General features: G+C 44.9%; 2 protein-coding genes, 1 long non-coding RNA gene and 2 pseudogenes across 3 annotated transcripts; 4 read left to right on the top strand and 1 right to left on the bottom strand.

Moving 5' to 3' along the window:
* The first annotated feature begins 3,554 nt into the window (after nt 1-3,554).
* On the top strand, nt 3,555-4,268 carry LOC136505847 (uncharacterized). The gene is made up of 2 exons (XR_010771332.1): nt 3,555-3,761; nt 3,868-4,268. It is a non-coding gene; the product is annotated as an uncharacterized lncRNA (long non-coding RNA).
* A 47,807-nt stretch (nt 4,269-52,075) lies between these two features.
* Nucleotides 52,076-52,944, top strand: LOC136502668 (citrate-binding protein-like; annotated as a pseudogene).
* Nucleotides 52,945-107,320: 54,376 nt separating this feature from the next.
* On the top strand, nt 107,321-114,101 carry LOC136504580 (tRNA nucleotidyltransferase cca2-like). The gene is made up of 15 exons (XM_066499528.1): nt 107,321-107,765; nt 108,799-108,929; nt 109,309-109,426; nt 109,810-109,862; nt 110,010-110,059; nt 110,156-110,254; nt 110,587-110,696; nt 110,848-110,975; nt 111,168-111,258; nt 111,696-111,779; nt 112,749-112,811; nt 112,910-113,054; nt 113,303-113,467; nt 113,575-113,669; nt 113,756-114,101. Exons 1-15 carry the CDS (start codon nt 107,439-107,441, stop codon nt 113,867-113,869), a joined length of 1,773 nt encoding a protein of 590 aa, XP_066355625.1. The 5' UTR covers nt 107,321-107,438; the 3' UTR covers nt 113,870-114,101.
* Nucleotides 114,102-114,780: 679 nt separating this feature from the next.
* LOC136503188 (uncharacterized) lies at nt 114,781-237,454 on the bottom strand (annotated as a pseudogene).
* A 22,963-nt stretch (nt 237,455-260,417) lies between these two features.
* On the top strand, nt 260,418-261,213 carry LOC136503187 (uncharacterized). The gene is made up of 3 exons (XM_066498342.1): nt 260,418-260,472; nt 260,588-260,727; nt 260,785-261,213. The coding sequence occupies exons 1-3, from the start codon at nt 260,418-260,420 to the stop codon at nt 261,211-261,213; spliced, it is 624 nt and encodes a 207-aa protein (XP_066354439.1).
* The last annotated feature ends 27,145 nt before the right edge of the window (nt 261,214-288,358 follow it).

The following is a 288,358-nucleotide window of genomic DNA, read 5'->3' as shown; positions in this document are numbered from 1 at the left end:
GACCAGCGTAGCCGGATCCCGCTGTGCAGTGCTCCATCCGCTCACCCGCCTAACAGGGTTTGCTGAAAGTGCATGTTGCAAGCATCTGTTTAAGTGTTTGAAGTATGTTGCAAGTGTTTCACAATGTAAACTAAATGTGGCTTCTTGGGGTTTGAATATGCATTTCTAAAATTTTGGTTATCATGTAACCTGAAACTCTGAACATGTGTTCTAAAATTTGCCATGATGTAACCTGAAATCCTTAACTTCCATTTCTGCAATTTAGGATGATGCAAGACCTGGAGCATCTCAATATAAAGAGGGCACATGATATATGTTGGAAAGTAAGTAGATGAGCCTGCAGAGGACCCAGTGCCCCAGTTGTTCTAAGTAATACACTATTGAAAAACATCCAATTCAGATTGATCTCCAAGCCACAACAAAAGATTGCCAGCTGGTTGCTCCAGCGATGGCGCGGCTGGTTTTCTAGTGGCAGGTCGGAACGTGCCATTAGGGGCCACTTTGTTAGGGAACGTTGGTTTTGTATTATTTTTCTTTTTGTTTTTTCTTTTCTCAATCCTCTTATATTAGGGAACGTTGGCTTTGATTTTTTTCTTCTTTTGTAGGGCAGTTGGGCTGAACACTCAATGCGTGCCGAATGTGGTTAGGATTTTTTTTGTTGAGCTGAACACTCATGTCAAACAAATTCCAAAAAGTAGACATTAAAAAATAATTCTCAACTCAACTCTGCCATATAGACCACGGTTACAAAATTGTAGAATATATAAGGGCAAATGAAGTAGAAAGGAAACGAAACGTGATGGTGAGAGCATAGGATCCTCCAATTGTATATTACCGCTTTGTTAAAACCATTTAATTTTTTTGGAAAGATTATACACCATCGTTTTCTCAAAGTGTGACACTGCACGTGGGCCCATGAACGCATAAAGAACACATTCACGCCACTAGTCAAAGTGGCATACGTCAAGCAGGATTCACTGGCAACCGTATATCATGTCTGAGTGGTACTATAAATTAAGGGGTTAAGTCCAATTTACCTCCTTCAACTTGCAGCAAAGTTCGGATTTCAACCTCAAACTTCAAAACCGAACAACTTTGGTCCTTCAACTCTCCAAAAAGTTCAACTTTCAATCTCTGGGCGGTTTCGCGGGTGAACAGTAACTTTTAATATTTTTGGTAGCGTCGAAATTTTATATTATTTTTTCGAGCATCTTAACGTCCTCAAATGAAAAAACTCAAAACTACAAAGTTGTAGATCTCATCAAGGTCTACAATTTACATATAAAAATTATCTTCATCCGACATCGTATTGAAGGATTTTCTATTTTTTAAAATTTGAGTCTCATCACGTGATAAAATATGGTGCTGAAATTTTATATTATTTTTTCGAGCATCTTACTGTCCTCAAATGAAAAAACTCAAAACTACAAAGTTGTAGATCTCATCGAGGTCTACAATTTACATATAAAAATTATCTTCATCCGACATCGTATTGAAGGGTTTTCTATTTTTTGAAATTTGAGTCTCATCACACGACAAAATTGTTTCACTCGCACAGTTTTGAGTTTTTTCATTTGAGGAAGTTAAGATGCTCGAAAAAATAATATAAAATTTTGGCGCTCTCGAAAATATCAAAAGTTACTGTTTATCCGTAAAACCGCCCAGAAGATTGAAAGTTGAACTTTTTTGAGAGTTGGAGGGCTAAAGTTGTCCGGTTTTAAAGTTTGAGGTTGAAATCCGAACTTTGCTGCAAGTTGGAGGGTGTAAATTGAACTTAACCCTAAATTAAGACATTAATGCCATAGTTTATTAATAATCTAATGTAAAAATTGATTTCACAAATAATTTCCAACAATATATAGCATCCATCGCAACGCTCAACATAAGAGCATGAATAGCTCAGTGATCGAATACTTGTTTGTAAACCAGGTGGTCCTATGTTCGAACCTCTGCCTACGCAGTACAGTTTTTTTTTTTTTTTTTTTTTTTTGCTAATTTCGGCTAATTTCCGTTGCCTACGCAATACAGTCTTTGCTAATTTCCGCCCTTGCGCCTGCCTTGGGCCTTCTGCGCCCCTACTGCTCGACGTTGACGTTGGGTGGCCTCGCGCCCGATGCTTTTTGGTGCGACTAGAGCAAATATATATTCAGTATAGTATAAAATAAGTTATTCAGTAGCCACATTCATTTACGATAATTTTATATACTAATTTACGATAATGTCAATATATATTTACGATAGTTGAGTTACTATAACACATGAGGATATTTACCATAACTTTATAGTAAACCACTTAATAAGGAGTTACTATAATCTCATAAATTAACATAGTAATTATCGTAACTCAGAGTGGCTACAGAATAAATTATTTTATAGGCAACTACAGGATTATATATATATATATATATATATATATATATATATATATATATATATATATATATATATATATATATATATATATATAAAGACACACACACTTACTAGTCCATAGCCAGCTACAGAATACCGTATTCTGTAGCCGGACCAAAACTTGCAAACTCAAGACCCACCGCAACTCCCGAGCGAGATTGGCTTTCACTCAGGTGGTCCCCCATCCTAATGCATCCATGCATTCATTTAATCCCGAGATTTTTCTCTTTCCTTTCACCGGCCACGAGAACACCGGTTCGCCGCCCAAGAACGCAGCCACGAAAACATGTTTTGCTTCTTCCTGCTGGAGACGTTCCACCACACGGGACACAGCGACGGCGTCGATCTGATCCTTCCCCGACCGGCGGTGCGCATCATCCTCATGGGATTCCGGCGACCGGCGGCGGCCCTGCCACGGCGGCCTGCCCCCTCGGCGACGAGACCGGCGGCGGCCCTGCTCCCCCGCGCTGTGACCGGAGGCAGCCTCGCTCCCCGTGAAGGCGACGCCGGGCTCAGACGGCCCCTCCCTGTCTTCTCTCGTCATCTCCGGTGCGCCACCTTCCCCGTTGGCCTGTGCGCGTCCTCTTCGTCGACTTGGAACCGTGACCTAGTCACGATGTGATGCATCAGCCTAGTCGTTGGTGGCTCATCGGCCGGACCTGAGGCGAATTGTCTTTGTCGATGCCCGTTGTAAGTGGATGACAGCTCCGTGATAGAGACTGCGTCCTCTCCTTCGGTGAGTGTGACATCTCCTGTTTATTTGTTGATCGGAATCCTTCTCCTATTTATTTGTTGATCCGAATCCGTGAGTATTAAACTGTATTTTTCCCTATGCCTCCGCTTGATTTATCTCTACTTTCAAATAATTTGTATGGAATTCGCATAAATATTATTAGTGAACTTCTTGTAAATATTGTTAGTATTGCCGTAAGCACAATTCTCATAAATATTATGTAACTTATACTGAAGTTACGATAATTTCATTCATATGGTATTCAAAATTTGACGTAGAGCATTGTGGAATTACTGTATTTTTTACTAATATATTGTAACTTAGTTACTGTTATGGTACAAAATTATCGAAAATAACATATCGATCTTTCCAGTAACCAAGTTTGTGTTACGGTAGCTGTGTCCACCAATTGACGAGCCTGCGTGCAGATGGTTCAACTATCAATTTTTCTTGCTCCCGTAGTTTGAAATAACAAGCTTGCTTTCTTATTTTGCCGGTGAGACCTCCATTCTCACAGTGATGTTTTCTACTTTTCACCCTTGCAGATTGAAATCGATTTGATCTAGAAACCAGAACTGAACTACCGGAATTAATTCTGGTGGTTACTTAGGCCAAGGTTACAGTAAATTCATTTGTTCTTGTTAATGATTTATCATGTATCTTGGTTAGCTTATAATGTAAATCACTGATGTGTTATTCGCTCTAATGTTCATTCACCACAGATGCACGAGAAGGGGCCCAAATTTGGGTCAGAGCTGCACTTCTACTTGCTTTTACCACCCACTGAACGCTGACTAAGAAGCTTCTAGCCGGACCTGAGGCTCACATGGCATGATCTTGATCGTCCCAGAGTCGTTCCAAATGAGTGGACATCATGCTGATGGAAAAAATGGATCGATGTACTGTTTCTATTTTTTCCAAGTTTTTTGAGAAATATGTAATCACTTTCATGCCAATTTTACGTAACACGACAGCCTAATTATCATTTCCAATATTCTGAAATGTTGTAAGTAGTTTCTTTTTTTTTTAGAAATGTAAGTGCTTTCTTATAGCATCTTGATAGGAAGTTGTGGTAATTGTCCAACAAAAATATCATAAATATTGTATTTCTGGTTTATTGCAATTTGACCTCTTTACAGTAACTAGATCCTTTAGAAAATCTTTGACATCTAATTGTGGTAACTCCCTATCCTTAATAAGGTCTCTAGGCACTAAAATTATCGTAATTACTTCATTGTAAATTATTCTCAGTGTGATGCGGATTGGGAGCCGCGGGAGCCAGGAGCTCGGGAGGACCAGGAACCCCGCGCACGTCCGCTGCGTTGTCTCGCCTCGGGTGCGTCGGATGACCCGGCTACAGAATTAGATATTCTGTAGCTGGCTTCAGATTAGCATATATATATATATATATATATATATATATATATATATATATATATATATATATATATATATATATATATATATATATATATACACTCAATTAGGCTTGCCAAGTGGACTCATAATGTCACCTTGGATAATACTAATAATGTTGGCACATCATTCTTATCTTAGATTTATAACATCAGTAAATTGGTCGTTATCACATGGCAACTTGTCACAGTATACCATTCTACTAGCTTCAAGACATTTTTTATGACGTGCATTTGTTAATGTCACTAAGTTGAGATGGCTTTGAAACAAATGTCATAAAATGATCGATTTAGTGGCCTTTTGATAAGATGTCATGCCATAATCGTCATAAGATGACATATTTCTTGTAGTGTAGATTGGAATGTTTGTAACACCCTAAAATTTGTCTCTTTGAAAATAGAGCTAAATTGATTTATTTATATATTTTTGTGTTCATGAAAATATAGGAAAATAAAGATTTTCATTGAATTAAAATTTATCATAGGGTGTAGCATCATTTTTGTGCATACATGTTGGTGCATATATTTTATTGTGATGTATGCTTGTTGTTTGACTTTGTGATGAGAGTGACCAAACTTTTCAAATCGCGTTAGTAAGTCGTTTATCTTTTTTGACTTGTCGTTGTCTTTTTCCTATAATCAAATTCCTTATTTCTCAGCTCAAGTTTCGTTTGGAAGCTTCCGAAAGTATTTACTTTGTAACCCAAATCACTTCTTTCAGTTTCTCGCCAATGAACCAATCTCTAAAACTTCACGAAACTTTTCCGGTTTCTTCTAGAATTTGTTCCCACTTGTTTATGAGCATAGTCTAATTTTTAGATGCTCTAAATTATCTTCTGGTGAGCCTTAAATATTTTATTTAGGTTGCTCATATTCTAAAATATCTCTGAGAATTGTTCCCAAATATTCGGAGCCTTCAGAGTATTTTTCGTGACTTAAAAATCAATTATGGACTTTTCTAGAATTATTTTATCCATGAAATTAATTAATTCCAAAAATAATGAAATATTTCAGATTTCCTCATGCCCAAAGGCCCATGTCTTTATTTACTAATGTGCTTTAATAATTAATTAGGCCTATTAGTAAAGGTGGAGGGTGCAACATCAATTAGTACCATATTGCTAGTTGATGTAGATGTGGGGAGTTTTTCTTCCTATATATATCTACCAACCTCTTGGGCAAAGCACACCAAAACTACCGTAAGGGTAGCCCCTAGTTTGGGAAATCCTTCGTGTAGTAAATTATATTTTTCTGCTCTTTCTCTCGCCGTCGTTGTCGTCGGCATTGGCAGATCCAGGGGGGGGGGGGGGGGGGGCTGCAGCCCCCCCCTGTGAGCCTTAATTCCTCCTTAAATTACTGTAGCATCAAGCATAAATCATCATTAAATCTTCATTATCAATCAACATGTCCATTACTTAGCCCCCTCCTTGATCCCATCCTGAATCCGCCACTGGTCGTCGGCGATGCCACCACCAGAATTGTCAGCCATGCCGCCATGCAGGATCTTTAACTCTGCCCGTTCATTGGTGAGCATCTGCATCTTCGTGTTTCCTTTCTTCTCTGCTAATTACACGGTGCCATTGAATACATACCGCTGCTGCATGTTGCTTTTGCATGTGTATATATACATCTATATGCCTCATCTACATACAGACAGTTAATCATGCATATTCACTAAAATACTTAAGTTCTCTTTTCATTTACCAAGTGCAGATATATGCATTGCATCTGTGCGTACCTTCTGCTCACTGGTACCTTTCAAGAGCACATTGATCATCTACAGAATACAGCATCGCATGTACCGCTTTAAAAGCAGAGGCCTTCGGCCTTTACGTCTGGATGCTGCTGCCCCCGTCAGCCAAGCCCTAGCTACCTGCTGACCGGTTTGCAAGATCATGATGCATGTTTTCTGGATATCGTGTAGCAGCTGGACATGCATGAAGGAAGCCAAGCTAAACAAGCTATGGTAATTCTGCAAAGTTCCTTCGCCTCTTGTTTATTCGATCAGCTATGTATATATCATGCATGACCCTGTGAATCCTCAGTTCATAGTTTAAATACACATCTGTACTAAACTATGCCGATACCCTTTTATGGCTATGGAAGCCGCTGCCACTCGGAGCCTTTCCAAGAACATAGGCAAAGCCGTCGTTGCCATAGGAAGTGTGACATGTCTGCTGTCCACCTTCTCCAAGATCAGTTGAAGTCAACTTGGTTGGCCACGATCAGCTACAGCCAAGGTAGAAGATGTAATTATTTACGATTTCGTCATCCTATTGTTAATCTCCGTCGTTTAACCGTTTTAATTCCGTTTCGAGCGATTCTAGTTGCGTTAGTTTCATAATTTTGTGCTCTACGCAGTAGTAGTAAAGTTTATCATGTTAGTTAATTATGAATTTATTAACCTAATACTAATTTCATTAATAATTAGTTAATGGTTTCCCAATTAAAAACAATCAGTTTAATTTCGTTCTTGTTCTTTTATGACTGTGCTGATCATGAGGTACACATTAGTAGGAAAATTTATCATGTTTCACATCTTTGAAATTTTATAAGTAAATAATAATTTGATTTGTGCTTATGCAATTGAGTTTCTAATTAAAAGTAACATAGGCATATACTTCGGTCTTTTATAAATTATTGTAAATCTAATTAATGTCACCCTTAATCTCTCTTGATTTATAAGTGATTTAGTTTAATCTTGAAACATAAGTGCTTTCGTTTAGTTATTATATGTTCTTTATCTTTTCGTGTTAAATGTTTAAATGACTTAAAGCATATGTATAATCTTTTATAATTATAAAATATGACTTATGCAAACATTAATGTCTTTTTAATTATGACTTGCTTAGATCAATTATGAGATAAAATATAATTGTTCTATTAGTTGCTCTCACATGTTCTATATATGTTGATTAATAAAATAATTTGCCAAGTTTAAATGTGACATATATACTTTGAATATATATACTCTCATTTGTTATTATATTTCAATTTAATTTGCATAAAAGATATCAAAATATTTATAATTAAGATATGATTAATTTATCTTAGTTTTCTAAATCTAATAACTCAAGTATCAAATGACTTAACTCAATTTTAGATATTCCCCTGAGATATCTTATACATGTTTTATGATCATTAAAATAGATAAAGCATATAGTTTTCTTTCCAACGTAAATCCTTCGATAGATGTTTCTGTTTTACCATAGCTTTGATTAGTGTGCCTTTCGCGTGTGTGTGATCATAGCAATGCGTAGATTAGATTTCGAATCTTTTCATTGATTGGTGTATTGTTCTAATCTAGTATGTTTGCTATGCATGCTTGTTCGGATGCTTGTGTGGTGCTTTTTGGTCTTGTCCAGTCGGTGAGTTTTGCGTTGGTGATCTATAAGAAGTTGGAGATCAAGAAGAAGAAGAAGAAAACGTTGAAGATTAGAGCTTACTGAAGGATCGGTGTTAAAGGCAAGTATAGCTTGGGTTTTCTTTCTGTGATCATGATCTTGAAACTTGATTAATGAATATGCTATAAACATAAACAAGATGACTTTTTAGCAACATAAGGACTTGTCTTGTAAGTGATCATTCGGGACTTACAGTGCAGCTATGGCTCTGGCTTTAGCTCAGTATGAGATCTTTTTCTAGCCGGCTTAGAGGATACTGCGAGTTGGGTATAGGATAGCCTCTGTCCTGTTGAGCCTAGCTATGGAAGCGGCCTTTTATTTTTTTTTGGAAGGGGGGTTCCTATATCCGATGACCCTGCGGCCCTTCCCGGTTAGACGAAACCTTTGAAAGGCTTCATAGTGAACCCTGTCGGCCTTCCTTGGTAGTGGGTTAAGAGGCTGATCACCTCGGGCGAAAGGGCAAATCACGACTCACAGTGAAAGTGTACACCTCTACGCAGAGTTTAATAAACTGCTATACTAACCGTGCTCACGGATACGAGCGGCCTTGGAACCCTTACATAAGGGATGATGACTTTTACTTGTTAAGATGATCATTTATGTCAATTGTTTAAGATATTTATTATTCAATTATACTTGATCATGTGGTTATGGAATACACTACCTTGTTGCTATATTTGCTGAGTTCGACATGGACTCACTCTTGCAATTTCCCCCACACCTCAGGCCGGATAACAGTTGTTAGAGACTTGAGAAGTTAGGCTTGTGATCAACTAGTTAGTTTGGATCTAGTGGAGTTAAGTCTGCACCCGGGGATCAAAGTTGTCTATCCGTTGATTGCTTTCTAAGGTTATCTCTTTTGCTAAGTTCGCTATATATTAAGCATTACGATTTGATACTGCCCTTCATTTGTAGCTATATGTGAGATTTGATTTCCAGGGCTCACATATGGTGTGCTTTCGGCTTTGTCCTTGAAACCGGGTGTTACAAGTGGTATCAGAGCTCAATGCTGACTGTAGGACGCAAGCCTAGTTAGCACCGGTCGATTTACAAAAGCTTATTTTGCTAACAAACTATTTTTCTAGCTCCTTGATCATTGATTTGCTATTTCTCATCCTTGTCTTATTGTCTCCTCCTTGATAGCTTCCTTTGAGCTAGTAACTTCATATTTCCTTGAACTTTTATTTAAATTGTTTTGCTAAAAGTTTTCTGACCCTGTCTTGTTCAAACCTCGATGGCCTTTCATCATCTATAATCCACACTTTAGGAGGACCACCATAGTCGAAGAATGCACGAGTAGTCTCAGTGTTGTGCTGCGTGTTGTTTACTTGTTTTGTTTGGTGTGCTGCTTGTGTGTCATCGGTGTTCTCCAAACAAGACCCAAAAGTAAAGTTTTGAAGCCAAGCAAAATCCTTGTTAAGTGGGGTAGCGTCTCCTGTCAACAACAACAAGTCCTGAGTATCTCAAGTAACAAGGCATGAAGAATTGAAGATTAAACTTTATCTTTCTTTTTATCTTTTGTATATCCTCAATCCATGTCATATATCACACTAATCTCAAATTATTGGAGCATGAAGACTCGAAGATTAGTCTTACCCGTCTCTCTAGTCTTTAAATCTCGTTTCTACCTTATTCTGTCTTTTCGGAGCAGTATGTCTTTCTCAGCTTATACCTCTGTTTTTGGGTTACCAAAAACTATGGAAAAATTCTAGACAATAGTAGACTTCAATATCTTTCTCTGGCCGCAAGAATCACTCTCATAACTATTATATATTTGGAGTTATGAAAATCACAAGATGATACATCTGTGCTGTCAGAAATCTGGAGCAGTCTGTGGTATTCTGGTCATAACGCGATTTTGGTTCTTGCAAAGTATATGAAATTTTTCTGGGAATAACTAGACTTCCATATCTTTCATATGCCTCTGGAATCACTATCATAGCTGTTTTCTTTTCGGAGATATAATCATCTCAATTGGAAGTTTCTGCGCAGTCTGAATCCTGGAACAGTTTCTGTTGTGCACTGTTTTCGACCAAGTTAACTACAGAATCTGGAAACGTGTTCTATAAGAACGTTGTAGAGAATTTAATAAGCTTTCTAACGGTATAAAGTACGACTTCATTGGATTTACAGAACAGGAGTTATAGCAGTTTTTCTGCACTGCTGTTTTTCTGCTCGTGGGTAAGCTGAGGTTACTTGTTCCCACTTATTTATCTGAGTTTCCCTTCATATCAAAAGGTCATTATGATTGAAGAATCACATAGGAGAAGATTCAAGCTACTTAATGGCATCCCCTAGTGGATCTTTTGTAGCCATGTTGAAGAAGTTGCAAGACGAAGATTTCATGCCCTCTGGTGCTTCAAGGTACAGTTATCTCTATAATTAGAAGTCTATCCATGTGTAAGTGTCCTTTGCTTGAGATCAGTAATTTGTTGGGTCGTCTAAAAGAAGCTCAGGAGTTCAACCTTCATCATACTGAAGACAAGTGGCATTGATGACATAAGAAGGATATATTGGATGTCTATATTTGGTTCTATGGAGACTTAACACCTCAATGCTTACACCAAGCTTAGCAAGAGAATTTTGGTTGAAGGAAGTTCTCTTCTTGGTTAAGATATCTCTCATGATGGAAGTACATAGAGAAAAACTCAAGAAAGAGGTGTTAAGTTGAAACCCATCGAAGGATGTGAGATTCAGAGTATCATGCTAAAGAAAAGCCACTACCCAAGGATCATGGAAGGCATTATAATCATGGATGTAAGAGTGACATCTATCTGGATTATAAGAATTTGAAGGCCACGTTCGCATAGTTGGTTTCGATCTCGTGACATCATCATTAGGTAAGAGTTGATAAGTGAAAAGTGAAGATTTGCATGTCAACTTTGTCTTTCCATCTAATCTCTCCGAATCTCAGGACGAGATTCTTGTTAAGTGGGGTAGAATTGTAACACCCTAAAATTTGTCTCTTTGAAAATAGAGCTAAATTGATTTATTTATATATTTTTGTGTTCATGAAAATATAGGAAAATAAAGATTTTCATTGAATTAAAATTTATCATAGGGTGTAGCAACATTTTTGTGCATACATGTTGGTGCATATATTTTATTGTGATGTATGCTTGTTGTTTGACTTTGTGATGAGAGTGACCAAACTTTTCAAATCGCGTTAGTAAGTCGTTTATCTTTTTCGACTTGTCGTTGTCTTTTTCCTATAATCAAATTCCTTATTTCTTAGCTCAAGTTTCGTTTGGAAGCTTCCGAAAGTATTTACTTTGTAACCCAAATCACTTCTTTCAGTTTCTCGCCAATGAACCAATCTCTAAAAACTTCACGAAACTTTTCCGGTTTCTTCTAGAATTTGTTCCCACTTGTTTATGAGCATAGTCTAATTTTTAGATGCTCTAAATTATCTTCTGGTGAGCCTTAAATATTTTATTTAGGTTGCTCATATTCTAAAATATCTCTGAGAATTGTTCCCAAATATTCAGAGCCTTCAGAGTATTTTTCGTGACTTAAAAATTAATTCTGGACTTTTCTAGAATTATTTTATACATGAAATTAATTAATTCCGAAAATAATGAAATATCTCAGATTTCCTCATGTCCAAAGGCCCATGTCTTTATTTACTAATGTGCTTTAATAATTAATTAGGCCTATTAGTAAAGGTGGAGGGTGCAACATCAATTAGTACCATATTGCTAGTTGATGTAGATGTGGGGAGTTTTTCTTCCTATATATATCTACCAACCCCTTGGGCAAAGCACACCAAAACTACCGTAAGGGGAGCCCCTAGTTTGGGAAATCCTTCGTGTAGTAAATTATATTTTCCTGCTCTTTCTCTTGCCATCGTTGTCAGCCAAGGTAGAAGATGTAATTATTTACGATTTCACCATTCTATTGTTAATCTCCGTCGTTTAACTGTTTTAATTCCGTTTCGAGCGATTCTAGTTGCGTTAGTTTCATAATTTTGTGCTCTACGCAGTAGTAGTAAAGTTTATCATGTTAGTTAATTATGAATTTATTAACCTAATACTAATTTCATTAATAATTAGTTAATGGTTTCCCAATTAAAAACAATCAGTTTAATTTCGTTCTTGTTCTTTTACGACTGTGCTGATCATGAGGTACACATTAGTAGGAAAATTTATCATGTTTCACATCTTTGAAATTTTATAAGTAAATAATAATTTGATTTGTGCTTATGCAATTGAGTTTCTAATTAAAAGTAACATAGGCATATACTTCGGTCTTTTATAAATTACTGTAAATCTAATTAATGTCACCCTTAATCTCTCTTGATTTATAAGTGATTTAGTTTAATCTTGAAACATAAGTGCTTTCATTTAGTTATTATATGTTCTTTATCTTTTCGTGTTAAATGTTTAAATGACTTAAAGCATATGTATAATCTTTTATAGTTATAAAATATGACTTATGCCAACATTAATGTCTTTTTAATTATGACTTGCTTAGATCAATTATGAGACATAATATAATTGTTCTATTAGTTGCTCTCACATGTTCTATATATGTTGATTAATAAAATATGATTAATTAGTGACATAAACATGTATGTCTTTAAATTGTAATTTGCCAAGTTTAAATGTGACATATATACTTTGAATATATATACTCTCATTTGTTATTATATTTCAATTTAATTTGCATAAAAGATATCAAAATATTTATAATTAAGATATGATTAATTTATCTTAGTTTTCTAAATCTAATAACTCAAGTATAAAATGACTTAACTCAATTTTAGATATTCCCCTGAGATATCTTATACATGTTTTATGATCATTAAAATAGATAAAGCATATAGTTTTCTTTACAACGTAAATCCTTCGATAGATGTTTCTGTTTTACCATAGCTTCGATTAGTGTGCCTTTTGCGTGTGTGTGATCGTAGCAATGCGTAGATTAGATTTCGAATCTTTTCATTGATTGGTGTATTGTTCTAATCTAGTATGTTTGCTATGCATGCTTGTTCGGATGCTTGTGTGGTGCTTTTCGGTCTTGTCCAGTCGGTGAGTTTTGCGTTGGTGATCTATAAGAAGTTGGAGATCAAGAAGAAGAAGAAGAAAACATTGAAGATTAGAGCTTACCGAAGGATCGGTGTTAAAGGCAAGTATAGCTTGGGTTTTCTTTCTGTGATCATGATCTTGAAACTTGATTAATGAATATGCTATAAACATAAACAAGATGACTTTTTAGCAACATAAGGACTTGTCTTGTAGGTGATCATTCGGGACTTATAGTACATCTATGGCTCTGGCTTTAGCTCAGTATGAGGTCTTTTTCTAGCCGGCTTAGAGGATACTGCGAGTTGGGTATAGGACAGCCTCTATCCTGTTGAGCCTAGCTATGGAAGCGGCCTTTTATTTTTTTTGGAAGGGGGGTTCCTATATTCGATGAACCTGCGGCCCTTCCCGGTTAGATGAAACCTTTGAAAGGCTTCATAGTGAACCCTGCCGGTCTTCCTTGGTAGTGGGTTAAGAGGCTAATCACCTCGGGCGAAAGGGCAAATCACGACTCACAGTGAAAGTGTACACCTCTGCGCAGAGTTTAATAAACTGGTATACTAGCCGTGCTCACGGATACGAGCGGCCTTGGAACCCTTACATAAGGGATGATGACTTTTACTTGTTAAGATGATCATTTATGTCAATTGTTTAAGATATTTATTATTCAATTATACTTGATCATGTGGTTATGGAATACACTACCTTGTTGCTATATTTGCTGAGTTCGACATGGACTCACTCTTGCAATTTCCCCCACACCTCAGGCTGGATAACAGTTGTCAGAGACTTGAGAAGTTAGGCTTGTGATCAACCAGTTAGTTTGGATCCAGTGGAGTGAAGTCTGCACCCGGGGATCAGAGTTATCTATCCGTTGATTGCTTTCTAAGGTTATCTCTTTTGCTAAGTTCGCTATATATTAAGCATTACGATTTGATACTGCCCTTCATTTGTAGCTATATGTGAGATTTGATTTCCAGGGCTCACATATGGTGTGCATTCGGCTTTGTCCTTGAAACCGGGTGTTACAATGTTGCATATGTTGAAATGGTTGTACATGTATGTTGCAAGCGTCTGTTCCTAATGTTTTATCTATTTTTTGACCTACATTGCATGTGTGTTTATTTGGATGTAGCATAAGTTTCACGCATATGTTGCAAGTGTTTTATCTGGATGTTGTGTATGTTTACAATGGTTTTCAAGTGTTTTCAGGTGTTTTTTCAAGTGTTTCAGACACATGTTTCAAGTGTTTCATTTATCTTCAGATGTATGTTGCAAGTGTTGCATCTGGATGTTTTAAAAGTAGATCGAGCGTTGCACATGTTGCAATAGCGCCGATGGCTAGCAGACAGCGCCCTATCGTAGGGCTTTGGCTCCTTCCTCGCGCACGCGCCTCGGCCTCTCCTCTCCTTTGCCTCCCCTCCCTTCCCTTCTGTCCCCTCCATCTCAATGCAATAGTTCAAGCTCGGCGAGAGCGTTTGACGCGGACACCCGACTAGCGCGATGCCCGTGGAGGTGGTGGCCCTAAGTGGGCCGATGGAGGCGCGATGCCAGCATGGTGGCCACGTAGCAAGCTGAGATCCACGTCGTCTGCTCGCTACGTAGGAAACAGAGCAGCCATGGGCGTCCGTCCAAACGTTTGGGCGCTAGTCCTGCTGTTTGAATAAATATGGGTTTGTTTACCTCGTACCCGGATGAAAATCTTCTCTCGATTCTTTCTAAGTAGAATTGGTGTAACTAAAAAATTTAGGTGTGGGGAAATGATTATTTTACCCTGAAAGGATCAAGATGCCCAAGAGGGGGGGGGGTGAATTGGGCTAATTCTAAATATTCTTGCAATAATCAAATCCTACGGATAGCCCAATTAACCCCTTGTGCCTAGAAAAGTGTTTCTATCAAACTAACGCACAACAGACTTGCAACCTATGTTCCAAACTTACTCTAGCATGCAATTCTATGGATGTAAAAACAAGTATTGAATTGCTCAAAGTAAATGCTCAAAGTAAATAGAGAGAGAGGAACGCGGCGATGTTTTGCCGAGGTATCGAAAAGTCGCCACTCCCCACTAGTCCTCGTTGGAGCACCCGCGCAAGGGTGTAGCTCCCCCTTGATTCGTGCAAGGATTAAGTGCTCTCTATGGGTTGATTCTTCGACACTCCGTCGTGGCGAATCACCCAAAGCCACTCACAACTTGAGTTGGGTCACCCATAAGCTCCACCGGGTGATCACCAAGCTCCCAATCACCACTAAGCCGTCTAAGTGATAGCGATCACCAAGAGTAATAAGTACGAACTCTTACTTGACCACGTGAAGCCTAATGAGAAGATGGATGCACACTTTGCTACTCTTGATTGACTAATGAGGCTACTCTCTTGGATTCTCAAATCTCAATCACCTCACTAGGACCTTGCTCTTCTTGGCACTAACAAACGTGTTTCTTAGCTATTGGAATGAGCAAAAGTAACTCCACACACGAGTGGAGCTTCTATTTATAAGACAGCCTAAAAAACAAACCGTTATGAGCTTCTGCGGTGTGACCGGACGCTCCGGTCATGTTGACCGGATGCTCCAGTCAGTTCAACCTGCGAACTAGCGAAAATGTGTTGACCAGACGCTGGCAGGGTCCGGTCACCACTGACCGGACGCGTCCGGTCACTTTAAACCCTTACTGGAACCTTACTGTACTCGACCGGACGCTAAACCCCCAGGGTCCGATCAGTACTGACCGGACACGTCCGGTCACAGATTCCCTTCTCTAGAACCTTACTAGAGTCGACCAGACACTGGACTTTAGCGTCCGGTCAGTTGACCTCTCTAGCGTCCGGTCGCACCAAACACAGTCTCTTGATCAAATGAACTGATCGGACCCTACGGCCAGCGTCCGGTCGCACCGGAGCCAGCGTCCGGTCAGCATTTGACCCTCCATTCACTTCCAACTCTCGAACATATGTGAATGAAGTTTGCTCCAAAGGATCTTAGGCATTCATAGAAGCTACCTAGAGCTAGTTTCAACAAGTGTGCACCACACCTAACTCACTAGACTCAACTAGGTCAAGCTACCCGTTCATACCCCCCTTAATAGTACGGCCAAAGGAAAAACAGAGTCCTAAACTACTCTAAGTGTCACTCCAACTCCAATCGACACTTAGAACTAGTCATCCTTAACCTTGTCGTCCATCCTTTGAAAACCGAAACGATTTCCATCATAGGGGCATGACCACCTCGATTGCCCAATCGATCTCCATTACCATGACCTAACTTAATTTGCCTCTACAAAACACACATTAGTCATAGTAATCTTGTATTGACATTAATCACCGAAATCCAACTAGGGGCCTAGATGCTTTCAATCTCCCCCTTTTTGGTGATTGATGACAATACCACCTCGAGTATATAAATGAGTGAGGTTTTTGACGGGCTTGGTTCATATAAGCTTTTGTCGATAAGAACAAAAGACTTAGGCAAGCTTATATGACCCAAGCCAACACAATGTACTCAAAGGATATGAATTAAGCAAGAGTACAAGTAACAAAGCTCATTTGCTTCAAAGTATAAACGCGGAAGCAAAGGCAAATGAGCATAACACAAGTGATATGACATATAAATAATGCAAATTAGAGAGCACACATGGCATATATCACAATCACTTAGATAGCACTATCACATAGATATAATAGTATGTATGAAAGTAACACACGAATGCATAATAGTAATAGTGTATCACATAAATAAAACTCCAAATGTATATAATAAGCTACTACTAGATAACTAGCTCCCCCTAAATCTCGCTCCCCCTGAGTCTACATACTCGAACCCTCTCCCCCTTTGGCGTCAAACACCAAAACCTAAGAGTCGGTCGGCGGGGCTACAGCGGATGAGCCAGGTGCTGAAGTACATGGAGCAAGATGAAACTAGGCGCCATCATCACCTGACCTTGAGCTCTGAACTGACTGACCCTCTATGGCTAGAAGCGTGTCTAAAGCAGTCTAGGTCTGAGCTGGGGCAGGTGCTGCCTATGATGCTGCTAGGACATCTGTCGTAGGATCTAACGAGGTGATAGACGAAGGGAGCCTTTGAGTAGTCATGATAACTAGAGCTGCTGTAGAGGGACCAGCGGTATGCATATGAGGCGGTGTAGGCATGCCGGTCAACTCGCTGAAGGATGCTCCAAGACTCCTGGAGACTAACATGTTAGGCACGAATAGCGAGGGTGACTGCTCTGGTGAGAAGCCCGTGTGATATGGAGTGAACTGCGGGGCTAGCACTGGTGAGGACAACCACTGGGACACCTGAACTGTGGGTGAAGCAAATGGAGCTAGAGGCTGTCCCTGACTCTGAAGCCCACTAGGTTGTACTGCTGGAGTCATCGTAGTGGTGGCAGGCTGAGCAAGCTGGGGTGAAGGCTGTGGCTGTGGGGCCCCAAGTGCTGTAACTACATGCTATATAAATCCCATGAGCTACTGCTGCATAAGCATCTGCTGCTGATGAAGGAGCTGCTGCTGCCTCTGGAACTCGTCCTGACAAGCCTAGAACTATGTGAAGTTGGCAGCAGTCTCCTGTGCCTGTCGTGCCTGATCCTGCTGCATCCACTCAAGAATAGCAATCAAGGCGGGGTCCGTCTACGGTGCAGGTGGAGCTGAGCTAGAACTACCGGCCTCTGCATCGTGTCTGCGTGGAGGCATCTGAGGAATCGGCTGATAGTCATCATCCAAACTGTCATTGGACTCGGTCATCTCCTGTTGTGCCTCAAGCTACTCCTCCTCTATAGCGGCTATGCCTCTAATGATCTCGTCATGCTGAGCTGCTGACTCTGGAATATCTGGATGACGGCTGGGCTGAGTGGGTGCCTGTGGAGTGCTATGCTTGATCCTCTATGCCAGGTTATATACTAGAAACTCTGTGGTGGCACCTCTGTACTCTGCAACCATCTTAGGGGTCCAAACCTACACAGACTAGAGCATCAGGAATGTAATCCAATGTGCATATGGAAGCTGTCTACGACCCTTGAAGCCCTCAGCTATAGTATCCTCCATCTCTGATAGAAGGAGGTCCCAAATGTCGAACACGATCTACTGCATTAGGGCATTAAGGAGCCAGAGCTGTAAGCGAGTCAGACCCTCCCTGTATCCCAACCTAGGAAGTAGTGTCCTCCTGATAATGACCTCTAGCACTCGAGCGGTAGGAGTTAGGTCACTAGGGTTCCTGCTCGACCCCTCACCAAAGGGCTCCTTGAAGCAATGGCACATAAGATCAGTAGGGGGCACCAACCCTCCATGAGGACGCCTGGGAGGCTCCTGCTGTCCATAACACACCTCATGCAATTTGACAGGCTGATCCTGTAGCCTCAGTATCTCCCGGGCCCTGAAACTCATCACCCTATAGTCTCTGTCGTTGAATGCAAAGTGTATGAAGTTGTGATGTGGATCAACATAGAGCGAAGCATAAAACTGCCAGACCCAAGATGGTACATATACTCATATCCGGCCAATCAGATCTACGAGCCCTAGCAAATATGACAAGTAGGGGCGGATGTGCTCTCTGGCTGTTGCCATAATAGACTCTATACTGTAGACTCTCTGAGATCTGAACACTGCCCCACTATTGAGATAAGCATTATAGAAATCCTCCTGGAGCGGTGTATAGAAACCCTCTGCTGCTCTCTCATCCCTCCTCAGAGGGAACCACGCATCGAACTCAACAAACCTCAGCTGGCAAACCTGTCTGGCTATGGCGGCCCTCAAGTCAAGATGTACTACTAGAGGCAGACCCTATGGTCTAGGCGGTGGGCGTGAACCCCTACGCTGTGTAGCTGGCCTCGCTGGAACTATAGCACTGGTACGACCAGAGCAGTGTAGCTAGGGTGCCAGCTCAGTCTCCTCGGCCTGCTGGCCCTCCTGAGTCGCCTAAGCTGGCTGAGGCTCTGCTGGTGGGGGCTACTGCTATGGCTCCTACTAGGACTCCCCCTGAGGTCGGGCCTCCTCAATAGCCAGTCAATGTCCTACCATCATGACAGTCCCAGGTGGACCACCATGACGATGCTCAGCCTCCTCAACTGCTGCCCTTTGTGCTGGTGTAAGCTGCGGATCTATAATGACCACACCACTGCGAGCACCGCCTCTCTCGGCATGCTCTGCTGCCTCAATGACTGCTGCTGCTCTCGCTGTCTCTGCGTCAGGGTACTTGCGCTTCTTGGATGTCACTTGCTTTGTTGCTTTGCCTTTCGGTCCTGCAGGCTGGCGAGGCGGGGGCCTCCGATCATCATCTCCCGGACCACCACCAACATTCTTCATGCGAGCCATCTGATCTGACAAGAGGATGAACTGCCGCTGATGAAGATCAACTGTTAAACTGACACTCTCGAGGCTTAGCCTCGATCCTTACTCACGAGCTTGGCTCTGAGTTGTCTGACAAATGCCACAAGAACCTCAATGGCACCGACTCGCTACACGATGGAATAGATGGATATACAAATAAATATAATATATCTAATAGATGCGAAAGACCTAGGAAGCAAGCAATGTAGGTGCGAAATTGAGACGACGGGCATGCTACCTGACGAACTGGCGATCCAAGAGAAAGAGGGACGTGTCACGCGGGGGAACCTCAAAACCAACTAGGGTAGATGGAAAGCCCTGAATGCGATTTGAAATCAGTGCATTGTAATTTGATCTAGGTCATAGGCAAATCAAATTAGGAGCAAAGGTCTGGCCTTACCAATGAAGGAGGAGGTAGGGCTAGGGTACTAGAAATGGCCTTGAGTGGCACTTGGTGCCTGGGAGCCAACGGTGGCACACGCGGGCGACGACGGCGTGGCGAAGTGCATGGCTATGACGGCGCGGTTGCGGGAGGCGTGCAGATGCGGTGGCACGAGGGACTTGGCATGCGGTCGTGGAGCAGGAGTAGGGGCAAGCACGGGCAGTACGCCGGTGATAAGGAAGCTTGGCGGCATGGTGGAGCAGCGGTGGCTAGGGCACGAGCTTGGTCACGGCAAGATGTGGGGCAAAGGGTACGACCGATTAGATTAAATAGGTTCCCCTACACGACAAGAAAGGAAACAGAAAAGAGTCCTGAAGCCGTGCGAGATCCACTGACCGGACGCTCCGGTGGTAGCAACCGGACGCTACCACCCAGCGCCCGATCGATTCCAGAGAGGTCCAATTCCTCTAGAATCATGACCGGACACGTCCGATGGTCCATGACCGGACACAGGCAGGGTCCGGTCAGTATAGCCTATTTCTTCTCTAAACGACCAGATGCTGGATCCCTTCCTGACCAGACGCACAAACGCAGCGTCCGGTCACTCCTTCTGCAGCAGTTCACCTCCTGTGAACTGATCAGACGCTGGACAGCAGCATCCGGTGCACCTTTTCCAGCAAATCTTCAAAGTTCCTTCGTGTTGCCTGTTCCCAATCAAGTCCCAACTTGAATAAGATCCAAATAAACACCAATTGGGACTGATGTGAGTGACCTCTCTCAAACCCTCATATTTTTCAAAATATTTTGCCTTAGGCTATAATTCTTTTTAAGAAAATAGTCAATAAGAGGGCAAATGGAACGAAACGACAAAACAACATTCATGCATATGCAATACTTGTAAGTAAATCTAGTTGCTTGTCAAGTTTGATTCAAAGTTAAGCTTCTTCACACGCTTTTCGACGGTTATCTTAACCATGTTAGACAAGCCCTATATGCATTGCCAAAAATTAAACATGTTGTATATTACAATGAATGCAAGGGACAACACAAGCTCAATTTTTAGTGAATTTGCTAATGTCAAGTACATTGAGCTCATTCCGCAATCTACAAAATGTAGCCTCATCTAGCGGTTTAGTGAAGATATCCGCTAATTGATCTTCGATTCTTACACCTTCTAGTGATATATCATTTTTAGCAACATAATCTCTTAGAAAGTGATGGCAGATATCTATGTGCTTGGTGCGAGAGTGTTGAACCGGATTATTAGCAAGTTTTACTGCACTTTCATTGTCGCACAAAAGAGGTACCTTTTTCTAGAACTACACCATAGTCTAGCAAAGTTTGTTTCATGTATAAAATTTGTGCACAAGAAGCACCCGCGGCAATGTATTCTGCTTCGGCGGTGGACAAAGCCACACTATTTTGTTTCTTGGAAGACCAAGACACAAGTGATCTACCAAGCAAATGGCACCCTCCGGATGTGCTTTTTCTATCAACTTTGCATCCGGCGTAATTCGAATCGGAATAGCCAATTAATTCAAATATAGCTCCTTTGGGATACCAAAGGCCAATGCTTGGTGTGTGCTTAAGATACCTAAGGATTCTTTTTATGGTAATTAAATGTGTTTCCTTAGGACTAGCTTAAAATCTAGCACACATACACACACTAAACATGATGTCGGGCCTAGATGTGGTCAAATATAACAAACTACCAATCATGGAGCGGTAGAGAGTTTGATCAATCGGGTTACCTCCCTCATCTAGGTCGAGATGTCCATTGGTAGGCATTGGTGTCTTGATTGGCTTACATTCATCCATCTTGAATCTCTTGAGAAGATCTTTTGTGTATTTCTCTTGAGAGATGAAGATGCCTTCTTTCATTTGCTTGACTTGAAAACTAAGAAAGAATGTAAGCTCACCAATCATTGACCTCTCGAACTCCTTCGACATCAATTCACCAAATTCTTTGCATGAGTCTTCATTTGATGATCCAAAGATGATATTATCAATATATACTTGACAAATGAATATATGCCCATCAAGCTTCTTGGTGAATAGTGTGGTGTCGACCTTCCCAATGGTGAAGCCCTTCTCAATGAGGAAGTCCCAAAGGCGCTCATACCAAGCTCTTGGGGCTTGCTTAAGCCCATATAGTGCCTTGGACAACCTATAAACATGATTAGGATATCTAGGGTCTTCAAACCCGGGAGGTTGATCAACATAGACTAGTTCATTAATAAAGCTATTGAAAAATGCACTTTTCACATCCATTTGATATAGTTTCATTTCATGATGTGATGCATATGCAAGAAGGATACGGATGGCTTCTAATCTTGCAACCGGTGCAAAGGTCTCTCCAAAATCCAAACCTTCAACTTGAGAGAACCCCTTTGCAACTAGTCTTGCCTTGTTCCTCACAACAACACCTTGATCATCTTGCTTGTTGCGGAACACCCACTTTGTTCCAATGACTCTTGCACCTTTTAGTCGCTCTTCAAGAGTCCAAACTTCATTGCGAGTGAAGTTATTCAACTCTTCATGCATAGCATTGATCCAATCCAGATCTTTAAGAGCTTCTTCTACCTTGGTAGGCTCATAGCAAGAGACAAAAGAGTGATGAGCAATAAATGAAATAAGTTTTTGAGATTGAGTCATTACACCCTTTGATGGACTCCCTATGATGAGATCTTGTGGATGATCTTATAGGAGAGGTGTATTTCTTCTATTGACCACTTGAGGAGGAGGTTGTGGAGCATCAACATCTTGTGCTTGTACCACCATTTGCTCATGGGAGATATGAGTATCTTCAGTTTCTACTCTCCCATCTTTTTCACCATCTTGTGGCACACTTGATGAAGAAGGTTGGTTAATGACTTGTACATCATCTTCATCATCTTTTAGCTTGATGTCTCCCACTGGAATATTCTTCATAGCCTCCCTCAATGGTTCATCACCTACATCATCAAGATTCTCATGTGCTCCTTGGGAGCCATTAGATTCATCAAATTCCACATTATATGTTTCTTCAACCAAGCCGGTGGCATGATTAAATACTTTATATGCTTTGGACTTCAATGAGTAACCAACAAGAAAACCTATATCATAATGTCTTTGGAACTTCCCTAGGTGTTGCCGCTTCTTGTAGATGTAGCATTTGCAACCAAACACCCTAAAGAATGAGACGTCCGGCTTCTTCCCATTGAGCAACTCATAAGGTGTCTTGCCAAGGAACTTTTGAAGGAATAGGCAGTTGGATGCATAACATGCGGTGTTGATTGCTTCCGCCCATAGAGCTTCAAGGGTGTTGTACGCATCTAGCATTGTCCTTGCAAGAGTGATCAAAGTCTGGTTCTTCCTCTCAACTACACCATTTTGTTGAGGAGTATAAGTTGCGGAGACTTCATGTTTGATTCCAACTTCATCACAATAAGCTTCAATGTTTGTGTTGTCAAATTCTTTGCCATTGTCACTTCTAATCTTCTTGAGCTTCACTTCAAATTCATTTTGATCTCTCTTGGCAAACTTCTTGAAGCAAGATGCAACTTTGGATTTGTTATGAAGGAAGAATACCCATGTATACCTTGAATAGTCATCCACAATCACAAGACAATAGAGATTCCCTCCCAAACTCTTGTATGTTGTTGGTCCAAATAAATCCATGTGTAGGAGTTCTAGCACTCTTGTGGTTGACATGAAAGCTTTGGTTGAATGAGTATTTGCAGCTTGCTTGCCGGCTTGACATGCACTACAAAGCTTGTCCTTCTCAAACTTCACATCCTTCAACCCTCTCACCAAATCATTCTTCATAAGCTTTTTGAGTGAGCTCATCCCAACATGAGCAAGTCTTCTATGCCATAACCACCCAAGTGTTGTTTTGGTGAATAGACAAGTCTTCAAATTTGCATCTTCGGAGGTGAAGTCAACTAGATATAAGTTGTTGTATCTAAATCCATTGAATATCACTTGATTGTCATCTACCTTGGATACAACAACCTCCTTCTCGGTGAACAAGCATTGGATGCCAAGATCACATAATTGCCCAACGGATAGCAAGTTGAAGCTCAATAAAGCAACATAGAGCACATTGGAGATGGAATGATCATTTGATATTGCCACTTTGCCCAATCCTTTAACCTTGCCCTTTGAATTATCTCCAAATGTTATTTTCTCTTGTCCATCTACCTCTTCATCTAGTGAGGTGAACATACGAGGATCACTGGTCATATGTTGAGTGCAACCACTATCAATAACCCAATGACTTCCACCGGTCTTGTAGTTCATCTACACACAAGAGATTCAAGCTTTAGGAATCCAAACTTATTGAGAGCCCTTCACCTTCTCAACAAGTGACTTAGTCACCCAAATCTTCTTAGGCCTACTCTTGTTAGGGGGTCCTAAGAACATGACTTTCATCTTTCTACTAGAATCTTTTCTAAGCATGTAGTGAGCATTGAAAGCAAAGGGTCTAGCATGCTTGGGCAAGGGTTGTGGCGGTGGAGTTTGACACTCATGAGCAAAGTGGCCTTCTTGTCCACACTCAAAACATCTCTTTGGCTTTGGCTTTGGCTTTGATTATTGTTGTTGAGCTTGAGCCTTCTTCTTCTCTACACTTGCCACATATCCAATGCCACTTCTATCCATCTTCATGATAGTGTTCATGAGTAGCTCACTTTGGAGATGCTTGCCTTTAGCAAACTTGCTCAATCCCACCTTGAGATGATCTTTCTCCATCTTGAGCTTCTTGTTCTCTTCCTTGAGAACATCATTGTTCTTCTCTTCCTTGAGCTTCTTGTTTTCTTCTTTGAGCTTCTCATTCTCAAGGATCAACTCTTTGTCATGATCAAGAGTTTCTAGCACAATGGTGTTGTGGCTTTTCATCTCTTCAAGATCTTTCATGAGCTTCTCATTATCACTCTTGAGCTTGACATACTCATCATAGTCATTGCACTCAACCACTTGCTTGCCTTTGCTACTAGATCCATGCTCAATGCTCTCATCAATTAAATCATCACATGAGGTAGCTATATCAATCTTAACAACATGGTTAGTAGCATCATGTGGCTCATTTGGTAAGAATTCTTGAGTAATAACAAGAGTATCATAATTGATCTTTAGGGTTGTATATTCATCTTTTAGCTTGTTGTGACTAGTGATGAGCTCATTGTGCACCCACTCAAGTTTATCATGTTTATCTTTAAGCTCTTTCTTAGAAGATTTGAGCTCCTTGAGTTTGGATGATATAGAATCATTTGTTTCTTTGAGCTCAACATTAGCCTTTTCCAATGTATCACATTTAGCTAAGAGTGAATCATTTTTAGCGTCAAGCTTTTCATTTTTAGCTCTACTCTTTCTAATGATCTTAGTGTATTTTTTTAGTATTTTGACAAGATCATCATATGAAGGTGAATCATCATCATCGCTATCGCTATCACTATCATCATCACTAGCTTGCTCATCATCACTACTATCATCACTCTTAGTTACCTTACGTTCACCCTTGGCCATAAGGCATAGGTGTGTAGAGGATGATGGCGATGGTGGCGGTGAAGATGAAAGATCAATAGCAATGGCGGCCACCTTTTCATTGTCACTATCATCATCGGATGATCCACTTGATGAATCAATGTCCGTGAGCCAATCACCGACGATGTAGGCCTTGCCACTCTTCTTCTTCTTATAGAAGTCCCTCTTTTTGCCATCTCTCTTCTTGTATGGCTTGTTCTTTTTCTTCTCATCTTCATCTTCATTGCTTGAGTCATCTTTCTTGCCCTTGTTCTTGAACTTGTCTTTCTTGGGCTTTGTGCATTGATAAGCTAGATGGCCAAGTTCGCCACAATTGTAGCAATCCATCTCGGAGATTGGCTTTTGTTCTTGAGCTAGTGAAGAACTTCTTCTTCTTGCCGTCAAACTTGATGCCATTTTTGTTTAGCTTCTTTAGCATCTTGGCGGTCTTCTTCACCATGAGAGCAAGACTTTCTTCATCATCTTCATCACTTGAGCTCTCATACTCAAGTCTTGCTTTGCCCTTATCTTGGCTAGCTTTGAATGCTAAGTCCTTCTCTTTCTTCTTTGTAGAGGATGAGCCATCTTATGGCGTGATGTACATGTACATCTCATGAGCATTGATCTTTCCCAAGATTTGTGTTGGTGTAGCGGCGGAAAGATCACCTTGATGTAGCACGGTCACAATGTGCCCATATTTGTCAATGGGGAGGACACTCAAGATCTTTCTCACAACGTCGGATGGTGACATTTGAGTAAGTCCAAGCCCATTGACTTCCTCTACAAGAACATTTAAACGAGAGTACATCTCATTAGCACTTTCTTTGGAAGCATCTCAAATGAATTTAGCTTTTTGATTACTAGATGATAGCGTTCCTCACGCTCACTCTTGGTTCCCTCATGGAGCGCACAAACGTCCGACCATAGTGCATGGGCGTCTTTGTGGTTCCTTACATGGTTGAACACATCTTTGCAAAGACCTCTAAATATGGTGTTTCGAGCCTTTGTATTCCATTTTTCATAGTTAACCTCATTGCCTTGTAGGTTAGTAGCATCCCGAGGTTTTGGGAAGCCTTTAGAGACGGCTCTAAGAATACCAACGTCTAGAGCTTCTAAGTACGCCTCCATGCGGATTTTCCAATATGGAAAATCATCTCCCTCAAAGATAGGAGGAGGTCCATCCCCGTGAGACATCTTGCTCAAAGCGATTAAGCTTAAAATGTGAGCACGAGGCTTTGATACCAATTGAAAGGATCAAGATTCCCAAGAGGGGAGGGGGGTGAATTGGGCTAATTCTAAATATTCTTGCAATAATCAAATCCTACGGATAGCCCAATTAACCCCTTGTGCCTAGAAAAGTGTTTCTATCAAACTAACGCACAACAGACTTGCAACCTATGTTCCAAACTTACTCTAGCATGCAATTCTATGGATGTAAAAACAAGTATTGAATTGCTCAAAGTAAATGCTCAAAGTAAATAGAGAGAGAGGAACGCGGCGATGTTTTGCCGAGGTATCAGAAAGTCGCCACTCCCCACTAGTCCTCGTTGGAGCACCCGCGCAAGGGTGTAGCTCCCCCTTGATCCGCGTAAGGATCAAGTGCTCTCTACGGGTTGATTCTTCGACACTCCGTCGCGGCGAATCACCCAAAGCCGCTCACAACTTGAGTTGGGTCACCCACAAGCTCCACCGGGTGATCACCAAGCTCCCAATCAGCACCAAGCCGTCTAGGTGATGGCGATCACCAAGAGTAACAAGTACGGACTCTCACTTGACCACGCAAAGCCTAATGAGAAGATGGATGCACACCTTGCTACTCTTGATTGACTAATGAGGCTACTCTTTTGGATTCTCAAATCTCAATGACCTCACTAGGACCTTGCTCTTTTTGGCACTCACAAACGTGTTTCTCAGCTGCTGGAATGAGCAAAAGTAACTCCACACATGAGTGGAGCTTCTATTTATAAGACAGCCTGAAAAATAAACCGTTATGAGCTTCTGCGGGGTGACCGGACGCTCCGGTCATGTTGACCGGACGCTCCGGTCAGTTCAACCCGCGAACCAGCGAAAATGTGTTGACCGGACGCTGGCAGGGTCCGGTCACCACCGACCGGACGCGTCCGGTCGCTTTAAACCCTTACTGGAACCTTACTGTACTCGACCGGACGCTGAACCCCTAGGGTCCGGTCAGTACTGATCGGACGCGTCCGGTCACAGATTTCCTTCTCTGGAACTGGAGTCGACCGGACGCTGGACTTCAGCGTCCGGTCAGTTGACCTCTCCAGCGTTCGGTCGCACCGAACACAGTCTCTTGATCAAATGAAACTGACCGAACCCTGGCGGCCAGCGTCCGGTCGCACCGGAGCCAACGTCCGGTCAGCATTTGACCCTCCATTCACTTCCAACTCTCGAACATATGTGAATGAAGTTTGCTCCAAAGGATCTTAGGCATTCATAGAAGCTACCTAGAGCTAGTTTCAACAAGTGTGCACCACACCTAACTCACTAGACTCAACTAGGTCAAGCTACCCGTTCATACCCCCTTAATAGTACGGCCAAAGGAAAAACAAAGTCCTAAACTACTCTAAGTGTCACTCCAACTCCAATCGACACTTAGAACTAGTCATCCTTAACCTTGTCGTCCATCCTTTGAAAACCGAAACGATTTCCATCATAGGGGCATGACCACCTCGATTGCCCAATCGATCTCCATTACCATGACCTAACTTAATTTGCTTCTACAAAACACACGTTAGTCATAGTAATCTTGTATTGACATTAATGACCGAAATCCAACTATGGGCCTAGATGCTTTCATACCCGATTCTTGCCACACATTATTTAATCTTGGTGTGAAACTAATCTAAAACATCTGGATTTTTTTTATTATAACATGCTCGCAAAATTCAGACGTAGGATGGACTTTTTTTGACCCGGGCAATTGTTAATATGAGCTTGGCCAATGGTAAACTAACTGTCAACAACAGACTACGGCACAAACGAACAGAACTCGACGACCGAATCAAAGGGAAAGCCACGGCATCGTCAGACACCGCGCAAAATTTCACTTAGTTACCATCGCCGTGAATACGCGAGCTGCCTAGGTTTTGCCGTGTTCACGAGGGGACGCAGGAAACTCGATCGCGATCGCTCAGATCACACGCATCTAAACCCCCCTCATGCTCATCTCGCTCCGAGGAGAATTTTACTTGGCTCTACCACGTAGGCTCAGGATCCATTATTACTGTTTCCATCACCTTGTGCCTCACGGCCACGGGCCACGCAATACGTACAAACTCCGTGCTTTGTTTCCAACTACCGGATGCTATCCCTTTTAGGTTTGAGTTTTTTTTTTTGGTCCACACAAGTATATCCGATGAATTCAACACACGCTATAATTTTGTCTATTTCGGTTTCCAGTATTGAGATGTTACGTTTCTTGTTCTATACGTTATATGATATATCAAGGTAGTCTAGCATAGCACAAGGCTAAACATTTTTCAGCAGTTATAGGCAAATATGGTCAATATATTGTTTGCAGTTGCTTTGGTTAATACTCCGGTCGATATTTCCCAATCAGTTCACGGTTAAGGAAATTATTTCTGTCGGTCAATGGTAACTGATGACAGGGAAGTTTTCTTCTCCACCAGTGATTGCTACTTCCTCCGTTCCAAATTATAGGACGTTTTGATATTTCTAGCTATATAGATTTTCTATGTACTTAGATATACACACTATGTCTGCATACGTAGTAAAAAAATATCTAAATGCATAGAAAAACTATGTATTTAGAAAAGTCAAAACATCTTATAATTTAAAATAAAGGTAGCAATTGCTAAATATATTGATCACTGTAGGTATTTACAGGAGGCACTAGTACCTGTGGTGTTATGATCAGAACCGTAAGTAAATCAAAACATTGAGGATGCCATACATCATGCCCTGCATGCCCCTAAAACATCAAAGAAGAAAGACGAAGGGTGACCTAGCATTATTTTGGAGTGGCTGATATATATGGAGATATAGTACTATGAGTACATTGTGGGGCCAAAATTACTGTTTAGCCCAAGTTATCCAACCATTGAAATGATATTTCTGAAGGAAGTGAACGGCTGGTGAGGAAAAAAATAAAGCAGCGCTAGTGGTTACCAAAGCCATCTGAGTTCTGGACCATCTAGAACAATCCTATTGGATCATTGAGCTAGCATTTTGAGGATTTTGCCTGGACGGCTGGACGGTTTTTAATTATTACTGCCTGTTCTTGACTCATAACAGGATAGGCAATCTCGATGCCAGAGAAACGAGCACGCAGGGAAAACAGCACCGGAGACCGGAGATTCACCATAGGTGAACTCGATCCACTGGAGGTAGATTGATTTTTTAACAGAGCAAGACAAATGTGGATTAGGCCCGCAAACTGACTCTTGCTCACCATAGTCCATAAACAACTGAAACCAAACCAATCCTCTCCGTAAACACCTACCGCATGGCACATGCATGATAGAGTTCTTGGACCATCTAGGCGTAGAGCAGTGGATAAAAACATAACTTAAATAAGGGGAACTTGTTGATATACCTCACCAAAAGGCAGTCACGGCGGTGACGCCGCCAACAAGGTGGCCGCGACATGTCGATGATATGGTCGGCGACGGGGTAGCGCTCCAGTGGCGTCCCTGTGGCGATGTGGACGTCCGGCGCTGTGCAGAGGCAGCGATGAAGGCAGTGGTGCTTCCTGTCGCTCACAGCGCGCTCTTCTAGATCAGACTAGGGCTAGGAATCTCGGTGGGGCATTGACGGCTGCGATGAACCTCGTGTCTTGAGCCCTGGCCCCCACCTTTCGCTTTATAGCGCTGCGCGACTGGGAGCCCACCAGTAAGAAGAACGGCTAGGCGCCCCCGATCAGGGCACGGATCAAGGGCCCAATTGGCTATTAGGCTAACAGGTGGAGATCCCCCCTTGATCTCACCTTATGACTTAAACTTAACTTACTTTATCTTTTTTCTATTCCATCGTAGATTAGTGCATAGAGCGTGTCTCATCGTCACGGTCAGTTAACATTAGATTAAACAGCTACATTGCACCTCTCTATTTTGAAATAGATTCTCAACTAGGCCCTTAGTATCCAGAAATCATAGGCTTTCCCGTAAACCCATGTCGACTGTGTGTTCTCTGAACGCACTGGGTGGTTAGCCTTTGGTAAGCGGATCTGCAAGTACTTGCTTGATACTTATATGCTCAATGCTTTCAAAATAATTCTGAATTTTCTCCTTTACAATATATAACTTATTGTCAATATGTTTGGCAGCACACTTGACCTGTTGTCTTAGAAGTTAACTACTTTAAATGGTTATTACTGTTGACTACCATTGTTAAATCCGGGTACATATTCCTTTAACCACTTTTCCCTATTCCTGAGGCCTCATGATAAGCTATACTATGGTATGCATCATTGATGTCTTTGGAGCTTTTTCATAATAATACTCCAACTATGAGTGTTAACAACTACTGTGGATTTCACTACGCATCTCGCCAAGACTTAACATTTGTACCCTCAACTATTTGAGAGTACTTGTTCTTTCTTACTCAGCATGAGGCCTATGATACTTTGCAAAATTGCAAGACATTCTCAACTCTATTCTAGTGATCTATATCTAGACTGCACTTCTGCCAAAATATCCTAGATACGTAAACTACGTCAGGGTAAGTTATTACTTGTACTTGTACACTCATCAAGCTTTCAATAGCTGAAGCATATAGAACCATGTTCATTTGATCGATCTCATATCGGTTCCTAGAACTACTTAAAGTTCCTAAATCTATTACCCTTGACTATAGGAGCAGGCGTAGGTTTACTCGCATGCATACTTTATTTCTTTAGAATCTTTTCTAAGTATGCCTTTACGATAGTCCTAATACCACATTTTCTTCTATCTCGGTGAATTTCGATTCCTAGAACCAATGACGCTTCACCAAGATCATTCACATTGAAACTTGAGGACAAAACTTCTTCTCCAATGACAGAGTAACATCACTACTAGTGAGTAGAATGTCATCTATTCATAGGATGTGGAAAATGAACTTTCCATTCTTGAACTTCGCATAAACGCTATTGTCCTTCTTATTTTCTTTAAAACCCAAACTTTTTTATCGTTTCATCAACTTCAAATACTACTTGTCTAGAGACTTGTTTTGACCCATAAATGGATTTCTATAGGCGGCATCCCATACATTCTTTTTCTTCCACGACAAAACTTTTGGATTGTGCCATGTAAACGTTTTCATACAAATCCCCATTAAGGAATGTCAGTCTTTACATCCATCTGATGTAACTCTAAATCGTAATGTGTCAATAACGGCATTATGATTCTAAAAGAATCCTTGCTTGGGAGTGGAGAGAAAACACTCATCGTAATCTATTCATTCTCTTTGCATAAAACATTTTGCTAAAAGTCATGCTTTATATCTTTTTACATTCTCTTTGGAGTCATATTTTGTCTTGTAGACCCATTTACAGCCTACTGTTTTGGCTCCATTAGGAATTTCTTCTAAGTCCCAAACATCGTTGGTATTCATCGAATTCATTTCAACTTCCATAGCTTCTTGCCATTTAAACGAGTAAACTGCTTCTCATGGCTTCTTCAGATGAGGTGGGATCACCCTCCATTTAAATTTCTTTACTAACATAGACTTCATAGTCATCAGAAAAACCTGGTTTGCTAATTCTTTGAGACTTTCTGGGGCCTCAGCTACTGACACTTTCATATGGGGCTATTGTTGCTCTTCATTACCAAGAGACAATTGATTCTACAGGCTCCTGTATCACAAGATCTTTGTTTACATTATTCATCTTCTTCGAAGAGACAACAACAGGTGTTGTATAAAGTCATACAACATCAAAAGGTATCGAGAAATTCGTTGTTTTGAATCACTGAAGTGGGCACGCAGTCCTATTTCTCTTTAAGTCATAGGTCTCTACATACCGTGCTCCCCAAGATCGTCCCATCTTTTATAAAGATAGTGTATCTTTCAATTTTTTATTTGGGTTCAATCTGTTAAAACCTTATATGGCGCTTTAAGCACCGCTTTAATATCTTTGATGGTGACTACTGCTATCTTCCTCTCGGAACTTTAAAAAATCCAGGAATTTAGTTGTTTCTCTGCTTAGGGGTATCATTGTTATGACCGACGGTCACATTCATCAAAATTTGTATCAAACTCAGTTTCTTACAAAATCTGTATCTCACTCTTAATGTAGAGTACACATTCATCAACATCTTTATCTCACTCTTAATGAAGAGTAGTTTCTTAATCGATCTTAATTCTTACTCTTAATTCATCTCACAATTCTCCCCCTCGAAATATGGCATGAACTATACTACCATAATTTGAAGAACTATTCAGAAAACTGTGAACGAGGAGACACTTATGACTTACTTTATTCACATGAGTATGCCTTGCAAATAAAGTTTTTTCTTGATCCATATAGGAGTACACTGTCCTCATTCCACTTCAAGAACTCAACGAGGTCTTTTATTAACTATACTTTTGCAAGTCACGCTTGCATCTTTTCCTTGTCCTTTGATTAGTATTGACCATGACGGTGCATTTCTATTTGCGCCATGGTCAATATTAGGATAGCATAAGAACTACCCAAACTTCTCTCGCTACGCGGGATACAAAAATATGTGAATCATCACAAAACTTCTCCCACCATGCAGGATTGACTAGCATGAGTACTATACCAAAACTTCTCCCCATGCGGGATAAATCTATACACAATTTACTATAACGAAAACTTAATCATGATGACTAAAACATTCACTTATTTCTTCATTTTCCAATTAAATCTTCCTGTTGGTTCTAATTTAATCAGAAAATTAGTAAACTAATAACCAAAAAACAGTCCTGAACTGGCTTGACTCAAGCTTTTTCATTCACATAGCCCAGCATTGCAGCCCGTTGGCTTGCAGCCAAGTGATCTCATCGGTTAAAATAGAAACATACAAGGTGCTTCTACATCAATTCTACATCACCGTTGGGCAGAAAATAGAATTAATGCATAAAACTCATAAATTAACTTAAAGACATATAACTACTCTTCAAAATTAAATTCTCTCGTTGGTTCGAATTTAATTAGAAGATAATCAACATCATTGTAGCGGAAACATGAGATATATTCTATTAGTTCAGGAGCATTTCTTTGGTTCTTATCTACTTTCTGAAAATTGACCACATTGGTGTAAAATTTATCTGAGATTTAAACTTCAAACTTAAACTTATTATAATATTGTTATCATTAACTGTTGGTCAGAAAATAACAATACCATAATTTAACATAAATAAATCGGACTACTCCTCTAATTTAATTTTTCCCATTAGTTCCAATTTAATTAGAGGATAAACATAATCATAATTTACTAAATACAACTGCTCTTCAAATTAAATTCTCCCATTGGTTCTAATTTAATTGGAAGATAATCAATATTAAACTTTGTAGCGGAAATAAGAAAAAATAATTTATCTACTTTTCAGAAGTATTTTACTGTACTCATCTACTCTCTGAAAAAAATATCCCATTGATTCAAATTTTGACAGAGATTTAAACTTTCAAAATTGACTAAAAGTCATCTAAAATTGCTTCTAAAAATAATAAAACTAAATTCAAAAAGCTATTACTGTTATTCTAGCCCGAAGGCCTAGCTCGCATGACGTGGCCCATTCTTGCGCTTGTTCCCGCGGTGGCCTAGTGGCAAATTCGGCCTGTGATCCGGCCTCACGCGCCGTGCCCAGGCCGCAACCTAGGCCTGGGCCGGCAAAGTTGCTACCCGCCTGGGCCATTTTTCGGTCCACGGAGCGGTGACCGTCGGATCTCATCCGGCGGCTACGCGCGTAGATCGGGGAAACAAAACCCCGCCTCCACCGATGCCTGCCTCCTTCCTCGAACTCTAAACTCATTTTGTTCTTCCCTTTCTCTCCTCTCCATGCCGTAGCAGAAAAGCGAGAGCACAAGAGTGGCGCCACCACCGGTCCCGTCAACGGCGCACGCGCTCTCCCTAGGCTGAGTGCGCCGCCGTCGACTGGTCTGAGCAATGGTGCCCTATTCCCCCATACGTGCTGCGGTGGGGCTCTTCCCTAAACCCTAGTGAAAAGATAAGGATGCCCAAGAGGAGGGTGAATTGGGCAAGAGACCTCCCATGAACGAGTGGGATAAGTATTTATACCCCCTCATTCACAACATAACGGTTGGAGGCCGATTCAGCAAGTTTTGGGGTGACCAGACATGCCGGTCAGGGTGACCGGACGCTCTAGTCAGTAGTACACGTCACTATGTCAGAGAGAGCCGTTAGCTCTGACCGGACTCTGACATGCAGTCCAGTCATCACCCACCGGACGCGTCCTGGTCACCAAAATGCCCATATGGATGCTCTCTGATGTTGATCGGACACAGGTACCCTAGCGTTCGATCATGTACTGTTTAGCATCCGGTCAGTACATGACTGTAGCTGTTGATCAAATGAACTGACCGGACTCTTCAAGCTACGTTCGGTCACAGGCAAACCAATGTTCGGTTAGTCATTTGACCCTCTATTCACTTCCAATTTGAAATCCTTGGAGAATGAAGTTGACTTCTATCGATCTTAGGGCTATTCCTGAGCTACCTAGTGCTAAGTTTGACACATGTGCACCACACCTAATCCATTAGACTCACCTAGGTCAAGCTACTAGTCCATACCCCTCTTAATAGTATGGCCAAAGGAAAAACAAAGTCCTAAACTACTCTAAGGGTCTCTCTAACACCAAACGACACTTAGAACTAGTCCATCCTTAACCTTGTCATCCATGCTTTGAAAACCAAAATGATTTACATCGACAGGGGCATGACAACCATGATTGCCCAATCAATTTCCATTACCATGACCAAACTCCAATTGCCTCTGCAAAACACACGTTAGTCATAGTAATCTCGTGTCATCATTAATCACCGAAACCCAGCTAGAGGCCTAGATGCTTTCAATCTCCCCCTTTTTGGTGATTGATGACAACACAACCTTGAGTATATAATAGGGATGAGTGAGGTTTTCAACATGCTTGGTTCATATAAGCATTTGACAATAAGAACAATGGAGTTAGGCATGCTTGTATGACCCAAGCCAACATGGTGTACTCAAAAGATATGAATTAAGCATGAGTACATGAAGTAAAGCTCATTTGAAACGGAGTAAAACACGGAAGCATAGCAAATGAGCATAACCAAGTGATATGACATATATATATATCAATGTAGAGAGCACACATGAAAGTAAACGTGAATGCACGAAGTATCACACACAAAAGACCAAAAGAAATGAATCGAGACCATCTCACACGCTCCCCCTAGATCTAACATACTCACTCCCTCTCCCCCTTTGGCGACAAGCACCAAAACCTAAGGGGCGGACGGTGGGACAGGAGCAGTCAAGTCAGGCGCTGAGGTGCGATGAGAGATCTAGAACTGAGCTGCATCACACTCTGACCCTGAGCTCTAAGCGATCTGACCCTCTATCGCTAGAAGTGAAGGTGAAGCAGTCTAGGGTCTACTCTAGCACTAGCCTATGACTCTAGAGGTGTCACTGTAGGAAGTGGAGCCACATCTGCTGCTGTCACTATCGCTAAAGCCTCAAGTGGAGGAGTGACTAGTCTGAGGTGGCTCGGATGATGCAACAGATGACTGGAATCGTCTCAGTAGTCTCGATAACTAGAGTAGCTATGGTAGGGATAGGGACTCAGAACACAGGAGTTGTAGGCTGCCCTATAAGCTCACTGAAGGTAGCGCCGAGACTCCTAGAGACTAGGGTGTTTGTCACTAACGCCTGAAGAAGTTTGAGTCAGAGTGAAGCCCTGTAATAATAGGAGTAAAGTGCAGACCATGGTGAAGCTAACCACTGAGACACCTGCTCTATAGGTGAGACAAATTGAGGAGCTGGCTATCTCTTACTCGAAAGCCCACTAGGCTGTACAGCTAGAGTCACTAGAGTGGTGGTGGCAGGCTAGCCTATCTGAAGTGTAGACTGCTGAGGAGCATCCCCAATAGCAGTGAATACATGCTGCATGAAGCTGAGTAACTACTGCTGAATCATAAGCTGCTACTGCTACATGGCCTGCTGTTGCCGCTGAAACTCATCCTATCATGCCTGAACCTGAGCAAGTGCAGCTGCGGTCTCCTATGCCTAGTGTGCCTGGTCCTGTCTCATCCGCTCAAGTACAGCTAGAAGTGTTAGGTCAGTCTACGACGGCTGTGGTGGAACTGAGCTGGAGCCACTTGCCTCTCTGTCGTGTGGTCGAGGAGCCATCTGTGGAATCAGCTGACAGTCATCATCTGAGCTATCAGTAGGGTCGTTCTCGACCACATCTTCTTGCTAGGCATCTAGCTCCTCCTCCTTTGTCTCTACAATGCCCCTGATGATCTCATCCTGCTGAGCTACTAGTCTCTGGTACCTCTAGGCGATGGCTCGGCTAGCAAGGTGTCCTCTCATGACTATGACATAGCATCTGGCTCATGTCATACTATGGAAACTCAGGTGGTAGTACCTATCCACTCTGCCATTGTCTTTGGGGACTTGTGTGGAACTATCTTTCGGAGTAGGAAAGTGATCTAATGAGCATAAGGCAGCTGACGATGACCTCTGAAGCCCTCTGCTAGTGTGTCCTCCATCTCTAAAAGCATCACATCCCAAATATCAAAGACAGTCTAAGTCACTAGGTAATGCAGCTAGCCATAGCTAAATTCGAGTCAGGCCCTCATGGTAGCCCATCCTTGGGAGCAGAGTCCTCCTCATAATAGCATCAAGGAGCCGAGATGTAGGTGTAAGGTCACGTGGTGTCCTGCTCGACCCCTCACCAAACGGCTCTATGAAGCATGGTCTGACAAGATCTGTAGATGGCACAAATTCGCCTGTGAGGGCGTCTCAGAGGCTCTGTCTGTCCATAGCATACCTCATGAAGATGAATATGTGACTCTAAAATCCTCAGTATCTCTTTGACCCTCGAACTCTAGAGCCTATAGTCATGCCCTCAGAAAGCAAAGTGAATAAACCTATGACTCAGGTCAATCTACAAGGAGTAGAACTCATGGACTCAAGATAGAACATACTGACTAGTCCGTCTAAAGAGATCTAACAAGCCTAGCAGATAAGAAAGGTGAGGATGGATCTGCTCACCTGTAGCTGTAACTAGAGACTCTATGGAGTAGACCTGCTGAGATCTAAAGGCAACACTACCTGTTGAGATATGCACTATAGAAGTCCTCCTGCAACATAGTGTAGAAGTGCTCTGAGGCACGCTCATCCCGCCTTCAACAGAAACTAATCCTCAAACTGTATGAACCATAGCTGCTGCACCTGTCTAGCTGTGGCTGCCCTCAGGTCAAGGTGTACCATGAGAGGTAGACCATGTGGTCTAGGAGGTGGACGAGAGCCCTACTTCTATGTCTGAGACCTCGGTAACAACTAAGTGCGTGTGCGATTGGAGCATCGAAGCTGTAGCTATGCTGCCTGCTCTACCTCCTCAACCTACTCTCCCTATTGAGTGTCCTCTATCTGCTCTACCGACTACGTCTATGGCTCAGTCACCCCCTGAGTTCTGACTCTCCTCTACACTGAGAGACCTCTAGAGAGTCCTCTAAAGATACACGCCATCCTCCAAGCATGATAGTCCCAGGGTGGACTACCAAGACTAGCCTTAATCCTCTCGAGGCGGGCCTCTGAGCTGGTGGCAACTGATCGCCTATGCGAATGCCACTACCAGATCCACCTCTCTCGGCTCACTCTATGGCGGCTACCACTAGTTGCTACCCTCTCTGCCTCAACATCATCGAACTTGCGCTTCTTCTTTGTAGTCTTTTTTGAGTTTCCTTTTTGCTGAGCAGTCAGGCTGAGGCAGAGGCATTTTTGCAACGTGCCATCTCTAAAGCTAACAAGAACCACTAACACTCAAGAGGCTTGGCCTCTGTTTCGTACTCATAGGCTTGGCCCCGAGTTCAACTACCACTTGCAGCTGCTAAGTAACCTTAAATGAACCATCGCACTGCATGGATAGAAATAGATGGAATACATATAAGGATCACATTATATTCTAGAGATGAGCAAGATCCTAATTCAGAAGCAAGCAGTGAGGTACGAATAGAATGAATTTGGCTTACTACCTTAGAACAAGAGGAATCCCTATGAAAAGGTAAGTCACTAACAAATGCAGGGGCACCATGAATCAAGGCAACCAGAACAAGATAGGGGTGTTGTAGGTCACGGAAATGCCAGTGCATGGCGCTGGATGTCAAGAGGAATGGTAGCCGACCAAGAGAATCACCAAAGCATAGGACACCAAGAGAAAGATGTGTGAGGATCGCCAGAGGGAGCTAAGATGCCGACGAGTCAAGGCGAGAAGGAAACACTGGTGGTGGTGGCGAGCACCAGGCGGGCATGATGAGGCGCAGCGAGAGCAGGACTAGGAGTGCAAGAAGGGTGCCAGTGCAGAGAGCGTGAGAAGGCTCAGTGGTGGAGTCGCTAGCGTGGGTGCGGCGGCGGAGATGCTAGCACGGTGAGGGCAAGGCGGCACGGACATAGTGATATAAATGAGGGCCCCCTCGTGACAGTTATAGAAGAAATGGATCTAATCCACACAAGTTGAAGCGACCGGACACACCGATGAAAATGACCGGACACAGCAAACCAGAGTCCGGTCGAGTACAGAGAGGTCTAGAAACACCCAAATGGCGATCGGACGCGTTCGATGACACGTTTCTAGACATGCCACAGAGTTCGATCATTCTCGAGAATCAACACACACATGATCGGACATGGAGGCACATCACACCAGATGCTGGGCAAATATTGTTAAGCGTCTGATCCTCCTTTAGCAGCAGTTCCTTAGAAGTACTGACCGGACGCTCGGTAGTAGAGTCCGGTGCCACGTCCGGTTACTCTTCAGCTTCTGTTCTGCTGCGATCCTGCGCGCTGCTTTTTCCCAATCGAGTCCCAACTTCAATAAGACAAAAAAGAAACACAAATTAGGACTGATATGAGAGACTTTCTTCAAACCCTCAAAAAATTTTAAAATAATTTGCCTTCGGCTATAATTCTTTTTAGGAAAATAGGCAACAAAAGGGCGAGGAGCAACATGTGGCCACACATGCTTTTTGGTGGTTATCTTAACCATGTTAGATAAGAGATAAGTGCATTACCAAAAATTAAATATGTTTTATATTACAATGCAATGCAAGGGACAACACAAGCTCATTTTTTATTGAAGTTACTAAGGTCAAGCACATTGAGCTCACTCCTCGGTCCTTACACCTTCTAGTGATATATCATTTTTAGCAACATGATCTCTAGGAAAATGATGGCAGATATCTATGTGCTTGGTGCGAGAGTGTTGAACCGGATTATTAGCAAGCTTTACCACACTCCTATTGTCACACAAGAGAGGTACGTTTTCTAGAACTACACCATAGTCTAGAAGAGTTTGCTTCATGTAAAGAATTTGTGACAACAAGCACCCGTGGCAATGTACTCTGCCTCGGCGGTGGACAATGCCACACTATTTTGGTTCTTGGAGGTCCAAGACACTAGTGATCTATCAAGCAAATGGCACCCTCCAGATGTGCTTTTTCTATCAATTTTGCAACCGGCATAATCTGAATCAGAATAGCCAACTAGTTGGAATCTAGCTCCTTTGGGATATCAAAGACCAATGCTTGGTGTGTGCTTAAGGTACCTAAGATTCTTTTAACAGTAACCATGTGAGCCTTCTTAGGATTAGCTTGAAATCTAGCACACATACACACACTAAACATGATGTCGGACCTAGATGCGGTCAAATATAATAAACTACCAATCATAGAATGGTAGAGAGTTTGATCAACCGATTTACCTCCCTCATCTAGGTCGAGATGTCCATTAGATAGCATTGGTGTCTTGATTGGCTTACATTCATCCATTTAGAACCTCTTGAGAAGGTCCTTGGTATATTTTTCTTGAGAGATGAAAATCCCCTCTCTCATTTGCTTGACTTGAAAACCAAGAAAGAATGTAAGCTCTCCAATCATAGACATCTCAAACTCCTTTGACATCAATTCACTAAACTCTTTGCAATAGTGTTCATTTGATGAGCCAAATATGATATCATCAATATATACTTGACAAATAAAGATCTCTCCATCAAGCTTCTTGGTGAATAGTGTGGTATCAACCTTCCCAATGGTGAAGCCCTTCTTAATGAGGAAATCCCGAAGGCACTCATACCAAGCTCTTGGGGCTTGCTTAAGCCCATATAGCGCCTTGGACAACCTATAGACATGATTAGGATATCTAGGGTCTTCAAACCTAGGAGGTTGATCAACATAGACTAGTTCATTTATGAAACCATTTAAAAATGCACTTTTAACATCCATTTGATATAATTTCATTTCATGATGGGATACATATGCAAGAGGGATACGAATGGCTTCAAGTCTTGCAACCGGTGCAAAGGTCTCTCCAAATTCCAACCCTTCAACTTGGGAGAACCCTCTTTGCAACTAGCCTTGCCTTGTTCCTCACAATGATGCCTTTATCATCTTGTTTGTTGCGGGACACCCACTTTGTTTTCAATGACTCTTGCATCTTGTGGTCGCTCTTCAAGTGTCCAAACTTCATTTCAGGGTGAAGTTGTTCAACTCTTCATGCATGGCATTTATCCAATCTAGATCTTGAAGAGCTTCTTCTACATTTTTAGGCTAAATGCAAGAAACAAATGAGTGATGTTTAATAAATGAAGCAAGTTTTTGAGAGCAAGTCATTACACCCTTTGAAGGACTCCCTATGATGAGATCTTGTGGATGTGCTTGTAGTAGGGGTGAATTTCTTCTATCAACCACTTGAGGGGGAGGTTGTGGAGCATCAACATCTTGAGCTTGTGCCACCATTTGATCATGAAAGATATGAGTATCTTCATTTTCTACTCTCCTATCTTTATTATCATCTTGTGGCACATTTGATGAAGAGGGTGGATCAATCACTTGTACATCATCTTCATCATCTTTGGGCTTGATGTACTCCAACTGGAATGTTCTTCATGGCCTCCCTCAATGGTTCATCACCTACATCCTCAAGATTCTCATGTGCTCATTAGGAGCCATTAGATTCATCAAATTCCACATCATATGTTTCTTCAACAAAGCCGGTGGCATGATTAACTACTCGATATGCTTTAGACTTTGACGAGTAACCAATAAGAAAACCAATATCACAACGTCTTTGGAACTTCCCTAGGTGTTGCCGCTTTTTGTAGATGTAGCATTTGCAACCAAACACCCGAAAGAATGATACGTCCAGCTTCTTCCCATTGAGCAACTCATAAGGGATTTTGCTAAGAAACTTTTGAAGAAATAGGTGATTGGATGCATAACATGCGGTGTTGATAGCTTCAGGTGTATTGTACTCATCAAGCATTGTTCTTGCAAGGGTGATAAGTGTTCGGTTCTTTCTCTCTACTACACCATTTTGTTGAGTAGTGTATGTTGCGGAGACATCATGCTTGATCCCTACTTCATCACAATATGCTTCAATGTTTGTGTTGTCAAATTCTTTTCCATTGTCACTTCTTATCTTTTTGAGCTTCACTTCAAATTCATTTTGTGCTCTCTTGGCAAACTTCTTGGAACATACGGCCACTTCGGTCTTGTCATGAAGGAAGAACACCCAAGTATATCTAGAGTAGTCATCAACTATCACAAGACAATAGAGATTGCCTCCCAAACTCTTGTAAGTTATTGGTCCAAATAGATTCATATGAAGAAGCTCTAGCATTCTTGTTGTTGACATGTAAGCTTTTGTTAGATGAGTGTTTGCAACTTGCTTGCCGGCTTGACATGCACTACAAAGCTTGTTCTTCTCAAATTTCACATCCTTCAAACCTCTCACCAATTTATTCTTCATTTTCTTGAGTGAGCTCATCCCAACATGTGCAAGTCTTCTATACCATAGCCACCCAAGTGATGTTTTGGTGAATAAGCATGTCTTCAAGTTTGCTGTGAAATCCACTAGATGTAGGTTGTTGTATCTAAAACCCTTGAATATAACTTGATCATCATCTTTCTTTGACACAACCACTTCCTTCTCAGGTAAACAAATATTGAAAGCCAAGATCACACAATTGACCAACGAATAGCAAGTTGAAACTCAATGAAGCAACATATAACATATTTGTTATTGAATGATCATTTGATATTGCAACTTTGCCCAATCTTTGAACTTTGCCCTTTGAATTATCACCAAATGTAATTCTTTCTTGACCATCTACTTCTTCATCTAGTGAGGTGAACATACGAGGATCACCGATCATATGTTGAGTGCAACCACTATCAATAACCCAATGACTTCCACCGGTCTTGTAGTTCACCTACACACAAGAGATCAAGCTTGTTGTTTAGGGACCAAAACTTGATGGGGGCCCCTTGACTTTCTCAACTAGTGACTTTGCAACCCAAATTTGCTTAGGCCTATTCTTGTTGGGTAGACCTAATAACATGACTTTCATCTTTCCACTAGAATCCTTTCTAAGCATGTAGTGAATATTGAAGGCAAAGGGTCTAGCATGCTTGGGCAAGGGTTGTGGTGGTGGAGTTTGACACCCATGAGCAAAGTGACCTTATTGTCCACACTCAAAGCATCTCTTTGACTTAGGCTTTGACTTGTATTGTTGTTGATGTTGAGCTTGAGCTTTCTTCTCTTGATTTGCTAAGTACCCAATACCGCTTCTATCCATCTTCATCACGGTGTTCATGAGTAGCTCACTTTGGAGATATTGGCCTCTTGTGAACTTGCTCAAACTAGTCTTAAGATGCTCTTTCTCTAACTTGAGCTTCTTGTTTTCTTCTCTAAGTTCATCATGATTTTTCTCCATCTTGAGTCTCTTGTTCTCTTCTTTAAGCATCTCATTCCCAAGAGCCATATCATAATCTTTGTCAAGATTCTCTATCATAGTTGTGTTAGGTGGTTGATAGCTTTTCAAGATCTTTCTTGAGCTTTTCATTCTCATTCTTGAGCTTAACATAATCATCATAGTTGTCGGACTCAACCACTTTCTTGCATTTGCTACTAGAACCTTGCTCAATGCTCTCAACAATCAAGTCATCACATGATGTAGCTATATCAATCTTAACAACATTGTTAGTAGCATCATGTGGCTCATTGGATAATAACTCATGAGAAAGAACAAGATTGTCATGATTAATCTTGAGATTGGTGTACTCTTCTTTTAGCAAATTGTAACTAGTGGTTAGCTCATTATGTATCCCCTCAAGTTTATCATGTTTTTCTCTAAGCTCCTTTTTAGAGGTTTTGAGCCCCTTGAGTTTGGATAACACAATTTTATTTTCTTCTCTAAGCTCAACACTAGCTTTTTCGGCTATGTCATATTTTGTTAAGAGTGAGTCCTTCTCAAGTTCTAGCTTTTCATTTTTAGCTCTTGTCTTTCTAATGATTTTAGTGTATTGGTTTAACAACTTGACAAGATCATCATAAGAAGGTGATTCAAATTCTTCATCACTATCACTACCACTTTCATCATTGCTAGCATTATCATCACCACTACTATCATCATCATTTTGTATCTTTCGTTCACCCTTGGCCATAAGGCATAGGTGTGTAGAGGATGATGGCAGGTGGTGTCGGTGAAAATAATGAAGAATCAATCACAAGAGCGGCCACCTTCTCCTTCTCATTCTCACTTTCATCATCGGATGAGCCACTTGATGATTCAATGTCCTGTGAGCCAATCACCAACACTGTATGCCTTGCCATTCTTCTTCTTCTTGCCATCCTTCTTCTTGTATGGCTTGTTCTTCTTCTTCTCATCATCATCTTCATCACTTGTGTCATCTTTCTTGCCCTTGTACTTCTTCTTGTACTTGTCTTTCTTGGATTTGGGGCATTGATGAGCTAGATGACCAAGTTCTCCATAATTATAGCAATCCATTTCGGAGATGGGCTTCCTTCTACTACTAGTGAAGAATTTCTTCTTCTTGTCATCTGTAACACCTCTGGTGTTACGAGCTCGCTTAGCACTGAGATTATGGCATGAGAGATAGATCTATAAATATAGCGAGTTAGTTACAGTAAATGTCTATATGTGTTAATGGAAAATCCTAACGCGAAGAGTAGAATAAGTAGTTTTAAACATTGGCACTGAAAGTAATTTTTATAAACAAAATAAGATATAACTTGTATTTAGTACTTGAATAAAACTTGGAGCGCAAGTTTAATAGATGAAAATGCAACTCTTGTTTTGGTGAATAAAAGTTGTTCAATAGTATATCTGATAGTTCAGAAATCAAATCTGACATTTAAACTAGACCTTTCGTGAATCGGCAGGAAGCTGAAATTATAGTTAGGATGCTTTTTTGACTATTTATATTAAGCAAAATAATTAAGAGGCATTCAAATGTTTTGCTCCTGTGGGTTAGTATGGAGTATGGGCTATGTCATGCTATGTTTGTTAGTTGAAATCGTCGAGGCTTAGACCTTGCAATAATTACGGCAAAGTGCTTAGGAATGTTAGTTCTAACTGAAACCTTGAATTCTTTTAAGTATGAAATGATAGTAGACAATGCTATTTTGGCAATTAATTTCAGAAAATTTAGTTAAACACTAGTGCCATGTTTTTATTTAGTGATTTGCACCAAGGAGAGCACTTGAGGATGTTGTAGGTTATAGTCATGTTGAGTGTCACATGGATCTTGGAAATTTTTTGCCTAAGTTCATTCGAACGCGCTGCGAGTTCTGAGTCAACGCTCTGTCGCGAACCAGAACTTCGAAGACGAACTCATCATGGCAACCATGCATCTTCCTCTCGAGTGGTCCTTTTGTTGTGCGGATTGCTCCGTTAGATAGCTGATAAGATCAACTTTAGAGTCGTGGAATTAGTTGGATCTCAATCATGATCAGTTAGTAGTTTTTCATTCACTTTAAAACTCGTGCGTAGCTGCTGTCGACCGTAATGCTATCTGTCCGTTGCCGTTCGGTCACTGCAGTGCTCGCTCTTAACCACTCATCTCACCTACCTTACCTAGTATGACTCGTGCGTTATTGAGGAAAGGACCGAGCTCGATGGTGCCACAGCTGCTGCCTATGCCACATTGCCCCTGCCCTCTGCCTTCTAGAGGTTGCTGAGCCGCATGTTTGCTCTCCCTCCCTCCAAGCTTGCCTCTACCTGCTCTCTCTTCCGTGCCCCATAGCACCCACCATGCCCATGCCCGCCCGTCACCCGGCCCCTCACGAGAGCGCGCGAGCGCGCGCAAGCCCCCACGGCCCCATGCTGGTCCTGCAGCCCCACAGCGCTGCCCCTCCTGAGTGCCTCCTCCACCGACCCGTGTTGCTGCCAGAAAGCCGCCATCGCCGGCGCAGCCAACACTACCGTCGTCTGCTTCCGTGGCTAGCAAGCCAACCTGGCCTACCTCAGGCCAAGCCGAGAAGCCCCTCGGGTGGGGCCAAGCACCTCGCTACTCCTGCAGCCTTCTCCACCGCCACCGGCCATCCTCACCCACCAAGTTCTGGCATGCCGCCTCCCTACCGCGGCTGTGCATGGCCGCCATGTCATGCCCCACCTCGGTCCACGCCGCGGCCTGGTTTGGGCCTGATCGTGGCCCCTGCGTTGCCCTACACTGCTCCACCTCCGCTGTCGCGCCCTGTAGTGCCCCTGCTGTGGCCGTACCACTGTCGTCGAGCGGCTACCCGCATGTGTGCGTGGCCAGGGTGCCTCAGACCGCTCCGGGCCATGCCGCCGGCGCCCACGAGCATGGCCGAGTCTGCTACTGCTCCTATGTTGCCAGGCAGCCACCCCTCCAGTGGGAATCGGCCGGAGCCATCCTTCCTCTGTTCCTCTATTACGAGCAGAGAAGAAGAATGGTGAGAAAATAGAATAGAAACTTTTTAGGGTTCCGAATGCAAAACTATGACTCATATAAATAGTGATGCATAGTGTGTGATGTACTGCGGGTTGAATAGAGAAAAGCTTAGGGGTCTCTTCGCAAAAGTGCTGCCGCCGCCTTGCCTTGGCCGCGTGGGTCGGCTGCTGGGCCGCTGCCTGCCCCGCCTAGGCCGCTCATGCCCGCGCCGCGCTCCGCTGTGCCATGGGCCACGACCTGTGGCCGTGCGCGCGCCCCGCCCCCGCCTGGGCCTCCAGCCGCTAGGCTAGTGGCTGGCCGAGTGGGCAGTGCTAGGCAAGGCCGAGCCCACGAAGCTTTTCCTTTCTGGTTTTGTGGTTTGTTCCAAAGCAGTGATCTTGTAAAATTGATAATAAAATGTAGAAAATCACAAAAATGCCAAACTAATTTTGTTAAGTTTCTAAAATCAGGATCTATCTAATAGTGTATTTTGTTCGCATAGGTTCTATATGTTTTTAGGGTTGCTCTAATTATTTTAACATACTTAATATTGTTAAGACATAAACTTGTAGGAATTTCTGGGATAAATCGGTGATAGTGTTAGCTCTAAAATTTTTCCAATTGGTTAGAAGTGTTATCAGGTATTCTCTGTAATTTTTGTAGCCCAATAATAATTAGTTTACTAGATTAGTTAATGTGCCCTAGTTTTGAGTATATTAAATCATTAATAAATAAAAAAAAGACTTGATTTGGTAAGAATTAGTACTTGTTGATGAAAATGATGCTTTGTTTAGTGAAGTTAATACTTAGCTAATATATTAGTCATAAGAGTTAGCTTGTTAGCTTAGTTTGTGCACTCGTATTTTAAGAATTGTTGTTGCCTTTTGATTGATTGCGCCATCCCTGCATTTGCATCAATACATATCATAATAGGAGCGATGGTGGATCGATGGTATCAAACGGAGTAGCTGAAAGGATGGTGCAAGGGATCAGGACACAAAGATGGAATACTAACTTTTGGTTATATGTTACCCAGGCAAGCCCCGGTGCATAACCCCTAATTTTCTGCACTTTATACTATGTTTGTGCATTAAGTTTTAAGGAGTTGAATGAAACCCACTTGCATATATATATATATATATATATATATATATATATATATATATATATATCTTTATCCTATGAGTCTTACTAGTATGACAGGATCGTGTAGATTGCTATGCCATAGGACTCCGGTAGAAGTCGAGTGATTGCCTATCACTCGCTGAGAGATAGGAAATATATTATTGTTGTTACTATATTATTATCACCTGGAATATATATATGAATAATAATTGGAGACCGGGCGGAATGGTACTTTGGATCTAGACTTGGTTTGGCATTCGAGCGAGGCTCGGATTGAATTTGTTCCGCCTATGTCGGTTAAGGATCAGCCATTGCATTGGGTTCTAGGCAGGTCATAGACTTATTATCCTGAACATATACTTGGGTATGGGCGTGGGAAGACTCATTGCTCTATTGTCATGGGTTCCGACTCTTTCTAGACCGACTGAGTGGAGGCAGGGATGGTGGAGGTCTAATTACCGCACTGAGTCCGGGACTTAGGAGCGGGGGCTTAGAGTCCAAGTTTGGATGGGAACCTGTACCCCAGTGATAGGAGGGTAGTGGGTTGGTCTTGCTTGTGCCTAGGGTACAAGCGGGGCATGTGTTTCAGGGTACCTAGCTAGGATACATTGGTTCGTGAATCGTCGGGTGATCCGGTATGACTTGTCTATAATCTAGCACCGTAGTAAGAACTGGAATATAAAAGATGGTAAAATGGTTCTGATTATTTACCACCTGCTTGGAAGTAGCACAGGTGCTTACATAGAATGGTTAGTTAATGAACTAATGCTGAATGCTAATAAAATTGAATATAAGGACGCACGTTTAGTAATGCTCCTGCAGATGCAATAAACCCACAAGCCAGATAGCCTTGCATATCCTTGGAGTCTTTTCTTTTCTCCTATCGGGTAAGTCTTGCTGAGTACAATTGAGTACTCAGGTTTTTATTTCCCCCTGTTGTAGGTGACATGTGGATGCTAGAGCTGACTCTTGTGTGGGGATAGCTCCTGGTGGGCTTAGAGAGAATTCCTTTACGCTGCGATCATAGTTTTATTTATAACTCTCACTAAATGTTTTTATAAATAGAAGTTTTATAATCTATTGTCATAGTTTATATATCAACGCTTCATCATGTCATGAATAGGTATTTATTTCCACTATAACTCTGATCACATGTTTATATTTCGCTATTAAATTAAATTGTTCATAACTCTGATAACATGATCATATTCCGCTACTATAAACAATAAATATTATACTCTGATGTTGCATGAAAAGTGATGTAAGAAATGGCTAAAATGTTGTAAGCTTTATTCTCTCATTTGTGATCCTGATGGAAAAATGTGGATTTTTTGGTTCTCTCTTGGGGTGTGCTCGATGGAACTGCGTAATTTAGTGTCCTCCCTTGAGCACTTAGTGTCTAATGGAAGACAAGTACTCCTGGGATGCATTAGATTAGGTGGTTTTGCCACACCATCAAACTTGACACCATTCTTGTTTAGCTTCTTGAGCATCTTGGTGATTCTTCTCACCATGAGAGCAAGACTTGCATCATCAATCTCATCATCACTTGAGCTATCATGATCAACTCTTGCTTTGCCCCTCTTCTCTTAGCTAGCCTTGAATGCCAAATCTTTCTTCTTGGTGGAAGAAGAGCCATCTTGTGGAGTGATGTGCATGTGCATTGATCTTTCCCAATATTTGAGTTGGTGTAGCGGTGGAAAGATCACCTTGATGAAGCACCATCACAATATGCCCATACTTGTCAATGGGGAGGACACTCAAGATCTTTCTCACAACATCGGATGGTTGCATTTGTGTGAGTCCAAGCCCATTGACTTCCTCTACAAGAACATTCAAGCGTGAATACATCTCATTGGCACTTTCTCTAGGAAGCATCTCAAATGAATTAAGCTTTTTCATCACAAGGTGAAAGCGTTCCTCACGCTCACTCTTGGTTCTCTCATGGAGCGCACAAATGTCCGACTATAGTGCATGGGCGTCTTTGTGGTTCCGCACACGGTTAAAGACATCCTTGTAAAGGCCTCTAAAGAGGGTGTTTCTAGCCTTTGCATTCCACTTCTTGTAGGTAACCTCATCGCCTTGAAGGTTGGCGGGATCCTTAGGTTTTGGAAAGCCTTGTGAGGCGGCTCTAAGAACTCCAACATCTAAAGCCTCTAGGTATACCACCATGCTGAATTTTCCAATAAGAAAAATTCATCTCCCTCAAAGATAGGAGGGGGTCTATCCCCGTGGGACATCTTGCTCTAGACTGGTTAAGTCTAATTTAGGGACCACGAGGCTTTGATACCAATTGAAAGGATCAAGATGCCTAAAAGGAGGGGTGAATTGGGCTAATTCTATTTTTTTTGCAATAATTAAGCCCTGCACTTAGCCCATTTCACCCCTTGTGTCTAGAATGTGTTTCTATTGTTCTGCCGTACAAAAGTTTTGCACCCTAGATTCCAATCCTACTCTAGCATGGCAATTATAGGAATGTAAAGACATGAAATAAATTGCTCGAATGTAAATGCTCAAAATAAAGAGAGGGACAGGAACACGACGATGTTTTTCTAAGGTATCGGAGAGTTGCCACTCCCCACTAGTCCTCGTTGGAGCACCCACATAAGGGTGTAGCTCCTCCTTGATCCACGCAAGGATCAAGTGCTCTCTACGGGCTGATTCTTTGACACTCCGTCATGGTGAATCGCCCACAACCGCTCACAACATGACTTAGGTCATCCACAAGCTCTATCGGATGATCACCAAGCTCCCAACCACCACCGAGCCGTCTAAGTGATGGCGATCACCAAGAGTAATAAGCACAAACTCTCACTTGACCAAGACAAGCATAATAAGAAAGGTGGATGCACACTTGCTACTCCCTATGCACTAGTGAGGTCCTTAATCTTGGATTATCAACTATCAATCACCACACTAGGCTCTTGCTCGCCCTTGCACTCCAAAGACATTTCACAGCTGAACAATTGGGCAAGTGACCTCCCATGAATGAGTGGGATAAGTATTTATACCTCCTCATTCAAAACATAATGGTTGGAGGCCAACTTAGCAAGTTTCGGGGTGACCAGAAGCGCTGGTCAGGGTAATCAGACAGCTCCGGTTAGTAGTACATATCACTGTGTCATAGAGAGCCGTTAGCTCTGACCGGACTCTGACCTGTGTCCGGTCATCACCCACTGAACGTGTTCGGTCACCAAAATGCCCCTATGGATGCTCTCTGATGTTGATCGGACGTAGGCACCCTAGCGTCCGGTCATGTACTATTTAGTGTTCGGTCAGTACATGACTGTAGTTGCAGATCAAATGAACTGACCGAACTCTTCAAGCTGCGTCCGGTCACAACCAAACCTATGTCCGATCAGTCATTTGACCCTTCATTCACTTCTAATTCGAAATCCTTCGAGAATAAGTTTACTACTATCGATCTTAGGGCTATTCTTGAGCTACCTAGTGCTAAGTTTGACACGTGTGCACCACATAATCCATTAGACTTACCTAGGTCAAGCTACTAGTCCATACCCCCCTTAATAGTATGGCTAAAGGAAAAACAAAGTCCTAAACTACTCTAAGTGTCTCTCTAACGCCAAACGACACTTAGAACTAGTCCGTCCTTAACCTTATCGTCCATTCTTTGAAAACCGAAACGATTTCCATCGATAGGGGCATGACAACCATGATTGCCCAATCAATTTCCTATTACCATGACCTAACTCAAATTGCCTCTGCAAAACACACGTTAGTCATAGTAATCTCGTGTCGTCATTAATCACCGAAACACAACTAGGGGCCTAGATGCTTTTACCTAGCTCCTCCCCTTTCTCCTCAGTGCAACAGACGTAGGAGAAGAAGAGTGCGGTGCCGCGACTGGGTTCCCTCGCCGAAGCGCGCGCTCCCTAGTGGGTGAGCGCGCCGCCGTCGAGCGGTCCTGTGTCGGTGCCCTAAGCCCGCGCCCCGGCGACCCAGCGTCGAGCGGCGGCTTGGCCTGTTCTGCCCGCGCGACGGCGGGTTTCTTCCCGCACGAAACCCTAACCTTAACCCTACGGTGGTGACGGCGGCGGGAAGAACCGGGTACAGTCCTCCCCTTCTCTGTCTTTACTTTCTAGGGTTAGGGTTAGGGTTAGGGTTTCGGAATTTGGGGTTTCAATCCGATTCAAATCCACCTCCTTCTGAATATCTTCGTGATTTCTACCCCAAAGACTAGATCTACACACTAGAACCTGGCTCTGATACCAATGATAGGATTTACTGGACCTCTATGTGCAGATCTAGTAGGTAAAACTTGGCTTAGATGGGATGACTTGCTGATATACCTCACCAAAAGGCAGTCGCGGCGGTCACGCCATCAACAAGGTGGCCGCGACGTGTTGATGATAAGGTCGGCGATGGGGTAGCGCTCCAGTGGCGTCAAGGCGGCAGGTGTGGACGTCCGACACTGTGCAGAGGCAGGTGGTGAAGGCAGTGGTGCTTCTCATCGCTCACAGCGCGCCCTTCTAGATTAGACTAGGGCTAGGAACCTCGGTGGGGCGCTGGCGGCTGCGATGAACCTCGTGTATTGCGCCCCGGCCCCCACCTTCCTCTTTATAGCGCTGCGCGACGGGGGGCCATCAGCCAGAAGAACGGTTGGGCGCCCCCGATCAAGGCACAAATCAAGGTCCCAATTGACCATTAGGCCAACTGGTGGAGATCAATCTAACAATGCAAAGCTGCAATTTTCTATAGGAACAAACCTGTCCATATCTACCTCTCTCCCAGTTTAGTAAGATCCCCAGGGCCTTCTTGTATTTAAGCCACATGATCCTTAGTTGCAGATCCTCAGTCTCAGATCACAAAGGCCAGCTTAGAAGAGCTGCAGCAGAGGCAACTGTCACGTCAGCTGCATATGCCGATGGCTTCTCACGCTCTCCTCCCTCTCCCTTGGCTTGCCAGCTGTGTTTGTGTCTGCATGGTTGCAGTAGCCTTGTTGGCGCCGCCGTCGCCGGCGGCGGCTTCACGTGCCGCAAAGGCCCCTGTCCGCGGTGGCGACCCGACGGTGGGGTTCACGGAGGTGAAGCTTACTGAGAGCTACTTCGAGCTGCAGCGCCCCTACGACGTGCCGAGCGGCGACAGGTACAGCTTCCACGGCGGCGTCCGGCAGCTGTGGGTGCTGTCCTCCGACAAGCCCCACGAGCGCAATAGCCACACCAGCCCCAGAACGGAGATCAGGATGACGGTAAAATTCAAAGATGATGATGACATCTAATCACCTATACTCTGTGTGATAACTAGTTACCTCTTGTCGCGTAGATTAGCACTGCACAGCACAAGAAGATTTTGGTTGGGTGTTTTCATCTGTTTCTACTTTCTCGGGCTAGGACTACTCTTCTGGGGTGTGGCAGTTCGAGGGCTACGGCTACGTGCCCTCCGGCACGACGGGGGTGTCCATCATGCATTCATGCAGGTGTTCGGCGCCGGCGCCCACGCCACGACGCTGATGCTGCATGTCTACGACGGTGCGCTGCGGTACTACGACCGGCAGGTGGTGGAGGACGGCATCTACGACCGCTGGTTCCGGCTCAACGTGGTGCACGACGTGGGCGCGTCCACGGTCACCGTGTACGTCGACGGCGTCGAGAAGCTGCGGGCGCCGGGCCGCGGCGGCGATTCGCACTACTTCAAGTTCGGCGTGTACGCGCAGAGGCACGCCTCCAGCTGCATGGAGTCGCGCTGGAAGAACGTCAGGATCTTTAGGAAAGATTGATTGATCAATTGATGGTTTCATTTCATTCGAGAGCCGCCAGCAGGGTTTATATATTATTTGGGACAGCTTATTTATACGGATGATTACTGAGTGTTCTTGGAGTATGCATTTGCGCATGCATGTTTAGTGCACGCCTGTATGTATCATACTATTATCTTTGTATATATATGGTTTATGCATGATTATTGTATATATGCTAGTCGGCTATTCCTGTCATCAGTGTGTAAATAATGGTGATATGTTCTTTGGCATTCTTATTAGTTTATTTATGACGTGCATGTGTGATTGCGAATGTAATCATCGTTGCTGTACTTCCATTGTTCAATAGGGCCTATAGAGGAACGCAACTCTTTTCATTTATCATTTTCTCCTCACGGCTTTATCGATAACAAGTCCGACTGCAGCCCATGGGCGAAGTTTTGGCCCAGTTTTTTTTTTTGAAAAGGGAATATATTAATATCCCAGTCTCTGCATCGACTAATGCATATGGCTGTTCATTATTACAAGCGAGCAAAAAAAGTCCAATAAATCTCAAACACGAAGTTTTGAACCATGAATACAACAGAATTCTCAAAAGGAAAGACTAAAGAGCAATTCTGTTACTAAAACGCCAACCGTGTCTAGCAAATACCTCCATCGCGGCCGTCTCAATAATCCTACAGCCCGCCTTCATGAAATGGCGATCCTCCTCCTTCTGAAGTAATGTCCAGTACCTGGTCCAATACATTCCCTTGAAGATAACATGCAAATAAGACGGTGCTATGACCTTGTCAAACACAACATCATTCCAAGTTAACCAAAAAGCTCAGCAAATGGCACTTGCACCCACATGACTTTGAGACTTCCTTTCCTATTTAACCCTTCCAACCAACCTGTAAATAAATTGTGTACACTAGTTGGGGGTTTCAGGTTAAAGGAAATAAGAATAATTCTCCACATAAATTTAGTATAATGACAGTCAAAGAGTAAATATTGTATGGTCTCATTAATGGAACAGAAACAGCACTTCCTATCTCCTTGTCACTGTCGCCTAACTAAATTATCCTTGGTCAAGATTACGCCTTTGTATAAATACAACATAAAGACTTTAATCTTGAGAGGTAGTTTAAGTTTCCAAATTAAAGTGTTGTAAGGTAAAGCCGGTACACCTAATAATGCTTTGTATATGGAATTAACCGAAAACAACCCTTTCTGATGCTGCCCCCACACAAGGCGACCCCTTTGGTTTGTTAAGTGTACATCTACAACCATGGCCACTACATTGTGTCATGCTTGCAAATTAACCCCCATCAGAGATCTCCTGAAAGCTACATTTAACAGTGCCGTAGACAGTACCGTCCTAACAAATGCACTTTTCTTTCTCACAATGTTATATAGTGACGGGAAGAGCGTCTTGAAAGGACGTGGCGTTATCCACAAATCCTCCCAAAAACACACTTGGGATCCGTCACCTAGATCAAACCTACCCATTGGCAGGAACTCACCCTTGACCTTCATAAGGCCAGCCCAAAACTGAGAGTCCCCGAGCATGTATTGAACCTGAGTCAAAGTCTTGTTCCTTAAATACTTATTTTTAAGCAACTTTTGTCAAACACCATCACCATTTATCAGTTTGAAAAGCCACTTGCTTAAGAGGCACTTATTATGGACACCTAGATTTAGGACACCCAATCCTCCTTGGTCTTTTGGTGTACATATTACTTCCTATTTTGTCAATCTATATTTCTTCTTATGTTCATCGCTTTGCCAAAAGAACCGAGATCTAAAATAATCCATTTTTTTCAAAATTCCTCTAGGTATTTCAAAGAAGGACATCATGAACATAGGAAGACTACTCATAACCGAGTTAATGAGGACAAGCCTTCCACCCACCGAAAGCATCTTACTCCTCCAACCACTCAGTCTCTTTTGAAATCTTTCTTCCACATGTTTCTAGTCCTTATTCATTAGTTTTCGATGATGCATAGGAATTCCTAGATATCTAAAAGGGAATGATCCTACATTACACCCGAAAATTTGTGTATAGTCCAATTGATTAGCATTAGCTGCTCCATAACAAAATAATTCAATCTTATGGAAATTGATTTTGAGTCTCGATAATTGCTCAAAGGCACAAAGCAAGAGCTTCATGTTTTTGGCCCTCTCTTAATCATTGTCCATAAAGATAATAGTGTGATCCGCATACTGAAGGACTGAGAGTTCTTCATCGACCAAATGCCGAACCACTCCATGGATTTGTTCGGCCTCTTTTGCTCGTAAAATGAGTATAGCCAGCATGTCAACCACTATGTTAAACAAGATTGGAGATAACGGGTTCCCTTGCCGCACTCCTTTTCTTGTTTGGAAATAATGACCTAAATTATCATTAACCTTTACTGCAACACTCTCTCTAGATATGACTTTTGAAATCCATTCACACCAAACCGGTGAGAATCCTTTCATTCTGAGGACTTGTTGTATAAAAGGCCACTTAAGATTATCATACGCTTTTTTGAAATCCAACTCTAGGATCACTCCATCTTTCTTTTTCCTATGCAGCTCGTGTATTGTTTCATGTAGTATTACAACACCTTCCATTATATATCTTCCTGGAATAAAAGCCGTCTGAGACGGACCTATCAATTTATCTGCCACTTTCAAAATTCTATTATTTAACACCTTCGTAAAAACCTTGAACGACATGTTTAAGAGACAAATAGGTCTGTACTGTTGTATCCTAGTCACATCCGTGATCTTGGGTAATAGTGTAATTACCCCAAAATTTAAACTATGAATATGCAGTCTCCCCATATAAAATTCATAAAAGAGACTCATCAAATCTTGCTTGACAACATCCCAAAAGAATTGGTAAAATTCTGCATGAAAGCCATCCGGACCTGGTGCCTTATTATGTTCCATATCAAAGATTGCCATTTTGACCTCTTCCTCACTGAATGGAGCCACCAATACTTCATTCTCCTCCTCCGACACTTGAGGTATATCATGCCTCAGAGTCTCATCCAATGAGAAAGAATTCTGTAAATGAGGCCCAAACAATCTTTTGTAGTAATCGGTTATATAATCTTTCAAATTCGCATCCCAATAATAATTCCTTCTTCCTGTTCTAGTTGTGTGGTTTTTGTTTTTCTATGTCTCCCATTTGCTATCATATGAAAATACTTAGTATTATCATCTCCCTGCAACAACTTTGTTGCTTTTGATCGTTGGAATCAATAAATCTCCTCCTCTCTTAGCAACTTAGTTAATTGCCCTTTAAGATGGTATCTAAGTTCCATCTCCTGAGATGATAGCAAATTTGTTTCTGCCTTTCTATCGAGGATATCTATTTTATCCATCAGGTCTAGCTTATGTTTCTTGTTTTAGGAGACTAAATTTCTAGCCCAACCTCTAAGAAAACGTCGCAGCCTCCTTATCTTAGACTGCCACCGTTCCAAGGGTGTTCTACCCCTATTCTCAGACTCCCACACCCCTTTTACCAAGTCAAAAAAACCATCCCTTGTCAGTCACCCTAGCTCAAATTTAAAATTCCTAGCGTTGCCTCTATGAGATGGTTCCCCTACATCAAGTAAGAGTGGTGTGTGATCAGAGATTTCTCGAGTGAGAGACTGGACGGTCGTCAATGGAAATTTTTGTTCCCATTTGATTGTCACCAAAATACGATCTAATTTCTCATAGGTTGGAATTTCAGCATAATTAGCCCAAGTGAACTTTCTACCCATCATTTCTAGTTCCCTTAGATTCATAGTTTCGATAATGGCATTAAAGAGAAGCGATTATTTATTATTATATCTTGAATTATTTTTTTCCGACGGATTCCGAATTACGTTGAAATCCCCCCTACTATAAAAGGTAGATCCCCACAGCTAGTACAAGCACGTACTAACTCTAATAAAAAGTTCTCTTTGTGCTCTTCCTATGCTGCGCCATAGACCGACAAAAGGGCCAATCGAAAACCATCTACCTTATTTCTTAAGACAAATTTTATGTAGTAATCCCCATCAATAATACTTTCTGCTTCGAAGCTTTCTCGATTTATTCCCATTAGCATCCCCCTAGACATACCCCGGGGACATCGCCAATGCCAAACAAAATCAGTCCCCGCACAGAAATTTTCCAGACACTGAGTTGAGAAACTATTTCTGTTGGTTTCTGATAAAGCTATAAAATCAGGTCTTTTATCTTTGACCACATCATGTAAAAAGGTATGTTTAGCCAGGTCACGTAGACCTTTGCAATTCCAGGCCCAGTTAATGGGTTAGGAATTTATTTCATCAATCATCTTCACACCTGCCTGACACAATCCAAAACATCCAAAACGTTAGAGAAATGGACTTTAATTTCATATCGGGACAAAAGAAATTTAATGTGAAATAATACATTTCGCTTATGTAAGGGCAGTCCCAATGGTACCAACTATGCACGATTTTCATAATGGCCACATCAACAACAAAAAAATCATTCATAGAGATAACTCTCCACAGTACAAGTGTCTCAGTCTTATAAATGTTGCCTTTTATTTTCTCTCTCCCAACTCTATCTTCTTCCTCCGACTACCATCTTCTCTCCTTCCTCAGCATGTGCACGCAACATGCTAGCTAATGGATAGAGATGCGTGTGCACGTGGTGGCCGAAATTTTTATTTCTTAGCCTTTTTTTAAAAAAAAATTCACAAATATGCACCTAGAGATATGATTTCAAAATCTGGACCCTTAGCTCAGCGTCATCGTTGCTGGCGCCGAGCTCGGGGCCATGTTGACGCCATGGATGCTGACATGGTAGCCAGCTCGAAGCCGTGGATCTTGGCGCTGAGCTCGGCGCCAACAATCCTGGCGCCAAGCCCTCTCTTACATATGGGCCCGAGGTTCCTTTCTCTCTTTCTCTCTCTTTCTCTCTACCCAGCCGACACCGCTGCCGCACCGTCCCCCGCCCTCGCCGCCGCGCCCACGTGCCTGTGTCGCCCCGCCCGCACCCGCGCCCTCGACGGCCGTCACCACCCGCGCCGGCCCCGAGCCCGCGCCAGACGTCCCCGGCCACGCCCTCGCCCTCGTCGGCCGTCCCCGCCCTTGCCCGCGCCCGTGCGGCGCCCGCTGCCCCCGTGCCCTGTAGTGCCCTCGGCGGCCGTCCCCACCCGCGCCCGCGACCGCCGCAGCCCCGTGCCCGCGCTGGCCGTCCCCTGTCACGACCGCGCCCTCGGCGGCCGTCCCCGCCCGCGGCCGCGCCATCCTCGGGCCCTAGAGCACCCGACTGCGCCAGGTAAAAATTGTGAATATGCAATGTAGGTGCTTAGTTAGCTTTGATTGTAATATAGTAGTTCGATTATTTGTTATTTACTAGTTAATATGATGACTCAGGTAGTTGATTTAGTTAGTGATCCAGAGAGATAGATATGTAGATAGATAGAAACATAGATACATAGGTACATAGACATAGCTATTTTGTGAGTACACTGTATATATATACGTAGTTATTATCTTATTTACTTAGTTTGTAGTTAGAAAGTACTTGTTAGGTACTATCTATCGTCTAATTTGTACTAAAGGACATGTGTTTCGTTATGTGTTTGAACTAGATGGACAACCTAGTGACCATATATTATGGAGGCACTGTTGAATGCGATCGCTATGGATATGTTGAGTTTGTTGACATGCAAAGCGTGCCTGTGCTATTCAATGATAGGCCTTCATTTAGTGAGATGGTTGCAAGGGCTCAGGAGGAGCTGCATTTCCTTGGAGATGTTGATGATGGCATTGCAGTTGAGTGTGTACTGCACCTAGGTTCTCCTCCCAACATCCTCAAGCGAATGATCTCAATTGGGTGTACGGATCAGTGGGAGAACTATGTGAGATTGGCTATGAAGAGCCAGCTGCAATGTTTAGACGTGGTTGTGCGTCGGGTGATAGTTGATCCCTTCCCTCATGGGTTTTCCCCACTAATGGATCAACAGGCACACTTCGACCCTCCCGTCCCGGAACCTGATATAGATGTGGAGGTTGCACCTACGGTTCCCAATGCTCAATCTGCCCCCAATGAGGTAGTTGGAGATGCTTGTCAGACTCATGTTGTTATGATAGATCCTCCTCATAAGATCCCTTTAACACAGAATCATCCGAGTAGGTGTCTTATCCGCATGGTTATTGGGAGCTTACCCCCTTCCTTACATCCATTTCTTTTATTCTTTCCTCATTTTTCTACTTATATTGTAGGAGACATTCCTAACAATGTGGATGTGCCCCCTATTGCTGTGCAAGTGCATTGTGGAGATGGATTCTATGGCTCCAATAGTGTTGAAATTATGAATGATTCAGAGCCATATGAGATGGCAAAGGCTCTTGATTCTGATGATGATTGCCCTATTGGAGAGCTAATAGAGAGTGATGTTGAGATGCTGAGGCGTATCTTTCCTAGCCGCCGTGATTCAAGAGTTCACGAGTTCAACGATCTTGCTCATTCCGACCAGGCTTGTGTAGAAGGACGTGATGATGAGCTCTTAGAAGCTCCTAAGGCCAGCCCTAACATGGTAATTGAGAATGGGAGGGTATTCAAGGACCTCCCTGCATTGAAGAGGTGGTTGTAGGCATTTGTAGTGATACGAAAGAGACCTTACAAGGTCTTACATTCATATGCAGAGCACCATTACACAGTTGTGTGTGACAAGGAACGCTGCCCATGTAGGGTTTGTGCAAGGAAGGAAAAGGTCACCGAAAAGTGGAAGATCACAAAAGTTGTTGGGCCACACAATTATGCTAACCATATGCTGACACTGAAGCATCGACAGTTGACATCTACCCTCATTGCCAAGCGGTTGATGGGAATATTGCATGGAGAACCCAACATGAAGGTTAGGACAATTATCAGGACCATTGAGGCATTGTATGGAGGTTATGTGATAACTTATGGTAAAGCTTGGAGGGCTAAGCAGCGAGCGTGAAAGATGATATATGGGGACTAGGAGGATGGGTATGAGCAGCTGCCAATACTTTTCAATGCAATCAAAGTAGTGAATCTAGGCATGCATTATGAGTATGTCCCAAAACCAAATGCATGGAAGGATGGGAGGTAGATATTCTTCTATGCTTTCTGGTGCTTCCCTCAGTGTGTCGAGGCCTTTAGGCATTGTCATCCCGTCTTCTCCATTGATGGTACATTCTTGATTGGCAAAAAGCAGGGCACACTTTTTATAGCCATATCCTATGATGTGAACAACAAGTTGGTTCCTTTGGCATTTGCTTTGGTTGAGAAGGAGAACAATGATAGTTGGGGATGGTTCTTGAGGCTAGTCCAGATACATGTGGTTGGGCCTGGCAGGGAGGTTGGTGTCATATCTGATAGGCACCAGGGCATACTTAATGTCGTGCGAGAGCAGATAGAGGGTATGCACCTTTGCACCATCATTGGTGTACTCGGCACCTTGCCGAGAATCTACTCTGAAAGGATGATGTGAAGGATAACTTTGATATGTTTTAGGAGGCTGCTCGACAGCTTGAGGACAAGTACTTTTAGAAAAAGTTGGAGCAGGTCAGAACCTCATCAAATGCAGAAGGTAGACAATGGCTCACAGTTTTGATGAGGGATTTGGAGAAATGGACAAGAGCTCACAATGCCGGTGGATGGAGGTACGAGTTTCAGTGCAGTAACATGGTAGAGTCATTCAATAAGTTGCTATTGGGAATACGTGGTATGCCCATGAATGCAATTGTTCAATTCACCTTCTACAAGATTGTTGCCTGGTTCAACGATAGACACGCCCATGTATTGAAGTTGCGGAGTGATGGTGAGATATGGGCTCCGAAACCAAAGGCACACCTAGAGAAGGCAAATGAAAGGGCTGGCACACATGAGGTTACATGCTTTGACCATGCCATAGGGTCTTATTAGGTCGAGCATAGGGGCGGTGCAATGTCCTATGGCAAGGTCCGAGAGTCAAGGATGCATGTGGTTATCCTCCAAAAATTCACATGCACTTGTGGTAAACCAAGGCAGTACCACTTTCTATGTTTCCATTTGGTGGCAGTAGCTAGGCATCATAACTATAATATCGCGAGTAGGATACCTCATGAGTTCAGTGTTGACATGCTTGTGCACACATGGAGCCCCCGCTTTGTGTCTTTCCGAGACCCTAGAGAGTGGCCTCCATATGATGGGCCAAAGTACATTATAGATCCAACTTACCGTTGGAACAAGCGTGGATCAAGGAAGAGGACGAGGCATAGGATGGTTATGGATCAGATACTCAGAAGAACAAGGCGTGGGAGAGGAACCCCATTTCTTACTGACCCCGAGCAGTACGAGTGCAGCAAGTGTGGTAGACTAGGCCACAATTCACGCTCTTGCCATTGGCAGATTAGTGAGGTGCGAGTATTGGTTGTTTTCATTATTACATATTTGTTGTATTTATTTAATTAATTATGCATGTCTCAATTTATGCATGTAATTGTGTCAATTACTTGTATATTTCTAAGTTCATGTTTCATTGTATATTGAATTTCTATTTCATTGACTTTTTTGTAGGATGGCGCAATTCCACCTGCTTGACCCAATGTATGAGGCGACCCACCGAGGATGTCTCATAGCGGAGGGGCAGGTAATAATCTATATGTTTTGTTCAAATTTTTGTGAGCGTACAGGTGTTCGTGAAGTAACAGGAGACTATGTTTTATTCCATGTAGGACCTTCTGCTCCTTCATCCTAGAACCCATAATGGGTTCTTGGACATGCAGTACGACAATAGGTACAATCCTTTCCTACAAAGAGCTGGCCTAGATGTCATCTCTTTTCAGGTTCATTGTGGGTTACCTAAGTTCAACTCAGCGGCCATAACTGGGTTGGTTGATAGGTAGTATCTTCAATCATTGCCTCCATTCATTGGCATTTGTTCATGCGCTTGTCTATTTGACATGTAATCTTGCTTTGTCTAAAATGTAGGTGGTGGCCAGAGACTCACAGCTTCCACTTACCTTTCAGAGAGATGATAGTCATGCTCTAGGACTATCAGAAGATGCTAGGCCTAAGGATTCATGGCAACGCAGTCACTAGGCAGTGTAGGTCAGAAGGCTGGAGAGCACGAGTAGAGGCCTTCCTTGGGCATGAGGTTGGTGAGCAAGGGGCTCGCACTTCTGGAGTTCTAATCTCCTAGCTCTGGCAAGAGTTCGCACAGTGCCCCGAGGAGGTAGATGAGGAGATAGTTGGGTACTACTGCAGGGCGTGGATCCTACACCTGTTTGCATGCGTTCTCTTCCTCGACGCCCCGAGTGACACTACATCATGGATGTGGGTCCACTACCTCAGTGACTGAGACCAGGCAGGTCAGTACAGCTGGGGCTCTATAGCCTTGGGTTTTCTTTACCGATAGCTTTGTGAGGAGTGTCGTCGGACTTCATCCACAACATCACTTGGTGGATGCGTGTACCTGCTTTAGTTGTGGATGTGGGGTCATCTACCAGTTGGTTGTCCTGAGGTTCTGGCTCCTCGTGAGTGGTTCCTAGGTCAACCTCCATGTTGGTAGCCGACGTGGGCGTACCTTTGGGACCAGGTTAGGGTTCCGCATGCGAGGTTACAGTGGGCATACATTGAGTTCACGAATGAGCTAGACACACTCATGACGTCTAATGTAAGTAAATTTTATTTCCCATGCTGGTTTGAAATGGTTTAGTATACCATCTAACATCTTGTTCGGACATGTTGGAGGTGTCATGGGAGTCGTACGATGGAGAGGGGGTACTTCCTTTTCATTTGAGCAACATGTGTGGGTGCGACAATGACTTCTATAGGATGAGGTGCCCTCTAATCTGTTTCTATGCTGTCAAGTACCACCTACCAGATAGAGCTGCATGCTAATTTTGAGTGAGACAGCTTTGGCCAATGGCTCCGTTCTCAACTAGCGTTGACTTACACAAGTAAGTGTTTTGCTATTTTAAATGTCTCGTGATGGTCCATTTCCATTAATATGGTGACATGTACATGGATTCAAGTAACGATGATATACGTGTAGGTTGGATCATTAGAAGAACAGAAAGATTTTTGTCTAGGAGAAGCACCACCAGTACTTGTCGGCACGAAAACACATTGACACACGAGCAAGCCAGAAGGGTCTGCTCGATGGAGCTAGAGATCCGACTAGCTTCAACACAGAGATAATTGATCCTACGTATTTCTCCCGAGACATGCCAGTCAATTTGACCCTACAATTGACAAGGAGAGAAAGTTTATCAGTCATTTAAGGTGGAACATGTTGGTCTGTGCCTAGACAGTTCCAAGTGTGCCACTTCGGGAGCAGCCATACGGGAAGAGTGATTAAATAGCCGATACACATAGAAATCGGCTGTTACGGACTGTACAGCTTGTGGGTAGCGATTGATTTTATGTTGATAGGTACAATACACATATATGTAAATAAGATCATCAGCTAGACAGATGTAATCAGTTATAAAGCAGTAAACCAATGAATCTAACGATAAAGGATATAGCATGCGAACAAATCAACTATATAATACGAATGAACCTACAAATGCTCTGAATCTAATCTGTTACCACCAATAGTAAGGTTCGACCAGATCGATGGTAGCTATGATGATAGTAACAAACTAAAACCGTAGAATCCATGAGAACATCCATACTTCGACAGGCTTTCCAAAAGATATGCTATACGTGAACACTCGGATGAATTGGCTAAAATAGCTGATTCAGGTGAAGAGAACTACAGTGTGTGCACAATTGACTATTTCATGTGGACAGACCTATGGACTCCTCAAACTCAACCTGCTATCTCTAATAGTGGGGTTCAACCGGATCGATGCAGACTTGAAAAAGACAACGAATCAAACCTTTAAAGTATACAGATCTATTCACGCTTAACAGAATCATGTAAACATGTTGTAGGCATTATCGCACAAGAGATTGGCTATTTAGCCGATGCAGGCATAGCAAATAGTTAAGGTCACGCCTAATCAAGAACAGATCTACTAACTAGCATCCTCCAATCTATAGTGCTATCAATGGGGATCGACCAGATCATTACAGCCATAATAGTAAACTGTAGACCTGATTTAACTAACCAGCAAACCTCTCCTAGATCATACATGCCTTAATCGCGTACTATGCATGATCGAGATCGAAATAGAACAGCCGATAAGACATAACCCGTCATTCATTGTAAGAAGTATCGTGTTGTGACAAAGCAAACGACAGACCCAAAAGATATGAGGCAGATCTAAATCGATCTCGACCGAGCAGATTGATGTTGCTACAAACTAATGACGATAAGAACATCAGCAAGATCGGTAACTTAATGAATCTACCAAAGATTGCCACTCTTACGTAGTGCCGATAACTTGACCTTAATCTAATTCGAGCAGTGGAGGTCGACCGGATCGATGCAGCCGTACTTGAACTATACAAGAGCCGATAACTAACTTATACCAGAGTCGTAGTGGAGGTTGACCGGATTGATGCAGCCATATGAACAAAAGTATAAGCCATGACGGTACTTACAGATAAGCTGGAGGTCGGCTGGACTGATGTAGCCCTGCTCACTGAAGAACTCACTGAGATCTACTCTACTCCTACTCCTAAGGGGTGGCCAGAGCCGAAAAAGTAAGTAACTTGTATTTGATTGATTGTGTGTCCTTTACAATAGCCGGGGTCCAATATTTACACCCAAAACCCATGCACGAATCCTACTTAAGCACGACTCATTACAATCTTTGGCATAAGAGAAAACATTCCTAATTTAAGATAACTTGGACCCTAATCTTTCTCTTTTTTCGCTCCATCAAATGCCCGTCGGAGAAACCACAAACTTCTTTCCCATAGTCTCCTAGCCACCGAGAAATGGGCATCTTTTAGTAGGCAGCTTTCTTTCCCACTATTTCCCAGTCACCGAGAAATTAGTTGGGCATCTGTTAAGTAGGCGGCCTTTCCCCTTCTTCTGATGCAATTTTATCAATGGGCTGATGTGACTTGGTTCATGATGACCTTCGGCCTCATGGGGATCCGGACTCCCTTCAATTCAAAGAAGCCTTGGAGGGTTGATCGCTGGTCAATATAAACCTTTCGTATCCATCCCACGATGTTTTATCATTATGGGAAGCAACAAATCTGAATCTATTATCTCTTCATGATCCGTCTCCTAAATTTCCAGAGTGTCGATCTATTTCCATATCTAACTTTAATTTCATAACTCTAGCGAAATCTATCCTCTCACCTTCCCGGGCCATATATATGGGCCACGGCTGTGGATCAAAAAACTACCTGCTTTGTCCCAAACCTTTTCATGTCTTTAGTGCGATTTCTGCTTTCCCATAGGTTTGAGATCATGGAGAACAGCAAGAGGTCTACTAAGGAGCCCCTCAACAGATCTGCATCATCATGCCAGCGCCTTTGTCATCATGAGGGTGCAACTTGTGATGCCCCCACCGTCCCGAGGCATAGGGCCAACTCTATTTAGCCTTCGGGGTTATCCTCATCAACAGCTCGCTGCTAGCTCCCCTGCTATCCGAGGAGATAGATCGACAACGACAATCTTCTCACCTCCATTGATTGGGCTGGCCAAAATCTCACCGACTGCCTCTCCCTCGTAGAATCAGCTCTGGCCATGGTTCAATGTCGATTAGCTTTCGTGGCCGATCCGGTGGAGGATAGGTTAGCCGAGGCTGAGGCCAGAATCATGGGTGAGATGCCTACCACAGCTTTCTATCTCCTCTTAATTTTATCTTCAAGATCCTGATCATCTCCCCTTTGAATATTTTTAGATCTATTGTCTCAGCTGGAAAGCCTCCAATCAGCGACAGAGTACGCGGCAGGATTTGTTAATGCCAGGGGTGCCGTACTAGTGGTTTGCTTGCATGACATCCCAAACCATGTCAGGGGGTCGCTCTTCACGATGTTCATCATGGTGCTGCCATGGTGCTGGTTGCTGCATAGGCCCGCTCTGGCCATGAGCTCCAATTTCTTCCCCATGGTTTTCCAGCCATCGAACACCTTGGGGATCATGAGTGCCTGGTTGAGGACTTCTTTGACGCTACCAACTCCATAGCCCTCACTACCTAGGCCGAGGACATAGTGAATAAGGTGTTCCCTGGCCTTTAGTTTGTAATAGGAGAAGCTGGCGAATAATTTCTTTGTTTTAATTGGTTTCTTGCACTTTTATCCCATGTTCCAATATGTGTCTGTTCTTGCTCTATAGACGATATGTATCATACCGGCTTTTATCCCTTTGGGTTTATTTTTGAACTAGAGACGATACCCTTCTGGTATTGGCTATTAGAACCGATGACCAAACAAATTGTCTGTCAAGTGTTAATCCGAACGCTAGGATAATATTTCTTTAGATATTTATCATTGATTGCTCTGTCAAATTCTTCTCCTCCTCCTAGCGTTTCCAAAATATAAGCATTGTCGGGCGCACAACGTTTAATCCGATAAGGTCCTTCCCAATTAGGTGACCATTTGCCGAACTTGCTGTCCTTTGACCCAATCTGCAATTTTACCTTCCAGACCAAGTTTTCTTTAAAAAATTGCTTGCTCTTGACCCTTTTATTGTAATATTTTGCATCCCTTAGTTTATTGGCTTTGATATTCTCAGGAGCATGTAGTCGATGGCAACTTAAGTCCTATAGGTCGTCTATCATAAGATTCTTGTAGACTTCGGCTGACAAATCTTTTTGCAACGTGATACGCCTCAATCCAGTTTGAATCTCCCAAGGAAGGACTACATTGTGACCATACACAAGTTCATAAGGGGACGTTTTAATCAATCCATGGCAGGCCATCGTATATGCCCATAGTGCCTCATTAAGCGTTGAATGCCACTTCCTTGGCTGTTTCTCAATCTTTTTCTTGATCAGCTTAATCATAATCTGATTGGATGCCTCTACCTGGCCATTAGCCTAAGCATATTAAGGAGAAGAATTTAGTAGCTTAATTCTCATACTGGTAGTAAAATCTCTAAACTCTTCTAATGTGAACATTGTCCCATGATGAGTAGTGATAGTTTGAGGAATCCCAAAACGATACACAATATGCTCCTGGACAAAATCAACCATGTTTTTTAAGGTTACCATCTTCAAAAGAATTGCCTCAACCCACTTAGTGAAGTAATCCGTTACTACCAATATGAACTTATGTCCTTTACTTGAGGGCGGAAAAATCTAGCCAATTAAATCAATTCCCCAGCCTCGAAACGACCATGGTTTGATTATTGGATTCATAACTAATGCAGATGATTTCTAAATATTACCAAAACATTAACAGTCCTGGCATCCCTTATAATATTCAAAACAGTCTTGTAATATTGTTGGCCAAAAATATCTAGTTCTACGAATGATCCATTTCATCTTATAAGCCGATTGATGAGCTCCACATATCCCTTCATGCACTTCGCCCATCAACACCTTAGCTTCCTCTTGGCTTAAGCACTTGAGCAATACCCCATCGACTGTTTTGTAATATAGCTGATCATCCAGTAAAACATACTTAGTCAATTTTTATCTTAGCTTTCTAGTAACTTTCTGTGATGGATTCCTAAGGTAATCGGTTATTTCAACTCTCTAATCATTATTCAAGGTTTCACTACTCAAGACTTCTTGAAACACTCGATAACCTGACGCACTTTGAGCTAAACGATTAGCCTCTTGATTCTGTGCCCTCGGAATATGTTGAAAAGAGACATGAGGAAATTCCTTGAGCAACCTTTGGTACTCATCATAATATCCCCTTAGAGTATCTTCTTTGCACTCATATAGGCCAATCAACTGATTAATGATTAATTGTGAATCTCCAAATACTTTAATTGCCTCGGCCTTTACTTCATGAAGAAGTTGAAGCCCTTAAGAATAGCCTCATATTCCACTTAGTTGTTGGTAATCATTGGTTCAGTTGGAAGAGCAAACTCGAAACTTGCCCCCTGAGGTGAAATAATAACAATACCAATGCCACCACCTTGCTTGTATGATGACCCATCAAAGAACAACGTCCAAGGTATCGGCTCCACATAGCCAACAATTGGCTTATGATGTTGGGTGACAAAATCGGCTATTATTTGCCCTTTGACCGCTTTAGCCGATTCGTACCTCAAGTCAAATTCTGACAATGCAAGAATCCACTTTCCCATTCTTCCATTCAATATTGGCGTTGATAGCATGTGCCTGATCACATCAGTCTTGGAGACAACTGTACACTCAGTCGACAACAAGTAATGTCGTAACTTAGTGCAAGAGAAATATAAGCATAAGCATAACTTCTCGATGGGAGAATATCTTATCTCTGGATCCAGAAGCCTCCTACTGAGATAGAAAACAACTCGCTCTTTCCCTTCGAACTCTTGCATCAGGGGCAATCCAATTGTTTGGTTATCGACCGATATGTACAACTTAAAAGGCTTACCTTGCTAAGGAGTGACCAGCACAGGCGAACATTTCATATATTGTTTTATCTCCTCAAATGCCTTTTGTTGTACATCACCTCATTTAAATTCTTGATTATTTTTCAACTTCAACAAAGGAGAAAACAGCAGAACTCTCTCCGACAAATTTGAAATAAACCTCCTGATAAAATCAACTTTGCCAAGCAAAGATTGTAACTCTATTTTAGTTGTCGGAGGTACTGCCTCATCAATCGCTTTTATGCTTTTTTGACCAACTTTGATCCCTCTCTCGTGGACCATGAAACCCAAGAATTGTCCAGCTGATACTCCAAAGGCACACTTATTAGGGTTCATCTTTAGACCATGTTTTCTTATGCATTCTAGAGTCTCCCGCAAATTAGCTAGATGCTCCTTGTATCCCTTGGATTTTATCATCACATCATCAATGTAGATTTCAACAATCCTGCCGATCAACTTATGAAAAATATAATTCATTGCCCTCTGATAAGTTGCACTGGCATTCTTTAGACCAAAGGTCATCACAAGCCACTCAAATAAACCGATTGTGCTAGGGCATCTGAAAGCGGTCTTTGCTATGTCTTCCTCGGCCATGAAAATTTGGTTATATCCTGCATTACCGTCCATGAAGCTAATAACCTTGTGCTTGGCTGCTGCATCTATGAACATATCGGCTATCGGCATTGGATAACCATCCATGGGTGTAGCCTTGTTCAGATTTCTAAAATCGATGCAAACTCTTAATTTTCTATTCTTCTTATACATAGGAACAACATTCGATATCCACTCTGCATATCGGCACGGTCGAATAAACTTTGCTTCTAGTAATCTTTCAGTCTCCTTTTTGATATCATCAAGTACGTTTGGGTTGAATCTCCTCAGAGCTTGTTTAAATGGCCGATATCCAGGTTTGATTGGCAATCGATGTTCAATAATCGATCGGTCCAGACTAGGCATCTCATAGTATTCCCAAGCAAAACGGTCTTTAAATTCCTTTAATAAATCGACTAACTCTTGCTTATACTCAGGATCCAACTTGGCACTTACATACGTCGGCCTAGGCCTATCTCTAGAACCAATATCTACCTCTTCTAATTCATTGGCCGACGTGAAGCCATGTCCTAGTTTGCCATCTGTACCATCTATTGGATTATCCATTAAAACAAATTTTTAAAGTTGACTGCTTGGATCGGCTATTGGCTTTCATTATTGATTCTAATGAAGCCTTCTTCCCATAACTTGTCAGAAAAACACTCAAAGTCTTCTAGCTCTTAAAAGACTGGATCGGCTATTGTGATACTCATAGACTCATCAGTGCGAACCAGCTCGACATCATCTCCATGCCATTGAATCAAACACTGATGCATGGTCGATGGCACACAACAGTTTGCATGAATCCAATCATGACCAAGGAGTAAACTGTATGACCCTTTTCCATCGACGACGAAGAATGTGCTGAGTAGAGTCTTACTCCCGACTGTCGGTTCGACGTTCATTGCCCCCTAGGTCTTAGACACATTACCCCCAAAATCCTTAAGCATCATGTCAGTCTCAATCAAATCTCCTGGTCCCTTACTAAGATTACAAAAAGTGGTGTAAGGCATAAGATTGACAGAAGCACCTCCATCCACCAACATCATGTTCATCGGTTTCCCATCAACAAAACCTCTTACATATAAAGCCTTTAAGTGCCAATGCTTGACTGGTTTATCGAATATAGCCTGTTGTATAACTGTCAATTTGGCAACTATTTCTTCATACTCTGATTCATCGAAATCTGAATAAACTTCTTGATCTACTGGAGCTCTAAATTCTAACGGCAATAGAAACGCCACCTGAATATTAGCCGATGGTTGCCCTCTATCGATTGTTTGCTTAACACGCCACACTTGAGGTTTACCAGACACCTAAGCCTGTTCTAGCTCTCTGTTCCTTAGGCGTTGCACTCTTCTTTTCTGGCTTCTTATCAAACCTCCTGGACACCACTGGCCTTCCAACCAAACATATTCTTCCTCATTACTTTCTTCTTCATAATCAGCCCAGTTTTGATCAACAACCTGTTTTCCAAGCTGATCATCAACACTTCTATTTTTAAGCGCCGATCTATGTTATTATGATGGTACTCATCTTGAGCATGGATAGACCGGCGGTTGGCTTGAGATTCCCTAAACTCCTAATATTGCTCGCTGCATTCTAGACAATTATTTCTGGTAGGCAATTTCAAACCTTTGTTCTAGCAATGTCTGAAGAAAGGATAATTCCAATGTGATTCAGCTTGTTTTCTTTCACACCTCTCTTTCTCTTGTTGACGCTGGTATTCTTGCTCTTCTAACCAATACTGATAATCCTTTTCCTTCTGCCACTGCCACTTATTCAACAAAATTCAAGATGTAACATGCGATCTTGTCGCCCCATCCTTTGACGTTTCTCCTGCTTATATCGGCCCTTTTGTTGGTCACAACGCCTCCTAATTTCTCTATATTCATCAGCCGATATTTGCATCTCGAGATCGATTGTTCTAGTTTCTTTTGATCTAACTGATGTTAGGACTTTAGTCTTCCCCTTGAGCAGCCTAGCATCAACCATGTTCTGATCTCTTGGGAAAGGGTTATCATCAACTTTTATCTTACGAGGCATATCAAATTTAAGCCTCCCTTGCTGAATAGCCCTCTGTATATGTTGCTGAAAAACTCTGCATTCATTAGTGGAATGAGAAGTATCGTTATGGAACTTGTAGAACTTCTTATTCTTCAACTGATTAGGGGGCACCATAACATGATTATCGGGCAACTTGATCTGTCCCTTCTCAAACAAGAAATCAAAGAGTTTGTCTGATTTTGTAACATCGAAATCATAGCTTTCTTCGACTCCTATTCTCCAAGGATTTGGCACCATCACCGTCTTCTTACCCCAATTCCATTCAGCCATGACAACCTCTTCTTCTTCATCATCTTCATAGCCATCATCGACTGAATACAGATTATAGGCTTTGGCCATTGTGGTACTTTTCTAGAATCGGGTATCTCTACGCATATTCTGGAATTGGCTATTGAGTGCTGCCACTCATTGAGCCAATTGACCCAAGTTGTCAAATTCTTGTCCCAGTAGCTTCTCTCTCCATGTTGGCAACATTCCTTGAACAGCCAAAGCAGCTAGTTGATCATCAGCCAAGTTTAATGAGAAGCACAAATTTCTAGTCTCTCGGAACCTCTGAAGAAACTCGGTGTCCGATTCATTAGTTCTCTGCCTTATAGTTGTCAAATCGGTAATCTTCTTCTCCCCTATCCCAGTGTAAACATATGTATAAAACTTATTCTCTAGGTCAGCCCAATTGGCAATGGAGTTGACTGCCAGTGATGAAAACCAAGTAAAGGCTGGCCCTGATAGTGACAAGGAGAAGAAACGAACTCGATGGGCCTCTTCAACGAATGCTTCGCCCAATTATGTAAGATACCGACTGACATGTTCTATTGTGCTTGTGTTGTCTTGGCCAGTGAACTTAGCAAACTCTGGAAGCCTGTAATTTGTAGGAAGAGCGACCAAATCATATCATTCTAGATATGGGCATTTGTACGAGAAGGTCTATCCTTTTGGCTTCAAACTGAACCGATTCTTTATCATCTCGGTAACTCTTAGCAACAACTCATCAACATTTGAATTTGGATTTCTCTACACCTGCTGACCTATTTCTGGATTAAAATTCTAGGTACCTTGATACCCTAGATTCGGAATCATGTGAAGAATATTGTAATCTGTGCCATAATGATATCCTTGTGGAATCTTTATCAACTAGGTCCTTTGCTGGTTTGCTACTTAAAGTCTCTAGTTATAGATGTTATGATCTATATCTCTATGGATCCTTTGAATTGATGGTGCTATTTTTTGAGCCAACAACGGTATGTGGCCTAATGTGCCAAAATTAATCATCTGATTCTAACCTTGCCCTGTCGGCTATTGCACATGCTGCACTAACGATCTAGGATTATATTGTATCTGATTCATAGTAGCACCTTAAACTTGCTCAGATGAACTCTGAACTACCTAGACATCATCATTACTGGCGGATGTTGCTTCTTGATGGCTAGTACCGGTTTGATTAGTCCCCTAAGTCGGCGGATGTGGAATATTGTAATAAGCCAGACCAACCTGATCAACTGGAAACCCATGAAACACCTCTTTCATGGTGTTGTGGAATGTGTTCAAAAAGATTTCATTATGGTTCGATATGGCATCATTAACATATTTGTTTACAGCTTCCATGAAAAAATGCATGTCTTCTGCTTCATCTGCATCTGTCTGCCCATGCAACAGAACTCTTGGTAGTGGATATTTCTGAACAATTGTATTGTCATGTGTCTTGGTGTAGGACAACAAACACTTATTTTGAAATTCTTCTATAACTTTGCTGATGACATCTTTATCTCAATTAGGTAAGTCTTCATAAGGCACCATAAGGATGTTGTTGTTGTAAGCCTCCATGATGATTGTGGGGTCCCACCGAGCATGCCATAACGTGTGTAGGCACAAAAACACGTCGACACACGAGTAAGCCAAAAGGGTCTGCTCGATGGAGCTAGAGATCCGCCTAGCTTCAACGCAGCGATAACTGATCCTGCATATTCCTCTCGAGACGTGCCAGTCAATTTGACCCTGTAATTGATAAGGAGAAAAAGTTTAGAGTAAAATGCACCCTGCGTCCTCAAACTTTTGGGGCATTCCCATCTCGGTCCTCCAAATAAAAAAGCGACCATCTGGGTCTTTAATCAACTACCTTCGCACACCAACAATCCAAAGCCCGCCACGCTAGTGCCAGCATTTGACGTGGCCATGCCATAGTGGCACCTAGATGCTATGGTCGTGCCATAGTGGCAGGTGGTGGGCCTGCAACGCATTTGTCGTGGTCTAGGCACGGGACGACCATCACCGATGCGCCTGCCGCGGTCATGGCGCTCCTTCATGGGCTCTCTGTGAACCACAGTCGCATCATCGTCATGTACGACATCATCAATGCCCTCGCCGCCGAGGGAGATGTGGTCACCGCTAAGAGCAAGGAGATAGATGGCGTCATGGAGAAACCATAGGAGAAGCTGGTGAGGAGGAGGACGTGGCCACCGCCAACTACTGTATTTGTTTCGTTCCTTATTTGCATGTGCAGGAGTGGCTACTCCATCTCAAAGACGGGATCCATGGCATCACGTCGCTGATGGCGCCCATGGTCAGCGCCTTCTTCCTACTGCTCAACTCGAGCGACTTCTTCTTGTACCCGAGCACGGCCGTGATCCGCATGTGCACATGCGCCATATGTCGGTGGCCATCTCCACGATGAGCGAGCTGTTCGGGACTAAGAACTTCGACGTCCTATTGCCAACCGCTTCCATGCCTGCAACAAACTCAGCATTTAAGATCGACGGAGCACCATTGCCACTACTGCTTCTACTGCTGCTCTGCGCCGCCTCACTCCATTGCTCGCCGGCCTTCGGATGCACGCTGTTCGCTAGGACGCTTTGGGCTGGCGGGGTCTCCGTCATGGCCGAGGCAGACGTGGTGGCGTCGGTGGGAAAGAACGACAACAACGATGACCTGTTGAATGGGGAGTGGATGTGGGCCAACGACGTTGGCGACGGCTACTCGCTCTACAGCTCCATGGAGATCTAGCACCGGGGACGGAGGCATGCCCTACGATCATGAAGTAGTTCTCGAGCGGGAGCTGCATCACCGCGCCACACTTGAAGTGGAGCGACAGCTCTGGCACCGCTGCCACCACCGCGTCCGCCATGGGCAGGAACAACGTTGGGTCGAGGAACATGGTGCCGGAGTAGGACAACTTGGGGAGGTGGAGCTGTGCGGGCACGGATGGCGTGCCGTGGCCGAAGCCCATGGGGCCCGACGGCAGCTGGTGCACGAACATGAGGCTGCACCCGAGGACGAAGCTAGGGATGGCCTGGCCTAGGCATTATGTCTAGCGACAGCGCCAGTGCCGCCTGGAGCGCGAGGCCGGCGTCACGGCTGTGGTGCTGGTTCAGGAGCCACGGAGATGGATGACGCCTGGGGCCTAGTTCGACATGGAGGGCCACCATGGCGAGGAACACGAATGTCTAGAGGAGGAGGACGAGACGCCCCGCTGTAGGCCCACCACCTGCCTCTGTGGCGTGGCCACAGCATCCAAGTGCCACCGTGGCCTGGCCACATCAGATGCTGGTGTTGACATGGCGGGTTTTGGATGGTTGGTGTGCGACGGTAGTAGATTAGGGACCTAGGTGGTCGTTTTTTTAGTTCGAGGACCCAGATGGGAATGCCCCAAAAGTTTGAAGACCCGACGTGCATTTTACTCAAAAGTTTATCAGTAATTTAAGGTGGAATGTGCCGGTCTATGCCCAGACATTCCAAGTGTGCCGCTTCAGGAGAAGCCATACGGGAAGAGCGATTAAATAGCTGGTACGCACAGAAATCGACTGTTACGGATTGTAAAGCTCGTGTGTAGCGATTGATTTTACGTTGCCAGGTACAGTACATATATATGTAAATGAGATCATCAGCTAGACAGATGTAATTAGTTATAAAGTAGTAAACCGATGAATCTAACGATAAAGGATATAGCACATGAACAAATCGACTATCTGATACGAATGGACCTACGAACGCTTTGAATCTAATCTATTACCACCAATAGTGAGGTTTGACCGGATCGATGGCAGCTATGATGATAGTAACAAACTAAAACCGAAGAATCCATGGAAACATCCTGTAACACCCCAGGTGTTTGGCTTCCACATTTGCACTTGCATTTCATGAACATGAGCATCACTCAGTCATTCATAAGCTTATATCACATGAAACATGATTTTGAAACATTGCAACGTATCATTATATTTCATGTGTGTTGTTTCTATTATGAAATGAAAAGTGTGCAACACTTAAGTGCAACATGTGCAACTCACTTTAGTGAAACAAAGTTAGTTAATACTATGCAACAAGATCATGAAACATGTGAAACATGACTATGAAACATTGGTAACATTTCATGTGTTTTTCATTGTTTCAGTACATACGATGCTTGATTCTTGTGTGACCAAGGTGTGGTGTGACTAATAATTCTCTTAAACAACTTAGTGACACCTAGAATGTCATTTGGAACATTGTTCATATTGATCATGTTGCCTAAATAGGATTTCAAAAAGTGGTTTGACTTGTTTTGACCCCTAAACCCCTTTTGTTTGACTGTTTAAAAAGTGTAGCTTAGGATGTTTGCATGTCTGAGCAACCTAAAACAAAGTTGTAGAAAATTTGATAAGGAACAAACTTTGTTTAGAAGTCAAGTCATGAAAATGTGCACAACATGTTCAAAAAGGTCCCACAAGTCAGTATTGAGGGTTGAATCAATACTTAGAAAATTTTCTAAGTCATAAATACAATTCCAGTTTGATCGAGCCAACTTTGGCTTCATGTAACTCCTGATTCGTGGTGAATTAGACTATGATCCTTGAATAGAAGTTGAAGATGGAAGGTAGGGCTACAACTTTCGTGTACATTTTTTCCACTAACTCATCACGGTTTAAGAGATCAAACGTCGTCAAGTCTCACTGTCAATCGTCACCATGGAGCATTGAATTGAAATTTCAGATCGCTACAGTGACCCGACCGTTCAGAAGATCACCGCCGCGTGGCGCCACCCGTCGCTGATCGCCTGAACGGGCAGCCACGCGCCATGGGCGTCCTGGCATGGACAGCCACGATGTGACCCCCCCCCCACACGCTCCTGTCAACCAGCTCGCCAGTCCAATTTCCATTTCCTCTGCTTCCTCTGCTCGCCCGTAGCTCCGCAGCAACAGCCGCAGCAACTTTGACGGGCTCGTGCTTGCTCACTGCCACAAAAATGCAAACTACGTCTTCACCATAGCTCCGCCGTGTTCTCCTCTACCTCCTCCACCTCTCAGCCATGCTGATTGGGTCTTGGTAAGGGCGCATTTGCCGTTTCCACCACCGCCGCCATGACAGGGTCTCGCTGGAGTTGGAGCTCCACACGGCCAACTACAACCGAGGCTTTCTCGTCCCCTTTTCTTTGCTTGGGTAGCATGGTAGTGACCTCCTGAAGCTCGTACCGAGCTTAGCCGCACCCTACGGGGCTGGACCTCGCCGGAGCACCGTCGGACCGCGCCGTCGTCCGCCATGCACGCCGTCGTCCTTGCTAGGGTTCGGTAGAGGTTGAAATAAGGGCATGGATGGGTGCGCATCGTTGTGGGGAGCACGCCGGTGCCGTCGGTTTCGCTGGAGGAGTCATCGTCGGTGAGCTTCGCCATGTTCAGCGCCGTCGAAGCCGCCTCCCCTGTTTTGTCTCACTGACATACGGGTCCGGCTGACCACCGGGTCCCACACGTCAGTGACTGCTTGTTCCATAGGATAGTTCAAATTTCCAGTTTTGAATGCTGTTTTGTAAATTTTGTAACTCCAAATGTGTAGATCCAAATGGTGTGATTCAAATTTTGTTAGACTCACAGTGAGGTCTAGTATTTAAGAAAAATATGTCTTGAGCACATGATATAGAAATTTTGGATGAATTAAATAGGAACTTGAAAGGTGTTTTTGAATGCATGCAAACTTGTTTAAATCATATCTTGAGTTTCTTTGATCCAAAAATTATGAAATTTTGTGGGTAAGCTAGTCTTGCTTAGTAGAAGCTCTGGTTAAAATTTGAGTGTCATTACATGTATAGTTTTTGAGTTATAGATTTTTCTTTTATCATTGATGGATACTTGTATGAATTTTTGTAAATTATCTAGGAATCCTATGACCATGAAACTTGGTGGGTAGTATCTTAGTACCATAAGGATGCTAGGAAAAATATGAAATCTGTTGCTTGACACTTTTCACTAAGGTTTCCTAATTATGCCATTCTAAGCCATTCTGCCTTGTTATTTTTGTGTAGGCTGTTATGCTTACTCAAATGGTATGAAATTTTTATGGCAGTCTACTTAGAGCATGTAGTATCTACTGTAATTTTTGTAGATTTAATGATGTATTTTTCATATATGTTTACCATTTCCTCTAATTAATTAAATAAATTAAGAAAGGTATGCAAAGAAATGTTTTGGTGATGAACACCCTACTTTCTGGTGTTCTTGTGATATGTGTAATAAGTGAGGAGAGTTAGTTTTGTTCAATTATGTGTTTACATCATAAGTTACTGATTATTTCGCTTGCATTATGTCCCTCTAGACAGATCTAGGAACTTTAGAAAGTTCCCCATGATATTTTGATTTGCTGTGAATGTGATGAATACAAGAGTTGTAGATAATTTATGTGTCTAGCTCCTAGCAAAATTTGAGGGCATTTGGCCTAGTAGTTTAGAAACTACAGCTGTTTAAAGCTAGGTTCCAGTTTTGCTTACTCTCTGTCTTGTGAGGACAGAGTTCTGTTGATCAAAGAATTCGACTTGGTAAAGTGTTGAATCATGCTTTGAGGTCTGAAAATAAATTGTAGACAATTTAATAAGCTTTCCAGATTGTCTTGTTACATGTCATTTGGATTTATAAATCTCCAGTTATGGCTAGTTTACTGTACCGCTACATAGTCTTCATTTTTCTTAAATACAAATGCTTGAGTGTATGCTTGATGCAATGTTCTCATTGATTGTTTAGGGGTTACCCTAACTTGAGAATATGCTTAGGTGCAGGTGCTAGGTCATTAACTGAAGATGAGCAATTATACATTAGATTGTATAAACTTGGTAAGTGAAAGTGATTTGAATAGGGCTTATGTTGAAATATGCAAACTACAGCGAACATGTGCATTCCCCGAGCATCCCTGACATTCGTTCATGTGCATCCATGATATTTATCTTGCGCATTCATGCAATAGGTGTGTCGGAGGGAGTGATGTTGCTGGGGTTCGAGGGAGCCAACCAGGAGGAGGAGCCCGAGGTGCAGGAAGCCGACGAAGCAGCTGCCGTGGAGGAGTTGCCCGAGTGCCCTGACCACCAGCCTTCCTCGTTTCTGAAAGGCAAGCCCCAGAGCATATTAAGCCTCCCATGTTTTTACAAATATATTGAGTACCTTTTACTCGTTGATGATGCATTAAGTATAGGAATTGGTTGGAACCAATTGCTGCATTATATATCCCTCCTTGTCCAGATATCGCACTGGAATCCTATTTAAGTTCAGGAATGGGTTAAATGCTTAGCCATGCTTAGTGCAGTAGAAGTCAGGTAATTTCCTGTCACCTGCGAGCTTTAGGATGAGGTGGATCACGGTTGGCTATATTTGCTATCGTGGAAAAGAACCATGTGAATAATGAATTAAGACCGGGTGGGGTCTTGCATAGGTTGGAACATAGTGACTCCGTCTGAGTCGTTTAAGGACCGATACGATGTACGTTCTCATGTCATGTTGAACGCAGCCTAACACTTAGCTGGCTGGATAAGTCATTCCGACCGCGAAGCCGAGTAGCTCAACTCAGGCCAGGATCCGTGGGGGTTGGATGCATTTTGGAGGTAGTAAGGATGTGCAGAGAACCATTGGCATAAGTCCAAGGGGAGTTAGGTGCTTAAAATCCTGCACTTCCTGGTAGAGTGGTTCTCTGAGAATGCAGGGCGGCCCAGACCCGCGTCTTTTCTTTTATTTTTCTCCTGAGTTGTACCAAAGGTGACTTGTTTGTGACCCTAACGGGGGAAGCAGGGTTTGTGTTAGGAATACCCCTCTAGCTGGATAGGAATCGATTTGAATCGCCGTCTCTCCTGGATAGTGAGAACTTGACTAAGCAGCAGCAACGTATATTCAATTAATTTAACGATATGGTTAAATGGAAGATGATGATAAGGTTGCCACAATGAATACCTGATATGGTTATTAATGTTTGCACCCTAATAAAATGATTGTTTAGTACAGGTGCTAATATAGTTGATAGGTTAATGGCTAAAAGTCACTGCTAGTTTAGGTTAAGAGTTGATCTTATTACTTATGCTTTTCCGCAAAAAGAAAATGTCAGCCAGATCCACTACATTAAGCTATGCATAATCCTTGGTGTCATTTGTTTTGGTTTTTGACAGGTAAGTCTAGCTGAGTACATTCCTATACTCAGGGTTTATTCCCTCTTGTTGCAGATGACCTCCTATATCAGGGATTCTGTAAGTATTGTCTGCACCCAGCGGGTGATGAAGACTAGATCATGGGCATAATCTCTGTTCTCTTATCTGAATGCTTTTGCGGGCTATGATCAGCGAACCAATATTTGTATTTGAACTCGGGTGTGTAAGTTAAACTATTTGCTTCTGCATGTTTTACAAGACTTATTTTGTAATAACGATGAATCTGTGATGATGTAATCTATTTGCGAACGTCTGTGAAATGTTGTAGCGTACGATATGTTATGTTGAATTACTGTGATCTTGGTTATATGCAAGTTGGTTTGAAATCCTTTGAGATTTCTGTTGACTACCGGATTTATATGGACTCAAGTTCGAGAATTTGATCGTTTCGGCGATTGTTTTTGTACTTGTGCTCTTATAAATTGGTCGGTTCTGTGACACATCCATACTTTGACAGGCTTTTTGAAAGACATGCTATATGTGAAGGCTCGGATGAATCAGCTAAAATAGTTGGGTCAGGTGAAGAGAACTACAGCATGTGCATAATTGACTATTTCACGTGGACAAACCTATGGACTCCTTAGACTCAACCTGCTATCTCTAACAGCCGGGTTCGACCGGATCGATGCAGCCATGAAAAAGACAACAAATCAAACCTTTAAAGTACATAGATCTATTCACGCTTAACAGAATCATATAAACATGCTATAGGCGTTAACACATAAGCGATCGGCTATTTAGCCAATGCAGGCACAGCAAACAGTTAAGGTCATGCCTAATCAAGAACAGATCTACTAATTAGCATCCTCCAATCTATAGTGCTATCAGTGGGGATCGACCGGATCATTACAACCATAATAGTGAACCGTAGACTAGATTTAACTAACCAACAAACCTCTCAAGGATCATACGTGCCTTAACCGCATACTATGCACGACCAAGATCGAAATAGAACAGCCGATAAGACATAACCCGTCGTTCATTGTAAGAAGTATCGTGTTGTGACAAAGCAAACAACGGACCCAAAAGATATGAGGCCAATCTAAATCGATCTCGACTAGGCAGATTGATGTTGCTGCAAACTAATGATGATAAGAACATCAGCAAGATCAATAACTTAATGAATCTACCAAAGATTGCCACTCTTAGGTAGAGCCGATAACTTGACCTTAATCTAATTCGAGTAGTGGAGGTCGACCGGATTGATGCAGCCGTACTTGAACTTGACAAGAGTCGATAACTAGCTTATACCAGAGTCGCAGTGGAGGTTAACCGGATCAATGCAGCCGTAAGAACAGAAGTATAAGCCATGACGGTACTTACAGACAAGCCGAAGGTCGACCGGACCGATGCAGCCCTGCTCGCTGAAGAACTCGTCGAGATCTACTCTACTCCTACTCCTAAGGGGTGGCCGTAGACAAAAAAGTAAGTAACTTGTATTTGATTGATTGTGTGTCCTTTACAACAGCCGGGGTCTAATATTTATACCGAGAACCAACGCAAGAATCCTACTTAAGCACGACTCATTATAATCTTTGGCATAAGAGAAAACATTCCTAATTTAAGATAACTTAGACCCTAATCTTTCCCTTTTTGTAGAGTCCAACATGTTTTTTCCCAACGCCAACCGTAGCTTTTATCGTTATCTGTTGGCACTATCTGTAGAGAGCCAATTCCAGTACTGCATTCGAATAAGTTGATACCGACCTTTATGCAATCTATTCCTCAATGACACAATCTTGGGGGCTTTCGAGTTCCTATAATTCTTCTTCCCAAATTTTTGTGTAAACAGTACTACATTGAGCAATGGGAGCAGATGCATGACAACATGGACAAGAACAATGAGCCGCACATAAACTGTGAGTTCAAGCGGTACCAAGCTTGGTACCAATGTGTGACACATTATAGGAAGAGGCTACAATAGACAGAAGATGACTACGCCAACATCGAGTCCTCCGACGATGAACACACGACGTACGACCAATCTACTCATGCAGGAAGGCAGGTGGAGGCAGGACCAATCTTGGACAGAGTGGTAAGTCAATTGCCTTATTTTTCTACGTTAAGTTGCATACCAATACATTATGCGTTAGAGGTATCTATTTTAGTTAGTGCCACCTTCGAGCCGTAGCATCCTAATAATATGTTAGATTCTTGTACAAAAGAAAACAAAACATGTTGCTATCTGTTCAGAAGTATTATTACTGAGAACTTTGTTGTAGGGCAATACCATCAAATGCTCTGTTGAAGACATTGAGCGCTTTCGTCCGAGAGTCAGGGACGACGACACGCGTAGCTTCCTAGACGTAAGATTCAAAATATTCTTTCAAACATATTATTAATACGTTAGATTCTTTTAGTTAACATAATTTTGTACAACAGAGGCTGTCACATCGGCTACGCATTGCGGCTACTTGTTGTAGTTGTAGGATGACACGACTCAAGATGTGTACGTTCCTTCCGCGGGCAGAGGAGGCTTAGGTTCCTTTATCCAAGCAGCTATAGGGGACGAGGATAAGGATGACAATGATGTGGACCAGAGGCACAAGGAGCTTGGCCCCTCTCAGCTCTAGAACACTCCCTTAACTCAGCCTACATAGCCTCCAGGCACTAGGCGACACCGTCCACCTGACCCTTACCCTCTAGGTACCAGCGCTCTTGGTCACAAGGGTAAGGGTAAGACTAGGAGACAGTGAGGGTTTATGGTAGATGTTAGTATGTGCTATTATGGATTTTGTAGTTACTTTCATGTAACTATTTGGGACTGTATGGACATTGTGGACAATTTGGACTATGTAGGACATGTTATGTTGATTGTGATGTTTGTTGTGGTTGCATTGTGCTCTTTGGACGATTAAATATTTGGATTATATAATGATGTCGATGTTTGTAACTGTGGATGCTCCTGAAACAAGGGAAACTCTTTCGAATTTTTTTCGTGAATCATTAATTATACTACACTGCTAAAAAGACATAAATGTAGTACATAGATTAAATATAAATTCATTAGAATATGTATAGTCCAATCATATCGTACAGACATTTTACAGATGAATCTAGGCTTTTCAAGTAATAGTGAACGAATCTAGGCTTTTCAGACAATGAAAATAGACTTTGAAGTTACATAGTACACCTATAGCATCTAGGCTTTTCAGTGATTTATCATGTCAACGACGAATAGACTTTTCAAGAAATGAATCTAGGCTTTTCAGTGTCCATTGAAATAGGCTCTTCAGTGAAACTAATTAGGCTTTTTGTGACCAGTTAAAACACATTGAAACGGCAACTAAACCTGCCTCTACCTATATATACGCAATGCTGGATGCATTGCTACTTACTTCCCAACTAGTATTTTCTTTCGTTGCAGTACCAATGTCTGGAGGTTCATCTAGAGGGAGAGGAAAGGGGAAGGGAACTACCATTGTGTGGGAGGTTTCTCTTGGTCCTGATTTCTTTGAGGAATCTCTTTATGAGAGGTTCCCAGTTGAGAGCAAAAGTGATTTCACTAAAGAGGCACCACTGAGAGGATACGATGAACGGAAAGAAGAGTGGCCAAAATGCATGCATGGTGAGGACTGCCTAGTGTAGATGTTCACCGAGAGAATAGATGGAGGTCGTCATTTCTTTAAATGCCCACGAGCATCGGTAATTGCCATTACTATTTGTTTCTTCAATATGTTCCTCTTCTATACAACTTACATGACATACTTATTGCAGTCTTCCTTAGCCGAAGAAAACTATGGGTTCACTAGGTGGGTCGATCCTCGACCTATTTATCTACATGCGGAGTACATCTACTACCTGTAGGACTGTATCTTCGATCTAGAAAGGGAAGTTAGCAGCTGTTACAAGGACGACGGATAGGACGCCAACAATAATGGTGCCGATTCACAGGAGGCACTCTACAATGATCCATATTGCACCTGTCCTAACCACAAGAACAAGGGGTCTCCGCCATCACCTCTGCCACCACCACCACCAATAATGGGAGGCTACTGTGGAGAAGGTGCAACACAATTTGCTATGTGGCCACACTACTAGGATGAGTTTATCTTATTCATATGGCACATCTATGTGTTTGTTGTTTGTATTAATTACCTACGGCATGTTAGGTTTAGTCGAAGGAACTCTGTACCCTAGTTCGGTACATGTTCTCACATGTCATTTCATGTGTTTTGTGTGTTGAATTATATAATGCCCTACTTCATTAGGTTTTGTTTGCAGCACATGATCACATTTCACTACGTCCGCAATATTAAGCTAAATATTATGACCACAAATAATGAAAACAACCACATAATGAAAAGTCCAATACTATGCCACATTAAACAACGCAATAATACTAGAAGTACGTGCCGATAGTAGACAACATTGTTCATGAATAAACCATAGAACTAGAAAGTCATGGAGACTACTGAGTGTAATGAGGCCACTTTCTCGTCCTTAGGGCATCAGGATTCTCCTCCATCGCTGCTTTTGCTCGATGTGGACGTTCAAGCTTCTTCTCCCTCTCCTCCCTCTACGTAGCAACACGTCTCATTTCCTCCTCTTCCTTGGGCTCCTTTTTTGCAGCCTCCTCTCCGTGTCTCTTCTCCATCATCTCCTTGTCCTTTGCCTCCCACCACAATAATTTCCGCATCCATTCCATGTCTTTAGGCTTGATCTCAGTGTTGATCCACTGCTCAAAATCATAGAGCTGTGGAAGGGTCTGCAAAAATGCAATTGTTATAAAACAAAAAAATCATGCAAGATGTCATATGACACAAACATGAATTCCTCACCATCTTGTTAACGCGCGCTGATGAAGTGTAGGCTCAAACGCAAAATTAGAACACATCCAATACCTCTGCCTATACGTGTCCTCTTCATCGGACTTGGCTACCTTGCAAGGATCACCACAAAAGCACATGGGCACTGGAACACCACTAGGCAGAGGCAATGGGTTGAAGGCATTTCCAGTCATCCGACCATAACTACAGTACAACAAATTTCATTCTAAGAACTGAAAGCAATTAACATTAAACCCTAAACCTAGGGTTTCCCATTTGATGCACAATAATGAACCCATAATATAACAACATGCGTTGCGGTTACCTTGGTTTGCTAGCTTTTCCACACCTTGGCATCCTATGGTTGTATAATACAAATATTAAAAATTGCATGAAACCCGAAGTAATGATGATTCTTAGGTTGAAAAATCTGACTAATATATACCAAATCAATGCAAAAGAAAGTAGGAGAGGAGCGAGGATACCTTGCTCTTGAAGATCTATGGATCAAATCAAAGTTTCCAAGGTCTAATATGCCGATTCGTGAGGTAGGGCGAAGCGGGGAGAGAAAAAACCCGAGAGGGAGGAGAAAGAAGAGGAAGAAGGCTCGGGTAGGAAGGTTGGGGGCGGGGTTAAAACACCACCTCGACGCCATATATCCTGGCACTAAGATCTATGGCACCAAGCTCGGTGCCAGGATGTACGGCGCCAAGCTTGGCACCAAGATCTATGGCGCCGAGCTGCTTGTCAAGTCACTGCCACGTCTGTGTCGAGCCCAAGACCTCGGCGCCAGCAACGATGGCGCCGAGAAGTGTAAGCTCGGTGCTAGCAATGATGGCACCGAGCTAAGGGTCCAGATTTTGAAATCTTGCCTCTAGGGGCATATTTGTGAATTTTTTCAAAAAAGGGCTAAAAATAAAAAATTCATACGTGGTGGCTCACCTATGAACGTGGTGACAACGAGCTCGTAGTAGCCTCCGACCTTAACATCAACAAGGTCCACCACCTTCCCATCCCGAAACTCCTCGACTTCCTTCACCTTGATGAACTCGTAGTAGCACATATGTTGGGCAATAGCGTATATGCCACGTCCTTCGGTCGGCCTAGGCCTAGGTGGACAGTGGCTCGGTGAGGCAGTCTAGGCGGCGTGGCATCATGGCAAGCGCAGCCTAGGAGGATAGCGGCACGGCAAGCGTAGTTTGGGCGAACGGCGAGACAGCGAGACAGCCTGGGCGGACGGCGGCGTGACAACCGTGGCCTAGGCAGACAGTGGGGCGATGGCCTCGACGTAGTGCTGGCCCTACAAGGGTGCACTGGGTGCAACGACCTAGGGCCCACGGGAGGGAGGGGCCCAGGCCTAGGACCCGAGGTAGTATACAGCACCGGTGGGCCTTTAGACTATGCAATACTGCACACTACAGATTGAGATAGAGTAGAGACCCTGGCCGGACCTTTAGGCCCTTTAGGCCTTTCAGAGGGTCTGAGTCAGAGGCCTTTTAGGCTAGACGGTCAAAGTTAGAGGCCCTAGGCCACTCGGCCACTCGAACAGAGGGTCAGACTCGGCCACTCGGGAGTCGGGACGACGGGACAGTCACGCGTGCGTTGCCGGCCGAAGGAGAAATTGCGAATTGCCCGTCACAATGCGACTGCCGACTAGAGAGTTTGCGTCACCATGCACATGTGGCACTATGGCTCCCAGGCTCGTCACCGTCTCTTCTCGTCGACTCGTCGTCTCGGACTCATGGCACCGCGCATGGCAAGGCAGCGATCAGACCCTAGGTATTTTTTCCTTGATCGTTTTTTAATCTAAATTAATTACTTCGAACTTCTAGTACTCGGTACTCATATAGTCGTGTGTTTCTTCTAATTTAGGTGTTAGAATCTTATAATGTTACCTAAGAAACATTTGTGGTGGCTCAGAAAAGAAAACGGAAAAGAGTACAAGATAAATTTATTGAATCTCAAAAAGGTGCTATACATAAGTTTTTTTCAGCTTCAAGCAGTGTTGTGCTTGATGATGAACACGTTGATGACACTGATCATGCTACAAAGAATGAAAATTTACAGCCTTCCTCTCAACCTAAAAATTCAATTGATGATGTGCACGAAGCTTCTATTCATGATGTCTTTGATCCTAGAACTTAGGGAAATCTTGATAATAAGGGTAGCGATATATTGATTGAAAAGGGGCTGGTGAGAGAATTAAATCTTGAGTTCCCTACAGATATTCTTAATAGACATTTTTCATATGCTTACTACTCCATAAAGTTAAGCAATGGTGAGGTGGTTGATAGAAAATGGTTGGTTGATAGAAAATGGTTGGTTTACTCTAAACATGTGGACAAAGTTTTTTGTTTTTGCTGCAAATTGTTCAAATCAAGTCAGAGCAAAAGTTTGCTAGCACATGATGGATTGAGGGACTCGAAACATCTTAGTCTTAGACTCAAGAAACATGAGAATAGTGTTGAGCATATAACAAATATGAATACTTGGAATGAACTTAGGCTAAGGTTGAGCAAAAATAAAACAATTGATGATGATTTGCAATGGGAAATTGCAAAGGAGAGAGAGCGTTGGAGACAAGTTTTAGTAAGAATTGTTTCTGCTGTCAAGTTTCTTGCTAAACATAATTTGGCTTTTCAAGGGAAAATGAGAAACTATATCAAGATAGCAATGGTAACTTTCTGGGCATAGTTGAAATGATGGGTGAATTTGATCCCGTGATGCAAGACCACATTAGGCGGATTCAAAATAGTGAGATTCATCATCATTATCTTTGGCATAAAATTCAGAATGAGATGATTTCTCTTCTTGCAGATTGTGTGAAACAAACTATACTAAAGATCATCAAAGATGCCAAGTATTTTTCTGTGATTTTAGATTGTACTCCAGATGTGAGCCATGAAGAACAAATGACTCTAATTATTCGGTGTGTCAATATGTCGAGGAATGTTCCAAGGGTAGATGAGTTCTTCCTAGAGTTCTTGAAGGTAGATGACACATCAGGATTGGGTCTTTTTAATGAATTAAAGAATGTATTGGCCTCTCTTGATTTGAATATTGATGATGTGAGAGGACAAGGCTATGATAATGATTCAAATATGAAGGGTCTTCACCAAGGTGTTCAGAAGCACTTGCTTAAAATTAATCTAAGAGCACTATACATGCCGTGTGCATGTCATAGCCTGAATCCTACTCTTTGTGATATGGGAAAATCTTACAGGTAAACTATTATTTCTATTATACATTGTTTTCATATAATATGCCATAATTTGGGAAAGTTTGAAACTTACTATTTGTTAAATCTTGCAGACAAGCTATTTCTTTGATGTCAGCGCTTGAGATTCTAGAGTTTGTTGTAGCTGTAGATTGCTATCCAAATGTTTCCGTTCCTATCGAATCCTCTTAACTGTACATGTGACTGTAGCTTTGGCTGAAAGAAGTTTTTCAAAATTGAAGTTGTTGAAGAACTATTTGAGATCAACTATATCACAAGAAGGTTAAATGGATTGGCTATGTGCACCATCAAGAGAGATATTTTGGACACTATTGATCTCAATACCATCCTTGATGATTTTGCATCAAGAAATGGCCAAAGAACTATCTTTTTATGAGAAGAGATGAATATTATGGAATTCTATTCTTCCCTAAGGTAATCATATTAGTTTTAGTCTACATTGTTCCTCGATAATTATTAAACATGTTACATTAAAAATATATCACTAGATTTATTTTCGCTTTGCAAGAAAAAATAGCGCTTATATATTATAAGATTTATATATAGTTTAGAGGGGCCCTCGCGACGAGTTCGCCAGAGGGCCCTCATCTAGGCTGGACGGATAGCGAGACAACGAGCATGGAGGAGCCAGCGCGAGTGCGTAGAAATCGTTGGTTTCTTCCCAGCTCCAAAGTTGTGGTTTCTTCCCTCATCGGTCGTCGCGAGGACTTCGCTTCTCTCTTGAGAAACGGTTTCATCATATTTTTTTCTCTTTTTTATTAATTAGATTTCCACATTAGCTTTTTCTTAGTTGGCAAGGTAGTTAATAGGGATAGAAACTACCATTAACATCTCATTGGGATTGCCCTAACAATCCTAAATATACCACGGATTGGAACAATTAACTTTTTCGACAGGAAGCCAATAATAATCTAAAGTACCACAAAATAAATGACTTTCATAGCTGGAATAACAAATATTACATACAATCATTAAATTTTAGCATTGGAACAACCCAGTCTCAGTGAGGAATTTCATGACATTGTTTTCAAAACTGGTAATCTCATATAAAATAAATGGAACATGGAAGAAAGTTTCATTCTATGGTTATTTCATAAACATTTAATTAATTTTTTCACAAAAAACATTTAATTTCATGACTTATAGGAAGTTAGTAATCGTGTCAAGAGAGTTTCAATCCCATCAAAACCATTTCTTCTCTCTCTTCTTAGCAATGTTGCTATGTCATCGAAAATGCTTGTGTGACAGCTTATGAAATATAAATTTTGATAAAACTCCATTGAGAATGGCCTAATGCTGCTAAGATCTAGTTTGGTAGCGTTTCCAATCAATTCACCGCTGCTCATACTTCTACTCCTCATTGCTCATGCTCGCTCACGCTCTAGACTCTGAGTGATGGTCTTGTTTGGTAGAGCTTCCAAAATAGCTCAATCTCCGGTAGTGGGCTAGTGGCAAATGAAGAGGAGAGGGCAAGCCATGAGAGCGTGAGGAAGGAGGTGCATGCAATGGAGAGGGGCACCATGGCATCGGTGGGGGTGGAGTGCAGCATGGCGATGGTGGGGTGGATCTCGAAGAGTGTGGGGAAGAAGGGTGGCAGGCGTGGGGTGGAAGATAACGACATAGACCATGAGAGGAGGAAGACAAGAGTGGCAGAGCAAAAAAGGCTCAAAGTGCAAATCATGGCAATAGAAAGTTTTTCTTTTCTATATTTCCTATCACCATGAAATGTAAATGAAGGGAACCAGAGAAAAAACTAGGCGACACAAACAGATCATTAAAAAGCTCCAATCCTTCAAAACATCATGAAAGAAAGGCATATAATTATTGAATCTAATGAAACCAATTAGCCATATTTAGGGTTGACAGTTGGACCCGCAGATGCCGCATTCGCTAGGGTGTGGGTGTGGGTGCCAAATTGCTCCTGTAGGTCTCATCGGGTCAGGGCTCGAAATGAATAAGGGGTGGGTGCGGATGTCAAACCGCACCCGCAGGGTGGCTATTGGGGCCCAAAATATAAAAAACATCTCATGTAACTAAGTGCCCATGTCAAGTTGTTAACAATATGTTTGGAACCTAAGCATTAAATTGTTAGTCAATTTCAAAAACTTGTATAATTACATGACACCTATTGGTAGATGGCTAGGTGCGCGATACATAGATAACAAATTTGCTTGTTTTCAACTTTGTATACTTATTAATGCAACCATGATGATATATTACTTGTGAAATTAACACATCCGATGGGTGTCCGAACCCGTGGGCATGGGTGCAAAATTACTCACAGGATGTAGGATGGGTTTTGTGATAATAGTTTACAGGTGTTGGCCCCATTCGCTTCGCTGAAAAAACAAGCCGAAATATTGTTCCGGCTGATTTGTTGTGAGAGAAAAATACTGTTTCGGCTGAAAAAACAAGCTGAAAAGTACAGATTATAAGACAAGCGAACATAACCGTTGTCACGAGCAAGTATTTACTCCACCTGCATCACACCATGCCATTTCTATCCCTAGCCTCTAGCCATATTTCAGTTGGTCGGCATCCGATGTTGTGTGTAACATCCATCTTATCCCCATTCCCCATGCATCCAAGTGACCCAATGTCACAATCCCGTCATTACAAGTGCCCATGCTTTGGATTTGTATACCAAATTGCCAATGCCAATCGTGTGCATGCAGCATGTGCAATCTGCCTTGCAATCCAAATGGCTGCAAGGATGAAGAAGAGACTCATGACCAAGGCCAGCTAAGGAAAAGAAAAAGGGCAGTACTAGCGTCCGGATGTCTGGACGAACGTGAGCGTCTGAACACCCGTGCCTGCTATATGTCCACGCCTGCTGCACGCACATGTAGGGGACTACCTGCGCCGCTCCCTATGCTTCTTGCTTCCCACGCCCCTCCCCTCCCCACCACTCCAAGCACTTCTTGCCGCACCTAATGCTGCTCCCCTACTTTCTACGCACACACGGGACCGCCCCGCGCCCCTACTGCCATCTCCCTTCTCTTCCCACTCCCGCCGCTGAGGAGCGCTCCATCCTTTCGCTCCCCATGAGCATCCATGATGCCCTAGCAACTACAGCAGGAGGTTGTGGCAAGTGGGGCACATTGCAACACGTGCAGCATCCCGCTCTAGTTTTGAAACATCCAAATAAAATACTTACAATATATGTCCAAAACAACTGAAACACTTGCAACATACGTATGAAACACTTGTAAAATACCTGAAACACTTGAAAACACGTGTGTAGCAATTGCAAAACATGTGCAACATCTAGATGAAACACTTGCAACATACGTATGAAACACCTGAAACACTTAAAACAAATGCTAGCAACATGCATGTTATGCAACATCCAAATTTGTTTATGCAACATTTAGATGAAACACTTAAAACATACGTCTGAAACACTCAAAACACATGCTTGCAACATGCGTATATTGTCATTGCAACATATGCAACATCCCGGATCTACTTTTACAACAAACAGATGAAACACTTGAAACATCTGTCTAAAACGTCCGAAACACTTAAAACAGGGTGTCACCGGCAGCCACGACCTACTTGGTGAGGAACTGCAGTAGCCAGCAAACTTGGGTCAGAAGGACGCTGAGAACAATGGCCCAGCATACACCTAGTGAAATGACCTCGATTTCCGCAAAGGGAAATCCACAGCGTCGAATTGTAATAAGACCGTTGTAGATCATATTACCCAAATTCCAGTCGCATATCACATCCATACAATGATAATATCAGAGTACAAATAGTGCGGAATTACATAAATTATTACATCGCCGCATTGATGGAATCAAAAGTAGCATTCATTCAGAACAGCTTGAAGATAAGATCACCAAACTCGAGCGTAGGAATGAACCCCTTATCCGTCAAACTCCTCGGAGCTATACTCCTCAGCAGAACCTGTGTGCCAAAATTTATCAGTACGATTTGTACTGGCCACTCCCAACCCTATGAGCATTGCTTTATGGAAATTGGATGCAAGTTAGATATAGTCAAAAGGAACCTATATGGCTAGGGTTTCCTATTCATTAGCATATCAAGTATATAATAGTAGTTGGTCAAGTTTTAACACCATTACCACTCTCATTCCACCCCATTCCCATTCTAGAGCCAGGTTTCGATCCTGGGATCGATTACACCACCATCTCCACACCATCACCATACCATAACCATACCATCACTTAGTCGATAGGTCAACTCCCTCTCGGCACTGTCTCAAGGCCCATAGCCCTTGGCTATGACCAAACACTCACTCCCAGGGGAAGAAGATAAGGACTCATCTCACTATCCAGTTTAAGCGAAACCCAGGAAAGGTCCATAGCCGACAAGTCGACATAAGTATCGATCGATCAACCATATGCTCTGCAGAGGTTTTACATAACCACAAGATCCGCCTTCCTCGCTGACCGTTGTCAACTGGGCTGATTCCGACCGCTTGCTAGCCTAGGATAATGCCACTCTACCATTCAGCCCTGGTACACCCCAAGTCTAGTCTAGGGCGGCTAAAACTATGAGTAATGAGCCGGGTCCACAAGGTCTCCATGAAGCCTCAGAAGGGTGTGGGGGAAATCCTCCGCGCCCCGTACCTCCTTACATTGTCCACTATCAACCTAGCAGTAGTGGCAATATCCTACCAAGTAGTTTGGCCGTCCCGCCCGCACCATATAGGGCGAGTGGTACATAAGGCTTCCCGGTGAATCTGAGTACTAGTAAGTCCTTAGGGTTTGACCAAGCCAGAATGTCTTCATCAGGGTTTCCATTTACCGTGCCACCACAACACCTCCATCCCGGGCTCCTCCCATCACGGGTTCACACCCAGGACCACCTCATATATCATTTACTCACCATAGGTATCCATTCCAGGGGTGCCCAGGTAGCACCCCACGGCAAGACTTGCCCTAGGCTCGTCATATACTCCAACTTGGTCGATACAACCCTCACCCTCCACGCACCCAAGTCACACACGTAGCTCTCTCCCCATGATCCAGATAACACCAGTTTCCACCACGCATCAATGTAGTGCAAGCATAGTAGAAGTAATAAGCAATGAAATATAATATCAAGCGTGTGACTAGCCTAACAGCAGGGTGAGCAGGGATAAGGTTGCGTCAAGGTAAAGGCCATCAAGAAAGCATACTACCATGCAAGTCCTACCATAGTGTGATCACGACAATAAAGTAAAGCACTAGCATTTCTATTTTAGCCATGCGTAATAGGTGCTATGAGATTAGGTGGGATGTGGCACCTTTAGTGTAGTCATCTCTGTACTCCTCACGGTACTCACGATCCTCGTCCATCCAGTTCTCCTCCGAGTCTGCAAACAATCACGTTATAGTCGCGTTAGCGACGTCTATAGGATAGCACAAAGAAGCAATAAAAATTCAAAAGAGCCAAATGCACTCAAACATGGGTTCATTGCGTAGAGCTCGATTTTAGATGAATTTTGGTCCTAGTTTTGTATTTTTCTGAGGTCATATGAATTAGTTATGAATTTCCGAAGTTTAAATCATTTCTGAAAATAGAAAAAGGCTGAATTAATCCTGGGCTGACACGTGTCATGCTGTGACTGGTCCACGTGGCATGATGATGTCAGCATGATGTCATTGTCTTAGTTCTGAGCTGACAGGTGGGGTCCAGCTGACGTTAGTATGATGTCAGCATGACGTCATCAACGTCGTCAGTTCTGACAGGTGGGTCCAGGGGCTATTGGGTCACTGACATGTGGGTCTAGTCAAAGTCAACATCAGTCAACGATGAGTCAACGATCAATGGTCTACGGTCTACGGTCAGGGTCACTAACATGTGGGGCCAGGGCTGCTGACGTCAGCAGCTGACATCACCCCCGGCTGCGTTGGCTTCTGACGTGCGGGTCCCGCGTGATGTCATCATGACGTCAGCGTCTGACGTGTGGGTCCAGAGTGCCTGTGCCACTGACATGTGGGGCCAAGTCAACAGTCAATGTTGACCAGTCAACGGTCAATACGGGTCGGGTTCAAACTGGGCCGGTTGGGCCTAGATATGGGCTAGATTTGGGTTGGGCTTGGCCCGCCACGTGGCGTGCTGTGGTGCTACCACATTGTAGCCGTGGGCCTCTACTGGGCTTCGTCCACAGCGCTGGCTCACGGTGCGTGGTTCATGGTGGACGTAGGTTCACGGTCCATGGACCTAAGATAGGGTCCATGGTGGACTGAGTCCTCCCTTCATCTCCTCCGTTGCGGTCTTCGTGAACCGGGTGTACGCGTGTGTGGCTGGCGAGGGGAAATTTCCCCTGCTTCCTCCCGACGTGTTCCCATCGGCGGCGAGCCTTGTCGGCGAGCCTTTCTGTAGGCGCTGGCATCTAATTGAGGAGGGGAAAAGCTCCCCTACACCATGGAGACTGCGATGGTAGGGTTGGGGCGTCAGCTATGGATTCCTAAGGCCTTGGCCACGGTGATCGGTGGCTTGGCGGTGCTCGCCGGTGGTGAGGTCGCGCGTGTGGGCTCCCTAGAGGCTCGGCGGGGTGGCTAAGAGCTTCTGTGGGTCCATGGAAGCACGGTGAGGGTGTCCAGGGCTCAAGGCGGGGCTCGGGTACTCCTGTGGCCGGTGGGGGCTCCATGGCGTCCATGGCAGCATGGTGGCGGTGGTGAGGCACGCAGTAGCGCTACGGGCGCTGGTGGGGTGGTCGCGGCGTGCGCATAAGTTACCAGTGGCTCCAGCGAATAGGACGGGCGAGACAAGGAGATGCCAGGCGCTCCCAGCAGACCTAGCCACGGTGGAGTCGATGCAGTGGCAGCGGTGCTCTGGCCATGGCGCGGTGTGGCCTCCGAGGTCCTCCAGTGACCTACGTCTACCCTGATCGTGAGCGTGGCATCTTCCATGGCGAGAAGGAGCTAGCCAAGGTGGTGGCGTCACTTCTACTGCAGTGATGCGGCCGCGGTGGCTTCGCCATGGCCGTGCACGTGTCTACGGTGTGCGCCCGTGCGTGCTCGTGTCCATGGGGCTTAGGAGGAGGTCTCAGCGGCGTACGGCTCACCGTCGGTGTTGAGGGTGAGAGGATGGCGGTGCAGCGAAGAGTTGTGGCCGTGAAGCTCCAGAAGTAGTGTCATGCAGTGTCGTCTGCACCGGCACCGATGATCTCCCAGTCCTCCTCCCGGTAGTGGCTCCGCCCTCTTTGTTCTTCTCCTACCCTCAGCCCTCATGCTGGGTGGTCTAGTGGATGGCCACAAGTGGCGGTGGGGCAATGGAAGGGTGCTAGGGGCAACCAAGGGCCATGGCTTTATAGCTAGAGCTCCGAGCTCCAATGGCGGACGGCTGGGGATTGCGCCGAGCGCATCGAGCGGCATCGCGGGGCGTTGGTGGTTGGTGCGGAGATTGCGTGGGCGCGGCGCCAAGGGGACAAGGCCATGCCTTAGGTGTGACCCCCCTGGCCCACCCCTGCCATGGCTGTTGGCCTCCGGTCGCACGGCGGTTGAGGCGTGGGGGAAGACGACATTGTGGTAGGTGTGCAGCTGACATGCGGGGTCCAGCGGGCAGCGACTATGGGCGAAGCAAAAAGGGGCACGCGGGTGAGCAACATGCGGGGCTGGCTGCGTGGGCCGCACGTGAGTTGGGCCGACCTGTTGCTGCGTGCGCACTGGGTGAAGGCGAGCACGGTTGGGCTGGCTGGCTGGCACAGTGGGGATGGCTGGGCTATGAAGCCGAGCGGGCCTAGGCCACAGCGAGGCTTCCTCTTCCTCATTCCCTTTTTCTGTTTTCTTTTTCTTCTTCCTTGATTTGAATTCAAATTTGGTTTGGGTATTTGAATTCAAAATGGGTGTACCAAATTCATTGGAGTTTTAGATATGAGGCCCACCATATTCTTTTATATATATATTAGGAATTTATTTAGCTATTTTGTATATCAACATAGGTGTAGTTTGTTATATATAAAAATAGAATTAGTTTTCTCTTTTTACACATTTATCCTTTGGTTTGAATAGTAATTACTTTATGGTGTGTTTCTTTAAAAGAGTTGTTTAAGCATAACATAAAACAAATGGAAATCCAAACCACAATTTGAGTTAACCATGTATGCATCACTTTATTTGTTAGAAATTAAATAATCATAATCAACAAATGACATGCCATGCTTATGTGTTGACTTGGGTTGGGGTTAGAGCTAATGCATCTCTTAGGTTGGGTTTCTATACATGACACTCATCATCACATGTAAGTTTTAAGAAAAAATTTTGTAGTTGGTATTTTTGGTGTATGGATTTTTGGGTTGTTACAGTCCTACCCCTTTAACAGAATCTCATCCTCGAGATTAAAGTGTAACGTACTATTCGAAGAGATAAGAATACTATAGCAGAAGGTCAGACTCTTTCTCCCATGTTGCTTCTCTCTCAGTGTGATTACTCCATTGGATCTTGCACATAGGAATAGTCTTGCTTCGGGTCTCTTTGGTATCTCTGCCTAGAATTCTGATAGGATGTTCTTTATACTCAAGTGTATCTTGAATGTCAAGTGTATCTGTTGGAACTACTTCATCGGGCACTCTCAAACACTTGTGTAGTTGTGAGACATGAAATACAGGATGTACACCTGTCAATTCCTCAGGTAGCTCAAGTCTGTAGGCGAGCTTTCCAATCCTCTTGTAAATCTTGTATGGGCCAACAAATCTAGGGGCAAGCTTCCCTTTCACATGAAATCTGACAATCCCATGTAGCGGCGATACCTTGAGATAGATGAAGTCTCCCACATTGAACTCAAGTTCTCTTCTCCTTTTATCATCATAGCTCTTGTATCGACTTTGTGCAATTCTCAAATTCTCCTTCACTTGAGCAACTCCTTCTACATCTTGTATTTTAGCGGAATCAAAGAATGATCTTTTATCCGGTTGAGACCACATCAAAGGTGTCTTACAAGGTCTGCCATATAGAGCTTCAAATGGCAACATCTTGATACTGGCTTAGTAGCTGTTGTTGTAAGAGAACTCTGCATAGGGTAGGCATTTCTCCTAATCAGAGCCATAATTTAGTACACTAGCGTGAAGCGTGTCTTCTAAGATCTGATTTACTCATTCTATCTGTCCATCTGTCTATGGGTGATAAGCGGTACTAAAATCAAGTTTGGTTCCAATGGACTTGTGCAGGGCTTCCCAGAATCAGGACACAAACTGAAGACCATGATCGGATACAATACTAGAGGGAGCTCCATGCAACCTGAGAATATGCTCAATATATAGATCTGCTAATTTTTCTGCATTGGTCTTGGTCTTCACTGGTACAAAGTGAGCAATCTTGGTCAAACGATCAACAATCACCCAGATGGAATCGTTGCCTTTCTATGAACGGGGCAATCCAACTATGAAATCCATGGATATGCTCTCCCACTTCCACTCAGGAACATCAAGAGGCTTTAGCAAACCTGTAGGCCTTTGATGTTCAGCCTTGACTTTATTACAGGTGTCACAATGTGCCACATGTCCTGTAATGTCTGTCTTCATGCCTTTCCACCAAAAGTGTTTCTTTAAGTCTTGATACATCTTTGAACCTCCAGGGTGAATACAGTACTTGGAATCGTGAGCTTCTGATAGAATTTCCTCTCGTAGTATTGGGTCAGATGGAACATAGATTCTATTCTTGAACCAGATGGTTCCTTGTTCATCTCTTGGTGGTTGGTCTTGTAGCCTAGTTTCATCAGACCACGGAGATATTCGATCTCTTTGCAACTTTTTTGAGCTTGACGGATGCGATCTGTGAGATCATACTGTATGCGGAGCTCATTCAACAAGCCATGTGGTAGTACCTCTAGTTGGAAATCATCAATCTCTTCCTTGAGCTCAGGTGGTACGGATTCAGTGATCAAGGTGTGATAGTAACTCTTGCGACTGAGAGCATCTGCGACTACATTAGCTTTTCCCGGATGATAGTGAATTTCTAGGTCATAGTCCTTGATCAACTCTAGCCATCGGCGTTGCCTCATATTTAGATCTTCTTGAGTGAAAAAGTACTTCAAGCTCTTATGATCCGTATAGATATCACACTTGTTGCCTATCAAGTAGTGTCTCCAGATCTTCAAGGCATGCACAACTACTGCTAACTCAAGATCATGGGTTGGGTAATGGTTCTCGTGTTCTTTTAACTGTTGAGACGCATATGCTATCACTCTTCCATCTTGCATCAGTACACAACCAAGTCCTTGATGAGATGCATCACAATAGACCACAAAATCTTTGCTGATATCAGGCAATGCTAACACAGGAGTTGTGGTAAGCTTCTGTTTCAATTCCTAGAAGCTTTGTTCGCACTCAAGCGTCCATTCAAACTCTTTAATCTTCTTTAGAAGGTTGGTCATAGGATGGGCTATCTTGGAGAAGTTCTCAATGAATCGGCGATAATATCCGGCCAATCCCAAGAAACTTCTAATTTCTGTCACATTACAGGGTTGATCCTACTCTTTCATGGCTTTAATCTTGGCTGGGTCAACTGCGACACCTTCGGCTAATAGTACATGGCCTAAGAAGGCAACTTCCTATAGCCAAAACTCACATTTGCTAAACTTTGCGTATAGCTAATGTTGGGCTAGTTTCTCAAGCACCGTTCTCAGATGATGTTCGTGTTCTTCAGCAGTGGATGAATAAACAAGGATGTCATCAATGAATACTACCATGAACTTATCTAGTTCATCCATGAAAACCTTATTCATCATGTTCATGAAGTATGTGGGAGCATTCGTGAGTCCAAAGGACACCATGGTGAACTCAAACTGACCATACCTAGTCACAAAAGCTGTCTTCGGGATGTCACTTTCTCGAATCTTCGTCTAATGATAGCCGGATCTAAGATCAATCTTGGAGAAATACTTGGTACCTCAAAGCTGATCAAGCAGATCATCAATCCTTGGCAGGGGGTACTTGTTCTTGATGGTGACTACGTTCAAGTTCCAGTAGTCAATGCACATTCTCATTGAGCCATCCTTCTTCTTAACAAACAGAATAGGGGATCCCTAGGGTGAAGCACTGGGTCTGATATATCCCTTCAAGATGAGCTCATCAAGCTGTTTCTTGAGCTCAGCCAGTTCATCAACTGACATGCGATAGGGTCTCTTGGCAATGAGTCCTATTCCCGACAAGAGATCAATGATGAACTCTACATCACGGTCTAGGGGCATACCCGATAATTCTTCAGGGAATACATCGGGATAGTCTCTGACCACAGGCACATCATGAACTATCTTCTCCTCTTTCTGTGATTCTGAACTATCTTTAAGGGCACACAAGATAGAAGTGGACTTTCTAGACTGGGGTTCACATCTAATGACTTGGCCTGATGGGTGGGTCACTTGGACGTATCTAGGTGAACATGATATGATACCTCGGTGAATGGTTAACCAATCCATGCCTAAGATGACATCTAGGTTAGTGGAAGGTAACAAGGTTAGGTCGGCTTTAAAGGTAAGACCCTCAATGGTAAGACTCACTCCCTTACAGATGTGGGTGCATTTTAGGTCTCCTAAAGGTGAGCTAGTGATGATAGGCTTTTCACGTAGGGTTACAACCAGGTCATGCTCTCGTGCAAACTTGGATGATATGTAAGAACAAGTTGCTCCGAAGTCAAATAGAACTGTTGCAGTATTGCCATTAACTAAAAACATACCGTACACCATGTCAAGGGCAGCCTGTGCTTCCTCGGCATCCAGATGGTTGAGACATCCATGGGTAGCAGATCCCTTGAACTGAGACTTCTGAGCAGCTAAGTTCTGTGGGCACTCAGCGGCTTTGTGACCTGGTTGGCCACAAGCAAAGTAGGTGAAAGGCGTACCGCCTGTAGGGGTTGGCGTGGGTGCCTTCCAGTTTCTAGTGCCTGGTGTGGAGCAGTTCTGTGCTGGGCATTCATTCACAGAGTGGGAACAGTTGAAACGGTCCTGAGTGTTGCAGTCCTGAGCATAATGGTCTCGGGTGTAACGATCCTGAGCAGGGTGGGAGTATTTGGTGGTGTAGCCTCCACTACCCCTACTCGATCTAGGGTTGCCATCCCTGTTGTGGCGAGAGCGTTCCCGGGATGGTGCATCTCTACGGACCCTCTTGCAATCATGTCCATGGAAGGACTCCTTAGGCTTATGCTTCCTCTCCCTATACTCTTCTCTAGCTTCAGCATGGTCTTTCTTGATCTAGATGCAGCGATCCACCAAAGCACGCAACGTGTTACTCTCAATACCACCAAACTTCAGCTTGATGTGCGGGTTAAGTCCCTTGCGGTAATAGTATAGCTTATCCTTCTCAGAGTTCACAACATAGGAAGGTGCATAGCGTAGAAGGTTGGTGAAACGAGTAGTGTACTTAGTCACCCTGTCTTTTCCCATCTTGATGTTGCAGAACTCCTCAGCTTTGGCCTCCATGACTCCCTTAGGAATATGATACTCAGTGAATGCTTCGGCGAACTCATCCCACGAGATGTTGGCAGGGTCCTCATGGGAATCACTAAAACTATCCCACCAGGCATGTGCTGCACCCATGAGCTGGTGTGCGGCTGCTCCCACACACTCATCGTCCGTGAAAGTAGTGAGGTCAAGCTTCTTCTCCATCTCCTTGAGCCAGTCATCGGCTACAAGTAGGTCAGGGTCGGTGCCATCATAGGTAGGTGGCCTTAGCTTCAGAAATCCTTCTAGCTTCCTTTGGAAGTCATTCTGCTGACCTCCCTGGCGACGGTTTGCTCCTTCAACAAGAGCTGCAAGAAGCTAGGTCTATTGTGCCATCACTTCTGCTAGGTTCGGTGGTGGTGGTGGTGGAATGTTCTCCTCAGGTGGTGGGGTATTCTCTAGGTGGAAGGGTATCCCTCCATGTCCACGGCCATGGCCACGGCCATGGTTGTTGCCACCATGCCCCCCATTTGGTTTGATTGGTTTAGGGGTGGGCGCACATCCACGGTTCATCAGGCGATTAGATCAGCGGTTCGGCATCTGCAACACGAATCATAGGAATCTTAGTGCTTGTGCCATAAGTGCTTATAATTTGATATGATTACATGATTTTGATGATTTAAAGAAAAACATTTATACTATCCAACACTCATTACAAAGAAGCGATAAGATCCATAAGATGCAATAAGATCCAAATCATTCATTACATGGGTTTTATTACATAACATCATCTCCAGTAGCTACACTAGAAGACGTGCGAGAATCGTACTATGCATAATGTCTCATAATACATCTCATAAGGGGTACATCATGGGGTACAACTCATGGAAGCTACTGACATGACTCATGACCACACAGGGTTATTCTACTCTAACTTGTACACCACAGCTGGGATACGACTGTTCTCGATCTCAATCTCCTCGTCAGACTTGTGAAGTCAGGACACATACTTCAAGGCCTCGACGAGCTCCTCAGTAGGCTTGGCTCCAGGTAGGGTAGGGCAGGCGTCTAGGTTGAGGCGAGCCAGGGCTAACTCAAACTCCTCTATCCTAGGCTTTGTTTTGCTGCGAATCTCCTTGGGTAGTTGATCCCACATACCCTTCATCTCCCTGAGGCGCTTCCTATCAGACTTCTGCCAAGCCTACCATGTCCTCTCACACTTGTCCTATAGGTACTCGGTCTGCCTAAGTGCCTCGATCAGGTGACCCTGGTTGCGAATGGCCTTCTTCCTGAACTCCTCTAGCTCTTGAGTCATGGTCTTGTTCCGAGATTGGATCTTCAGCATATCAATCCCCTTGGATCTCTCTCTGTCTCCTCTGTGGTTGAACTCAGCCTTCTTGTCGTCCAACTCTCTCTGCAACTCCAAGACCTTGCTATCGTGGTAGCAGTTCCTGTTGCCTAGGTCGGCTGCTTTATCCTGTAAGTCAGCGACCTCGGCTCTGTGGACTTCTTCTCGACGGTTGAGCTCGTCCTGCAGCTTGGTGACTGTCTCCAGTAGACTAGCTCGCTCCTATGCTCCCTGCGAGTCTCGCTCCTGGTACTCCCACCGGAGGGCCTGGTCCTAACATCTCCTCAGCTCCAGCTAGGTCACGTACCTGTCCTGCTCCAGTAGGTGGATAGCTGAGACATGAAGGCATCTGTCCTCCTTGGCAAGGATAACTCTGCCGGCTGCGAAACTCTGCTCACTAGGGGTAAGGCTGAGGTCGAGGGCCTAGGGAAGTAGATGGAACTTTGTCGTCTTTAGGTGCTCATAGTAGTCTCTCATCACTCTACGAAGTGCCTTGTGTGAGACAGCTCGCAGTCCCTCCTCAACTGTGTCCTCTATAGTCAACTCAGTGAAAGCTAGGACAGAAGGTAAGGTAATGCTAGCTAGGAACTTGACTGAGGTGACAACTGGTCCTTCGATTCCTCCATCCTGAGCTGACTTCCCGGTACAGGTGACCTTGACAAGCTCGTCAGGGACTCCAAACATGATGAGAACTCGGCAGAGGGTCTGTGCAAAACCCCCGAGCTCACGTAGGTCGAAGGTAAGCTTGGCGTGGTCCAGAGGTAACGGTCCTAGAGGCAGCCAGTTGATGTTCGTTGCCATCTGCATGTTTTAAGGAACAGGGGTTAGCAGGTCAAAAATAGACAAGCCTTGCATAGAAGTAAATGCAGGGTCAGTATATAACCGAAAGAAGGCCTGTTCACGTCCTATTCTATCGTCCATTCCTAAGGGTTTCATCCTATGGTCAAGTATAGCTCTGATACCAACTGAAACGACCTCGATTTCCGCAAAGGGAAATCCACAACGTCGAATTGTAATAAGACCATTGTAGATCATATTACCCAAATTCCAGTCGCATATCACATCCATACAACGATAATACCAGAGTACAAATAGTGCAGAATTACATAAATTATTATATCGCCGCATTGGCATAATCAAAAGTAGCATTCATTTAGAACAGCTTGAAGATAAGATCACCAAACTTGAGCGTAGGAACGAACCCTTATCCATCAAACTCCTCGGAGCTATACTCCTCAGCAGAACCTTTGTGCCAAAATTTATCAGTACGATTTGTACTAGCCAGTCCCAACCCTATGAGCATTGCTTTGTGGAAATTGGATGCAAGTTGGATATAGTCAAAAGGAACCTATATGGCTAGGGTTTCCTATGCATTAGCATATCAAGTATATAGTAGTAGTTGGTCAAGTTTTAACACCATTACCACTCTCATTCCACCCCATTCCCATTCCAGAGCCAGGTTTCGATCCTGGGATCGATTACACCACCATCTCCACACCATCACCATACCATAACTATACCATCGCTCAGTCAACAAGCCAACTCCCTCTCGGCACTGTCTCAAGGCCCGTAGCCCCTAGCTATGACCGAACACTCACTCCCAGGGGAAGAAGAGAAGAACTCATCTCACTATCCAGTTTAAGCGAAACCTAGGAAAGGTCCATAGCCGACAAGTCGGCATATGTATCGATCGATCAACCATACGCTCTGCAGAGGTTTTACATAACCACAAGATCCGCCTTCCTCGCCGACCGTCATCAACTGAGTTGATTCCAGCCGCTTGCTAGCCTAGGATAATGCCACTCTACCATTCAGCCCTGGTACACCCCAAGTCTAGTCTAGGGCGGCTAAAACTATGAGTCATGAGCTGGGTCCACAAGGTCTCCATGAAGTCTCAGAAGGGTGTGGGGGAAATCCTCCACACCCTATACCTCCTTACACTGTCCGCTATCAACCTAGTAGTAGTGGCAATATCCTACCAAGTAGTTTGGTCGTCTCGCACTATATAGGGCGAGTGGTACGTAAGGCTTCTCGGTGAATCTGAGTACTAGTAAGTCCTTAGGGTTTGACCAAGCCAGAATGTCTTTATTAGGGTTTCCATTTACCGTGCCACCATAGCACCTCCATCCCGGGCTCCTCCCATCACGGGTTCACACCTAGGACCACCTCATATACCATTTACCCACCACATGTATCCATTCTAGGGGTGCCTAGGTAGCACCCCATGGCAAGACTTGCCCTAGGCTCATCGTATACTCCAACTTGGTCGACACAACCCTCACCCTCCACGCACCCAAGTCACACACGCATCACTCTCCCCATGATCCAGATAACACCAGTTTCCACCACGCATCAATGTAGTGCAAGCGTAGTAGAAGTAATAAGCAATGAAATATAATAGCAAGCATGTGACTAGCCTAACAGCAGGGTGAGCAGGGATAAGGTTGCGTTAAGGTAAAGGCCATCAAGAAAGCATACTACCATGCAAGTCCTACCATAGTGTGATCACGACAATAAAGTAAAGCACTAGCATTTCTATTTTATCCATACATAATAGGTGCTACGAGATTGGGTGGGATGTGGCACCTTCAGTGTAGTCAACTCCGTACTCCTCACGGTACTCACGATCCTCGTTCGTCCGGTTCTCATCCGAGTCTACAAACGATCGCGTTATAGTCGCGTTAGCGACGTCTATAGGATAGCACAAAGAAGCAATGAAAATTCAAAAGAGCCAAATGCACTCAAACATGAGTTCATTACGTAGAGCTCGATTTTAGATGAATTTTGGTCCTAGTTTCGTATTTTTCTAAGGTCATATGAATTAGTTATGAATTTCCAAAGTTTAAATCATTTCTGAAAATGGAAAAAGGCTGAATTAATCCTGGGTTGACACGTGTCACACCGTGACTGGTCCACGTGGCATGATGACGTTAGCATGATGTCATCGTCTCAGTTCCGAGCTGACAGGTGGGGGTCCAGCTGACGTCACTATGACGTCAACATGACATCATCAACGTCGTCAGTTCCGACAGGTGGGTCCAGGAGCTATTGGGTCACTAACATGTGGGTCCGGTCAAAGTCAACGTCAGTCAATAGTGAGTCAACGGTCAATGGTCTATGGTCAACGGTCAGGGTCACTGACGTGTGGGGCCAGGGCTGCTGACATCAGCAGCTGACATCACCGTGACGTCAGCATGACGTCACCCCGGCTGCGTTGGCTTCTAACGTGTGGGTCCCACGTGATGTCATCATGACGTTAGCGTCTGACATGTGGGTCTAGAGTGCCTGTGCCACTGACATGTGGGGCCAGGTCAACAGTCAACGTTGACCAGTCAACGGTCAATACGAGTCGAGTTCAAACTAGGCCGGTTGGGCCTGGATATGGGCTAGATTTGGGCCGGGCTTGGCCCGCCATGTGGCGTGCTGTGGCGCTGCCACGTTGTAGCCGTGGGCCTCTACTGGGCTTCGTCCACAGCGCTGGCTCACAGTGCATGGTTCATGGTGGACGCAGGTTCACGGTCCATGGACCTAAGACAGGGTCCATGGTGGACCGAGTCCTCCCTTCATCTCCTCTATTGCGGTCTTCGTGAACTGGGTGTACGCGTGTGTGGCCAGCGAGGGGAAATTTCCCCTGCTTCCTCCCGGCGTGTTCCCACCGGCGGCGAGCCTCGTCGGCGAGCCTTTCCGTAGGCGCTAGCGTCCAATTATGGAGGGGAAAAGCTCCCCTACACCATGGAGACTGCGATGGTAGGGTCGGGGCATCGGCTATGGATTCCTAAGGCCTTGGCCACGGTGATCGGTGGCTTGGCGGTGCTCACCAATGGCGAGGTCGCACGTGTGGGCTCCCTAGAGGCTCGGCGGGGCGGCTAAGAGCTTCTGTGGGTCCATGGAAGCACGGTGAGGGCGTCCAGGGCTCAAGGCGGGGCTCGGGTACTCCTGTGGCCGTGGGGTCTCCATGGTGTCCATGGCGGCATGGTGGCGGCGACGCGGCACGCAGTAGCGCTACGGGCGCCGGTGGGGTGGTCATGGCGTGCGCGTGAGTTTCCAGTGGCTCCAGCGAACAGGACGGGCGAGACAAGGAGACGCCAGGCGCTCCTAGCGGACCTGGCCACGGTGGAGTTGACGCGGTGGCGGCGGTGCTCCGGCCATGGCATGGTGTGGGCTCCGGGGTCCTCCAGTGACCTACGTCTACCCTGATCATGAGCGTGGCGTCTTCCACGGCGAGAAGGAGCCAGCCAAGGCGGTGGCGTCGCTTCTACTGCAGTGATGCGGCCGCGGTAGCTTCACCACGGTCGTGCGCGTGTCTACGGTGTGCGCCCATGCGTGCTCATGTCCATGGGGCTTAGGAGGAGGTCTTAGTGGCGTACGGCTCACCATCGGTGTTGAGGGCGAGAGGATGGCGGTGCAGCGAAGAGTCATGGCCGTGAAGCTCCGGAAGCAGTGCCGTGCAGTGTCGTCCGCACCGGCTCCGGTGATCTCCCGGTCCTTCTCCCGGCAGCGGCTCCGCCCTCTTTGTTCTTCTCCTCCCCTCGGCCCTCGTGCTGGGTGGTCTGGTGGATGGCCACAAGTGGCAGCGGGGCAATGGAAGGGCGCTAGGGGCAACCAAGGGCCGTGGCTTTATAGCCGGAGCTCCGAGCTCCAATGGCGGACGGCTGGGGATTGCGCCGAGCGCATCGAGCGGCATCGCGGGGCGTGGGTGGTTGGCACGGAGATTGCGTGGGCGCAGCGCCAAGGGGACAAGGCCGTGCCCCGAGCGTGACCCCCCTGGCCCGCCCCTGCCATGGCTATCGGCCTCCGGTCGCGCGGCGGTTGAGGCGTGGGGGAAGACGACACTGTGGTGGGTGTGCGGCTGACATGCGGGGTCTAGCGAGCAGCGGCTGTGGGCGAAACAAAAAGGGGCGCGCGGGTGAGCAGCGTGCGGGGCTGGCTGCGTGGGCCGCGCGCGAGTCGGGCCGGCCTGCTGCTGCGCGCGCGCTGGGTGAAGGCGGGTGCGGTTGGGCTGGCTGGTTGGCGCGGTGGGGATGGTTGGGCTATGAAGCCGAGCGGGCCTGGGCCACAGCGAGGCTTCCTCTTCCTCATTCGCTTTTTCTGTTTTCTTTTTCTTCTTCCTTGATTTGAATTCAAATTTGGTTTAGGTATTTGAATTCAAAATAGGTGTACCAAATTTATTGGAATTTTAGATATGAGGCCCACCATATTCTTTTATATATATATTAGGAATTTATTTAGCTATTTTGTATATCAACATAGGTGTAGTTTGTTATATATAAAAATAGAATTAGTTTTCTCTTTTTACACATTTATCCTTTGGTTTGAATAGTAATTACTTTATGGTGTGTTTCTTTAAAAGAGTTGTTTAAGCATAACATAAAACAAATGGAAATCCAAACCACAATTTGAGTTAACCATGTATGCATCACTTTATTTGTTAGAAATTAAATAATCATAATCAACAAATGACATAGCCATGCTTATGTGTTGACTTGGGTTGGGGTTAGAGCTAATGCATCTCTTAGGTTGGGTTTCTATACATGACACTCATCATCACATGTAAGTTTTAAGAAAAAATTTTGTAGTTGGTATTTTTGGTGTATGGATTTTTGGGTTGTTACACCCAGACGCAGGTGCATAAGCAGCGACCTTCTCCTAGTGCCGCCGGGGTGGTGGTGGCGTTACGCTAGATGGTGGCACGGCGCAAGGTTGGGGCAGGCACAGCGTGGGATGGGGCACAACAGAGGATGACCGTGGCGACGAGGCAGAGTAGGGCGGGCGGAGGGCATGTTGCGGTCAGGGGGATGGCGTGGTGGAGGCGGCCTATGTGGACGAACAACGTAGTGAAAGTGGCTGCGACGATCAAGAGTGGGTAGGAGTTAGGGGGCCAGAGGCCGGTTGTCTGGACCGATCGGCAGCCCAGTAAGCGAAGCGTCCGGGCGAACGGACGCCCTCGCCCTATCATTATATGAAAAGAAAAAAAACGGAACAAGGCAGTGGGGTAACGAGGTCGACCCGATGCTTTGAGATTCGTTGTAGCCACGTGTCCAGCCTAGGATATGTCCTGCGAATTAACATAGCATTTGGTTCACGTAACTGTAACGTGATTTGATTACGCGGGTAACAGATTCCATTATTCAATGTTTGTTTCCGCACTCAGGGAATCGAGTCCCGCCGTTAGCTTATACCGCATTATATAAAACCGATACAGCTCCAACTTCAGCGTTGCCTTGTGCCGCAGCTCCATTCCCTTTGCATTTCTGTTACCATTTCAGGAACCAAACGCCTTGTAATTTCCTTCCTGGAACCGGGCTTCAGCGGCAGCAAAAGGGGAAGCAAGACCGCCGGCAGTCCGCCACATGCCTCCTGGCCTCCTCCTCCCTCGCGGCGGTCTCCTCCTCATCCTCCCCCATCTCCGCCGCCACTTGCCTTCGCTTTGTCCTACTCCCCGAAGCAGCCCCTCGCATAAGCGCCCAGGAGCCTTCTTCGCCCCCGTACTCGTCGTATCCGGCTACTCCGGCATGGCGGCGGGTTCGCCGGAGCAGCAGCAGCGGAGCGTTGTGGTCAGGGAGACCGTAGAGCTCACGGAGACGGAGGAGCGCATCTTCAACCGCCTTCTCGAGGTTGTTCGCCACTTCGGCCTCGGCACGCAGCTCCGCGTCGCCGGTGGATGGGTCCGGGACAAGGTGAGCTTTTCTTCATTTTATTCCTTTTTTGTCTTTTACAAAAGGAAAAGTCTCTCTTGCCCTGTTTGACGTAGACTCGTAGAGTATCAGAAATCGGCTGTAATTAGGGTTAAACTAATATACTGGGGTTTTAGGGTGTGATTGCTCGCTGTTGATACAAGGAGGGGGATTTTATGTTGTTACGTTGAATGCCACTGATTTGAGTCCTCTAGATTCTTTATGGTTCTTGCTGAGGGTTTTGGTATAAAATGTTTTGTGATTAAATTAATATACTGGGGTTTTAGGGTGTGATTGCTCTCTGTTGATACAAAGAGGGGGTTTTCTGTTGTTACGTTGAATGCCACTGAATTGAGTCCTCTAGATTCTTTATGGTTCTTGCTGAGGGTTTTGGTATAAAATGTTTTGTGATTTAGTAGGTAAAAATGATGTTATTTTGTCCCCCACTAGGCAAATGCCAGGTAAGTGTAGCGTGTTATGCATGTATGGCCAGGGATGATTCCTCCATTTGGTCAGATTTTACAAGGTTTACTATATTTTCGGACTAGTTGTATGATGATTATTTTTGGTAGTTTATCTATCCTATAGGTTTTTCAGGGTTGTAGTTTACAACTTTACATGCATGGGAAAAGCTATGTTTTCTACTGCATTTGACTTGGAAATTTTGGATGCAACAGTGCATCACCATTTGGCATACGATAACTTGTGGATAATCCTCAAAACATCTAGTTATCAGGATATATAGTAGTCGTAGTTGGGTTTTTGCTGGCAAACTTTACTTGTTTTGCTATCTTGCACGAGGGTTTTGGTAGGGCTAATGCTGGCTGATAGCTTTTAGTGATCAGATGCATAGGCATTGGAAAGTTGGCGGCAGGAGGTTCTTTCTGTGCACTTGTGAACTTTGTAATTTCGTTGCTGAGGTGATGAAATTCGGTTTTACCGCGGTGGAAAAAAGTTATCAGGATATTTCTTCATATTTTTTGAGCTTATGGTATAGAATGATTGTTGTCTAATTTTATAACTGTTTCCTTGGCAGCTATTAGGGAAAGACTCTGCTGACATTGACATTGCCCTTGACAATATGACGGGCCAGAATTTCTGTGAGAAAGTAAATGAATACTCAAAGTTGATAGGGGAGCAGCAGAAAGGAATCGGTGTTATCCAGTGGTATGTGATTCTTACTATGGTAATCTTAATGAGTAACTTATTACTGTTGCTGCTTACTCATGGGGTTCGGTGATCCTTTGCTTTAAGTTGTCTCTAGTCGTTTCTATTTCCTATCACAGTCTGTTTCTTCTTGTAAGTAACCAGGTGAGGTGTGTGTGTTTTTCTGGGTTTAGGTGCTAAGAGTTTTTGTACTCCTTTCCCTCTCCTTTGTACAGTTTCTTCTCTCTTCTTAGTGAAATGTTGTGCAGTTCTCCTGCGTGTTCAATAAAAAAAATGTTGCTTTTTATACCATTTTGCACTTGTTTGGCTGAAAGCAACTGCACTGTTTGATATAGTGTGACTATTTGCTTGAATCGTAACTTTTATTAGTTTTTTGCAGTAATCCTGATCAATCCAAGCACTTGGAAACTGCTAGGATGCTTATTCTCGACATCTGGATTGATTTTGTTAACTTGAGGTCTGAACAATATGCTGAAAATAGTCGTATCCCTACAATGGTGTGTACTTATATCCATCCCTTTGCATGGTTATTTGGTGACCTTGTTTACATGACATATTATCTGTTTGCAAGTTGCATATTTATTTGTTACTGAGAGATATTAACCACATTCCTATATGCTCAGTTGAACTTGAACATTTCCCTTTGTATTGACATGTCTCCGTTTGGTGTGGATTACTTTGTTAATTTGTTACGAAGAATTATTATTACAATTAAACCATATGTTGACAAAAGTGCAACAGGTAGCCGTTAACATTTTTGGCAGCTCAATGTTTGTAAACTTCTTGTTTTCTGCTTCATTTCTTTAGCTTATCCTTCTTCCAATCTAAGTCTTTAGAGATAGCCTTTTACATCCTGTATATGGCTATGTCACGTTTGCAGGAGATTGGTACTGCCAAGGAAGATGCATACCGCAGGGACTTGACAATTAATAGGTATACATTTTCAAATGGGTTTGTTGTGTCTCCAAAGCCATCCTTTCATCGTTGCAAATTTGATTCTAATTTGAAATAAAAACTTTGAAGGCAGGCCTATTCTTCATAAGCCCTATATTTATTTTGTTCCTTTTCTAACTTTGACAGTTTGTTCTTTAATATCAACAATAACTCAGTGGAAGACTTAACTGGAAGAGGTGAGTTTGTAGTACTTCAATGGTACAAGTTCAAGTAATGTTTTGCAATATTCAAGTAATGTTTTGCAATATTCATGCTGCTATTCCATTTTGAAGGTATTGAGGATCTCAAAAAGGGCCTTATTGTTACTCCTTTGCCTGCCAAAGCTACCTTCCTTGATGACCCACTTAGAGTTCTTCGAGCAATAAGATTTGGTAATTCAAAACATCTCCCAGTTGATCTCTAAAATTTTTTAATTTGTTATGTCGAGAAAGTATTAATGATAAGTTATTAAAACTTCTTAGTAAGTTGATAATGGCATTACAATTAATTCATGTCACTGAGGTAATTCAAGTTGAGAACTTAATTATTGCTTCTGTTACATAGATATTTTGATGTATGGTCAATTCATAGCCTTTCTTAGTCCATAACTGCTTATGTAATTCCTCACCAAGAAATGAATACTGTGTATCATAATAGAGAATATAACTTTGAATTGGAACATCATATTTTCCTTGCACAGGCTAATGCTGCTTGCCTCTCTCAGCTGCTAGCTTCAACTTTACATTAGATAAAGATTTGAAGGAAGCTGCATCTGATGAAAAGGTGAAGTCAGAGCTTGGTAGCAAGATTAGTAGAGAACGTATTGGTCACGAGGTTGGATGCATACACACTTACAGCTAACTACTCTTTGTTCATTTCTTTGCTGCTTTACTGTATAACCAAGCCTTCTGTGATTCTTGACAAACTTAGTAAAATAGCATGCGAAACCCTTGCTCATCAATTTTCCTTGTTTTTATATTTGCAGATTGATCTCATGATGTCAGACAAACACCCTGTTAGAGCAATGTGTGACATTCGTGATTTGGGGCTATTTTATGTTGTATTTTCTTTTCCTGAAAAATCCAACCCTCCAGTTTTTGACAAGTGTGATTGGTATGTCCTTGTTCTAACATCCCGTATTCTTCATATTTTGGATTCAGACAACTGTTTGTCATTCAATTATATTTCAAGATTTTGTGGTTGTAGAATTATGGAAGTATTGACACCATCATGCACTTTCTATTTATGTCCATTATCATCTCTACTTTAGTTCAGTCTCATCTTTTATCTCCTATGGGTATACAGGCAGTGTGTTTCACATATTGAAGCAGCTTGGGATCTTGCATATTCTATTGGCAGCTCTGTGTTCAGCAGTGGTTCTGACCCCAAGTCACAGGTCTGAAATTTTATCATACTTCTTGATATATGAGCACCCGGAAAGGCCGAAACCCCCTCGCTCTCTTATGATTTGTGTGTTCTTTGCTCTGATTAAAATTATTTGAAGAGTGATACTTTGTTACTCCACTGCAAGTGAGAAACTCAAACTAATGCAACTTAAAAATGTAATATTTTGTTAGATTCGTTGGTACTGATCGGTTACTTGAGTCATTTACAGAAAATGTGCACTGATTGAACTACGAAGTGAATCATAAATAAAGCTTTCAATTGTGATGTGATAACAAGCTTATATCTCCAGTTTCATCTTACCTATGTTTAATAAATTTCCTATGTTATGAAATTTATAAGCTGTGTATTATGGCTAGCAGGAATTATTTGATTATAATTTGTTCTCTCTTGGCTTCCCTTAACATTAAGATATGTTGTGATGTTTAGGATGAACGGCGAAGGCTTTGCTTGTATAGTTCATTATTCAATCCCCTCCGAAATATGTTCTACTTGGACAAAAGATCTAAGAAGGTAACAACAAAGTCGTGCATCATCTGATTTTCTTTTTCTAATGCAAGGCTTTGAAAATTTTGTACTGTCTCAATTTGTGCATTTGTGTTGCTCAGGCCTGGTGCAGTGGTGAGAGCTGTCTCACTGAGTCACCAGGTCGCGGGTTCGAAGCAGCCTCTCCGCAGATTTTGTGGGGGGAAGGCTTGCCTCGGTTTTTCCCTTCCCCAGACCCCACTCATGTGGGAGCCTCCGGCACTTGGTCTGCCCCCTTTTTTTTGTTGCTAATTAGTCACTTATAATCATCTGTATCCATGGGTACATTTACTTGATACTATTTTGCTATATTGACTGGAGAGACAAGTTTGCTGTGCCATGACTATTGTTTTTTTTTTCAGCATGCAACATTATGTGCAGTGCTGTTGATGCTTAATCAGAACACGCTTTAACTGTTTATTAAGCAGGCAAATTTGTTTGTTTACAATCTACTTGGTTTGAGTGAACCCTTAACTGCTCTAAAAACAACCCTCTCTAGCTCAGTTTGCAAATAATGCCACTTTTGACCAAAGCAGTCACAATTTTGTCACTCCTTGCTAATTGGACTTCAGATAAAGAGTTGGTGTATTGGATCATTACCTTCCCTTTGATTACTTACCTTCTTCGTGAAAATTGTTGTATCTTGTTACTCATACAACTGTATGCTCAGCATAGCTTCTATCCTGTGGAGGGACAATTTATAGTTTTATATGGCTTCTGATGTTCATTAACCAGACCTTGAATGAGGTTGGTGACTAAGCATGTTGCACCATAAACATTTTTTTCTTGCTTGCTTCCTTGCTTTGGCTGCTAAAGTTGTTCCCACCTTTAAGCAGCAATTAAATTTGGATATTAAAATCAACTTCAACAAATGAAGCTGCTCTCAAATATCCATTTTCATGACATTGCATTATTTATTTCAATTGTTTGTTTAAGAGTCTGTTGCATCATCAGCAGGTTCCTGTTTCTAGCTTTATTATCAAGGACTCACTAAAGTTGAAAAACAGCGATGCTGAAATGGTATGTTCTCTTGAGTTGCTCCCAACCATTGTTTGTGATTCTGTTGGTTTTGTGTACCATGACAACAAATTAACTTGCAATAATGTGTTCTCCTAAAGGTTGTCAACATACATGCTGCTAGCGAAAAATTTGCTGAACTAATTCCTCTCCTTGAGTCAAATCCTGATGTGTGTACTCTCAAAGAGAAATTGGAAGACGAATATCTTGAGGTACCAGAAGACAGTGTGAAGCGTGTTTTTGCAGGTCAGTATTCGACATGCTAGTTTGTTAATTTGTTGGGTCTTCAGTACTGGTTTATCCTTTGTAATCTGATGCTTCTGATGTTTGGTGTTTCTTCATTTGATCATTCAATGTCATGATATGTATTTGATTTGTTATAGTGCTTGCATATTTGTTAACGACTGTCTGATTCTTTCATTGTCACAAGATTCATATATTCTTTTTTGTTTTAAGTAACATTTGGGAAACATGTTCCACTCTCAACATTTCAGGACTTGTACTCCGAGAAATAAAGGACTTTTGGCGGGTGGCACTGCTTTTATCCATTCTCTCCTACCCAGAAGCTGAAAATGCTGCTGACATCCTCAACAAGCAGGATGAGCTGCATCGGAGGAAAGAGAAATACATCAGAGTTGAGCGTTTCATAACTGACCTAGGTAATTGATGGTTGTGGAACTTGTGGTTTTCCCATATCTGCAAGCGCTTAGATTTACTTGCTCATATGATTGGTTAACTGTCCTGGTTTATTGTTTCTCTTCTCCAGATCTTGATGGGGTGTGGAAGTTGAAGCCGGTACTCGACGGGAAGTCTATTATGGGAGTTATGCAGGTCAAAGGAGGTCCACTGATAGGAAAATGGGTACGCTATGACTCTGCCCCCTTCCCCAGACCAGGCTAATTCTTGAGAGTGAAAAACCATGACAAAGAACCTGTTTCTTGTTGCAGCAACAACGTGTACTGAAGTGGCAGCTTGCGCATCCCAACGGAACCGTGGATGAGTGCATCGAGTGGATGAAGCAGTCACAATCGAAACGACAAAAAGTAGAATCCAGCACCTGATAGTCATTGGCATTTTGAGCATAGGCCATAGGCAGTGTTGAGATAGGTTACCAATTGACCCTTGGAACAGTTTGCGTCAGTTAAGAAGCCGCTGCTGTGAAAACACATGCACTGAAACGCTTGCTGTGACAGGTGGCAAATGTAAAAACGTCATGTTACAACACCTGCTTGATCTCGAATGATTTCACTTAATTAGTTAACGTTATTATGAGTTATTATTGTTGAAAAGACCCTGCATGAAATCTGGTAGCTGAATTGTTTTTTGTTTTCTTATTCTGGATGCAGTGGGGACTGGGGAGAAGGGAGGGAAGTTTTTTTTTTTTTTTTTTCAAATTCTGAAAATAGTTAATCTTGGAGCTGCCAAGCGCAGATCGTGAAAAGTCTAATGAAAGCGCCATGTGGAAGAATTATGGCCCAAATTTATTTTTGGGGAAAATCCTGTAAAAATAGGTTTTGGCTAAACGTTACATTACATCCTTTTAGCAATATTCACTTGCTACCATTCATTATTGTTTTTTTCAGTCTGGTGAGTGTTGAAGCAAAACCCATCTGGTGCACACTGCATTATTGCACTTCGTCTCAGGGAGAATTCAGACTATAATAAAGCCGACTCAAGTACGCATTCCATTTGACAAAGCAGTTTCCTACATTAAAATAACTTCAGCTCTCTACTGTCAATCAATACTCAAGAGTCTCACACCACCAAACACATTGCACATCAATTCAGTAGGCACATTACAGGTAGTCAAGATTGCATGCATATCCGACGCATAAATTGCAGACAATACACATCAGTACATATAGTAGCTAATAAGTGCCATGACTTATCTAAGCAATGCAAGCAGTGCCCAAAGGTTACATATGTTTACAGGTTTGTCAGTGGCCATAACCCACTTGTACCCACCCTAGTCTTAAGAAAGCAGTGACCAGGCGACGCACATTTGGATCCTAACCAAACCAACATCAAAATAAGCTACGCTTCTCAAGGCCGACCTGGGACGATAAGTGAGCTTCTGCGAAACAGCAGTGGTCTCACTAGTACCACCACCAAACAGCACTGCATCTTTGTAAAAAAAAACAAAACAAAAAAAAGAGCACTGCATCCAAGCCAAGGATCAGCTTCCCCTGGTCCTCGACGCTGCGTAACTGCGTAACTTGCCACAAGCTAGATCCGCCCCTGCCATGATGAATAGTACTCCTGTACCTGTACAATGTGCAGTGTGTAGGTGCATCTAGTGCATCATATGAAATCAGAGTAAAAGGGATGAAGCAAGGAGCATTGGACGTGCCTGCGCTGAGGTGAGCATCTGGCAATTGTTCCTGTCTCGACGGAAGAGGTAGTTGCGCTTCTAGTCCAGGGAATCGCGCACAGCAACATCGCCATAGACGTCCAGAGGCCACCAATGACGGTGAGATGAGCCACCTTGACGACAAAACCGCCATGGTGTCCATAGGCTTCGCGTAGATGGGTAGCACCGGCCCATCCGTGTGACGTATGGGAAGAAGCTCGGCTGTCAAATTAATGTGGCCATCAGATGATTCGTATAATAAAACAGCTTTTGCCAGGCATATAGATAGATAGAAATCAGGAGAGGAAGACGAATCGAAGATGGAATGAAGATGATGATCACTACTGGAAACTCAAAATTCCCTGTTGGTATAAAATTCCCCGACAGAAAAATTATCATTATCCTGTCCGGCGAAAAAAAGGACAGAAAAATTAGACAACCGACAGATAAAGTATGAATATCCTGTCAGTTTTGTTCACCGGCACAGAAATTATATTTTTTTCTCTGTATATTTGATACACAGAGAAAAAATTGTATATTTTTTGTCGGGTAGATATTTTTTCTGTCGGTAACACACAGGAATATTATGAGATAAAAAACCAACGCGCCAAAATTTGCCGCCAGTTGGAACATCTAGCGCCAAGCCAAAACCCAAAAGCAATCCGGTCTAGCCTGTTGGTGCAAAACCGACGGGAAACATTATTCCTGTACATAGAGGTGGCGTTCTGCCTCGCCACCTTGGAGACCAGCTACGCCGACCGTGACGTGGAGTTCACCCCGCGCCTCTCCCACCTCGAGTCCCTCCGCATCAGCCCCAACTCCGTCTAGCACGACGATCGCGTGAAGCAGCTCGAGGCCACGACGACGGATCTGGCGTCCTGGTGCCCTGGCGTTGACGGCGTCCTCGATGATGTTCGCATCGTTGTGAAGCAGTTGGAGAAGTCCCGCGGCCGTGACATGTTCGGCGCAATGTTGCACGGGTCCGGTCTGCTTCCGACTCCGACCAAGGCGTTAGCGTCGTCTCGCGACCGCGACGTGTTTGACACAATGTCGCACAGGCCCGGTCTGCTTCCTACTCCAACTAAGGCGGCCATGCAAGTTTCTACCAGACTCACCGCCAACCCGCCCATGATGGGGCACCACGTCGAATCGACTCCACGGGATTCGGGATCCGGGGTCGTCACGACCTGGATCCCTGTCCCGGCCAATGGTATGTTGCCGGATCCCCTACCCCATGGTTTTTCAGTCCACTATTCTAGGTCATCCTCACCCACCTAATCCACCTCGGCCTCCCTATCACCCAGCGATGATCGCCCATCCACCTCCTCGCCCACCCGATCCACCATGTTCTTCTCACCTCGTCCGCTTGCCGAAGGTTCCCTTCCCTTGCTTCGACGGTGACAACCCGCGCCGTTGGAAAACTCGTGCTGAGAAACACTTTCGTATGTATGAGGTTGAGCAGTCTATGTGGATTAGCGTATTTGAGATGCACTTTGATGGTCCTGCCTCTATCTGGTACCAGTCTATCGAGCATCAAATTCTTGAGTTGTCTTGGTCTGACTTCTGCAAACTGATGCACGATCGTTTCGATCACGATCAGCACGAGTCCTTGATCCGCCAACTTTTCCATATCAGACAAATCACCACTGTCTCCGATTATCTTACCCATTTCACAATGTTGGTGGATCATCTTAAAGCCTATTTTGTCGGTGTTATTGCGCGTCTAGCCCGGATGGTGTGCTAAAAAGACACAAGGTTTATACTGGTTCAGGCAGAATGTCCCTACGTCTAGTTTGTGGTTGTTGATCGTGTTATTAGCACTAAAAAGTTCATAGTAGGGGTTACAAACGGGCGAGAGAGGGACAGGTCCCAAGTCTCTGATGGAAAGGTCGAATGGGTGCTGAGAGCTTGGTTGCTGCTCGGCTAAATGTGATATGATGCGTGATGTGTTGAATCGATCCCCCTTAGTGGGGTTCTACGCTCTCCCTTTTATAGGCCAAGGGAGAGTATGGATTACAGATGGGAGAAAAGAGGAAAATGAGAGGCAAAGGAAGTCCTTCAAGGACGCCAGGTCTTCCTTTTCCTCTATGCGGGCCCCCCTGACATGGCAGGTGGTGATGGGGATAGCCCCACACTGGGCGCATGTCTGCTGACCCTGACAAGGCCACACTGAGTGTCTGCCTGCTGATGATGCCATGTCCTGGTATTGTCAGCGGGTTGTCACATCCCATCCTGTCCTGACGGGCGGCGCGGCAGACCAGCGTGCTGATCAATGGCCATGTGGGGAGCAGGCACCACCATGACCGCAGGTCTGTTACTGTGGGTGATGCGAGTTTCCTTCTAGACCATAGTGGTTGTCGTGAGCTCTCGTAAGAATCCATGCCCGAGGGCAAATGACGGTGCCCACAACACTTTAATGACAAATGTTGGCGCCTACAACACTGTTTAGGCTCTGACATGCTTGGACGGTTGCAAAGTAGCCTTCTGGCATGGCCTAACGGTACTGTCCTACAGGTGTGCAGGATACGGTCCTCGGTATTGCGGTTGACTTGAGTGTCTTGCCTTATCTGCTTCGCCTGATTCCTGGGTCGGTATCGTGGTAATGTCGTCATAGGCGTCGAGCGAGGTGGAGCCATCCCTCGGACATTAGGCGAAATGGAGCCAGCTCTCAGACATCGGGCGAGGCGGAGCCAGCCCTTGGACGTCGGGCGAGGTGGAGCCAGCCCTCAGATGTCGGGAGAGGCCGAGCCAGCCCTCGAGGGTCGGGCGAGACGGAGTCTGCCCTCAGCCGTCGGGCAAGGTAGAGCTCGGTAAGCGGCGTAGTCACGCTCTTGATCGTGTGGATGAATCAATGTTTGATGATCATTAGCCCATCCTCTTTGGGTACCCTAGTATTGGTCCCCGATAGTAGCCCCCGGGTGATTCGAGTAGAATTGCCTAGGGGATTTTTTGTCTTGCCAGCGGGTGCGCGTGAGCGCACCCAGTGGGTGTAGCCCTTGAGCCTACGGAGGAGTAGAATACTCCTTCGGAGGCTTTTTTGAAAGAGGAGACTCTGAGGTCCCTAGCCCTCTATTGTTGCCCACGACGTGTCCTGAAGGCGGTGATTCCTTTTCACCGAGGTCGGACCCTTTGCGGGTATGGCCATGAGATTTGGTGGTTGTTTAGCTGGATAGCTTGATTGGGGTCCCGGTATCCCGTTCACAGGGATCCAGTCAGTGTAAGCCTGGCTGAGACTCAATCGTGGGCCAAGATGCTCGTGGCCCTTGTGTGCCTAGGTGCTGGCCGCTTGCAGGGCCCATCTCCTTCCATCCCTTACTATAGGGGTGCTTGGAGCAGCTGTTGGACCCGTTGATGGGCCAATCATCGAACTCCTCGGCCCAGACGGGCCTTAGATGCGTTTTTCGACCCATATTCCTCCTACTCATAATGAGTCCCGGTCCGCCCGGGGAGGCAAAACGTTCGGTGGGTTTTTCAAAGGAAAGGATAGGGATCACATGCGCATATCCCATGGCGTGATGTTGTGGCAGATCGTGGCAGACGCGGAGATCTAGGCGGACGGTTGGTTTCCTTGCATCCATCGCCCTTATAAAACAAAAGGGTTTGCCCCCAAGGTTTCATACTTTGCCTCCTTGCCTTCACATCTGCAACCTCTGCTGCCAATAGCCTAAGTTCTCCGCATCCACGTCTTAGCCACCGTCAAGTTCGCATCCACCCACCCGCTCTTCCAATGGAGCCATGGTGCTGCTTTGATTTCACCCTCCAGCGCATGGAGGGCCTTGTCCGCCGTGGTCTTCTCTACACGTGGACCGCCACCGAGGGATGGTGGCTGCCCGACGAGGAGAATGTGCCGTCACCTCTCGACGGCTACATCGTCTAGTTCGTGTGCTTCCATGAGTGGGGGCTTGCGACTCCTGCTCACAAATTTCTCCAAGGGTTGCTGCACAACTACCAAATCGAGTTGCAGCACCTCAATCCCAATGAAATCTAGCACATGGTGGCGTTCATCGCCCTGTGTGAGGGATTCCTAGGGATCAGTCCCCACTTTGATCTGTGGCGGTACTTCTTTGCCGTCACCCTCTAGAAGAAGCAGGAGAAGAAGCAGGAGCTAAACACGCCGATGGGATGCACCGGCATCCAACTCTAGAACAACCGGGTCCGCGAATACCCGTCAATGCGTCTATCAACCTCCAACAATGGGTGGCATCTGCATTGGTTCAATCTCAAGAATGACGTAGCCGCCTCCCTGCTAGAGTTTACCGGGCGTTTAGTCGAAGAGGTCTTGGACTTTGTGGAGGAAGTGGGGTGTCCTAGAGAAGGACAAAAAGAAAATCCGGGGTCACCTCATCGCCATCTGAATCTTGAAGGAGAGGGGCCTGAAGGGGTCAGGCATCATCAGTGCCTACCATGTGAGGAGGGTGGCGCCACTGACGAGGTGCGTGCTTCCCCTGTATGCAATGGCGCTTGAGGCGTTATTCGATGGGATGATGCTCGCCAAGGGAGCGCTCTCCCCCTTCGAAGTAGCGCAGCGCATCAAGGAGGCGATGGAGCTTTCACGGGACGGCGTCGGTGCCCCCCTTGAGTTCATGTATCCGATGCTGGGGCATCCCCTGAGGTGGCCAGAACCGGGCTACATCATCCTCGTAAGTCTCCTTTCCTCATGCCTCCTCTTCAATTGAACTCCTGACCCCTTGATGCTGACATTGAGATGGTGGGGCTAGTTGAGGGACCTCATCCTTAGGGATCACCCGGCTCCACTACCGAGGGATCCGTCTATGAGGGTGGCGAACCATGCTAAGGCCAAGCGGTAGAGGAAGGTGAAGGAGGATGAGAGGAAGAAGAAGCAATGGAACTGCTGGTGTGGGAGCGAGGGGAGGAAACTGATAGCGCTGACGATGACGACGAGGAAGATGATGATGAGGTAGTTGATGACACTGAGCGTGATGGCCTAGAGAGCGAGGACATGCTGATAGGTACCTGCTCATCCTTGTAGGGGACGAGACCTTTCCTGTTTCATGGAGGGGAAAGCGTGTCCGCGAGGCCGGTGGAGACGGGCTGGACCATCGTCCCACCCTTAGAACCAGTAGGGGCGGGCAGATCTACCACCGCGCCCGAGGTGTCAGCAGAGGGGGGTGGCCCCGCCACTATGCCTCAAGAGCCAGCAGGGGCGGGCAGATCTACCACCGCGCCCATGGTGCCGATGGAGGGGGTGGCTCCACCGCCACGCCCCAAGAGCCAACAGGGGCGAGTGGGCCTACTGCCGTGTTCGAGGCACCAGCGGAGGAGGGTGGCTCCACCGTCGCACCCCAAGATGCAAGGGAGGTGAGCCCCTCTGCCCAGGAGCAAGGGCAGGCTCGAAACGGCCCCGCCCCGATGAGGTGGAGCAAGGACCTGGGGGTTCTTCCCCCAAATGTATCCACCGCCCAACAGCGCCAATGTAAGTCACCAACTCTCTATTTTCTCTGTTTTTCTCTATTTTTAGTGTGACTTATGCCTTTTATTTCTTGCAGCGTCTTGAGGTGGCGCAACCTTTTGGCGCTGGCGCCTAAGAAGAGCGTCGCCCTTTAGGTGAGGCGGCGGCTGTCGGTTGATGTGGCACCCATTTCAGGCGGGAGCGACATTGGTGTTACTGCCTCATCGACCGGTCCGGCACCACCCATGGTGGCTCCCGTGCCCTCAGTGGGACAAGCGGACACCGAGGCTAAAGGAACACCCTCAGAGGTCGCCGAGCAGCCGATAATGGAGGCAATTCTGCTGCCGATGATGGGACAGGCAGAGCTGCCGACCGCGCTTGCGGCACCGACCGTGGTGGGCGCAACACCGCCAGTCGTGGCCCCACCGACGCAGGCATGGTTGGTAGCGACTGTGATGAGCCGGATGTAGCCATGGTGGTGCCCAATGAAGCGATGCGATCCGCGCCACTGGCGGCCCAAGTGACGACGCCCGATGTGGGCCGGACGGAGGGGGATGCGGCCAAGGGGTCCCCGGATATTGCGGCGGTGGTAGAGTGGACCGACGGGGAATCGTCCCTGGCCTTGACATCGAGGGGGAGCTATTTGCCCATGCGGGGCGAGCCCCTGCTCCGGTGGATGAACCCACAAGACCTGACATCGACACTCTTCGCCCTCGACGATGCTACTGAAAGCATGGAGCGAGAGTCTTGACGAGGGGATTGCGGCCGCGCTAAAAGCCTTGGACCATGCCAGGGATGCCCTGCACGAAGTCATCATTCCCACTAGCTAGGTATTCACTCGACCTTGCCTCTCACCCTCCTTTTTCTTCATGTATTTTTATGTTCTGACCATCATCTTTTTTCAGTCCCTTATCGCTCGTAGCCGGGAGAAATCCTGGTTCCTTCACGAGTAGAAGAAGAATTGGGACCGCCTCATCGAAGAGGCCTGGCTGCACGGGTATGTGGCTGCCCAGCTTGCTGCTGCCCAATAGAGGGTGGTAGAGCTGACTCCCTTGGCCGGGGAGGTAGACAGTCTCCGACTACGGGAGGCCGAGGCCCATCGGCATGAGGAGGAGACCGAGAGGGCGTTCGAGGTCCTGTTGGCGAGGGTGCGGCAAGATGAGGAGGAGGCCACCAGAGTTAGGAGGGAGCAGGACCAGCTGCTCTAGAGGGACATTGAGACCCGCCAGCAGATCCTTGACCTCTTGGCCGAGGCCGAGAAGGAGTGGGACCTGAAGCCAGTTGCCAAGGAGAAGTTCATAGCCCTAGAGCGGAGGGCGAGTTAGGATGCCAAGGCGGTCACCTGGCTACACAAGGAGTGAGACGAGCTACTCCAAACTATGGGGAGACTCTGCTCAGAGCATGGCATGGCCCATGAGGAGCATGACTAGGCCATCCGAGAGCGCGATGAGGCGCAATAGAGGATCGGCTCCCTCCAGGCTGAGCTCAGAACCGCTACAACCCTTAGGCTGGAGGCTGAGGGCATCTCTGCCAGGCTAGCCACAGAGCTCATCGAGGTTAGGAGGAACCTTAAGGTGGAGAGCGATGAGCTTGGTATCTTGAGCGCCGCCCTCAGAGTGGTCTGCAACGACTTGGAGGTGGTATGGTCGGAGGGGACCTGTTCGCTCACGGCCCATGCCGTCGAAATCACTGCGCGGGTGCGCCAGCTCAAGAGGGACGCTCTCCACGCCGGGGTCACCCAAGCCTTTGCAATTGCTCGTTCGCATTATGCGGATAGCATCGACTTGGAGACGATGAGCCTTAGTTTCACTCCTGGCTACGAAGCCTCTGAGCTGGATGAGATAGAGACGGTGGTGGCTCCTCTTGCGCAAGACCTGGTGAACAGAGTTGAAGATATAGTTCTCCCTCAGAGGGGGTAGTTAGTCATATAGGTTGGATGAACATTATTGTAATCTGTGGACAAGTGCCGACCCTTATGTATCATATAAACAAATTCATAACTTTGTTTTGTTTAATTGAACTTGTTTTCTTCCCTTTTTGTATGCAAAAAAGGGGCTCACGTATTTCGACCCTTCTGTTCGTTAAGACTATAGGGCCCGAGGTGTAAGAAGAGAACTTTGATCACGCTGGTGAGCAAAGACACCGTAGCCGCCGAGGTGTAGGTTTTTTGCAGTTCAACCAGACATGATCAATTATTCGTTTCCACAAACCTTGCCATGAAACTTAATGTGAGGAAGAGGTATGACGCAGCGACTATTTTAGAAAAGGTGTACTTATACCTTTATCAGCCCCCAAGTGAGATCCGACTCTTTATTGTTACTGGGGTCGGATGTCACTGAAAATCAAGGAGAGGATAGCAAAACTTAGTAGGAGAAAGCATCTCTTGTATTCAGACGTACCCCCTCCCTAGGATCTTAGCTATCGTTCTACGACCATGCGTTCAGTCTCCTCACAAGTCCAACCTTCCTCGAGCCCTCGCGCATAGCGAGGATTCGGTCCAGGGTCGGCTCGTTTTTGTGACTGTCACCCCGTCCATAGTTTCTGCAACTAGAGGGGCTGAGTTAACGTCACTTGCCTCGATGGCTCGAGTGACGCACTCGATGAACTCACTAACGGGCATGTTCGAACGGAATCCGGTTCTGTCGCTTGTGACGGGGTCGGCAAAGCCCTCATGTGGCATTCTGTTGCTCCTTAACCTGTCTTCCAACAGATTCCCCTCAATGGGGATTCTATGGGCTCGGCTAGAGGTTTGGATCGAACAAGAAGGTTGAGATGACCTTGTCTTCTTCTAGGCGGGATGGGCAAAGGCCACTGGGGCTCATCTGTGTTTTCCCCCCTAGCTTTTGTTCGACGCGAGGCGGCCTCGGGCCCTTCACGAGCCAGCCTTTGAACCTTGGTTTCTCAATCTAGGATCAGGTGGCTCAAGCCCCTGAGCCCCATGGGGTTCGGTAGGGGTTGGCCATGTTTCATGCGTCATCCCATCCTCAGTTTCTGCAACCAAAGGGCTTGAGCTAACGACACTTGCCTTAGCGGCTCGAGTGTCACGCTAGGTGAGCTCGCTAATGGGCATGTTCGAGTGGAATCCGGGTTCGTCATCCACTGACGGGATCGGCAGAGCCCTCATGTGGCATTCCACTACTTCTTAACCCACCTCCCGGTAGATGTCCAAGCCGTTCGATAGGCTCAGGTGGCCCGTTGGCCTCTCCTCGATGGATATTCTATGGGCTTGGCTTGAGGTTAGAATCGAATGAGAAAGGTCGAGATGTCCCTGTCTGCTTCTGAGCGGGGTCAGGCAAGGCCGCTGGGGCTCATCTCGGTTTTTCTCCCCTGGCTCTGTTTGACATGAGGCGGCCACGAGCCCTTCATGGTCCAGCCTTCGAACCTCGGTCGGTCGCCACTCATATCAAATGAGACGACTATCGCTTCATGACGCGACGTGAAGCGTTGTAATGCGGCAATTGCATATGCAATTCTTGGATGTATGAGATGAATGTATGAATGATTGAAAGAATGAATGTATGAATGGAAATGGATGAATGAATGATCATATAAATCAAAAGCGGGGGTTGGTAATGTTACCTTGGTGGCACAAGTGATGGGTTTTGGGAGCTCTTACCGAATATGTCCGTGTGGGGTCCAGGTTTGACGTTCATGATGGGGCCGGTGTAACCTGCACAAGCATCCTAGTCTTCCATATCTGTCTCTCGGTAGCAGCCCGAGCTATTCGATTGACTTGGGCGACCTGATAGCCTCTCCTCGATGGAGATCCATGGGTAGGCCCCTCCAAACCCTTCCTGAGAAGGTGGAGGTTAAGGTTTGGAGTGCGGTGACAAAGAGTTTGATTGCGCTGGTGAGCAAAAATGCCATAGCCGCTGGGGCATAGGGTCTTAGCGGTCCAACCAAGTTTACTCAAAGTTTGCACCCACACACCATGCCTCTAGTTTTTAAACGCAAGGAGGGGTCAAGCAAAGAGAATTTCTAGCGAATAGTCACTCACGCCAGCTCCCGAGCGATGTTTGACCCCCTGCCATTACTGGGGTCGGAGGCTCGGTATCGAAATTAATACGTACACTAAGTAAGTAAGGGTGCTTGTCTCTCGGTGACAGTTTTGAGCTGTTCAATCGACCTAGGCATTGGTTTTACCTCGATGGTAAGAGTGATGGGTTCAGAAAACCTTCGCCAGATTTGAGCGTGATCCTGTCTGCTCCTTACCCATTTCTCATTAGTGGCCAAGCCGTCCGATCGACTCGTGTTACATGTTGAGACAAGATTTTCCTACGGAAATAGAGAATGAGAACATCCCTTGCAAGAATTTAGTCAGGCAGGTAAGCCGAGCGATGAAATTGTGCAAAAATGGACAAGCTCTTAATCTTCGCTATAGCAAATAGCTTTTTAGCTCTTCTCCCCCTTTTCGTAAAAAGGGTTTAGTGCATTTCGACCCTTTCCATAGTTAAGGTCAGAAAAGCTCGGAGTATGGGTGAGCTAGCTCTGATCATGCTGGTGAGCCAAGGCACTGTAGCCGCTGGGGCGTAGGTTTCTCGCAGTCCGACCAGTTATACTCAGAGTTTGTTCCCGAAAACCTAGCTCCTAGGTATTAACATGAGAAAAGGGGGCAGGCACAGAGAATGTTTGCAGGATAAATATACTCACATTAGCCCCTGAGTGAGGCCCAACCCCTTGCTATTGCTAGGGTCAGATGTCACTAAGGATCAAGGGGTTTTGATAACGAAACTGATAAGAGAAAGTGCGTATTTATTAGGGGTAAAAGCGACGTAGCTGCTCGATGTTCTAGGCATTAGTGAAGATTTCGCCGTCGATGGTCTTGAGCTTGTAGGTGTAACACCCCAGGTGTTTGTCACTAGTTAAGCAATGGGTTTGAGCTCAACCATGACATGTTAAGTGGTGATGAAGGTGTCAAGATCAAATTTACAAGAGTGAGCTCCAACTTAAACTTGGGCAACACACCTTTGCTTGTATATTGGCCCTTTTCAGATATATACCTAAGTAATGTTGAAGGTGCTTCTTTCATATGTCTCACATCAATATCCATCTATATTGATCACTGGAAAAGTTTCATGAAGTGTGGAATAAAAAAGTCACATAAAATGATAAGTTATATCCTTATGGGAATGACTTTGCTAAGTGCTTGAATTGCACTATTAAGTGAATGGAAATGTAGGTCATCAACCAAACCTTGCAAACTTGCCCAAATAACTCTAATTGAACTCTACAACAAAAGTCGTGAAGGGTTCATGTTGAGCAGAAGTCAAGAAATACCTCAATTGGTCGAAAACTCTAATTCTAGGGTTAACGAGATGCTGCTTTGACCAAAGTAAAAGAATGGTTTATATTCAAGATACAAGGTTTGACCTTAATTAAAAGTTGTAGTATAGTTTGTGTACTACAAACTTTATTTAAGGACCCAAGTCTAAATATATCTCTAAGCTTGACAAACAAAGGTCACAAGATTGATTCCGCTGCAGTCTTCAGCACTTAGAATTATTCTAAGTCTGGAGTTTCGCTAAGAAACGACGTTGGCATTCCGCATTCTCCAAAATTCGTTAAGCAACTTGAGTTGGTCCAAAGATAAAAGTTGGAGTGTACATGATGGCGAAGAGCATGTATAAAGATGGTACTCGTTGGACCTTGTTTTGACCCTTGATTTTGGGAGTTTGTTAATCACTGTCAATGCATTGACACTTGCTAATTGGATGTTAATTAACTACTGTTCCAAAGACCTAATAGGTGTGACCCCTTAATCAAGTTTGTAGAGCTTCCTGAGTAGAGCAACTTTACTACTAGAGCCAAGGTCGGAATCTACACAGAATATGCCAAAGAATGGACTTCAAGTTGGGTACAGAGACGCACACCACGTGCTCGATGAAGTGTCTCCGTGGCAACCATGCACCGAGCGCGCCCCCACCATGGCCGACGTGTGTCCAAGCTCTACGCCATGCGCTACCTCATGCCTTGCCCCTCAAACCGAGCACCTGAGCTGCTCTATCACTCACTCGCCTCTCCACTCTCCCTTGCTCGCTCTCTGGCATCACGCGCGCACTCCAGTCGTGGCCGCCATTGATGCCATCGGCTGAGCTCCCTGCCTCCACGTGGTTCCGCTCCTCCATCGCTCCTTAGTCCCTACCAACTTTGCCTTCGTGTTCCTTGAGCCTCCTTGTGCGCGTAGTGTCCCTTTTCCAGCTGCCTGCACCACCGTGTGCTGCTGCCGCCAGCGCTCGCTCGGCCATCGTCGCCAGCCCGCGTGGCCAGGCCGCGTCGAGCCATCATAGTGCGAGCCGAGGCTACCCACGGGTGCGTGAGGGCCCAGGGTCCTTCCCCGCCACTCCATGGCCGTCGACGTCGCCTCAGCCGGCCGGAGCCGCGAGCCGGCCAACCCCCAGGCGCTGCCAGTGAGAGGAAGAAGAAGATGGACCACGTGCTTGAATTTGATATTCCTCAGGGGGTTAACTGAATAATCAGTGACTCATGTGAATAGTGCACTAAAAGATCTGTTCGTTCGGGTTTAATTTATGTAAACTGCAGGGTCCCCGATGCAAGTTTACATTCCTTTTCTTTTGTTTTTACAGATTTGAATGATGAACTTTGAAAATTCATAGTAATTAGTAGAAAAAATGTAAAATAGTAAATGAGGACTTTTTGGAATCCTTGTGAAATTATCTATGCAGTAGATCTATAATATGACATGTTTTAGTTTAAATATTTTGCTGTAAAAATAGATTTATGCAGTTAGGTTTTTTATGCTAGTTGTGTCTTGTCTTTTTTATAACTGCAGTTTTTGTGCTCAAATAATTATGAGATTTTTGTGGAGTGCTAATAAGGTTATTCATGATGTCTGGTAAAAATTTTAAGAGTTTAGGCTTGATAGTTTAAGATCTATAAAAATAACAAATGTCCTATATTGCTTTGCTCCTATTCTGAATAGTCCTGCATGTTTGAATTAATTGGATTAGTTAAGTTATGAATCATGTCTTGGTGACAATACATGAGTTGTAGTACGTTTATTAAGATTTTCAAAAATCTAAATACCATGATTTTTGGTTAAGTAGATCTTGAGTTATAGTTGCTTAAATCTCTGTGGCTGTTTCTGCCCAAACCCAGACAGGGTTTCTTTGTTGGCACTGTGGGGCATTCTTAATAGTAGAATTAGCTTGAGGTATTTACAACAAAGTTGTTTAGAATTTGACAAGATTTCTAAAAAGTCTAGAAATACATTTATTGGACATATAGAACTCCATTTATAGCTGTTTAAAGTGGCATGTCAGTTTCTGTCTATGTTTTGGATAGAGATGCAATTATTGGATTAATTGACCCTTCTAAGTGTAGAATCATCTTAATATGAGAATAAGAAAGTTGTAGGTAACTTCCTAATCTTTTCAAAAAGTTATGGTTCATGTTCGTTGGAGGTCTAGAACTCCAGTTATGCTTCTATGAAGTTCCTATCAGTTTTTTGTACCACTGCTGTTGGGTTGCAATTGCAGTTTTGCTTGTGCAATTATTTTCGTGGTGTAAATGATGTTTTATATGGTTGTAGTGAATACAAAAGTTGTAGAAAATTTCATGATATTGCTTGTGTTCAAATTTTAAGGCCATAGGCCTGATAGTGTAGGAGTTACATGACTTTTAAGTCTTCTATCAGGTTTTGATTGTATTCTGAGCAGATCTGAAAGATGCTAGTGTTTGATCTAGTTAGGATTTGAATGAGCTTTTGGTGATAATAACAAAGTTGTAGATAATTCATTTATCTATTTGCTTTTAAAATTTGGTGGTATTTGACCTTGTGGTTTGTGAGTTATGCCTGTTTAAAGTTGAGTTTCAGAAATGGCTGCTCTCTATCAATTATGGACCAGTTTCTGTAAATGGGTATAGTTGACCTAGTTAACTTGAGAATCATGCTAAGATGATTAAAGATGAATTGTAGAAAATTCCATAAGCTTTCAAGATTGTCTTGTTGCATGTCCTTTGGATTAGTACAACTCCTGTTATGAGTAAAATTAGCTGCTGCTGTTTGCAGCCTTGACTCTGTGATTGCCGTGAATAACTTGTTTGCTTGATAGGAGTTGATGTGATGATTTAGATGCTAGGCTAATTAAGATAACTTGTTAGTTGCAGGTGCCAGGCCCTTAACTGAAGATGAGTAATTGTATATTAGGTTGTCTAAACTTGGTAAGTTAAAGTGATTTGAATAGAACTTAAGTAAACTAATATGCCATGCTTGATGTACTTGCTATATCGATGTTTGGTTTGATGTGAATAGCTTGCTCTCTATAGTTAGTTGTGTGATGTTAGTTAAATAGCTATTGGTGTCTATGTCTTGCATAATCTTGTGTTTGTCTTGAATGCTTATGTGATGCATCTTGTGTTACCATTCATCACATTCATACACATGCATCTTGCATCTCATTTAGGTACGCTAGATGAACCACGTGAAGGATGTGAGATGGAGCCAAACTCAAAGATTTGGTTTGGTGGATATATACCAAAGATGGAAGGACTAAGCAAGTGCCAGGACCGAAGATGTCACCAAGATGGTGCAAGCTAACCGAACTGACTTGTGTCGGATCCCAGGCAAGCCCCGGAGCATTCTAAGTCTCCCATGTTTTTACAAATATCTTGAGTATCTTTTATTATTGATGATGCATTAAGTATAGGAATTGGTTGGAACCAATTGTTGCATTATATCCTTACCTTGTCCTGATAAAATCCTATTAATCCTAATTAAGTGTAGGATCGAATGATGCTTAGCTATGCTTAGACCGGTAGAAGTCGGGTGATTTCCTGTCACCTGCGAGATGTAGGATGAGCTTTGGTCACGGTTGGCTATAATTGCTATCATGGAAAAGAACCATATGTTAATAATGAAAAGAGACCAGGCGGGATGATGGTAGTGCAGCAACAAGGCATGGAGGTCTTGGGTGTGAATCTATCCCCGTCTATGTCGGTTAAGGACCAATTCACTATACGTCCTCATGTCATGTTGAACGCATGCCTATCACTTAGTTGGCCGGATAACTCATTCCGACCGCGAAGCTGAGTAGCTCAACTCAGGCTAGAAGACCGAGAAGTGAAAGTGCGCACCTTGACGGTAGTAAGGATGTGCGGGGAGCTATTGGCATAAGTCTGAGGTGAGATTGACCACCTGGTAGAGTGGACTCCCTGAGGGTGTGGCGCTGCTCGGAGCCGTGATTCCTGAGTTATACCAAAGGTGACCCGAGGAAACCATTGATCCGGTGGATTGGGTGAGTGTTAGGAATACCCCTCCAGCTGGATAGGAATCGATTCGAATCGCCATCTCTCCCGGATAGTGAGAACTTGACTGAGCAGCGGCAACGTAGATTCACTAAATTTAAAGATATGGTTAAATGATGATGATGATGATGATGATAATGATGATGAGCCATGAAATACCTGATATGGTTATTATTGTTTGCAACTTAATCAAGTGATTGATTAGTATAGGTGCTAATATAGATGGTAGGTAATGGCTAAAAGTCACTGCTAGTACAGGTAAATAATGCTAATGGTTACTCAAGCTTTTATGCAAAAAGGTTGTCTAGCCAGATCCACTAAATTAAGTTATGCATGAGCCTTGGTGTCATTTGTTTTGGTTTCCGACGGGTAAGTCTGGCTGAGTACATTCGAGTACTCAGGGTTTATCCCACCATATTGCAGGTGAAGTTTTTGGCCTGTTGAAGATGGTGGCTAACCACCGGTGGGCTCGGTGATTCTATATTTAGTTCTCATCTATATGCTTTTGTCTGAGGATGTCACTTATGCTAGCAATGTATTTGGAACTTATATTAATGTAATCAATTGAAAGCTATGTTGTTTTCACTAATCGGTTTTGAAACCCAAACTTGTACTATTACTTGTGAACTCATTTGTAATATTATTTCCGCTGTAACTCTGCGTATGTGATGTGTATTTGCTTAATCACGCGGTCTTGGCTGTGATGTTGATTTACCGAGGTCCTTTGTGACACTCGACGGACTACCGGGTTTATATAAGTGAAAGTATGTGTGTGTCAACGTGTTAGTGGGGACAGCCGTACTTGATCTTGTATAAATTGGGCGGTTCTATCATAGTAGGCACCTGGACGGAGTACCTCCGCAACTACGTATGGTCCCTCCCATGGTGGGAGAGCTTGTGGTGGTCCTTGTTGCTCTGTACAAGGTGAAGGACCAGGTCGCCAACGTTGAAGGCTCGACCCTACACTCATCGGCTATGGTACCATCGCAACGCCTGTTGGTACTTGGCCGAGAGGAGGAGGGAAACATCACACGCTACGTCCAGCTTGTCCATGGCATCTTCGTGGGATGCCTTAGCTCCCTGTTTGTCGTGCGCCCTGATCCTTGGTGCTCCATAGTCGAGGTCGGTTGGAAGGACGGCCTTGGAACCATAGACTATGAAGAAGGGTGTATAGCCAGTGGCTCGACTGGGGGTTGTCCTCAGGCTCTAGAGTACTGAAGGAAGCTCGGCGACCTAGCGTGCACCAAACTTGTTCAACCAGTTGAAGATCCTAGGCTTGAGGCCTTGTAGGACCATGCCGTTTGCGCGCTCGACCTACCCGTTCATTTGGGGGTGCATGATGGTGGCCTAGTCAACTTGGATGTGGTATTCATCATAGAATCAAAGGAACTTCTTTTTGATGAACTATGTGCTGTTGTCCATGATGATGGAGTTTGGGACTCCAAAGTGATGGATGATGTCGAGGAAGAACAACACGGCTTGCTCGGACTTGATCACGGAGATCGGCCGAGCTTCTATCCACTTTGTAAACTTGTCTATGGTGACAAGCAAGTGGGTGTAGCCTTCGGGTGCTCTCTTGAGAGGTTCGACAAAATCGAGCCCCCAGATCATGAATGGCCACGTGATAGGGATCGTCTGGAGTGCTTGGGCCAGTAGGTGAATCCGCTGAGCGTAGTACTAACACCCTTCACAGGTGTACACGATCTGCTCGATGTCGGCTATAGTGGTGGGCCAGTAGAAGCCCTATCGGAATACATTTTTGACTAGGGTTCTAGGCGTGGCATGGTGACCGCAGACCCCACCATGGATATCGCTCAGCAAACGCTTCCCCTATTCGATGGGGATGCAGCGCTGTAGGATCCCGGGGTGGCTTCGCTTGTAGAGTTTGCCCTCCACAAGAACAAAGGACTTGGCGCGATGTGTGAGCCGTCGAGCCTTCGTCTTGTCTGTCGGTCACGCATCATGGAGGAGGTAGTCGAGGTAGAGCATCCTCTAGTTGACCAGAGGGTCGTGTTCTATCGTTGGGTCCTCTTCGAGCTCCTTAACTTCGGGGCCAGATGGAGCCAATGGTTGGTCAGCCCCTGGGCCTAGATTGTACGGACCATTACCGCCTTGTTCTGACCCCTCATAGCGAATCGAGGGCTTGTGCTATTCATTGGCGAAGATGCCCGTTGGCACCGTCTCTCAACCGGATGCTGCTTTCGCAAGCGCGTCGACCACCTTGTTGAGGCACCTCGGGATGTGATTGAGCTCGAGGCCGTCCAACTTGTCCTCCAACCGGTGGACTTCTCGGCAGTATGCAGCCATCTTGGCATCGTGGCAGCTTGACTCCTTCATGACTTGGTCGACGACCAGCTGTCAATCTCCTCGAACGTTGAAGCGTCAGATGCCCAACTCGATGGCAATGCGTAGGCCGTTGATGAGCGCCTCATATTCGGCCACATTGTTAGAGGAGGGGAAATGGAGATGGACCTTGTACCTCATGCGTACCTTGAGGGGTGATACAAAAACCAGCCCCATGCCGATGCCCTTCTTCATCAGTGATCCATCGAAGTACATCGTGCAGTACTCTTGATCAACTACCACTAGTGGCATTTGGACCTCGGTCCACTCCACGATGAAATCAGCCAACACCTGGGACTTGATGGCCTCTCGGGAGGCATACACAATGCCCTAACCCATCAGCTTGAGTGCCCATTTTGCGGTTCTTCCCGTGGCATCCTAGTTTTGGACGACCTCGCCGAGGGGGAAGGACGTCACGACTGTCACCGGATGTGACTCAAAGTAGTGGCATAGCTTCCTCTTGGTGATGAGGACGATGTACAAAAGCTTCTAGATTTGGGGGTAGCGGGTCTTCGAGTCGGATAGGACCTCGCTGATGAAGTACATAGGGCACTGTACTTTGAGGGTGTGCCCCTCTTCTTCCTGTTCCACTACTAGGGTGGCGTTGACCACCTACGTGGTGGCCGTAATGTAGAGCAGAAGGGGTTCTCCATCGGTAGGAGGAACTAGGATCGGGGCCTTCGTCAGAAGCAGCTTAACCATGTCAAGTGCCTCTAGGCCTCGGATGTCCATTCAAAGTGGTCGGCCTTCTTCAGAAGTCGGTAAAGGGGGAGACCTCATTTGTCGAGGCATGAGATGAAGTGGCTGAGCGTGGCGAGGCACCCTATATCTTGTTGTACTCCCTTCATGTTCTGAATTGGGCCCATCCTTATGATGGCTGAGATCTTCTCTGGGTTGGCTTCGATGCCATGCTCAGAGACGATGAAACCAAGCAGCATGCCCCTTGGGACCCTAAAAATGCACTTCTTAGGATTGAGTTTGATGCCGTTTGCTTGGATTTTTGCAAAGGTCTGCTCAAGGTCAGCTATGAGGTGGTCAGCCCACTTGGACTTAACCACAATGTCATCAACGTTGGCCTCAATGGTTCACCCGATGAGGTCCTCGAAACACTTGAGCATACAATGCTGGTATGTAGCCCCAGCGTTCTTTAGACCGAATGGCATAGTGACATAGCAGAACGATCCGAAGGGGGTGATGAAAGATGTCGTGAGCTGGTCGGACTCTTTCATCATGATTTGATGGTATCCGGAGTACGCATCAAGGAAGCAGAGGGTTTCGCACCCCGAGGTAGAGTCAACTATTTGGTCTATGCGCGGCAAAGGAAATGGATCCTTTGGGCATGCTTTGTTGAGACCCATGTAGTCAACACACATCCTCCATTTCCTACTCTTCTTTCATATAAGAATGGCATTGTCTAACCACTCTGGGTGGTACACTTCCTTGATGAATCTGGCCGCTAGAAGCTTTGCGGTCTCCTCACCGGTGGTCCTACATTTCCCCTCATCGAAGCGACACGAGCATTGTTTCACCAGCTTGGAGCCTGGGAGGATCTTTGAGGCATGCTTGGCAACTTCCCTCAGAATGCCTGGCATGTCTGAGGGTTTCCATGCAAAGATGTCTTTGTTGGCACGGAGGAAGCCAACGAGCGCGCTTTCCTATTCAGAGGAAAGCGTGGTACCAATGCACACCATTTTGCCCTCGGTGCTCCCGGGGTCTACAAGGACCTCTTTGGAGCTGTCCACTGGCTCAAAGGACCTGGTTGACTGCTTGGGGTCGGGTGCTTCTTCGGCAACCTCCCTCCTGAGAGCCGCAAGCTCTGCGGAGGTGACGATTGCTTTGGTGTGATCATAGCACTAGACTTCGCACTCGTAGGCACACTGAAAGGAGGTGCTGATGGTGATAACCCTACCTGGGCCCGACATCTTTAGCTTGAGGTAGGTGTAGTTGGGGATGGCCATGAACTTCGCATAGCATGGTCGTCCTAGGATGGCATGGTAGGTTCCATGGAAGCCAACCACTTCGAAGGTGAGGGTCTCTGTTCTATAGTTGGATGGACCCCTGAAGGTGATGGACAGATCGACCTACCCAAGTGGAAAGGCCTACTTTCCAGGCACGACATAGTGGAAAGGTGCTCCGGTTGGCCGGATGCACGCTCGGTCGATGCCCATGGCGTCGAGCATCTCGGCGTACATAATGTTGAGGCCGCTACCCCCATCCATCAATACCTTGGTGAGCCGCTTCATACCGATGATTGGGTTGACCACGAGCAGATATCTCCTCAGTTGTGGGACACTCTCCAGGTGGTCGGTCTGGTCAAAGGTTATGGCAGACTCTGACCACCGGAGGAAGGTAGGCGTGGCCGGTTCGGTTGTATAGACCTCATAGTGTGCGACCTTCTGGCGGCGCTTGGAGTCATAGGCTGCCGACCTTCTGAAGATCATGAGGCAGCCATCCGATGTCAGAAAGCAACTGTCTTTCCCCTCAGCATCGTTCATGGTCAGGTCAGGGTCCTTCCCGTGCTCCCCTTTGTTCGAGCCTCCGGACAAGAACCGCTTCATGAGACCACAATCCTTGTACAGATGCTTAACAGGAAAGGCATGGTTCGGGCATGGTCCCTTGTGCAATTTCTCGAAGTGGTTTGGAGTGCCCTCTGTGGGCTTTCAACCACCCCTACAATCTGTGGTGGCCATGAGAGAGCCCTCATGCCGCTGCTTGTTCTTCTTCTTGGCGGGATGATTGGAGGCGCCTTCGCTGGTATCCTCGTCCCGTCTCGCCTTGCCTTTGAGGCGGTCAAAGATCGCTCTGACCGCTTCTTTGCCCGAGGCATGGCTGGTGGCGATGTGTAGGAGTTCCTTGGTGGTTTGTGGGCCCTTATGTCCTAGCTTGTGAACCAGAGGCTCGCAGGTGGTCCTAGACAGGAAAGCTCCTATAACGTCGGCATTGACGACGTTAGGTAGCTCATTGCACTACCGGGAGAAACACCGGATGTACCCATGGAGGATCTCACCGACCTTTTGCCGACAGTTCTTGAGGTCCCATGGGTTCCTAGGATGCTTGTACATGCCCTGGAAGTTCCCCACAAAGATCTCCTTCAGGTCCACCCAACTCTGGATTCTATTGGACGGCAGGTGTTCCAACCATGTTTGTGCCGAATCGGCCAAGAACAATGGAAGGTTGCGGATAATGAAATCGTCATTGTCCACACCACCGGCTTGGCAGGCAAGCTGATAATCCTCAAGCCATAGTCCGGTCCCCAGAGTACTTCAAGATGTTGGTTGGTGGTCGGTACCTTGGTGGGAAGGCAGCGTTGAGGATGTGTTGACTAAAGGCCTGAGGCCCTGGCAAGCCGGGGCTCGGGCTTCAGTCCTCGCCACTATCATAGCGTTCACCATGGCGAGGGTGATAGCCGTGGTTAGCTCTATCTCCTGGGTCATCATGGGTACACCTACGAGCATCAAGGGTGTCGCGTGTGTCACGGTTGCGATCGAGACACTGATGCACCGGGACCGCAGTGCGCTGCCTGCCGCCCTGTGGCGCCTGGTGGATCAACGCATCCCTATCGGGGCACTCGAAGAGCGTGCATTGGCTGGCATCAAGCTTGTGTCACTGAGACAATGAGCTCTCGGCCTGCTGTGCCGCCGCACGCTTGAGCAGCGTGCGAATCTCATGGTGGGCCCGACGATCCTTAGGCATCGCGGCCTCTAGAAGACCATGGAGCGAGGCCATCGCAGCGATGATGTTCTAGCTTGCCCGGACAAAGCGAGGGAGGGTTTTATCGTCCGCGATGATCCTTCGGTTCACGTCATGGGCCATGGCGCGTGCGCGCTTGTTGTCTCCATGGTGCTCGATCTCCCGATCAAGCTTCGCGCGCTCCTGCTTGAGCTAGAGTCATGCTTCCTCGAGCTCTTGGTGTTGGGCTTTCAGCTGCTCCACCTGCATGCATGGTGGGGCTACTATCTCCCCCTCGGCCTTGTCATCAAGGTCGTTTGTTGGGGTAGCCTCCTCCTCATGGACGCTTTCGACGTGTCCCTCAGGGGTACCTATCATGAAGCATTTGCGAGAGGGGTGATGACTCCCCTTGCTAGAGTTAGAGCTAGAGGGCTCCTTTGGCTCCTCTGTGAGGAGGTCATGGAAAGATTCCATGACATGCTCGATCACCCCCATGAATTTGTCGTTCATGGGAGGTGGAATCATATGTTGCACCACAAGGTGGCTAACGGTCTCGACGGCGTTGCGGAGACCGAACGGGAGCACTGTCGGGGCACTCCGGGTGAGGTGTTCTAGAGATAGGGGTTCCCCTCTAGCGAGCCACGCCATGTCATTGGTGTAAGAGAAGGTGAGGTGGCGTAGGTCCTCCTGGGACGGCTAGGGTCCTAGGACCAGGTGGTGCAGGTCCTCTCGGCGCAGGTCATTCATGTAAGAAAAGCCGAGCTGGCGCTCAAGCCTCCCATAGTCGAGGAGCTAGTTGTTTCTAGGGGCATGGGCCCCTAGTGCATGTAGCTACAGCTCCTCAACCATGTCATCGACTGTGTCAAGGCTAATGGACGGGAGAGGTTGGATGGCGGCGTGAGCCAATGCCCACTCTCCTCCCACCGTGATGATGAAGTCTAGTTCCCTAAAGTGCACGTGTGCGCCCAGGACCTAGCTGATGCCGTGACTAGCCATCCGTGGCCTAATATTAATGTTGGGATGTGCAAAGGCCCCTACCTAGCGCACCAACTGTCAGTGTTTCGAGTAAACACCAATGAATAAATTTGTGTTATTGCGCATCTAGCCCAGATGATGTGCTAAAAAGACATAAGGTTTATACTGGTTCGGGCAGAATATCTCTATATCCAATTCATGGCTGCTGCTCGTGTTATTAGCACTAAAAAGTTCTTAGTAGGGGTTACAAACGGGCGAGAGAGGGACAGGTCCCAAGTCTCTGATGGAAAGGTCAAATGGGTGCTGAAAGCTTGGTTGCTGCTTGGCTATGTGTGATGTGATGCGTGATGTGTTGAATCAATCCCCTTAGTGGGGTGCTACGCTCTCCCTTTTATAGGCCAAGGGAGAGTATGGATTATAGATGGGAGAAAAGAGGAAAACGAGAGGCAAAGGAAGCCCTTTAAGGACGTCGGGTCTTCCTTTTCCTCTATGCGGGCCCCCCATGACATGGTAGGCAGTGATGGGGATAGCCCCACACTAGGCGCATGTCTGTTGACACTGACAAGGCCAAACCAAGTGTCTACCCACTGATGATGTCATGTCCTGGTATTATCAGTGGGTGGTCACGTCCCATCCCATCCTGGCGGGCGGTGCGGTGGACCAGCGTGATGATCAATGGCCATGCGGGGAGCAGGCACCACCGTGACAGCAGATCCGTTACTATGGGTGATGTGAGTTTCCTTCTAGACCATAGTGGTTGTCGTGAGCTCCCATAACGATCCATGCCTGAGGGCAAATGATGGTGCCCACAACACTGTAATGGCAAATGTCGACGCCTACAATACTGTTTAGGCTCTGACATGCCTAGACGGTTACAAAGCAGCCTTCTAGCATGGCCTGACAATACTGTCCTGCAGGTGTGTAGGGTATGGTCCTCGGTATTGCGGTTGACTTGAGCGTCTTGCCTTATCTGCTCCACCGGATTCCTGGGTCGGTATCGTGGTAATGTCATCATAGGCGTCGGGTGAGGCGGAGCCAGCCCTCGGACGTCGAGCGAGGCGGAGCTAGCCCTCGAACATCGGGCGAGGCGGAGCTAGCCCTCGGATGTCGGGTGAGGTGAAGCCATCCCTCAGACGTCGGGTGAGGCGGAGCTAGCCCTCAGACATTGTGCGAGGCGAAACCAGCCCTCAGACGTCGGGCGAGGTGGAGCCTGCCCTTGAGGGTCATGCGAGACGGAGTCTGCCCTTAGCCATCGGGCGAGGTGGAGCTCAGCAAGCGGCGTAGTCATGCTCTTGATCGTGCGGATGAATCAATGTTTGATGATCCTTAGCTCCTCCTCTTTGGGTACCATAGTATTGGTCCCCGACACTATTCTACTACACTGGATCAGCTCTACTTGACTATGCGTTTTGTTGATGGCTTGAGACATGACATTAAGTATGTTGTTCTTTTGCAATGACCAAAAGATTTGGATACTGCCGCTACCCTTGCTTTGTTATAGGAAGAAGTTCTTCCGGGTGCTACTACCCGCGCGGGTCATTGAAAGCTCTAGTTTGGTTTTGGTGAATTGATGAAACCCTAAGTGCTAACCTAGTTCATCAAGTGATCATGAGATAGGTAGCACACTTCAAGTAGAAAAGCAAATGAAGATCATAACATGACAATGGTGACAACATGGAGATGATCAAGGGCTTAAACTTGAAGAGAAGAAAGAGAAAAACAAAAAGCTCAAGGCAAAGGTATAACTTGTAGGAGCTATTTTGTTTTGGTGATCAAGACACTTAGAGAGTGTGATCACATTTAGGTTTGATAGCCATACTATTAAGAGGGGTGAAACTCGTATCGGAATGCGGTTATCAAAGTGTCACTAGATGCTCTAACTCATTGCATATGCATTTAGGATCTAGTGGAGTGCTAACACCCTTGATAATATTTGTGAAAATATGCTAACACATGTGCACAAGGTGTTTGCAGGGTTGAGATGGGTTTGGGTCCCTCTGGGAAAATAGAATGCCTGTTTTCTATTACGCCGGATGCAAATTCTTGGTGGTTGGCATATTGGAGCAAGGGTGGAAAAGATAGAAGTGAGAACAGAGCTGATGCCAGCGTCGGTCCAGTGACCGGACGCTGGATCCAGAAGCACTGGACGCTGACTGCCTACGTCCGGTCGCGTTGAGTGTCGGTACAGTGGCTAGGGTTTACCATCGGACGCTGGGCTGCGTCCGGTCGAGGTGGACCGGACGCGTCCGGTCGAGGAAAACCAGGTTTTGACCCTTACTGTACTCGACCGGACGCTGAGGTTCCAGTGTCCGGTCAGTTTTAACCGGAGCGTCCGGTCAGCTTCATAGCCGTTGGAATCTGACGAACAGCGTTTGAAGCCGATGACACGTGGCGTCCATCTGTGGACCGGAGCGTCCGGTCAGAGCGCAGAGTACCCAGTGAAGGGGTACAACAGCTCTATTTCGTGGGGGCTTCTATTTAAGCCCCATGGCCGGCTGTGGCTCACATCTTTGGCCATTTTCATTGACATAGCAACCTTATGAGCCTAGCCAAAGTCCTCCCACTCATCTACATCATTGATTCATCATCATAGTGAGATTGGGAGTGATCCAAGTGCATTGCTTGAGTGATTGCATCTAGAGGCACTTGGTGTTCGTGTTTCGCTGCGGATTTCGCTTGTTACTCTTGATGGTTGCCGCCACCTAGACGGCTTGGAGCAGCGACGATCGTCGAGCGGAGGTGGTAATTGTCTCCGGCTCCGATCGTGGTGATTGTGAGGGGTTCTTGACCTTTCCCCGGCGGAGCGCCAAAAGGTATTCTAGTGGATTACTCGTGGCTTGTGTGATCCTCATCTTGTGTTGGTTGTGCGACACCCTATTGAGGGTTTGGCGTGTGGAGCCTATTAGCGCGTGAACCTCCAAGTGAGTGAATCGCCACAACGAGGACTAGCTTGCCGGCAAGCAAGTGAACCTCGGTAAAAATCATTGTGTTCATCATTGAATCCGAGGTGATTGGTCATCATTGTTATTCATCTTCGTGATTGATTGGTTCATTCATCTACACGGCGGTATAACCCTCTTGATCACTCTCTTTACTTTACCGCAAACTAGTTGACAAGCTCTTTAGTGTAGCTAGTTGTGAGAGCTTGCATGCTTGGTTGGTGTGGCTCTTTAGTTAGCCTTTGAGAGCACACTAACATAGGGTAGTGTCATTGCTCTTGTGTGAATTGACACTATCTAAACTAGAATTGTGGTAGGTGGCTTGCATTTTGAGTAGGCTAGCGCAACACTCGTTTCGCCTCATAATTGTCTAACCATTTGATTAAGTATTGTTGTAGAAATTTTTATTAGACTATTCACCCTCTCTAGCCATTAGGACCTTTCAGTCATTCTGGTGATTGGTCTTCGTCGGCTCATTTTTCAGTGCAGCCTCGGCAACCTTTGCCATTGCCGCCACTACCGCGCTAAGACAAGACTCGGCCGGCCGCTACACAACCCGATCAAGCTATTGCTGCTTCCCTAGAAGGCCGGTTGTCTACGCTCAAGTCGTACCGGCGTGCACTGTGACTTTGTTTTAAGTGCGGCGCCAAATGGTCTAAGGACCACAAATGCTCACCTGAGGTGTTGCTAGCAGTTGAAGGCATTTGGGATTCTCTGCTGGAGTTTGGTGAGGATTCTAATTCTACATCATCTGATATTGTTGATACACAGTTGTTATTGGCTCTATCGAAGGTTGCTTTTGGTCCTACGGAGTCTGGTCGTGCTTCTGTTTTGCCGGATCTATTCAGTCCCATGCAGTATCGGTGTTAATTGATTCTGGTAGCTCAGCTTCCTTTATCAGTGCCTCTTTAGCTGCCAAGCTTTTTGATGTTTCTATGATGCCGGTACCTAGTACAGTCAGGGTAGCTAGTGGTGGGTTGTTACAGAGATCTTAGATGCTTGTGCACATGGCTTGGACAACTGAGCAGGTTACTTTTGTCACTGATTTTTGGGTGTTGCAGTTGACCTCTTATGATCTTATAGTTGGGATGGATTGGCTTGAGCAGTTTAGCCCGATGCAAGTTCATTGGTTGCAATAATGGATGATGATACCTTATCAGGGATAGTGGATTCTGTTACAGGGCCTCAATGCTGATATGCCTGATAAGATGCTCTTACATATTTGTCAAGTAGCTGATCATTCTATTGCTAATGCTACTTCGGCTTCTACTGAGCAACTGTCTATTGGCTTATCTTACCCTCCAGAGATACATGAGTTATTGGATCACTACCCTTTTGTTTTGGATCCTCCTACTGAGCTACCTCCATCCCGGTCGTGCAATCACACCATTCCACTGATACCAGGGGCTCAACCGGTGTTCATTCGGCCATATCGGTACCCTCCTGGTTTGAAAGACGAAATTGAAAAGCAAGTCAATGATATGTTGTCTCAGGGCCTCATCAAACCAATCTCCAGCCCATTTTCTTCTCCCGTGCTCTTGGTCAAGAAGAAAGTCTAAATTTCCAGTCCCTGTTTTCGATGAGCTTATGGATGAACTTGGCTCTGCTAGCTGGTTTTCCACATTGGATCTCCGTGCTGGCTTTCATCAGATATTATTGCAGCCTGGAGAAGAACCTAAGATAGCATTTCAAACTCATTGCGGCCAATATGAATTCAATGTCATGGCCTTTGGTTTGACTGGAGCTCCTGGAACTTTTCAAGGGGCTATGAATTCAACTCTAGCGCCCGGCCTCCGGTGTTTTGTATTGGTCTTCTTTGACGATATTTTGGTATATAGTCATTCCTATGAGGAACATCTCGATCATCTTGATCTAGTATTTCAGTGGTTGGCTAAGGATCAGTGGAGAGTGAAGCTGTCCAAGTGTAAGTTTGTGCAGCACGAGATGGCATATTTGGGCCATGTATTGTCAGAGCGTGGCTTGTCTATAGATCCTGCAAAAATTCAGGCAATCTCTTCTTGGCCAGTGCTCGTGAATGTCAAAGCTTTGAGGGGATTCCTCGGCCTGGCTGGATACTATCATAAGTTTATTAGACACTTCACCCTCATTGCCAAGCCGTTGACTGATCTGTTGCGTAAGGATTCGCTGTTCATTTGGACCTCTCTTCAGCAGTCGGCTTTTGATGTGCTGAAAGCTGCTCTCTGTGCTGCCCCTATGCTCGGTCTACCAGATTTCTCTCAACCATTTCATATTGAGACCGACGCGTCTGGAATAGGTGTGGGTGCAGTTTTACTTTAGAACGGCCACCCTTTGGCCTTTATTAGTAGAGCATTGGGACCGCGCAATCTGGGTCTATCTGCGTACGAGACGGAGTACTTGGCAATACTATTGGCTGTCGAGCAATGGCGTCATTATCTTCTTCAGTCTAAATTTGTTATTCATACCGACCATGCACCATAGCCTAACCCATCTAAATGAACAGAGGCTTCATACGCCTTGGCAACAGCTTGTATTTACTAAGCTGCTCGGTCTGTGGTACAAGATTGCATATCGTAAGGGGTCTGACAATGGTGCAGCGGATGCATTGTCTCACCGGGATCATTCATGTGAGCTCTCGGCAGTCTCGTCTCTGGTTCACTCATGGTTGGAGGTTCTGGTGTTGTGGTACTCTACTGATTCTAAAGCCATCACTCTACTCACTCAGCTATCCATTGATAGTTTTTCTAGACCACCATTTCAGCTACGGAATGGAGTCATCCTATACAAGGATCGTGTTTGGTTGGGCTCCAATTTAGCTCTGTAGGCTCAGGTTATCTCTGCCCTGCACAATAGTCCAGTGGGCAGCCATTCTGGGGCACCCGCCACTTATCAGAAGCTCAAGAAGTTATTCTATTGGCCCGGTATGCAGTCTGCTGTCCTTAAACATGTTCAAGCTTGCTCTATTTGTGCTCAGGCCAAACCAGACCACTCAGCTTACCTAGGTCTTCTCGAACCCTTGCCCATACCAAGAGCTTCCTGGGAAGTCATCTCCCTCGATTTCGTGGAAGGGTTGCCGCTTTCTGAAGCTGCCAATGCCATCTTGGTTGTTGTTGAAAAATTCTCTAAGTTCGCGCACTTCATTCCATTGAAGCACCCATTTTCGGCAGCATCAGTGGCTCGTCTCTTTATGGATCATATCTTCAAGGTCCATGGTATGCCTATGGCCATCATTTCTGATAGAGATCGAGTATTTACTAGTCGGTTGTGGCAGCTTTTGTTTCAGCTGGCAGGCACTGGGTTTTGTATGAGCACTGCATATCATCCCTAGATGGATGGGTAGACCGAACGTGTAAACCAGTGCCTCTAGACATACCTCCGCTATTTTACTCAAGCATGCCCTCGATGTTGGAGTAAGTGGCTGTCCTTGGCGGAGTTCTGGTACAATTCTTCATTTCATTCTATCTTGGGTCAGTCGCCTTTGAGGTCCTCTATGGATATCCTCCGCGCCACAATGGTCTAGATGTTTCAGCGGCTGCTCCAGTTCCTGAGCTGTCTCAGTGGTTAGAGGAACGTGAGTTGATGCATTGACTGATTCAGCAGCATCTGTTGCGCGCCCAGGACCGCATGAAGAAGCAGGCCGACAAATTTTGCCCAAAGCGCCAGTTTGCAATTGGAGATTTTGTCTACCTCAAGCTCCAGCCTTACATCCATTCATCAGTATCTAGGCGTGCATATCAAAAACTAGATTTCAAGTTCTTCGGGCCATATCGTGTGCTAGAACACGTCGGGGAAGTTGCTTATCGCCTGGAGCTCCCAACTTCTGCATCAGTTCATCCCGTGTTCCACGTTTCCTAGTTGAAGCTCTTGGCTGGGAACCAGACTATGAGCTCTACTCTTCCTACTGACTTGGTTGAGTTTTAGGTACCGTTGCGTATTCTGCAGCGGCGCTGGTCATCTGGTCCGCACCTAGTGGAACAGGTTTTGGTGGAGTGGTCACATATGCCCGCCTCTCTTGCTACCTAGGAACCCTTGGAGTACATCAAACAACAGTTTCCAAGGGCGCTGGCTTGGGGGCAAGCCGTTTCTCAAGATGGGGGGAATGTCAGCAACTCTGATCCTAAGACCAGGTACTGTCTGATGAAGCCATAGCTAAACCTGGGGAGCGCCATATGCTGGAAGCTCGGCCCAGTGTCTACATTGCTGGCCCAGAATGGAAACGCTGAGTATATGTAGTAGCTAAGGGAGTCGGAGAGGACTACGAACCATTTTGTAACAAACCTATGTTCTAAATTCAAGCACTCCTGGCTACGATATCCTCTGTTCCTTCGATCCCCTCCTCTGTTCTTCCCCAATTCCTCCTCTGTACCAGTTGATTGCTAACATATTGTGTCTATAGGAACCGCTGTTAGCAGTTGCTAATGATGTGATTAACTATTTGACCACTTATTAATTAATCTTAACACTCCCCCTTAGATCAATTCATTCCTTGTAGACATCGTTGTTTGTTCATTGGTCATCATCTTGAAGCTTTGAAAACCCCAATGTGAAAATAAGGAAAAACACCCATGATATATTACTTTCGATGTTAGTAGACCCTTTAGGTGACCCCAAAGACAGTCTAAAAACAATTTGATCAAAGATCAATGTTATAAATATTATCTTCGAAAAAAATCCTGTGAAAAAAGTAGATATTATGACATTCACTATGTGTTGACATCACCTCATTAAAAACTTTACACGAGCAAACTCCAGAAGAGTAAAATTTTTCCTCATATAAAGAAAAAAAGTGTAATGTGATGTCTGAATATAGGTTATGATTAAGAGGGACTCTCCCTGCAAGTCTTGAAGCCTTCTCATACCATTTCCTTCAACACATTTATTGAATGTGGAGTATCACTACTACACTCGGACCTTTCACAGCCATGTCGTAACCCCCATTGCAGTCCAATTTCGGCCTCGGTAGTAAGCTATCGGCAGTGATGATCATAGCCCTCACCGTCGCTATCTGAGACCATCTACGGTGTACACTAATACCACCGCATTGTCTTATGATCTGTCTGTGCTAAGGTCCTTACTTCCATCGCAATGGAGCATGACCCGCTTGTGTGGGCATGCACTAACACCGCCGCATGGCTTATAATCTGTCTGTGATCACATCCTTATTCCATCGCATTGGAGCGTGACCTGCCTATGTCGAGGCGAACATCACTGTCACTACAGCGTATGAACCGTCTGGTCATAGGGCATGGTCACTATCGTGTTGCAGTACGATCCACCTGTGATGATCCTTTAGTCAGTGTCAGGTTACTAAACAATTCGGCGGTGATACACTGTTGACCCCTGTTGCATCAAACGAATAGCGGTGGTGATGGCTATCTGCTTCACCAACGATGGGTATGCATCCGGTTTTACAATGTATTTACTAATTTAGTTGGGTCTTAATAACTTACTGAACACACACCATACAAATTTAATCATTACACATCATTCATCATGTCCACAATGAAGAGTACTTGTTATAATAACAATGCTCAACACTAACATAACAACTGTGTCAACTAATGAATTAACATAAGTGGTACATAGATAGCATAATAAAGGTTCTACTCCCTACAGACTTACATAACTAAAACGAGGTAGATGTGCTCTGCTCATTCAGATTGGCACTCCTTGATCAGCTTGGTAGCCAATGCAGCATGGAACCCCTCTTCTTCCTCCCATAACCATTATAGGAAAATCGTTCAAAAGCACTGACACTCAAAAACCTGCACAATGCAAAGCTTTACTACTCTAAACAAGATTGGACTATATATATAGACTCAAAATAACTCCCTTCCTGAACATAGACATGTCCTAACAACAAAATATAGCATATGCACCTTCACTGCTCTGCTAATGACTCCATGAACAAGGGAACATAAGACAGATAGTGAGATCCATTCAAATAAATACTCCAGGTACTTCTAGGACAACGGACGACCCGGGCAGTGAGGGCATGAACTTTTCTACGGATCATATCATATGCCATGAGTGTTCTATCCTCCCCAACAAGGAAAATCAAATTCCATTCTAGGTGAACTACAATCACTCTATAGTCTGCATTGACAGCCTCGGAACAGAGTCGAATATTGTTCAGTCCAGATAGCTGCAACATGTTCACCATATTCTTCAATGCCCATTTACTAGTACCATAGTCTTCAAGGATCTAGATTGAAAGGTCAGACCTATTGAAAATATCAGCAATACATAGACACAACTGATCCTAATCTCCATGGATGGACATTGTAGGACCTGGTGGCCTAAGAATTTTCCTCCATGTCTTTCCCTCCATATCAACAACAACTATCTAGGACACCTCTAGCATGTGCATAAAACCATTAAGAAACACAGCTCCTAAAAATTTGCATACTAGAATATCCTCTCCCCATTCAGATTCTTTACACATCCATGCTCCAGTTTTGGATGAGTAGATGCTGACAACTAACACCCCAGGCGACCTTACCCACAGTTCTACCACATGGAAGTGCGAGGAGATTGTGGGATCAAACCCCAAGCGAACTGAACCATAACAAAGGTTGCTATGCGGCAGTACCACTGATTTGCTAGTCACCGAATTGCAGACAACATAGCAAAGCCCAACGCACCAGCAGAGGAAGAGGCCTCTGCAGTAATCTGAGATGACTAAATCTTGAATGGGGAAGGGCAAGAATGAAAAGGAGGGTATTCATCGGTGAAGTTGGCGAATCAACGTTTGCCTTTCTAGTTTCCATACATGAATCCGGCGTCAAACTAGGGCAGCTCCTTACGATACTCGGATTCGAAGATGAGGCGGTACCAAGAGCGACATGCACACTTGCAGCAGCACAAGGTGCGGGCGGTGAGGTAGCGGAGGATAAGGACCAAGACTTTGTCTGTCAGGATGTCTACTTTGTTCCTCTTGTTGGTGGCCTCCTCCTCCATCTTGACTAGGATCTGGTGGAGCAGGGCCAGCGATGGAAGCAGCAGCGCTATCGCTTGAATCAGAGTAGGAGCGCCTATGAGGATGTGCTCATGAGCTCCTTAATGATCAGATGGAAGCTTGATTCATACGAAGATGAGATAAGAGGGGAATAAAAAGCCAAGAAATTAACATGGATAAGGGAAGTGCGAGAAAGCATTACCCTTGCCTTTGGATCTTGCGGCAGTGAGCTCGAGTAGCCACAATGGTGATAAGTACCAGCCTGGTCACCAATGGATCTATGCGGGCGTACCAGTGAGGCGTACCAGTGCGGAGCACTAGCCTGTCGACTGTGAGTGGCGGCTTGCACGCTGATGAGTAGGTGAGGAATAACAGCACTTGAGGAGAAGACAAACAAGTTGGCTAGGTGGGTAGTGGTCTATGTAAGTTAACTACAAAGTAGAACTTGTGGGAATAGACAATTCCGCTAAAATTTCTAAAAATGTGCGGGAGTCTCACGCTGGCTTGCAAATGTTGACAATATCAGCAGTGAAGGCTACCGACAGTGGTGATACAATTTTTTCAACGACACTTATATCCGACGGTGACAGAATAAAGGTACTGATCTCTATAATAACAATGGACATAATAACAATGCCATAGCATACGATGGTTTGCACATACAAAGCAACACTCCACCAGCATCTCAGTGAGGTAACAACGTTCAAAATCAACAAAAGATATTCTTTTTTATTAACTCTGTTACAATTTTCATTCACCAGGCTTACAATAAGAAGGATTTATCAGCAACTGCAGTTATGATGACAAAAACATTGGCCCTGTTCTTCAACAATACTTTAGCTGTACTTTTTAGTGAACGAACAATGTTTTTCTCTCACAACAAATCAGCATAAGCCAAATTTTAGTGATGAGCGTAGGTTTATCCCCGCACTCTATGATGGACATCTTGTGAAGCACAAAACCCGGATGAAGGCATAACTAAACATTCACCATGCCTCTGGATCTTTGCCACAAGCAGGACGATGCTTGGAAGAAGCCTGTGGAAGAACCACCTCGCGAAGCTCCCTCTAACATCCTAGAGGATGAGGAGCCATGGGAGGAAACTCCAGAAGCCATGGATCCGCCTCCATGCCTTCATGTCCCTCTTTGTCACCTAGGGTGAGAGGGAATGATTTCTTATCTCTATGGCTGCCTTGCATTAATCCTTTGAATATACTGGGCAACCTCTCATTCTGCGGTACATCAGCCAACTCCAACAGAGGTTGGATAACAATCGATTGTGCGTGCTATCGAAGCACATCTTGCTGGGTCCATGGTATCTTCATTTTCATCTTCATCTTCATCTTCATCTTCATCCTTCGAGTCAGGTGAGGATATCCAGAAGCTTATCCATGAAAGGAGGGAGGCTAGAAGCCTGTATTCTGAAGCCATGCTTGAATTAGGTCGGCTTGAGCAATGTCTCGATGCTGTTAAAATAGCCCTCTCTGCATCTGAAGAAGATACCAATGTTGCTCAGATGAGGGCTGATGAACTCATGCTAGGGCAGTAGGCAAAATTTCTTTGAAGAGTCATTCCTTTTATATTCGTGACTTTATCTGATAACCCTTCATTTTCATTAGATCTTGAAGAACAACTGGCTGCTTTTCGTCGTGAGATCGAGGAGGCTCATCGCTAAGAGATTGACCTAGAGAGTCACCATGAGACCTCCAATGAGCAGCACATGGCGCAGTTGCAGCAGTCAATGCCTAGGGAGTTTCTCTTAAAGATCACTTGTAGGATATCCCAGTTCATGCTAGAGAAGTGGTAACTCAAGGGGTCCGCTATGGTGCCAGTGTTGCTCTTACTACAGTGCAACTGCGTTTAGGGCACGAACTCCATCACCTGGAACCTGGTTTTCTAGACACTGATCAGCTAGAAGATCAAGAGGGCCTAATTGGAGACTTCACTAATGCTGCCGAGGCTATCGCAATGATCATCCATGTAGAAGATGTTGTAACAATGTTTTCTCAGGACCATAGATTATATCTAGGGTCTTATAAGTAAAGAATCTACTATTTGAATGTCACTTTTGATCCTATGTCTTTTATTGTTACTTTTTGTTCTAAAGGCGATACTCTAGCACTACTACAGATTGATTTATCACTATCACCACTTTCACTGCTATAGCGATAGAAGCGAGGGTGTTATACTTCCACCGCCGGTTGGATCGAGAGCGAGGCCTCCTGAGGAAGGAAACTGATAGTTCAAACTTTTACCACCGATGGGTTACCAATAGATGCGGCAATGGTATTTTCTCAGTCGTATGAAAAGTTGAGCCGACTGGGATACGTGTTATGGCCGCCGGTCCTCCATGACTGTTTGGTCTTCCGACGGTAAAGTCAACATGAGTTATTTCCCAACTACCCATGACACAGTTGCTTCACCGTTACTTGCACTTCTCCATCTTCAAGGTTGGCCTGTTTAACTAGGGTCTAGTTGCACCTCTTGGGCTCAATCCACACACTCTTGAATCCACACACTCGTGAGCTACTATATCTTTCCTCATCGCTAAGAAGTGCTTTGTCTTCATCCTTGCATCTCTCATGGCCTCCTCCTGACCATGAGAGGTCCAAGATAGAGATAAAGCACCTCACAGGGTGTTTGGAGAAGGCCTTTAAGATTGGGTGCTTTAGATTCCATAGCCTTGCTACCTTTGAGGATCGAGATGTAGATTTTCATCCCTCGATCCTCAGAGGTAGCAAGATTATGGAATATAAAGCACCTCACAGAGATGCTGGTGCAAGTTTTGCGAGGTGCTCCTCCATCCTTTGCGAGGTGCTACCGTTGAACAGGAGCTTGACCTTGATGATTATAGATCTTCTTGTAGATCTTGTGTTAACAGAAGATCTACAATCATCTGGTTCTCTCCTATTTAAGGGATCCATACTCGATTGGGGTGCTTCAAGATTGGGTGCTTATATTCCATCTTGTAGCTCTCACGGTCAAGAAGCAGATCACATCCCTTGACCATGAGAGTTGTAAGATGGAGGGTAGAGCACCACACTGAGGGTGAAGTTTTGCGATGTGTTGCGTCATTCTTTAGATTCCATGAACTTTGTACCTAGGAGGATCAAGATGCAGATCTATTGGTTTGTATGTGCAAACCGCCGTATGATACAGATCTATTATCGCATAGATCTTAATGGAAAATACATAGAGAAGTACGACCCAAGTATTGGGGTTGATGCTTGATAGCTGAGTCTTATCGACTCAAAATAGCGGACACCTGGAGTATTGCCTTTAGAACAAAAAATAACAATAAAAGATAGGATCAAAAGTGACATTCAAATAGTATATTCTTTACTTATAAGACCCTAGATATAATCTATGGTCCTAGGAAAATATTGTTTACAACATCTTCTGCAGGGATGATAACTGCGATAGCTTCGGTAGCATAAGTGAAGTCTCCAATTAGGTCCTCTTGATCTTCTAGCCGATCAGTGTCTAGAAAACTAGGTTCCAGGTGACGTAGCTCGTGCCCTGAACACAGTTGCGCTGTAGCCAGAGCGGCACCGGCACCATAGCAGACCCCATGAGTTGCCACTTCTCTAGCACGAACTGGGATATCCTGCATTCAAGAGAAACACCCCTGGCGTTGACTGTTGCAACTGCACCAAGTGCTTCACGTTGGAGGGTCTCGTGGTGATTCTCTAGGTCGATCTCCCGGTGATGAGCATCCTCAATCTCACGACGAGAAGCAGCCAGTTGTTCCTCAAGATCTAATGAAAATGAAGGGTTACCGGATAAAGTCACGAAAATAAAAGCAAAGACTCTTCAAAGAAACTTTACCTGCTGCCCTAGCATGAGCTTCATCATCCCTCATCTGAGCAATAGTGGTCTCTTCTTCAGATGCACAGAGGGCTATTTTAACGGCATCGAGACATTGCTCGAGCTGACCTACCTCAAGCGTGGCTTCAGAATATAGGTATCTGGCCTCCCTCCTTTCACGAATAAGATTTCAGATATCCTAACCCGACTCAGAGGATGAAGATGAAGATACCATGGACCTAGCAAGATGTGCTTCGATAGCACACACAATCGATTGTTGTCCAACCTCCGCCGGAGTTGGCCGATGTACCGCAGCATGAGAGGTAGCCCTGCATATTCAAAGGATTAATGCAAGATAGCCGTAGAGATAAGAAATCATTCCCTCTCACCCTTGGCGATGAAGAGGGACAATAAGGCACGGAGGTGGATCCATCGCTTCTTGAGTTTCCTCTCTTGGATGCTTGTCGTGAGCCACAATTCAGAAGACGACTAGAAGGAGAAAAGGAAGAAGAAAGTCATAGCACAACAAATGAACACAAGTAGTATTCCTTCTACTCCGCCTTGCCTCCAAATTTATAGCCCTAGGGGACCTCTATAGTGGGTCATCGAGTTACATGCGAGATTAGGGCATGTGTTCGCACCAAAATTTGTTACTCCCTCCATCCCAAAAAGAATGCAATTCTCGCTTCCCGAGAAGTCAAGGGATTTCAACTTTGACCAAAATTACACAGAAAATACTAACATTTATAATCCAAAATAAATATCAATAGATTAATGACAGAATATATTTTCATAATAAATCTTTTTTTGGGACGGAGGTAATAAGATGCACAGGAAGCCCAAAACTCAGGGAAGCGTGCGTGAGTGTTTAATGTCGTCCCAACTTCCAACACCGTCCCTAGCACTTGTTACATCGGGAACCATCATATACCTCATCTTCCTTGATGCGTGCTCCCTAGATCACGCATCTTAACTGCACTGAGTCTGGGTGGATCTTCAAGGTGAGTGTTGAATGTCCCAACTTCCAACACCGTCCCCACCACATGTTACGTCGGGAACCGTCATATACCTCGTCTTCCCTGATGCGTGCTCCCTAGATCACGCATCTTAACTGCAGTAAGTCTAGGTGCATCTTCAAGGTTGGCCTATTTAAGCCAGGTCTGGGTGCACTAAGTCTCTCGCCCCTCCCCTCCCCTCCCTCCAAATCCCTTACCATTAGACAGAGTGAGAGAGCGGCAACTTCTTTTGTCCACCATGGTTCATGCGTACTTCGGTGGCTCCACCATTACTGGGAGAAGGCTTTCAAGATTGGGTTCTGCAGCGGCCTGTTGGTGGCTATTTGTCTTGGGTGTTATAGGAAGTTTCGCAAAGAGATAGGGAAGAACAATACCATCTTTGGTGGCCCAGGTCACCGATGATATGGTAGGTAGGCTCGTTGATGGTTGGTGTGCGGGAGACTTCCATGTTAGAATATCTGTAGGAAATCCTAGAGGGCAGAGGGTGCCTTGCTGTTGCCAGGAAACCTTTTGAGCCCATAAATCTCAACATAGGATCTCTCAACATCATGGCATGCGTTCCTCCTCAACATTGACAAAGATGGCGTGGGCAAGGCTCCTCGTGGAGCTCCTCATCCTCTCGGAGGTTAGAAGAAGTTCCGCGAGGTGGTTCTTCCCCAAGCTTCTTCCAGGTGTCGTCCCTGCTTGAGCTGAAGATTCAGATGCACGATGAAGGTTAGTTATGCCTTCGTCCGACTTCTATGCTTCATAAGATGTCCACGCTCAGTGCGGGGATAAACCTATGGTCATCGCTAAAATTTGGCTTATGCCGATTTGTTTTGAGAGAAAAACACTGTTCGTTCACTGAAAAGTACCGCTGAAGTAGTGCTGAAGGACAGGGCCAAGGTTTTTGTCATCATAATTGTAGTTGCCGATAGATCCTTGTTATTGTACGCCTGGTGAATGAAAAGTGTAACAGAGTTAATAAAAAAAGAATGTCTGTTGTTGATTTTGAACACTGTTACCTCACTGTGATGTTGGTGGGGTGTTGCTTTGTATGTGCAAACTGTCATATGGTATGGCTTTGTAATTGCGTCCATTGTTATTATAGAGATCATTACCTTTATTATGCAACATCAGCTGACGAACTTTGTCATGTTAGCTATCGATGCCTAAAATCCAATGCCGGGAACACAGTGATCAACGCCAGTGAGAGGCCCATGCAGAGCAGATCCCGAGCTCTCTCTAGGCTTTGGAAGGGCACCACCGGACTAGACAGTCGTGACCTCGGGGGTGTGCCAGTCAATTTGACCTGCAATTGATAAAGGAGCAAGATTAATCAATAATTTAAGGTGGAACATGCTAGTCATTTGTCTAGACAGTTCCAAATGTATGACCAAGTGGCCAGTAAGACAAGGCTATTGACTAGAGAGTCGATATCTAACATGTTCATGATATGAAATAAGTAAAACAAACATATCGGCAATCATCAGTTACTCAATTATATAGATCTAACCTGCCGATCATCATGAAAGCATGCAAAAGATGTAAAAAGATAGACGTGAAAGCATATGATTTGATTGAGTAACATACTGGCTTTTAACCAAGACAAAAATAAGAAAAGAGCATGTAAACAGCCAATATATATTCTCAAAAGATAGGCTATCAGCTAAATAGCCAATTCTAGCAAAAGAAGGGTCATAGCATGCAACCACTCAACCATTAAACATGTATAAACCCGTACACCTATCAGATCCAATCTACTATCTTTATCAGTGGGGGTCAGACCTAACCGATGCAGCCATAATATGGATAACAAATTAAACCTTCAAAGCATATAGATCTATAAACGCTTAACGAGATCTTGGGAACATACTATGATCGTGAAAGCTTAGGCGATCAGCTAAATAGCCGATGCAGACATAGCATGCAGCCGAAGACTATGCTTAGCCATAAGCAAGGCTTACTTGATGAGGACATGGCACCTTTGGATACGAACAATGATTATAAGGTGCGCTCGTTCCTACATTTGCATAGTGGCTTTGGTTATAATTCACTTGGTTCCACATGTACATGTCATTATTTGATTGTAGGTTCAAATGTGTTTCATAATGGATGTTCATCAAAGTTGAACTTTTGGTTCGTCGACAGCCCGATAGTGCCTCATTGGGAAGGCCATAACTCATCCATCCGGAGTGCGATCGAGGTCAATGAGCACTTTATGGAAAGCTTGTTTGATAAGCTTTCAAATAGATCTGGTCCCATCTCAATATCACGTCGGCAAGGCCTCCAAATCACCAATATATTCTGTCGCTATTTCTGGCGGGAGCTACACTGTTGTCATGGGCTTGTTAGACATACTTGGGACCCAGGCCCAAGTTGGAGCACGCCCCAAGAAGATGGAGAACACCTAAGAGATGGCCTTGGACGTCCTCCTCCTTGGCCACCACCTTAGGAGGCCAGCAAGGACGTCTAAGCTAAGCCAGAGGCCCAGTCCAATCCGAGTTCGAGTCTGCCTCGGCTGTCAGGACTAGTCTGCAATAAAATGGACGCCCAGGACGCATCCGATCTCCGTTTTCGATGATCCACATATGGATGGAAAGCTAATTTGATAAGGAAGCCAATCCAAGTGGTTTCACATCAAAACCTCTTCGTAATCAACGGTAATAGTCAAAACAAGTCAGCAACCAGAATCTGCCAGGGTGCTGCGACACCTACTTTTGATCCGTTGGACCGTGTATCGTGTTTGGGCCCATTAGGGGGCGCGTCTAGGATAGGCGACGACCCTAAGACCTTTATAATCATACACCACTGCCATTATTAGGTTTTGGGTTTTGCTTAGATTATTCTGTCAAGAAACAATTTCGCCGTTCTTCGGTTTGTGAGACCCCAACTCGTGAGATTAATCTTTCATCTGCAATTTGGTTGCGTTCTTTCTTGTTCTTACTTGTGTTCTTTGTTGCGCAGGCAGGGATTAGCCTTCTTGGCGAGGTCAACCTGGTCCATGACTTGGTTGATAACTAAAGGAGCTGTGGTGCTAAGATTGCAGGGTTCGATCTTTCGATCTGAAACCAGATTGGTGTGTCATTCTCCGCCACAACGATAGTTACCATCACCTGATAGAAGATTGGGATCCCCGTCTCCATTATTACTACCTGATGATTTCCAATCTATGATGCTAGCAGTGGGGGTTAGACCTAAGCGATGCAGCCATAAAAGCACTTCTAGACCGGATCTCATCAGTTAGCAAACCTTACCTAGGGCTAAACACGCCTTGACCACACACTATCTTTGATCAAGATTGGATTAGAATGGCTAGACTAGCAAGAAACATTGTCAAAGCAGGATGTGAGTAATGTAGTGTGATGGGATGATGATTCAAAAAAGATACAAAGCCGATCTATCTCAATCTTAACCGTGCAAAGGGTTTAAGTCAAAATTTGTACGAGATCAAACTTAACCAAGGGCAATCGTGCGAAATTTTGATAAGAACCAAGGATAACTATCAGCAATTGCAAGAGATCAGACTTTACCGAGGGTAGCCTTACAATTAACTGATGATAATTAACTTATACAAAGCTTGGAAGAGGTCAAACCTAACCGATGTAGCCTTACAAACAAGGTATAAGTCATGACGGATACTCACAGACAAACCAGAGGTCGGACCTAACCGATGTAGCCCTGCTCACCGAAGAACTCGTCGAAATCTACTCTACTCCTACTCCTAAGGGGTCACATGAGCCGAAAAGTAAAGGTACTGGTTTGTGTTGATCGTTGGAGATATCCATTACAATGGGGAGATGTCCATTACAATGGCTGGGATTTAATATTTATACCCAAGGCCTGACTACGAGTCCTGGTCAAACAAGACCGGTTACAAAACTTGGAAAAAACTAACAAAACTTCCTAATCTTAATATAACTTGGACTCCAATCTTTCCCTTCTATGGAGCCCGACATGTCTTCTCGCTCCATGCCTTGTTGATCCTGCTGATAGGGCCCACTCCCTTGGAATGATGATGTCATCTTCATTTTGATGGCAATTTGGCCAGCCAATCCTTGTTGAATACCTCGGCCTTTCCCTGATGAATTTAGATCTTGGGGTCCTTTCTTTTTTGAACCAAATATTAGTGTAAACATTAGCGTCCATTATTATTGTAAAAAGTACAATGTGTGTTCAGTAAGCTAATAAGGCTCAGCTGAATTAGTATCAACATTATACAATTATGTCACCTTCGGATATAAGCGTCGTTAAAAAAAATGTATCACCGCCGCTATTCGTCGTTAGGTGCTAACATCTTCTTGCTGTAACCTACAAAAATAATGTTCATAATATTTTGTTCCTTTCCAATGTTCAATTTTCGTATGACATGCTCATCGTTAGGTGCTACGTACCATCTGCTTTAAGACCCAATCACCACTGCCAGTAGCCTTACCACTGATATCGTTAAAATTTGCAAGCCAGCGCGAGACTCCCATGCATTTTTAGAATTTTTGGCACGTTTGTAGTTAGCTTACAAAGACCGCTACCCACCCAGCCACCACCCTGTCCGTCTTCTCCTCAAGTGCTGCTATTCCTCACCTACTCATCAGCGTGCAAGCCGCCACTCACCACCGACAGGCTAGTGCTCCACGCTGGTACGCCTCACCGGTATGCCCTCACAGATCCACCGGTGACCAGGCTAGTACTCATCACCGCCGTGGCCGCTCGAGCTCACTACCGCAAGATCCAAAGGCAAGGGTAATGCTTTCTCGCACTTCCCTTATCCATGTTAATTTCTTGGCTTTTTATTCGCCTCTTCTCTCATCTAAGTACGAATCAAGCTTCCATCTGATCATTAAGGAGCTCAGGAGCATATCCTCATAGGTGCTCCTACTCTGATTCAAGCGATAGCGCTGCCGCTTCCATCGTTGGCCCTGCTCCACCAGATCCTAGTCAAAATGGAGGAGGAGGCCACAAACAAGAGGAATGAAGTAGACATCCTAACAGATGAAGTCTTGGTCCTTTTCCTCCGCTACCTCACCGCCCGCACCTTGTGTAGGTGCAAGTGTGTGTGTTGCTCCTGGTACTGCCTCATCTTCGAATCCGAGTACCTTAAGGAGCTGCCCTAGTTTGTCGCCGCATAGCAACCTTTGTTATGGTTCAATTCGCTTGGGGTTCGATCCCACAATCTCCTCGCACTTCCATGTGGTAGAACTATGGGTAAGGTCGCCTGGGGTGTTAGTTGTCAGCATCTACTCATCCAAAACTAGAGCATAGATGTGTAAAGAATCTTAATGGGGAGAGGATATTCTAGTATGCAAACAGTTGTGTCTATGTATTGCTGATATTTTCAATAGGTCTAACCTTTCAATCTGGATCCTTGAAGACTATGGTACTAGTAAATGGACATTAAAGCATACGGTGAACACGTTGCAGCTATTTGGACTGAACAATATTGGACTCGGTTCGGAGGCTGCCAATGCGGACTATAGAGTGATTGTAGTTCACCTAGAATGGAATTTGATTTTCCTTGTTAGGGAGGATAGAACACTGATGGTATATGACATGAGCTGCAGAAAAGTTCATGTCCTAAAAGTACTTAGAGTATTTATTTGAACGGACCTCACTATCTGCCTTATGTCTTTGTTCAAGTAGGGAGTTGTTTTGAGTCTATATATATTCCAATTTTGGCTAGGTAACTAAACCAATGGTATGTTGAATATTATTAATTCAGCTGCTTTGTATTGTGCATGTTTTGGAGTCTCAGTGCTTTTGAACGATTTTCCTGAGGAAGAAGAGGGGTTCCATGCTGCATTGGCTGCCAAGCTGATCAAGGAGTGCCAATTTGAAGGAGCGGAGCACATCTACCTTGTTTTAGTTACATAAGTCTATAGGGAGTAAAACCTTTATTATGCTATCTATGTACCACTTGTGTTCATTCAACAGTTGACACAATTGTTATGTTAGTGTTGAGCATTGTTATTATAACAAGTACTCTTTGTTGTGGACATGATGAATGATGTGTAATGATTATATCTGTATGGTGTGTGTTCAGTAAGTTATTAAGGCCCAGCTGAATTAGTAAATACATTATGAAAACCGGATGCAATTCTATCACTGTCTGATGTAAGGGCCATCACCACCGCTATTCGTCTGATGCAGCAGGGGTCAATAGTGCATCACTGTCGAATCATTTAGTAAGCTGACACCAACTAAGGATCATCATGAGTAGATCGTACTGCAATGTGATGGTGACCATGCCCTATGACCATACGGTTCATACGCTAAAGCGACGGTGATGTTCGCCTCGACACAGGCGGGTCACGCTCCAATGCGACATAATAAGGATCTGATCATGGATGGATCATAAGCCATGCGGCGGTGTTAGTGCATACCCACACACATGGGTCGTGTTCCAATGTGACAGAAGTAAGGACCTTATCACGAATGGATGATAAGCCAATATGATGGTGTAGTGTACATCCCAGTCGGTCTTAGATACCGACGATGATGGCTATGAGTATCACTGCCGACAACTTACTACCGAGGCCAAAATTGGACTATGATGTTGGTTGTGATGCGGCTGTGAATGGTGCGAGTGTAGTAGTGTAGGTATCAGCTATATTTTGAGCCGATGAGACTCAACTATCAAGCATGGACCCAAATACTTGGGTATATATAGTACTTCTTTACATATTTTCCATTGAGGTCTACGTGATAATAGATCCGTATCATATGACGGTTTGCACATACAAACCAATAGATCTGCATCTTGATCCTCCGAGGTACAAAGATCATGGAATCTAAAGAATGACGCAGCGCATCGCAAAACTTCACCCTCAGTGAGGTGCTCTACCTTCCATCTTGCAACCCTCACGGTCAAGGGATGTGATCTGCTTCTTGATTGTGAGAGCTACAAGATGTACCTCACGGTCAAGGGATGTGATCTGCTAAAAGGTGCTTGTTTAGTTTTGGTAATTGAGTAACAACCTAGGTGGACTAATATGTGCTTATATGAGAAACATAGGAAATGAGTCCACAGGTACATGTGTTGAAGGAGCTTGTTGCATATGTGACATGACATGGAGTCATGTGGCTAGATGGAGAATATTAAGACAAGGGTTAGTGTCGATGGACTGGCTGCAAGTGTGAAGGGCAAGTCAGAGGCTTTGAAGCGGCTGACAGCATGTGGTGGAGAAGCTTGAGCAACGACTTGGCACCAATGGACTAGGGCAACGGTGAAGAGCTCACAAGGTTGTGATCGATGAACCAAAGGTCACATGATGATATGAAGTGGATCATATCATTTGTGATGGAGGTTGGTGCTTGTGTGGCATCAACCATGGAGGAGATGAAATGGAATGCGCAAGGTAAAGGTATAACCTTTAGGGCATTTTATTTCACCAGTCTAAGTGGAGTAGAGAAGTGCTTGACCGGATTTAGGATACATAGTCATACCATAAAGAGGAGAAATCTTTTAGTTGCAATGGTTATCTAGTGCCACTAAGTGTGAGTTTCATTTGCATATGCATTGCGCTTAGTGATGTGGTGAGGTGCATGAGAAAGCCCGAGAAAATTCTTTGTGAAAAGCTATCTCAAGTGCTAAATTTGGTTTGGTGCTTTTTGGGAAGAGATAGCACTTGTTTTGGGCATGTTGTAAAGTCTAACTAGAATGTCTTGCTCATAGTGATAATTATTCCAGTTAGAGGTGCTCTGTTTGTTTTGCGTAATTAGCTAGAAATTTAGTTGCCCCATGCTAGAATTTCTAGTGCGGGAGTCCAGCCCACGCCAACGGTCGAGAGAGGAGCGTCCGCGCGACAAATTTTAGGTCGTTGCCTAGATATTCTAGTGTAGGAATAGGAGCCTCTGCTGCAATGGTTGGGAGGCTGGCTGATGAGGGGATAAGGCTGGGTATCCCCCTCCCTTTCTTCCTCCTCCAACTTTCCCCATTCTTGAGTTCAAGAGCTAGGGTTCATACTCTCCTCTCTCTCTCCCATAATTTGAGCTAAGATTTCTAGGAGATATTGAGTGCCCTTTGTGGGTGTGGATGTGAGGTTGAGATCCACCTCCTCCCTTCTTCTCCCTCTCTAAGCTTGGTGCTAATTTGAGTGAGGGATTGAGAGCCTAGTGTGTGCATTCGGAATTTGCATTTGGTGGCACTAGGAAATCTTTGTGATTGGAGATTTCTTGTTACTCTTGGTGATTGCGATCACCTATATGGCTTGGAGATTGTGTTCTCCATCAAAGCACACAAAGAAGATTGTGCAATGCTCTAGAGAAGTGATTATGAGGGGTATTGTGCTCATCCCGTGAGAGCCACGAAGAGCAACTCTAGTAGGGCGTGTCATTGAGCTACCCTCACTTTTGGGGTAGGTTCTTGCGGCGCCCAACATGTGGGCTAGGTTTGTGAAACACCTATTAGCTGTCGAGCCACCAAGTGAGCGGTCAACACAACTGGGACTAGCATGATCCCCCCAACACAAGCTTGTATTTATTCATTCATATATTGTGCTTGTGTTGCTATAGTTGCTCCTATAACTAGTTTAGCTTTAGTAGCGTGCTAGTTATCTTCTTTGCTTGTGTAGCATAGAAGTAGCTCCTTTGCGTAACTAATTTGGCTTAAGTAGCCTTGTTAGTTACATTGCTTAGTTTGTGTAGCTAAGTAATTTGAGCTCTTTAATTTGGTTTGTGTAGTCTTGTTATCGAGCATTGTTAGTGAGCTTAGGAGATTTGTGCTTTTGCTTACTAGTTTGTATAGGAGCTCCCCCAGTGCTTGAAGTACTAGTTGCATAGGTTTGTGTGACCTTGCTCACTAGCTTTGTTTAGGTGAGCTCTAGCTAGCCCAACACCTTAGTTGCTTAATTAGAATCTTTGTAAGGTGCTTGAGAACATAGATAGAAGGGTGTAGTCTTGGCTAGGCCGATAGTTTTAATTCTGTATTTATCTTGGTTAGGCGGTGTGATTACTTTTTAGAAAGGGTTATTCACCCCCCTCTAGTCCACCATCTCGACCCTACATCTTCTTCTTGACCGTGAGAGCTACAAGATGGAATATAAGCACTCAATCTTGAAGAATGAGCAACTTAAAACTTGAAGCATCCCCAATCGAGTATGGAGCCCCTGAACAGGAGAGAATCAGATTATTACAGATCTTCTGTTAACACAAGATCTGCAAGAAGATCTGCAATCATCAAGGTCAAGCTCCTGTTTAGTGGCAGTACCTCGCCAAGGATGGAGAAGGATCACCTTGCAAAACTTGCATCTGCATCTCAGTGAGGTTCTTTATATTCAATAATCTTGCTACCTCTTAGCGTCGAGGGATGCAGATCTACATCTAGATGTTAACGGGCAGCAAGGTTATGGAATCTAAAGCACCCAATCTTGAAGGTCTTCTCCAAACACCCTGTGAGGTGCTTTATCTCTATCTTGCACCTTTCACGGCTAGGAGGAGGCTGTGAGAGTTGCAAGGATGAAGACAAAGCACTTCTTGGTGCTGAGAAAAGATACAGTACCTCACGAGTGTGTGGATTGAGCCCAAGAGGTGCATCTAGACCCTAGTTAAATAGGCCAACCTTGAAGATGGAGAAGTGCAAGTAATGGTGATGCAACTGTGTTGTGGGTAGTTGGGAAGTAACTCACACTAACTTTACCGCCGAAAGACCAAACAATTGTGGGCCGTGAGAGGTGCAAGGATGAAGACAAAGCACTTCTTGGCGATGAGGAAAGATACAGTAGCTCACGAGTGTGTGGATTGAGCCCAAGAGGTGCATCCGGACCCTAGTTAAATAAGCCAACCTTGAAGATGGAGAAGTGCAAGTAATAGTGATGTAATTGTGTTGTGGGTAGTTGGGAAATAACTCATGCTGACTTTACCACTGAAAGACCAAATAGTCGTAGTAGGCCGGCGGCCATAACACGTATCCCAGTCGGCTCGGCTTTTCATACGACTGAGAAAATATCACTGTTGCATCTATTGTTCACCCATCGGTGGTAGAAGTTTCAACGGCCGGTTTCCTTCCTCAGGGGGCCTCACTATCGGTTCAACCGGCGGTGGAAGTATAACACAGTCGCTTCTATCGCTACAGCAGTGAAAGTGGCGACAATGATAAATCAATCTGTAGTAGTGTATGATAGAGACTTTGTGAATAAATCCGTAAGAATGCGACAATGAATGCGGGTTCTACGTAATGTGGGCAATGATTCGCTACCTCAGCGTAAAATTGGAGGCGGCAGATGCTTTTATGTGTATAATCCTCATTTCATTTATATCTGTTAATTAAACAAAACGATCTACTTATTTCTCTAACATTTCTGCCTTTCGAAACCGGTTTTTTTGAATGACAGCGCAAGAAATTTGAACATAATAGGTTGTTAAAAATAGAGGTCATAGCACTATCATCGGAGCTAGCGGCCTTCATCGTATCGGAGTGCTTGGAAAAAAGGAACATTCTCCATTGCACAGTCCGTGAAGTACAAGACGCAGTACGGGCCAGAGCGGCTCATTAGACTATTGTAATTTCTTTCGAGGGATCGAGAGCTTCATAAGTACATTTGAACTATAACCGTAACATTTGTAATGTTTAATGTTGGTAGACCTATCGTCTACGCAGCGAATATAAAGCGAAACCCGATTCCACCAATAAAATAAATTATAAAATAGTAAATACGAAAAAGAGATCACTGCCGGTTAGCACAAAACTGACCGTGATAGTAAAGAGGGCACTGCTGGTTCATGGCACGAGCCAGCAGTGTTGGTTGAGCCATCACTGTCGGCTTGAAATCCAAACCGACAGTGTCAGTTTGTGCCACCAGCCGACAGTGATGGCTCAACCAACACAGCCAACTTGAGCCATGAACCAACAGTTATGGCTTGCTCAACACTGTTGGCTAACCAAGAACCGACACTCTTGAAGCAACCATCACTGACGGTTGGGTCTACAAACCGGCAGTATTGTTCAGCCCCCATCATTGCCGGTGTGTTATTATCGGTTCAAAATTCGATAGTGAAGGGGGTTTTTGAATCGGGCAGTGTCTGGAGCTACCACGTGGCGGTCCTCGACGTGAACCTGCGCTCGTTCGTCGTGCCCAGGCGCCCAGCCACACCAAGACGCGCTGTCAATGATCGAGGACGCTGTACACGTTTGTTGTTGAGGCATACGCACGTGCTTATAGCTAATTATATTCCTTCCTAGGCGAGGGAGTGGTGACGACGACGAGCGAGAACAGGGAGAGCCGGACGTATACCATCGAGGAATTACCAAGCAATTACTAATATATATCCTTATATTAAGAATAAAATTTAAATTTAATAAGCATTCTTCCTTAATTAAATGGCTAGTAAATAAAAAATTAGAAGTATCTGGAAGTATCAAGGGTACTTTTCCAACCATTGTAAAAGGCATATGATGTTTCAAGAACATAGAGTTTTTCAAGTGTGACTTTAGTTGCCTTAATTTTTAGGACGTAAGGGTATCCTCTTCAGTTGCAGGACCCATATATGAAAAGGTGCAAGCCAAAGAACCATATGTCCATATATGAAAAGGTTCTAGAAGATTTGCCTAACTTTCATGTTGTGTGTTGATAATCAGAGATATCATCAGAGAAAGAGCACGCATCCATGGCTATTTTACAGGAACATGGATTTTCTATGGATTTCTAAACATACTCCAATCCATCTTCATACATAGGGGGTCTTCTTTAAAAAGGATGCCTCTACTGTACAGGTTTTGTGAGACGATCATTTTTTATTTTCGGAGGCGGGAAGGGTGTCCACCTCTGGCTTAGTGCCACTGTTAATTGCGCTTCAAAGACAGGCATCTTGACCGCCTCCGCTAACAGATTAACAGAGGCGGTAGTCCTAAGCCGCCCACCTCCGTTAACAAAGTAACAAAAGCAGTGGTTCTAAGCCGACCGTCTCCGTTAATGCATTAACAGAGGCAGTAGCATTTAAGGTGCCCGCCTCTGTTAGTGCTTTTCAAGTTTGAATTTGAATTCTATTTTTGCAATTTTGCTTCCCGCCATCTCATTTGAAATCTGTTTGCGCAATTATACACATGTACTTTGAACTAGCACCGCTAGCCCAAACAATATACATGCCAAAAAAAAACACGCACATTTTTATATATACACATCATACACGTCTCGTCATCGCAGCCATGTTACAGTTTGCCGCACTGCATGATAGAATACACTAAGGATTAGTGTCCCTAAAGGTTGTTTGCCGTCTCTGAGGTACTCGCACGTATAGAATCCACATAGTAGTGTCCCTAAAGGTTGTTTGCCGCACTACGTGATAGAATACACTAAGGATTAGTACCTTCTACATATATATAGAGCTTGCATTGTTATTTCATACTATATAAGATGATAGGTATTGGGAAGTCGTGCCTGACGGCTAGATTGTGGCCATACTTTTTCTTCTTCTTGTCAGTTCTTAGATCGACAACGCTAACGTCCTCAAGGTACATCTTATGTGCGTTGTACAGATATAATGTTAGGATACTCGAGGGAAATTTGTCATTTATTTGTGTAAAGAATAAATAGTGCCACTTACAAATTAAATATGGTCTCAAAGTCTTTGTATGACTCTTTCGGGTAATTCAAAGAGTCAAAGACAACCGTAGATCCATACTTGGATAGATTAGAAATGTAATCCAGTGTCCACTGTTGCCCGAACTACGACATGCAAATAATGGAAGTTTCTTTGAAATATGAAAAGGGTGATCCTAGATATACGGTTCAATTAGCCAGACTTACCCAAAGCAGTAGGGGGCCAGTAGACATCATGTTCCTTAATGCACACCATGCATGTATATATATATGTACGTTGCCACCTTATATCTAAGGTTGTTGTGCAGAGCTTTCCAGAATCGTTGTCTCTCTTGCTCGTTCATGCCCTTAAATTGTTCTGCGTGGTCTGGCAATTCGTGACCCATGAGGCATCTCTGGTTAATCTTCATGGGACAGAGCTATATAAGATTTTTTTTGGTTGTCCGCAAATGTTGTCCTGCATCCTGCAAGGACAAATCATTTCCTTATTAGCTTCTTTCTAAAGTACCTATAGTGATTGCAATGGAGTTAAATAGCTCATAATTAACTTATAGGGCAATCAAGGTGACTTGAGACATGTCAAGGTCCTTGCGCCGTAGCATCCTATGCGTGTTGTGGAAGTCTACGAAGATTTGGGTATCTTCATTCAAAAGGAATGCTTCCTTCGGAACGTGTGCACTGAAGGATCATAAATAGGCCATATAAGACTAAGAACTTAACTATGTGAGATGAAATGGTTCATTATAGTAACTGGTTTTTTTTTGAACGTACCTCATACACGGTTTTCATTAAGCAGAAGCAGAGTTTTGGTTACAAAGGACTGGCCGGTAATCCTAGAATTACCAGCGCAATCCCACAAGCACAAACGATATAGCAAGAAAGCACGGGGGGGGGGGGGGGGCGTCCACCACCAAACCCTTACAGATTGAGCCTATTACATGGAGACAAAAACACATTGGTAGCCTAAGGTGTAGTGTAGCCGCGATAGCCAGCATCCACCAAGGAAGCCAAGGGAGCCGGCTCGACAACAGCGGCAAAGCATCCGCACGAGAAACGACCACGGCGGCCAAGCATCCGCCGGAAAAGGACCATTACGGCAAAGCATCCGTAATGAGGGCCATCACACGCTCTGCAGGTGAGCGTGGAGACCGTAGCGACGAGGTGGCAAAGCATCAACCCAAGCAACAATAGCAGCAAAGCATCCGCCAACGGACCAAACGACAGCGGCAACAACAAACACCAAAGGACAAACCAATGTGAAGATAAAGTTGAAGCCCAGATAGGCCTAGCCCAGCAAGCAGCAACATCGACGATCGACGCAGCTGGAATGCCCCAAACGAAGCCTTCAAGAAGGGAATGACATCCGCGGATGCCAACAACGAGGAACCCTCCAGGAGCGAACGGCAGGAACCACAAAAGACGACGACCACACGGGATTCTTCAGTGACGCCTTCAGGAAGGAGGTGGCACCCAAGCAAACGATCCTAGATGCCATTGTCGCTGGCCTTAGAGGGTTCTAAGGCGGGGCTTTCGCCTAGAATCTGGTGATGTTGGCGCAAAAGCACGAGGTTCAGAAGCGACGCCTCCAAGGAGGTATGTGGCGCCAAGGCGTCACCATCGTCCGCCCGGATAAAATTGGGCTGAGCTTTCGCCCAGAACCCGTGCAACTACTGATGCTTCACCATGACGTGCTGTCATCGAACGACGGCTGGATCTAGTGACAGCGCGTCACCAAACGGCGGCCGCCGGCACCGTGACCGGAGGCCCCCGCGGCGCGGACGCCAGCATGCTAGGCCGGAGGCGACCCCAGAACTGGCCGCCTGTCGAGCGCGGCCCTGGCGACGGCCGCGTCCACCGGCGGCCCATAGCAGCGGCTATAGGGGCCCAGCGCGGAATGAGAGGTCCCGGAGGCCGCCCATGCCGAGCACCCCGCTGGACGGCAGCAGCAGGCGCCGGATCCGTACCACTAGAGCAGCCAACGCCGGATCCACACACGGGGGGCCTAGATCCACCGCCAGGCCGGCCGCACGAACTCGTTGGAGAAGCCGCCGCCCAGGCCTGACCGTCCAACCCTCGCCGTCGCACCGACGAGGAGGAGGCCAGATCCGGTCCAGAGGAACCCAGATCCGGGCCGCTGGCCGGTGAGCCCGCCGGAGAAGCACCGGGGAAGTCATGGTGGTGGAGGATTGGGAGGGGGGGAGAGAGGTAGAGAGGGGGGGTGGGAGGATGCGGCGGGCACCATTTTTCGGGCCACCGCGGGCCGGAGGGGAGGACCGGGAGGGGGGGCCTAGGGGCGCCGCGGCGGTCGCCCCCGAGTCACCCTAGGGGAGCGCTGGGGGAAGAGAGGAAGAGTTTTGGACCTGAACTGAATGAAAGTCGTATAGTAACTGGGTTCAATAGTACTTAACTAACTGTAGTAATCCTTTTTGTCTTGGTGTATTGTTTTATTGAAGAACGATTTTAAGATACGTAGTGTTATCTTCCTTTAAGCATTTTGTAGTAAGCATAAGTTATTTCCCAATTTGATATAGTGATTATTATAGATGATATGTCTAATTGTGCTTAATTGACCATTCGATTTTCTATCTGACACCATTCTAAAACTAGGGGTTTCATTTGCTACCCTGGCTAGTTGGTGGGCCACTTGATTACAATGTTTGATAGGAATAGAATCAAACTCTTGCCAAAGGAGATTGCATTCATCATAAAAAGGAGCACCTGTTGTTGCTGGGAAACCATCCTGTCTCATCGTTTCTACCACCTCCAAACAATCCAATTGGATCATGAGTCGACTGCACCCTATGTGTTGTGCCAGCAACAGACCCTCCCTGAGTATGATCCACCACATGATCTAAAAAGCACGAACCAGCACTTATGAAAGAACCACCGGAGTCTCTTATATCTTGCCCCAAGTTTCCACCAAATTTCTCTTGCTCGACTACAAGTGAATAATAGGTGCTTTTATATTTTCACATCCCTCATGGCAAGCTAGGCAACGGCTTGATCTTTCAATATGACGATTTGCAAGGATCCCATGACAAGGTAGGAGACCATGCAATACCCTCTATCCAAAAAAAAATTTATCTTTGCAGGAATGTCTAGTTTCCATAATTGGGACCAAACCTCCTCATCACCCACACCACTTAGCTTGTTCGTTTACCCTGTTTGCTCCAAACTTGAGTGAGCATTGACAATGGTATGCTGAACTAGCTAAGTACCCATTCTGACTGTGAAGCTACGGTACTAACTCCTCTCTTCCTTGTGTAAGTAGAATTTCTAGAATTAGCGCTACTGTAGCAGAGCTGCCGGAACCCCAAAGCACCACTCTGTTGGCTCCTTCACATTACCAGTTGTATTTGTAAGGATCCAAGCTAAGCCTAGGGGGTGAATAGACTGTTAAAACAAAACTTGAGAACTATTGTCAAATTCTGCGCGACACTGCCGCTCGGGGCAGCGGCATTGCTGCTCGCACAGACACAAGTATATCACAGTTCAAAATCTACCAAAGGAATTTTAGATTGAATAAATTACTGAGCTTCCTGGGTAGAGTAGAGCCTATTCCACCAGCTGGATGTATGCAGAAGTGTACGAATGAGTGGATCGGGACCAAACCCTAAAAACATCAACAACAAGAGTAGCACAATACAAATTGCAAGAACAGGAGAGACAAGGTATTTTTCCCGTGGTTGAGGAAGCTACGAAGGCTTGGGTTTCGCAAACCCTATCCTCATTCTCAAGTCAAGAGAGCAATCTCTTGAGATGAGGGGTTCTTACTAGATGTAGGGGTGATTACAAACGTCCCAGAGCAGCCACAATCGAGTTGGAAGCTTCTGGGCGACACCGCTGGCTAGGAGCCTTGCTCCAAGAGTAATAGATGCAATCCATCGGCTTGAACGCGAACCATGTGCTATAGGAGTTGAAGATCGACTGGAGGAGCTCTCAAATTGAGTTTGGATGCTCAATGTCTCAAAGATTTGGAAATGATTCAAATGGGAGAAGCTTGGGAGCATGGGAGCCTTACCATAGAGAAAGGAGAGGAGCTCTGGTTGCTGTTGCGTGAAAATGATCGAGATATCTGTTGGTGGGGATGAGGGAGAGGTCAAATACCCCCTTAGCCCCAATGGTCACTTTAAGTCATGGTAGTGCTGCGTGAGTGCCCAGCACTGCTGCTCGAGCGGCAGCTCGCCTCAACGGCAATGCCGCTCTGCCCAGACAGCTCAAAAGATGGGATTGCAAAGCTTACTGTCTTGGCTGTGGTTTGAGGATATTTTGGTGGGAATTTGAGCACATGGTTGCACATTGAAGGTTGTACCTTGCATCCCCTTTATAGTGCGGCTTTTCCTAAACTCAAATTTGAAATAAAAATGAATTTAAACACCATTGAGTCGTTCACCGCATCCTTTTGTAATTGGTGGCTCCACCAACACATGTATTATCCTCATTTTCATTTTTACCTGCTTGTCAACTCAATAAATCTCATTAGTCCTATAAATATGTGGTCATCATCACCAAAACCCACAATATGGCTTGATTGCACTTACATTATTGTACTAGAGCTAGAGCTATTTTGGTGCATACTACAGTGATCTATATTAAGTGCAGCACAGTATGCGCACAGGCGGAGCCGGATCCGTCCAGAGCAGAACCAAATGAGGCCTTAGAGTGCCATCAACTCCAAGCTAAAGAAGAAAGGATGGCAAGGGTTGGAATCGGTTTCCTGATTTGGTTCACATGATAAATACAAAAGAGTGTAGAACCTAAGAACTTTCTAGAGCATGGACACTTGTCATGTTGTCCATGGCTCACCTAGGCCTATATATAGGGGTGCTCCCCTCCCCTAACCATACCATCCAAGGCATAGGTAGCCACTATAAGTTAGAGTGACAAACCATGCCCTTTAGCCCCCAAGGGCATGGTGGATGTGTGTAGGATAGCCACTCAAATGTGTGTGTGCTCTTGTATAACATCTTTGTGTTGTAATAAAGGGTTTGTTCTTGTTTAAGTGTTGGTCTCCCGGTCCATCTGTGTATGCGTGATCCATCGAATATTGGCTCTATCACCCGGGATGGCGAAGTGTTTAGGCTTCATCGTAGGTTAGCTCTATCACTCGGAAACTAGCTTCATCTGTAGGTTGGTATTGCCACCTACAAATGGTGTGCCGCTTGTTGTACTACAGCAAACATTGATGGTGATTGCGATTAGGAATTTTCTCAATTCATGTAGTTTTTCTATGAAATTGAACTAATTCATGTAAAATTAAAATGTTCCAAATAGTCTCTAGGGATAAAAACATGCCTGCTAAGTAGCACGACCTACTGTGCTTCGCTTTCAGATCTTGAATTGGGATAGATAGACAAACAAAGCACATAATCATGTTGTCAGAAAAAAGGAAATTTTTTGGCATTAATAGCCAATTAGGCTCCCAATAAACGAACACCTCTATTAATTGCAGCGCGCTGCCGACAAAGCATTTGGGCCCATGTCCCAATCAGAGAGCACAATACTAATTTATTTCACAAACTGATGCTACACTCCACATCAGCATGCGCCGGATAAAACTAGATGTGCAGTAGATTCAGATTAACTAGCAGCAGTACAAGAAACACAGTTATTGTAGTTGGAGACATGGTTAGAGAGGAGCACCAACCACGAGAGGGTCCTCCGCACCGGCATTGGCAGCTTGGGCCATCCTCTCCAGGTGTCAAGCTCTGCGCGTGACGGCCGGCATGATTTCCCGTAGAGTGGAGAAGAAAGTGTTGTATTTTCCCCCTCTCCGATATAGTGATATTGTGGAGAAGGAAGGATTGGTAAAGTAGAACGATGGTCCTGACTCCTGATCCGATGGTCCATCCGGATAGTAGAGAAACATCTAAAGTCAGGACGAGTGGTCCGAGTGTGGAACCTGCCGAGTCAAGGTCAAGCTCCTGGTTTATGTCAAAGAGCTTCCTAAGCTACAGCATTCTTGGACAATAAATTGATCCCCACTCATGTGGGCCAAGTATCATCAAGTCATAATATATTGCACGTAGAGGACTTTTCTTAGCAACACCACCCTCTTTGTTCAGCTAGGAGGATTGTACATATTACAAACATCATCAGGTAGATTCAAGAACCAAACATCAAGCTACGAGCTATGCTATGAGCATCGGTATTTGAGTCCCTATGCTCATGTACAAAATTGACACTTCTAAAATCTGCATTCCTCGCATTGATCTCCCGGATAACCTATCCATATATTCCGAGATCAACTTGTTGGATACTCTTCACGACATTCAGACAGTCATAGGCTAACCTGAAACTATCAGCTCGTAGGTCTGAAGCAAGAGCCATCCCTTCTCTGCATGCAATGGATTCCATGACCTCTGTGTCGACAATTCCCCGAAGGACCAGCACCGAGGCTCCCATAAAACGACCATCCTCGTCTGTTGCTATTGTTGCCACCAAAGCCGTGATGTGTTCTTGGATAAAGCCGCATCAACATTAATTTTAACAACACCTAAGGGGTGCAATCTATGTTGGCCTACTCTGGTACACCCGAGCCTGGGGCCACTGCACTTGTTTCCCCTCCCCTAGCTCCAACACAAGCCTGTCCACAAAATTATGTGTCGATAGAGGGCTTTGGTAAATATCCTCATGGATCACCTTCCATCGTGCAAACCAAATAGCCCACAATGTGATCACCACTCTAGCAATATCTTCCTATGGTAGGATTTCTGCCATGATCGCCGCCCAGGACTTAGCGTCATTCTCTAGAATTCCACTCAAGAGCTCCATTGTCTCTTCCTTCTCTAGTGCCCAAATGCATCTTGCCATGTTACATTCTAGCAAAGAGTGTCTCCATGAGTCCTCCATCCCACAGAAAAAGTAGGTGTTGCCTTGTGCCATCTTCCTATGGCGAAGCATGTCTCCGGTCAGCAGCGAGTGCTTCGCTAATCACCAAAGAAAAATGCGGATGTTTGAGGGGACTCTCACCTTCCACAGCAACATCCATTCCTTTGAATCAGTCCGGTTATCTGACCGGCCTACAATATTCTGCACGATTGCATAGTGCTGCTCCGATTGATGGATCAGCATGTGATACGCCAAGCGTGCCGAGAAGATGCCCCGTTTGTTAGAGTGCCACACCCAGAAGTCCTCTTGCCTTGTTGTACATAGAGGTATGTTGGCAATCATCATCGCATCAAGAGGGGTGAAGAACTCCTCCAGCATGTCATATTTCCATGCCACTTCAGCCTGATTAATTAGTTCACTAACCATTTGAGGAGAGTTTGGTTTATCCAACCTGATGGGGCGACATAAGTTCTCCAAAGGTAGCCAGCTCATCGTCCAAATTGTCGTCATTTCTCTATGCCAATTCTTCTTATCAATCCCTCCTTCAGCACCTCGCGTCCATTGACGAACGAACTCCGAATGTGCGATGGGGAGGAACCAAGATCAGCCTCTAGAAAATCCTGACCCCTAGGTAGTAGACAGCTTTAAGAATTCTAGCACTCAAGGATGCCGGTTCCTGTAATATTCCCCAAGCTTGCTTAGCCAGCAAAGCTAGATTGAACAGCTCCATGTCCCGAAAGCCCAGGCCACCGATAGATTTAGGCTTGATCATTTGGTCCTAGGCTACCCAACATGGTTTCCTCTTGCCATCTCTACAGCCCCACCAAAAGTTCCACATCAAGCGAATCAAATGCTCGCAAAGCCCCCTTGGCAGTCTGAAACAAGACATAGAATAGGTGGGAACAGCTTGCACCACTTCTTTAATCAAGAACTCCTTGCCGCCCATAGACAAGCACTACTCCATCCACCCCTCAACCCTGCTCCAAACCCGGTCCATCAAATATTTAAAGGCACCATTGGAAGTAGTCCCAACATCTCAAGGCATACCGAGATATTTCTCACTCAAAGCCTCGTTATTAACCTCCAGCTCACTCTTGATGACATCACGACATTGCTGCCTGACGCCCTTGGCGAAATGTATGGAGGATTTCTCCATATTAATCCTTTGCCTCACTCGATGCTAAACAATACAATTGTAGGACCGCCTTGATCAACAAAGCATTCTCCTTATTTGCTCGAAAAAATAGCAACCATCTGCAAAGAGGAGGTGACTCACAAGCGGAGCCGACGGTGCCACCATATTACCTTTGAGTTCTAATGACTGAATTCTTGATTTTAATAGGCCCGAAAGGCCCTCTCCTGCAAGAAGGAACAAGTAGGGAGAAATTAGGTCTCCTTGTCGTATGCCGCGAGTCGGTCTAAACTCTATAGCTTATCACCATCAAATAGAACTAAAAATGAAACCAATCAGACAAACCTCATAATTATGTCAACCCAACGATGATGGAAGCCTAGCCGGCGCATTATGGCATCGAGATACACCCACTCTGACTCTGATCATATACCTTCTTCATGTCCAACTTTAAAGCATAGCATCTCAGACCAGTCACTCGTTTCCGCTTCATAAAATGCAGGCACTCATAAGCGAAAATAATATTGTCAGTAATGAGATAGCCTGGAACAAAGGCTGATTGCTCCTCTGAAATAATTTCTGACAAGAAAATCCTCAACCTATTCACCAACACCTTGGATGCAATTTTGTAAATAACATTGCATAGGCTTATTGGTCGAAACTGTCCAATTTCCTCTGGGCTAGCCACTTTGGGAATCAAAATGATCAGAGTCTCGTTGATGCCCGTTGGCGCCTCCTCACCATATAGAAGTTTCAATGCCATGGCTATGTGACTTCCTTCCCACAAAGCTCCCAATGTCGCTGAAAAAAGTGCGTTGGGAAACCATGGGGACCCGGTGCCTTTGTCACAAACATTTGGAATGAAGTGCCCTTGACCTCTCCCTCCTTGTAGGGATCAAGTAGGATCATGTTCAAGTCAGCTACTACCTTCACTAGAACAGTAGAGAGCACCTCTTCCATATTATCTGTACCCTCAAAAGCAAACAAGTTGATATAGAAATTGGTGACAATCGTACCGAGCTCAAGATCAACCTCAGTAAATTGACCATTTGGTTTTCTTAGCCGAGAAATTTTGTTTCTGCTCCTTCTCTGGCTCGCCCTTAGATGAAAGAACCAGGTATTCTTGTCACCGGCTGTCAACCAAATAACTCGAGACCTTTGCCTCCACATAATTTCTTCACGGTGATTGAGCTCTTGAATTCATTCAACCAGCTTCAATTTTGATAGGGAAGGGCCCAACCGCCCTGGGTCCGACTGCATATCATGTAGCCTCTTATTTAGATTCTGTTGCTCATGTTGCACTTGGCCAAAGGTTGTGCGCTCCCAAATAGACAAATGCCTAGACATGCCTTTCAGCTTCTCCTGTAGTTCGCTCAAAGATTTTGCATTGCCTTGCCGCTGCCAAGACTCCGCTAGTGTGCTCGAAAATGCCGGGTGTGTCTCCCACATTTGTTCATATCTGAAGCATTTCCTCCGTCGTCTCCTATGAACCGCCGGACTCCACTCTAGGAGGATCGACCCATGATCAAAAGTTGCAGCTGCCAAGTATTTAACTTTTGCACATGGGAACTTGCTACACCAGTCCGCTGTGGCCAGACCGTAGTCCAGACGGGGACACGGCAGTAAGAACCACCCGCTACCTTCTTTTCAAAAGTCCAACTGTGGCCCTCAAAATAAAGGTCATTGAGGCCACATACGTCAACCATCTCTTAGAACCCCTCAATCTGAGCTCTGCTCCTTTCTTGAACGCCCACGTGTTCCGATTGATGTAAAACCTCATTAAAATCACCAATGCAAACCCACGGTAGTGGGGATGATGACTTAATGAACTTAAGCAAACTCCATGTCTTATGTTGCTCGCTTAACTGCGCCTCCCCATACACACATGTCAACCTCTAGGGCTCCTTATCACCCTCTATAAGAATAACATCAACTCGCATCTTATTGTTCCAAAAGATACCAAGGCCGCCACTACGGCCCGTACTGCTTACAGCAAAAGCATGGTAAAAACCTAGAGTGTTTTTCAAATTCTCCACCCGTGTCTTATGCACTTGAGTTTCTTGCACAGAGAGCATTGATGGGACAAAACGTCTCGCTAGCTCGCAAAGCTCTTTCACTGTTGCGGTGGTTACCGAGGCTACGACAATTCCAACTTAGACAACTCATTGGGAATGGTGGCGCTCCTCGAGAGAGCCTGCCTGCCTTCCATTATGCGCTTCCAATCTTCCATTATGCACAAAATCTTCCCCACAGATCGAAACATCACCTCCCTCGCATCCGAAGGTTCCCCTGCCATCTTCACCTGAGCGCAGATTCTCAGATCACGGAAACCTAACCCTAACCACTCCCCTGCCAAGGCCGGGTAGTTGAACCAGGTCAACCCCGTAGTTGGCCCGTGCAGAGAGCAGTCGAGGGCAAGGGACCAGGAAAGGCAGGAGTCAAAGAAACCTTCGACGGCAAGAATCACCTCGAAGTCGCAGAAGCCATCTGTCATCACGTGAAAATCTTGCTATGCCTCGGTGGCTGGGATTGCACGTAGAGGGACTTGGGTTAGGTCATTTTAAATGGTTCCATTGCACAACCTTTTACGTAGTCCAATACATGGTGGGGCACAAATACGATGCATGTATCTTGCCTACTCCCTCCGTCGTACTAAAAATGTAGTTTTTTTACTTTTAGATTTCTTGTTTGATCGTTTGTCTTATTTAAAATTTTTGTATAAATATTATTTATTTTATTATGACTCATTTTATCATTAGATATACTTTAATAATAATTTATTTATTTTATTATTTGCATAAAAATTTTGAATAAGACGAATGGCCAAACAAAAAGTCTAAAAGTAAAAAATGACACTTTCAATGGAACGGAGGGAGTATGATCTTAGCATTGCATTTCTGTTTAGCATCAACACCATAATCATATTCATAATCAAAATTTATATTGTGCAAAACTATACTAGCAAAACTGCATATTGTAGGCTCTATTGTGTCTTGACAGATAATCCATCAGTCTTTGGCGAATGGTCTGCTAGCAGGTCGACACAGTTGGGCACCGACGAACACCAGACAAACCATGCAGGGATTTGCCCAAGTCTCCCTCAACATGTGGCCCCCACCTCACTGGACAATGTGTCACTCCCCCTTATAACCTTAATCGCTATTTACAAAGGTGATTAGCAGCCCACAAAAAACCAAAAAGTTAAGTGCTTCTCAAGACTCAAACCCACACAATAATGACACCTCCTTACCACTATACCATACACCCACTTGTGAGTATATATAGGATTGAGATAAATGCACCGTAGGTCCATTAACTCTGAAAGTGCAGATTTGAGTACATAAACTTTTTAAGTTGTGCCATTTAGGTCCATATCCCTCTGTTTGGGGAATAGATCCTACGTGGCAATACATGTCAGCAGCCACCGTGTATATAGGTCATGTGAGCAATACGTGAGGCCCCTTTGCCAATCGTTTTTTTGCCGATAGCCCACTATCCTTTTCATTCCCTCACGCTTCACCCCTTCCTCTCCATTCCCTTCGAAGCCATCGTCCTTGGAAGGCAGACGATGCCAGAAGGCTAGAAGCTCTAGTTTGGTTTTGGTGAATTGATGAACCCTTAGTGCTAACCTAGTTTATCAAAGTGATTATGAGATAGGTAGTACATTTCAAGTGGTGAAACAAATGAAGATCGTGACATGATGATGGTGATGCCATGGTGATGATCAAGTGCTTGGACTTGAAAAGAAGAAAGAGAAAAACAAAAAGGCTCAAGGCAAAGGTATAAGTGGTAGGAGCTATTTTGTTTTAGTGATCGAGACACTTAGAGAGTGTGATCACATTTAGGATCGATAGCCGTACTATTAAGAGGGGTGAAACTCGTATCGAAATATGGTTATCAAAGTGCCACTAGATGCTCTAACTTATTGCATATGCATTTAGGATCTAGTGGAGTGCTAACACCCTTGAAAATGTTTGTGAAAATATGCCAACACACATGTGCACAAGGTGATACACTTGGTGGTTGGCACAACAAGGGTAAGAAACTTCACCGGTGGATTGTCCGCCTGTAGAGTGCGGACAGTCCGATGGTGCCACTGGCGCCCTGTACAGAAAAGACAGGGTTTCACAAAGTGGACTAGACGCTGGTCTCAACTGGACCAGCGCATCCGGTCAGTGGAAGCAGCGAAGATGCTGGCATCGGTCTTCGATCGGACACTAGATCACTTGGTGACCGGACGCTGAGTGGGTGTGTCCGGTCCCGCTGATGTGGCAGCGCACAGAGGAGACGTTGAGTGACCGAACGCTGGGTGAGTCCGGTCAGTCATGACCAGACGCGTCCGGTCGTGAATTTTCGCGAATGGAACCTTACTAGAAATGACCAGACGCTGGGGTCCTACGTCCGGTCACTACTTAAATGTACTGATGACTGTTGAGATCGGGCGATCAGCGTTTGAAGTCGATGACACATGGCAAGCATCGGGTGACCGGACGCTGGGGTCCTGCGTCCGGTCAATCTGATCGGAGCGTCCGATCACCCCGAGCAGTGCCCAGTGAAGGGGTACAACGGCTCTATTTTGTGGGGGATTCTATTTAAGCCCCATGGCCGGCTCTAGCTCACCTCTCTTGGCCATTTGTATTGACATAGCAACCTTGTGAGCTTAGCCAAAGCCCTCCCACTCATCTCCATCATAGATTTAACATCTTTGTGAGATTGGGAGAGAATCCAAGTGCATTGCTTGAGTGTTTGCATCTTGAGGCACTTGGTGTTCGTGTTTGTTGTGGGATTCGCTTGTTACTCTTGGTGGTTGACGCCACCTAGATGGCTTGGAGCAGTGAGGATCATTGAGCGGAGGTTAGCGATTGTCTCCGGCTCCAATCGTGGTGATTGTGAGGGGTTCTTGACCTTTCCCCGGCGGAGAGCCAAAAGGTACTCTAGTGAATTGCTCATGGCTTGTGTGATCCTCATCTTGTGTTGGTTGTGCGGCACCCTATTGAGGGTTTGGCGTGTGATGCCAATTAGTGCGTGAACCTCCAAGTGTGTGAATCGCCACAACGAGCACTAGCTTGTCGGCAAGCAAGTGAACCTCGGTAAAAAAATCATTGTGTCATCATTGGATTCTGAGGTGATTGGTCTTCATTGGTTTTCATTCTTGTGATTGATTGGTTCATTCCTCAACACAGCGGTATAACTTTCTTGCTCTGTCTCTCTTTATATTACCACAAACTAGTTATCATGCTCTTTAGTATAGCTAGTTGTGAGAGCTTGTTAGTTTGGTTAGTGTGGCTCTTTAGTTAGCCTTTGAGAGCACACTAACTTAGTGTAGTGCTATAGTCATTGTGTGGTTAGAAACAATAGAAACTAGAATTGTGGTAGGTGGCTTACATTTTTAGTAGGCTAGCGCAACACTTGCTTCGCCTCATAATTGTCTAACCGGTTTGTTAAGTGTTGTTGTAGAAATTTTTAATAGGCTATTCACCCCTCTCTAGCCATTAGGATCTTTCAAGTGGTATTGGAGCTGAGGTCACCGTGATTTGAGGCTTAACAACCTTCGGTGTAAAAATGGCTCAAATCAACAACACCAAGATGCCACCCCAATTTGATGGCTCAAATTATCCCTATTGAAAAGCTAAGATGACAACTTATATCAAGTCAATCAATAGGGAGGTTTGGAAGGTGGTAGAGACAAAGATTGAGATCGAAGATGAAGAGGCTCCCACTGTCGCCGAAGAAATGCTACTCCAAAATAATAGCATTGCTCTTAGTGCCATCCATGATGCTTTGGATGAGAGAACTTTTGAGCTAATCAAGAACATTGAGAGAGCTCATGAGGCATGGAAGAAATTGGAGGAATCATTTGAGGGCACTCAAGCTGTGAAGGGTGCAAAGGCATATATTCTCAAAGAGAAGTTTGCAAGCTTCAAAATGAAGGAGGATGAGAGTGTGCCAGAGATGTTCCATAGGCTTCAAGTGCTTGTCAATGATCTCAAAGCACTTGGAGAAGAGGTGAAGGACAAGGACTTCTCCCACAAGTTCTTGAGATGTTTGCCTTCAAGATTTGGCACATTGGTCACTATTCTAGTGAGGAGTGGTTTGAACACCATGACACCAAACCAAGTGCTGGGAGATATAATGACCGATGATACATATAGAGATGATGATAAGAAAGAAGAAAAGAAGGAGAAGAAGGATGAGAAGAAAAAGAAGAGCATGGCATTAAAGGCCACATCATCCAAGGGCAAGGCAAAGCAAGATACATCAAGTGAAGATGATGGCTCATGGGATGATGATGATGATGAGAAGATGGCTCTCTTTGTCAAGAGATTTGGGAAGTTTATGATGAAGAAAGGATATCGTGCTAGAAGGAAGAAATCTTCGTCCAAAAATAAGGAAGAGTCAAGAAGGTGCTTCAATTGTGGAAGCAAAGATCATCTTGTTGCTCAATGCCCATACAATAGTGACAAAGATGATGACAAGAAGAACAAGAAGAAGGACAAGAAGGAAAAGAAAGAGAAGAAGGATAAGATGACCTTCAAGAAGAAGAAGGGTGGTTCATATGTGGTCACTTGGGATAGTGATGCTTCCTCAAGTGATGATGATGATAGTGATGATGACAAGACCACCAAGAAGAGGCACCTGCAAGCATTGCTATCAATGAGAAGCCTTCTCTCTTCGACACTCCATCATGCTTCATGGCTAAGGCCACTAAGGTACAAATTTATGATGATGGAAGTGATGAGGAACATGATAATGAAAATGAAAATTAAAGTGATAGTGATGATGATGAACCTACTAAGGATGAACTATTTGACATGCTAGAAGATGCTAAAGAACACTTTGGCATTAAGAGAAGGGAATGCAAAAGCTTGCATAAGGAACTAAAAGCCCTTAAGCAAGCCTTTGATGAGCTCAATGCATCTCATGAGAGGCTAGAGAAAGCCCATGAGAAGCTTGGCAAGGCTCACAAAAAGCTTGAAAAGGCTCATTCCTCTTTGCTTGATGAGCAAAATAAAAAAGAAGCATGTTGAGACTTGCAATATAGGCTTAACTTGTGATATAATTGATGAATCATTATCTATGCCTATCATTGTTGCTCCTACTAACCCTTCTTGTAGTACTTCTACTTCCACCTCATCTAGTAGTGATAGTCCCACTTGTGATGCCTCACTAATGGTTGAGAATGAGAACCTCAAGAAGGAGGTCAATAAGCTCACACACACCTTGGCTAAGGCCTATGGTGGAGAGGACCTCTTGCTTATGTGCTTGAGTAGCCAAAGAGCTTCTCTCTATAAAGAGGCATTGGGCTATACCCCCAAGAAAGGCAAGGAGGCCTTTGCTCCTCACAAGACTAGTTTTGTGAAGAACAATGATCGGTTTTGCACTAGTTGCAAGCAAGTTGGTCATAAAGAGCATGAGTGCAAGAACAAGAGCAAAAATGCTAATGTATCCTCAATTAAGATTAATTCTTTCTATGTGCTTACTAAGGGTACAAATGGTGTGAAGGCTAAGTTCATTGGTAAACCATGGATGGGCTCAAAGAAGAAAGCCATTTTGGTACCAAAGAGCTTAGTAACTAACCTTCAAGGACCCAAGCAAGTTTGGGTACCTAAAAGGAATTGATCTTCTTTTATAGGTCAATTACAAAGCCAGAGGAAGGCATTGGGTTCTTGATAGTGGGTGCACTCAACACATGACCGGTGATGCAAGAATGTTCAACTCAATCAACACCAGTGGCAATGATGGTTATGATAGTATCACATTTGGTGACAATGGCAAAGGCAAGGTCAAAGGGCTTGGTAACATTGCAATATCCAATCACATGAGCATTTCCAATGTGTTGCTAGTAAAGAGCTTGAACTTCAATTTGCTATCCGTGGCTCAATTGTGTGATCTTGGATTCAAATGCATATTTGGGGTAGATGATGTAGAGATCATAAGTGTAGATGGCTCTAACTTGATCTTCAAGGGCTTTAGATATGAGAATCTATACTTGGTTGATTTCAATGCTAGTGAAGCTAAATTATCTACATGTTTGTTCACTAAGACTAGCATGGGTTGGTTATGGCATAGAAGGGTTGGTCATGTTGGAATGAAATAATTGAATAGATTGGTTAAGCATGACTTGGTTAGAGGCTTGAAAGATGTTGTGTTTGAGAAGGATAAGCTTTGTAGCTCTTCTCAAGCCGGCAAACAAGTTGGAAACACCCATCCTAAGAAAAGCATGATGAGCACTAGTAAAGCATTTGAGTTATTGCATATGGATTTGTTTGGGCCAACTCAATACACTAGCATTGGTGGTAACAAATATGGCTTTGTGATAGTCGATGATTATACTAGATACACATGGGTATTCTTTCTAATGGACAAAAGTGAAGTGTTTGCAACATTCAAATCATTTGTCAAGGGCATTCACAATGAGTTTAAAACAACCATCAAGAGAGTTAGAAGTGACAATGGTAGTGAGTTCAAGAACACTAGAATTAATAAGTTGTGTGATGAATTTGGAATTAGACATCAATTCTCGGCCAAGTACACTCCACAATCAAATGACCTTGTTGAGAGGAAGAATAGAACACTTATTGATATGGCAAGGTCTATGCTTAGTGAGTATAATGTGAATCAATCCTTTTGGGCTAAAGCTATCTACACGACTTGCTATTGTAGCAACCACCTCTATTGTCACCCATTGAAAGAGAAGACACCATATGAGCTCTTGAAAAGTAGAAATCCCAACATTGCATATTTTTGGATCTTTGATTGCAAATGCTATATCTTGGAGAAAGGCACTAGATTGGGCAAGTTTGATAAGAAATGCGATGAAGAATTCCTACTTGGATACTCAACCACTAGCAAAGCATATAGAGTTTGGAATTTGGAAAGTGGTACTCTTGAGGAAGTTCATGATGTTGAATTTGATGAAACCAAGGGTTCACAAGAAGAGAATGAAAACTTGGAAGATGTTAGAGGCATTCAACTTTCAAATGCCATGAAGAACATGGATGTTGGTGAATTGAGGCCTAGGTAAGTGAATGATGATGAGGATGATCAAGTGCAAGTGCTCACTAACTCAAATGTGCAAGATGATACAAATCAAGCTAGTACAAGTGGCTCTCATGACAATGAACAAAATCAAGTGGCTAGTACACTATCTCAACCAAATGATCAAGCAAGTGCAAGCAATCAAGTTCCAATCCTCCAACCAACCAATATTGCAAGGGATCATCCATTGGACACTATCATTGGTGATATTTCAAGAGGTGTGCAAACTAGATCAAGATTGGCTTCATTTTGTGAGCATTTCTCATTTGTGTCATCTATTGAACCAAAGAAGATAGATGAAGCATTGAAGGATGTTGATTGGGTGAATGCTATGCATAAAGAATTGAATAACTTCACAAGAAATCAAGTATGGGAATTAGTAGAGAGACCAAAGGGACAAAATATAATTGGAACCAAATGGGTCTTTAGAAACAAGCAAGATCAAGATGAAATAGTAGTAAGGAATAAAGCAAGATTGGTAGCACAAGGCTATACACAAGTTGAAGGTCTTGACTTTGGAGAAACATATGCCCCGATTGCTAGATTGGAAGCAGTTAGAATCTTGCTAGCCTATGCTTGTGCCCACAACATCAAACTCTATCAAATAGATGTTAAGAGTGCATTTCTCAATGGTTACATCAATGAAGAAGTAAATGTTGAGCAACCTCCCAGTTTTGAAGATGATAAGAAGCTCAACCATGTGTATAAGTTGAAGAAGGCATTGTATGACTTGAAGCAAGCACCTAGAGTATGGTATGAGAGATTGAGGGACTTCCTACTCTCTAAAGGGTTCATAATGGGCAAGGTTGACACCACTCTTTTCATCAAGAAGATTGGAAAAGATTTATTTGTGTTACAAATCTATGTTGATGACATCATATTTGGATCAACCAATCAAGATTTTTGTGAAGAGTTTAGAAAGATGATGGCTAATGAGTTAGATGTCCATGATTGGAGAGTTAAGTTACTTCCTTGGTATTCAAGTCAAGCAATTGAAGCATGGTACATTTGTGAGTCAAGGCAAGTATATCAAGGACATGATCAAGAAGTTTGGCATGAGTGATAGCAAAGCCATTAGTATACCAATAGAAACAAATGGCAACTTGGATAGTGATGCAAGTGGCAATATGGTAGATCAAAAATTGTATCAGACTATGATTGGAAGCCTACTCTATGTGACCGCATCAAGGTCAGATGTCATGTTTAGTGTATGCATGTGTGCAAGATTTCAAGCCTCGCCAAGAGAAAGTTATTTGAAGGCTACAAAGTGAATATTGAGGTACTTGAAGCATACACAAAATGTTAGTTTGTGGTATCCCAAAGGAGCAAAGTTTGAGCTAGTTGGTTACTCCGACTCGGATTATGTGGGATGCAAGGTTGAAAGGAAGAGCACCTCGAGCACATGTCAATTGTTGGGAAGATCACTTGTTTCATGGTCATCAAAGAAGCAAAATAGTGTTGCATTATCAACCGCCGAAGCCGAATACATATCCACCAGTAGTTGTTGTGCACAAATACTTTGGATGAAGGCCACTTTAAGTGACTTTAGAATCAAGTTCAAGAGAGTACCATTGCTATCTGACAATGAGAGTGCAATCAAGTTAACCAACAATTCGGTTCAACATGCAAGAACAAAGCACATTGATATCCGCCACCATTTTATAAGAGATCATCATCAAAAAGGGGACATTTGCATTGAGAGTGTAGGCACCGAAGATCAACTTGCCGATATATTCACCAAGCCATTGGATGAGAAAAGGTTTTGCAAGCTAAGGAATAAGTTGAACATATTGGATTTCTCAAATATGTGTTGATGCACCCCCCCCCCACTCATATGGCATGCCTCTCCTTTGAGCAATCCAAGGTAAAAGTTGATTGGCATACATCCTTGCTAAGGACATGTTTAGTGCATCTAGACATCTTTCACATTAATAGGCTCATTCAAGAAAATCAAATGAATTTGATGATTATATGGTACCACTATTGCTTCAATGCTTATTTTGATCTAGTGGTAGCATATGACATGTTTGTGGGCTTATAAACCTAGTGTTTAATCTAGAAAATGAGCTCTAAGTGTTTAACTCAACATGGTACAAGATAACCCTATTTGGAGGTGTGAAGAAGCTTGTCCTTGGATCAAACCGAGTTAAATATCTTTGGCAAATGATCTAGATTGGACCAAATTTGAGAAATTGATCCTCACCCCATTGATTGACATTGATATTCTCAACCTATCTACATTTTGAACCTTTGTGGTCATTGATGACAAAGGGGGAGAAAAAACAAAGATATTAGTGATATTAGTACGATGGGGAGAAAAACAAAGATATTAGTGTACTAAGATAGTGAAAAGACAACAAAGGTGGAGAATTTGACATAGGGGGAGAGATATGACAAAGGAAATGGATCAATTAAAATTTTAAGCACACAAGTAGGGGGAGCAAGCTCATGAACTTGTATGGTGCATTTGAATGTGCATTTCATATGTTTGCTTGCATGGCACAAGTTTTAAATTTCAATATCCATGCTTGTGTGGTGTATGCTAGTTGTAGGTTTGAATGATGAAATGAAAAACTAGCATGCATAGGTTATCTAGTGATTTCATTTCCAAGTGGTATCGAGCTAACTATGGTGCTAAGGATGGTATATTGGTGCACTCCGATTGGTATCATGCTTTAAAGGTCCATCTTTTATACCTTAGCATCATTTGGTAGACATTGTCTCCTATATTCCCTATCTAAGCATATGTGCAAGCTACAATCCAAACTCTTAGCACATATGTGGGGGGAGCAATTGCTACCATTTGGAGTTCATAAAACTTATCCATATCTTTTTACACATGGTAAATATGCTTGGGCAAGCAACATGGATTCAATTGAATTTTAATTCATATCTTTGTGTAAGGGTTGTCATCAATTACCAAAAAAGGGGAGATTGAAAGCTCTAGTTTGGTTTTGGTGAATTGATGAAACCCTTAGTGCTAACCTAGTTTGTCAAAGTGATTATGAGATAGGTAGCACATTTCAAGTGGTGAAACAAATAAATATCATGACATGATGATGGTGATGCCATGGTGATGATCAAGTGCTTGGACTTGAAAAGAAGAAAGAGAAAAATAAAAAGGCTCAAGGCAAATGTATAAGTGGTAGGAGCTATTTTGTTTTAGTGATCGAGACACTTAGAGAGTGTGATCATATTTAGGATCGATAGCCGTACTATTAAGAAGGGTAAAACTCATATCAAAATACGGTTATCAAAGTGCCACTAGATGCTCTAACTCATTGCATATGCATTTAGGATCTAGTGAAGTGCTAACACCCTTGAAAATGTTTGTGAAAATATGCTAACACACATGTGCACAAGGTGATACACTTGGTGGTTGGCACATTTGAGCAAGGGTAAGAAACTTCACCGGCGGAGTGTCTGCCTATAGAGTGTGGATAGTCTGACGGTACCACCGGCGCCCTGTATAGAAAAGACAAGGTTTCATAGAGTGGACCGGATGCTGGTCTCAACTGGACCAGCGCGTCTGGTTAGTGGAAGCAGTGAAGACACTGGCATCGGTCTTTGACCGGACACTGGGTCACTTGATGACCGGACGCTGAGTGGGTGTGTCCGGTCCCGCTGATGTGGCAGCACATAGAGGAGACGTTGAGTGACCGGACGTTGGGTGAGTCCGATCGGGCATGACCAGACGCGTCCGGTCGTAAATTTTCACGAATGGAACCTTACTAGAAACAAATGGACGCTGGGGTCCTACGTCTGGTCACTTTGAGCAGTGCGTCCAGTCATTACTTAAATGTACCGATGACCGTTGAGATCGGGCAATCAGCGTTTGAAGCCGATCACATGTGGCAAGCATCGGGTGACCGGACGCTAGGGTCCTACGTCCGATCACCCTGAGCAGTGCCCAGTGAAGGGGTACAACGGCTCTATTTCATGGGGGCTTCTATTTAATCCCCATGGCCGGCTCTAGGTCACCTCTCTTGGCCATTTGCATTGACATAGCAACCTTGTGAGCTTAGCCAAAGCCCTCCCACTCATCTCCATCATAGATTCAACATCTTTGTGAGATTGGGAGAGAATCCAAGTGCTTTGCTTGAGTGTTTGCATCTTGAGGCACTTGGTGTTCGTATTTTGCTATGGGATTCACTTGTTACTCTTGGTGGTTGCCGCCACCTAGACGGCTTGGAGCAGCGAGGATCGTCGAGCGGAGGTTGGTGATTGTCTCCGGCTCCGATCATAGTAATTGTGAGGGGTTCTTGACCTTTTCCTCGGTGGAGAGCCAAAAGGTACTCTATTGAATTGCTCGTGGCTTGTGTGATCCTCATCTTGTGTTGGTTGTGCAGCACCCTATTGAGGGTTTGGCGTGTGATGCCAATTAGCGCATGAACCACCAAGTGAGTGAATCGCCACAACAAGGACTAGCTTGCCGGCAAGCAAGTGAACCTCGGTAAAAAATCATTGTCATCATTTGATTCCAAGGTGATTGGTCTTCATTGATTTTCATTCTTGTGATTGATTGGTTCATTCCTCGACACGGCGGTATAACTATCTTGCTCTCTCTCTTTATATTACCGCAAACTAGTTATCAAGCTCTTTAGTATCGCTAGTTGTGAGAGCTTGTTAGTTTGGTTAGTGTGGCTCTTTAGTTAGCCTTTGAGAGCACACTAACTTAGTGTAGTGCCATAGTCATTGTGTGGTTAGAAACAATAGAAACTAGAATTGTGGTAGGTGGCTTGTATTTTTAGTAGGCTAGCGCAACACTTGCTTCACCTCATAATTGTCTAACCGGTTTGTTAAGTGTTGTTGTAGAAATTTTTAATAGGCTATTCACCCCCTCTCTAGCCATTAGGACCTTTCAACGGCGGTGTCTTCCTCAAATCCCCGATGTTCCCTCAAGATTCTTGCTCCTCCGCTACAGATCTAGGTAAACCAGGTGATGTTCCACTAATTAGGTGCACAGAATGCCACAAGTGGCAGGTGGTTCGGCGTGTTTCAAAGCAACCCTAGAGTGACGGTGAGGTTTTCTACTGTTGCCTAGCCCACAAGGTGAGATTCAAACTATTTTGATTCGACTAGATGTTTACATTGCAGTTTGCAGTGAAGATTGATCCTTTCCTCTTGCTTGTAGCGCAAAGGCTTGAGCTGTCCCTTTTTCAAATGGGAGGAGTATATCAAACATGTTGAGTCTTTGAAGAAGGAGGGCATGGGATTTTCTTAGCATCTAATGCCGCAGGAGCAAGCAAGTGCCTCCAATGCCGAGCAAGTTGTGGAATCCAAATAGCAGGAAGCAGCTGTAGGGATGAAAAAGGAAAGAGGCATTGTTGTTGATGCGGATATTGTGAAACATTTGCAAACCTTGGTTAGAACTGGTGACAACTTAGTTAGGTTGGTGCAACTGACTTGTTTCATGGCTCTATGTATTACCTTATTGTTGTTCTTGATCTTGGTTGTAATCACCATTAAGGTCTGAATGTGTACGGATGAATGACTAAGTTATGAAGTTCTATGCAATTTGAAGGTGTATTGTCTAAAATGTGAATGTGAGTTTACAATTTTTCTCTCATCTTGAAAAATGAAAGAAATCCAAACTGATTTCAACAAGCATAGAGTATACACAGAAAATTAATTGATAATCCAAAGATGCTTTGATATCATTCCAGTGAACTAGAGCATTGTTTTGCAACCAAAGCATACATATAGTTTTGCTGGTATAGCATACCAAAAGCCATATACAAAAGATAGGAAATCTGTAGTTTGTTTCCTAATGTTTGCAGCTGAAACATTCACATAGTTTTGTAATGTTTTGAGCTAAAACATTCACATAGTTATACCCAACCAAAAGGTAATATTTCTACTGTACAAAAGGTAGAAAAAATGAACATGCACTTAGAGTTTTTGCATGATTTACAATTTCACACACATCATTACTTGTCCTCTTCAACCAACAGCACCATCAAGATTGTTCATTACAGCAGAAACCTTCTTGTGGGATGTTTTCTTCTTGCCAGCAGCAGTCTTCTTTGTAGCAGTTGTTTTCTTCATAGCAGTGGACCTTGATCTCCTAGCCTTTGTTGCAGTAGTGGGTGGAACTGGCCTAGCTGCTGGTTGGTTAGACAATATGAAGCTTGAAAATGGAAGTGGTTCTTTTTCTAGTAATCTACTCTGTGATGACTGAGAATGGAGATGATTAGTTTGAATGAGATGCAGGGTGATTTGGTGGAATTAAATGACAGTGACACTAACCTCTGCTTGCAACTGGGACATCATGGTACTTAATAACTGGGACATCATTGGCATGTCAGTTTCTCCAAACATGGAAACCTATAACATAAAATTGATAACTTAGATAAGACATACTAGTATAATGTGTTGTCACATGAGCAGTTACCTGACTAATCACTGGCATAGAAGTTTGAACTGGCATCATTGCCATGTCACTATAATCTTTAGTTGCAGCTTCCTCAAAAAACTCTTCAGTTTGAATTGGCATAGAAGTTTGGATCCTCTGGGCAGGTATCTTGGGTTTTAGTCCAGCCTTTCTCATGCTACATGTAGCCCTGTTATGTCCTTTGTCTCCACAGTATCTACATGTCATTTGAACTCCATGCTTTGTCAACCTTGGTCCATGACTACCTTGTACCTCATATGGTTGCTTCTTCCTTGATTTAGGAGGCCTTCCAACTTTCTTCACATATACTGGTGGTAGAATTACTTTGCCTCCAACTTTCTGCCATGTGCTCTTGTCTTTACATGGCCACATATTGTGGCCATAAGCACTGAGATAGCTATTGGAAGAGTAACACTCAGGTACAACTTACTCTGGTGTGATCCTTTCATGCCTCAAGCATGAAATTGTATGAGAGCATGGGATTCTAGTGAGGTCCCACCTTCTGTAATCACAAGTCTTCATAGTGATGTCCACTAAGAAACTATAGTCCCTATCTTGTACCTGGAATATGCCTTGTCCAGCAGGCATTGCATAACATGTATTGGCCTGTTCTGTGTTCCTATTAATTATCTTCTTTATCTTAGGACAGATGGGTCCCTACCACTCTTCTCCCACCTCCCTCTGCTTTTTGTAGAACCTAGACATTAGTTGTCCCTTGATCTGCTCTAGCATACTAAGAATTGGCATCTCCCTTGCCTCCAAGATATAATAGTTGAACACTTCATAGCTGTTGTTCAGCAATAGGTCACACTTTGGAAAAGTGCTAAAGTAAGCTCTGACCCAGGTGTTGAAAGGCATCTTGTCCAACCATTCATAGGCCTTATGATCTAGGGTCTTCATTTTCTCCATGTTCCTATTGAACTGAGGTATTGAACTTGACCTTGCACAACACCAAAGCTGGTTCTTGAGATTTTCACCTTTGAAGTGGTGTTGGAAGTTGGAATATAGGTGTCTGACACAGAACCTATGTTTAGAGTCAAGGAAGACCTGTTGAACTACTAGAATAAGACCCTGAAAACAAAAGTACAAACATATGAAAATGGTGTTTTCACCTAGCAAACAACTACAACAAAGGATATAGTGTTGTTTTCACCTTTTGTTTATCTATCATGATGGTCCAAGGATATGTGTTATCTATGCCAAGGTCCTTTTTTAGTGTCTCCAAAAACCACTTCCATGTCACTAGTGATTCCACTTCCACTATTCTAATGGCAATTGAGAAGATACATCCATTTGGATCAATGCCCATAGCTATCAGTATTTGTCCACCATACTTAGTCTTAATGTGGCATCCATCCAAGCATATGATAGGCCTACATGTAGTCAAGAAACCTCTTTTGCATGCATCCAATGACATGTACAATGTGCTAAATACATTGCCATCTAGGTTCAAAAAGAAGCTGCTGCCTGGGTTACTTCTAATTTCATGACCATAGTCCCAAAGTAACTTGTATTGATCCACCTCATCTCCCATAACTTTCTTCATAGCTAATCTTTTAGCTCTAGCAAGCTTGGACCCTGATGGAGTTATGTTCTAGTCCCTTTGTACTGACCTAACAAAATTTATGAGGCTCATCTTCTGATCTGCCCTAAATGTTTCTAGATACTTGTCAGCAAGCCATCTCGATGTGCACCTCTTCAAAACCCACTTTTTCTGGCATGTGTGTTGTCCATTGAATTGCTTGATAACCATACAAGGGGATCTGCTATCCATTGAAGCATACAACTTCCAAGGACAACCTTCTGCACAGTGTGCGTCAATCCTCTTCTTCTCATTCCTTGGTAATTTAATTTCAACCCTGTGCTTCAAACTATATTATCAAATTTCTTTCCTTAGAATCTCAGGGGTTGCAAACAATTGACCCAACTTAAATATTGGGTTATGCGTATCCTGCTCTCTAAGACTCTAAAACCTTAGGCTTTCTCCACCTTCATCATCTGAGTTAGGCAACTGCAGCTCATCATCTTCTGTTGACATGTCATCTTCAACATTTGATACAACACTCAAAGCTTTCTTGCCCTTATCTTTCTTCTTCCTTCCTTCTTCATCATCTACATACTGAAAAAGGTCATCATCATCTGCAGCCAGTTCGTAGTCAGAATCAACAAAATTAGGGTCCTCTTCACTGTCATCACCAGCACTGTCATCATCTCTGTCATCACCAAAGCTCCCATCATTTATGTCATCAACTCGGTCATAACCACATAATTCAGGTACCCTCCCACTATCTGCATTGTCCATATGCATAGTCTTCATAGGACTAAAAACCTTGGGAGGTGAGTTCAATGGGTTTGCAACAATGGCATCCCATTGTAAACCAGAAAGGTTATCATCATGGTTCAAATACAGCACAAAATTCTTAAAGTTGTGAACTAATGAGGACATTACCATTGTGTCTGTGTCAGACCAAATTAATCTCATCCCATTTGAAAGATTCTTCCCAGGTAGCAGCCAGAACACCTTCATGTTTGGATTCTTTGGGTAGTGTAACTTAAAAACAAGTTGCTCTATGAAAAGAGGAGACCATTTAGCAACTTCTATGTGGTCAAACCAACTAACTCTTTCATCCAGATAGCCTTTGTTCAACCCTTGAGAAACAAAGCACCCCCCGTGATGCATTTCCACTGAGAATTCTTGGTCATCAGTGCCTACAGAAGAAAACCCCAAAATATACAGCATAAATGACCAATACATGAAACCGTAGCCGACAAAAGAAGATCTTTTCTGCAACAAGCGAGCTAATCGACACAAGAAATACCTCCTAAACCAACCAATTTCAGAGTTCATGACATAGAAGAACTCACCATACTGTGGCGCATGTGCCCCCAGTGCTCGCAAAGAGGCCACCATCGTGCCGACCGGCCACGATCGGCGCGGCAGTCAGCGCTCGGCACCACCACCCCACACAATCTTCACCGCCTCCACCGGCTACGTCGTCGTTGGTACCACCCGCCGCCTCCGTCGTCCCACCCAGCGCCTTTCCGTCGTCTGCCTTCCAGGGACGATGGCTTCGAAGGGAAGGGAGAGGAAGGGGTGAAGAGTGAGGAAATAGAAAGGATAGGGGGCTATCGGCAAAAAAATGATTGGCAAAGGGGCCTCACGTGCTGCTCACATGACCTATGGACACGGTGGCTACTGACATGTATTGCCACGCAGGATCTATTCCCCAAACTGAGGGATATGGACCTAAATGGCACAACTTAAAAAGTTTATGTACTCAAATCTGCACTTTCAGAGTTAATGGACCTGAATGACACAGCACAAAAAGTTGATGGACCTACGGTGCATTTATCTCTATAGGATTTTATTTTTTTTATATAAGTATTTTGTAATCTTGTACTCCTCTGTCCCTAAATAAATAGATTCTAGGATTTGTCCTAAGTCAAAATTTTTAAACTTTGACTGAATTTCTAGAAAAAACGTTAAGATCTATGGTATCAAATTAGTATCGTTAGATCTACTATAGAATATATTTTCATAAGCTGCTAATTTTATGTCATAGATGTTATTACTCTTTTGTACAAAGTTAGTCAAACTTAAAAAAAAAGTTTGACTAGCACAGATTGTAGGAATTGGTTTATTTAGGGACAGATGAAGTATTTAATATTTTGGCTACTAAATAGACACAAATAAAAAAAATTCAACTCCAAGTTTTTAATCTTGTCAAGTGCTACAACTTTGGTATAGGATGTGTCTCCATCCGAAATTGTTTGAAAAAAATCAAAATTTTGGATCTCAAAACATGTGAATTTTAAAATAAATGTTTGAGGCACTAAAAAACTTCAAATCAAAAACTTATCTACAACAAAAATATGTATATCAGGCCGGCCACTGTAACTTCTGTATTAACTATATGAACATTCAAGATCGTTTAGAAATTTCAAATTTTAATTTCAAAAACTTGTAACTTAAAACACATATTTGGGACTCTAAATGACTTCAATCCAAAACATTTCAACTATATAGTTGTAGATTGTATTGAGTGCTACAACTTTGTTAAGATCATGTCAACATATGATGTTGTTGGAAAATTTTAAATCTCAAAATTTACAAGCTTAAAACAATATTTTGAGACTCTAAATAGTTTCAAATAAAAAACTTTTCAACTACAAAGTTATTGAACGCGTAGAGAGCTAAAATTTTGAGTCTTCATCCAAGTACATATGAAAAAGTTATGAATTTTTTTTATGCAATTATTTCTGCTAATCGACTATTAGAGACGGACGCTTAGAATGGCCACTCACTTATGTAAACCAGTTTCCAGAGATAGACATTTGCCTAGAGATCGTCTAACCATTTATTTACAGAGGCAGTCTCTAGATGTACTCATATCTATTGATCAGAGAGGTTGTCTCCTGAAATCATTTTTGTGGTAGTGGAGAGCTCAATCTCCCTTGCATAAGGGGTGGTTCAAGGAGGACATTTCAAGGAAGAGGCGAGGACGAGATCAAGGAGGCCATCCAATCCCCCAAGACTAAACCTATATGCTTCTCTGCTTTGGTTAGTTGGATCACGACCTGAATATTCCATTGATCACTAGAGAAACCAATATAGATAGTTCGTAGCTTAGAGATCATCACTACTAGCTAAATCTAGGCCTAGGGTAGTATAGCACAATGTACCATGGTAGCTACACTCTTTGCGACACTAGTAACACTCCCACAAAAGCCTCACACACATGCATACATCACCCACGAAATCACTTAGTGCACAGGAACTGTGCGTGACGGATAGTCCATCAGTGCATTTCTAGGGACATCACACTCTCTGGAGTTCCTTTGTTGATTTGACAAACAGTCCGTCAATCACTATCAACATTCCGTCAAAACCCACACTTAGTTGTTTTTCACCCAAGGCACATGCACCTTGATGGACAGTCCGTCCGGTCATCGACAAACAATCCGTCGAACGTTCTCTCTTTAGTCTAAAGAGAGGTGTTTTGGTTCATATCCCGACGGATAGTCCATCACACCTAGCAGTTAGAAAATGTTGTCAAGGTTCCACGGATTGTCCATCGGTTCATAATGAACAGTCCGTCGGTTCACAAAGGACAATCATCTGTTCACAACAGAGCATCAATTAGGACCGGTCAACACACATTTCTCACCTAGCTTAAGTATAAGCATACTATGAATCTAGTTAAGTGATGTTCTATATGCTTCTTAAAACATGATCATACATCTAGTATTGCATCTAACTTCAAGCATAAGCATTGCATTTACTCATTCATGCCATTGCATCATATAGGAGTGGAAGCAATCGAGCAGGCGGAAAAAGAACATCAAGTACGCTGATTTAAAAGGTGACAGACCCGTCGATGCTAAAAGAAAAATGACCTCAATCACAACCTCAACTAAGACTCAACATCGGCTAGGATGGTCAAGTAGGACATCCTTCGAGCCCCAGCCAACATCCACAAATGAAGCTCTTCTACAGTGAGGGCCTATGACACCACCGAATTAGGCGTGATACCATCAAATATACATCAATTTTGATGCTTCCAAAGACTCCATGCTCCAAGGATGATTAGAGAGTTTAAACCTTTCTTCACATGTCCATCGCCTAAATTATTCATTTTGCACCATCGGTTATCGAAGTATCCTTCATCGGCTGAAGGGGAAAGTTCTTGGATCCAAATCATCTGAGGAGGAAAAACCAAAACTGCCTTGCGAACACAAAAGTAACCAACAGGTTGTCAATTGTCTCTTCCTCTTGATCACGGTGAGGACAAAGAGTCGGGTGGGGCAAGTTTCTTCGGCAAGCCAATCTGAAGTCAAATTGATGATGGATTTCTCACGATTTGCATGATGTCGTGATTGTTTTGTTCACTAATCAACACTAAATCGAGCAATGTTCCAAAACTTGCTGGGTTGGAGATGTATCTCTGTTGGTGGCGTCACCTTGATGGGCAAGGCAACTTGGCTGGCAAAAAACAGAGGCCCCAAGGGCAGGATCGGAAGTTCGCGACACTTGCTCGGGCCACCAGCTAACTGGGCCAGGCCAATCTAGTCATTAACCCTTTTTCTGAGCCTGATTAATAATTGAAGCCCACAGTGGGTCTCGTTGCTTCGATCTCCTCTTGCGAAAAAAACAAAACCGGTTTGTGCGATAGCCGCAAATGCAATGCCCTCGCCGTCCAATGATCTCGCGTGCAACTGTGAAAGACTGCAAGTGCTACAGCATCCACTATTCCTGTTGGGGCGTGACTCCTTGAGCTCCCTCATAGCGCACGCAGAGATGGCATCTTGAAACGATATACCATACGAATTTGATTAACTACATGTAAACTATAGTTACAAGACACGTTTTTGTCGAAGTCAGTGTTTTTTTTTGCCACTGGCGCGCGGCTCATAAAGAAGTAGAGATAGAATTGTGATTCCATGGCTATGATATGTACTAACAGATTTCTAAGGGGGTGTTTGGTTTCTACAGGAAAATTTTAGTCCCTATCCCATCGGATATTTGGACACATGCATGAAGCATTAAATATAGACGAAAAAAATAACTAATTGCACAGATTGTGGCTAATTTGCGAGACGAATTTTTTAAGCCTAATTAGTCCATGATTTGACAATGTGGTGCTACAGTAAATATGTGCTAATGCCGGATTAATTAGGCTTAACAAATTCGCCTCGTAAATTAGTCTCCATCTATGTAATTAGTTTTATAATTAACTCATATTTAGTTCTCCTAAATAGTATCCGAACGTCCGATGTGACATGGACTAAAATTTAGTCCATGGAACCAAACACCCCCTAAGACTGCCACCGATAAAAAATTTCCTTTTACACTGGCGGTAGACTTAAGATAACAACCGCTGTAAAGCTAAATACATTAATTTTAGGAAAACCGACATTACAAATAATTTGAAATTGATCTTTTATATTTTTTCAAAGGATCTCAGACAGAGAAACCAACTAAAAGAAAGTTGCAGTACTCAAAAAGATCTGCAACTTCATAGTTGACTATTTTATTTGAAACTATTCAGGGTCTGAAAATTCTGTTTTAAGCCTAGTTGTATTAAATTTAATATTTTTATAAGTTTTCTAAATGACTTTAGATATAGAAATAATCTAAATCAAAGTAAATAGTACTTGAAGAGATCTAAAATTTTTGGTTTAAATTTTTTTATTTGGATTCATTTAGAATCTCGAATTGACCCATACACGTGTGGATGGCAACGGGGCCGATTAAGGCCCCGAGAAACAGGCCAAAAGAAGCCCACCAGCGCCCCAGCCCAAGCCCAAAGCGACGCTCCTCTCCCATCCTCGTCGGGGATCGAGCGCTCAGCCTCTTTCTCGTTTCCCCTCTCTCTTCCTATCTTCCCCACCGGCCGCCGCCCTCACCGCTCGTCGAGGACCGAGAGCGCGCGTGGGAAATCGCAGCTACCTCCGTCGACGCCAGCTCTCCTGCGGCCCTACTCCCTCGGTTCCCAATTTGTTTCTTTTTTAATAAGAAATAGTACATATCATAGAGATAAATCAAGTTCGAATATATTGAACAAGAGGTGAAAGCCAAGTCCCACCGTATATTTTAAAATTTGAATTGAACTGGACGAAGGGCCTGCTACCACATTTCACTCTTCAGTTTTGGACGGGTCCAATGAAATATGTAAACACTAATACACTATATATTTTTCGAGCTCTTTCATCTCTGTGTGCGTTTAACGAAGGATATAACACGGTGTAGATCTTTCTCAAATCAAGCACTGCGATTTAGTAAAATCTCTGCATGAACACTATTCAAAGCCATTTGTTCGGCGTAGCGTGCCGCTCACATTCAAGGCCGACCGGCGTTTACCTCTGTATCAACTTCTTTTCCTTCTTAACGATATACATGCTAAGCATGGTCGCGAAAACTATTCAAAGCCAAACGCATCGTATAAGGATGATGCCCCACTTATATGACTGACATATATTAGGAGGTGTTTGGGACTGCTCTGTTCCATGTTTTTCAGCTCCGCTACACATTTTTTTGAGTTAAACGGATTCAGCTCCACGCACTTGGTTGGATGAAAAAGGGTGGAGTTGTAAGAGCACCTAAAGGGGTGCTTCACAAACTCTAGGTTTTTATGGAGCTGCTCCAATGTGAAGTTTGTAAAGCAGTTCCAAACACACTCTTAGTATTGAAGTTGCATGAGAGGTAGAGAGGCTTTTACATTTGTATTACTAACTTGTCTCAATCCCATTCTCCATCCCATTCTGACAGCCAGCAGTGCTTCAGCCTCAGTGAAAATAGCCAAATCAGTCTGATCATGGTTGGAATTTGGGTATAGTGCAGCCACATCAAAATTCCAGCACGTGTCATCTGGTGCGCCGAGAATGTTCCTGTAATAATCAGTCATTGCTTGAGCTTGGCCTCATGGTCGGTAAGCTGAGTGTCATCCACGGTTATACAGCAATGTGGTTGCTCTCCGACGGCAGGAAAAGGCCCTGGCACGGAAGAATTTAGTGTTGGCATCTCCCTCTTTCAAGTATCTCATTTTCCCACGCTGCTTCCAATATGATGCTCGCTGGCAAAAGCATAGGTGCAGGCGCTGTGCACACTGGTCCCGCAAGCAGCGTTCCCCTGGAGTAGGAGTCCTGCTTTCTTCAAAGTAGTCAAATAGGCATATAATGAAATGGCAATTGTGATAGATAAAAGGGGGAGAGCGATGCTTACGCGGCCAAACCTTTGACGCTTGCCTTGCCGCCTTGATCTGAGCAACCAAGACCTGTGCCTTAACCCCAAGCCGAGGGACAGACTGCCAGGCAGGGATAACCGAGGGGACGACGGAGTGATCCAGGAGCCATGATCTTTCAAGTCGAAAAGAATTCGGTTTGGGGATTTTTGTTTGGATGGAAGTAAGAAGTGGAGTGTGGTCAGATGTGGGGCGATTACCAGAGGTGAGGGTGGTGCCAGGGAAGGCGTCACTGAAGGAGATGTTGATGAGAGCTCGATCCAGCCTAGCAACCGTAGGAGCAGCCCGTGTGTTAGTCCAGGTGAACAACCGATCGAGGAGGGGTAATTCGATAAGCTGCAGCGTGTCGATGGCGTGGTTGAAGCGCGTGACGAGAGAAGAGTTGAAAGCCGGCGTGTTTGAAAGAGTACGTGGATCAACTAGACGAGTTGCGTTGATCTTGTGTGTACATATACAGTATACAATCAGTGGCCGTGGCCACTCCAGCGCATGCGCGAGTGGGCTTAGCACAGGAGCGTGGGCGCCGCGGTGACCGGGCGCGCATGCGGCGTGCGGAGCACGCTCTGCGGATCTTGACGCGGCGAGTGCGGCACAGGCGTTACAAGGCATGCATGCTAAAGATAGGCGGGCTCTAGCCGTTGTTGAGGCTGGTCCGCTGACACCCCCCGCAGTCTTGACGGTCGGCGCTGCAACGGAGAGGCTGTCTCGGAAGTCGTTGAACAATGCCGATGGTAGACCCTTGGTGAAGACATCAGCTAGCTGCCTTGCACTTGGAACGTGTGTTACCCGCAGCTCACCAATGGCGACCTTCTCCCGAACAAAGTGTATATCTAACTCGATATGCTTCGGGCGCCGGTGGTGTACTGGATTCCGCGATATGTACACCGAAGAGATGTTGTCGCAGAACACCACTGTCGCCGACGGTACCCTGCAAAGAAGTTCGCCGAGGAGATGCCGGATCCATGAACACTCGGAGACGGCGTTAGCGATGGCGCGATACTCCGCCTCGGCGCTCGACCTCGATACCGTGTTCTGTCGTTTAGACGACCACGAGATGAGGGAAGACCCAAGGAAGACGCAGAAGCTGGAAGTTGATCGCCGCGTGTCCGGGCATCTGGCCCAGTCTGCGTCTGAGTACGCGGTGATCGTCGGCGTTGGAGCAACCCGCAGCTGGAAGCCGAGAGTGAGTGTGCCTTTGATGTACCGTAGGATGCACTTCAGCATGGTCTGGTTCACGTCCCGTGGCGCGTGCATATGGAGGCAAACCTGCTGCACGGCGTACGGAATGTCTGGACGCATGAGCGTCAGATATTGCAGTGCACCGGCAATGCTTCGGTAGGAAGTGGCGTCGTCGATGAGCTTGCCGTAGGATGTGGATGGCTTTGGCTTGGTGTCTGCTGGTGTAGCAACAGCATTGCAGTGCTCCATGCCGGCACGTTGAAGTATGTCCTCGGCGTACTGGGCTTGAGAGAGGAAGAAGCCATGCTGATGACGTCGCACGCTGATGCCGAGGAAGTGGCGCACCGGCCCCATGTCCTGCACGGCAAAGGCGTCATGGAGTCGCTTGATGATGTGTTGGAGGAGACTCGTGGAGGACGCAGACATGATCATGTCATCCACGTACAGTAGGAGGTAAGCCGTGGCGCCATGGCGGTGGTACACGAAGAGTGACGTGTCCGCCTTGGACTAAACGAAGCCCAGTGTTGTCACATGACTGACGAAACGCTCAAACCACACCCGTGGTGCTTGTCGGAGGCCGTAGAGGGAGTGCGACAGAAGACACACGTCGCCCGGGCGCTGTGGATCAACGAAGCCGGTGGGTTGTTGGCTGTACACCTGTTCCTGCAGATTGCCGTGAAGAAAGGCATTTGACACATCAAGCTAGTGAGCTGGCCAGTTGTAGGTGGCGATGAGCGTGAGGACGATTCTGATCGTGGCCGGCTTGATCACCGGTGAAAATGTCTCGCCGAAGTCGATTCCAGGGCGTTGATTGAACCCACGGACAACCCATCGAGCTTTGTAGCGCTCGAGGGTGCCGTCAGGATTCAACTTGTGCCTAAAAACCCATTTTTCGGTGATGATCCGGGCGCCGGGTGGACGAGGAACAAGCTTCCAGGTCCTGTTCGCCTGTAATGCATGAAATTCTTGTTTCATCGCAGCATACCAATTGGGATCCTTGATTGCGCTGCGTATGCTCTTGGGCATCGCTGAGATCGTCGATGTAGCCGCCATGGCGTACTTCGGGTTTGGTTTGTGAATGCCAGCCCGAGCTCGAGTGACCATGTGGTGACCAGGAGCTGTCGGCGCTGCAGTGGTGATGACGGGCGCTGCAGTCGTCGTGGACGGCGTCAAGCTGGGCGACGTCGTTCGCGTGGACAGCGTAGCAGTGGACGACGTCGAGCTTGGGGACGTAGTCGACGTAGAACGCGCCACGGTGGGTGACGGCGTGCCCTGTACTACGATGGGCAACGTCGTGCCGGGAGTCGTCTGTGCGGTGGTCACCGTGGGTGCCTGCACATGGCGCATAGTCCGGGCACGCCGTGGGTGCTGAGGTAGATGTGTCGGCGAAGGCGGTTGAAAGGTCCTAATGGCTAGAGGGGGGTGAATAGCCTAATAAAAATTTCTACAACAACACTTAACAAAATGGTTAGACAATTATGAGGTGAAGCAAGTGTTGCGCTAGCCTACTCAAAATGCAAACCACCTACCACAATTCTAGTTTAGATAGTATCTATTCACACAATAGCTATGACACTACCCTATGTTAGTGTGCTCTCAAAGGCTAACTAAAGAGCCACACCAACCAAGCAAGCAAGCTCTCACAACTAACTACACTAAAGAGTTTGTCAACTAGTTTGCAGTAAAGTAAAAAGAGTGATCAAAAGGTTATACCACCGTGTAGATGAAGAAACCAATCAATCACAAGGATGAATAACAATGAAGACTAATCACCTCGGAATCAATGATGAACACAATGATTTTTTACCAAGGTTCACTTGCTTGCCGGCAAGCTACTCCTCGTTGTGGCGATTCACTCACTTGGAGGTTCACGCGCTAATTGGCTTCACACGCCAAACCCTCAATAGGGTGCCGCACAACCAACACAAGATGAGGATCACACAAGCCACGAGCAATCCACTAGAGTACCTTTTGGCGCTCCGCCGGGGAAAGGTCAAGAACCCCTCACAATCACCACGATCAGAGCCAGAGACAATCACCACCCTCCGCTCAACGATCCTCGCTGCTCCAAGCCGTCTAGGTGGCGGCAACCACCAAGAGTAACAAGTGAAATTCATAGCAAAACAAGAACACCAAGTGCCTCTAGATGCAATCACTCAAGCAATGCACTTGGATCACTCTGAATCTCACTATTATGATGAATCAATGATGGAGATGAGTGGGAGGGCTTTGACTAAGCTCACAAGGTTGCTATGTTAATGTAAATGGCCAAGAGTGTGAGCTTCAACCGGCCATGGGGCTTAAATAGAAGCCCCACGAAATAGAGCCGTTATACCCCTTCATTGGGCATAATGCGGGGTGACCGGACGCTCCGGTCCAACTGACCGGACACAGCACCGGACGCACTGGTCGTGAATATTGGACGCATCTGGTCGGCATACCAGACATGTCTAGTAGCTCCCAGGCTACCATGTGTCCCGTTAAAACCAACATAGCCGTTGCTGCATACTTTCATGCGATCGGACGCTCAGACCGGACGCAGAACTACGAATGATCGGACACTGAGCCACTGAGTCCAGTCGAGTCCAGTAAGCCACCAGGCCGACCGGACATGTTTGTTAGAAAACGACCGGATGCTGAGCCTCAGCGTCCGGTGGAGTACAGTAAGCATCCTTGCTCGACCGGACGCGTCCGGTGATACCGGACCAGACGCTGCCAGCGTCCAATCGACTGCTCTGCCGAACACAGCGTTTTCTTATTCACACCGGACGCGTCCTATCGCGGAGTTCGTCGCCAAATACCGGACATGTCCGGTCACCATATGTGGCAGAACCTCCTAAATTATAGGACCCACATGCACCTGTCACTGTCCAACGACCTCTGACGACTATGCATATGTTCCTAGTAACTTAAGAAGACTGTCGAGTGTCCCCGTGGAACCCCGAATCATCCACGATTTCCGAGCAGGATCCCATTACAGAGTCATTGCAGTATTACAACAGTTTATTCAAATACATACATCAGAGTAATATAGCGGAAGTCTTACAATAACTTAGTTTACAAAACATTTATTTCAAACTTTTCAAACTAAGTTCGATTAATAATACAAACGGTAGCAGTGGAGTGGCATTATAACATAATACAAAACACACAATAGACCTGCCCTGCCCAAGGACCACAAATTTACTTATCACCATCAGATCGAACAACCGTCATGCAACACGGCCCAAAACAGACCTGCTCATGAGGCTCACCTGCAACAAGGGTCAACGAACCCTGAGTACAAAAGTACTCAACAAGACTTAACCGAAATAAAAATAATTGATAGAACTCAGGAATGCAGGCTCAGGGATTCAAAGTATGGCTTTAGCAATAATCAAAGTTCTTTTGCGTAAAAGCTCTTTAACGAAATTCTTTATTTTAACATGTAAAACTTTATAAGATCATATACAAAGCTGACACGATCCGTATTGAGATCATGAAACTTCATATCCAACACCTTCACAGACCATCCTCAAGTTCTAGTTATTTATTACTACGATGATGAACAGTGAGTTGAGTCTCCATAACCGAGGAGCAACGACGATTCGAACCAATTAAACCTAGCTGGGGATTCCAGACCACACGACATATGCAGGTCCCCGACTCACATATATCAATCTACCCTCGGATCCTCTAAAACAAGAACGGGTCCGCGCCACCCGAGAATACAGTATTCCACCAATCCAGCCCATTGCTACGTGGGTACACGCTATTCCCGCCATCTCTCCACTCCCAGTGCGCGAGTAGCCATTCTCGTAATAGAATCGCCAAGTTAAGGCTTACCGGAGTATGTGGTTAGTACTACAAATTCTCACCTCATGCAATTCAACAACGGTACGAGCCTTAATCGACACAAGCAGAAAGAACCCGCTCACAAGACATTACCAAGTCTTGTGGCTCACACACACCGAGTCCGCCTGGTCTAGATTTATTACTCCACATTCCCATATCACATGATAACATAAGTAACCAAAGTTCCATTTAAAACTCGCAGGTGACAGGTAATCACCCGACCTTTATTTATCTAAGCATGACTAAGCATAACTAGGTATTTACGAATTAAAACTGGTAACAAGGTAGATATGGAACAAAAAAAGGTTGGTCATGCATCAATTAGGTTTTCACTTAACTCCTAATCACTTAATGCAGTATATGAAAGCAAAAGCGAAATCAATTTGTAAAACACAAGGTAGGGTTTAAATGCATCCGGGGGCTTGCCTTCGTTGACGGAAAAGTCCGGTTCCTACGACGTTCCACAAGTATTCGATCCAACCTCAACAGACGGATTAACTTCCTCAACCACTTGATTAACTACCACGTGTTCACCTTCGTTCACTACACGTAGTAACAATGCCATGTTTAACATGATGCGAGATATAAAATATGATGCTCGATGATGGATGCAAAAGTTAATAACTTGAATACAACTTTCCTTCGTGGTACAGTTACAAATAATTATCATAAAGCATTTTTAGTCGTTCTTCTAATAAGTCAAAGGTTCACTTATTATACATGCTTACCAACTAAAGCCTCATCATGAAAAGACATGTATAAACAATATACCAGGAAATGTATAACTTTTACTTTTTACCCAAGAGGTTGCATCTAAGAAGCAATCAAGTTTATTAACATGCATTTACTAACGGAATTCTTAGCTAAGTCATTTAGAATTATTAACTAAAAGGCGAACCTAAACATATCAAGAAGGTAATCACTTGGCCATGACACAGCAGGGGTGGGGTGTTTCATGATTTATAATCAACTCCAAAAATCAATCAGGACATCTTATGATCTATGTTTATCATTTTGACAATTATTAACTAATAATTAAGGCATATAAATAAGAGTATAATTAAACATCATCAAATTAATCCCAAACTTTTTGTGGAGGCAGGCTTTAACAATAAACCCATACAATAAAAGTTTCATGATCACTGGATATTTATTTTGGCCTATAAAAATTACACAGCAAGCATTTCTTAATTAAAAGAACTAATTTTTAAGCATCCAAAAACTGTTGATTTTCATGGTTTCATATTTTTCCTAAATAGTTTACATCTTAGAGAGGTCACACAAAATTTTTTATAATATTTAAAGCTCTATTTAATTCTACACAAAAATAACAAATCACAACACTATTTAAAATAATCACGAACTTTTCACTTAGCATCGCTACAGTACATCATCTTCTTCCCAGAGACGAACGGCGCAAGGAACACGGCGGCGATGCTGCGTTCCGACGTGTCCTGTGCACAAGACGAGCAACCGGTTTGCTTGTGAGCATCACGGCACAGAGGTAAGCGCAAAACAAGAGAGAGAAATGAGTGAGAGCAGCCGGAGTAGGTCGGCCACGGCGGAGGCGAGCTCGGCGGCCATGACGGATGGCCGCGGCGTGAACGGCGGCGATGTCGTTCCCGCGTGCTCGGTGCGGTAGAGGTAAAACGAATAAGTTAACGAGCAACATAGCATCACGGAGAGCTCAGAACCATACTCGGAAGGAGGAGATAGGCACCAGAGCGCTCCGGCTACGGAGAGGTGGAGCTCGGCGGCCATGGCAGCTCGGCCGCGACGAAAATCAAACGCTCGGGCAATTTAGCCGGAAGCAGTAGCATATAAGGGTGAGGGAGCATCGCAAGGAGCAAGCGAAGCTGGGTGAGTGAGCTATTGGGTGATGGTTGATCATCGGCGATGAATTTCACCGACAAAGAAAGCTCGGCCGACAGCGGGTTCTGAGTTGAGAGAGAAAAATAGAGAGACGGCGTCGGCGTTTGGCTTTAAAGCTCGACCACGGACACGAAGACGACATGTAGCAGCTTCTCCAAGCCAGCACGGAGCCAAAGACAGCCACGGCGACGACTGGAAGACGATCGAAGATCACCGACGGGGAGGTGGCTTCCGCGGTTACTGTTCACCGAATTTACAGAATTTCCACTCGCTTTGAATCCCAATTTACTCCCAAATTTATGTGGCAACTCAAAAATCTCCAAAAATAAAAGTTGTTCCAAATTCAAAGTTCTACAACTTTGCTTTTATAACCACCCCCTAATTCGGTCTACATTTTGAAATGCAAATTTGAATTCAAATAGGGGACATTTAAAGAATTTCGCCTTTTCAAATTACTTCAAATTTTTCATAACAATTTTAAAAACTCCAAAAACAAACTTTGTATAACTTGACAAGCTCTACACTTTTGCTTTTAGGCTCAACCCCAAAATGTGCTTAGATTTTGAAATGGGTTTTCCAGGGTAAACTTTAAATGCTGGAAATTCGGGTTTTCGGAAATCCAATTAAACACAAATGTTTTGAAATTGATTCATCCATACAAGTCAACACATATAAAAAAACAATATTCACACCAAGCATTGCAACAAAAATTATTAAACTTTTATTAAGGAAGAATTTGACTTGTTTAAAAGATTCCCACATCAAGATTCACAAAGTTTCCTAATCATTATTATTAACATTATTTCAGGTAATATATAAAACACTCCATAAAATAACATTTGCATACTATAATATAAACATGAAATGCACTCATGAGTTGATGCGTGATGATTATACATAATGATGACATGATCACCTTCTTAATTATTATTTTTTAACATTGGGGATGTTACACCATACCGGACGCGTCCGGTCACTCTGTAACCAGCGCGACTAACTCATTTTCAACTCTATCTACTTCACCCTTACTCAAATGTGCCAACCACCAAGTGTATCACCTTGTGCACATGTGTTAGCATATTTTCACAAACATTTTCAAGGGTGTTAGTTCTCCACTAGATCCTAAATGCATATGCAATAAGTTAGAGCATCTAGTGGCACTTTGATAACCGTATTCCGATACGAGTTTCACCCCTCTTAATAGTACGGCTATCAACCCTAAATGTGATCACACTCTCTAAGTGTCTTGATTACCAAAATAAAATAGCTCCTATGGTTTATACCTTTGCCTTGAGCTTTTTGTTTTTCTTTTTCTTCTTTCCAAGTCCAAGCACTTGATCATCATCATGGTATCATCATCATCATGCTATGATCTTCACTTGTTTCATCACTTGGAGTGTGCTACCTATCTCATGATCACTTGATAAACTAGGTTAGCACTTAGGGTTTCATCAATTCACCAAAACCAAACTAGAGCTTTCAACGGTGGACTCAGCTGCCGTGTCGTGTCGTTGCCATGGTGCGCGATCATCTGGTCGTCCTCAGCTGCTGATGACACAACAGGTGATGGCGTAGGTGCTTCGCAGAACAGGTAGACAGACTCGTCGAAGATCATGTGGTGTGAAGTGATCACCCGGTCGGTGGCGAGCTCGAAGCAGCGATAGCCTCTATGGTCTACAGGATACCCGATGAAGACGCACTTTGTGGAACGCACGGTGAGCTTGTGCGGCGATGTGGCGATCATGTTGGGGAAGCAGAGGCAGCCAAAGACCCGGAGTTCATCATAGGAGGGCGACACACCGAAGAGTAGGTTGTACGGTGTCATGGTGCCAGTAGCTCGGCATGGACGCCGATTATCAGGTGCATCGCCGTGGCCAACGCCTCGGCCCAGAAGGCAAGTGGTGCTGCACTATGGATTAGTAGAGTTCGTATACAATCATTCATAGTGCGTAAAATGCATTCGGCCTTCCCATTTTGCTGTGAAGTATACGGACATGAGAGGCGTAGGTGAATGCCAAGGGAGGAGAAAAGGAGATGCGAGGCCATGGAGTCATATTCACGACCATTGTCTGTTTGAAATGCAACAATAGGTAAACGGAATTGAGTGTGTACGTATGAAATGAAAGCACGGATAGTGGGAAGAATGTCAAACTTGTTTCTGAGTGGAACTGTCCACAAGTAGTGACTGTAATCATCTAAGAAAATGACATAGTATTTATATCCAGAATGACTCAAAACAGGAGATGTCCAAACGTCGGAATGGATTAATAGAAAACGGAAAAAGCTTTGTGATGTAGATTCAGCAAAGGGAAGACGAACATGTTTCCCAAGCCGGCATGCAGAACAAGGGTGAGCATTAGACTTATTACAATGAAATGGAAAAGAACTCAAAATCTGATCGGTGATGGGGTGTCTGGGGTGTCCCAGCCATTGATGCCACAAGGGAGTTGTTGATGATGCGGTGAATGCTTGATGTTGGGGAAGATGGAGGGGATAGAGGTCGCCACCACTCTCACATCGGAGCATCTCCGCCCTGGAAGGAAGAGCCTTGATAGAAAAACCAGAGGGGTCAAACTCGATTGAAACATTGTTATCACGAGTTAAGTGGCGCACACTGATCAAAATTTTGATGAGATGAGGGGAAACAAGAACATCATTTAAGTGTAGAGGAGAGGTGGCAGTAGGAATGATGGCGTGCGCTTGGTGTTTGACAGGAAACCGCGCACCATTACCTATTGTGATGGATGAAGATGATGGTCGAAGAGAGGAGGATGGAAAACTACCAGGGGATGACGACATGTGGGAGGACGCGCCGGTGTCGAAGTACCACTCCGACGCGTTCGGTGGGTGGTGTGGGACGCCGGCGTTCGGAAGGGCGGTGTAGAGGGCGTTAGGGTCGAATGCGCTGCCGGGTGGAGCCGCGGTCATGTGTGTCGCCGTCATCGCCTGCTGAGGAAGGAACGACGGACGGGGGGCCCAGAACACCTGCTCCTGGGGCGCAGAAAGGCATGGGCCAGGCTTGCACCATGCCTTGCCAAGGGTTGTAGCCCACGGCCCATGGAGCGGACTATGCGTTGGGGTTGTTGGAGTTCCCGGAGCGCGGCGCGCTGCCGTTGCCACTCCCACGCCCATGCTGCCAGTCCTAACGGTTGTTGGAACGGCCATTGCCGCTGTTGTTGGAGCGGCTGTTGTTGGTGGAGGAGGAGGATCCGTCCTTGTGGCCGCCGGACGCCGGGTTGGAGGAGGCGTTGCTGATGTCGCCATGAGTCGCAGCAAGTGCCTGGCTGGACTCCGCGTTGGCGTCGTGTTCCGCGCTAAGCTCCTCGAGGATGAGGAAGGAGCGCGCGGTCTGGAAGGTGTGCGGCGGGTACTTCGACGTGATCACCGGCTTGACGTAGCGGTACCGGGGATTGAGGCCACGGAGAAGATTAAGCACCTGGCTTGGCTCGGAGACAGGATGGCCGATGTCGCGGAGTTGGTCGGCGATCCGCTTGAGCTTGGTGCAGTAGGCGTTGATGGACATGTCCCCTTGCTGCAGGGAACGCAGTTCGGTTTCCAGGTAGACGGCGCGCTGCATCTCGTTGTCCTGGAACAGCCCCTCGACGGCGTGCCACAGCGAGAACGTGTCGTGGCGATCGCGGCGGACGATGTCGAACACGCCTTTGGAGATGGTGGCGAGGATCCAGTTGACGACGCAGTGATCCACCCTGCGCCACTCGCCATCGCGGTCATCATCAGGGGTGGTGGAGTAGATGTGGCTCTCGAGCCCGAACTTGCCGAGAGTGGAGTCGAAGAAGTGCCGCCATTGGCCATAATTTCCCTCGTCCATATCGAGGATGACAGGGACGTGATGGCGGATCGAGATCCCTTGGATGGCGGCGGACGAAGCAGGCGCGACGGAGAAGCCCCCATCGGATGACGAGGAGTCGGAGACGCCGGATTGGTTGGAGGCAAGCGCCATCGGAGCAGCGGAAGAAGAAGATGTGGCTGAGGGATTCTAGAGAGAGATTGTGGACGATGATACCATGAAAGAGTATGTGGATCAACTAGACGAGTTGCATTGATCTTGTGTGTGTACATATATAGTATACAATCAGTGGCCGTGGCCACTCCAGCGCATGCGCGAGCGGGCTTAGCGCAGGAGCGTGGGCGCCGCGGTGACCGGGCGCGCATGCGGCGTGCGGAGCACGCTCTGCGGATCTTGACGCGGCGAGTGCGGCACAGGCGTTACAAGGCATGCATGCTAAAGATAGGCGGGCTCTAGCCGTTGCTGAGGCTGGTCCGCTGACAGTGTTCTTACGGAGCGACAGCGGGTGAGGTTAAAATCACCGATCAGAATCCATGGGTCCGAGATGGTGGCAGCGACAGTACTCAACTCCGCCAGGAATTGGTCAGTGTAAAGCTGTGATCGGAAGGACCATAACGTTGGTCACCACGAACCGGAGGTCAGAGGTGTTGGAACGGAGGAACACGGTAGTGGGTGTAGTCAGAGGAGCATTGGTCAGTCATGGTGAAGAGGTTCGAACACCACGCACACGCAGTCAGGAGTTCCGCCGCGCGAACCAACAGCCGGGGTCGCATGGTAAGCGTCAAGGTTAGAGGGGATGAAGGAGCGAACGCAGCGATCACTAACGGTATCCAGCTTGGTCTCCTGAAGGCAGGCAAGCTGAGGACGGTTCTTAGCGATGTTGTCACGAACAACAGCGCATTTTTCATCTTGGCCAAGGCCACAAACATTCCAGGAGAGTAAGATAAAATTGCGAAACAAACGATTCATGGGTACTTCAAGCTGGTACAATACAACAAGTTGACACAGGAGCACGAAAGCTGGACGAGTTCAGAGCTAAGTAGACGAACACAGACCTAAGACACAGCAACACCAAATGCAAACGAAAGCAGGCAACACGGTGAGGGGAACGACCATGGGTAACGTCCGGTGGCTGCCGCCTGCCGCCACCGCAACCGCACGCCGCCTGGAGCCATCGAGGACAGCCGCCTTGGCAAGCCGAGAGAGGTCCAGCGCCTTGAGGGGGTTCTTCTTCTTGAGGACGACACGGCTCGAAGTGACCTGCTTCTTGAGCTCATCGGAGCAAGGAGCAAGACTCTCCTGCGAGGCTTTGCGGGACACCGCCTTGGAGGTCATGTCCACGAAGTTGCCCGGGTCCCTAGCCGCGAGTCTGGTACTGGCGCGCTGTGGAGGACGCCCAGCCGTGCGCGGCAGCAGAGCAGGCGGCGAGGGGAGCGGGGTGATGGAGGAGGCACCGTCATGACGAGCGGCACGGCCAGTCGGACCGTCGGACGGCGGCCACGGCGGGGACGCAGCTGCAGCGGCGAAACCACCATGTCGCGTTCGATGGAAGAATCGAACACGAGCATCATATCCCCTTGGGACGAGGGGAACATACGGTAGTGGACGTCGCTGGCCACGGAGAAGACCGCAGCATGGATGAACGGAGCCGGGCTGTCAGTCGGCGCGTCGATGTTGATGGAGGCGTAGGCGACGCGCGAGGCGAACGCCATGTCGCCGGAGTTGGGCATCCAGAGCACGCCCAGATCCAGCTCAGAGCGCGGCGTCGAGGGCTGGGAAGAGCCCTGGAGAGTAGATCCCTCGGAATCCACCTCAGTGGTGGTCAGCGAGATGTTGTCGTTGAAGGCACGCGCGGGGGGATTCACCTGAACCCCCGCATTAGCCTGGATAGGCGCGGTGACCGCCATGGGCACAGGGTCGCTGGTAGGGGGGAGCGTCTCCCAGGCGTAATGAGAAAAGGGCGCCGCGTGCACGAACGTTTTGTCTCCCTGGCATGAACAGTGGCGCACGAGTGGGTGGAAGGTAGTTGGGGCGCATTGAAGGCTAGGGCTAGCCGGGCGGCCGCCGCCTCAGCCGCATCGCCATGGACGACAAGCTCCATGGAGCCTAAGCGGGAGGAGGCCACGCAAAGCAACTAAACGAGCTACGTTCTGCGACGCGACAGACCGACAGTCACCCAGAACACAAACGGACCACTGGAGCGAGCTTTCAACACCACCGGAGGAGCAGTGAGGCAGAAGGAAAGAATGTTGGAAACTTGCTTGGAGTTCAGGCTAATCGGAACGGAGGAGGTGGACGGAGTGAGCCAGAGAGTACCTGGCTCGGGAAGAGCAGCGCCCAGGAACGAAGGCGCCGCCGTGGAGTAGCAATCATGGAGAAGAAGCTCCTGGAAACCGAGGTCCCGGCCTCCCAATGTCGACCATGGCGGCGATCTTCGCTGCGGCTCGGGGGCGGTCATCGGGTTGCTCAGGACAAGGCGACGGCAGGAGCGCCTCCGGCGACGGGTGCGCAGCGGCGGGCCGGGCTAGCATTGGTGGTTGAGAAGAGGAGGGTGGAGGTGATGGGCGGCGAGAGGGGGAGCGGCGGTGGCGGTTGGGGCGGCGGGGACGGCGCGAGGGGCGCCGTAGGCGAGACGAGAGCCATCGGAATACATTAATTTGGTCAACGAAACAAATGATGATGATCAGAAACTGAGTTTAGGTTGTTAACTAGCCTAGCTTCTACTCTGAACATGCTTGAACATAAGGCCAGATGGTTCTACTGATGATGAAAGTAGGTACGAGTCAAATTTTTTACTGACTTAACATCTCTGAACATAAGGCCACATGCTTCTACTCTGATTATATATGTATTTTACTGTTTACATAAGGCCACATGCTTGAACGATCTTTTGGCTAGATATACTTTTGGTGCGTCCACACAAGCATTGAGAATATGTACTGCTTGGGACCCTGAGATGCTAGAGCCTGGTAGATGTTAGACCCTGAGGTGCTTAGAGCTTATGACTGTGTCCTGTTATTATGTAGGTATATGCTTTATGTGAATGTGTGCATGTGCCTTCACAACTTTACTTAGTTCATTCCTCTTTTCCTGAACTACAGTTTGTGATCTGTGCCTCTGTGATTTGTTTATTACTAGTGCCATGGTGCCTAATACAGTAATACTTCATACTATGCTTATGCTTGTTGATCAGTATAAAAATTCCCATTACATGTGTTTCCTGTAAATGAATTTAGATCAGTAACTCTTAGCTAATAATTTCAGTTTCTCATACCCATGTCGATGATATTGAGTTGGAGCTGTCCAGTTTCTGCAAAATAGAGCCACATTATCATCTCAATGTAATTGCTTTGTATTGAAGTTGGTTAGGTTAAGACCAAGGCTGTGTGAGCATTATGGTTAGAATGAACATCATTCTTTTAGGACGTTTCTTATTGAATCATTTTGAAATTCATGTCTCTGTATTGATAGTAACTGGTTTCTCTCTTTCTGTACTTCTAGGATCAGAGTTTTTTTTTTTTTTGAAATGATTCTAGGATCAGAGATAGTGCTTCTGACGCTTCTGTTAACGGAAGGTTTGCTCTGTAGCCTTTTGTTTGTGCTGTAGTTCCCTTCTTAATCATTAGCCTTTTGTTTGTACTGTAGTTTGAGATGAGGGAAAAATGTTTAGCTTGTTTGTGCTGTAGTCAGAAAAACATTTAACATGTGTGGTGAAATTACAGCTTGTGTAGTTCTGGCTTTTTGTGTATTAAATGGCCTTTCGTTTGAAACGTGATAATATGAAAGTTGTAGGGGATTTCTTTCTGCACATGTGAAATCATACACGAATCGCTTTCTGAAAACCTGTGTTTTTATGATTTCTCCTCTCCTGTGTTTGTCCCAGCAAGGCATAAATTCAAGCTTAGCTGATTGTCAACTTGCCTTTCACATGCAAGATCCCATGAACATTGCTATGTCTCATCTGGTAAGTACAAGTGATCAATTATTTTCTGTGGTTTGTGAAATTTTAATAGTAGTAGTTTACTGAAAATGAAAATACCTTGTATGGTGGTCAGTCTTCTGCACCTTTTGTTGCTGAAAATGAAAGAGCTGTAGTTTACTAGTAGTAATTTACACCCATTTATATGTCACAATCTTCGTTTGTTGTTCCAAAAGCATCGATCGTATAAAATATGTGTTACCAAGTAGTTTCACCTATTTATAGTTGTTAGTTGTGGTTATCCTGTATGTTGTCAGTCATTAGAGTAGTTTCCTTCTGGTCTAGCACTTAGCAAGGCTGTAAATACTTTCCTGCTAAGACTGGCATCTTTTCCTTAAAAGGAAAAACTGTCACAAAGCTCGACACCTGATTATTTTTCGTCTTTTTCCTCCTAGAAGTTACCTGCAGGGAACATATATATCGATTGGTCCATCGATATCCTTTTCAGTTTCTGATATACAGAAAAAAAAAATACAAGGTAACCTTGTCATTCTTAGCTACTCCTGTCCTTTGGCTGTTGCTGCTAAGAATTCTGCTCCCTATATCTTTCCATGCCTAAGAAAATATGGAGATGCAAATGTATGAAGTATTTTACAGAGTTTAATAATTTTCTATTTTTAATATCAGTTTTTCTACAGGAACTCCACTTGAGAGTCAACATAATTCTTTGCCACGGTAAGATGTCACTCTTTGTTCTCAGTCCTACAATTATACTGAGCCCAGCCGTGTCTAGCACCTTGAGCCCAGAAACTGAAAATTGGTAGCAACCGACTAAAAGAGGGAGTTTGCTGGCTTGCAAGAGCCTTATAATTGTGCTACAATTGTACTAGAAGCAATTGCTTCTAAAGATCTCTGGATAGGTGAGTCGTTCTTTGGTAGTACACTATATCTGAATCTTCATTGACCCTTTTATTCCCGGATTGCAAATTCTGTTCAGTTTAACTCGTACATTTGCATTAGGCGCTTCGAGGCTAACATTGGCACTAACAGTTTGTATCATGACATTTTTGTTTGTGTTCATCTTTAGTGGTCCAATTCTTGCTATGCTTCTGGAAAGACCTGATGCCATTGCACAATGGCAAGCTTTGATTGGACCAACTGATGCAAGAAAGGCCAAAACCTCTCATCCAAACAGGTTAAAAACTACTTATAATTTCTAGATTCATTGCAAAATGGATATACCAAAAAAAAATCAAAGCGACTTATATTTTGGAACGGAAGGAGTATAATTTTTTAAATTGCATTACTCTATTCATTTTTCTTTTTTGTGGTCACCAACAGTATTCTTTGTCATTTCAGCATTAGAGCAATGTGTGGACAGGACTCAAGAGAAAAATTGTGTGCATGGTTCGGATTCACCGGAATCTGCAGCCAGGGAGATCTCTCTTTCTTAGGAGAAGCTGATTCTGGTTGGTTCCTTCACTAGTTTTAGTTTCATACGGAAGTGTATACATCATGCCATAAAGTTTTCCGACCTTAATTTTTAATAATGCAGTAACTGTGAAACATGATGAGCTTTAGATATTACTTCATGTATATATGCCCTTCCTGCAATGGTATATATTGCAGTAACTGTATATATTGCAGTATGTTGGAGGGACCTGTAATGGCTTTTGAAATTACTTCATGTATATGCAATTGTTAATTAGCAGTTGCTAATTAATTTGATGTGTCATGTATGATGTATATAAGACCCTGGCATTGAGAATTTTTTTTTTCAATTCATCATCACAGACGCGTATAGATAAAATGCGTCTGTGATGAACCCCCCATCACATACACGTATAGGCAAAACACGTCCGTCATGACCCCTCACGAACATATTGTCGAATTTGTGTGTGATGAGTTAAATGCAAAGCATTCGTGCTTTAGCCGAGTCCTTCAATTATATTCTAGTCTAATTTGTGTGTGATGACAAGATGAATTACGTCTGATATGGCAAAATAAATTGTGAGTTGTTATCTGGATCGGACCCCAGCTCCGTGTTATGGAATTGTGTTTAAACGGAATGGTCAAATGTGGTCTCAAGAGAGAATAACTAGTGTTTTCACAAAGTTGGCATTATATGAACAGACAAGACTATCTTAGGCATTTATCTTTTCGGAAATATTGTGGTCAAAGCGTTCGATCATCGGATGTTCCTATTCGCGAGCCACGACACCAGAGCAGCGGCTCAACAGTCGTATCCTCTCATTCACTCGCCTTTAACCATAGCCTGTTGTCTCCATTCTCCAGAAAGTTCTCCGCCACAGCGCCACAACCGTGCTCCACCACGACCACGCTCCGCGGCGCCGCCTCGTCATTCTCCACAGCGTCTTTAGGCCCGTCCACCGGCATCTCCATCGCCAGAGCGCCGCCACCCACCTCCCTCCATCTCCATCGAGCCTCCTTGCCCTTCGCGGCCTTCTCCAGCGCGCGAACCTGCCTTCTCCACCAGAGCGGTGACAGCTCGTGCCATATCTATCACGGCCTTCTCCACCGGAGCGGTAAACTCTACACCGGTGAACTCTACATACTGACGAGCCTCGATTCTACCACGCAACAAGAAGATGTTGCGCTAAAAGTGCATGTTGCAAAAGTATGTTTCAAGTGTTTTAAATGTTTCAGAGGTTGCAAGTGTTTCATTTGGATGTTATGAAAATAGATTGAGATGTTGCACATGTTGCAATCGTTGTACACATGTTACAAGAGTTTATTCAAAATGTTTCATAGTTTCAGACGTATGTTGCAAGTGTCTTATTTGGATGTTGCATATACATACATGTTGCAAGCGTATGTTTCAAATGTTTCAGGTGTCTCATACGTATGTTGCTAGTGTTTCACCTGCATGTTGCATATGTTTGCAATGGCTACACACGTGTTTTTAAGTTTTTTCTGGTGTTTTGCAAGTATTTCAGACGTATGTTACAAGTGTTTCAGTTATTTTGGATGTATGTTGCAACTGGTTTATATGGATATTGTAAAAGTAGATCTAGTGTTGTACATGTTACAATGGGACCCACCTGCCACACTAATCCATCTCAGCTGCTGGGGCGCCATCGTGGGTCACCGTATGGGCCTGAGGCCGGCAGACGCATCCGCGATGTGCATCCACAAGCAGGGCAGGTGACTGTGGCAAAACTGCTCGAAATAACACACCTTCGAAGGCACTCGTCTTCCGCTAGACACTAAGCACCTTAAAAGTTGGCTACATCGGACAGTTCTGTCGAGCACACCCCAAGGGAGAACTCGAACAATCCACGTTTTACACCTAGAATCCAATAATTAGAACGAGTTTACAATACTTAGTCTATTTCATACAACAAGAGTCTTGAAAATATATTATTACAATACCAAGTTCAGAGTGCGGAATTTAAACAGCGGAATTGAAATAAACATCTAACGATAAGATACAAGGATCCATCTGTGCCCACCAGATGAATCCTCCACACAACAACCACTCCCCAAGCTACACATGTAGTAGGGCTAAGTAAATCTTGAGTACACAATATACTCGCAAGACTTACTCGACTAGTGAGCATAATTTCCTGACTCCAAAGGATATGATAAGTTTTATGGTTTGTCGGGTTTCCTTTTTACGAAAAGCATTACTAGTAGTGAATCCTTATGTATGTATTTTATTAGCAGTCATGATTAGTTCATTAGCTAACCATTCTATGTAAGCATTGTTCTACTTTCAAGCAAGAGTTGAGCAATCAGACCCATTCATTCCCTTTTATCTTCTAGTTCTTACTACGGTGCTAGACCATAGCCAAGTCGTATCGTATCACACAGCGATTCATGAACCAATATATCCCAGCTAGGTACCCTGAAACACATGTCCCGCTTGTACCCCAGGCACAAGCAAGACCAACCCACCACTCTCCAGTCAAGGGGTCTAGGTCTCCGTCCAAACTTGGACTCCAAGCCACCACTCCTGAGTCCCAAACTTAGTGTGGTGCTTAGACCTTCACCATCCCCGCCTCCAATCAGTCAGTCCAGAAAGAGCTGGAACCCATGACAAGAGGGCAACGAGCCTTCTCGCTCCTATAAGCAAGTATGTGCTCAGGATAATAAGTCTGTGACCTAACTATCGTCCACAGCAATGGACGGTCCTTAACCGACATGGACAGGGAAAACAATATAACCAAGCTATGCTCCATTGGCCATGGGACATAACCTCTTACACCCACCAATACCCGTACTATATTCCTACCCAATCTCCATTTTCTTTCACCATTTTATCATGAGAGTAATAATAATAATCACCTATTGTGAGTAACGGTAGGTTACTCATGCTACCGATAGCCTAAGCATAGCAGCTACTCGACCTATGCTAGTAGCACTCATAGGTAGGTTTATCTAGGCATGTAGTTTCAATATAAATCCTGTAACATAAATGCACATCACATATATATATATATATATATATATATATATATATATATATATATATATATATATATATATATATATATATATATATATATATATATATATATATATATATATATATCTAGTAATTATTCAAAATAATGGTTATGCACCGGGGCTTGCCTTGGGCAGGCGAGGTGTCAACTAAGTCAGTCATCGGTGGCTCCGAGGCTTCCTCCTATATGAGAACCTCCTCCTCGTACTCCTCAATCACCTCCTTGTACTCCTGCTCTCCGATGGTCACGAACTCCACCAACTTGTTCTATACATGTATGCCATGACGATGCAACACTTAGCATTTATGCAACAGTAACTCTTAAAATAAGAATACACATACTAGGCTACTAAGCTAGCTCTAATGACTAAGGCACTAAGCTCACTATCATCTTTACCAAGCAAAGTGTTGGGTTCAACAAACAAATACCTAGCTTTACAAATAAAGGATATATATTTATTTCTACTAATGATTTAATGTATATTTGAAACAAAGAGCATTTAACTACCCTTATGTTTAGTCTATTCTAAAGCTACGAAAATTATTGTGAGCACATAATAATACAATGAAGCTACCATAAAAATTTCAGAACTAAAGCTAACACCAATTTACCACAAAAATTCCTACAATAATTTTCCTAATAATATTAAACATTTTCAAATGATTTAATATCTCCTGGTATCAACATGTATATATATGAACTAAGTACACTAACAGATAGAGCACAATTTTAGGAACTTACCAAAATTTGTTTCACAATTCCTGGTATCAACATGTATATATATGAACTAAGTACAACTAAGTACTAACACTATTTCCTCCTCTCTCATAACTTCTCACTTAACCCCCTGGCCTTTCCCTAATTCACCTGCACACACCCCCGATGACTCAGTGCACGGCAGCACGGTGAGCAGCGGCACTAAGCACCTACGTCGGCCAGCTAGGACCTGCGCGGGCCAACCTAATGGGTCGATCACCATCTCTGACCCGAGCGGCTATGCTAAGCGGTGGTGTAGGGTGACGCGACTAGCTAGGGAAGGCTACAGCGACATGCGGCCATCCGCAACGGCGATGCACTGTTTTGATGGGCTGGGGTAGCTACAACCCTAATTGATTAGCGCGTGAGCGTCAGGACGCTACCATGGACCAGGGCGAGGTGACAGTTGGGGTGGGAGATGACGGGGGAAGGCTGGCCACGTGTGGCCCAGCCATGCGGCGGCGCACTACGGCGGCACGGTGAAAGGTCCTTGTTTGGTTTTGGTAATTGAGTGACAACCTAGGTGGACTAATTGTGTTTATGTGAGATACATAGGTGATTAGTCCACAGGTACATGTGTATGAGCAACATATGCCATGAAGGTGAAAATGGCTTAGAGATGTTGCAAAGCTCACACATGTGATGATGAAGGAGCTTAAATGCACATGAGACATGACATTGAGTCATGTGATCAAGGTGGAGAAGATCAAGACAAGACTTGGCTTAATGGACCGGTTGCAAGCGTGAAGGGCAAGTCAAAGGCTTTGGAGTGATGGACAGCGTGGCGGTGAAGCTTGAGCAAAACTTGGCGCCGATGGATGATGGCAACGGTGAAGAGCAAGTGGAGTCAAGATCGATGAACCAATATGATTATGTGATGATATAAATTGGATCATATCATTGTTGATCATGTTGGTGCATGTGTTGCATCAACATTGGAGGAGATGGATTAGAATGCGCAAGGCAAAGGTATAACCTAGGGCATTTTATTTCACCGGTCATGGGTGTGTACTATCAAGAGGGGCAAACTTGTTTGCATATCGGTCATCTAGTGCCACTCGAGTGATCTAACTTTGCATCGTCGCTAGGATCGAATGGCGTGGCAAGTTGAGTGGCTAATCCTTTGGAAAATGATTGTGAAAATGCTAACACACATACACATGATGGTGTACACTTGGTGGTGTTGGCACATTTGCAAAGGAGAAGAAGTTGGTGATGAAAACGAGTGAGTCGCGCTAGTTACAGAGTGACCGGACGCGTCCGATATGGTGACCGGACACGTCCGATATTTGGTGGCGTACTCAGCGATCGGACGCGTCCGGTGTGAAGCAGAAAAGGCAGTGTTCGGCAAAGCAGTCGATCGGACGCTGGCAGCGTCCGGTCTGGTGTGATCGGACGCGTTCGGTCGTCCGTGGGTGCTTACTGGACTCGACTGGATGCTGAGGCTCAGCGTCCGATCAGTTTCTAACTGTCGCATCCAGTCGGCCCTGGAGGCTTACTGGACTTGACCAGACACAGCAGGTGTGCATCCGGTTGTTTCATGCTGAGCGTCTGGTCATCATGTTAGAGTGTCGTTGGAGGCAACGGTTGGATACATGGTGGTCTGGCAGCTACCAGACACGTCCGGTATAGCGACCAGACATGTCTGGTATGCACGATCGGTGCGTCCGGTGTAGCGTCCGGTGCTACGTCCAGTCAGCCCGAAAAACACCCAGTGAAGGAGTAATGGCTCTATTTGTTCATGGGGTTATAAATAGAAGCCATGGTCAGCCTTGGGCCGATAGCTGAGCACACTAGAGCCTTGGTGGCTTGTGTAGTAGTGCTTGGGAGCCCTCCATCTCACACATACTTGATAGCGATCATCCGATTGTGTGAGTGAGCGATTCTAGTGTGATTGCATCGTGAGGTTGCATCAAGTGGCACTAGGTGATCGAGTTGCAAGTCGGTGGTGCTTGTTACTCTTGGAGGTTGCCACCTCCTAGACGGCTTGGTGGTGGTCTCCGTTGAAGCCCGCAAGAAGCTTGTGCAGCGCTCCGGAGAAGAGCTTGTGAGGGGCATTGTGCTCGTCCCGCAGGAGTCACGAAGAGCAACTTTAGTAAATCGTGTCATTGAGCTACCCTCACTCAAGGGGTAGGTTCTTGCGGCGCCCGACGTGCGGGCTTAGCAGGTGATGCTAATTAGCTGCCAAACCACCAAGTGAGCGGTTGACACAACGGGGACTAGCGTGTTGGCAAACACGTGAACCTCGGGAGAAAATCATCATGTCAACATTGTTCTTCCCGTTGGTTTGCATCCCCATTACACAAGCTTGCTATTACTTTCATATATATTAAGCTTGTGTTGTTGCTCTTGTAATTAGTTAGCTTGTGTAGCTTACTAGTTACCTTCTTGCTTTTGTATATAATAGAAGTAGCTCCCTTGCATGGCTAATTTAGTTTGTGTAACCTTGTTAGTCACATTGCTTAGTTTGTGTAGCTAAGTAATTGTGCTCTCTAATTTGGCATTGGTTGCTTTGTTATTGAGCATTGCTAGTGAGCTTAGGTGGCTTTGTGCTTTTGCTTACTAGCATGTGTAGGAGCTTCCTTGTTGCTTAAAGTACTAGTGGCATAGGTTTGTGTGACCTTGCTCCTAGAATTAGTTAGGTGAGCTCTAGCTAGCCCGGCACCTTTGTTGATTAATTAGTATCTTTGGAAGGTGCTAGTGAACATAGATAGAGGGATGTAGTCTTGGCTAGACCGATCGTCTTAATTCCGCACTTGTTTCGGTTAGCTGACGCGATTAATTTTAGAAAAGACTATTCACCCCCCCTAGTCGCCATCTCGACCCTTTCAAGTGGTATCAGAGCCCGATCTCTCATTTGTGGTCTTCACCAACCCGAGAGGATGGCGTCTAATGGGCTAGATGTTTGTGAGACACACATTTTTTATGGCACAAACTTTGCACTTTGGAAAAATCACATGCTTGATCATTTTCATGCAAAGGGACCTAAATTTTGGTGGGTTGTCACTAGTGGTCTTACCCATGTCATGGATCATAGAACTCTAACCAAAGCTCAAAGAGTCCTCTATGAATTTGATGCACATGCTTGTTGTTTTCTATTGGATGCTTTACATTTTGATTTGATGAAGCAAGTAAACTACAAGGGGACCGCTCGTGAGATATGGGAGTCCATCAAGAAAACCTTCGGTGATTCCTCCACATGGGATGATGACAAATTCAAGAAGGAGGATGAGCCAAAGAAGGAGGTGCATGAGTGTGTTGAGCATAACCACAATTTGGTGATTGTGGAAGATTGCTCCACCTCATGGTCAAGTGATGATGATGATGATCGATCCACTACAAGTTCACTTGACAAGGTTGATGATGACGCCACAAGTGTTGCAAATAATGATGCTACCCCATGCACACTTGTTGGTAATGATGGTTCATGCCCAAGTCATGATGAAGATGCTACTACAAGCTCTCCAACTACATCACCACATTGCTTTATGTCACAAGGTGACACCAAGGTATCAAATGATAATGTGGTTGATCATATTGATTCATATGATGAGCTTGTTAGTAAACTTGCTAGCATGACCATGTCTTTAGAAAATGAGAAGCTTAAACATTGAAATTAGAAAACAAAAACTCATTTCTAAAGAACTCTTGTGAAGAGCATAAGAAATTACTTGATGCTTATAAATCTTCACTTGATGAGCTAAAATTGAATCATGAGACACTACTTGCATCTCATGATGAATTATTAGAACAACATGCTTCTCTCATTAAAGTATTTACAAAGAAACTTAAAAATAATGAGAGTTCATCACATGGGTCAATTGATCAATCACATATTATTGCTAACCCTTGTGATGTAGGCAAGAAGCATGTATCCACCTCTTGTGATGATTTATTAGATATACCATGCTCTTCACATGTATATGCTTGTTCTACTTCCATGTCTTGTGAGACTAACATTTTAAAGGAGAACATTGAGCTCAAAAGTGAAGTGAAGAAATTGAGCAACAAGTTAGAGAGGTGCTACAACTCTCAAGTCACCTTTGAGCATATGTTGAAGACTCAAAGAAACTTTGGTGACAAGAGTGGAGTCGGCTTCAAGACTAGCAAAGTCAATCATCAAGAAAGCCGCAATGACACAAGTGGCATTAGCTTCAACAAGAGCAAGATCAAGGGCAAAAGATGGGGCAAGAGAAGATATGAAAGAGAAATGAAGAAGCAAGAACAAGAGAAGCTCTCTCATTTCATGTGCTTCAAGTGCCATGAAGTGGGATATCTTGCAAATGGTTGCCCCAATGAAGAAAAGGTCAAGTTGAAGAAAGAAGAAGAGAGGCTAAGGCATGTGAAGTGCTTCAAGTGCCGCACTTGGGGTCATCTTACCTCAATGTACCCAACCAAGTAATTGGTGAAGCAACAAGTGAAGCCTCAACTAAAGCCATAAGTTGAGCAAGAGAAGACACCCCAAGTTTAAATCAAGATCAACCATGAAGATGGTGGTGACTTGATGATAAAGAAGAAGAAAACAAGAAGGGGTGAAAAGGTAAGGCATCCAATGCAAACTCAAGATGCCAAGATGATGAGCAAGAATGAAGATGAGAATAAAGATTATGCTCACATCAAGTGCTTCAAGTGTGGAAGTATGGGACACTTTGTCTCTAAGTGTCCTACCAAGCTTGAGAAGAAGGCTCAAGAAATTCATAAGAGGCAAGGCAATGGGAAGCACCACATGAGCAAAGAAGAGAAGGCTCAATCAAAGAGAAAGTGCTACTCATGCCAGGAAAGAGAACATATGGCACATTTATGTCCCCTAGGTGATATTTCTAAGCCTATTTTAATTGTTAATAATAATATGCTTAGGAAGGATGGTGATGGTACCTCTATGGTTGCTATTGCAAAACATCCCACTACTCATACTAAGGCATTGCCTAAGTATGTTGCTCCTAACTTGAGAGGACCCAAACTTGTTTGGGTACTATCAAAAAGTGGATGATTGTTTATAGGTACCATCGGCATTGGAGACTTGATTCAATTAATCTCACATTGTTCATCATATGTCGAATCAAGTTATGAAGCTTAGTGCACATCATTATCCCAATGCCATGACAAATTGAATGAAGTCCAAATGTGCTACAACATACATGTGTCTTATTCAAGTTGTGGTGATTTATTGGATTATTTGATGGCTTGCAAATATTTGAGTTGAAACTTGCTAGTTGGATGATCATGATCTAACCAAGGTATATCTCTTGTTGATCATTTCATTTGAGTGCATATAAGTTGATTGAATTGGATAAATATGCAATGTTGCTTGCTATAAGATGATTGGATGGATAATTGCTTAGTAATCAAGTTTGGATTGATTTGTGTTGGATAAATTCATGAGATGACATTTAGTAAGTGATTTGAATGGATATATGTCTTATGGAAGTATTCAAACAAGTTAGCTTCAAGTTTGATTCATATTTGATGAAGAATAGCTCAAGTGTTGAAATCTGTCCTATATTGCAAAATCTGAGCTAGCTGTGAACTTAGCCATGTTTGAGTGATCAAAACTTATTGGATTGGCATAAAAATTGGTGTACATGCTCTAGACTTATTGTATAAGATGCTGTACAATTTTCATGAGAATTGGATAAGAAATGCTTCGGTTTTGGAGTAGATCTTGGCTATAGTGCAGCTGTTTTCAGCATGTAGCAATGGTGGAAGAATTGATATATGGCAGCAGTCTAGAATTCAAATGAAGCTCAAATTGTTACAGTTGCTAGATAACTTAGTAAAGAACACCTCCACCAAATTTAGTGGTATTTGGATTTGTACTTTGGGAGATATGCTTATTTCTTTGAAGGGTACAAAATCTGTTAGAAAAGTGACAAATGTTGGATTGATCTAGAGTCACTTTGAGTGAAAGGTCCTCAAGTTGGAAACATGTTTACAAGTGTTTGAGGTACCTAAGTTTGGTTTTGAGATGATCTAAAAGCATGACAAGAAAAGAGTACAAGACCATTTGATTGTGGAGTGTATTTTGTATATATTTGGTACTCAAATTGGAAGATCAAGATCAAATTCAAGATGAAGTTGAAGGTTAAGTTCTAGTGACTATTGGAAATCATTTGGTAGAAAGAAAAGAACTTAAACAAGAAGAAAGAAAAGGACTTAAAGAAGAAATCAAGTTTACTCATCAAGTTAAGTCCATCACTTGGATCAATCAATCAAGTTATTTCAAGTGAGTGTCAAGAATGGTTCTTGGAGAGAGGTCACTTCTCCCTAGTGTAGGGGCTTGCTGCCTATGTGTAGGTAAACCAAGTGTGGTACTTGGAAGGCTAACATGGAAGTGGTGATCCGAGGAACATTTGAGATGCTTAGTTGAAGCAAACAAAAGAGTTGATCAAGAAAAGCCAGCAACACCCAAAAGAGAGCTAATCATGATATTTCAAGTGGTATTCTCAAATTGATACTCTCATGTAAGCAAAGATCAAAAGATAAAGCAAGCCAACCACAACAAGAAAGTGCACTTGATCATAAGTGGTATTCATTTCATATGGGTGAAGAATGAAATTCAACATGGTATCTATTGGTCTTCACCAAGCTTATAATTGGATCTCACATTACTATTAGAGTAATGAATTGGAATCTATGTGACTATCCTTTACTCCAACATAGCAAAGGTATCATTGTAATGTGCATGATCATTTCATCCCTTACTAGTATGCGGTTAGTGCATATAGTACATGCTTCACAGGATCATGCATAACAAATGAAATGTTTAAATTCATAGCCTACCACTATTGTTTGAATGATTACTTGATCTAGTGGTTAGTATATGAATTTGTTTATGAGCTAGTAAACCCAAATACTTGACTCAATTTGGATTGCTAACAAGTGACAAGTACAACATTGGCAAGATAACTCTTGCAAGATGTGTGAAGAAGCTTGTTATTGGTTCAAACCAGACTTGGAAGCTTAGGCAAATCAATTTAGTTCAAGTCAATCATAGAAGCTCATGATAGTGATAAGAGTACAAGCACAAGACAACAATGCAAATGGATATCTAGTTTGTATGTTTCAAGTGATATCTAGACTCAAGTATTTCATCAAGATTTCATAAGTGATGTCTAGATCAACTCACAAGTGATATCCTATAAGTGGTACTCATGTAGATAGCAAATATTCAAGAAATGGTCTTTATTGATAAATCAAACAAGTGGTTCCATACTAGAAGATTCTTTCAAATGGTATTCACTTCCTACAAGTGGTATCTATACATAGTATCAATCATGCAAGATGATGGTTCCACAAGTGATCCTCAACTTTAAGTGATCGTCAAATGAAGAATGCATCCCTCACCTACAAGAGCTCAAGTGTATCAAATGGATGACCCATGCTATCACATAGAGGGAAGTGTCACACAAATTGGTATCAAGATCAAAGATCCTATATGTGGTATCTCAAGAAGCCTTACACAAAATACAAGTGGTATGAGTTACAAGTGGTATCTACAAGTGGTGTCATTCCAACAATCAAGTGATGTCATTCCAACAATCAAGTGATGTCCATCAAAAATGCAAGATTCAAGCCTCAACCATCTACCCCAAATGCATACCTTTGCATAAATGAGAAGCACACCTTTTATAAAAATTGATGACAAAGGGGGAGAGATTGTACAAAGATATGAAAGCTTGATTGAATGGGGGAGAGATTGTACAATGGGAGAGATGAGATATAAAAATAGAGGTTGGACATGAACATGGACAAAGAGGGAGCAACATTGGAGAAAAAAGATGGATCAAAATTCTTGGACAAGAGAAGCACACAAGTAGGGGGAGCAAGCTCATGAACTTTGATTGATTGCATTTGATATGTGCATATTTATGTGCTTGCTTGCATTGCATAAGCTTTCAAATTCAATATGCATGCTTGTGTAGTGTATGCTAGTTGTAGAACTTGAATGATGATTTGATAACTAGCATGCATAGGATGATAGCTAGACACTTGGTATGTTTTTTAAGTAATGCTAGTACCTTGCTTTTAATGTTGATCTCACAAGGTATCTAGTGCTTTTATTGCCAAGTGATGTCTAGCTAACCATGGAGCTAAGGATGAACTTAAAGGTGCAACTCCGATTGATACACGCTTCAAAGGTTTATTCTATACATCTTAGCATTATTTTGTAGTATTTACTCTCCCACATTTTTAATCTATGCATATGTGTGAGCTTCAAATCAAACACTCTAGCACATATGTAGGGGGAGCTAATACTACTATTTCGGGTTTGTGGTACTTGTCCAAAATCATTTTCACATGGTAAAATTGCTTGGGCAAGCAACATGAATCCAAAAGAGCTTAATTTCCATATCTTTGTAGAGTTGTCATCAATTACCAAAAAGGGAGAGATTGAAAGGTCCTTGTTTAGTTTTGGTAATTGAGTGACAACCTAGGTGGACTAATTATGTTTATGTAAGATACACAGGTGATTAGTCCACAGGTACATGTGTGTGAGCAACATATGCCATGAAGGTGAAAATGGCTTGGAGATGTTGCAAAGCTCACACATGTGATATTGAAGGAGCTTAAATGCACATGAGACATGACATTGAGTCATGTGATCAAGGTGGAGAAGATCAAGACAAGACTTGGCTTGATGGACCGGTTGCAAGCGTGAAGGGCAAGTCAAAGGCTTTGGAGTGATGGACCGCGTGGTGGTGAAGCTTGAGCAAGACTTGGTGCCGATGGATGATGGTAATGGTGAAGAGCAAGTGGAGTCAAGATCGATGAACCAATATGATCACATGATGATATGAAGTGGATAATATCATTGTTGATCATGTTGGTGCATGTGTTGCATCAATATTGGAGGAGATGGAATGGAATGCGCAAGGCAAAGATATAACCTAGGGCATTTCATTTCACTGGTCATAGGTGTGTAGAGAAGTTTATGACCGGGTTTAGGATAGATGGCCGTACTATCAAGAGGGGCAAACTTGTTTGCATATCGGTCATCTAGTGCCACTCGAGTGATCTAACTTTGCATCGTCGCTAGGATCGAGTGGCGTGGCAAGTTGAGTGGCTAATCCTTTGGGAAATGATTGTGAAAATGCTAACACACATACACATGATGGTGTACACTTGGTGGTGTTGGTACATTTGCAAAGGAGAAGAAGTTGGTGATGAAAACGAGTGAGTCGCGCTAGTTACAGAGTGACCGGACGCGTTCGGTATGGTGACCGGACACGTCTGGTATTTGGCAGCGTACTTAGCAATCGGACGCGTCCGGTCGCCACACCGGACGTGTCCGGTGTGAAGCAGAAAAGGTAGTGTTCGGCAGAGCGGTCGATCGGACGCTGGCAGCATCCGGTACGGTGTGACCGGACACGTCTGGTCGTCCGTGGGTGCTTACTGGACTCGATCGGACACTAAGGCTCAGCGTCCGGTCGGTTTCTAACTGTCACGTCCGGTCGGCCCTGGAGGCTTACTGGACTCGACCGGACGCAGCGGGTGAGCATCCGGTCATTTCGTGCTGAGCGTCCTGTCGTCGTGTTAGAGTGTCATTAGAGGCAATGGTTAGACACGTGGCGGTCTGGCAGCTATCGGACATGTCCGATATAGCGACCGGACACGTCCGGTATGCACGATTGGTGCGTCCGGTGCTGCGTCCGGTCGGCCCAAAAAACGCTCAGTGAAGGGGTAACGGCTCTATTTGTTTGTGGGGTTATAAATAGAAGCCATGGTCGGCCTTGGGTCGGTAGCTGAGCACACTAGAGCCTTGGTGGCTTGTGTAGTAGTGCTTGGGAGCCCTCCATCTCACACATACTTGATAGTGATCATCCGATTGTGTGAGTGAGCGATTCTAGTGCGATTGCATCATGAGGTTGCATCAAGTGGTACTAGGTGATCGAGTTGCAAGCTGGTGGTGCTTGTTACTGTTGGAGGTTGCCACCTCCTAGATGGCTTGGTGGTGTTCTCCGTCGAAGCCTGCAAGAAGCTTGTGCAGCGCTTCAAAGAAGAGCTTGTGAGGGGCATTGTGCTCGCCCGACGGGAGTCGCGAAGAGCAACTTTAGTAAAGTGTGTCATTGAGCTACCCTCACTCAAGGGATAGGTTCTTGCGGTGCCCGACGTGCGGGCTTAGCGGGTGATGCTAATTAGCCGCCGAACCACCAAGTGAGCGGTCGACACAACAGGGACTAGCATGTTGGCAAACACGTGAACCTTAGGAGAAAAATCATCATGTCAACATTGTTCTTCCCGTTGGTTTGCATCCCTATTACACAAGCTTGCTATTACTTTCATATACATTAAGCTTGTGTTGTTGCTCTTGTAATTAGTTAGCTTGTGTAGCTTACTAGTTACCTTCTTGCTTGTGTAGCATAGAAGTAGCTCCCATGCGTGGCTAATTTGGTTTGTGTAACCTTGTTAGTCACATTGCTTAGTTTGTGTAGCTATGTAATTACGCTCTCTAATTTGGCATTGGTTGCCTTGTTATTGAGCATTGCTAGTGAGCTTAGGTGGCTTTGTGCTTTTGCTTACTAGCATGTGTAGGAGCTTCCTTGTTGCTTAAAGTACTAGTGGCATAGGTTTGTGTGACCTTGCTCCTAGAATTGGTTAGGTGAGCTCTAGCTAGCCCGGCACCTTTGTTGATTAATTAGTATCTTTGAAACATGCTAGTGAACATAGATAGAGGGGTGTAGTCTTGGCTAGACCGATCGTCTTAATTCTGCACTTGTTTCGGTTAGCCAACGCGATTAATTTTAGAAAAGACTATTCACCCCCCCTCTAGTCGCCATCTCAACCCTTTCACATGGTCATGTCAGCGATGAAGGGGAGGTGGTAGCGGTTCGACTAAGGCGCGCTAGGTGGAGAGGGAGTCAAGGTGATGCTAGTGGTGCAGGTGAATTGGCCCGGGAGGGACGATGGGAGAGCTACGCACACCCACGGTCGGACGTGGCCTTATCGGCACGGCGGTAGAAGAAACTCCAAAATTAGAGCTTGACTAGGCGCCATTCAAGGTGGGGTGGGGACGGGTAGCTCATTAGTTGTGTGACAGAGCCAACAACGCGATGAATCGACTTGAGGTGATCTTTCCTTGACAAAGTTAATGGCGTGGCTCGACAGCGGCAGCAGAGAGAGAGACACAGGGCACATCAGGTGGGCTCGGCTTGTCCTTGCCTTGGCGGGATGCCAGCGGTGCAATCAAGACACCCACTTGCAAGTGCTATAGACAAGGTGTGTGTGTGTCCGACCAACATGGCCCATGCGGCCGCAGTGCCTTAAATGACATGGCGACAGCGGCTCGGCCACATGCGCGTGGCAGCAGCGTCCTTGAACTAGGCCGGCAGCAGTGTAGGGTTATAGCGGATAGGCATGGACACAACAATGATGCGATTCTAGTGGCAGGATCATGATGCAAGGCTGGTCGGTAGCACGATGATGCAATAGCAGTGCAGTGCGGCCATGGCGGCACCAATGGCGGTAGCGCGAGGCAGGGTAGCTGGGTGTGGGGCCAACAACTCGCTGCGGCCAGCCTCGACCAAGCCCAGGTGGCCCGACCGACCCAGCGTGGCGGCACAGGGTGATTGCGTGAGACACGGCCATGTGTGCGGCGTGGGGAGGCCGCGCGGTGACCGCACACACGGTGCCAACCAACCCGAGACATGTGACGCGCTTGAATTTTAATATGCCCCAAACGACTAAACGGTTGCTTCAGGAGCCAAACCATCTTCACCATGCTCAAGATGGCATATGAGACTACCAAATTGAGCTATAACACTACACCACACTTTAACCCAGTCTCTCAAAATAATTTGCGAAACATAGCAATATCTAGCTGTGCACAAGCTTGAAATTTTTCTAAGTTTTTTTGAGTTGAACTCTATTTCAAATTGTATTTCTAAGCTATTGAAAATATTACTAAGCAATATTATTTTTCAACAGCAAGCAATTCATTGTGATCTATAAAGTTTGCACTTCCAACTTTATTTAAGTGTCACACACATGTTCTATATTATTTTTGCTTTATAAAAATTGGTTTTAAACCCCACTTGATATGCATGAACTATCGAATTAACTTTCATTTAGCATTTTTATGATCATTATCATTTTGAGTTATAGAAATTGATCTACACACTTTATCACATGCATTAACACATAAATATGATGCTCATGACATGTTTTAATAATTGATTTAGGGTGTAACATCGAGGGTGTTACAACTCTTCCCCCCCCCCCCCCCCCCCCCGCTTAAACAAAATCTTGTCTCGAGATTTTGTGTGAGTGCCTAGTGTAGGAAAAAGGCGTAAGAGTGAGCTTTTAACATAAACTATTACCTTGATACAACGGGGAGAATATGGGGATAATGCTCCAGAATATAACTCTCCAGCTCCCAAGTTGCTTCGTCCTCCGAATGGTTTTGCCACTGGACTTTATAAAATTTCACCACTTTGTTTCTAGTAACTCTCTCTTTTTCATCCAAGATTTTAACAAGATGCTCAATATAAGAAAGATCGGGTTGGAGAGGGAGTCCTTTAATTTCCATCACTTCCTCAGGAACTCGTACACATTTCTTTAATTGGAAAACATGAAAGACATTATGTACTGCTGACAAGATATCTAAAAGTTGGAGATGATAAGCAACTGAACCACATCATTCCAAAACTTTATAAGGTACGACATAATGAGGAGCTAACTTTCCACGGACTCTGAACCGATGCACACCTGTCACCAGGAATACCTTTAGGTACACATGGTCACCAACTTCAAACTGCAAGGGTCTTCTTCACTTGTCCACATAAGTTTTCTGATGATTCTGAGCTGCCTTCAAATGACTCTGAATAACACTAACTTGCTCTCGAGCTTCCTTGATAAAATCAGGTCCAAAATAACCACGATCACCCACTTCAACCCAGTTAAGAGGTGTTCTACATTTCTTGCCATACAGGGCCTCAAAAGGTGCCATACAAATGCTTTCTTGATAGCTATTATTATAAGAAAACTCAACTAGAGTCAAGCATTCGTCCCACCTCTCTAGAAAAGAGATGACATAAGCCCTCAACATATCCTCAAGTACCTGATTGACTCTTTCTGTCTGACTGTCAGTTTGCGGATGATAAGCTGAACTTTTGAGGAGACTAGTACCATGACATTTATGAAGTTGCTCCCAAAAATGAGAGACAAAGACTGACCCTCTATCGGAAATAATGGTAAGAGGAACTCCATATAGGGTCACAACCCGATCAAAATACAACTTAGCATACTTCTTGGCTGAATACCTTGTATCCACCGAGAGTAAATGAATGGACTTGGTAAGGTGATCCACAATGACCCAAATAGAGTCATACCCCTTTGTCGTGCAGGGCAAACCCACAACAAAGTCCATGGAAATATCCTCCCATTCCAAATAGGGATAGGCAAGGGATGTAGAAATCCAGGTGTATGCATATGGTCTGTCTTAACCCTTCCACAAATGTCACATTCTGAGATGTATTTGGTAATGTCCTATTTCATATTTGGCCACTGATACAAGTGATGCAAATCATGATACATCTTATTACTTCTTGGATGGATGGATAACTTGGAGTTATGAGCTTCATCCAAAATCTTTCTCTTAAGCTCCTCACTTGATGGAACAACCAATCTGATCTTGAACCTCACTACACCTTGATCATCAATACTAAAATGTGGACCATGTTCTTCAGTGATTAACTTCTTAATGTGAGGAATTCCTTAAGGATCTTGCCTTTGCTCGATAATAATTTGCTCAAGTAGATCTAAGACTAGAGCAATGTGAGCTAGCACCTCCGCATGGTTGAGAGACAAAGGAGTTTCTTCAACTTGATACTACTTTCATCTCAAAGCATCAGCTACCATATTAGCTTTTCTAGGATGGTAATGAACCTCTAAATTATAATCCTTGATTAGCTCTAGCCATCTCCGTTGCCTCATGTTCAGCTCGAACTGAGTGAAAATATCTTTGAGGCTCTTATGATCCGTATAAATATGTATTTTATTTTCTAACAAATAATGCCTCCAAATTTTTAGAGTGTGCACAACTACAGCCAGCTCTAAATCATGGGTGGGATAATTCAACTCGTGCTTTTTTAGCTGACGTGAAGCATAAGCTATCACACGTCCATCCTGCATAAGCATGCATCCCAATCCAGTCCTTAAGGCATCACAATACACATCAAATGGCCTATCAATATCTGGTTGGGCGAGAATAGGAGCAGTGGTAAGAAAGTGCTTCAGAGCTTGGAAAGCTTCTTCACAAGCTAGAGTCTATACAAACTTGACATCTTTCTGGAGCAACTTAGTCACTGGTTGGGCTATTTTGGAGAAGTCAGGAATGAAGCATCGATAATAACCAGCAAGACCAAGGAACTGATGGATCTAATGCACTAACTTTGGAGACTTCTAATTTAACACATCCTGCACCTTGCTTGGGTCCACAGAGATACCCTCAGGTGTCAAAATATGTCCCAAAAACTGCACTCGATCTAACTAAAACTCACACTTGCTGAATTTAGCATACAACTTATGTTCCCTTAACCGAGTCAATACTATCCGAAGATGTTGTGCACGCTCTTCATTGTTCTTGGAGTATATCAAAATATCATCAATGAACACCACTACAAACTTGTCCAACTCTGGCATAAAGACTAAATTCATGATGTACATGAAGAATGCAGGAGCATTGGTGAGACCAAAAGACATGACTCGATACTCATAAAGCCCATACCTAGTAGAGAAAGCTATTTTTGATATATCTTGTGGTCTGATCTTAATTTGATGATAACCCAAACGAAGATCAATCTTAGAAAACACCTTTGCACCAGCCAACTGATCGAACAAAGTATCAATACGAGTCAAGGTATACTTGTTCTTAATGGTTACTGTATTAAGAGGGCGGTAATCCACACACATCCGAAGAGTGTCGTCCTTCTTCTTTACAAAAATATCTAGGCAACCCCATGATGAAGAGCTAGGACGGATAAAGCCCTTCTCCAATAATTTCTCTAACCGCTTCTTCATTTCTATTAGTTCTTTAGGAGCCATGAGGTAGGGATGCCATGAAATAGGAGCAGTGCTAGGTTCTAACTCAATAGTAAACTCCACGTCCCTATCCGGTGGCAACCTAGGTAAATCTTTAGGAAAGACATCTGGAAACTCACAGACCACATGAATAGAAGCAAGATCAAAAGAACCTTCAACATGAGCAACAACTAGTAAGGCTAGATCTGAGGGCATAAGGAGAGACATCCTATCCTCGGAAGAAGGAAGCCGTAACTCAACAACTCTCTGCTTAAGGTTCAAGACTACTCCATAAACTCGCAACCAGTTCATGACCAGAATTGCATCTATTCCTTGTCTAGGCAGCACCATGAACTGGAGGAGGTAAGTGTGAGTGTCTAGCACTAATCTAACTATGTCCATCCAAGTATTAACGCACAACTACGCAACCGAAGTACTGATTCTATAGGCAATAGAAATAGCCATAAGAGATATATTGTGCCTCTATACAAACCCCATGCTCATGAATGAATGTGATGCACCAGAATCAAACAACACATATGCTGGGTGAGAATCAATGGTAAACATACCAGCCATCATAGGTTCATTCTACAAAATCTCCTTAGCCTGAGTGAAGTTGACTTGTCCAGAGAGGCTTACGAGCACCTTCTTCTTGATAATCATCATCTTGACCAGATGAGAGTTGGCTGAAGGCTAGGAAGACTGTGCAGGATGGTTCTGTGGACACTCCTGAGCATAGTGGCCCTCCTTGCCACACTTGAAACAAACACTCGGCTTGTTCCCCTATCCCTGATGAGAAAGAACTTGCTATCCCTGAGGCTGCTATACCAGCTAAGTAGGTGCACAGTACTAAGTGGGAGGTGCCTGGTGAGTCTGGTGAGACGACTGTCCACCCGAAGAGTGATAGGACACCCTCCTCACAACTTGTACCTTCTAAGCCAATGCGTGACTAGAAGATCCAGTGATCACCTACTTGCGCTTCCACTCCACCTGAGAATCACACTGAAGTTCCTCCATAGCAATGGCTACATTCATCAAAGCACTAAAAGTCTGATATCCCCCAGTGTACAACTCCTTTTGCAAGATGCAAGAGAGACCGCGGTAGAAACGGTCCCTCTTCTTCTCATCAGTGTCAACATGGGTCCCAGCATACTGTGCAAGATGGTTAAACTTGTTCACATAATCCATCACAGTCATACTCCCTTGCTTCAAATCTAGGAACTCAGTCAACTTCCTATTCAGCAAACTAGCGGGAATATAGTACTCACAAAAAGCAGTGGTAAACTCATGCCAAGTCACATGGTGGTCCGCTGGCTGCATGGCTTTGAAAGTATCCCACCACACACTAGCAGACCCTAGAAGTTGTTGTGCGGCAAAGCACACCTTCTGCTCTTCAGTCATAGTGAGCAATTGCAACTTCTACTCTAGAATACGAAGCCAATGCTCCGCATATGGAGGTTCAGCAGTTAGCATGAACATGGGCGGGTGTGTCTTCAGGAAGTCCTGGTAAGAATAGGGCCCCGTAGGAGCGCAGGCACCACCCCCGTTCCCGCTGTTGCCATCGGGGCCTCCACGGACGAAACCACCAATAGCCTGGGTAAGCATCTCCAAGGCACGGGCAGACTCACGCTGAGTAGCCAGCATCTCCGCCATCATCTTCGCATGGGTCATCAGAGGTGGTGGTGGCAGGGGAGGAGCCAGAAGTGGGGCCTCATGGCTGTCCGCATTGGTGTTGCCATTTTCCTCACCGCGACCGTTATCACCCTGGTCTGCCCCAGTGCTGGTACTCCCTCGACCCGACCTCAGGTTCATCTATATACAGATAAGAACCAACCATTAGGGACAACCCTCCAGATTAGGAACAAGACTTAGAGAAATGATAAAGTTTTTATTAAAGCATTCTTTTTGGTTATCCTAGCAATTCACTAATCCAAATTATACGTGTGAGGGGAGTTTAGTTTAAGCAAGATTCTCTTTTCATGATGCATGCATCGACCTACCCGTTCACTCAAGCCGGAATATAGCGGCATTCGTAAAAAAATTTAGCACATCGCACACTCACCGCTTGCTAAACAATTCTTACGCAGTGTAAGTTAGTGTACCTATAGAAAATTAATTAGATAAAATCAGTGCCGCTATCTTAGATAGACCATATTGATAGGGCATATACTTATTTACATAATTTTATCACATCCTACTTTTCGCAAAGCTTTTGTTGGTCAAATTTTAGGTTTTGAAAAGAACTTTTAAACTCGTAGACACATTATTGGCTTCGATACCACATATGTCAGAATCGTCTGAAATAACATACCTTCAGAGGCGTTTGTCTTCCGCTAGACACTAAGCACCCCGAAAGTTGGCTACATCGGATAGTTCCATCGAGCACACCCCAAGGGAGAACTCGAACAATCCACGTTTTACACCCAGAATCCAATAACGAGAACGAATTTACAATACTTAGTCCATTTTATACAACAAGAGTCTCAAAAATACATTATTACAATACCAAGTTCAGAGTACAGAATTTAAACAGCGGAATTGAAATAAACATCCAATGATAAGATACACGGGCCTGTCTATGCCCACCAGAAGAATCCTCCACACAACAACCACTCCTCAAGCTGCACCTGCAACAGGGGTAAATAAATCCTGAGTACACAACGTACTCGCAAGACTTACCCGACTAGTGAGAATAATTTCCTAACTCCAAAGGATATGATAAGCTTTATGGTTTGCTGGGTTTTCTTTTTGCGAAAAGCATTACTAGTAGTGAATCCTTATGTATGTGTTTTATTAGCAGTCATGATTAGTTGCATCTACGCGGCGCGGTGGCTGCGCACATGGCGCCCAGCAACCCGAGACATGTGACGCGCACGAATTTTAAAGCGCCCCAAACAACTAAACGGTTGCTTCAGGAGCCAAACCATCTCCACCATGATCAAGATGGCATATGAGACTACCAAATCGAACTATAACACTACACCACCCTTTAACCCAATCTCTCAAAATAATTTGCTAAACATAGCAATATCTAGCTGTGCACAAGCTTGAAATTTTTCTAAGTTTTTTTAGTTGAACTCTATTTCAAATTGCATTTCTAAGCTATTGAAAATATTACTAAGCAATATTATTTTTCAACAGCAAGCATTTCATTGTCATCTACAAAGTTTGCACTTCCAACTTTATTTAAGTATCGCACACATGTTCTATAGTATTTTTTCTTAATAAAAAATAATTTTAAACCCTACTTGATATGCATGAACTATCGAATTAACTTTCGTTTAATATTTTTATTGATCATTTTGAGTTACAGAAATTGATCTACATACTTTATCACATGCATTAACACATAAATATGATGCTCATGACATGTTTTAATAATTGATTTAGGGTGTTACAGTGACTGGGACCCACGCAGGCGCGGGCGCGTGGCGGTCAGGCGAAGCAGAGCGAGTGTGATGATAGGGCGGGAAGAAGCGTGGGATCCATGCTGACGGGGCGCACGAAAACAGGCGTCTCCGCTTCTTAAGGACGTGATACCGTCTAGCTCTAGCACTCCTAAACAAACGTCTAGGCGCTAGCATGTCCGTTATATATATATATAATATGATTGTCGTTTTTGTTATAAAAAAAGCAACAGTACATATCAAAGAGATAAATCAAGATCGAATATTGAACAAGAGGTGAGAGGTATACTCCCAAGTCCCACTTGTATTCTAAAATCTGAATTGAACTGGACGTCTGGATGAAGGGCCTGCTAGGCTGCTACCATATTTCACTCTTCAGTTTTGGACGGGTCAAATGAAATACTCCCTCCGTCCCTGACACAAGTCGTTATAAAATACGTGCAGATCAAATTTTCTCAACTTTAACTAAATTTGTAAATAATGTGTGCAACATTTATATTTTCAAATAAGTTTATTATAAAAATATATTCAACGATCTAATGATACTAATTATATATTATAAATATTAATATTCTTTGGTATTTGGTCGAAGTTAAAAGTGTTCGACTTTTTAAGAAGTAAGAATGATACCTATTTTGGAATAGAGGGAGTACGTAAACACAAGATACATTTCGAGCTCTTTCATCTCTTTATTTATGCGTTTAACGAAGCATATAAGACGGCATATATAGATCTAAGTGACATATGAGCTTTACACTACCAGACCCTATATAATTAGGCATAGATCTTTCTCAAATCAAGCACTGCGATTTAGTAGAATATATATGCATGGAACAAATCGTCATGAACACTATTCAAAGCCAAAAGCACTACCACACACCATGCATATATCAGGTCACAAGCACATTGATTAAGTTATTACGATGAAGAAGATGCAAAGTGCCAGAACGGTTCAGTCCATTCCATCCAAAGCAATACCATGGTGTTATGATCTGATCTGACAACAAGCTGATCGATCATGGAAGATATGACCAGGCGAGGCGACCAACAAATGCAGCCTTGTCGACCCAATCTGAAGGTAACGTTCGCTTGTGTGGGCCGACCTGGCTGGAAACTTCATCTCGTTCTCAAAACGAGCGCTGCTGCTGCTGCTGCTCTCGGGAGCGTCGGCGTCCCCTAGCTGCACGGCCTTAAAGCGAAAGTTGAGCTGCCCCTGCTCCTCCACAACAACGACGCGGCGCCGCAATTCAACTGTCCCGTCCTCGGAGACAGACACCCTGTGGCCTCGGGAGTCGAGCAGCACGGCGACGTCGTCGCCGCCGCCGATACTCGTGGTGAAAGCAGTGAGGCGCGCGCTGAGGACTGAGGTTGCCTGACCCCTTGACGATCCGGGCGGTGACGGTGGCCTCGATGGAGCGCTTGAGGTGCGCGAACCTCACCTCCACCGTGCTGCGCTTGCTTGAGAGCACCTGTGTCAGGGCGTAGCTGACTTTGCCTTTGTAAGAAAGGTTTCTGTATCCGGTGACGTCCAGGTACAGAATGGCGTCGTCTTCAGATGATGAGCTCGTCCCTTTGCCCTGCTGCTTCTGCTTCACCTTGAGGTCGATCTCGAAAACAGGCTCGTCCCACAGCAGGATCGCGCGGCTAGGGCCTCTGAGTTCCAAGAGTGAATCATGCATGCGCGCACGCACAAATTAAAGGCAGTGAATTTCAAGTGCATTTAGGATCCCCATTCCCTTTTGCTACTTAATTATTTTCATTCATCTGCAGGTGCATTAGAAAATTAGAACTGAAGGCCTTTTGGATGAATTACAGTGAAACTACAAAGAATGGTAGGATGAAATGACGAATGTACGAATGCGCGCATATACAGAGCAGTGGTGGACACATTCTGACCTCGCATCAAGGATTAAAGGGGATAAGTAACCGAGTTTCACCAATTAACTTGACTTCCAGTCAAGTATGCTTTTTTGAAAACTTCGTTACCATGCATCAATCAAGGATTAAAAGAGATAACTAAAAACCGCCTGGGGTGAGCTGAGGGTCTGGCACTCGTTCCTTCCGCGACGGAAGAGGTAGTTGCGTTTGTGATCCAGGGAATCGCGCACGGCGACATCACCATAGACATCCAGTGGCCATTGGAGGCCAGCTTTGATCTCAGTCACCTTGACGAAGTAGACCTCCATAGTGTCGCAAGGCCCAGCAGAGGTTGGCAGCACTAATGGCCCGTCTGTGTAGCGCATGGGACCATACGCCGCTGATTAATTAGAAAAAAAAAACAGGGCACGTATTTGTCAGTCCAGTCTCCAGTGAGTCATGCATCATGTGGGAGTAGGATATGGGACTAAAATCCTTTCCTGTTGTTCTTCTGTCTATGCACATTTGATATGGGATTACAAGGCACATTTGATACGGGTTTGAAAAGCAACACAGGATTTCAGCAAACGTGTAGTCGCCAGCATTTTAAGGCCATGTTCGCTTCGTTAAAAAGCCATGGCTGAAAGTACTGTTCGCTGATTTGTTGTGAGAGAAAAATATCGTTCGTTTGTTGAAATAGTACGACTCATAAGACAAGCAAACACTGTTTGTTCGCTGAAAAACACTGTCTATCTATAAGCATCGAAAAATGTGCTGAATTGTGTACGGCCAGTTTCAGCAAATTCACCATGAAAAGAGAAGAGTAGAAGACGAGGAACGGTGAGCGAGAGGGATTGTCAGTGAATACGTACTCTCCGCGTCGAAGGACCAGGTGTCGCCGTGGCCAGCCATCATGAGCCGCCAATTCTTCCGGTGCACTTCCCAACCACGACACACCGCCTCGTCGCCGTCCTCCTCCTCCTCCTCCTCAGCCTCCTCGCCGCCGTCGTCCATCGAGATCCCAATAGCGCTGTCGTGGTCGTTGTTGCCCTGGCGCTGCCTCTTGGTGTCGCCGCCGCTAGCCCCTTCACCCGCAACCTTCTCCGGATCCGATCTCCTGTGGCCGTCGTCGTTCCCACACAGCTTCGACGACTCCAGATCCACGTCCATCTCCCGCCACCGCCACAACGCCGACAACACGGCTACCGAGAAGGTCGTGTTTGATCAAGCAATTTCATTCGTTTCTGCCTTTTTCTTAAATCTTAAAACAAAAACATTAATATTTCAAATTAGGTTTTCTAGAAATTAACTCTTTTTACATGGAAAGACATGGAGTGAGAAATTATTATGGTCACCTCACAACGTGTCTAAGGGCCCTTTTGGAAATGGATGAATTTAAGGGCCCTTTTGGAATACATGAATTTCGTAGAAATTATTTAAGAATTTTATTGAATTAGTTCATTCCCAAAAAACACAAAAAAAATAAGAAATTTTCTTCAAATCCACAAACCCTGAATGAAAGTGTTGGTATCGCTATTGCCGCAAACACTTTCTACGCACATCATAGACGTGTGCTTGAGAAATAATTGGTGTAACTAATATTGTTTACTTGTTTATTATTCTATTCAAGGGGCGGATCCAGGCCCGGGCTGCCTGGGCTACAGCCCGGGGCGAGGCCCAAGAACTGTGGGAATAACTATCACAAAAGACACATAAAAAGGTCAGCCAGCTCATTAGTCCCCTCCGAAGCGAGAAGAGCCCAGCCTGTTTCTGGATCCGCCCCTAATTCTATTGATCTGGATTAAAAAAATCAAAGATGACACATTTTGCTTATACCAAATATCACAATCTAGCTTTTGTAGCATTGAAACTAAAATTCTTTTATGTAATGCTATATTTGAGTTTTATATTATGTAGTATTTTTGTCAAGCCAAAAACAAAGGACCTAGGGACCTTAAAAAATCTTTATAACTTTTTGAATGGATGCTAAAAACAAAGGACCTAGGGTCATTTTGCTTAGATCTTGCGTCATAGCTTTTGTAGTTTTAAAATTAAAATTCTTCTTAGAACGATATTTTAAGTTTTCCGTCATGCCATTGAACCTCAAAATGGTTTCCAAAAAACTATAACGGTCACCGACATTCTTTGTCTAAAAAGTAATATTTTATCGTGTAATCTACTAGCGTACATGCTTAAGTAAAATCTGAAGTTCCTTAATAAAGAACATGCTCAAAATTATGTTTTAACTTGATAGAAATTTAAAGCCACTCGAAATAAGCTAACTTTTTCATAGGCGCTAAAGATAATGCACACTGTGGCATGTGATGCATACATATGAAATATGGTCGTTTAAGAAATTTTGAGGGTGCCTTAAATTTAGTTGATTATTTAAATAAACATTGCAGAACGTTAATATATGATGAGTTATGGTATAAGCCATATGTATTAGTTGATCTTCTTTTTAGATAATGATGTCTTAATGTTTAAACAATGACATGAGCGTCTGAGCTGTGTAACGCCAACACAGATTTTACGGCTCCAAACTCAAAGCTAGAAGGGTGGGAATGAGGCACAACGGACCGAGGGGCAGAAGAGAATTGAGGGGTGGACAAACGGGGGAGAGGGTGTGTCGGGTTCATAAATCCGGGGTCTCCAATGGATCCGCTTCCCTATAAAACCTGGCCTAGCAAGCGGCGCAGCGACAACGCGCGTCTGGGCTGGTCCAGGTACATAATGACAGGTCAGGACAACGATTCGGTCCCCGACTAGAAGGCCAGGCTCCGACCTCCTTCTCGGACCGAGGATACGCCAGACCTCTGCTCGCTGCTTTTTTCTGACCGACACGGTCGGGACTGATGAGTACAGGCCCGATCTTCCGAGAGGTAGCCGGTAAGTTCGATTTGTGGAGATCTCGACGTTGGCGATCCGGCTTCAAATTAGACACGATTCGAACCCTGCAACCGTTACACCACTGCTCCGTTGGTTATCAACCAAGCACAACTTGATTGACCTCGCCAAGAAGGCTTTTCCTGCAAGCGAATCGAAGAGCACAAGCAAGAAGGTAAAACACGCAATCTGAAATTGCAAATATGAATGACGCGAATATCAATAAAGGATTCAAGAACTCGGTTCCAAAGGACTAATCGACACAGTGGAGGGGATCAAGAACGGGGGCCCTGGATCACTGTAAAAGGATTTGTCACCACAGTTACAATGAACGATTCAGTTCCTCGATGGAAAACTAAACTCTAAACAAAACCCAATTGTGTAGCAGCGGCGGCGGCTGTGTTTATAGTCTAAGACTTGACCTAGGGTTGGGGACGGCCAGGGGTTGGGCGCCCACAACTTGGGCTTAAGGCCCGACACGATACATGGCCAAGTTGGCCCAAATAGGTGACGCAGCACCTTGCCGTGGTCACACAGAATGATCCACGGACCTTCTGGGGCTAGGACCAGATCCAAAACGACGATGTCGTCGTCCCCTTTCCAACGCATCCAAGAACGGCCCGTTTCAATGTCGTATGAGGAAGTTATGACCAAAACAGTGACGACGTGTCTGCTGAATCCGAGGGCGACGTGGCAGCTGAGTTGTGAACGAATTGGAACTTGGGGAAGACCATGGCGTCGGTGTGTCTAGCGTGGCGATGTCCTCATCAGGGACCGACTGAGAACGACTAACCGGGGACGCTCGCTCGGTGAGGGCCCAGGAATCAAGTGGAGTAGATAAGGTAAGGCGCTCAAGTCAACCGCAATACCGAGGACCGTACCCTACCATGCCCTGCGCACCTGCAGGACGGTGCCACCAGGCCATGCCAGATGGGCACTATACAACCTTCCAGACGCCTCAGAGCACAAGCAGTATTGTAGGCGCCGACGTTTGTCGTACCAGACGAACACGGTAGAGCCTGTCAGATGCGTCTGAACATAAACAATGTTGTGGGGCGCCGATAACCATCTCGTACCCGACAGCGTGGGTAACAAGACTAGATAGCACACATATACACTCTCTCTCTTTCTCTGACTTGTAAGGCCATCTCCTTCAAACTATAAAAGAGGATGAACTCTCTCCTAAAAGTTCTCTCGAGAAAAAAAAGAAAGGGCTAGACAACTCGAGGACTCGACGACCTGAGGACTCGAACCGCTCAATAGCTCTAGAACTCGACAGCTACAAAGCGCATACGCTCCAATACTTAGTGCACGTTAGAGCATCCGTCACTCTCGGCCACTCGGGTCGGAGTCCGACAGGACCTCTAAGACCCCCTTCTCATTCCTACTCGTTTGTAACCCCACAGCAAACTTCGAGCACCTGGGCTCAGGAATAAAGTCAACGACTGACTAAAATTGGACGTAGGGCATGTTTTCTGAACCATTATAAATCCTGTGTCATTGAGTGCTAGGCCACATCCGATCACAACGCACGGCAAAACCACAAATATTTACTTGTTGGTCACTTTTCGCACCGATAGTTGGCGCCATCCATGGGGAGAACATCGTGCATTCACGCTTTTGGTCATCGGATGGCCCACCTTCCACCATCTTCGACATGGCGGGCTTGAGCGATACGATTTGCTTCGGCTCACTGGAGTTCCCCACGCTCCCACCTGTTTGGATATGGGTTCCCCGCATCTTCGTGCCACTCTAGACCTTCCTCTTCGGGAGTCTGGACATCGTCGCTGACCGGCTCGGCATACTCTGCCTCCGCAATGAGGCGGTCATCCTAACATCCACTGGAGGAGGAGCACCCTCCACCGGCCCCGCGCCACTCGACGACCTCAACATCGACACACTCATGCTTCACCTTGAGCCCATGCTGGGCTCAAACTCCACGGTGAGTAACGTACATGTTGTTCTTCACTCACTATTTAACACCTTCCGCTGACTCTTCGGAGGGACCCCATTGTCCCCACTACGACCGCCGTGCGACCGGTTCCACTATGGCTACGTGTCCCCCATGGACGCGTGAGCGCGAGGGCTCTAAAGGATGCTGATGCCATCCCCTCATATCTGAGTTCATGGGGATAACGGGCTATGCTCCCACCTCCTTTCACGACCTTGTCGATGATGAGGTCGAAAGCAACGGCTCCAGCATCGGCGATGTCTTGGTACCTGGCCACCCTCTATCTAGGGAGTGCGCTATGACAGATGCCCCGGGATAGCCATCGGTGGTAGCGGAGTCTCTCCATACTCACACCCCTCTGGACCCCCGTGCGAAGGCCCTCACACGTGTGTAGGAAAATGGTGAGGAGTTACGACAAAGGCGGCAGAGCCAGCCGCCACCCACGCTAGCACGCTCAGCGCAGCATCCTACGCCATGTGCGCATAACCTGGCAAGCGGCACTCGGGGTCATGCCCGTTAGGTCCAGCATAACATCCTGGATGGAGGGGATGACCCCCACAGTTCACTCTGGCTAGCCAGAACATCGCCGCTGTGACGATGCTTCTATGCGGCCTCCCTGAGCCTACAAACCCTCAGGAACAGTTAATCCACCAGAAACTCTGGACGCTGGTGGAGACCGCCACCGTTCAACAGGCGGAGAGCTCCGCATAGTGACACCGGCTCATGGCCTCTTGCCCAACCGAAGGACTAGAGCCGCACTAGATGAATTGCTCCTTCCACTCACCACTATTGTTGCTGGGTGTGGGGCAGAAGCCACGTCTACACCGTAGCATGACCCGACGCCCGGCCTGACCATAGAGGAGTGTGGGGACACGCACCCTAGGCATGGTGGCAGACCAAACGACCGAAGCCCTATCCTGGATGGCCCAGGGCCATGAGCCTTTGGTCGTCGCATCCAGAAAGCGTTGTTCCCACAGCGCTTCCAACCGCCCATAAACATCGCCAGATACACCGGGGAAACAAATCTCGGTATATGGCTCAAAGACTTTTGGCTTGCCTACTAGGCCAGAGGAGTGGATGATGACCACTTCATCTTCCTAGTACCTCCCCATCTGCGTGGGGGAGCATGTTCGAGCATGGCTCGAATTCCTTCCGCCCGACAGCATCCACGATTGGGCGGATCTCAAGAGGGTCTTTATCAGAAACTTCTAGGGGACATATGTCCATCCTGAGAATTCCTAGGACCTCAAGAGCTGCCATCAGGAGCCCAATGAGTGCGGTAGAACCTCCTAAATTATAGGACCCACAAGCACTTGTCACTGTCCAACGACCTTTGACAACTAGGCATATGTTCCTAGTAACTTAAGAAGTCTGTCGGGTGTCCTCGAGGAACCCTGAATCATCCACGATTTCCGAGTAGGATCACATTACAGAGTCATTGCCGTATTACAACATTTATTCAAATATCAATACCAGAGTAAAAACAGCGAAAGTCTTACAATAACATAATTTACAAAATAGTAGTTTCAAACCTCGCAACTAGGTTTGATGTTTATTACAAAACGAAATAGTGGAGTGGCATTATAATATAATACAAAACACACAATAAAAATGCCCTACCCAAGGGCCACACATTTACTTCTCATCATCATCACAAGGTACAACTGTCATGCAGCACGATCCAAAATAGATCTGCTCATGAGGCTCACCTGCAACAAGGGTCAACGAACCCTGAGTACAAAAGTACTCAACAAGACTTAACCGAAATAAAACTGATAGAACTCAGGAAAGCCGGCTCATGGGATTCAAGGTATGGCTTTAACAATAATCAAAGTTCTTTTGCGTAAAAGCTCTTTAACAAAATTTTTTATATAGAAAACTTCATAAAATCATATACAAAGCTGACACGATCCATGTTGAGATCATGAAACTTCATATCCAACATCTTTACAAGCCTTATTCGAGTTCTAGTTATTAGTACTATGATGATGAACAAAGAAGTGAGTCTCCATAACCGAGGAGCAACGATGATTCGAATCGATTAAGCCCAGCTGGGGATTCCAGACCACACGACATATGCAGGTCCCTGACCTACATATACCAACCTACCCTCGGATCCTCTAAAACAAAAACAGGTCCGCGCCACCCGAGAATATAGTACTCCACCAATCCAGCCCATTGCCACGTGGGTACATGCTATTCCCGCCATCTCTCCACTCCCAGTGCGCGAGTAGTCATTCTCATAATAGAATCACCAAGTTTAGGCTTACTAGAGTATGTGGTTAGTACTACAAAGTCTCACCGCACACAGTTCAACAACGGACGTGCCTTAATCGACACAGGCGAAAAGAACCTGCTCATAAGACCTCCATGTCTTGAGGCTCACACACACCGAGTCCGTCCGGTCTAGATTTATTACTCCACATTCCCATATCACATGATAACATAAGTTAATCAAATCCAGTTTAAAGTTCGCAGGTGACAGGTAATCACCTGACTTTCATCGTTCTACGCATAGCTAAGCATAACTAAGCATATATGAATTTAAAACTGGTAATATGGTAATTATGGAATAACAAGGTGGGTAATGCACCAATTAGGCTCTTACTTAACTCCTAATCACTTAATGAAGTAACGGAAAGCAAAAGCGAAATTAATTTATAAAACACAAGGTAGGGTTGTATGCATCCGGGGCTTGCCTTCGTTGACGGAAAAGTCCGGTTCCTGCGACGTTTCACAAGTATTCGATCCGACCTCAACAGACGGATTAACCTCCTCAACAACTTGATTAACTACCACGTGTTCACCTTTGTTCACTACACATAATAACAATGCCATTTTTAACTTGATGCGGAATACGAAATATGATGCTCGATGATGGATGCAAAAATTAAGAATTTGAATACAACTTTCCTTCACGGTATAGTGGCAAGTCAAACTAATCAAACCTTTTTCGCAACACCCAAATCAATTGCCAAGGATCATTATCAACTAATCACCCAAGGACATCACTCAATCAAAAGTTCAAACAAAATCTAATTCATTCAAGGTTACAATTTGCTTTTATGAATTAATTATTTAATTCAAAATTATGAAATAAATCAACTTATTCTAATTGAGCTCAAAATTTTTGTAAATGTTCATTACATAATAAGTAAGTGGAAAAACAAATTTCATAATTTTTGGACAATTAACTAAGCCTAGAAAAATCATGGAATTCCCTTTATTAATAAATTGAGCAATTTTTATCACATTCAAAAATTACTGAAAAACATTATTTCATATTTTTATTAAATAATATACATCATAGAGAAGTCACACAAAAATTTTCATAATTTTTGGAGCTCTAAATAAATCTACACAAAAATAACAAATTACATCACTATTCATTCAAATCTGAAAATAGAAAAATTCCATTTGAACGTTGAGTCACTGACAACCCGACCCCACCTGTCATCCCTAACCTCCCGCATTTGACCATGACGGTGACGGCGTTGACCGACGTAAACTCGTCGACGGTGAGTCCAACGGCGACGGCCAAAGTACCAAAATGATCACCAAGACTGGGTCCTATCAGCACTGATTACGGCCCTATACTAGCTCGTCGTCGGCCATGGCGGACGCGGTGGCACGGCAGCACTATGCCGGTGATGTGAGACCTATAAAGCTTAAACAAAAGGCCTAGGAAGCATTAGCAGCTCACCCCAAACATGACTGGGTAGAGCACAAGGCCGGAGGAGCAATGGAGAGGTGGGTCGACGTTCCGAGCAAACACGGCGGAGCAGATCGTCGTCGGTGGCGATGTTCCAGGAGCTGTGGTGGTCAAAATGAGAAATCAATGGGTCATGAAGGACTACAGCATCATGGCGAAGCTAAAACAAGACTCAGCAGGGGCAGAGGATCACCGTAACATGCTGGCCACGGCGAAGTGCTCGCGACGGGGACGCTGTCGGCCGCGAGGAAGAAGAGCGCGCACCACGAGTTCCCGACGAAGACAAGCCAAATTGGTGGGTCAGCTGGATGCGCAAGGAGTAAGAGAAGCTGGGACACGCTTTGCTACGAGGGCGCGGGCGCTGGTTCGACGGCAAAAGCTCAACGGAGTTATGGCAATGATGCCGAGAAAACAGAGGAAGGGAAACGGCGAAAAACGGCGACGGCTTAGGCCTTAAGGAGCGGCCAGAAGCGCAAGGAAGCCACGCAGGAGCCTTTCCCACGCCAGCGCAAAGCCGAGGACATCCAAGCGCGCATTTGGAAGCAAACTGAAGGTCGCCGGCGGTGTAGCTACGGCGGTGAACACTGTTCACAGTATTTACAAGTTTACCATTCGCCAAAATTCATAAATTACTCTCAAATTTTCATAACAACTCAAAAATCTCCAAAAACAAAAGTTGTTCAAAATCAAAAGTTCTACAACTTTACTTTTATAACCAACTCCTAATTTGGTCTAGATTTTGAAATGAACTTTTGAATTCAAATGGGGAAATTTAACGAATTACGCCTTTTTGAATTACTCCAAATTTTACTAAACAACTTGAAAAAGTCCAAAAACAAACTTTGCTTAACTAGTCAAGCTCTACACTTTTGCTTTTGGACTCCACCCCAAAATATGCATAGATTTTGAAATAGATTTTCAGGGTAGGATTTAAATACTGAAAATCGGGGTTTTCACGAAAAATTCAAAATCAAACAAACTTTGAACTTGAGTCAAACAATACAATTCAACACATACCACATGAATATAAACTTGTTTTAGTGTATGCATCTCAAAGTTTGCAATATGAACAATTGCCTTGCAATGCATATGATGACATGTCATGTTTTTAATATTTAAACACCCGGGGTGCTACAATCCTTCCCCCTAAAAGAAATCTCGCCCCGAGATTCAAAGCCATAGGGTAAGTAATGGAAAAGGAAATATGTCGCGAGAACACATACAAAATCTATCCATAAAATAGCTGAGGTCTCTTTACAAAACACAACTTGTACTACCGAGCTCAACTAACTTTACTCTACTCTATATTGACGCTAGAAATTCTGGAAACTTTTCTAACAAGTAATCTTCTGATTCCCAAGTAGCTTCCTCTTCTGAATGTTGATTCCATTGTATTTTATAGAACTTGATGGTCCGTCTTCGAGTAACACAATCTTTCTGATCTAACACTCGGATAGGATATTCGGAATAAGTTAAATCTGGTTCTAGTTCCACTCCTTCAACTTCAACATTCTATTCAGGCACTCAGAGACACTTCTTCAATTGAGAAATATGGAACACATCATGTATAGCTGCGAGATGTTCAGGTAATTTCAAGCAATATGCCACTTTTCCATACCTTTCCAAAATTTGATATGGTCCAATATATCGAGGTGCCAACTTTCCTTTAACACCAAAACGGGTAACTCCTTTCATTAGTGATACTTTCAGATATACAAAGTCTCCTTTGTTAAATACCAATGGTCTCCGTCTTCTATCCGCATAGCTCTTTTGGCAGGACTGAGCTATCTTCAAATTACTCTGTATTTGCCTAACCTTGTCTTCTGTTTCTTTCACAAGGTCAACTCCAAAGAATCTTCTTTCTCCAGGCTCAGACCAACTCAATGATGTTCTGCATCTACGACCATAGAGTGCTTCAAATGGAGCCATTCTAATGCTTTCCTGATAACTATTGTTGTATGAGAACTCGGCCAAAGGTAAGCATTCATCCCACTTATTGGAATAGTTAAGGACACAACACCTTAACATATCTCCAAGTACTTGATTGACTCTTTCAGTCTGTCCATCGGTCTGCGGATGGTAAGCTGTACTATACAGAAGTTTGGTACCCAATGAAGAATGCAATTGTTTCCAAAAGTTGGAGACAAACTGTGTACCCCTATCAGACACAATAGTCTTGGGTACTCCATGGAGACTCACAATTCGCTCTAAATATATCTTGGCATACCATATAGTGGGATATGTATTCTGGACTAGAAGAAAATATGTTGATTTGGTTAGTCGATCTACAATAACCCATACTGAGTCAAATCCCTTTGATGTCTTGGGTAGACCAACAATAAAGTCCATACTTATGTCCTCCCACTTCCAAGATGGAATAGGTAATGGTTGTAATTCACCAGCAACCTCAAATGTATAGCTTTCACCTTTTGACAAGTATCACACTTTGCTATATATCTAGCAATCTCTATTTTCATTTTACTCTACCAGAATCTTTGCTTCAAGTCATGGTACATCTTGTTGCTTCTCGGATGGATAGATAACCTAGTAGCATGTGCCTCATCTAGAATTGACTGCCGCAACTCAGGAACTTTTGGTACCACCAGGCGATCCTTGAACCACAACACATCTTCATCATCAATGCTAAAACATTCCACTTTTCCATTCTTGACTCTTTCCTTGATATGGGCTATACCCTTGTTTTCCTTCTGAGCAGCAATAACTTGATCTCGAATAGTGGCTTCAACAATTATGTTGGTCAGACTTCCTTGTTGAATTATTTCTACATTCAACTTTTCCATTTCTTGACATAAATTTAAATCCATTGTTCTCACTATCAGACAATTGCAATAACTTTTGCGACTGAGGGCATCTGCAACTACATTTGCTTTACCCGGGTGATAATGTACTTCCAAATCATAATCCTTAATCAGTTCTAACCATCTTCTTTGTCGCATGTTTAACTCTGACTGAGTGAAGATATACTTTAAGCTCTTGTGGTCTGTATACATATGGCACGTATTACCAAGCAGGTAATGCCACCAAATCTTCAGAGCATGAACTACAGCTGCTAACTCTAGATCATGAGTCAGATAGTGTTCTTCATGTTGCTTAAGTTGCCTGGACGCATAGGCAATGACTCGGCCTTCTTGCATCAACACACATCTAATACCAATACCTGAAGCATCACAATACACATCAAACGGCTTCTCGATATTAGGTTGGGCTAATACTGGTGCAGTAGTCAACAATCTCTTCAAGGTCTGGAAAGCCTCTTCACAATCAGATGACCAGACAAACTTGACTTGATTTTTCAATAGTTCCGTTATGGACTTTGATATTTTAGAGAAATCTAGAATAAACCGATGGTAATACCCTGCCAATCCCAGAAAACTCCGAACTTGATGAACTATGGTTGTCGGTTTCCAATCAAGCACATCTTTCACTTTTGCTGGGATCAACTGCAACTCCTTCGGCTGACAAGACATGTCCAAGAAATTGCACTTCCTTAAGCCAAAAATCACACTTGTTGAACTTGGCATATAGTTGATGTTCTCTCAAGCGGGTCAGAACAATCCTAAGATGTTCCGCATGTTCTTTCTTATTCTTGGAATATACTAAAATGTCATCGATAAACACCACTACAAACTTGTCTAGCTTCGGCATGAATACTGAGTTCATCATATACATGAAATGAGCGGGAGCATTTGTCAAACCAAAAGACAATACCAAGTATTCATATAATCCATATCTTGTGGTAAATGCTGTTTTGGGAATATCATCAGGCTTTATCTTGATTTGGTGATATCCTGATCTCAAATCTATCTTGGAGAAAACTTTGGCTCTGGCTAATTAATCAAAAAGCAAATCTATCCGAGGTAATGGATACTTATTCTTGATGGTCACTTCATTCAATGGACGATAGTCAACACATAACCTCAGGGTCTCATCTTTCTTTTTCACAAAAATTGCCGGACATCCCCAAGGTGAGGAACTAGGTTGGATAAACCCTTTCTCAATCAATTCTTGTAACTGAGTCTTCAACTCGGCCAATTCCTTAGATGGCATTCTATAAGCTCTTCGAGAAATCGGAGCTGTTCCAGGTTGTAACTCTATATTAAACTGTACATCCCTATCAGGTGGTTGACCGAGTAAATCTTCAGGAAAAACATCCGGAAATTCACACACTACCAGAATATCTCTAATATCTTTGACAACAGTTGCACAAATCTTGCCCACTGATCTTCTTAGGGTTGGAAGTTGGATGAGAAGTTGAGAATTACTATCAGGCAAACTTACTCTTAATGTCCTATTCAAAGCATCTATAACAGACTTATGCTGATACATCCAATTCATTTCCAAGATTACATCTATATCCTGATCCTTAAGGATAATCATGGTAGTGGGAAAAATATTCCCACCCAGGTTTACGGGTACCTGGTATACCATTTCCTTAGTACACAAACGTCCCCCGGGCGACTGTATAAAGAAACTTTCCTTTGTTGCCCCAATTGAAATTTCATGCTTCACGACAAATGTTCTATTGATGAATGAATGCGATGTGCCAGAATCAAAAAGTATAACTGCAGGGTGATTGGCAACAGGAAACATACCCATCATCACTGGCTCCCCTTCTAGAATTTCTCCATCTTGAATATAGAACACCCGTCCTGTCTTCCTCTCATCTTTGCCCTTCTAAGCATTCTGATTGGGGTTCTTATTTAGTGCCTGACCCTGTTGTTGATTGGCAGGGGCCTTCTGATAATTTTGATTAGCCTGCCTAGGATATGGACATTCTCTGGAGAAATGACCAGTCCTTCCACAATTGTAACACGGATAGTTGTGACCCTGGGATGTTGGAGCATTGCCACCAGGAGCATTGGTTGACTGTGAATTTGGATAGGTTATAGTAGGACGGATATTTGACTATTGCCCGGCTTGGAACTGCGGCGGACGATAAGGAGGACGATTATGATGTACTGGATGATAAATCACCCTCTGCCTCTTCTGATTTCCCCCAAAAGATCTAGACGACATACTCTTTTTCTTTTTGAGCTCCTTATGCTGTCGATACTTTGACTCTAAAGCAATTGCAATATTTACGGCCTCATGGTAAGTGACATTGGTACAAGTGGTCATCATAGTCTGCAACTTGGTATTTAGGCCCCTCATAAACCACCTTTTCTTCTTTGCATCAGTATTGACATGTTTTGATGCATATTGGGATAGATGATTAAATCTTCCCACATACTGCATCACGGTTTGATCTCCTTACTTCAAAGCAAGGAATTCATCTAGCTTCATTGCCATCACTCCTTCAGGGATATAATGGGCTCTGAAGGTAGTACGGAACTTAGTCCAAGTTATTGGAATGCCAGCTGGTTGCATAGCCACTAAGTTCGCCCACCAAGCACTTGCTGCACCTCTAAGTTGCTGGGCGGCAAACGCAGGTTTCTGATACTCCGTGCATGGAATAAGGTCAAATTTCTGCTCCATGGTTTGAAGCCAGTCATCAGCCTCCAATGGTTCATCTGCCTTGGTGAACACCGGTGATCTTGTGTCTGTGAAATCAACATATGTAGCCTCCTGTCTGTTATGGTGGCGACCACGGTTTCCTTACATCTGATTCTGATTACTTTGAGCCATCTCATAAAGCAAACGAGAATTTTTAGCCATCACATTGACAAGTGCGGTTATAGCATCAGCTAGATTTGTTGGAACTGGTGGCGGATCTAGAATATCATCCTCATCTTACGAAGTTCCAGGAACATACGAACCCCGCGTACGACGCATCTGCTCATAACAAACCAAACTTTATTCACAAGCCTTTATTGAATTGCACAAAAGCTTACTCTAGACACATTACATAGGGTTTACTAATATAAACACCAGAACCTGTAAGTACTAAAACAAAGGTACATAGCTTAACTATAACTAACTATTATACAACTCTACTCTTTTCTGTGATTATTTCAAACTTCAGGCTCGGTATCCATTCCGGAATTATTACCGCCTTCATCATCACTTTCATTGATTATTACTAATTCTTCAGGATCTTCTTCTTTTTCTTCTTCTGATTCATTATCATCAGCAAGGATGACACCGGGGTCCATGGCATCAGCTTGAGGCTCATGATTTGGATTTAGTAGATTGCTAAGCCTATGAACTTCCTCATGTAGATAAGTACTATGTTCTTCTAAATCTTCTACATAGAATTCTAGCTCATGAGTTCTAGCTCTAGCTACATTTTCCCTATGCCAAGCCTCATTTCGTCCCTCCACCGTACGAACTAACATGCTTTCACAGTTCTTGTGTGCGGTGGTGAGACGCCTCAATTGATCCTGTAATTCTCCTACCTGTATAGCATCCAAAGCCCTATCTCTAGTAGCTTGTGCTAACTCTGCAGAAATCCTCTGTATCTCTGAATGGGGATCAGGCCTAGAGCTGCTACTGCTAGCACCGTCATTCCTAGGGGCAAGTTGGTGATGAGGAACTCCTTTGGGTCCAGTGGACTTACGGGGCAACATCTTGGCACGAGCCATACTGTAGGAAGCCAATTTAATCCAAGTAAGACCATTTGATCAAAGTCTAAAGAGCAGCTATGATGGATTACATTACTCAAACCAGTCTCACTACTCAACTCCAGACTAAGAGGTGAAGGAAGTAACTAGTGAATTATTCATGATGCATGAATCGTTCTTACGAATAAAAACATCAAAGTTTATAATGCACATAAACAACATTTATTTTTATATAGGGCATAGTAAGATTACTACTCCACCACACAAAACCTTTTTAATCAAATACGGAATGGTGAGAAAGAAATAAGATAAGTCAGAAGCAATTTGGACCAAATTATCAAGTTAGATTTAGTCATCCCAAATCATTTTGAAGTTTTTGTAAAACAATACAACAAAAACCTTGTAATGATCACTCTGATACCATTCTGTGGCAGAACCTCCTAAATTATAGGACCCACATGCACTTGTCACTGTTCAACGACCTTTGACAACTAGGCATATGTTCCTGGTAACTTAAGAAGTCTGTCGGGTGTCCTCGGGGAACCCTGAATCATCCATGATTTCCGAGCAGGATCACATTACAGAGTCATTGCCGTATTACAACATTTATTCAAATATCAATACCAGAGTAAAAACAGCGGAAGTCTTACAATAACATAATTTACAAAATAGTAGTTTCAAACCTCGCAACTAGGTTCGATGTTTATTACAAAATGAAATAGTGGAGTGGCATTATAATATAATATAAAACACACAATAAAACTGCCCTACCCAAGGGCCACACATTTACTTCTCATCGTCATCACAAGGTACAACTATCATGCAGCACGATCCAAAACAGATCTGCTCATGAGGCTCACCTGCAACAAGGGTCAACGAACCCTAAGTACAAAAGTACTCAACAAGACTTAACCGAAATAAAACTGATAGAACTCAGGAAAGCCAGCTCATGGGATTCAAGGTATGGCTTTAACAATAATCAGAGTTCTTTTGCGTAAAAGCTCTTTAACAAAATTCTTTATATAGAAAACTTCATAAAATCATATACAAAGCTAACACGATCCATGTTGAGATCATGAAACTTCATATCCAACATCTTCACAAGCCTTATTCGAGTTCCAGTTATTAGTACTATGATGATGAACAAAGAAGTGAGTCTCCATAACCGAGGAGCAACGACAATTCGAATCGATTAAGCCCAGCTGGGGATTCTAGACCACACGACATATGCAGGTCCCTGACCTACATATACCAACCTACCCTCGGATCCTCTAAAACAAGAATGGGTCTGCGCCACCCGAGAATATAGTACTCCACCAATCCAGCCCATTGCCACGTGGGTACACGCTATTCTCGCCATCTCTCCACTCCTAGTGCGCGAGTAGTCATTCTCGTAATAGAATCGCCAAGTTCAGGCTTACCAGAGTATGTGGTTAGTACTACAAAGTCTCACCACACACAGTTCAACAATGGACATGCCTTAATCGACACAGGCGGAAAGAACCTGCTCACAAGACCTCCATGTCTTGAGGCTCACACACACCGAGTCCACCCAGTCTAGATTTATTACTCCACATTCCCATATCACATGATAACATAAGTTAATCAAATCCCGTTTAAAGTTCGTAGGTGGCAGGTAATCACCTGACTTTCATCATTCTACGCATAGCTAAGCATAACTAGGCATATACGAATTTAAAACTGTTAATATGGTAATTATGGAATAACAAGGTGGGTAATGCACCAATTAGGCTCTTACTTAACTCCTAATCACTTAATGCAGTAACGGAAAGCAAAAGCGAAATTAATTTATAAAACACAAGGTAGGGTTGTATGCATCCGGGGCTTGCCTTCATTGACGGAAAAGTCTGGTTCCTGCAACGTTTCACAAGTATTCGATCCGACCTCAACAGACGGATTAACCTCCTCAACAACTTGATTAACTACCACGTGTTCACCTTCGTTCACTACACGTAATAACAATGCCATGTTTAACTTGATGCGAAATACGAAATATGATGCTCGATGATGGATGCAAAAATTAAGAATTTGAATACAACTTTCCTTCGCGGTACAGTGACAAGTCAAACTAATCAAACCTTTTTCGCAACACCCAAATCAATTGCCAAGGATCATTATCAACTAATCACCCAAGGACATCACTCAATCAAAAGTTCAAACAAAATCTAATTCATTCAAGGTTACAATTTGCTTTTATGAATTAATTATTTAATTCAAAATTATGAAATAAATCAACTTATTCTAATTGAGCTCAAAATTTTTGTAAATATTCATTACATAATAAGTAAGTGGCAAAACAAATTTCATAATTTTTGGACAATTAACTAAGCCTAGAAAAATCATGGAATTCCCTTTATTAATAAATTGAGAAATTTTTATCACATTCAAAAATTACTGAAAAACATTATTTCATATTTTTCTTAAATAATATACATCACAGAGAAGTCACACAAAAATGATCATAATTTTTGGAACTCTAAATAAATCTATAAAAAAATAACAAATTACATCACTATTCATTCAAATCTGAAAATAGAAAAATTCCATTTGAACGTTGAGTCACTGACAACCTGACCCCACCTGTCATCCCTAACCTCGCGCGTTTGACCATGATGGCGACGGCGCTGACCGACGTAAACTCGTCGATGGTGAGTCCAACGGCGACGGCCAAAGTACCAAAATGATCACCAAGACTAGGCGCATCGATTGACGTCCCTATCAGCACTGATTACGGCCCTATACTAGCTCGTCGTCGGCCATGGCAGACGCGGTGGCACGGCAGTGCTACGCCGGCGATATGAGACCTATAAAGCTTAAACAGAAGGCCTAGGAAGCATCAGCAGCTCACCCCAAACATGACTGAGTAGAGCACAAGGCCGGAGGAGCAATGGGGAGGTGGGTCGATGTTCCGAGCAAACACGGCAGAGTAGATCGTCGTCGGTGGCGATGTTCCGGGAGCTGTGGTGGTCAAAATGAGAAATCAATGGGTCATGAAGGACTACAGCATCATGGCGAAGCTGAAACAAGACTCAGTAGGGGCAGAGGATCACCGTAACACGCTGGCCACGGCGAAGCGCTCGCGACGGGGACGCTGCGGCCGCGAGGAAGAAGAGCGCGCACCGTGAGTTCCCGATGAAGACAAGCTAAATTGGTGGGTTGGCTGGATGCGCAAGGAGTAAGAGAATTTGGGACACGCTTTGCTGCGAGGGCACGAGCGCTGGTTCGATGGCAAAAGCTCAACAGAGTTATGGCAACGGCGCCGAGAAAACAGAGGAAGGGAAACGGCGAAGAATGGCGACGGCTTAGGCCTTAAGGAGCGGCCAGAAGCGCAAGGAAGCCACGCAGGAGCCTTTCCCACGCCAGCGCGAAGCCAAGGATGTCCACGCACGTGTTTGGAAGCAAACCGAAGGTCGCCGGCGGTGTAGCTACGGCGGTGAACACTGTTCACAGTATTTACAAGTTTACCATTCGCCAAAATTCACAAATTACTCTCAAATTTTCATAACAACTCAAAAATCTCCAAAAACAAAAGTTGTTCAAAATCAAAAGTTCTACAACTTTGCTTTTATAACCAACTCCTAATTTGGTTTAGATTTTGAAATGAACTTTTGAATTCAAATGGGGAAATTTAACGAATTACGCCTTTTTGAATTACTCCAAATTTTACTAAACAACTTGAAAAACTCCAAAAACAAACTTTGCTTAGCTAGTCAAGCTCTACACTTTTGCTTTTGGACTCAACCCCAAAATATGCATAGATTTTGAAATGGATTTTCAGGGTAGGATTTAAATACTGAAAATCGGGGTTTTCACGAAAAATTCAAAATCAAACAAACTTTGAACTTGAGTCAAACAATACAATTCAACACATACCACATGAATATAAACTTGTTTTAGTGTATGCATCTCAAAGTTTGCAATATGAACAATTGCCTTGCAATGCATATGATGACATGTCATGTTTTTAATATTTAAACACCCGGGGTGTTACAATCCTTCCCCCTAAAAGAAATCTCGCCCCGAGATTCAAAGCCATAGGGTAAGTAATGGAAAAGGAAATGTGTCACGAGAACACATACAAAATCTATCCATAAAATAGCTGAGGTCTCTTTACAAAACACAACTTGTACTACCGAGCTCAACTAACTTTACTCTACTCTATATTGACGCTAGAAATTCTGGAAACTTTTCTAACAAGTAATCTTCTGATTCCCAAGTAGCTTCCTCTTCTGAATGTTGATTCCATTGTATTTTATAGAACTTGATGGTCCGTCTTCGAGTAACACAATCTTTCTGATCTAACACTCGAATAGGATATTCGGAATAAGTTAAATCCGGTTCTAGTTCCACTCCTTCAATTCAACATTCTGTTCAGGCACTCGGAGACACTTCTTTAATTGAGAAATATGGAACACATCATGTACAGCTACGAGATGTTCAGGTAATTTCAAGCGATATGCCACTTTTCTATACCTTTCCAAAATTTGATATGGTCCAATATATCGAGGTGCCAACTTTCCTTTAACACCAAAACGGGTAACTCCTTTCATTGGTGATACTTTCAGATATACAAAGTCTCCTTTGTTAAATACCAATGGTCTCCGTCTTCTATCCGCATAGCTCTTTTGGCGGGACTAAGCTATCTTCAAATTACTCTGCATAGCTCTAGATTTTGAAATGAACTTTTGAATTCAAATGGGGAAATTTAACGAATTACGCCTTTTTGAATTACTCCAAATTTTACTAAATAACTTGAAAAAGTCCAAAAACAAACTTTGCTTAACTAGTCAAGCTCTACACTTTTGCTTTTGGACTCCACCCCAAAATATGCATAGATTTTGAAATGGATTTTCAGGGTAGGATTTAAATACTGAAAATCGGGGTTTACACGAAAAATTCAAAATCAAACAAACTTTGAACTTGAGTCAAACAATACAATTCAACCCATACCACATGAATATAAACTTGTTTTAGTGTATGCATCTCAAAGTTTGCAATATGAACAATTGCCTTGCAATGCATATGATGACATGTCATGTTTTTAATATTTAAACACCCGGGGTGTTACAATGAGTCCCTATGGGATTACACCTGTAGGTTCTCAAATCGATGCAACTCCCTTCCTGATGTCGTCGATGCGGACATCATCAGCATGTTCCTCTCTAGGACAACTTGTCAATCCTAGATCCACAAGCTTAGCTGTGTGAAGCCCCATACCACCCGCGACCTGCTCGACATTGCCACAAACCACGCCTCGGTGAGGAGGTGGTCGGGGCGGCCTTCAGCGGTGGTTGGGATAGGGGCAAGGCCAAGCGCAAGGACCAAGGTGAATGCCCCTCCACACAAAGGGGCAAGAAGAACAGGAAGGATCGACGTCGACCGGTGTCGACAGAATATCGTCGGTGGTCCTCCGGGGGTATCCCACGAAGGTAGATTGATCGGTAGAGGAGCGTGAGATCAAGAACAAGAAGGCAACAGAGACACATGAGTTAGACAGGTTCAGACCCTCAGTATGACGTAATACCCAACTCTTATGGTTAGTTGGTTTGTATTAGATATCATCTGATACTACGTGACCGCATATGTATGTATCTTTATGTAGCATGTCCACTAGGGGACCCCTACCTCTCCTTATATACTCTAGAAGGGTATGGTTACAAGGAAAGTAGCCTATTTGGTACTATACAATATCTTGCGGTGCACGCCGAGCAGCGCCGTGCATGCCTTGATCTTGTGGGCTGGGCCACCTCTGATGGTGCGGCCCATGTCTTGTCTTACGGATACCAGGGGCCATACCCCCACAGCTAGTCACTGAGCCTGATAGTAGGTGACATAGTCAGGTGGTGCTAGGGTCAGAAAGTAGAAGACTAGCCAAGCAGGCAGCCAGTCCCTAGGCATAGCCTCGAGATGAGAACAAACACATTCACCGCAAGGTGAAGTGTGCCCACTTAGTCCTCGAGCCAGCTGGAAGATGAAGAATGAATCTTGTAGCAGGGTCAAAGAAGTCTAAAAACTTGCCGACATTGTCTGATATGCGCGTATCAAGACCCCAGACGTGCTACCCAAGATCAACACCCTAATTCGAATAGCATAAAGCAGCTTGATAGCACACCTATGAGACTAGCAAGATCCGAGCACCGAGGAGTCTCCGGCATAGCTAGCGATGTCCGAGCACCGAGGAGCGAGGAGTCCTGATGTCACTAGCGATGTCCGAGCACCGAGGAGCGAGGAGTCCTCAGCGTCGCTGGTGATGTTCGAGCACCGAGGAGCGAGGAGTCCCCAGTGTCGCTAGCGATGACCGAGCACCGAGGAGCAAGGAGTCCTCGACAAAGCTAGCGAGGTCCGAGCAGTGAGGAGTTCTCGGCGTTGCTGGTGATGTCCGAGCACCAAGGAGCGAGGAGTCCCCAGCGTCGCTGGTGATGACCAAGCACCGAGGAGTCCCCGGCGTCGCTGGCGATGTCCGAGCACCAAGGAGCGAGGAGTCCCTGGCATCGCTGGCGATGTCCGAGCATCGAGGAGTCCCTAGCGTAGCTAGTGATGTCCGAGCACCGAGGAGCGAGGAGTCCCCAGTGTAGCTAGTGATGTTCGAGCACCAAGGAGTGAGGAGTCCCCAGCATCGCTGGCGATGATCAAGCACCGAGGAACGAGGAGTCCTCGGCGTCGCTGGCGATGATCGAGCACCGAGGAGAGAGGAGCCCCCGACGTCGCTGGTGATGACCGAGCACCAAGGAGCGAGGAACCCTCGGTGTCATTGGCGATGACCGAGCATCGAGGAGCGAGGAGTCCCAGGCGTCGCTGGCGATGACCGAGCACCGAGGAGCATGGAGTCCCCAGCATCGCTGGCGATGCAGAGCACCGAGGAGCGAGGAGTCCCCGACGTTGCTAGCGATGACCGAGCACCGAGGAGCGAGGAGTCCCCGGCGTCGCTGTCGATGACCGAGCACCGAGGAGTGAGGAGTCCCTAGTGTTGCTGGCGATGTTCGAGCATCGAGGAGTACCCCACGTAGCTGGCGATGTCCAAGCACTGAGGAGTTCCCGATGAATGTGTCGAGGTCTGAGCATCAGCGTAGCTAGCGATGTCCATGCGGTGAAGTGTGCCCACTTAGTCCTCGAGCACAAAGAATCCGAGGGCCGAGGAGTAACTGACATAGCTAGCGATGAAGCACGAGCGATGAACATTCTGGTCAATAGGTCAGCGGCGAAGTGAGCATTGGCTAGAAATGGCCGGCGAACAGTCTAATCAACTAGTCGGCGATGAAGTCGATGATCCTAGCGGTCTGACCAGTTGATCGGTGGTGAAGTCCGAGCACTAGGTGATCCGATCACCTAGATGATGATCATGTAATACAAATATGTAGAACGGGTAGTACATGATCACCTGGGTGGAGAAAAAATAGCATATGTAGCTTGGCGATTAGTTGGAGCGAAGATGCATTTAATATAAATCGCCCGAACAGTTAGTGTGTAGCTAAGTCTCTAGCCCTAGCTAGCCTATTAACCATAACGCAGAGTGCGGAGCCTATGCATGTGTAGGAGGAACAAGCGTCGCTAAGGAGCTGCTATCGACAACCCATAACGTAGAGGGCAGACACTCATGCACGTGTATGGAGGAGCCAGAGACAGGGCCATCTCTAGAGGCATCTGAGCATCAACAGGACTGTTTGGGGGTTTAGAAAATCATTTGGAGAGCAAACATGGAGAAAACAGTTCAGAGAAACATTATGGCGATATACGGAGATTGGAGAATATTTAGAAGAATATTAAAGCGTGACTTAGCTTTAGACAGAAAGTCTAGTCGGCGACGTTTGGCGTTATCTGGTCAGCGAGAGGATGGACATCTTCAACCTAGTCGGAGAATCTACCCCTCAGGGCATGTTGGTAAGCGGCAGCGGCGTTGGTGAACCCGAAGGGCAGAGCCACAACTCCAAGAGTTTTCCGAGCAGCCTTCGATAGATCTGGATCAGAGGGTGGTCGGTGCTGAACCAAAGTATCCAGGGCTGATTCAGTGACAGAGAGGTATTCAGCGAGCTTCAGACCAACCTGATCGATGGATTCGATCAGATCATCATTGTTGATCTGTCTCCTCTGGTAGCAAGGAAGCAAACGGTGGGTTGTTGATGAAGGCGACCTTAGAAGTGGTTCCAAGATCGAATCTATAGTAGCAGGCGCAGGGGTGGTCGGCGTAGAAATGATCTGCACCAGCTCGAGGAGCTCTCCGACTCCATCAGCATTGATGACCCATGAGATGGATCCGACCGTGAAGACCTGCCTGGGCTGCGGAAGGAATGAAGAGCCTACGGAAAAAGCCATCTTGTTCGACAAGGAAACAGCATGCACAGCCCCTACCTGACGCGCCAACTGTTGACAGAATATCATCAGTAGTCCTCCGAGGGGTATCCCACGAAGGTAGATTGATCGGCAGAGGAGTGTGAGATCAAGAATAAGAAGGCAATAGAGACACACGAGTTAGACAGGTTTAGGCCATCAGTATGACGTAATACCCTACTCCTGTGGTCTGTTGGTTTGTATTAGATATCATCTGATATTGCGTGACCACATATGTATGTATCTTGATGTAGCCTATCCGCTAGGGGACCCTACCTCTCCTTATATACTCGACAGGGGTAGGGTTACAAGGAAAGTAGCCTATTTGGTACTATATAATATCTTACGGTGCACGCCGAGCAGCGCCGTGCATGCCTTGATCTTGTGGGCTGGGCCACCTCTGATGGTGCGGCCCATGTCTTGTCTTATGGATACCGGGGGCCATACCCCCACAACCGGCCAACTCATCTTTGGTCGCTGTGGCCGACCGAGTGGGCAAGCAGCCCCAGCAGGGCCAGCCCGACCACTTCGACAAGCTCATAGACAGTCCATGCACCAACCACACCTACCCCATCAAGCACCTCTACAAGGACTACGAGCTCCTCAAGCGCTTTCTATGGCAAGACAATAAGCCAAAGGAGGGGAAAGGCAAGGACAAGGTGACCAAGAAAGGAGGCATGGTAGGCGAGGATGAAGACAGCTTCCCTAGCCCTGAGGAATGCCTCATGATCTTTGGGTGATCCGACGCCATCCACTCCAAGCGCCAGCACAAGGTATGCTACAAAGAGGCATGCGCCACTGAGTCGGCCATCCCCTCTTTCCTTAGCTGGTCGGACTCCCCAATCACTTTTGATCAAAGAGACCATCCTTCCCACATCGCCTGACCAGGTCGCTACCCGCTCGTCATCAACCCCATCGTCCACATGAAGCGCCTCACCAAGGTGCTGATGGATGGAGGCAGCGGCCTAAACATTCTCTACGTCGACACCTTCGATGCCATGCGCATCCCCCGATCGGAGCTCCACCCAGTGAGCTCTCCCTTCCACAGTGTGATCCTAGGGATGTAGGCATACCTACTCAGGTAGATCGACCTGCCCATCACGTTTGGCGACCGAGCCAACTTCCGCTCGAAGGACCTAACCTTCGAGGTGGTGGACTTTTGGGGGTCCTACCACTCCATCTTGGGGCGGCCATGCTACGCCAAGTTCATGATGATCCCCAACTACACCTACCTCAAGCTAAAGATGCCAGGACCAAATGGCGTCATCACCATGGGTAGCACCTTTTCGCAAGCCTATACGTGCAACCGCGAGCATTACGAGCTCACCACTGCCGTCATCAACTCCACCGAGCTCCCGAAGCTTGGGAATTCGTCGACTCCAGCAGTCCCCGACTGCAATGAGCTGACCTTCTCAAGTGCCTTCCATCCAACTGAGGAAACAAAGGTAGTAGGGATCGACCCCACCGACCCAACTAAGATGGTGTGGATCAAGGCCAAGCTCCTGGCCAAATAGGAAAGCGAGCTCGCCAACTTCCTTCGCACCAATCATGATGTCTTTGTGTGGAAACCTTCTGACATGCCGAGCATACCAAGGGAGGTCACTGAGCACGCACTACACATCATCCTAAGCTCAAAGCCCACCAAGCAATGCCAGTGTTGCTTCAACGACGAGAGGCATAGGGCCATAGACGAGGATCACCAAACTCCTGGTAGCCAGATTCATCAAAGAGGTATTCCACTCCGACTAGCAAGCTAATCATGTTCTTGTGAAAAAGAAGAATGAGAAATGGAGAATGTGTGTTGATTATACTGGCCTCTACAAGGCGTGTCCAAAGGACCATTTTCCATTGCCACGCATAGACCAGACAGTCGACTCCATGTCAGGATGCAAAATCCTCTCCTTTTCTGGATGCCTACTCAGGCTACCACTAGATCACAATGAAAGAGTCTAACTAGGTCGTGACTTCATTCATCACCCCCATATGGTTCGTACTACTACGTAACCATGCCTTTCGGTAGAACGCTGATGCCACCTATCAACGGTGCATGCAGTGATGCTTCACCGACCAAATCGACCCGCTCGACCAACCTAACCAAGTTGAGCGGCCAAAACCAATAATCGTCGTCTATGTAGATGACATAGTGGTGACAACGGCTCAAGCTAGCGACCTGATCGCAAACCTGGCTGCAACATTCGTGAACCTCCAAAGGTTCAGTGTCAAATTGAATCCCAAAAAATATTTTTTGGGGTTCCGAAGGGGAAGCTGCTCGGATACATCGTGTCTAAGAACGGCATTGAAGCCAACCTAAAAAAATCATGGCCATCTCCAACATGGGCCCAATACACAACATCAAGGGTGTGCAGAGGCTCACCGGCTGTTTGGCCGCCCTGAGCCGGTTCATCTCCGGACTAGGCGAATGAGGGATGTCTCTCTACAAACTTCTTAAGAAGATAGATGCATTTGTCAGGACAAAGGAGGCACAGCAGGCTTTGGAAAGCCTTAAAGCATTGCTGACATCGGCACCAATCCTCATCGCTCCTGAACGGGGAGAATCCCTCCTAAACTACATCATGGCAAGCAACTGTGTTGTGAGCGCCGCCCTAGTCGTCGAGAGGGAGGAGGCAGGACACCCCCTGAAGGTCCAACAATTGGTGTACTTTGTCAGTGAGGTACTCACCGATGCCAAGGTTCACTACCCTTAGGCCTAGAAGCTTCTATACACCATTTTGATGGCGACCCAAAAGCTCCTACACTACTTCACCGATCATGAAGTCATCGTCATCACTTCATACCCATTGGGAGACGTCGTTCGCAACCGCGATGCCATAGGATGAATCTCTAAATGGGTTCTTGAGCTCATGGGCCATGACATTAGGTACATCCCCCACACCGCTATTAAGTCTCAGGCTCTCACCGACTTCATCGCCGAATGGACAGAAGTCTAGCTCTCGACCCCGAATGTCACCCACGAGTACTGGACGATGTATTTTAACGGGTCGGTCGTGGCGCTCGGCTCAGGGGCTAGAGTAGTTCTGATCTCCCTAGATGGGAGCACGCTCCTCTATGCAATTTGACTCCATTTTTCAGCCTTGAAAAATGTCATGGAGTACGAAGCCCTCATCAACGGACTACGCATCGCCGTCGAGCTCAAGCGCCACGTGGATATATGTCCGCGGTGACTCAGAGTTGGTCATCGACCAAGTCATGAAGGAGTCCTCCTGCAAGAGCCATCTCATGGCAGCATACTGCCAGGAGGTGCACAAGCTCGAGGACAAGTTTTGAGCGATCAAACTGCATCATGTCCACCGAAAGGACAACTGTGCCGCTGACTTCCTCGCAAAATTGGCTGCCAAGCGGGTTTCATCTCCAGATGGGGTCTTCATCAATGATCTCCATGAGCCGTCTGCCCATGTTCTGAAGGATCCGACCCATACCCACTCCAACACCAATCTGGTACCTAGGGGCTTCAACCCCCCGATGTGCCCCGACCCCAACCAAGTGCTTGGGGGCTACAACCTTGGTGCCTCCATGGCAACGTCGCCCGTTGACATCACAGTGATGGCACTCGATCTGGTCGACTGGAGAGCACCACTGCTCGCCTACCTCCTCGAGGAGGTTCTCCCACCAGAAAGGACTGAAGCGTGATGAATCGCTAGACATACCAAGACGTTCATTGCCATCAGCGATGAACTTTACAAACGAAGTCCGTTGGGAGTACTCATGAAGTGCATCTCGACCGACTAGGGGAAACAGCTCCTCCTCAAAGTCCATGTTAGAATCTATAGACAGCATGCAGCCCTGAGGTCGCTGGTTGGGAAAGACTTTTGCCAAGGTTTCTATTGGCCCACTGCACTCCGAGATGTAGAGGAGGTTGTCCGCAGGTGTGAAGGATGCCAGTTCTACACTTGGCAAACTCATCTACCGGCGCATGAGCTTTAGACCATCCCCATCACCTGGTGATTTGTGGTTTAGGGCCACAACATGTTCAGACCCCTCAAAAAGGACCCGAGCGGCTTCACTCACCTACTCATAGTGGTGGACAAGTTCACCAAGTGGATAGAGGCGAAGCCCATCACCAATATCTGCTCGGAAGAGGCCGTCAAGTTCTTCCTCAACATCATCTATCCGTTTGGTGTTCCTAACTATATCATGACCGACCACGAAACAAAATTCACCGGGAAGAACTTCCTAGACTTCTATGATCAATACGGCATCAGGATCGATTGGGCCTCGGTCGGACACCCATGTACTAATGGTCAGGTCAAGCGGGCCAATGGCATGGTCCTCTAAGGACTCAATCCCCGCATCTTCGACCAACCAAGATCGAGCCGTGGAGGCTTAGCAGGACATAGTCGACCTGCTCGAGGAGGCTCGTGAGACAACCGTCATCCACTCCGCTCGTTACCAGCAAACTCTCTGCAGGTACCATGAAAGAAATATTAGGGGGAGGATCCTCGAGGTTGGTGATTTTGTACTTCAGAGGACCCAGTCAATCAAAGAGAAACATAAGCTCTCTCCACCATAGGAAGGGCCATACATGGTGACCTAGGTGATCCGACAAGGCACCTACTGGCTGAAGGATGACAATAGCAAAGTTCTCACCAACACATGGAACATCGAACAGTTATGTCGTTTCTTTCCCTAAAACTCGGTTTTACCATTTATTTCCATTCAACATTTCCTCCTACAGCGCCCTAGTCTGAGCACTCTCGGCCTAGATCGCTTGGGGGCTCCACGGGGGTGTGATATCACCCTCCTTTTTTACTATCATATAGTAATACTTTTCACCCAAACAAAAGGGTGTCGCCCAAATGAAAGGGCATTCCATTCCTTTGAGTATCCTATGTAACTTGCACTTTAACCTCCCAACCGATCACACCCTGCCATGACCTATGGTTATGAGCAACTGAGCCTCACAGGCCACGCTCGGGTTCTTATGGTTGTAGCCTATGGGTCAATGGGCAGGTGTGAAAAAGAAAGGACAAAAAACAAAGCTACACAAGGATAAAAAAAGGGCGGATGGAACAAGCTTCCCTCATGAGTGATTTCACCACAAAACGAACTTAAAATATTCACGAATGTAAACTGTTCATAGGGGTGCTCCCCATGAACTCATCTTTTACATGAACTGACTATTTCTACTCTAACTCTATTATGGCCCCCGATGGTATCGGTTGACGGTATGGTTGACGAGGACAAAGGCAGCTCGCTTCCGGTCGGGATGATGTTTGGCTCTGTTGGGGGTGGGATGACGCTCGCCTCTGACCTAGCCTCCACTGCCTCCATAGGCTGGGCAACATCTTCCCAGCGCATGTTTGTGGCCACGGTCGAACGGCGAGCCTAAACCCACTACACGGTGACCTACTCAGCGATCATCTATGCATGTGGCACCAAACTCTCCCCCAACGCATGGATTTTGTCTGCGCTCCACCCATCGATGTATCCTCAACAAATAGCCATGATGTCTAGATCAGGGTGATGTGTTACCACCGAGGTCAGCACCCCCGATGTCCCATAGAACATGCCATTGGAGATGAGCGCCCGAACTTCATTCGGGACCTCCCCTAGCTGGACGGTGGGCGTACTAGTGCTTGGTCCTGACCCGAACAGCTCAGAGATGACCACCTATGTGATGTTGTGAATCTGGTCGAGCTCTCCCTCGAGAGCACATCACTCCTCAAGGGACTGGGCTAGTGCCTCCGTGCCCTGACCGACCGCCGCTTTGACCATCTCAAGCTCTTGTTCTAGAGAGCTGATCTTTCCACCCACTTCTGGAAACAGATGACAAATTCAGAAGCAAAGTGTCGGGTTCATAAACCTGGGGTCCCTCATGGACCTGCTTCCTAGCAAAAGCTTGGCCCAACAAATGATGTTGCGAACAATGCACAACTCCTGGGCTGGCCCAAAAACCTAACGACAAGCCAGAAGGGCGATCCAGTCTCCGATCAGACAGCCTAGCCAAAGAGGAACGGTGCTCACTTCTGACTCTGGCCCACCTCTCCGATCGGAAGGCCTAGTCAAGGAGGAATAGTGCTCACTTATGACTCTGGCCCGCCTCTCCAACCGGAAGGCCAGGCCAAGAAGACTCTAGCCTAGCTCTCTGGCCGGAAGGCTTGGCCGAAGAGGAATGGTGCTCGCTTGCGACTCCAGCCCACCTCTCTGACTGGAAGGCCCGACCGAAGAGGAATGGCACCCGCTTCTAACTTTAGCCCGCCTCTCTGACCAGAAGTCCTAGCAAAGGAGAGGATGACGCTCGCTTCCGACTCTGACCCACTTCTCCGACCGAGAATACACCAAACCTCTACTTACAGCTCTTCTCTGACTAGGAGGCCAGAGCTAACTGGGGAACGACCGACCGGGGACACCCGCTCGGTGAGGACCTAGGAAATGGATAGAGCCAGTAAGGCGGGGTGCTCAAGTCAACTGCAATACCAAGGACCATACCCTACACAACTGTAGGATAGTATAGTCAGGCCATGTCAGAAGGGTACTTTATAACCTTCCAGACATGTCCTAACACCAATAGTGTTGTGGGCGCCGACATTTGACCTAAAGTATGGTAGGCGCTGACATTTGCCATACCAGAAGAACACGGTGGAACCAACCGCATGCATCCAGCCATCAACAGTATTGTGGGCGCCGACAAACCATCTTGTACCCGACGGCATGGGCAACAAGACTAGGTAGCACACACACTCTCTTTCTCCCACACACTCTCTCTCTTATAAAGTTGTCCCCTTCATCTATAAAATGGGATGCGCTCTCTCTAAAAGAAGGACGATGCAAACAACCTACGGCCGATTCACATAGGACCCAAACAACCAACAGACAGTTGATTCTGATTCTCTTTGTTTAGCTCTAAAACTCTAAAGCCAGACAGAGCATATGTTCGAACACTTAGTGCATGTCGGAGCTCCCATCACTCTCCCTTCGATCTGGAGTCCGACCAGACCTCTGATACCCCCCATCTTACTCCCTCTCGTTTGTAACCCCACAGCAAACTTTGAACTAGTATAAACCCTATGTTATTGAGTGCTAGGCCACATCCAATCACAACATATGGCAAAACTACAAATATTTATGTGTTGGTCACTTTTCGCACCGAGTGTTGGCACAGACCGTGGGGAAGACGTCGTGCGTTCACGCTTTTGGTCATCGGATGGCCCACCTTTTCATCACCTTCGCCATGGCGTGCTCAAGCGATACGACTCACTTTGGCTCACTAGAGTTTCCCACGCTCCCACCTATTGAGATGTGGGTTCCTCCTATCTTCGAGCCATCCTAGGCCTTCCTCTTCGGAAGCCAAGACTTCATCGCCGATCGGCTCGGTGTGCTTCACCTCTATGAGGAGGCACTTGTCCCGGCGCCCATCGGAGGAGGAGCACCCTCCGTCGGCATTGGGCCACCAGGAGACCTCAATGATGAGATGCCTATGCTTCACTCTAAGCCCACACTAGGCTCAAACCCCACTATGAGTAACGTACATATTGTTTTTTACTCGCTTTTTCATATTTTCCACCGACACTCTAGAGGGACCCCGTTGTCCCTGCCGCGACTGCCTTGCAACCAGTTCCCCTATGGCCTCACATACCCTATGGATGCGTATGCATAGGGGCTCCGAAGGATGCTGGCGCTGCCCCCTCTCACATTCGAATTCATGGGGATGGCGAGCTATGCTCCCGCCTCATTCCATGACCTCATGGATGATGAAGTTGAGACGATAGCTCCAGCATCGGCGATGTTGTGGCACCTAGCCACCCTCTATCCTAGGAGTGCACTATGGCAGATGCTCTAGGATAGCCGTCGGTGGTAGTGGAGTGTCTACAGACCTACACCCCTCTAGACCCTCGTGTGGAGGCCCTCGCATGTGCGCTGGGGCACGACGAGGAGCTACGACAAAGGTGATAGAACTAGCCACCACCTATGCTGGCATGCTCGGTGCAGCATGCTGCGCCATGTGCACATAACCCTATGAGCGGCGCTCGGGGTTCCACCCACCATGTCCAGCGCAACATCATGGATAGGGGGGACGATCCCCCACAGTTCGCTTGGGCTGGCCAAAACATCATCGCTACGGCGATGCTTCTATGCGGCCTTCTAGAGCCTATCGACCCCTAGGAGTAGGCGGTCCACCGAAACCTCCGGGTGCTTGTGGGAACCACCGCCGTTCAAGAGCTCCGCATTGTGACACCGACTCATGGCATCTCTGCCCACTAGGGGAGTGGGGATGCAATAGACGAACCGCTCCATCCGTTCACCTCTATAATCGCCAGGCGTGGAGGAGGACACAACTGCACCACGGCCTGACCCGGCGCCTGCTCCACACCGGCCACCTATGTGTGAACACCTCAGGCCAAACCAAGATGCTCACAGCGTCATCTACAACTGGTGTCAGGCCCAGCATGACGATGACGTCCCTTGGGCGATGGTGAGAGTAGGCAACATGAGCTCCAGATGGACCATCGAGGGGACCGATGAGACACACCCTAGGCGTGGTCACCGACCCGATGACCGGAGTCCTAGCCTGGATGGCCTAGGACCATGGGCCTTTGGCCAACACATCTAGAGAGTGTTGTTCCCATAGTGCTTCCGACCGCCTACCAACATCGCCAAATATACCAGGGAGACGAAACCTGGTATACGGATCGAAGACTTCTGGCTCGCCTGTTGAGCTGGATGAGTGGATGATGACCACTTCATCATTCAGTACCTCCCCATCTATGTGGGGGAACATGTTCTAGCGTGGCTCAAATTACTCCCACACGACAGCATCCGCGATAGGGCAGACCTCAAGAGGATCTTTGTAGGGAATTTCCAGGGGGCGTATGTTCGTCCGGGGAACTCCTAGGACCTCAAGAGCTACTAGCAGGAGCCCAACGAGTCCCTACGGGATTACATCCGTAGGTTCTCCAAATGATGCAACTCCCTCCCTGATGTCATTGACGCGGACGTCATCAGCGCGTTCCTCTCCGGGACAACATGTGAGTCCTTGATCCACAAGCTTGGTTGTCTGAAGCCCCGTACCACCCGTGACTTACTCGACGTTGCCATGAACCACGCCTCTGGCGAGGAGGTGGTTGGAATAGTCTTTAGTGGAGGTCAGGACAAGGGCAAGGCCAAGCATGAGGACCAAGACAAGGACCCCTCCACATAGAGGGGCAAAAAGAACAAGAAGTATCGACGTCGACTGGCCAACTCCGTGTTGGTCACAGTGGCTAATCGTGTGGGCAAGCAGCCCTAGTAGGCCCAGCTCGATCACTTTGACAAGTTCATGGATAGCCCATGTACCAAACACATCTATCCCATCAAGCACCTCTACAAGGACTGCGAGCTCCTTAAGCGCTTCCTATGATAGGCCAGCGGGCCAAAAGAAGGAAAGGGCAAGGAGGCAGCAGCCAAGAAAGGAGGCATGGCAGGCAAGGATGGGGACAACTTTCCTGACCCCAAGGAATGCCTCATGATCTTCGAGGGATCCGATGTCATCTACTCCAAGCTCCAGCACAAAGTGCGCTACACAGAGGCATGCATCGCCGAGACTGCCATCCCTACCTTCCTTTGCTAGTCAGAATCTCTAATCACTTTTGATTCGAGGGACCATCCTTCCCACATCGCTAGACCGGGTTGCTACCTGCTCATTGTTGACCCCCATCGTCCGCAAGAAAGCACCTCACCAAGGTGCTGATAGACGGAGGTAGCAGCCTCAACATCCTTTACGTCAACACCCTCGATGCCATGCACATCCCTCGGTCGAAGCTTCGCCTAGTGAGCTCTCCCTTCCACGACATGATCCTGGGGACATAGGTGTACCCACTTGGGCAGATCGACCTACCCGTCATGTTTGGCGACCAAGCTAACTTCCGCTCGGAGGTCTTACCAAGCCATCTTGGGGCAGCCATGCTATGCCAAGTTCATGGTAGTCCCCAACTACACCTACCTGAAGCTAAAGATGCTAGGGCAGAATGGCATCATCACTATGGGTAGCACATTTTCACATGCCTACACGTGCGATCGTGAGCATTTCGAGCTCTCCACTACCATCATCAACTCATTCGAGCTCCCGCGGCTCAGGGAGTTGTCCACCCCAATAGTCCTAGACTGCAACAAGCCAACCTCCTTGACTGCCTTCCGCCCACTCGAGGAAACTAAGGTGGTGGGGATCAACCCCACTAACCCTATCAAGATGGTGTTGATTGGGACCTAGCTCCTAGCCAAATAGGAATACGAGCTCACCAACTTTCTACGCACCAATCACGATGTCTTCGCATGGAAACCTTTTGACATGCCAGGCATACCACGAGAGGTCACCGAGCACACACTACGCCTCGTCCCAGGCTCGAAGCCCACCAAGCAACGCCTACGTCACTTTGACGATGAGAGGCGCAGGGCCATAGGCGAGGAGGTTGCCAAACTCCTAGCAGCCGGATTCATCAAAGAGGTATACCACTCTGACTGGCTTGCTAATCCTGTTATTGTTAAAAAGAAGACCGGGAAATGGAGATGTGCATTGATTATACTGGCCTCAACAAGGTGTGTTCGAAGGACCATTTTCCTTTACCATGCATAGACTAGATAGTCGACTCCACCTCAGGAAGCGAAATCCTCTCCTTTCTGGATGCCTACATAGGCTATCACCATATCGTGATGAAAGAGTTCGACCAGCTGGCAACCTCATTCATCACCCCGTATGGTTCGTACTATTATGTAACCATGCCTTTCGGCCTAAAGAACGCTAGTGCCACCTATCAACAGTGCATGCAGCAATGCTTCGCTGATCAAATCGACCTGCTCGATCAACTTGCCCAAGTCGAGTGGCCAAAATCAACAATCGCCGTCTATGTCGATGACATAGTGGTCAAAATGGCTCAAGCTTGTGACCTGATCGCAAACTTGGCCGTGATGTTCATAAACCTCTGAAGGTTCAACATCAAATTAAATCCTGAAAAATGTGTTTTTGGGGTTCCAAAGGGGAAGCTACTTGGATACATCATGTCCAAACATGGTATCGAGGCCAGCCCCAAAAAAATCATGGCCATCTCCAACATGGGCCCTATATGCAACGTTAAGGGCGTACAAAGGCTCACCGGCTGTTTGGTCACCCTAAGCCGGTTCATCTCCTGTCTATGTGAACGGGGGATGCCTCTCTACAAGCTTCTCAAAAAGACAGACATGTTCGTCTAGACTGAGGAAGCATAGCAGGCTCTAGAGAGCCTCAAAGCATCACTAACGTCAGCCCCAATCCTTGTGGCTCATGAATGGGGAGAACCCCTCCTCCTCTATATTGTGGCAAGCAACCACATGTTAAGCGCCGCCCTAGTCATCAAAAGGAAGGAGCCAGGACACCACCTTAAGGGCCAATGACCCATATACTTCATTGGGGAGGTACTCACCAACCCCAAGGTTTGGTACCCCTAGGTGTAAAAACTCGTATGCGTCGTGCTGATGGTGACCCAAAAGCTCCTGCGCTACTTCACCGACCATGAAGTCTTAGTTGTCACTTCATACCCGCTTAGAGACATCATCCACAACCGCGATGCCACGGGACGAGTCTCCAAGTGGGCACTCAAGCTAATGGGCCATGACATCAGGTATATCCCCCGTACCGCTATTAAGTCTTAGACTCTCACGGACTTTGTCACCGAATGGATGTAGGTCCAGCTCCCGACCCTAGACATCACCCACGAGTACTAGACGATGTACTTTGATGGGTCCATAATGGTGCCCGGCTCGGGGGCTGGAGTGGTTCTCATCTCCCGGGATGGGAGTAGGCTCCGCTACGCAATCTGCCTCCACTTTTCGACCTCAAACAACACCGTAGAATACAAGGCCCTCATCAACGGACTGTGCATCACCATCGAGCTTGGCGCTACACGGCTCTATGTCCGCCGTGACTCAGAGTTGGTCGTCGACCAGGTCATGAAGGAGTCCTCCTATAAAAGCCCCCTCATGGCAGCATACTGCTAAGAGGTGTGCAAGCTCGAGGACAGATTCTAGGGGATCGAGCTACACCATGTCCCCCGAAAGGACAACGATGCCGCCGATTTTCTCACAAAATTAGCTGCCAGGCGGGTTCCATCTCTAGATGGGGTCTTCATCAATGACCTTCACGAATCGTCTGCCTGCATCCTAGAAGGTCCAATCCAGACATACCCCTATGTCGACCCGGCGCTCGGGTGCTCCGACCCCAGTGCCTCCATGACGACGCTGCCCACTGACGTTGCTATGGTGGCACTTGATCAAGCCGACTGGCGAGTGCCACTACTTGCCTACCTCCTCGAGGAGGTTCTCCCACCCAAAAGGACTAAAGTGCGATAGATCGCTCGATGCGCCAAGACATTGGTCATGATTGGTAATGAACTCTACAAACAAAGTCCATTGGGAGTACTCATGAAGTGCATCCCTACTGACCAAGGCAAGCAGCTCCTCCTCGAGGTCCATGCCAGAATCTATGGACATCATGTGGCCCCAAGGTCATAGGTCAACAAAGCCTTCTGCCAAGGTTTTTACTAGCCCACCGGCTACGAGATGTAGATGAGGTCATCCACAGGTGTGAAGGATGTCAGTTCTATGCTCGGCAAACTCATTTGCTAGCATAGGAGCTCCAAACCATCCCCGTCACCTGGCCGTTCACGGTCTAGGGCCTCAACATGGTGGGACCCCTCAAAAAGGGCTCGAGCGGCTTCACTCACCAACTCGTAGCGGTCGACAAATTCACCAAGTGGATAGAGGCCAAGCCCATCACCAACATCCGCTCAGAAGAGGTGGTTAAATTCTTCATCGACATCATCTACTGGTTCGGCGTTCCTAACTGTATCATCATGGACCATGGAACTAACTTCACCAGGAAAAAGTTCCTGGACTTCAGTGATGGATACGGCATCAGGATCGACTTGGCCTCGGTCGAACATCCGTGTACTAATGGTTAGGTCGAGCGAGCCAATGGCATGGTCCTCCAAGGACTCAAGCCACGCATATTCGATCGACTCAACAAGTATACTGGGTGATGGGTTGTAGAGGTCCTAGCAATCCTCTAGAGCCTAAGAACGACCCCAAACCAATCCATAGGGTTCACACCATTCTTCCTGGCCTACGGAGCTAAAGCAGTGCTGCCCTCCAACCTCGACCATGGCACCCCAAGAGAGAAGGCCTTCGACCATGACCGAGCCGTGGAGGCTCAACAAGACACAGTTGACCTGCTTGAGGAGGCCCATGAGACGACCGTCATCTACTTCGCTCGCTACCAGCAAACTCTCCACAGGTACCACAAAAGAAAAATCAGAGGGAGAATCCTCGAGGTCAGAGACCTCGTGCTTCGAAGGACTCAATCAACCAAGGAGAAACACAAACTCTCTCCGCCTTGGAAAGGACCCTATATGGTGACCGAGGTGATCTGATCGGGCACCTACCGACTGAAGGATGACAACAGCAATGTTCTCACCAACACTTGGAACATCGAACAGCTATGTCGATTCTTCCCTTAAAAAATCGGTCTTACCATTTTTTCATTAAACCCTTGCTCCTACAAGCACCCTGGCCCGAACACTTTCGGCCCGGGTCGCTCAGGGGCTCCACGGGGTGCGATACCACCTCTCTTTTTTACTATCATATGGTAAATACCTTTTTACCCGAATGAAAGGGTAGTCCATTCCTTTAATTACCTTATGTAACTCTGCTTCAAACATTTTGACCCATAGCAGCTGAGCTTCGCGGGCCACGCTCGGGTTCTTAAGGTTGCAGCCCATGGTTCAAATGGGCAGGTGCAAAAAAGTAAGAATAAAAAACAAAGCTATGCTATGGTAAAAATAAGCAATGCATGGGACAAGCTTCCCCTTATGAAGTGATTCCATCACAAAACGAAGTCAATGTATTGAAGGATAAAAAATGTTTACACGGGAACTCCCCCACGAACTTATCCCTTATACATATTGCATGTTTCTACTTTACATTCTATTATGGCTGTCCGACAGCATCGGCTGATGGTGCAACCAGCAAAGATAGAGGCTTCTCGCTCTTCGATGGGGTGACACTCGGCTCGGTCGGAGGCAGGGCAATGTTCGCTTCTGACCCGAGCTCCGCCCCATCCATAAGCTAGACGACGTCTTCCTGGCGCGCCTTCAGCCGTGCTCGCATGACGAGCCTCCGTCACCCACTGCGTGGAGACTTGCTTGGCCACCAACTATGCGTGTGGCATCAAGCTTTCCCCGAGCACATGGATGGCGTCCAAGCTCCAGCCATCGGCATACCCACTGTAGATGGCAGCGAAGCACCCCCGATGTCCCAAAAAACATCTCGTCAGAGATAAGCACCTAAACTTCGTCTGGGACCTCCGCTAGTTAGATGGCGGATGTGCTGGTGCTCAGCTAAAAGGTCCTAATGGCTAGAGGGGGTGAATAGCCTATTAAAATTCTACAACAACACTTAGCAAACCAGTTAGACAATTATGAGGCGAAGCAAGTGTTGCGCTAGCCTAATAACAATGATATCACAAGTTAAACCTACATTGCAAGTTTCAACATGCTTCTTTTTATTTTGCTCATCAAGCAAAGAGGAATGAGCCTTTTCAAGATTTTTGTGAGCTTTGCCAAGCTTCTCATGGGCTTCCTCTAGCCTCTCATGAGATGCATTGAGCTCATCAAAGGCTTGCTTAAGGGCTTTTAGTTCCTTATGCAAGCTTTTGCATTCCCTTCTCTTAATGTCAAAGTGTTCTTTAGCATCTTCTAGCATGTCAAATAGTTCTTCCTTAGTAGGTTCATCATCATCACTATCACTATCATTTCCATCATCACAAATTTGTACCTTAGTGGCCTTAGCCATGAAGCATGATGGAGTGTCGAAGAGAGAAGACTTCTCATTGATTACAATGCTTGCAAGTGCCTTCTTATTGGTGGTCTTGTCATCATCACTATCATCATCATCACTTGAGGAAGCATCACTATCCCAAGTGACCACATATGAACCACCCTTCTTCTTCTTGAAGGTCATCTTGTCCTTCTTCTCTTTCTTTTCCTTCTTGTTCTTGTTGTTGTCATCATCATTGTCGCTATTGTATGGACATTGAGCAACAAGATGATCTTTGCTTCCACATTTGAAGCACCTTCTTGACTCTTCCTTGTTCTTGGATGAAGATTTCTTTCTTCTAGCACGGTACCCTTTCTTCATCATGAACTTGCCAAATTTCTTGATAAAGAGAGCCATCTTCTCATCATCATCATCATCCCATGAGCCATCATCTTCACTTGATGTATCTTGCTTTGCCTTGCCCTTAGATGATGTGGCCTTGAATGCCACGCTCTTCTTCTTCTCATCTTTCTTTTCCTTCTTTTCTTCCTTCTCATCATCATCTCTATATGTATCATCAGTCATTATATCTCCCAACACTTGGTTTGGTGTCGTGGTGTCCAAACCACTTCTCACTAGAATAGTGACCAATATGCCAAATCTTGAAGGTAAGCATCTCAAGAACTTGTGGGAGAAGTCCTTGTCCTTCACCTCTTCTCCAAGTGCCTTGAGATCATTGACAAGCACCTGAAGCCTATGGAACATCTCTGGCACACTCTCATCCTCCTTCATCTTGAAGCTTGCAAACTTCTCTTTGCGAATATATGCCTTTGCACCCTTCACGGCTTGAGTGCCCTCAAATGATTCTTCCAACTTCTTCTAAGCCTCATGAGCCATCTCAATATTCTTGATTTGCTCAAATGTTCTCTCATCAATTGCATCATGAATGGCACTTAGAGCAATATCATTGTTTTGGAGCAGCACTTCTTCGGCCGCGGTGGGATTCTCTGGATCACCAATCTCAATTTTGGCTTCTACCTCCTTCCACTTTTCTATTGATTGACTTGATATGTGTGGTCATCTTTAATTTCCAATAAGGATAATTTGTGCCATCAAGTTGGGGTGGCTTCTTGGTATTGTTGATTTGAGCTATTTTTACACCGAAGGTTGTTAAGCCTCAAATCATGATGACCTCGGCTCTGATACCACTTAAAAGGTCCTAATGGCTAGAGAGGGTGAATAGCCTATTAAAATTCTACAACAACACTTAGCAAACCAGTTAGACAATTATGAGGCGAAGTAAGTGTTGCGCTAGCCTACTAACAATGCAAGGCACCTACCATAATTCTAGTTTCTATAGTTTCTATCCACACAAAGGCTATGTCACTACACTAAGTTAGTGTGCTCTCAAAGACTAACAAAGGATTCACACTAGCCAAACTAACAAGATCTCACAACTAGCTACACTAAAGAGCTTGATAACTAGTTTGCGGTAATGTAAAGAGAGAGAGCAAGATAGTTATACCGCCGTGTCGAGGAGTGAACCAATCAATCACAAGAATCAATATCAATAAAGACCAATCACCTCGGAATCAAATGTTGAAAACAATGATTTTTTACCGAGGTTCACTTGCTTGCTGACAAGCTACTCCTTGTTGTGGTGATTCACTCACTTGGAGGTTCACGCGCTAATTGGCATCACATGTCAAACCCTCAATAGGGTGCCACACAACCAACACAAGATGAGGATCACACAAGCCACGAGTAATCCACTAGAGTACCTTTTGGCTCTCCGCTGGGGAAAGGTCAAGAACCCCTTACAATCACCACGATCGGGGCTGAAGACAATCATGACCCTCCACTCGACGATCCTCACTGCTCCAAGCCATCTAGGTGGCGGCAACCACCAAGAGTAACAAGTGAATCCCACAGCGAAACACGAACACCAAGTGCCTCTAGATGCAAACACTCAAGCAATGCACTTGGATTCTCTCCCAATCTCACAAAGATGATGAATCAATGATGGAGATGAGTGAGAGGGCTTTGGCTAAGCTCACAAGGTTGCTATGTTAATGCAAATGGCCAAGAGAGTGAGCTAGAGCTAGCCACGGGGCTTAAATAGAAGCCCCCACAAAATAGAGTTGTTGTAACCCTTCACTGAGCACAACACGGGGTGACCGGACGCTCTAGTCATATCGACCGGACGCAGGACCCCAGTGTCCGGTCATGCGATGCATGCCATGTGTCCCCTCTCTTCAAATACTGAGCGCCCAATCCCAACGGTCAAGTGATGACCGAACGCATTGCTGCGAAGTGACCGGACGCTGGACCTCAGCGTCTGGTCGTATCTAGTAAGCATCTAGAAGCAAAAAATCACGACCGGATGCATCCGGTCATGCTCGACCGGACTCACCCAGCATCCAGTCACTCGCTGTCTCCTCTGTGCACTGCCATGTCAGCAAGACCAGACGCACCCCTCCAGCGTTCGGTCACTAAGTGACCCAGCATCCGGTCAGAGACCGTCGTCAGCGTCTTTCCAGCTTCTACTAATTGGACGCGCTGATCCAACCGAGGCCAGCGTCCGGTCACTTCCAGTGACCTCCATCTTTTCCGTATTGGGCATTGGTGGCACCGTCGGACTGTCCGCGCTCTATGGGTGGACACTCTGCCGATGAAGTTCCAATCCCTTGCTCAAATGTGCCAACAACCAAGTGTATCACCTTGTGCACATGTGTTAGCATATTTTCACAAACATTTTCAAGGGTGTTAGCACTCCACTAGATCCTAAATGCATATGCAATGAGTTAGAGCATCTAGTGGCACTTTGATAACCGCATTTCGATACGAGTTTCACCCCTCTTAATAGTATGGCTATCGAATCTAAATGTGATCACACTCTCTAAGTGTCTTGATCACCAAATCAAAATAGCTCCTACCATTTATACCTTTGCCTTGAGCCTTTTGTTTTTCTCTTTCTTCTTTTCAAGTCCAAGCACTTGATCATCACCATGGCATCACCATCATCATGTCATGATCTTCATTTGCTTAACCACTTGGAATGTGCTACCTATCTCATGATCACTTTATAAACTAGGTTAGCACTTTGGGTTTCATCAATTCACCAAAACCAAACTAGAGCTTTCATCGGCGCTGACCCGAACACCTCTGAGACAATGACCTGGGTGACATTGTGGATCTCATCAAGCTCCCCCTCAAGAGCACATCGCTCTTCAAGGGACTTGGCCAATGCCTCCGCGCTCTGACCAATTGTTGCCTTGGCCGTCTCCACATCCTGCTCCAGAGAACCAACCCTTCCGCCCAGTTCTGGAAGAAGGATGACAAGCTTAGAAGCAAGCTAAAGGAAAAAAAACAAGACATTAAAGGTGGAATAGGTACATACTAAGGCAGGTGTTCTCGAGGATGGAGAGTCCTTCCTCCTGCCGAGTCACCTACTCATGCAGCCGAGCGTTCACCTCGTCCATACCTAGCACCTGCCTCCAGAGCGCGAGCACTTCCTGGTCAACCTTTGATTGGGCCTTCCGCTCCGACTCTAGGGCCTCTAGGGAACTCTAGAGCACCGCCTCAGTCTCTGCCAGGGACTTCTAGAGCGCCGCCTCAGTCTCCTCTTGGTGGACCTTTGCCACATCAAGTCCCCGCTTAGTGGCAGTCGCCCGGTCCACCACGAGCAGTTCCATCACCCGTGCTTCCATTGCCTCAATGGCCTAGTCGTGAGACTCACGATGGGTAGACTCTAGCTGGCGCTCAAGCTCGGTGACCTGCCATGACGCCATGGCCTCCTGCTCCATCCAAGCGTGCTCCTCCTAGAGGAAATGGGACTTGTGGCTCGACATCTCTTCCAAGCCCTGCAAAGCAAGAAGCAAACATGCTAAAGCAACCAGCGAGAAACCAAGGAGTCAAGGATAAACATGGAAAACTTATGTTTGCGACATGGGGCAGGTCAACCGTAACTGCCTGATGTACGGACTTGACCCGCTCCAAGGCCTCCTCGACCCTCTCCCTGGTTTGGGTGAGATCAGACTCCATCATGAGTCCTCTCACCCCAACTACATCCTAGAGCTACACCTCCTTTTCATCCCAAAGGATGAACCATGCCTTCCTTGGGTCACCAGGTCAGTGGTCACCCCCAACCCGCTAGAAGGCCCCACCGATCACCGGACCACCGCCAGCTCCCGCGACGGTAGGATGGCCGGTGGCTCCACCTTGGCGCCTACCTCGCTAGGGTAGGGAATATTTGCCTCCTTGACCTCATCGCCTGCTGGCGGTTGTTCTACCTCCATCCTGGCCGCATCTCCTCCTAACCTCGACAACTCTGACCAGGAGGGCAAGCCGTGCGTCCCTCCACCAGGAGAGGCAGGGAGCCCGGCCTCCCTCCTCTCTTCTGCCATGACTGTTGGGGGAGGGGCCACAAGAGTCACCCCTTATCCAACCTCCACCATTGTCACTAGGAACGTGGCCAACACCGTCATCATCGTTGCTGCCGTACCTACGACTAGTCGAGAGGGCATAGCCCTCGGAAGGGAAGGACGCTCTGCCGCCAGCCTGCTTTCCCTACCACATGTCATGACTCGATGCAGGCTAGGTCTCCACTCCTCCTGCATGGGAGGCAGGGCGATGCTCAACCCTATCGGTATTTGGCCCCTGTCAAAAGGAATAGGCCAGTCGTGCTAAAAAAACTCAAACTAAGAGATAAAAAAGAAACAAAGAAAGCATACCGGGATGTAAGCTGCAGGGCTCTAAAGCCCCGACCCACCAATAATGGGCCCACCAGACGAGGGATGCTCACATCTCGTGAGCCATGCCCCCTAATTCAACCGAGGGGTCGACCTAGCCGGCTGCCGATCGGCCCGCGAGTCGCCGCGCCCACTGGCTCGAGGCGCACTGATCGGAGCAGCTGGTGGGACGTCCCCCCATTGTGGGTCATGTGCTGGCGCTGGCCCTAATGATGCTGAGGTGTGAGCCTGCTCCTCTGACTGCCGAGCCTGCCCCGCTGCGCCCAGAGTAGGTCGAGACAAGGCCAGCGATGCCTCCAAAGGGCGCGGCAACCTCGTCCGCTTCGCCTCCCACTCGCCGATGGTGTCCAAGCTTACGGCATGCTTCCTTGGCACGAGAACATCGCCATACCTTTCTGCGTCCCACCCACAGCTGGCAGATGCAAGCTCGTGACACTCCACTGAAGTCATGACGATGCTTCAGCTACCCTCATCCCCAAAAGAGCTCGCATCACCACCCACCTCTATGGGGTCCTCTGACTCAAGCTCCGCCACCATGTCACTCCGATTTTTGCTAGCCCACATGCGCCGAGCGACCTCCTGCTCCTTTTGGTGCCTCCTCCGAGCCTTCTCAGCTCTCTTATTCTTTCCTAATGTCCGCCGCCTCCTTTAGGGTGGCTTGCCAAGCCACACCCTCTGACCCCTTCGGAAGATGCTGCTAGGATTTATAATCAGCGAGTCCTTGCGAAAAAGACGACTTCAAGTTGGATTATAGGAGAGAAAGATCAAAAGGGACATGGAATAAGGAGAGGAGAACATACCAGATTGGGTAGCTTCCCAGCATGGAGAGGTTCGGGCTTTCCTTCGAGGGTCTCCTGGGCCTTCAGTTGCAGCACCCGGTCGAGTCAGCTCCAGACTTTGTCCTTCGCCATCTCCACCAGTGACGCACGGTCGGGGTCCATCGGGCTGGAGTACAGCCACATCGGCCACGTCCTTTCCTCTAGTGGGGCAACCCAATGGTGGAAGAAGGTGTGGAACACCCACAGCCCATCGAGGCCATGCTGCAACAGCTTCTGGAGCTCTGCCCCGATGATCTCTAGCTTGTTCTACCGACTGGAAGGGCCCCACGACCAGCTCTCCCACCTCTCTGGCCTTCTACCGGTGAACGATAGGAATGGCGCCTCCGCCGGGTTCCTGATGTAGAACCATTCCCCATGCCACCCCTAATTGGAGTCATAGGGAGTGTACGCGGGGTAGGAGCCTAACGCACTAGGCTTCTTCTACAGGATGAAGCCCCCAACAGGTGTGGTCCTGGGTGGCTTCCCCTCCGACAAAGCCTGTCCAGTGAAGATCCGCTAGAAGAAATCCATGAGCGGCTCCATCCCGAGGAAGGCCTCGTAGATAGTCACGAAGCTAGCGACGTGCAGCACCCTAATCGGATTAAGGTGCTATAGCTCTAGGCCCCACTCATTGAGGAGCCCGCATAGGAACCAGTGTGCGGGGTATCCTAGACCATACTCGTGGAAGGCGAGGAAGGAAATGACCTCGTCGGCCTAAGGTCCGGTCATTTACAGAGAGGTTCCAGCGACATTTTTCAGCGATCGGATGCGTCTGGTCGTCACTGATCGGACTCTCCTAGCGTCCGATCGCTTCTAGACACGCTAAAAACACTGATCGGATGCTGTGACCGGACTTGCAGGTGCTGATCGGACGCTAGACCCTAGCGTCCGGTCGTTTTTTGCTCTAGCGTCCGGTCACATACCTTTCAGCGCTAAAATGGCTATAACTCTTAGCTCCGAACTCCGATTTCGATGATCTTGGACACTTTGCAAAGCTTACTCAGAGGGCTACACATCCCACATGCATACTTGATCCAAATCACAATGGATCAAAATAGTATTCCAATCCAAGGACCATCCTATAGTTCAGAGTACACCGAAAAACCTTTTTCTCTTCTCTAAGTTGATTCACGATGACTCTAACTTCTTCTCCTTTGCAAATATGCCAACACCACCAAATGTGCACCACCATGTATATGTGTGTTAGCTTTTCACAAATATTTTCCAAAGGATTAGCCACTCAACTTGCCACGCCACTCGATCCTAGCGATGATGCAAAGTTACATCACTCGAGTGGCACTAGATGACCGATATGCAAACAAGTTTGCCCCTCTTGATAGTATGGTCATCTATCCTAAACCCGGTCATCAACTTGTCTACACACCTATGACTGGTGAAATGAAATGCCCTAGGTTATACCTTTGCCTTGCACATTTCATTCCATCTCCTCCAATGTCGATGCAACACATGCACCAACATGATCAACAATGATATGATCCACTTCATATCATCACATGATCATATTGGTTCATCGATCTTGACTTCACTTGCTTTTCACCATTGCCTTCGTCCATCGGCGCCAAGTCTTGCTCAAGCTTCACCGCCACATGGTCCATTGCTCCAAAGCCTCCGACTTGCCCTTCATGCTTGCAACCGGTCCATCAAGCCAAGTCTTGTCTTGATCTTCTCCACCTTGATTACATGACTCAATGTCATGTCTCATGTGCAATAAGCTCCTTCATCATCACATGTGTGAGCTTTGAAACATCTCCAAACCATTTTCACCTTCACGACATATGTTGCTCACATACATGTACTTATGGACTAATCACATGTGTATCTCACATAAACACAATTAGTCCACCTAGGGTTGTCACTCAATTACCAAAACTACACAAGGACCTTTCAATCTCCCCCTTTTTGGTAATTGATGACAACTCTACAAAGATATGGAAATTAAGCTATTTTGGATTTATGTTGCTTGCCCAAGCAATTTTACCATGTGTAAATGATTTTGGACAAGTACCATAAATCTGAAATGGTAGTATTAGCTCCCCCTACATATGTGCAAGAGTGTTTGTTTTGAAGCTCGCACATATGCATAGATTGAAATTGTGGGAGAGTAATTACAACTAAATGATGCTAAGGTGTATAGAGTAAACCTTTGAAGCGTGATACCAATCAGAGTTGCACCTTTAAGTTCATCCTTAGCACCATGGTTAGCTAGATATCACATGGAAATAAAATCACTAGATACCTCGTGAGATCAACATTAAAACCAAGGTACTAGCATTACTTGAAAAGCATACCAAGTGTCTAGCTATCATCCTATGCATGCTAGTTTTCATTTCATCAATCAAATTCTACAACTAGCATACTTCACACAAGCATGCATATTGAATTTAAGAACTTATGCAATGCAAGCAAGCACATGAATATGCACATATCAAATGCAATCAATCAAAGTTCATGAGCTTGCTCCCTCTATTTGTGTGCTTCTCTTGTCCAAGAATTTTGATCCATCTCTTTTCTTCAATGTTTCTCCCTTTTTGTCCATGTCCATGTCCAACCTCTACTTCTTTGTTTCAATCTCTCCCAAAGCTTTCATATCTAAAATCTCAAACTTAAAGCTTTCATATCTTTGTACAATCTCTCCCCCTTTGTCATCAATTTCCATAAAAAGGTGTGCTTCTCATTGATACAAAGGTATGCATTTGGGGTAGATGGTTGAGGCTTGAATCTTGCATTTTTTTATAGACATCACTTGATTGTTGGAATGACACCACTTGAAGATACCACTTTTAACTTGTACCACTTGTATCTTGTGTAGGGCTTCTTGAGATACCACACATAGGATCTTTGATCTTAATATCAATTTGTGTGACACCTCCCCCTATGTGATAGCATGGGTCATTCATTTGATACACTTGAGCTCTTGTGGGTGAGGGATGCATTCTTCATTTGATGATCACTTAAAGTTGAGGATCACTTATGGAACCATCGTCTTGCATGATTGATGCCATGTGTAGATGTGATACCACTTGAAAGAATCTTCTAGTATGGAACCACTTGTTGGATTTATCAATAAAAATTATTTCTTGAACATTTGCTATCTTCATGAGTACCACTTATAGGATATCACTTGTGAGTTGATCTAGACATCACTTGTAGATTCTTGATAAAATACTTGAGTCTAGATACCACTTGTAACAAACAAACTAGATATCCATTTGCATTGTGGTCTTGTGCTTGTGCTCTTATCACTATCATGAGCTTCTATCGTTGACTTGAACTAAATTGATTTGCTTAAGCTTCCAAGTCCGGTTTGAACCAATGACAAGCTTCTTCACACCTCTTGCAAGGGTTATCTTTCCAATGTTGTACTTATCACTTGTTAGCAATCCAAATTAAGTCAACTAATTGGTTTTACTAGCTCATGAACAAATTCATATACTAACCACTAGATCAATTTATCATTCAAGCAATAGTAGTAGGCTATGAATTTAAATATTTCATTTGTTATGCATGATCCTATGAAGCAAGTACTATATGCACTAACTGCATACTAGTAAGGGATGAAATGATCATGCACATTACAATGATACCTTTGCTATGTTGGAGTAGAGGATAGTCATATAGATTCCAATTCATTACTCCAATAGCAATGTGAAGTCCAATTATAAGCTTGGTGAAGACCAATAGACACCATTTTGAATTTCACTCTTCATACATATGAAATGAATACCACTTATGATCAAGTGCACTTTCTTGTTGTGGTTGGCTTGCTTCTTCTTTTCATCTTTACTTGCGTGAGAGCATCAATTTGAGAATACTACTTGAAATATTATGACTAGCTCTCTTTTGGGCGTTGCTTGTTTTTTTTTATCAATCCTTTTAATTGCTTCAACTAAGCATCTCAAATGTTCCTCGGATCACCACTTTTATGTTAGCCTTCCAGTACAACACTTGGTTTACCTACACATAGGCGGCAAGCCCCTACACTAGGAAGAAGTGACCTCTCTCCAAGAACCATTCTTGACACTCACTTGAAATAACTTGATTGATTGATCCAAGTGATGGACTTAACTTGATGAATAACCTCGATTCCTTGTTTAAGTACTTTTCTTTCTACTTGTTTAAGTCATTTTCTTTCTACCAAATGATCTCCAATCATCACTTGAACTTAAACATCATCTTCAACTCGAGTTTGATCTTGATTTTTATCTTGAGTACCAAAAGTGTGCAAAGTACACTCCACAATCAAATAGCCTTGTACTCATATCTTGGCATGCTTTTAGATCATCTCAAAACCAACTTAGGTACCTCAATTACACATAAACATGTTTTCAATTAGAGGACCTTTCAATCAAAGTGACTCTAGATCAATCCAACATTTGTCCCTTTTTCTAGCAAATTCTGTACCCTTCAAAGAAATAAGCATATCTCCCAAAGTATAAATCTAAATACCACGAAATTTGGTGAAGATGTGCTTCACTTAGTTATATATCAGCTGTAAAAATTTGAGATTCATTTGACTTATAGATTGCTAACATATTTCAATTATTCCACCACTGCTATATGCTGAAAACTGCTGCACTATAGCTGACAAGTTTCACTAAAAAACTGAGGCATCTCTTATCCAATTCTCATGAAATTTCTACATCATCTCATAACATAAGTCTAGAGAATGTACACCAATTTTCATGTCAATCCAATAAGTTTTGATCACTCAAACATGGTTAAGATCACAGCTAGCTCAGATTTTTAATATAGGACAGATTTCAATCATTTGAGCTATACTTCATCAAGTATGAATCAAACTTGAAACCAACTTATTTGAATACTTTCACAAGACATAAATCCATTCAATCCACTTACTAAATGTCATCTCATGAATTTATCCAACACAAATCAATCCAAACTTGATTACTAAGCAATTATCCATTCAATCAACTTATAGCAAGCAACATTGCATATTTATCCAATTCAATCAACTCATATTCACCCAAATGAAATGATCAACAAGAGATATACCTTGGTTAGCTCATGATCATCCAATTAGCAAGTTTTAACTCAAATATTTTTGCAAGCCATCAAATATTCTAATAAATCAACCCAACTTGAATATGACACTTGTATATTGATAGCACTTGGACTTCACTCAATTTTCACTTGGCATTGGGTTTGGATGTGCACTAGGCTTCATATCTTGACTCAACATATGATGATCAATATGAAATCAATTGAATCAAGTCTCCAATGACAATGGTATCTACAATCAATCATCCACTTTTTGATGGTACCCAAAGAATTTTAGGTTCTCTCAAGTTAGGAGCAACATACTTAGGCATAGCCTTAGTATGTGTAGTGGAATGTTTTGCAATAGCAACCATAGTGGTACCATTACTATCCTTCCTAAGCATAGAATCATCATTAATTAAAATAATCTTAGGAGTGTTACCTAGGGGACATGAATGTGCCATGTGTCCCCTTTCCCAGCATGAGTAGCACTTTCTCTTTGCTTGAGCCTTTTCTTCTTGGCTCATGTTGTGCTTCTCATTGCCTTGCTTGTCCTTATTTGCTTGAGCCTTCTTCTCAAGCTTGTTTGGACAACCCAAAGCTAGGTGGCCCAATGTGTCACAACTATAGCATCTCATGTGAGCAATCTTCTCCATTTTCCCTTCTTTGTTCTTGCTCATTTGCTTTGCATCTTGATTCATCCTTGAACGCATTGCTCTTTCTCTTGCTTTTCCACCCCTTCTAGTTTTCCTCTTCTTTATCATCAAATCACCATCATTTTCATGGTTTATCTTGATTTGCTCTTGGGGTGTCTTCTCTTGCTCAATTTGTGGCTTTGGTTGAGGATCTTCTAGTTGCTTCACCAATTGCTTGGTTGGGCACATTGAGGTAAGATGACTCCAAGTGCGGCACTTGTTCACATGATTGAGCCTCTCTTCTTCTTTTATCTTCTTGAGCTTCTCAATGTTAGGGCAACCATTTGCAAGGTGTCCTGCTTCATGACACCGGTAGCACATGGTATGAGAGAGCTTTCTTTGTTGTAGCTTCTTCATCTTTCTTTCTCTCTTTCTTTCACCCTTTGTCATCTTCTTCTTGAAGCCAAGGCCACACTTGTCATCATAGTTTCTTTGAGTCTTCAACATGTGCTTAAAGGTGACTTTTGAGTTGTAGCACCTCTCTAACTTGTTGCTCAAATTCTTCACTTCATTTTTAAGCTCATTGTTCTCCTTCAAAAGGTTAGTCTCACAAGACATAGAAGTAGAACAAGCATCTATATGTGAAGAGCATGACATTTCTAATAAATCATCACAAGAGGTGGATACATGCTTCTTGCCTACATCACAAGGGTTAACAACAATATGTGATTGATCAATTGACCCATGTGATGAGCTCTCATTATTTTTAAGTTTCTTTATAAACACTTTAATGAGAGAAGCATGTTGTTCTAATAATTCATCATGAGATGCAAGTAGTGTCTCATGATTCAATTTTAGCTCATCATGTGAAGATTTAAAAGCATCAAGTAATTTCTTATGTTCTTCACAAGAGTTCTTTAGAAATGAGTTTTCATTTTCCAATTTTAATGTTTTAGCTTTCTCATTTTCTAAAGACATGGTCATGCTAGCAAGTCTACTAACAAGCTCATCATATGAATCAACATGATCAACTATATTAGCATTTTATACCTTGGTGTCACCTTGTGACATGAAACAATGTGGTGTAGTTGGAGAGCTTGTAGTAGCATCATCATCATGGCTTGAGCATGAGCCAACATCGTCAAGATCACCACCAAGTGTGCTTGAGGTAGACTCTTCATGTGCAACACTTGTGGCATCATCATCAATCTTGTCAAGTGAACTTGTAGTGGATCGATCATCATCATCATTACTTGACCATGAGGTGGAGCAATCTTTCACAATCACCAAATTGTGATCATGCTCGACACACTCATGTGCCTCCTTCTTGGGCTCATCCTCCTTCTTGAATTTGCCATCATCCCATGTGGAGGAATCACCGAAGGTGCCCTTGATGGACTCCCATATCTCACAAGCGGTTCCCGTGATGTTTACTTGTTTCATCAAATCAAAACTCAAAGCATCCATTAGAAAACAACAAGAATGTGCATCAAGTTCATAGAGAACTCTTTGAGCTTTGGTAAGATTTCTATGATCCAATACATGGGTGAGACCACTAGTGACAATCCACCAAAATTTAGGTCCCTTTGCACGAAAATGATCAAGCATGTGATTTTTCTAAAGTGCAAAGTTTGTGCCATAAAAAATGTGTCTCGCAAACATCTAGCCCATTAGACGCCATCATCTCGGGTCAGTGAAGACCACAAATGAGAGGCCTAGCTCTGATACCACTTGAAGGGTCGAGATGGCGACTAGAGGGGGGTGAATAGTCATTTCGAAAACTTAATCACATCGGCTAACCAAAATAAGTACGGAATTAAAAGTATCGGTCTAGCCAAGACTACATCCATCTATCTATGTTCTCTAGCACCTTGCAAAGATCCTAATTAAGCAACAAAGGTGCCAGGCTAACTAGAGCTCACCTAACCAATTCTAGGAGCAAGGTCACACAAACCTATGCCACTAGTATTTCAAGCAATGAGGGAGCTCCTACACATACTAGTAAGCAAAAAGCACAAATCCAACTAAGCTCACTAGCAATGCTCAATAACAAGGCAACCAATGCCAAATTAGAGAAGGTAACTAGTGAGCTACACAAGCAAGAAGGTAACTAGTGAGCTACACAAGCTAACTAATTATAGGAGCAACTACATAAGCACAATGTATATAAAAGTAATCACAAGCTTGTGTAAGGAGATTGCAAACCAACGGAAAGAACAAGGTTGACATGGTGATTTTCTCCCGAGGTTCACATGCTTGCCAACACGCTACGTCCCCGTTGTGTCGACCGCTCACTTGGTGGTTCGGCGGCTAATTGGCATCACCCGCCAAGCCTGCACATTGGGCACTGCAAGAACCTACCTCGAAAGTGAGCATAGCTCAATGACACACTCAACTAGAGTTGCTCTTCGCGGCTCCCGCAGGGCGAGGACAATGCACCTCACAAAGCTCTTCTCCGGAGCACCGCACAAGCTTCTTGTGGGCTTCGACGAAGACCACCACCAAGCCGTCTAGGAGGTGGCAACCTCCAAGAGTAACAAGCACCACCAGCTTGCAACTCAATCACCTAGTGCCACTCGATGCAATCTCACAATGCAACGCACTAGAATCACACTCACTCGCAATCCATTCGCACTCTTGCAAGCACAAGTGAGTTAG

Source organism: Miscanthus floridulus, chromosome 14 (assembly GCF_019320115.1).
Source record: "Miscanthus floridulus cultivar M001 chromosome 14, ASM1932011v1, whole genome shotgun sequence".
Taxonomy (NCBI): domain Eukaryota; kingdom Viridiplantae; phylum Streptophyta; class Magnoliopsida; order Poales; family Poaceae; genus Miscanthus; species Miscanthus floridulus.
This window is presented reverse-complemented; position numbering and strand designations above follow the sequence as displayed.

Excerpts from the sequence above, each read along its gene's own strand:
- LOC136504580 (XM_066499528.1), top strand. The coding sequence starts at position 107,439 with ATGCCTCCTGGCCTCCTCCTCCCTCGCGGCGGTCTCCTCCTCATCCTC. Across the intron at positions 110,255-110,586 it reads TCTTCGAGCAATAAGATTTG|CTGCTAGCTTCAACTTTACA; the intron begins GTAATTCAAAAC and ends TGCCTCTCTCAG. Across the intron at positions 112,812-112,909 it reads AAAACAGCGATGCTGAAATG|GTTGTCAACATACATGCTGC; the intron begins GTATGTTCTCTT and ends GTTCTCCTAAAG.
- LOC136503187 (XM_066498342.1), top strand. The coding sequence starts at position 260,418 with ATGCCTCATGATCTTTGGGTGATCCGACGCCATCCACTCCAAGCGCCA. Across the intron at positions 260,473-260,587 it reads ACTCCAAGCGCCAGCACAAG|GTCGCTACCCGCTCGTCATC; the intron begins GTATGCTACAAA and ends TCGCCTGACCAG. Across the intron at positions 260,728-260,784 it reads CCCGATCGGAGCTCCACCCA|ATCGACCTGCCCATCACGTT; the intron begins GTGAGCTCTCCC and ends CTACTCAGGTAG.